This window comes from Ceratotherium simum, chromosome 38 (assembly GCF_057802395.1).
Source record: "Ceratotherium simum simum isolate JZ-2026a chromosome 38, ASM5780239v1, whole genome shotgun sequence".
Lineage (NCBI taxonomy): Eukaryota > Metazoa > Chordata > Mammalia > Perissodactyla > Rhinocerotidae > Ceratotherium > Ceratotherium simum.
This window is the reverse complement of record NC_141937.1, coordinates 740,418-1,028,775: the sequence shown is the minus strand read 5'-3', so window position 1 is coordinate 1,028,775 and position 288,358 is coordinate 740,418. Positions and strand designations below refer to the sequence as shown.

The 288,358-nt window shown below is 41.2% G+C and overlaps 5 protein-coding genes across 16 annotated transcripts; 2 read left to right on the top strand and 3 right to left on the bottom strand.

Moving 5' to 3' along the window:
* Positions 1-78,463: 78,463 nt before the first annotated feature.
* WDR27 (WD repeat domain 27) lies at positions 78,464-172,973 on the bottom strand. The gene is made up of 25 exons (XM_087425007.1): positions 172,747-172,973; positions 161,321-161,516; positions 155,052-155,193; positions 151,296-151,420; positions 148,205-148,318; positions 146,820-146,871; positions 145,171-145,241; positions 143,130-143,250; positions 141,621-141,741; positions 140,002-140,105; positions 138,764-138,831; positions 137,504-137,625; positions 137,022-137,104; positions 136,276-136,354; positions 133,478-133,555; positions 131,148-131,245; positions 129,880-129,969; positions 124,889-125,010; positions 123,644-123,777; positions 120,361-120,458; positions 118,880-119,001; positions 104,588-104,685; positions 103,085-103,187; positions 90,593-90,706; positions 78,464-78,841 (listed from the first exon to the last, which is right to left on the bottom strand). Exons 2-25 carry the CDS (start codon positions 161,507-161,509, stop codon positions 78,680-78,682), a joined length of 2,610 nt encoding a protein of 869 aa, XP_087281133.1. The 5' UTR covers positions 161,510-161,516; positions 172,747-172,973; the 3' UTR covers positions 78,464-78,679.
* A 159-nt stretch (positions 172,974-173,132) lies between these two features.
* Positions 173,133-174,577, top strand: C38H6orf120 (chromosome 38 C6orf120 homolog). Its single transcript, XM_004443231.3, has 2 exons — positions 173,133-173,228; positions 173,731-174,577. Exon 2 carries the CDS (start codon positions 173,771-173,773, stop codon positions 174,323-174,325), a length of 555 nt encoding a protein of 184 aa, XP_004443288.1. The 5' UTR covers positions 173,133-173,228; positions 173,731-173,770; the 3' UTR covers positions 174,326-174,577.
* Positions 174,578-175,245: 668 nt separating this feature from the next.
* PHF10 (PHD finger protein 10) lies at positions 175,246-194,659 on the bottom strand. Of its 2 annotated transcripts, none has more exons than XM_087425004.1 (12): positions 194,514-194,659; positions 191,550-191,656; positions 189,223-189,353; positions 188,504-188,587; positions 187,103-187,236; positions 186,856-187,005; positions 186,135-186,244; positions 184,400-184,553; positions 181,671-181,826; positions 177,026-177,134; positions 176,554-176,742; positions 175,246-175,440 (listed from the first exon to the last, which is right to left on the bottom strand). In XM_087425004.1, the coding sequence occupies exons 1-12, from the start codon at positions 194,601-194,603 to the stop codon at positions 175,355-175,357; spliced, it is 1,500 nt and encodes a 499-aa protein (XP_087281130.1). In that variant the 5' UTR covers positions 194,604-194,659; the 3' UTR covers positions 175,246-175,354. The 2 variants fall into 2 exon arrangements, with proteins under 2 accessions (XP_087281130.1, XP_087281131.1); XM_087425005.1 differs by having other exon boundaries at positions 188,504-188,581; positions 194,514-194,658.
* Positions 194,660-208,662: 14,003 nt separating this feature from the next.
* Positions 208,663-231,362, bottom strand: DYNLT2 (dynein light chain Tctex-type 2). The gene is made up of 4 exons (XM_004443233.3): positions 231,232-231,362; positions 214,036-214,242; positions 211,051-211,209; positions 208,663-208,941 (listed from the first exon to the last, which is right to left on the bottom strand). Exons 1-4 carry the CDS (start codon positions 231,334-231,336, stop codon positions 208,831-208,833), a joined length of 582 nt encoding a protein of 193 aa, XP_004443290.1. The 5' UTR covers positions 231,337-231,362; the 3' UTR covers positions 208,663-208,830.
* Positions 231,363-231,368: 6 nt separating this feature from the next.
* On the top strand, positions 231,369-258,915 carry ERMARD (ER membrane associated RNA degradation). Of its 11 annotated transcripts, none has more exons than XM_087424993.1 (18): positions 231,369-231,507; positions 234,380-234,548; positions 235,865-236,004; positions 236,929-237,030; positions 237,327-237,416; positions 239,693-239,790; positions 240,265-240,401; positions 241,566-241,680; positions 242,916-243,018; positions 245,991-246,020; positions 248,627-248,695; positions 249,922-250,095; positions 251,754-251,837; positions 253,700-253,776; positions 254,417-254,542; positions 254,978-255,196; positions 256,198-256,311; positions 258,642-258,915. In XM_087424993.1, exons 1-18 carry the CDS (start codon positions 231,502-231,504, stop codon positions 258,823-258,825), a joined length of 2,037 nt encoding a protein of 678 aa, XP_087281119.1. In that variant the 5' UTR covers positions 231,369-231,501; the 3' UTR covers positions 258,826-258,915. The 11 variants fall into 11 exon arrangements, with proteins under 11 accessions (XP_087281119.1, XP_087281125.1, XP_087281122.1 ...); XM_087424996.1 differs by lacking the exon at positions 231,369-231,507 and adding an exon at positions 231,527-232,175 and having other exon boundaries at positions 235,951-236,004; XM_087424995.1 differs by lacking the exon at positions 231,369-231,507 and adding an exon at positions 231,527-232,175 and having other exon boundaries at positions 235,870-236,004.
* The last annotated feature ends 29,443 nt before the right edge of the window (positions 258,916-288,358 follow it).

The window sequence follows — 288,358 nt, the reverse complement described above, 5'->3', positions numbered from 1 at the left end:
CCTTGAGGTCCTCGTGCAAATAGTGTCTGGAGAAAGATGCAGGTAAACTAGGGGTAAGGTGTGTGTGCTAGAGGGTGGAAGAAACCCCCAGGATCCAGGAGTCACACACTGCTGTGCTTCACTGCCCAGGGTTCTCAGGAGGGCTCTCCTCCAAAGCAGACACCTGTGATGCACACGGCCGTCCCCAGAACAAGAAGGCCCCCAGACAAGGCTGGAGGCTCTTCCGTTTGTGGAGATGACATAGACCACAGTCAGTCATCCTTCAGCTTATACACTGAGGGACGCCCAATCTGCTGGCCTTGGGGGAACAAAAGGAGCCTCTCTAGCTGCTCCAGGCAGCAGCGTGAGTGGCCCCGCCCAGGGCCTGTGATGGACCGTCAGATGGTGCGTGAAGATCTGCACAGAGTGGGACACTCACGGAGACCACGTCGCACCTGGGGTCCCTACGTTCTGGTGGCCAGAAATCCTCACCACTGCTCTCTCTGCTCCCCTGTACTACAGAGATTGGGTGTCTGGGGTTCCAGGTTTCCTAGAATTTCTTGCCAGCAAGGTTCCAGTCTAGAATCCACCAAGGAGAGGCATCTTGTGGGATGGGGACAGAAGGGGAGAGAGAAGCCTAGTTGCTACTATAATTCAGCAAGTAGGTGTGTGGGATTTGGCAACGGCACATTCTCACTGCTTTGATGCTGCAGGAGCTGAAATCATACCCTAGTGGCAGTTTCCTAGGATTCCTGCATCTTCCTACTATCTTGTGGTCCAGATCCACCTCATCTACCTGCAGATCGACGCAGAGGGGCCCAGCCGAACTCAGGCTGAATGCGCTGGCATCCAGCCCACCTGCAGATCAAGTGGGAAGGAGTGCCTCCCCGCCCCCGTGCCCCCAGGCAGAACGGAGCCCCCCAAGCCAAGCCGCACACCCGTGAGAATAAATGGCTTTGTTTTAAGCCACTGAGTTCCAGAGTGGTGGTTTCTGCAGCTTCTTTTTAGCAATAGCTGACTAATCCCCACTCTCCACATACTCAACAGACAGTAATTAGGTTCCATCCACGTGCCAGACATTGTGCCAAGATGAACAAAGTGTTTATGCCTCAAATCCAACCATCAGGCAAAATAAAGGAAGAAAAAAGAAGTTACTGCTCAATGACATTTAACAAAAATGAATCTAACCAACACAAGAAAATGCAGTCAACTTTTTGACAAGCAGTAGCCAAAATGCATGAAGATGTATAAAGAAACAGACTCTCATCAGGAACTGTAGGACACATTTGGACATTCGCACGAGGCGAATCTGGACTTCATGGGGTATTAACTGACCCTTCATCTTACAGATCCTGTTCCATAATCACTGAGGATGTATAAGGATAAGATAGAGGCAGTATTTTGAGGTCACCTGATTAGTAACCTCAGGAAGCCTAAATACTGCCCTGCCTGGTAGAAGCCAACTGGACAATAACCACTGACAGCTGCTACCTGTAAACTGGCCCAGGAGGGGAGTCAAGGGCCATGTCAATAGACTGGTACCTTCCATGAGCTTGGATTTGGAATCTAGTTATTCCAGATGGCTCTACGTAAACTAGGAAGCACTAAACACCTGACACTTTCTCACAACTCAACTCAAGGACAGGACCAGCCATGCCAACATGACAACCAGCCAACTAGATGCTCACTTAAGCCAGGAGCCCGGGCAGTGCTGCTACCACATCTCCATCCAGCATGTCTCACAGGCTGGAGCGGTACCCAGAGGACGTCTGTAATGGGATGACTGAGTGAGTGGTCCAGTTGGGATGGGGATGACAGGGAGAGAAAGGGTGGTGCACACTTGCACACACACCAGGTAACATGGCTAGACCCTTCCTCACCCAGGCAGGATCCAGTCCTCTTAGGGCGACATGACTGTACAAGTAGAGGAGACAGCAAGACAAGACCCTAGACTCACGTGCCCTGTGGCATTTATCCCTTTGAAAGTTCTGCCCTCTAAAACTGAAGGTCAACGCAATGCCTGGAATATGGCCAACCCATATCACATACCTCCACTGGGGGTAAGTGCTCACACTGTACTCAGCTTCCTGTTGCTGCCCTGACAAATTACCACAAACTCTGTGGCTCAAAACAACACCAATTTATAGTCTTACAGTTCCGGAGGTCAGAAGTCCAAAATGGGTCTCACTGCACTAAGATCAAGGTGTCACCAGGCCCTGCTGGGTCCCACTTGGCCCATGGCCCCTTTCCTCATCTTCAAAGGCAGGAACACCACATCTCTTTCTCTGACTGTTTCGCCTTCCTCTTAAGGACCCTTGTGATTACATTAGGCCCACCTGGATAACCCAGGATCATCTCTTCATTTCAAGATCAGCTGATTGGCAACCTTAACTCCACCTGCAGCACTAATCCCCCTGTGCCATGTAAAATACCATATTCACAGGTTCGAGGATTAGAATATGGATATCTTTGGGGCCATTATTCTGCTCTTTCTTGGAGAGGAGCTAAGAACTGAGTAGAAAGAGGACGTTAGTCGGGTCTTGAACTATTTCTTCTATAGGCCAAAAAAAATCTTTTGGCAGGTCTCCCTGAAATACCACTAGCTAATCCCATGAAATGTCCACCTAGTCAAAATGAAGATCAGATTATCATCACACATCATGAGCTTTATTAGAACACACGGCTCAAAAGACATCTAATAGATCTGTCTCTAGCTGTGTCCTTAAGAATGCTTTGGCCATATCATGAGCAGAACATCCAGAAATGGAGGAGTTGGGCTGAAAATATTGGGATGTCCATCTGGTAGAACCTCTCAAGCCTTCAGATGAGAGCCTGAGTTCCAGGAAGTGCAGGAGTGTAACAGCCCCCAAGGTTAATGAATGCGATGGGGTCACTGACAGAGACCCTACACACACAACAACTCTGAAGAAAACTCCAAAGGTTGTGCAGCCAGTTGCCACAATGTAACTTCATGAAAAAAATAAGAGAAATTCAGATGAAGGGTATATAATAATGGGTCCAAAGTTGAAGACATTTATAAATGTATTGATACTCAGTCAGTAGGATGATCCTTACCAATGTAATGACAGATGACCCAGCCCTCACCCATACACTGTGTACACATTTCTAGGAAGAAATACAAGGGAAACAGTTCAGGGAATAAGATTCTTTTTCTAGACTTCCAAGAGCTGTCCCCAGACATTACAGCCTGTCATCTATTGGTTTATTACATGTTCCTTTTTTTGGACACAAGATGAGAATTTGACTGAAAAAAAAAATGCAGACGTAGACATGTTAGCTCCATGTTTTAGGGACTTTTCAGTGCATGTGGGTTGCTAACATTTTTAATTTCTGCTGTAATTTCCTGCATCTGCCCAGTATTCCCACAGCCACATAGAGTGGAAGAATCAATTCTCAATTAAACTCTAGTCATTAACACATCCTTTTCCCATTATTTTAAACCTGTATCAATCTAGCTTGCAATCCACAAAAGATCTCATCCAAAAAGCCATAAAATTAAAGGCCAAACAGTCTATTCTTAATTATGTCCTTGGTATAGCATGCTGAGCTCCTGTGCCATTAAAAGGAAGGTTTATTAGTAAGTGAGACAAAATTCTGGTTTAAAATGGTAGTAATAGATTAAAAGTATAATCGATACTGAGGTATAAGTGGGAAGTGTACTGATGTATAAAATTGACTTTGAAATGCATCAGAAATGAGAAGAACTAATGGGTGGGTAGAGGGATAGATGGCTGGATAGTTACGTGACGAAGCAAGTGTGGTAAAATATTAATGGTAGAATCTAAATAATGGGAATTCAATTGTTTACTGCAAAACTTTGTTGTATATTAGAACATTTCCATCATAATGTTGGGAAACATAGTAGACTTCTGTCTTAGATGAAGGTATCTTGTTACCCACTCTCTTTACATTCTTTCAAGGCTCTTATGAAAATCAATTATTTTAGGCTATATGGTTTCTACAAAAGAAGTGAGAACTTTATCTTCTACTTTTTGTGTAATTGCCACAGATCCTTCCATGAGATTTGTCAAGAAAGACAATATTACCTGGCTATCATTTTACCTATGAATTAATATAGTATTCCATGCCGCAATGTCCATGCTACAATTGAGCAAATTTTCCTTTGGCAACGAATATAGATCACATAGAACAGTATCTGCCCTCATATTGCTGGTTAAATTATTGCTGAGTATTCTGAAGACCCTGGTGAGCTCCAGTCAGTTAAAAATCACTTGCTAGTTGTCAAGATCTAGTTCTATTCATGGGGTCTCTGGGGAGAGAGACAGAAAGAGGGAGGAGAAGGAGGAAGTTAAAGTGTGAGTGAGTTCCTTGGTGCGTACGTTGCCATCTCAACCCACCAAAGCAAAAACAGTAATAGCTCACGTCCACTGAGCTCTTCCCACAGGTGGGCATCCACACCCACACCACCACAGGGCAGACACACTTGGGATCCCGTTTCCGTGCATAGGAAACAGCACTCAGATCAATTGAGTAACACGTCCTAGGTCATCTAACTTGTTATCTAACAGGTTATCTAACAGAGCTGGGAATCAAACACAAGTGGACGGACAGCACTCCCCACCCTAGGTGCAGTCCCAGACCAGCAACAATCACCATGGCTTGTGAGTTTGTTAGAGATGCAGAGTCTCTGGCCCCCTGGACCTACTGAATTACAGTCTGCGTCTTCAAATGATCCCAGGTGCTTGGAAGGCACATTGAAGTTCGAGAAGTGCTGACAGATCCAATCCCTTAACCATGATACCAGTGGTTCTCAGACTTCTGTGTGATCAGAATCTTCTGGAAGGCTGATTAAAATATGGATTGCTGGCCCCTCTCCCCAGACATTTTGATTCAGTAGGATGGGTGGAAGGCCTAAGAATCTGCATTCCTGACAAGTCCCCAAGGGATGCTGCTGCTGGCCCAGGGACGGCACTTTGAGAAACACTGCCCTCTGCTCTGTCACCTCCTAACACCCCCTGAGGTGCTGTATTTCCCAGAATATACATGCTAGCTAAAGCCTTCCAAGCTGGTAAATGATAAACAAAGCTTCCAGAAATTAACTCTATAGTGCACATATGCATTTTTACAACATTTTCCTGTTTTCAATGGAATTGTGATTTCTCTGCACATGTGCAATATTTCATCTGAGCTAAAAACTGAAATGCTGATGGCTTGATGGGCGGCGCCTTGGTCTGTGCCCGGGGTTCCGAGCCCGCGAATCCCAGGCCGCTGAAGCTGAGTGTGCTGACTTAGCCACTACACCACTGGGCCGGCCCCTTTTACTTCCTACTTTTGATAGATATTTGCCAGTGAGGAGGTACTTCTTTTGTATTGAAAAAAAATTTAAACACTCCTTCCACACTAAAATTCTTTCAGTTGCTCAAACATTTTATTCTTTTTCACATTTTCAGGCTTTTGTCCATGATTTCCTTCTGACTGGAACACCGTCTCTGCCAACACCTTTGCCTGGCTATTCATCTTGCAAGTCTTAATTTCTTCATCACTTTCTCCTGGAAGCCTGCCCTGAATACCCTTCCCCCTCCCTATAACCTTGTAAAGCTGGGTTGGGTGGCCCCATCTCTGTTCCCAAGCACCCTGTACTGCCCTCAGATAGCACTCACCACACTCTGGGCTGTGATCGTTAATTTACCTGTCCCCCCCACTACACTGCTTTATGTACTGCAGTATTCTCAATCAATATTCAATATTTATTGAATTTATTAATTGATTTATGGATAGAACATCACTGAAAGTCCTATTTCTTTTATTCCAAAGAGAAAATAGAGAAATATGGAAGACATTAAAGGAAGGAGCCAAAGAAAGATACGTCAGAGATATTTTTCTTTAATCCAGATAAGAGCTAGGTAGAGAGGCAGCAGGAAAAAACAAGGCAGCCTGAGAGAAAAAGAGATCTGGAGGGCCCGGCCCAGTGGCTTGGTGGTTGGGTTTGCACGCTCTGCTTTGGTGGCCTGGGGTTTGCGGTTCCGATCCTGGGCACGGACCTACACACTGGCTTGTCAAGCCGTGCTGCGGCACCGTTCCATATGCAAAAAGTGGAGGAGGATGGGCACAGATGTTGGCTCAGGGACCATCTTCCTCAAGCGAAGAGAGGAAGATTGGCAACAGATGTTAGCTCAGGGCCAATCTTCCTCACAAAAAATAAAAAAAGAAAAGAAAAGAAAGATCTGGGTAACTCGGTCTGTTATAACTTCATCTCTCCCATGCAATCAATATTCCACCCACAATGGACTACTCAGTACTCCCACACCCCAAACACATACTTATACACCTTTATGACTTTGCTCATGTTATTCTTGCAGCCCAGAATGCCCCTCCACATTTCCCTGTACCCAAATCCTATTTTTCATAGCCTTTCGACCTTGCAGAAGCTTTTGACAGAGTTCACCACTGCCTTTTTCATTAAACACACTCTTCTTTTGGCTTTTGTGACACTGCAGTGTTTTCCTCCCATTTTCCTGGCCACTCTATTTCAATTTCATTTGGCAGTTCTTCCTCCTCCATCATCTGACTTCTAAACCTGGAATTTCTACAGTGAAATCCAGCCAGCCAGAGGAAGAATGGAAAGGCCATGGTTAAAGGACCAGTGTAACCCACAATGCCGAAAGACTGTGGAGCAATATCAACAAACTCTTGAGGGAACCAAAGTGTGACCCAAGAATTTTATATCCTATCATTTTGTCCTTCAACAGACAGGCATGCTATTTTTTGCATGCTATTCTCAAGTATGCAAAAGTTCAAGAAATGCAACACTTACAAGAGCTTCTTTTTAAAAGTCTAATAGATAATAAAATCCAGACAACCAAGATATATATGAAAACAAAGAACTCAGGAATAAAGGAGCTGTGATAAAAGGACTAGAGGTAAGCACTGAATTCATTTGAACACAGAACCGAGATCAAACAACTTAGAGAATTCTAGGTGGAGAACAGAATGTAAATGTTATAAACTATGAGAAAGTAAAAATAATATTATAGCCAACAAAACTCAGGACATGAGAGGGGAAATGCAAGGGAGCTCATTTTGCCATATTTCATAGTGATAGAGCTCATTTCCTCATACTTATAATAATAGTTTATTACGTACCAGGCATTGTACCAAGTATTTTATATGGATTAATCTTATTCCTCACAACAGCCCAATGAAGTAAGCACTTTTTAGTCCTCATTCCAAAAATGAGAAAACTGAGGCACATAGAGTTAAATAATTTGCCCACCTTATAGCTGGTAAGTGGCAGAAATTGTTTGAACCCAAGCAGGCTATTTCCAGAACCCATGCTCTTAACCAACTACCCAGGGAATCAGTCAACACTATCGAAAATTGAAACATGGAGATAAAAATATAATGACTACAGCCTCTTTATATTTTTGAAATCTTTGATCTTAACTTTAAAATAGTCTTTCAGAGATTACTATTTCTTGAGGGGTAAGAAACATTTATCTGAAGTTTATCAATTCCTTTACTTTCACTTTGATTTATTTTCCTTTTGTTCAAGTATTTTAAAAACCTTCATACTTTTAAAAATAACATGTATATTATTTCTATTAAAATTTTTCTACCTATCCATTTATTAATCCTATATAATAAAAGTGATGCTCAGAATAATGTTCATTAATCTTAGCAGCTAATGTTTATGAAGTGTTTATTATCTGCCAGATAGCAGAGTAAGCACTTTAAGTGGATTATCTCATTAAATTATCACAACAATCTTATAAATATATACAATTTTTTTTGCTGAGGAAGATTCACCCTGAGCTAATATCTATTGCCAATCTTCCTCTTTTTGCTTGAGGAAGATTCACCCTGAGCTAACATCTGTGCCAATCTTCCTCTGTTTTGTTATGTGGGTCACCGCCCCAGCATGGCCGCTGACAAGTGGTGTAGGTCTGTGCCCGGGAGCCAAACCTGGGCTGCCAAAGTGGAGCGTGCTGAACTTAACCACTAGGCCACAGGGCTGGCCCCAAATAGGTACTATTATTATCATCCTTTATTCAGATAAGGCTACTGAGGCATAATAATGGTTATTCCTGGTTAGTGCAGATTTGAAGGGATTTTTTTTCCCTCTTTTTTGCACTTTTCTATATTGCTTGCTTATTTTATAATGAATACGTATCTTTTTTTATAAAAACTTGAAAGCCATTCTAAAAGTATGTTTTTAAATAAATACTATGAAGATTCCCCAGGGTTCAATTTTGAGCCTTTTTCTCTTTCTATTCTGTACTCTCTCTCTAGACCATGTCATCAACTCCCATAGCTTTGAATACCATCAACAAATCTGTATCCCACTATGTTTTCCACAAATCTATATTTCCACTCCAGGGCCTGTCTTCTGAGCTCCAGACACATATGTCCAACTGCCAACTAGACATCTCTTATTGTATGCTTCATACATACCTCAAACTCAACATGTCCATACTCATTACCCTAAACTGGTCCTTCTTCATGTTTCCTAATCCCAGTGAGTGGCACCACTCTCCACCTGAAAGCACAAACTATAAATGAATGAATCATCTTTTGTTCCTTCGTTTCTCTCACCCTGTATATCCAATCTATCACCAAGTACATGCTACCTCTAAAACATATCCCAAATCTACTTCTCTCCATCCCCATTACCACTTCCTTAGTCCAAGCCCATCATCTCTTGCAATTACCTCCTAACTGGTCAATCTTTTAAAATTCTTGCCCCCTTATAAGTCACTCTTCTCAGAGCAGCCAGAGAGATGTTAATAAACGTAAAAGCAATTATGGATCTCCCATGCTTAAAACCCTTCAATGAATTCCCATTGTTTCTTAGAATAAACTTCGAACCCCTTACCATGGCCCTTGTGGCAGAAACTATAAATTGCCTACCCAATATGTTTCCCCCTTATATAACAAAACCAGGATTTTGTTAGGAGTACTAATAGGCTGAGTTGAAAATAAAACTGCCCCAGACTCCATTTCAGTTAGGAGTGGCCATCCAACCCAGTTCTGGCCAGTAAGATAAGCAGAAACTTACAGGATAGGGGTTCAAGGAAAACTATTACTTTCCTGATGGAAAAAGATGGACTCAGCTATCATGTGTCTCCTGCCTTCCACGTCCTCTCCTTTTTCCTGCCTGGAGGTGGCACAGCCATCTTGGAAGCATGAAGATGGAAGCCACACTCAAAGGACCACAGAACAAAAAGATGGAAGCTTGGATCATGGAACTTGCATGAGCCCTGGACTGCTGACATTGAGGCTCCATTATGTCAGAAAAAAATAAATAAATAAACCCCTTATTTTGTTAAACCAAAAAAAAAAAAAAAAAACTGAAATGCTGAAACTTTAGAAGCTATACCTGGAGGACTTCCAAGCACTAATTTTTCCATGTTTTCCATTTTAATCATGTTTTTTCTTTGATGGGAGAAAATTGGCACACATCACAGTCATTTGAATTTCCAGGGAGACAGTCCTCCCTGGAATACTCAGGATACATGTAACAGTTTCTATGCCATTAAGATACTCTGCCTTACATAACTATTGAGCAGTTGTAAATTCTAATCCATTTACACACTGATAGAACTTGGAGTAAGTGATCAAAAAAAAAAGTCAAGGGTCTCGTTAGTGCCTATCTTAATAGAGCAAGTAACTTTCCCAATGTCTGGATTTATAACCTCTAAATCCTGCCTCCCCTAGTAATTATGTCTGGAAGCCCAAAGAAATGAAAACATTGTGCCAAATGAAGAGCAAGTCTCATGGAATAAGGCAGAGAGAAATGCAGTGATTCCAAGAATTAAAGAAAGCAACACAGAACAATAAAATTACAGAAGCACGATAATAGGGTAAAAATAGAGCTATTATAGGTAAAAATATAGTTATTACAGGTTAACTGTATACCTACAATTATCATTTTCAAAAAGTGTGTGTCTTTTAGACTAAATCTTCCAGTACCTTGTATTAATAGATTGTACTGAAATGAAGATGAATGCCATGGACCGTGTAGGTGTTCTTTACACATGGGGATACTCAAACAGGGAACCAGAAAACACCTTACATGGGTCACTTATTGGATCATTTCCATATTTGTTCTTCTGTTTTGAGTAGGATCATTGATTTGGTACACTGAAAATGTGTTTCTTTATTACTTACTAAGGCAGATGGACTTTAAAAATATCTTAGCATGTAGCACTTTAACTCTGCATTCAGTTGCATCTATATAGGAATTAGATTTGAATGCAAACAACACTGTTGACATTCTTTTTTTTTTTAATTTTTTGTTTATTGCAGTAACATTGGTTTATAACATTGTATAAATTTCAGGTGTACATCATTATACTTCTATTTCTGCATAGATTACATCATTTTCACCACCCAAATACTATTTACAACCCATCACCACACACATGTGCCGAATTATCCCTTTCGCCCTCCTCCCTCCCCCCTTCCCCTCTGGTAACCACCAATCCAATCTCTGTCTCTATGTGTTTGTTTATTGTTGTTATTATCTACTACTTAATGAAGGAAATGATACAGTATTTGACATTCTCCCTCTGACTTATTTCACTTTGCATAATACCCTCAATGTCCATCCATGTTGTCACAAATGGCTGGATTTCATCGATTCTTATGGCTGAGTAGTATTCCATTGTGTATATATACCACATCTTTATCCATTCGTCCCTTGATGGGCACTTAGGTTGCTTCCAAGTTTTAGCTATTGTGAATAATGCTGCAATGAACACAGGGGTGCATGTATCTTTACGCATTGGTGTTTTCAAGTTCTTTGGATAAATACCCAGCAGTGGAATAGCTGGATCATTTGGTAGTTCTATCCTCGATCTTTTGAGGAATCTCCATACTCTGTTCCATAGTGGCTGCACCAGTTTGCACTCCCACCAGCAGTGTATGAGAGTTCCCTTCTCTTCACATCCTCTCCAACACATGTTGTTTCCTGTCTTGTTAATTATAGCCATTCTGACGGGCGTGAGGTGATATCTCATTGTACTTTTGATTTGCATTTCCCTGATAGTTAATGATGTTGAACATCTTTTCATGTGTCTGTTGGCCATCTGTATATCTTCTTTGGAGAAATGTCTGTTCAGGTTTTTGCCCATTTTTTAATTGGGTTGGTAGTTTTATGTTGATGAGATGCATGATTTCTTTTTATATTTTGGAGATTAAGCCCTTATCAGATGTATGGTTTGCAAATATCTTCTCCCAATTGTTAGGTTGTCTATTTGTTTTATTGATGGTTTCCTTTGCTGTGCAGAAGCATTTTAGTTTGATGTAGTCCCACTTGTTTATTTTTTCTATTGTTTCTCTTGCCTAGTCAGACATGGTGCTTGAAAATATGTTGCTAAGACCGATGTCGAAGAGCGTACTGCCTATGTTTTCTTCTAGAAGTTTCATGTCTTACATTCAAATCTTTAATCCATTTGGAGTTAATTTTTGTGTATGGTGTAAGGTAAGGGTCTACTTTCATTTTTTTGCATGTGGCTATCCAGTTTTTCCAACACCATTTGTTGAAGAGACTTTCTTTTCTCCATTGTATGTTCTTGGCTCCTTTGTCAAAGATTAGCTGTCCATAGATGTGTTGGTTTATTTCTGGGCTTTCGATTCTATTCCATTGATCTGTGTGTCTGTTTTTGTGCCAGTACCATGTTGTTTTCGTTACTATAGCTTTGTAGTATATTTTGACATCAGGGATTGTGATACCTCCAGCTTTGTTCTTTTTTCTCAGGATTCCTTTAGCTATTCGGGGTCTTTTGTTGTTCCATACAAATTTTAGGATTCTTTGTTCTATTTCTGTGAAAAATGTTATTGGAACTTTGATAGGGATTGCATTGAATCTATAGATTGCTTTAGGAAGTATGGACATCTTAAGTATGTTAATTCTTCCAATCCAAGAGCATGGAATATCTTTCCATTTCTTTGTGTCTTCTTCAATTTCTTTCAGAAATGTTTTATAGTTTTCAGTGTGTAGGTCTTTCACCTCTTTGGTTAAGTTTATTCCTAGGTATTTTATTCTTTTTGTTGCAATTGTAAATGGGATGGTATTCTTAATTTCACTTTCTGCTATTTCGTTGTTAGTGTATAGAAATGCAACTGATTTTTGTATGTTGATTTTGTATCCTGCAACTTTACCCTATTTGTTTCTTACTTCTAAAAGTTTTTTGGTGGATTCTTTAAGGTTTTCTATATATAAAATCATGTCATCTGCAAATAGTGAGAGTTTCATTTCGTCCTTTCCAATTTGGATCACTTTTATTTCTTTTTCTTGCCTGATTGCTCTGGCTAGGACTTCCAGTACTATGTTAAATAGAAGTGGTGACAGTGGGCATCCTTGTCTGGTTCCTGTTCTTAGAGGGAGAGCTTTCAGTTTTTCACCATTGAGGATGATATTAGCTGTGGGTTTGTCATATACGGCCTTTATTATGTTGAGGTACTTTCCTTCTATACCCATTTTATTCAGAGTTTTTATCATAAATGGATGCTGTATCTTGTCAAATGCTTTCTCCGCATCTATTGAGATGATCATGTGATTTTTATTCTTCATTTTATTAATGTGGTGTATTAGGTTGATTGATTTGCAAATGTTGAACCATCCCTGCATACCTGGATTAAATCCCACTTGATCATGGTGTATAATCTTTTTAATGTATTGTTGTATGCGATTTGCTAGTATTTTCTTGAGGATTTTTGCATCGATGTTCATCAGTGATATTGGTCTGTAATTTTCTTTTTTTGTGTTGTCCTTGTCTGGTTTTGTAATCAGGGTAATGTCGGCTTCGTAGAATGAGTTAGGGAGCTTCCCCCACTCCTCAATTTTTGGAAGAATTGGAGAAGGATAGGTATTAAGTCTTCTTTGAATGTTTGGTAGAATTCACCAGGGAAGCCGTCTGGTCCTGGATTTTTATTTTTGGGGAGGTTTTTGATTACTGTTCCATCTCCTTACTGGTGATTGATCTATTCAAATTCTCTACTTCTTCTTGATCCAGTTTTGGAAGGTTGTATGATTGTAAGAATTTATTCATTTCTTCCAGATTGTCGAATTGGTTGGCATATAGCTTTTCATAGTATTCTCTTATAATCTTTTGTATTTCTGAGGTGTCTCTTGTAATTTCTCCTCTTTCATTTCTGATTTTACTTATTTGTGCCTTCTCTTTTTTTTTCTTGGTGAGTCTAGCTAAAGGTTTGTCAATTTTGTTTATATTTTCAAAGAACCAGCTCTTGGTTTTATTAATTTTTTCTATTTTTTTTTTAGTCTCCATTTCATTTTTTGCTGCTTTGATTTTTATTATTTCCCTCCTTCTACTGATTTGGGGCTTTGTTTGTTCTTCTTTTTCCAGTTCCTTTAGGTGCATTGTTAGATTGTTTATTTGAGATTTTTCTTGTTTGTTGAGATAGGCCTGTATTGCTATAAACTTCCCTCTTAGAACCGCTTTTGCTCTATCCCATAAATTCTGGCATATTGTGTTTTCATTTTCATTCATCTCCAGGTATTTTTTGATTTCTTCTTTGATTTCTTCATTGACCCAGTCATTGTTCACTAGCATTTTGTTTAATCTCCATGTATTTGTGGCTTTTCTGATTTTCTTCCTAAGGTTGATTTCTAGTTTCATACCGTTGTGGTCAGAAAAGATGCTTGGTATTATTTCAATCTTCTTAAATTTATGGAGACTTGTTTTGTGGCCTAATATGTGATCAATCCTGGAGAATGTTCCACGTGCATTTGAAAAGAACGTGTATTCTTCGGTTTTAGGATGGAATGCTCTGTATATATCTACTAGGTCCATCTGTTCTAGTGTGTCGTTTAAGGCCAATGTTTCCTTATTGATCTTCTGTTTATATGATCTATCCGTTGTTGTAAGTGGAGTGTTAAAGTCCCCTACTATTATTGTGTTACTATTTCTCTTTTTATGTCTGCTAATAATTGCTTTATATATTTAGGTGCACCTACATTGGGTGTGTACATATTTACAAGTGTTATATCCTCTTGTTGGGTTGTTCACTTGATCATTATGTAATGCCGTTCTTCATTTCTTTTTACAGTTTTTGTTTTAAAGTCTATTTTGTCTGATATGAGTACTGCTACCCCAGCTTTCTTTTCATTGCCATTTGCATGGAGTATCTTTTTCCATTCCTTCACTTTCAGTTTGTGAGTGTCTTTAGGTCTGAAGTGTGTCTCTTGTATGCAGCATATATATGGGTCTTGTTTTTTTATCCAATCAGCCACCCTATGCCTTTTAATTGGAGCATTTAGTCCATTGACGTTTAAAGTAGCTATTGATAAGTATGTACTTACTGCCATTTTTTAACTTTTTTCTCAGTGTTTTAGTAGTCCTTCTCTGTTCCTTTATTCTTCTATACAGAATTGATGGTCTCTTTAGTTTGACCTATGTCTGAAAGTTCTACTCTTTAAGTTCCCTCGTCCCTCCTTTTATGTTTTTGATATCATATCTAACCTCTTTTTTGTGCATTTGTATCCATTACCCTCTTATCATGGAAATACATAATTTTTCCTATTTGTGGTCTTCTCTTTTCCCCTTAAATCAGTCCCTTTAACATTGCTTGTAGCACTGGTTTCTTGTTGACAAACTCCTTTAATTTTTGCTTGTCTGGGAAATTTTTGATCTCTCCTTCCATTCTGAATGATAACCTTGCCAGGTAGAGTATTCTTGGCTGTAAGTTTTTTCCTTTTAGCACTTTAAATATATCATGCCACTCTCTTCTTGCCTGTAAGGTTTCTGCTGAGAAGTCAGCTGATAGCCTCATGGGGTTTCCTTTGTATGTAACTTGACTTTCTCTTGCGGCTTTTAGGATTCTCTCTTTATCTTTAATTCTGAACATTTTGATTATGATGTGTCTTGGTGTGGGCCTCTTTGGGTTTATCTTGTTTGGGGCTCTCTGTGCATCCTGTACCTGGATGTCTGTTTTCTTCCTTAGGTTAGGGCAGTTTTCATCTATTATTCCTTGAAATAGATTCTCTGCCCCTTTGTCTCACTCTTCTCCTTCCGGGACACCTATAACACGGATGTTAGTGTGCTTGATGTTGTCCCAGAGGCCCCTTGGATTGTCCTCACTCTTTTTAATTCTTTTCTCTTTTACCTGTTCAGCTTGGGTAATTTCTTCTAGTCTTTTGTCAAGCTCACAGATCCGTTCTTCTGTATCCTCTACTCTGCTTTTGAGTCCCTCTAGTGAATTTTTCATTTCCAGTATTGTATTCTTCATTTCTGATTGGTTCTTTTTTATATCTTCCATTTCTTTGTTGACATTCTCACTAAGTTCATCTATTCTTCTCCCCAGATCAGTGTGCATCCTTAACACTCTTTGTTTGAACTCTCTGTCCGGTAGGGTTGCTCATTTCTGTTTCACTTAGTTCCTTTTTTGGGGTTTTGTCCTCTTCCCTTACTTGGAATGTATTCCTTTGCCTCCTCATTTTGCCTCTTTCCCTGTGCTTGTGTCTATGTATTAGGTAGGTCAGCTCGTCTCCTGCTCTTGGATAGGTGATCTTATGTAAGTGATGCCTTAGGAGGCTTCCGGTGTACTTGCCTCAGTTCTCAATGTTCCAGGGGTGACCCCTATGTGGGCTACATGTGTCCTTCTGTTGTGGCCTCTTTGCTCTTCCTGTAGGTGCCCAGGGAGGCTGAGTTAGGCTCCTGCCCAGCTGTTGTAATGCTCAGCTGTTTGTAATTGTTGTGGGCCCTTCAGTCTCTTTATCAGGTGTGGGGAGCCCCAGCACAGTTGGCTGCAAGTTCTGATACCACATTTGTGTTTCAGTATTTCTTTTAAGTGAGTAGGCCCCCAGCGTGGCAGGTTGTTAGGCTCAGGGCCTTACAATTGCTATAAGCCTCCAGCCTTTAGGTGTCTTGTCAGCTCTCTGAGGATTGCAGCAGGGTGAGGCTGGCCTCAGGCACAGGAGCACCCAATTGTTTCAGGCTTTGGAAGGTGGGGAAGACCCCCTATGTGGGTCTTTGAGAAGCACAAGTCTTCTGCAGCTGACAAGCCCTGCTGCCCACAGATCCACACACACAGTCAACACAGTCCTGCCCCATGTGCGCGCCCCGACCTCCCGAAGTGGACCCAGTCTCTCCACGGCGGGAGCCCCACACACTCCACCACCGCCCCACACTCTCCAACTGCTCCTTGTGCATGGCCTGCCCCGCTGAAGTCAGCTCAGTTGCCAGGCTGCAGAGAATCCAGTCGCCAATCTATGCAGGCCCACAAGTTGCCCAAGGGCTTGTTGTTGGGTGGGGCCAGTCTCTGTGGTGGGCTGCCTGCCCTGGCTGAGCTGGATTAAATCGGTGCTCTAGCGGGTGGGGCAGACCCTGGGCTAGCAGGCCTCAGGGAGAACTCCAATGGCGTCTGTGTCAGCTTGCCCACACCAGGCCACAACAATGGCCGCCGCCAATGTCCCAGTCTCTGGAGAGGTCTCATCTCTCACCTAGATGCACTCAGGGCCTATTAAGTGAGTCTCTTTTCACCAAAGCACTGTGCACCTTTCTTTCTTGTGATTTTAGGTTGCTTTGTGAAATGGGTGAGTTTGCGCATGGGCCCTTTAAGAGCCTGTTTTAATTTCTTTGTGAACCAGCTTTTCTTGGGGTACTCCCCAATGTTTTAGTAGCAGGCAAAGTCAGATATTATGCCACTCATCTCGATTGTGCTGGGTCCAGAAAATGCCCACAGCGTGGGTGCTCCCTGGCTCAGGGCCCTGCTCCTCCAGGGAGGGCTGCGTACCTTTGGGCTGCTCCCAGGCGGCCATGAGGCGCTGCAGCTTGTGAAGGCAGCGTTTTTCCTCTCCAGAAGGGAGTTTCTGCCTCTTCTATCTCAATTAGGATTGTCCGTTGTTGCAGGAGTTCCTCTTACCCAGTTTTCCGTTCAGTCTCAGGGGTAATTTTTCCACGAGTAGTTGTAAATTGGCTGTGTCCATGGGAGGAGGTGAGTTCAGAGTCTGCCTACACGGCCATCTTGACTTCCTCCCTGTTGACATTCTAATGACATAAAATAACATCTGATTGAGCGTTACTTTAAATCATTCAGGGTTTTTAAAAGCACTATTCTTTTCATTTCAGATTTTATTTTCCTAACTCTACTTTGGGTCTCTGACTTGCTCCCTCAACAGACTTGGTCAAGAATAAGGCAAGCACCAGTGTGGACATGTGACTTCCAAAAGCAGCATTTTTACCTTCTTTTCTGGTTTTTTTTTTGACCTGACTCATTGAAAGGAGATGGAAGGGGGAGAAAGGAAGAGGCAGAGTGTCTGTGAGATGTGTTTAGATTTGGGAAGGAACATCAATATGTCTGTAGGCTCACAGCGACTCTGGGCATGGGGAACTGTGAGTACTCCTCCACTGAGGTTCTCTGTATAGGCTGCCCGTGACGCCACTCCATCTTCACACAGCTTCCCTTTCACGTTTCAGTGGAATGAAGGCACCACATGGGACCTGTGACCAGGAGTGTGGATAACAAGTTGGAGCTCCCAGATCCTATACCCAGGGAATTCTATCTTTCTCATCTGCTGATGGCAGACCCCACGGACGTCTCAGTGACTCTCCTCCATGAGTCAGCAAACTGTGGCTCATGAACCAGACCCGCTCACTGCCTGCTTCTCTTCTGCCTGGCCAGTGAGCCAAGAACGGCTTTTACCTTTCTAAATGGTTGAAAAAATTTTAAGGACTACTTAGTGACACATGAAAGTGATAGGAAGTTCAAATCCCAATGTCCATAAAGTTGTATTGCCACATGGTCACGTCCACTTGCTGACGTACTGTCAGTGGCTGCTTGCTGCCAGAACGCAGAGTGGAGTGGTTGTGACAGGGATCGTACATGGTGCTCTCATAGCTTCTCACTTGTGCCAGTTGCACCACAGGCCACAGCAATGACGTTATAAACTGGCAGCATTTCAAGTGCCCTACGCATTGCTGTACGATGACATTCTATTTCCAGAGCATACTCATCACATCAAAGCAGGAAAAGAAGAGAAAAGTGGACTCCACATACCATGCTTTGGGGCATGGTGGTGTGTGGATTGTTTTGTTATATGATTTTAATAGTCTCATGTTTAGTATGCTGTGACAGTAGAGCTGAGCTCAAAGGATACGACCTCCATCCACATACCAGTGTGAATGCTTCTCACAACTCACAGACAACATGGTCAGAAAAGTAAGAAAATTTAAAACATAATATCTCAACAGAGCAGTATTTCTTCAAAAAAATGAAAATCAGCCTGCAACCAAAGTAATTTTGTGAATGGGTATTTGTTAGCCAAACAAGGAAAGCCATTAACAAATTGTGGGTTGATTGCAGCAGCCAAAGAAATGAGCTCCCAAGCAAATAAGCTCGTCTAAGACTGTTAGCTTTTCAGCTTGACGACATGTCCAAGAGCTGAGGACATTGGTGGCAACATTGATAGTTCATCAAAAACAAGGCAAATTATCTTAAGTGCTTTTCCTTGACTCTGGATGAGTCAACAAATGTTACTGATATCATTTGCTCAAATGTTCTTGTTGATTTGAGAAGTCAGTAGTCTAAACTGACTGAAGAATTAGTCTCTATAAATAATTTGCAGGGAATGACTACAAATGAGAATATTTTAAAAGAAGTTGAGAAAACATGGATTTGGTACAACCTGAAGTGGAATCTGCTAAGATGTGTTATAAGTGGTGGTGATAAAATATTTGTGGAGGAGAAAAAGGCTTAGGTATACAACTTTAAAACACTTTTGAAAATGTAAAGTGTTCAGAGCTTAGGGTTATTTATTGTATTTTTATCAGTAGGTACTTTGTAGAAGATATTTTAATCTATCATGTGTTATTGAAGCAGTAGTGCCAATGATGAACTTTATTCACTCTGGTGTACTTAACCCTCATCAGTTCTGCGAAGTTTTGTCAGAAATAGAAGCTGAGTATCTTGAATTGCCCCACCACACAGCTGCCCAACGTTCAACTCAAAGAGGAGACTGAAAGTTTTCTAAATGAGAACTGCCTTCAACCATTTTCATCAAATACTGAATGACCGTAGAATTAGCTTGATATTGTGTCGGAATGAATTCAACCTAAAGTTAAAAGGCAAAACAGTACTTACATGTGAAGCTTACACTGCAGTAAAGTCATTTTGAAGACAACTAATGTTTGAACCACAAGTTACATTAGCAGCTTTATACACTTTTCATACTGTCAAAGCCAAAACTAGCAAGATCTCCATTTCCACACACATTTGAAGCAGAAATATTTCCCAAGCTCCAACTACAGTTCCAGTTCCAGCAGTGTTTTTCAGATATCAACGCAAGGGCAAAAGAAATTCCCACATTTCAAAATCCATTTAGTTGCATTTTAGAAGCTTCTACCTAACCTTCAATTGAAAGCAATTAATCTGCAATGTAATGAAATCTTAGACAAATATCAAGAGTAAAATCTAATAGAACTCTCTAAATGCTTGCCATGCAATGAATATGCCCAATTAAAATCAAATGCTTGTGGACTGATATCAGTGTTTGGCAGTACCTATCTGTGCAAAAAGACATTTTCAAAGATGAAATATGTAGAATTTCATTACAGATCAGCATTAACAGATGAACATTTACAATTAATTTTGATGATAGGGAATGCTAACTTTGAACCCCAATTAAACAAAATGTTACCCCCCCAAAAAATGTAATTTTATTTTTCTCATTCATAGATCTGTATTACGAAAAAATTGCACTCAATCTTTATTATTATATTTTGAAAGTTGCCAAGAGAAGATTTGTTTCCTTTCTTATTATATAAGTACATGCATAATATCCTAAATTTTTTCTCCTGGCCCACAAAGCCTAAAATATTTACTGTCTGGCCCTTTACCAAAAAATTTTTCCAACCCTTGCTCTAGTTATACTTAACATTTTTAGGTAATTCCCATATCTGTCATCCTCTTACATGGTTTTAAGTTATCATTCACAGAAAAATGTGTGGATGGATGGATGATGGATGGATGGACAGATGGATGGATGGAGGATGGATGGATGATGGATGGATGATGGATGATGGATGGATGGATGATGGATGGATCAATGGATGGATGAATGGATTGATCAATGGATGACGGATGGCTGAAAGATGGATGGATAGATGGATGATGGGTGGATGGATGGATAGACAGATAACTTTCTATTTTGTAATCTTTAAACACAACAATCCATAGTCATTAGTTTACTGCTCTTCTACAAGGGAAGCAGAATCATTATAAAATACTATGATTGGGAAAAGCAGGGGTCTCAGTAAGGATTTTCATCCTAACAGAGGCTACTGCACTCATGTGTCTGGAGATGGCAGTTTACATCATTGTTCTTCAAAGGATTTCAATCCAAATAATAGCAAAAACAGCTTTACTGAGTATATACAAAATATTATGAATTATTTCCTTCTAAATAGAGAAGAGAAGCAGAAGTGACACAACATATAGTTAAAAATTGCCCTTCAAATGGTAATAGCTTGTGGTTTGCCAAATTATGGTGTCTTCTTATGAAGTGTGAAAATTTTTATAACTAGGTCTTGAAAATGTAATTAACAATTGTTAATTCACCCAAAAAACTGAGTCTTTATCTTTTCAGTAATCTGATACTTCAATTTTAGATAACGAAACGCTATTTCAACTTTACATCTAAATGTAATTGAAGTAAATTCCTAAATAAAATTTAACTGTTATAATTTTTTTTTTAAATACTGTGTTCTTTTTTTTTTTATAATTTTATTTATTTATTTTTCCCCCAAAGCCCCAGTAGATAGTTGTATGTCATAGATGCACATCCTTCTAGTTGCTGTATGTGGGACACGGCCTCAGCATGGCCAGAGAAGCGGTGCGTCGGTGCACGCCCAGGATCTGAACCCTGGCCGCCAGCAGCGGAGCGCACGCACTTAACCGCTAAGCCACGGGGCCAGCCCTAACTGTTATAATTTTTAAAGAGCTCTTCACCCTGGAATCAGCAGCAGCTCACCTAGTGGTTCCCTTAGTTGGTCAGCCATCAGGGAAGTCAATGTGTTCACTTTTCTTGAAACCTAAACTGATAACACAAAAGGAGAATCCAATAAGTGGATTCTTTGATATCAGTTTTTCAAGGTTCCAATGATAAGTTTTAAGACAACTTTAAGCAAGTCATTTCTGTTGTAATATATTATTGTTAAATTAACAAAGCAAGCCATTCTGCTGCTTCAATCTTTAAAAATTATGACATTATCCAACACTAAATCTCTTACTCCTGGCTGCTTCTTTTCTCTAAGGGAATAAAAATACCAAACATCACGTTTAGTCTTTAGCAGTTCACACCCAATTTTCAACTGTAGCTTAAAAAAGCAAAACAAAACAAAAAACTAACGGGAAGCTTTCTCTATAAACAAATTACACTATCTTCTGGAAACTAACAATTCAATGAAATCACTACATGAGGGTAAAGCAGATTGTGGGTTGTCTGAGTTGTTCTATCCCATGGGATCTATGAAAGATTTTACCTAAGGCATTAGTTTTGTGTTCTAGTTCAACAATTAATTGTTCAGATTATTTTAATGTAGGAAAGACAGAAAGTCAAAAAGTCAAAACCTACTTATAATTTGATATCCTAGATGACTATAAAATTAAGTTAAATTTTAAAATCTAACAAGTCTACAAAATAGAAGTATAATCATGGAGCCCAAAAGAAACTTCAAATTATGTTATTTCATTTAGCCACTTTATTCCAGAGGAAGCTAATATGAGTAAAGCAAGCAAAATTTTAATAACAGCTAGTAAGAGACCATCCTTAGTCACACTGGTGTTCCAGGCTACACACAAGCCAGATTTTAATTGTTACTTAAAGCTTGTTTAGAGGCTGCAAATATGAGAATGTCAACACTGGAAAGCGATAGAACAATTTGTCTATTTTTGCTTCTTTGCATATTAGAGATAATGGCTTGATTATCTTTGATTTTCTATAACAGAAGATCATGTTCAATGTTTCAAGAAAGAACATGGAAAAATAGTGCCTGGCTGGTAGCCCTGATGTAGTCTCTTCATCTTAAAACAAAAATCTATGAAGAGACAAGAAAGAGACAATGTAAAAAACTAAGAAACGGTGATGCCAAAATCTGGATGAAATCACCACCAACTCTAAGTAAATGGAAATAGATTAAGAAACTATACCTTCATGAAATAAAAATTACATGAAAAAATATTTTCAAAGTTCCAATTATTTACTGTTGCATTACAAGCTACTCCAAAACTCAGTGGTTTAAAATAATATCCATTTTGTTTTATTTCATGATTTTGTGGGTCAAGAACCGGGCAAATCCAGTTGGGTGACTCTTCTGCTCCATGCTGCACTGATGGCAGTCACCTACTGGACTCAGCTGGGACAGCTGAAGAGCGCACCTACGTGTTCTCAAGCATGGTGGCCTTGGCATGGGGGGGCTTCTTACGGAGTGGCTCAGTGCCCAACAGCGAACATCTAGCACACAAAGTAGACGCTGCACGGGCTTCCATGGCTTGGCCTTGGAAATCACAGGGTATCCTTTTCTGTCATACTTAATGGGTCAAAACAGTCATAAAAACACCCGGATTCAAGAGAAGGTGACACAGATACTCGCCTCTTGATGAAAGAAGCATCAAAGGATTTGTAGCCATGTTTTAAAATTCTAGATTCAGAACCCTACTGTTGATCCCCTGATTCAGAAATTATCTACTTTGACATATTCACATAAATTCAGAGACAACAACTTCCAGAAAACAACCAGGCCTAAGTAGAGGAGGTTAGGAGTAGAATATGACATTTTGAGCAGTACATTACTTATAAACAAGGTTCTGAAGAAACACCTCTGATAGCAAATGTGCTAGAAATTGTAGTCAGTCATTCACTTGTGGAACTACTTACTATATATCGAGTGTCTCCTACTTGCCAGGTCCTGTACTAGTTGACACAGACACAGCAACAAAGATGTTGGGCATTATCTCTGTTCTCACCACTCTGAGGATGAAAGTGTCAGAGAGTACAGGTAGGAAAAAGTAACGCTTTTGTGGAGCAGAGTCCCCATCGGACATTGCACTTCACAGTGGCTTCTAGCTGTTATCTTAACAGCTGCTTGACACGTAATAAATGAAAAACTTAAGGTCAATTGGCAGTCCACATAGTCTGATTGTTGACAAATCCCATGTCCAGATAAGACTCGCTTTATTTCAGGATGAATAAAGAAAGAAAACAATAAAATCAACACTTTCACAATAAAAACCTAACAAGAATATTATAAGGAATTATATATTATATATATATAAGCCCACTCAATCATGAACATAAATTTTTAAAATGCAAAATAAAATATTATCAAACAAAATCCCTCAATATATTAAAAGGATAATACATTAAGATCAAGTTGGATTTATTCTAAGAATAAAGGTTGGTTTAACATTTTTAAAAGCATCATTCTAAACTACCAAATTAACAGACAAAAAAAAGAAAAAACGTATGACCATTTCAATAGCTGCAGAAATAGAGTGTGTTAGAATTTAGCATCCATTCGTAGCAAACAAGAAGTAAAAGGGAACCTCTTTGTTTGACAAAGAGAAATTATAAAAAGTAATGATAATAAAAAAGTCTACAACAAACATCGAACTTGATGATGAAATGTTGAAAGCTTTCCCTATGAGATTGGGAACAAGATCTTACCAGTTGCATTCAACATTGTCCTGGAGGATTTAGCCAGTGCAGTAAAAAACAAAAGGTGACAGGATTTTAAAGGAAGAAATAAAGCTGTTATCATTTACAGGTTATGTGTAAGAAGAAAAAAAGTTCTCATTAGTCACAGATTATATGATTATGTGGAAGAGACTCTACTAATATATTTTTATAAAAAAATAGTTTAGCAAGATTATTGAATATAAAATCAGTATAGAAAAACTAATTGTATTTCTATATATAAACAAAAATATAGAAAATAAAAATTTTAAATACACCATTTTGGACAGCATCTGAAACACAAGGTACCTAAAAGACATTTAACAAAAGGTGTATAAAACATTCTACACAGAAAATTGTAAAACATTGAGAGAAAGCCTAAATAAACAGAAAAGAATGCCAGGATTATGGATTAGAAGAATCAATATTGTCAAGATATCTTCCCAAATTTGTCTATTAATTCAATTTGCTTCCAGCCAAATTCCCCACAGGTATCTTTTATGGAATTTAACAATATTATTTAAAATTCATATAAAAATGAAAATGGCAAAGCATATCCAAGATAGTCTTGAAGAATAGGGAGGAGTAGAGACCCACTCATTCATTTAAAAAAGAAAAGAAGAGATGGATGCTGCAGAGCTGGAGAGAAGACAATCTTCTCAGCAAATGGTGCTGGGACAAGAAGTTATCCAAAATGAAAAAAAAAAAAAATTAAACTTAACATCTACTTTACCCCATTTACAAAATAACTTCCAAGTGGACTGAAAGTCTTAATATGAAAGGCAAAACAATCAAGCTTCTACAGATAATAAAGGAGACTATCTTCATGACTTTGAAATAAGGAATGACTTTTTAAATAGAACCCAAAGACAAAGACATAAAATGAATTAATAAACTTGACTACATTCGTCTACCCATATATACATAGATCTTATCAATTCACACCAAAAATAGAGTAGAAACACAAGTTAACAATTTGGAGAAGATATTTGCAACACATGTAACAAACAAAGTTTATAAAAAATTCTTCTTACAAATCAACAACAAAAAAGATAAATAGCCAAAATAAACTGGACGACACTGAATAGACACTTCATAAAAGATGATACCCTACTAGGAATAAACATATTAAAAAGCACTCAACCACATTAGTAACCAGGCAAATGTTAATTTAAACCACAATGCAATACTACTGCATGCACATCAGAAAGACTAAATTCAAACACCAAGTATAGGTAAGCATATGGAGGTACTGAAACTCTCACTGATGGATAATGGGTCTTTAAATTGGCACAATGTTTTTGGAAAACTGACTTTATTTACTATAATTGAAAATAAACTTATCTGTGACCCATAAATTCCTGTTCTAGCTACATAAAGAACAGAAATGTGTTCACATGTACACCAAAAGTCATGTATGAGAAGGTGCATATCAATACATATGAGAATATCAATAAAGAGTTAGAAATTCTAAAGAAGAACCAAATAGAAATTCTGAAGTTGAAAAGTACAATGACTGAAATAAAATAAAATATCACTAGAGGGACTCAACAGCAGACTCAAGTAAGCAGAAGGAAGAATCAGTGAATTTTAAGATAGGTCAATTGAGTATCCTATCTGAGGACTGGAAAGAAAAAGAATGAAGAAAAAGGATCAGAGACTCAGAAACCTGTGAGAACCACCAAATGTCTCAACATACACATAATGGAAATCCCAGAAGAAGAGTAGATAGACTAGACTAGAAAGATATTTGAAGAAATAATGGCTGAAAACTTCCCAAATTTTAATAAAATCATTAATCTATACATCCAAGAAGTTCAACAAACTCCAAGTAGAATAAACTCATAGATCCAGATCTAGATACATAATAATGAAACTATCCAAAGAAAAAACAAAGAGACAATCTTGAAAGCAGCAAGACAGAAGCAATTCATCATGGTCAAGGAATCAACAACTATACTGGCATCTGGTTTCTCATCAGAAACTATGGAGTCCAAAAGGCAGTGGGCTGCCATATTCAAAGTGCTGAAAGAAAAGAAAAATCTTTCAATCAATCATTCTATATCCAGCAAAACTATCCTTCAAAAATGTAGGAGAAATTAAGACAACCCCAGATAAAAATTAAGAGGGTCCATTGCTAGCAGACCTCCCCTACACCAAATGCTAAAGGGAGCCCTTCAGGCTGAATAGAAAGATACTAGATAATAACTCAAATCCACATGAAGAAATGAAGAACATCAGTAAAAGTAACTAAACAGGTACATATAAAAGATAATATAAAAGTATTTTTGTTTGTAATATCTTTTATTTCATAATCTGATTTAAAAGACAGGTGCATGAAGCAATAATTATAAACAGTAACTATAAATCCATGTTGATAGGCAAGCATTATATAAAAGAGAGAGAAGACACTAGTTACTAAAATCAGGAATGAAAGAGAAGACATTATGATTGCCCTTACAGAAAGAGAAAAGATTGTGAGGGAATACGATGAACAATTTTATGCCAACAAATCAGATAACCTACATGAAATGCAAAAATTCCTATACATGCACAAACTATGAAAACTGACTCAAGACTAAATATACCTATAGCAGTCAAGGAGATTGAGTTGATGATGATGATGATGATGATGATGATGATGATGATAATGAAAACTTCCAACAAAAAAACACTCAGGATTAGATATTTTTACTGGTGAATTCTGCTAAAAATATATATAAAAAAATTAACACCAATAATTATAAAATTTTCCAAAAAACAGAAGAGGAGAGATCACTTCATAACTCATTCTATGTGGCCAGTATTTGCATGACACAAAAGCCAGACAATGACATCACAAAGAAAGGAAATTACAGAACAATATCCCTTATATAGATGCAAAAATCCTCAACAAAATACAGGAGAACTAAATGCAGCAACATATAAAAATGGTTATACACTATGATAAAGTGGGTTTTGTCCCAGGAATCCAAGGTTAGTAGAAAAATCAATTCATGTAATACATCTTATCAATAGAATGTAAAATATATGATCATCTCAATAGATGCAGAAAAAAATATTTGAAAAAAACGCAATACCCTTTCATGACAAAAACATTCGACAGACTAGGAATAGAAGAGACCTTCCTCTACCTGATAGAGGCCATTTATGAAACATCCACAGCTAATATCATACTTAATGATGTAGGAAAGACTGAAAACTTTCCCCCTAAGATCTGGAACACGACAAGCATGTCTCTCTCATCACTTCCACACAACATTGTACTGGAGGTTCCAACCAGAGCAATTAGACAAGAAAAAGAAATAAAAGCCATATAGAATGGAAAAGAAGTAAAACTATCTATATTTGCATATAGAATGATCTCATATATTGAAAGTTAAAAAAATTATTAAAAATAACTATTATAGCTAATAAACTAGTTCAGCCAGGTTACAGGATACAAGATCAATATACAGGGGAAGTTCAAGATGGCGGCATAAGCAGACTCTGAACTCATCTCCTCCTGCAGACACAGCCAATTTACAACTACTCGTGGAAAAATTACCCCTCAGAGAGAACTGAAAACTGGATAAGAGGAACTCCTGCAACAAACAACAATCCTAATTGAGGTGGAAGAGGTAGAAACTCCCTTCTGGAGAGAAAAAAACGCCACCTTCACAAGCCGCAGCACTTCACAGCCACCCAAAAGCAGCCCACAGGTATGCAGCCCTTCCTGGCAGAGTGGGGCCCTGAGCCAGGGAGCGCTCCCACTGTGGGCATTTTGTGCACCCAGCACAATAGAGACAAGTGGCATAATATCTGACTTTGCTACTAAAACATTGGGAAGTACCCCCAGAAAAGCTAGTTCACAAAGAAATTAAAACTGGCTTTTAAAGGGCCCACGCGCAAACTCACCCGTTTCAGAAAGCAACCTAAAATCACGAGAAAGAAAGGTGCACAGTGCTTTGGTGAAAAAAGACTCACCTGATAGGCTCTGAGTGCATTGCAGTGAGAGGTGAGACCTCTCCAGAGACGGTGACATGGGCGGCAGCCATTGTTGTGGCCTGGTGTGGGCATGCTGACACAGATGCCATGGGAGTTCTCCCTGGGGCCTGCTAGCCCAGGGTCTGCCCCACGCACTGGAGCACCGATTTAATCCAGCTCAGCCAGGGTGGGCAGACCACCCTAGAGACTGGCCCCACCCAACAACAAGCCCTTGGGCAACTTGTGGGCCTGCATAGATTCGTGACTGGATTCTCTGCAGCCTGGCAACTGAGCCCACTTCAGTGGGACAGGGCATGCACAAGGAGTGAGTGGAGAGTGTGGGGCAGTGGTGGAGGGTATGGGACTCCCGCCATGGGGAGACTGGGTCCACTTCAGAGGTCGGGACGTTCAACAGGGCAGGACTGTGTTGACTGTGTGTGTGGACCTGTGGGCGGTAGGGCTTGTCAGCTGCAGAAGACTTGTGCTTCTCAAAGACCCACATAGGGGGTCGTCCCCACCTTCCAAAGCCTGAAACAATTGGATGCTCCTGTGCCTCAGGCCAGCCCCACCCAGCTGCAATCCTCAGAGAGCTGACAAGACACCTAAAGGCTGGCGGTTTATAGCATTTGTAAGGCCCTGAGCCTAACAACATGCTACACTGGGGGCCTACTCACTTGAAAGAAATACTGAAACAAAAATGTAGTATTAGAACTTGCAGCCAACTGTGCTGGGGCTCCCCACACCTGATAAAGAGACTGAAGGGCCCACAACAATTACAAACAGCTGAGCATTACAACAGCGGGCCAGGAGCATAACTCAGCCTCCCTGGGCGCCTACAGGGACAGCAAACACACCACAACAGAAGGACACACGTAGCCCACATAGGGGTCACCCCAGGAACATTGAGAACTGAGGGAAGCACACTGAAGGCCTCCTAGGCATCCCTTATATAAGGTCACCTATCCAAGAGCAGGAGATGTAACTGACCTACCTAGTACATAGACACAAGCACAAAGAAAGAGGCAAAATGAGGAGGCAAAGGAATACACTCCAAGTAAGGGAATAGGACAAAACCCCAAAAAAGGAACTAAGTGAAACAGAAATGAGCAACCCTACTGGACAGAGAGTTCAAACAAAGAGTGTTAAGGATGCTCACTGATCTGGGGAGAAGAATAGATGAACTTAGTGAGAATGTCAACAAAGAAATGGAAGATATAAAAAAGAACCAATCAGAAATGAAGAATACAATACTGGAAATGAAAAATTCACTAGAGGGACTCAAAAGCAGAGTAGAGGATACAGAAGAACGGATCTGCGAGCTGGACAAAAGACTAGAAGAAGTTACCCAAGCTGAACAGGTAAAAGAGAAAAGAATTAAAAAGAGTGAGGACAGTCTAAGGGACCTCTGGGACAACATCAAGCACACTAACATCCATGTTATAGACGTCCTGGGAGGAGAAGAGTGAGACAAAGGGGCAGAGAATCTATTCCAAGAAATAAGAGATGAAAACTTACCTAACCTAAGGAAGAAAACAGACATCCAAGTACAGGAAGACAGAGAGCACAAAACAAGATAAGCCCAAAGAGGCCCACACCAAGACACATCATAATCAAAATGTTCAGAATTAAAGATAAAGAGAGAATCCTAAAAGCCACAAGAGAAAGACAAGTTACATACAAAGGAAACCCCATAAGGCTATCAGCTGACTTCTCAGAAGAAACCTTACAGGCTAGAAGAGAGTGGCATGATATATTTAAAGTGCTAAAAGGAAAAAACTTACAGCCAAGAATACTCTACCTGGCAAGGTTATCATTCAGAATGGAAGGAGAGATCAAAAGTTTCCCAGACAAGCAAAAATTAAAGGAGTTTGTCACCAAAAAACCAGTGTTAAAAGAAATGTTAAAGGGACTGATTTAAGGGGAAAAGAGAAGGCCACAAACAGGAAAACTTATCTATTTCCATGATAAGAGGGTAATGGATACAAATGCACAAAAAAGAGGTTAGATATGATATCAAAAACATAAAATGAGGGAGGAAGGGACTTAAAGAGTAAAGCTTGACGACAGAGGTCAAAGTAAAGAGACCACCAATTCTGTATAGAAGGAGAAAGGAACAGAGAAGGACTATTAAAACACTAAGAAAAAAAAAGTTAAAAAATGGCAGTAAGTACATACTTATCAATAGCTACTTTAAACGTCAATGGACTAAATGCTCCAATTAAAAGGCATAGGGTGGCTGATTGGATAAAAAAACAAGACCCATATATATGCTGCATACAAGAGACACACTTCAGACCTAAAGACACTCACAAACTGAAAGTGAAGGGATGGAAACAGATACTCCATGCAAATGGCAATGAAAACAAAGCTGCGGTAGCAGTACTCATATCAGACAAAATAGACTTTAAAACAAAAACTGTAAAAAGAGACAAAGAAGGGCATTACATAATGATCAAGGGAACAATCCAACAAGAGGATATAACACTTGTAAATATGTACACACCCAATGTAGGTGCACCTAAATACATAAAGCAATTATTAACAGACATAAAAAGAGAAATAGACAGTAACACAATAATAGTAGGGGACTTTAACACTCCACTTACAACAACGGATAGATCATGTAAACAGAAGATCAATAAGGAAACATTGGCCTTAAACGACACACCAGAACAGATGGACCTAGTAGATATATACAGAGCATTCCATCCTAAAACCGAAGAATACACGTTCTTTTCAAATGCACGTGGAACATTCTCCAGGATTGATCACATATTAGGCCACAAAACAAGTCTCCATAAATTTAAGAAGATTGAAATAATACCAAGCATCTTTTCCGACCACAACGGTATGAAACTAGAAATCAACCTTAGGAAGAAAATCAGAAAAGCCACAAATACATGGAGATTAAACAAAACACTACTGAACAACGATTGGGTCAAAGGAGAAACCTAATAATACCTGGAGACAAATGAAAATGAAAACACGACATGCCAGAATTTATGGGATAGAGCAAAAGCGGTTCTAAGAGGGAAGTTTATAGCAATACAGGCCTATCTCAACAAACAAGAAAAATCTCAAATAAACAATCTAACAATGCACCTAAAGGAACTGGAAAAAGAAGAAGAATCAAAGCCCAAAATCAGTAGAAGAAGAGAAATAATAAAAATCAGAGCAGAAATAAATGAAATAGAGACTAAAAAAAAATAGAAAAAATTAATAACCAAGATCTGCTTCTTTGAAAATATAAACAAAATTGACAAACCTTTAGATAGACTCACCAAGAAAAAAAGAGAGAAGGCTCAAATAAGTAAAATCAGAAATTAAAGAGCAGAAATTACAACAGACATCAAAGATTATACACCTTGGTTGTATACAACAACAAAGATTATAAGAGAATACTATGAAAAGTTATATGCCACCCAATTCGACAATCTGGAAGAAATGGATAAATTCTTAGAATCATGCGACCTTCCAAAATGGGATCAAGAATAAATAGAGAATTTGAATAGACCAATCACCAGTAAGGAGATTGAAACAGTAATCAAAAACCTCCCCAAAAATAAAAGTCCAGGACCAGATGGCTTCCCTGGTGAATTCTACCAAGCATTCAAAGAAGACTTAATACCTATCCTTCTCCAACTCTTCCAAAAAATTGAGGAGTGGGGGAACCTCTCTAACTCATTCTACGAAGCAGACATTATCCTGATACCAAAACCAGACAAGGACAACAAAAAAAAGAAAATTACAGGCCAATATGACTGATGAACATCGATGCAAAAATCCTCAACAAAATACTAGCAAATCGCATACAATAATACATTAAAAAGATGATCATGATGATCAAATGGGATTTATTCCAGGGATGCAGAGATGGTTCAACATTTGCAAATCAATCAACCCTATACACCACATTAATAAAATGAAGAATAAAAATCACATGATCATCTCAATAGATGCAGAGAAAGCATTTGACAAGATACAGCATCCATTTATGATAAAAACTCTGAATAAAATGGGTATAGAAGGAAAGTACCTCAACATATAAAGGCCATATATGAAAAACCCACAGCTAATTTCATCCTCAATGGTGAAAAACTGAAAGCTATCCCTCTAAGAACAGGAACCAGACAAGGATGTCCACTCACACCACTCCTATTAACATAGTACTGGAATGTACTAGCCAGAGCAATCAGGCAAGAAAAAGAAATAAAAGTGATCCAAATTGGAAAGGAAGAAGTGAAACCTCACTATTTGCAGATGACATGATTTTATACATAGAAAACCCTAAAGAATCCACCAAAAAACTTTTAGAAGTAAGAAACAAATAGGGTAAAGTTGCAGGATATAAAATCAACATACAAAAATCAGTTGCATTTCTATACACTAACAACAAAGTAGCAGAAAGAGAAATTAAGAATACAATCCCATTTACAATTGCAACAAAAAGAACAAAATACCTAGGAATAAACTTAACCAAAGAGGTGAAAGACCTGCACACTGAAAACTATAAAACATTTCTGAGAGAAATTGAAGAAGACACAAAGAAATGGAAAGATATTCCATGCTCTTGGATTGGAAGAATTAACATAGTTAAGATGTCCATACTTCCTAAAGCAATCTATAGATTCAATGCAATCCCTATCAAAGTTCCAATAACATTTTTCACAGAAATAGAACAAAGAATCCTAAAATTTATATGGAAAAACAAAAGACCCCGAATAGCTAAAGGAATCCTGAGAAAAAAGAACAAAGCTGGAGGTATCACACTCCCTGATTTCAAAATATACTACAAAGCTATAGTAACCAAAACAGCATGGTCCTGGCACAAAAACAGACACACAGATCAATGGAATAGAATCGAAAGCCCAGAAATAAACCCACACATCTATGGACAGCTAATATTCGACAAAGGAGCCAAGAACATACAATGGAGAAAAGAAAGTCTCTTCAACAAATGGTGTTGGGAAAACTGGATAGTCACATGCAAAAAAATGAAAGTAGACCCTTACCTTACACCATACACAAAAATTAACTCCAAATGGATTAAAGACTTGAATGTAAGACCTGAAACTATGAAACTTCTAGAAGAAAACATAGGCAGTACGCTCTTCGACATCGGTCTTAGCAACATATTTTCAAGCACCATGTCTGACCAGGCAAGAGAGACAATAGAAAAAATAAACAAATGGGACTACATCAAACTAAAAAGCTTCTGCACAGCAAAGGAAACCATCAACAAAACGAAAAGACAACCTAACAGTTGGGAGAAGATATTTGCAAACCATACATCTGATAAGGGGTTAATCTCCAAAATATAAAAAGAAATCATGCATCTCAACAACAAAAAAACTAACAACCCAATTAAAAAATGAGCAAAAGATCTGAACAGACATTTCTCCAAAGAAGATATACAGATGGCCAGCAGACACATGAAAAGATGTTCAACATCATTAACTATCAGGGAAATGCAAATCAAAACTACAATGAGATATCACCTCACGCCCGTCAGAATGGCTATGATTAACAAGACAGGAAACAACGTGTGTTGGAGAGGATGTGAAGAGAAGGGAACTCTCATACACTGCTGGTGGGCTCATACACTGCTGGTGGGAGTGCAAACTGGTGCAGCCACTATGGAACAGAGTATGGAGATTCCTCAAAAAATCAAGGATAGAACTACCAAATGATCCAGCTATTCCACTGCTGGGTATTTATCCAAAGAACTTGAAAACACCAATGCGTAAAGATACATGCACCCCTGTGTTCATTGCAGCATTATTCACAATAGCTAAAACTTGGAAGCAACCTAAGTGCCCATCAAGGGACGAATGGATAAAGAAGATGTGGTATATATACACAATGGAATACTACTCAGCCATAAGAATCGATGAAATCCAGCCATTTGTGACAACATGGATGGACATTGAGGGTATTATGCAAAGTGAAATAAGTCAGAGGGAGAATGTCAAATACCGTATGATCTCCCTCATTAAGTAGTAGATAATAACAACAATAAACAAACACATAGAGACAGAGATTGGATTTGTGGTTACCAGAGAGGAAGCGGGGAGGGAGGAGGGCAAAAGGGATAATTCGGCACATGTGTTTGTTGATGGGTTGTAATTGGTATTTGGGTGGTGAACATGATGTAATCTATGCAGAAATAGAAGTATAATGATGTACACCTGATATTTATACAATGTTATAAACCAATGTTACTGCAATAAATAAAAAATTTTAAAAAAAAGATCAATAGACAACAATTAGTTGCATTTCTATGTACTAGCAGTGAACATTCTGAAATTAAATTAAGAAAACAATTCCATTTACAATAGCATCAAAAATAATAAAATACTCAGGAATTAATTTAACAAAAGATGTGCATGACTTTTACAGTGAAAATTATGAAACACTGTTATAAGAAATTAAATAAGATCTAAATAAATAGAAAGACATCCTGTGTTCATGGAACAAAAAACAATATTATTACAATGGCAACACTCCCCAAATTGAATTAGAGATTCAATGCAATCTGTATCTAAACTCTAACTTCTTTTTTATGCACAAAAAGACAATCTGATCCTAAAACTCATATGGAAATGCAAGGGATCCTGAATAGCCAAAACAATCTTGAAAAAGAACAAAGTTTGAAGACTCACACTTACGAATTTCAACACTTACTACAAAGGTCCAGTAACTAAGACAGTAGTGAAGTGGCATAAGGACAGACATATAGAACAATGAAATAGAATTGAGAGCCAGAAATAAACCCATAACCTATGGTCCATTGATTTTTGGCAAGAGTTGCAAGACCATTCAATGGAGGAAAAGAATCATCCTTTCAACAAATGGTATGGGATAACTGAATATCCACAATCAAAAAAATGGATTTTGATCCCTATCTCACATCATATGGAAAAATTAATTTGAAATGAATCAAAGACATAAATGTAAGAGCTAATGTTACAAACTCTTGGAAGAAAACATACAGGTAAATCTTCGTAACTTTGGCTTTGGCAAATAGAGTCTTTGACATGACACCTAAACCACAAGCACCCAAAGAAAAAACAGATAAACTCAACTTCATCAAAATTAAAAACTTTTGGGGCCAGCTCAGTGGCATAGTGGTTAAGTTTGCATGCTCTGCTTTTGTGGCCCACGGTTCCCGGGTTCAGATCCCCGGCACGGACCCACAACTGCTCATCGAGCCATGCTGTGGCAGCATCCCACATGCAAGGTGGAGGAAGATGGGCACAGGAGTTAGCTTGGCAACAATCTTCCTCGAGCAAAAAGAGGAAGATTGGCAACAGAGGTTGTTAGCTCAGGGCCAATCTTCCTCACCAAAAAAAAAAAGTTAAAAACTTTTTTGCTTTAAGATACTATAAAGAAAGTAAAAAGGCAGCCCACAGAATGAGAGAAAATAATTCCCAGTTGTATATCTAATGAGGGTCTAGAATGCAGAATACATAAAGAACTATTAAAACTAATCAATAAATGTCAAATAACTCAATTTTAAAATGGGCAGAGGATTGAATAGAATTTCTCCAAAGAATGTCAATAGAATTTCTCCAAAGAAAAGGACCTCTCCAAAGAAGATATACAGATATACGATGGCCAACAAGCACAGGAAAAGATGTTAACATCATTAATCATTAGGGAAATGCAAATCAAAACCACGAGATACCACTTCATACCCACAGAATGGCTATAATAAAAAAAATTAAAAATAACAAGTGTTGGCAAAGATGTGGAGAAATTGGGACCTTACACATTGCTAGTTGGAATTTAAAATAATGCAATCACTATACAAAAGTTCGGCAGTTCCTCAAACAGTTAAAAGTAGAATTACCACATGACCCAGAAATTCCACTCCTAGGTACATACCCAAGAGAACTGAAAAGATATTTTAAGACAAAAACTTGTACATGAATCTTCACAGTAGCATTACTCAGTATATCCAAAAGTGGAAACAACCCCCAAATCCATCAACAGATGGATACATAAACAAAATGTGGTATATCCATACCATGGAATATTTTTGAGCCATAAAAAGGAATGAAGTACTGATACAAATGGCAACATGGATGAATCTTGAAAACATAGGCTAAATGAAAGATACCAGCCACAAAAGGGCACATATTTTAAGATTCCACTTACACAAAATATTCAGAAAAGGCAAACACAAAGAGATAGAAGGTAGATTAGTGGTTGTCAGGGGATGAGGGTTACGGGAATTGGGACTGACTGCTAATAGGTATGGGGTTTCTTTTTGGGGTGATGAAAATGTTTTGGAACAGATAGTGCTGATGGTTGCACAATATATAAATATGCTCAAACCAACCGAATTGCACAGTTAGGAATGGTGAATTTTAAGGCATGGAAATTATATCTCAATAATTATAAAAATACATATTGAAATATTTACAGATGTAAAACCATCTGGGATTTGCTTCAAAATGATCTTGAGGTAAGAGGCAGGAATAGATGAAGAGACTGGCTGGGTGTTGACAGTCATTTAAGCTGGTGATGGGACATGGGGTCATTAGAGTCATCTCCTTCCTATATCCCCCATCCTCTGGGTGTGGGACAGCTAATGACTAAGAGCCATACTGTCTTTTCCTTTTGTTTGTTCATTCTGTTTTGTTCATGTATATTTTCTACTTTCCAAAATAATATATATTGTTTCTTTAAAAAGTGGGAAAGCATTTAGAAATAACATCATCTCTGAAGTTAAAAAAATAATTCCACTAACATATTATTTTTACGTATCTGCATCTTAAATTTCCCATAAAATGACAGCATATTCCACAGATTCTACTAATAGAGATTTCTCTTAATCATAACCAAACCATACTCACTAAATCAAAGCTATGCTCCACTTTTTAATTCAACTCTAGTTTGTTCTCCAGTGAATAAATCAAGAAGCAGCTTTGGACAAGGCTCATTGAAATGGACCACCATGCTACAAATTCTATTGGATTACTATACGTGCAAATGCAGCAAAGTCTACGGGCCTTTAAATGTGGAAAATTTCATTATTGTATCTTTTCCCTTAGAACTATATAGCTCTTGAATACTACTTATCCTTGAAGGCAAAAAATAATAATAATAATAGTTGCCATATTTTTGTAATTCACAAACTTCATTAGCACTGTGCAATAACTGGTAATAGAACTATGTGTAATAGGAATCCTATGTGTTGAGGATAACTAAAACGCTGCAATTTATTTAAAGATAAATTTTTCAAGTTGGGCTTATAAATCATTTACAAAGAAATTGAGCAGAACTAAAATTACAGCCCAACTGTCACATTCCTCTAATGTGACCACACTGTGCTTGGGGCTGGAGGCCACAGCCCTGAGTCTTTGCAGAGCTGAAAGCTCTGCCAGACCATCAGGAACAAATCGCTTCCACTCGCCAGATAGTAAATCAACAACCATTAAATATAATATGAACCATCTTCCGTGGCCATAACTCAAAAGCTGCAAATACAAACAGTTGCAAATATGTCACTGGAAGTGCCAGCGGCCCATCACACTGACAGGCCCACGTACGGTAGGGAGCACCGCGCTGTAGCTCTTGAAAACCCGTGGCCTCTCAAACAGAAAGATGGCAACAAGCCCCGAGGGACTGCAGTCAGAGACGGCCTTTTCTCTTCTCCCTCCTTCATAAGTTTCGTGTTCTCTGCATCCAAATCTACAAACACTTCTATTCTCCATGAGTTACCCATGTCAGCCCCTGCGTCTGCTCCACAGAACGTCACCTTGCGGGTTTAAGGAGGAGAAGTAAACGGCCCCAACTGCGCACAAACAGCACAGGTTTGGGGCTCTGACTCGGTGCTTCCATTTGCCCACTCGCATTGTGTCGTTGGCTCCGGCGTGTGCACAGCTGATCAAGTTTGCTGCCGGTACCATCCAGCACTATTCTGACAGGAGGTCAGCCTTCTAGTGGCCATGCCTCCCCACCCTGTCCCTCACAGTGCTTCAACCTCTCTATTCTGTGAACTGAATAAAAAGAAGACATCAATTACCAAAAGGTTGGACTCTAAAGTTGTCCTGAACCAGAGGTCTAAATTCTATGATTAGAGAATTACTTTTCTGAAAAGTGTTACAAACCTCCCTAAAACATAACACACACACACACACACACACACTTGATTTCTGAAATAGCAACATCTTTCTGCATTTTAAAAGGTTTATACGTGCTTTGATTTCATAGCCTCCGACTCATGACAGTCCCCCCATCCCAAATTCTACTGTTTTTTGTCAGAGCATCAAACATTGCCTATCATCATTTTGTTTCTTTTTTCACATTTATTGTCCAGATTAAGTTCCATGAAAACAAGGATCTCACCAGCCTTGTTCACTACTCTTTTTCATGGCACTCAGTAATTTTGGTTGAATGAATGGATGCATGGATTACATTTTACATGTAAAATTATATTCTCTTGACTTTACTATTGGAATAAAAGTGGATTGTTGCTAGTCTTCTTAGGTCAGTTTTCACACTCTTGAGTGCAGCTGCATATTTATATGAAAGAGTTAGGAAGCAGTGATGTTTCTGGGAATTAAAAATGACATTTAACCCTCATTCTGTTTTTCTATTGGAGTTCATCCTTGCTGATTCTCTCCTTGAACTGATCAAGAATATCACAATATTAACTCTTGGCATTGAAACCAGCACATAACAACACTTACCTACATTTTAAAGTCCTTGATTTTACAGTAATTATCTGCAAATATTCTCTTTTCTAACACAGATATGAACAGAATAACATCCCCATACAGCTACCAAACTGTAAGAGAAGCAGGAAGTGAACTCTACCAAGCTCTTTATCGAGCATCCCTCTAATGCAACCCTACCACTGGGGCATTACATTTATCATCCACTCACATGGCAAATATTCTTGTCTATCTTCCAGAATGGATATTTGTCATGGTTTCTCACCGTCAAGCATTCTGAAAACTTTTCACATGCTTAGGAAACCCCCTACCTTACAAGTTGTGCATCTCCAGGTGGAGGCCAGGAGACGGTTGTCCCAGTGCCCCACACAAAGTGTGTAGCTCTGACCGAGGTTCACTGATTGGATGCATGCACCCAAAGGAGATTTCCACGTGGAATGAACAATGGGATGAAGCTGGTGTTGTACACTCATTATCCACTCTGTCACCAAGCCTGGCCTACTTTTCTATTTTTTATTCCTATTTTTTAGAAAATGAGGATTTAACTCTATTGCCAACCCTTCAGCACGACACCCAAACTTGCACAATGATAATTATATTATTTTTGAAATTTTGTTAACTTTTGTCATATAAAACTTATACCTTTATGTGTACTTTTCAATTTTGATGTGATAAAGCTGTATTTGTCAGGGTAGATGGGTAAAATATGTTCTTTTCACAGTTTCTTAACTGAAATAAGAATTTTAAGCTCTGACTTCTGACGATGCCTCAACCTAGGCCCCAGGACAGGCAAACTTAAGAAAAAGCAGATGCTTGGGATGAAGTTACCACTTGAAGGGGAGTTATCACTGAACCTGTGTCACCAAGAGGCCATCTGACTATTGCTATCAATTCAACACATATTTCTGAGCACCTTTAGTGTCTTCCAAATAATGTGATAGACGTAGAGATGTAGAGGTCATAGGAGATGAAAGTGTAGAGCTGAAACAGGAAAATAAATATCAGGTTATAATGGAGCTCGGGGGTAAGGCAAAAATTCAGAAGAAGACGAGGCCTCCCAGAGGAGAACATACCTGGGTAGGTAAGGTCTTGAAGGACAAATAAGAATTAGCTAAGGAGACAGGTGGAGACGATGTTTTCCAGAAAGAAGAAACAGCATGTGCAAAGGCACAGCTGTGTGAGAGAACACAGCATATGGAAATTTGGTGTGGTTGGGGCAAATGATTTTGGAGGAAAATAGGAGATGAGATTAGAGGAACAAGTAAGATACAAAATGAGGCTTATATCCCATGCTCAGGAGTGACTGGGAACTACTGAAAATTTTTTTGTATGAGAGTGAGTAATGTGACTAGACAGAGATTCACGGAGAATCTTTCTATCTCCTGAGAAAGATCCCTAAGAGAGTGATGCCTAACAAATCTGAGGATTTCCTAGAGACAACAGGCATCCAGGAAGGTCTCAGGCTCCCTGTTTTAACAGGTCATACATTCCTTGTGTTCCAAAGACAGAAAAGTCAGAGACAAAGCGGTGTACACTGAGATTCCACATCTGGGCATCACAAACAGTGGAGTCACAAACACATGGAACAGTCCCCAGAGAAAAGGAGCTCTGTTTTCATAGAGCCCCATGGGTGGAAGAGACCTTAGAGCCATCTCTTCCAATGACTGGCATTTGTTTTTACCCCAAGACTCTTGAGGGAGATGCCAATCCCATAAGCAACTGTGGATCACTCATTGGCAATGGTTGTCAAGAGTTAAGTATGTATGTGTACATGTCCGTGTTTCTTGCCTAATTGCCATGACTAGAACCTACAGCACAATCACAAAGAGAAGTGGTAAGAGTGGACATCCTTGTCTTTTTCCTCATCTTTGGGGGAAAGTATCCAGTCTTTCAACATTAAGAATGATGTTAGCTGTGGACTTTTCATTGATGGACTCTATCAGATTGAGGAAGATCTTCTACTGTTGTTGTTGTTTGAATCATTCATAAATGGGTGTTAAAATTTGTCAAATGATTTTTTTGTGTCTATTGAGATGACCATATGTTTTCTTTCATTTTATTTATTGATGTAATGTATTACATTAATTTGTTTTGTTAAACTAACCTTGCATTTCCGGGGTAAATCTCACTTGGTATGGTGTGTAATCCTTTTTATATATTGTTGGATTTTTTTTGCTAGTAATTTGTCGAGGACTTTTGCATCTATATTCATAAGAGATATTGGTCTTAGTTTTCTGTTCTTTTGATATTTTTTATCAGAGTAATACTGCCCTCATTGAACGAGTTGTGATGTGCTCCCTCTAATTTCTTGGAAGAGTTTGTGAAGAAGTGGTGTTAATTCTTCTTTACATGTTTGGTAGGAGTCAGCAGTGAAGCCATCGGGGTCTGGGATTTTCTCTGTGGGAAATTATTATTATTATTATTTTATCCCTTTACTTGTTATAAATCTATTAAAATGTTCTATTTATTCTTGAGTCAATTTCAATGATTTGTGTCTTCCTAAGAATTTTTCCATTTCATCCAAGCTACCTAATTTACTGTTATACAGTAGGTCAGTAGTAAGGTTGGTAGTGATGTCCCCACTTCCATTTCTGATTTTAGTAATTTGAGACTTCTCTCTTTTCTCTTGGTCAGCTCTAGCTCCTATCTTTGATAACTTCATATATTCTAACATCTGGATATACTGGGTATATAAATTTCTTATCCAGGTAAAATTTTAAATTATTTCTATTTTCTACCAATCTATAAGAACATTATAGTATGAAAGATATCTATGAATGTCTTTTGAATTCTTCTGTGAACTATTTAAAGTGAAATTTTATAAGATGACTTATCTAGAAAATAAAATAGCTAATCATTCATAGGTAAAATTCTAAAGTGTGCTGAAAGGCTACCATGGTATCTTGGGAAAACAGCACCAATCTAGGATTCTGGAAACCTCTATAATACTTGCTCTGCTATGACCTAGCTCTATAATTTTCAATAAGTCACTTATTTTCTTTAAGCTACACATGGAATCAGATGATTTTAAGGTCCCCTCTAGTACTGATATTCTATCACTGTTTGGTATCATCTGGCCGTTTAGTGAGCAAATACATTCACATCAGTGTTAGAGAATGTAAGGAGCAGCAAATAAAACTCTGTTCACAGCCAAAGAATGAATACAGGTCTCATGACACACCAATCAAAAGATAGTGCTGCTTGGTGCCATATTCCCTTTTCACAATTGTCTTTAAAACTCAAAGATTTATTATTTGATTTTCTTGAGTCTGACAACTAAAAGGTTTCAGAGCCACAGAGGAGACCATAAAGTATTTCAAATTCTTAAATTTAGTAACGGGAAAAAAATAGACATCTATCAGAAATTCTCTTTTTTCCCTTTCTTTTATAATCTGACATCAATCATGGAAAGCCAAGGGCAAAATTAGAAGGCAATAGAATATTTTCCAGTAGTCCACCTTATCCTTGGAAATGAGGCTTATTAACCATTGCCCAGATGTACTTAATATAGCTTAAAACCACTGTGCTCTGGTTTAACACATGGTGCAGTAACTTAACTGCCTGAACCGAGACCACCCATCCTTGAGAACTTTCCATTTTTCTTGAAGTCGGTGCAGTGCAAACCTTGGTAAGCAAGGCAAAGACAACAAGGGAAGTGAAAGGTGAAGTTGAGAGAAGGAAGTTTTCCATATACATTTGTACACGTTGTTAATGATAAATAAAGGCAATCGTTGTTGGAGTAGTGCTTCCAGTGGAAAATAGCAACACTAATCCAGAGTTCCAGATTTCATCTCCATTAAACCCAATACCTTTCCCACCTACTTTCATTTAAAGGAATTAAGGCCAATAACCACACAGAGGACTGAGGGATCACTTTACAGAAGTAAATCCAGAAGTTGCCAGCATGCCTGTAAGACTTCATCTCTGGAAAATATTAAATTATCCCTCTGTGCCAATAACAAAAACAGGCTCAAAAGGAGTAAAAATGAAGAGCTGTGCTAATAGTTCAAATGGGAGTGAAACCTTCTGTGGTTTCTAACTTGAGGACTTTTTCCTTTTAAGATTCCCTTAAGGAGAAGCTTTTAGAAATGATCACAAGCCTTATATGAGGACCACATCTCCTGTGTGCTTTGCATAATGCCAGCACACTTGGACACCTCTGTCTTCCTCATCAGTTCCACATAGGTCACCAGATCTGCATGTTCACTCTAGCAGCTACCACACAAGGTTGTTAAATATTTGCGAGGAAGCATTTCCCAAACTATGTCAATTATTTTTAAGAACCTTGATTCTAGCTACTGTCACTATAAATCTGGATATATTTATAGACATCAAAGCATCCCATTTAAAGTATGGAACTAATGAGACTGGCTTATTCTGACATGGATTGCTTAAAAATGAAGAAAAATGCTACAAAAAAGATGGCTCTTTTAATTCCAGTTAGCCCTCCTCAAAATGTACGATCATTATTCATGCAACAAATATTTATTAAATGCTCTTTGAGTCAAGTAATGCCATAGGCTCTGGGGATTTGTTGAGCTAACAAATTGATCAGATAGTCAAACAGGACTCATATGACTCAGAGATCTTACCCAGGATCCAATTCTACTAACAATTTCAAGGATGCAGCCATCAAGAGACACAAGAAAAGCAAGGAGAGGTTTGGGACACCCTGTGTAGCTCTCCAGGTCATTCCTTCCCTCTTCAGCCTCTGGGTAAGGTATGGGTTCAGTTCACATGGTGGGGAGGCTTCAAGTTATGAAACATCTCCATTTCATACCTCAGATAGTTGTATAGCTCACATGGCATTCCCTAGGAAGCCATAACTCATGGACGCATAGACCAGATTTATTTACCGTATGCAGTCTTAATCCAGAGACATCCTGCTAAAACCATCTCACAGATAAGGACTCTCTTCCCAGCAAATACCATGAGTCTGTTTACCAGGAGGTTGGTTATCACCATATTAACAGAGAGTAGTCCAGGTACCTGCCTTCTTTCTTCCTGGAGTGCCCCCAGGTATTCCTAGTGATTGAGAGAAGGACAGATCACAGGCCAGCTGCCATAACACTTTCCTCCCTGGCATTAAACAAGACAGGTGCGATCCCTCTTCTCACATAGCTTATATTCTGCTGGAAGAAGCAGCCAATAAGCAAGAGGACACGTAAACACAACAAGATGCTTTTAGAGAAGCTAAGTGTGCTATGAAGAACATAAAATAGGGAGATATGATAGAGAATGAGTGAGAGGTTTGCTTTGAATTGGGTGGTCGGAGGAGGTCTCTCTGAAAATATGATTTGTGACCTGGGATCTGAAAGACAAGAAGCCATTCATGAGAAAATTTCTGGAAAATCATTCTAGTGGGAAGAATGGCAAGTGCAAAAGTCCTAACGTGGAAAAGCTTGGAATGAAATATAAATAATTGAGAGACTTAAAAACATGCCTAAATGGATGTAGCTCATTGGAAGATGGAGGCGGAGGAAGTAGGCAGGACCGGATGATGCCAGATCTCAGAGGCCACGGGAAGGAGCTTTGGTCTTACTCCACGTAGAGTGAGGCGCTGTCAGCGGGAAGCAAAAGAAGGACCTGATCTGATCTGTGTTTTAGGAAGATCATCAGGCCGCTGCGTGGACAAGAGGCAGGAGCGGGACAGTAGTCCAGGTGAGACTTAATGGTGGTGTGGACTAAGGTGGTAGAAGAAAAACACGGCAAGAAACAGAGGGATTTGAGTTGTGTATAAAACTACTGCCAGGAACATGTAAAGTACATCTCAATAAAGTTGTTTCAAAATATATGGCCAAGAGTCCTTATCTCTTGAGGATATTACTATACACTGAAACTTTTACATCCAGAAGTATACCATGCCAGGGATTTTCTTCAAAATAAATAGAGTGTGTATTGGGGGGTAGGGGAGATGAGATAGACAAGACACGAGTTGATAACTGTTGAAGCCAGGTGATGGGTACATGGAGATCCATATGTATTTAATATATGCCTAAATCTTTCCATAATAAGATTTTTGAAATTGAAAAGTGGTAGCAGGACTCTGATGGTCATGGGGTTGTAAAACACTCTGTAAGTGGAACCGCTAACTCCAGGCTTAGCCTCCGTAACATCTCCAAGTGATGTTTCCGTCTTTGCCTAGAATAGGACAAAACGTCTTTTGAACAGAATGTGCTCTTTACAAGCCACTTTAATTGGTAGAAAGCTCTTTGTTACATTGAGCTAAAATCAATCTTCTGAAACTTCCAACTATGGGACTTAGTTCAGTAACATGGAAGCCAAGAAAATGGGTGGACACGTCCTACATGATAATTCTTTAAAGATTTAAGGACAGCTACTCTGTCATCTACAAGCTAAAATTCTAATCCTTTAAATCATTCTTAAAACTGAAAAGAGATATTTCTTTAGAAATAGTTCTTGTCCTGTTGCTCCTCTTCTTTTCTCAAGTCCGTGTGCTCTGAGCTTCCTCCTAGGACCTCACAATTTCAGTCAAGGTTTCCCTTTTCACTGTTTTTTTTCACATATGCATGTAAACATAGTCATGCTTCCACATATTGAAAAATATATATCTATCCTAACCATATTCAGCAATAGTTCTCAATCTGTTTTCTTCTTCAACACACACAGTGAATGACTTTACATCTGTGATACAATCCCATGCACAAATGATAGGTACAAAACTAATGTTTAGAATATACAATTTCCAGCATTCTAGTTGTAATTTCACCCTATTCTCTCTTAATGAAGAAAACATATCTCAGTATAAGTAAGATGTTATTTGAGGGGCAAATTGGAATCCTTCCCAATTTATTAAAATAATTTGGCATTTTGAATACCTTATCATTAATGAGAAATACCTTAGCACATAATTCACAACTGACTGGGATACACACTGTCATTCCATGGCTCAGAAAACTTACTTTTTATACTACCAGTATACAAAAACTTGAAATGTTCTGCATTTGTGAACACCCTCATCCATGGCCACTTTCTATTCTCTCTGTCCATGTGGTCCCAGCACCTGTTTCTGGTGTCGAGTTGAGAAAAGAAAATTAGGACACTGAGCCGATTATAAAATCAGCAGGCAAACTTAAACCCACTACACATAAAAGAAAACGCTAGGGCCACAGTGTGAGCGGAGACGCAGCTTCCCTGCTGCAGGGCTGGTCAGATGTGTGGGGTTGTGCCGGACTGGGGTGCAGATAAGCTGGCTTCTTTCTAGGTCCTGATTTACCTTTAATTTCATGACCGTGGGCAATCACTGAGTACCATCTACTCAAGAGAGTGCTGGAGCAACAGAAACTCCCAGTATTATAAGTTTGTCTTAAAACCGTGTGGTCTGTGACAAAGCCACCGACAGAGAGCGCCGTCATTCCCAGCGAGCAGCAGGCAGGCGAATTATCAGCATGAGCCAGACACACTGGACGTGGGCTGTTGTCTGTTCACCAAATGGCTCTGCCCTTCTCACCCTGGGCTGGCTTTCTTGTTATTTGTTTGCCCTGTCCTGTTTTTCTGCTTCGTTCCATATCAGGTACGTCCTCCTACTCCTGGCGGTAGCTATCAGTGGTACCAAACCTGCTAACCCAAGAGTTACCACAGAGTCAATGGTGTTAAGATAGTTGATTTGACCTCACTGTCACCTCAAACATGCAGAAACACGACATTGTTTTTCTAACTGAATTCAGTTGGGCTCTCCATGGACACCAGCTCTGCAGAAAAAGCGCTGATCTTGCCACTTCACATTCCTTAGTCACCTCCACTTTAAAACTTTCTCTTCCGAACAAATATTCAGCCAACTTGTAGATGTACTCAGCTGGATCTTCCTCCTCTGGACGTTCGCCCCACTTTTGCCCTCCCATATGCCACATGGCACCTGGGAGCCCAGAAGTGGTCACAGGGGGACCACAGTGGCATGAGGGTTGGGGTGGGGACAGTGCTCCAGCCAGCTGCCCTCCATCCACGGGGTCCTGGGGGTCAATCCTGGCCCCGCGGTGACTGACCGTGGTATAATGTGTCACCTGATCTCTTGGCAGGAGCCACCCCAGGATAGCTCTTCCAAGCCATCTCCTCTCCACCCCCACTCATGTGTGTATGAGAGAGCTGAGTTCTGGCTGCCACACCCATCTGTCCCCTCAGAGTGGGCGGTCTACCCTGTAGCCCCTCCACAGAAAGCTCACACACCTCACCAGCTACCACATCAGCTACCTTCCACTTCCCTGTGCCCCTCAGAAGCTGAGGGAGATTTTCAGGGTCCCAGGATGGGACAGAAGAGTACCCCACAGTCCTAATATTTAGATTTGCCTACCTATGAATTCTACACCACTGCAGCCACCCTATTTTTGCCACTGAGCAGGCCTGAGGCCATCTCTTCCCTGGTGTCCAGGGAGGAATTAGAGTACAAATCCTTCTGCCCTCAGATCCTCAACCATATCATGGAAGGTTCCATACCTTAAGCAAAGCTGCCACGGATCCAACGGGGTGGGGAGCCACCACATCATGAGAATAATTTTAGGAAAGAAAACTTTCCTTGTAAAATCTCCAACTCTCTTGCCACATGTCTAATCAAGAATACACAAACTCCGAGTGCTGTGTAAGTAAAACACACGAACTTTGTGACATGGACTTCATGGTATCCACTTGGACTATTTTTATTTACCACTAAGTTCTTAGCTATGTTCTTACCAGTCAAAGTGAGTAGATAAATAAGCCTCGAATAAGTGAAAATTATTCTGTATCATTGTTTATATTCAGCTTCAAAATGGTTAGCATTGGCACTGAGTCATTCACATAAAATTTCTGAAACCCATTCTTTACCCTAAGTTAACATATGTACATTGTTTTTCCACTCCAATAGTATGGAGGTAAAATAGACTGACGGATGGAAACTAGACTTTTGGTGGTGAACATGACGTAGTCAACACAGAAGTTGAAATATAATGATGTATGCCTGAAATTTATATAATGTTCTAAACCAAAGTGACTTCAATAAAAAAAAATAAAATGAAGAAAAAGTGTGAAGTACATGTTTTTTTTCTAAAACTAGGCAGTTTTCAACTTTAGGAACTGTGGTGGAAGCAGCAGAAATTCGTTCATCAGTATTAATACTCTATTTTTTTCATCCAAAGGGGAAGTACAGGTGGATATGTAGTACATGCAACAAATAAATCAATGCAACTAGCCTCAAAGCAGTCAACCAAGAAAAATCATGAGATTTTGTATAGATGATAAAGAAAATGCTTAACATTTTATTTGTATTAGTTACTAATGTCAGTGCAACTACCTATCAACTAGTTACCGGACCTGAAAAAAAAAAAAAAAAAAGAATTGTAAATCTAAAGTACAAGTAGCTGTTTATAACATGCAACCATCAGGCAAAAATCAACAGTTAACATGTTGTTCAGAATGTTGAGCCTTCAGGCTCACCTCTGCCTCAGCTCTGAGCTCTGGCCCCAAGGAAAAGCTCTGGCCCACACAGCACAGTGGGGCCACATGGCACATGCCTGCCTCACAAGGACAATCTCATGAAGGCTGTTGACACAAATAATCAATAACCAATCTATAGATAAGAAAGATAGAGTGGTATTTATTGAACATAATGTGAGGACTAGCCTAGAAGTGCTCTCTTCCCCAGGGAAGAAAGCACTCTGGAGAAGCGTGGTTTACAGCATGGTTATATACCATTTCAAAACAAAGAATGTACATCAAGCATAGCAGGAATACAATTTTTTCCCCCAAAGTCACAAGGAGATGTTTTGCTGTAGTTTAGCACATACACAGCAGGTCAACTCGACCTTGGTTCTCTGGGAAGAAAGGCTTATCTTCAAAGAAATACTGGTATCAGCGTCAGAGGAAGGGAGACATTACATCCTTATCTTTAAAGAGTGCAATCTTTGCTTTGGGAAAATGTTTGAGGCAGATGTACAATGCATGTTCAGTGGGCCGTATGTCAGGTTGCTCTGAGAAAAACAAGTTTTAGGCCAAATCAGATTTAAACCAGAATGGCTTCCCCATATACGTCAATATGTGAAAACTTATTATTCTTATTATTTTCATCAGGACATAACAAGACCACTACTTCCAACCTACAAAGCACTTTTGCAAACTCACCATCTCACCTCAGTGGAGACCAAAGTTCTAGTTAGTCAACTCCAGAAGCAATTGGAAGCCTATATTTTTGTTAGAAATGAACACTGTTGTCATGAGGATTGTTTAAAAATTTCAAGAAAGCATTTCCGAAATACAATGGTCCAAAATGGCATTCAATACTTAAGTAGTGGCCTAATGACATCAGTGCCCAACTTGAGGAAACGTTCAGCTGGACTCTACAGAGGCAGGTCCCAAGGGGACATAATACCATGGCAACAGTACACACGACTGTCAGCTGAGAGTGTGTTTCAACTTATAAGCACCTTCTTCCAAAAGTTCAGTGTATTGGGAGTTAATTTCAGAGCAATTATCAAAAATAAATTAAAAGGGATTTTTAAACATAAACCAATACTTTTAGGAGAATATCTGATGACAATTATGAATTACACTCATGACAAATTTTTTTGCCTTCATGTAGACCCATTGGGAAGACACTTTTACATTTTTTGAAAGATAATTGGTCCCTGGTATTGCAGATCTGCACAGCTCTGGTGTTCACACAAGCTTTTGTAAAAGGTCCCAGTCCAAATGGTCCATCAGCAAAGGATGTGGGGAGGGCAGTGGAAGACCCACAGGACATGCCACAGAAACAACCTGAGCATGGACTGGGGTGCAAGACATAGTTAAGATTTCACTCTGACCACCCTGCCCCCCACCAGGGCTGCATCACTCCTCCTGTTCTGCCAGAACGCTGCTGCCTTATTTAATGGACACAGGCTCAAATACACGTCCGAGCATCTTCAGTCCTTGGGTGATGAAGGCACACAGGCAAATCTTTATTTTGTGTGTGAGCATAGGCCAGAAGCGTCAACTGGGTTGATATGACATTGAAAAGCAGTGTGTTTACTCATTTCTCCCATCATGGTTTTAGAATGAGCTCTTTGAATGAAGTTGGTATCTGGGCTCACTGCAAAGGTTGCATTTTTCTTTCTTCTTTCTCTCTTTCTCTCTCTCTCTTTCTCTCTTTCTTTCCTTCTTTTGGGAGAAGGGACTTTATTTTTCATTTCTTGGCTCCTTTCTTCTTTAATAGTGATGCTTAGGCCTTGTTGAAAGTAGCTAACTATTCCTTAGAATATTATCTCACCAAATCTCACTTTCTTTCAATCCTGCAGATGGACAAGCCTGCTTGTTTGGACAATCATCATAGCTGTCACCCATAATATTGTGACTCTGCTGTCAGGTGCAGAGAGAAGAGAAAGCTGGGATCATTTTGCCTGGCTTGTTCAGACGTCTCTAATTCTTATATTTTAACAAGATTATTTTGTAATTCTACTTTAGTTTTCTACAACTTCTACTGTGTTTATTTCATTTTCTGAATGTGAAAAGTGATTTAGAAATTAAAACCCAGTGGACTCTTGTTTTGGCCTTCACCATGTGACAGATTGAATGGCAACAGCTGGATTTTGCCAGTTCCTTCACACAGTTGTACACTTGAGCGAAGACGCTGCTGAATGAAGAGTGTGAATAACTAGATCTGAGTGTGCGTACAGCTTCGGTGTCTGACACGTGTGTCCTCCCAGAAATTTCAAGGAAATGAGCCTGTGCTGTCTTAGCACTAACAGGCCACTAGTGTCGCGACCCGACTGTGCGGGGTCACTGACAGCAGCAGCAGGTGTGACCCACATCCAGGACTCACATGGCCAGGCCACATGTGCCCAGCATTTAGGCTACATCCATCATCTCGGTTCACATTTGAACACCTCAGTGTGACCGTCGGTGACGGGAACAGGGAAGTCTGAGCAGAAGACCCTCCGGGTGTGCCGAGGCGTCATTACCTTCCAGCAGGCCTGATGAGCACCTCAGCCAACCAGCTTACAAATGTCAACAGCAAAGCTTCATCTGGAAGCACTAAATTCTCATGTAAGGATTCTTGCTTCATCCCTCTAGTACTTCTTATGAGAGCCCTTTCTGCTTGAGTCTGATGTTCTGTAATTTTTCTTCACTGTTGGCTCTTCTTCCCTCCAAACTGCCATTCTTTCCTTCTCTCTCACATCTGGCTCCAGTTATTCCAAGTCGTCTGCACTGCTAGGATTCACCATGTTAAAAGTGACTGGTGGGCTGGAAGCTTAGGGAGATGGGCATTGTGAAGCACCTGAATTTTCCCCACTCCTTGTTATACTTCTAGAGTCTCATTAGAATGAAAACGTAGAATTTTAAATTCTTTAGAATTTATTGTGCTCCCACTGAAGATGAAGAATTGTCAGTATTCCATATACAAATGTCTTTGATGACAGGTAATCAGTACACTTCGAGCTAAATATTTTGCACGATTAATCCAAAAGTAATCAGGCTCCTGGGACACGGACCCAATGGATCACGAGCCTTTGTCCGTGCTGTGCCCTCCGCGGCATGGCCAATGATTTGAGCCTCAGCATCTGCACTAACAACAAGCTCCACTGACACCAGGATGTGACTGTGCTCCTGGCCTTTGAGAGAGGGTTTGGATTATAGGGATTGCATCCACAGAACTGTTTCTGAACATATGTACCAGAGTGGGACTTCACGCGCCACAGCGGCACTGCCACCTGTGGGAGACGTGCTGACGAGGGGCACGTGGCACCCGGCTTCTCATCCTGGCAAACGTGGAACCACATGAAAGGTTTCCAGTGGTTCATGGGCAGCATGGGGATGGGCTGGGTGGACAGCAAGCACGGGGTCTTGGCGAGGGGAAGGACAACAGGAACGTCACACAAGCCATGACACACTAGGGGTGCAGGAACAGGAAACTAGCCCCATTAGAACATCCATGGAAAACATTATTGCTGAGCGTGGGTAAATCACATCAATCCAATTCTATATGTTGTCTTAACACCAAACTGTCCCTCTGTGGGAGAGCAAGCCTCCTCCCACCTGCTCCTGCACCCCTCACCTTTTTTCCCACCAATTTTCTTGATCCCACTCAAGTCATCAAAGTTTCTGTTTAGAAAATAAAAGTTAAACGACCATAAAATTGAACAGACAACTCTTTAAAGTTTCAAAATGCTTCTGTTCACTTCCTGTGCCGATACACTGTCTACACTCCAGTCTCTGAATGTAATTTCACATGAAGAAGTCAGGTTCACACAGAACGTCCTGCATGTGCTATAAATCCTGGCAGTGGAGCTGCCGCATCAACCATGTTATGGTTTCCAGCTTGTTGCCTTATTAATATTATCTTTACAGGGTCGTTTCTTGGCAGGAGTCCTTTTAAACCATGCATCCATTTTGTAAGTATGAATTTAGTTAAAACTTGGAGCATCTAAATATATAAAGCAATTATTAACAGACATAGAACAGAGAAATAGACAGTAACACAATAATAGTAGGGGACTTTAACACTCCACTTACAACAACGGATAGATCATCCAAACAGAAGACCAATAAGGAAACATTGGCCTTAAATGACACACTAGAACAGATAGAAGTAGTAGATATATACAGAGCATTCCATACAAAAACCGAAGAATACATGTTCTTTTCAAATGCACATGGAACATTCTCCAGGATTGATCACATATTAGGCCACAAAACAAGTCTCCATAAATTTAAGAAGATTGAAATAATACCAAGCATCTTTTCTGACCACAATGGTATGAAACTAGAAATCAACCTTAGGAAGAAAATCAGAAAAGCCACAAATACGTGGAGATTAAACAAAATGCTACTGAACAACGACTGGGTCAACGAAGAAATCAAAGGAGAAATCAAACAATACCTGGAGACAAAAGAAAATGAAAACACGACATGCCAGAATTTATGGGATACAGCGAAAGTGGTTTTAAGAGGGAAGTTTATAGCAATGCAGGCCTACCTCAACAAGAAAAATCTCAAAAAACAATCTAACAATGCACCTAAAGGAACTGGAAAAAGAAGAACAAACAAAGCCCAAAATCAGTAGAAGAAGGGAAATAATAAAAATCAGAGCAGCAATAAATGAAATAGAGACTAAAAAACAATAGAAAAAATTAATAAAATCAAGAGCAGGTTCTTTAAAAGATCAACAAAATTGACCAACCTTTAGCTAGACTCACCAAGAAAAAAAGAGAGAAGGCTCAAATAAGTAAAATCAGAAATTAAAGAGGAGAAATTACAACAGACACCTCTGTAATACAAAAGGTTATAAGAGAATACTATGAAAAGCTATATGCCAACCAATTCGACAATCTGGAAGAAATGGATAAATTCTTGGAATCATACAACCTTCCAAAACTGGGTCAAGAGGAAATAGAGAATTTGAATAGACCAATCACCAGTAAAAAGATCGAAACAGTAATCAAAAACCTCCCCAAAAATAAAAGTCCAGGACCAGACGGCTTCCCTGGTGAATTCTACCAAACATTTAAAGAAGACTTAATACCTATCCTTCTCAAACTCTTCCAAAAAATTGAGGAGGGAGGGAAGCTCTCTAACTCATTCTATGAAGCCCACATTATCCTGATACCAAAACAAGATAAAGACAACACAAAAGAAGAAAATAATAGGCCAATATCACCAGTGAACATCGATGTAAAAATCCTCAACAAAATACTAGCAAATCACATACAACAATACATTAAAAAGATTATAAAAAGTTTATACACCATGATGAAGTGGGATTTATTCCAGGGATGCAGGGATGGTTCAACATTCACAAATCAATCAACCTAATACACCACATTAATAAAATGAAGAATAAAAATCACATGATCATCTCAATAGATGCGGAGAAAGCATTTGACAAGATACAGCATCCATTTATGATAAAAACTCTGAATAAAATGGGTATAGAAGGAAAGTACCTCAACATAATAACGGCCATATATGACAAACCCACAGCTAATGTCATCTTCAATGGTGAAAAACTGAAAGCTATCCCTCTAAGAACAGGAACCAGACAAGGATGCCCACTGTCACCACTCCTATTTAACATAGTACTGGAAGTCCTAGCCAGAGCAATCAGGCAAGAAAAAGAAATAAAAAGGATCCAAATTGGAAAGGAAGAAGTGAAACTCTCACTATTTGCAGATGACATGATTTTATATATAGAAAACCTTAAAGAATCCACCAAAAAACTTTTAGAAGTAAGAAACAAATAGGGTAAAGTTGCAGGATACAAAATCAACATACAAAAATCAGTTGCATTTCTATACACTAACAACGAAGTAGCAGAAAGAAAAATTAAGAATACAATCCCATTTACAATTGCAACAAAAAGAACAAAATACCTAGGAATAAACTTAACCAAAGAGGTGAAAGACCTGACAATGAAAACTATAAAACATTTCTGAGAGAAATTGAAGAAGACACAAAGAAATGGAAAGAAATTCCATGCTCTTGGATTGGAAGAATTAACATAGTTAAGATGTCCATACTTCCTAAAGCAATCTATAGATTCAATGCAATCCCTATCAAAGTTCCAATAACATTTTTCACAGAAATAGAACAAAGAATCCTAAAATTTATAGGGAACGATAAAAGACCCCGAATAGCTAAAGGAATCCTGAGAAAAAAGAACAAAGCTGGAGGTATCACACTCCCTGATTTCAAAATATACTACAAAGCTATAGTAACCGAAACAGCATGGTACTGGCACAAAAACAGACAGATCAATGGAATAGAATCGAAAGCCCAGAAATAAACCCACACATCTATGGACAGCTAATATTCGACAAAGGAGCCAAGAACATACAATGGAGAAAAGAAAGTCTCTTCAACAAATGGTGTTGGGAAAACTGGATAGCCACATGCAAAAAAATGAAAGTAGACCCTTACCTTACACCATACACAAAAATTAACTCCAAATGGATTAAAGACTTGAATGTAAGACCTGAAACTGAAACTTCTAGAAGAAAACATAGGCAGTACACTCTTCGACATCGGTCTTAGCAACATATTTTCAAGCACCATGTCTGACTGGGCAAGAGAAACAATAGAAAAAATAAACAAATGGGACTACATCAAACTAAAAAGCTTCTGCACAGCAAAGGAAACCATCAACAAAACGAAAAGACAACCTAACAGTTGGGAGAAGATATTTGCAAACCATACATTTGATAAGGGGTTAATCTCCAAAATATATAAAGAACTCATGCATCTCAACAACAAAAAAACTAACAACCCAATTAAAAAATGGGCAAAAGATCTGAACAGACATTTCTCCAAAGAAGATATACAGATGGCCAACAGGCAGATGAAAAGATGTTCAACATCATTAACTATCAGGGAAATGCAAATCAAAACTACAATGAGATATCACCTCACACCTGTCAGAATGGCTATAATTAACAACACAGGAAACAACATGTGTTGGAGAGGATGTGAAGAGAAGGGAACTCTCATACACTGCTGGTGGGAGTGCAAACTGGTGCAGCCACTATGGAAAACAGTATGGAGATTCCTCTAAAAATTAAGGATAGAACTACCATACGATCCAGCTATTCCACTGCTGGGTATTTATCCAAAGAACTTGAAAACACCAATGCGTAAAGATACATGCACCCCTGTGTTCATTGCAGCATTATTCACAATAGCTAAGACTTGGAAGCAACCTAAGTGCCCATCAAGGGATGAATGGATAAAGAAGATGTGGTATATATACACAATGGAATACTACTCAGCCATAAGAATCGATGAAATCCAGCCATTTGTGACAACATGGATGGACATTGAGGGTATTATGCAAAGTGAAATAAGTCAGAGGGAGAATGTCAAATACCGTATGATCTCCCTCATTAAGTAGTAGATAATAACAACAACAAACAAACACATAGAGACAGAGATTGGATTGGTGGTTACCAGAGGGGAAGGTGGAAGGGCGGAGGGCAAAAGGGATAATTCGGCACGCGTGTGTGGTGATGGGTTGTAATTAGTATTTGGGTGGTATTTCTGGGTGGTATTAGTATTTCTGCATGATGTAATCTATGCAGAAATAGAAGTGTAATGATGTACACCTGAAATTTATACAATGTTATAAACCAATGTTACTGCAATAAACAAAAAATTAAAAAGAATAACAATAAAAGTATAAATAAATTAAAGAATTTAGTTAAAACTAGATAATATAATCCATAAAGCCCCTTAGCAGAGACTACACGTGAATTATATCACGTGGCAATATGCCAAAATCTATAAGGAGTGAGACTGTGTTGCCAAGCTTCCACTGTAGGACTCCTCACGTGTCCTCGCGTCCTCGTGGCCAGGTGTCCCTCCCACTCAGGGAGGGCACTGGTGTCAATCTGTATATTAAATACTAAGAAGCATTTCTTTGTCATTGAATAAATAGAAACATAAACCAAAGTTCCAATATTGCTTCCTGTAATAATGATTGTCTTGCACACGCTGCTTTGGGGCCCACGGCATTCATTGCTTCAGAAAGTATAGATGGGGAGGAAGGTATAGATTTGAAAAAGCAAACAATCAGTTAAAAGATGGAATAGTGGGGATGTGGGGACTCACTGGGATGGTGCATGGGGGGAAGGAAGTGCTTTGGGTAACTGTCAGAGTTACATCCGTGTTCTGGGTAAACCAGCTGAGCTCGGAGCATCAAGAACGAGTGGATTTGGGGGCAGAAGGATGCTGAGCTGAATTTGAGGGGTCAATGGACTGCCCAGTTATAAACACGCCCAGGAAGCTGGGTGTATGAGTCAGGTCCACAGAGGAGTGAGAAGCATGAATGAAGATGCGGGAGGAGAACCAACAAAACCTGCCCTTGTGGGACTCAAGAAACGGGAGTCTTTTAAGGAGGAAGAAAAGGGAGACAGTGTTCAACACTGAGCCAAGCTCAAGTCTGACAGAGAACGAAGACACCTGAAGGAATCGACAACTCAGAGAACACAGCTGATTTCAGCAAAATCTCTAAGCTTGTTTTCAATCATGCAATTTCTTACCCAATGCTGTCTTTCTAGCACATCCGTAATTAGCCTCATAGCCTGTATTTTACAATTTCATTTTTCTCCTCAGCCTCCAGAGAACAAAGACCTTGTTTAGTTTACTAATAAAGAAAATGAGAACTCACTAAGCACATTTCATAATGTGCTTCTTCCCTTCTAGTTCAAAACACATCTTAGGAGAACACTAATCCCACTCTGGACCTGAGGGCTCCACGCCCCTCCCTGCTTGGAGCTTCATGGCTGTGCTCCTCACAGAGAAGTCTCTGGATCTCCAGACGTGACTCTAAATGGAGCCACATGCCCTCAGCTGTCCTCAAAGCTGCAAACACATCCAAACTCACATTCTAACGCTGAGGGCTCCAACGCCCTTCTCTTTGGTTACTTCCCTGAGTTCCACTAAATCTTGAAAACAGGACAATAGACATGTTTTCTCAAGTCAGAGAATAAAAGATTTTCCTACCCTTTTAGTAACTTTCTGAACTGACTGGAAGACACATTTGTGTCATGTAAATGACTTGCTCAGGTGTTAACTGAAATGTTTATAAAAGTGAACTTTCAGGAGAGTAGCAGGTCCCATGAGGAGAATTTTCAGGGACTCTCTGTTTCTAAAGAACAATCTGGCCTCAGTGAGAAGCTTGAGGAGCCCAGGCTCTGCTGTCCACAAGTATCGCTGGCGTGGCCACATCACTCTGGCCTCCGCCCCACTGTCCAGTGGAGGAAATGGTGGATTAAAGCATGTTGCCCACAGGATCCCTCAATGTTTGCAGATCACTTTGAGTTATTTTTATGTGGGCATAAGTTAAAATAAATAACACACATAATTTAAGAATCTTCTCAGGAAAATAAATATGTGGGGAAAAAATATCATGAAATTCCAGAGGTGACTGGGCCAGCATGTCCCTTCATGCTGTTTTGGAAGATGAATGAGGACCCACATTATAAATATGAATCATATTTCAGCTGGAATAAATGACTACAGCAAACAAACTGGTTTCCAACAACAACAACTGAATTACTGGGGTTTACAATGTTCTAATTGTCTCTCTTGTCAGTGTTTTAGATACAGAGCACATCCCTACCTGCACCCCCTTCACGTCACCCCCTTGACAGTTCTGTAGTTCCCTCATTTTCTCTCTCTCCCCTGATTTTCCACAGTCCCCTCTTACCTGGTCTCCTGTGACCACGGCCTCCCCACAGTCTTCCCTCAGCACAGCAGAGTGATTCTCCTGACACAGGAGGGGCCAGGTTTCTGTGACGACCCAGAAAGTAGAGACTTTGGGCTTCAAAGCCCATGGGGCCTGTGTCAGGACAACCCAACTCTACTGCTGTTACTTGGAAGCCCCCGAAGACAACAGTGAAACAGTGGCTGGCTGTGAGCCAAGAAAACATATTCACAAACAGGAGCCTTGTTGGCCAGCCCCTCCCCCTTAAAACCTAAGTCTGACTCCTTTCAGAGATCCTCCCAGAACCCCAGGGGCTCCACCTCAGTGGAGGAGAAGGCCGCAGGCCCACAGGATCTGCCTGCTGCTTCTCACCTCATCACAACTGCCCTGCCCTCACTGCCCCACCCCTGGCCATCCACTGTGCCTTCTGAGCCCCCAGGCTCTCCCACCTGGGGGCCCTTGTGTCTGTCCCCGGCGTCTGGGCTCCTTGTGTCTGTCCCTGGCGTCTGGGCTGCTCTCCCGTCACAGGCGTGCTCATGGTCTCCCTCTCAGTGTCTGCCTCCTCCTTCCTTTCTCTCCATGATCTCATCACCTTTGTGACTGTTTCACTGGCTTACCCACTTAGTTATCACGAGTCTCCACCCCAGGCACACCCTCAACATCTGCTCCAGGAGTGCCTCAGTGTCAGCCCCCTGCTCCCACCACCACCAACATGCACTTCATAAACTATGTCAGGCAGATCATACCTATTTTTAACAGTCCTCCCCCTCACAATAGGTGCTTAGTAAATATTTGTTGAATAAATTCACTTTACTGTATTTCATTGATGAGGAAACTAGCAATAAAAGAGGTTAAATATCTCACTCAAGGTCACACAGCCCGTGGATGCTGAAGGCCGGGTTCATGCCATCCAGCTGGATAAGGGCCTCCCTTGAACCACACTTACTGTTATATAATTATCCATCACTTTCCTACTACCTAACATTGACACATCTTGAGTCAGATTTTTATCACCATATATGTTAAAATAATTAAACTGCACTTCTCTGCATATAGTCTGTAATATATATTAGCTATCTATTGCTCCATACCAGTATTAGCAAAAACTTAGTGGTTTAAAACAGCACACATTTATTATTTCACAATTTCTCTGGGTCAAGAGGCCGGGCACAGCTCAGCTGGGTTCTCAGCGTTGGGTCTCGCAAGGCTGTGACCGAGATGTCAGCCAAGGCTGCATTCTCATCTGAGGCTCTACTGCGGATGGATCTGCTTCCAGGCTCCCTGAGGTTGTTGGAAGGCTTTGGATCTTTGTGGTCATAGGACTGAAGGCCTCAGCTTCTTGCAGGCTATATGCTAGAAGCTGCCCTCAGCTCTTAGAGGTCACTGCAGCTCCTTGTCACATCCGGTCCCCAACAAAGCCACTTGCTTCCTCAAAGTCAGCAAGGGAGAGAGCCTCCAGCAAGACAGCACTATGGTCTCATGTGTGAAGCGTGTACACGTAATCTGCTGTATTCTGAGTTCAGGAGCAAGTCACAGCCCCACTCACATGCATGGAGAGGGCTGCGTCTTGCCTTCGCGTCCATCTTGGATTAATTTTGCAGTATAGGGAAAGATCAAGATTCATTTTTTTCCATGTGAATATTTGCTCTAGGAACACTCGTTAAAAATACCTTCCTTTTCCCGTTGAATTTCGTTGGTGTCTGTTGAAAATCAACTCAGTGGGTGAAATCTCTTGTTTAATACTTAATCTTTTTATAATTTTAAAAGATATTTTAAGTTCATTAATTTGGTTTATTCTCCCAATGGTATGGTTGTCACTGTAATTGTCTACTAAGGAAAATTATTCTCTCTCCTAATAATATCTCTGAAGTGTTTGTCAGGAGAGAGGGAGAATCTCCCTCTGCCCTTTTCCTTAAGGTTCTTATGGCTGGCCAAATAATTAACAAGGCAGGTTAGCAGGAGAAAATAATACCAAGTTTAATAACATGTGTACATAGGAGAAACCAGGGACACTGCGTTTCTCAACACAATAGCAGAAATTCTCGTCTTAAATACCATGTTCAGCCAATGACAAAGGAGGATGTTGGTGGGGGGAGTCAGTTACAGGAGATTACCACTAAAGCACAGTAAACAAGAGCAAGGTTATTATGCAGATTTAAGGCCTCACCTTCTACATTGATAAGTCTCTAGAAATGAGGTCATCCCCCCTCTTCCCAATACAGAGAGGGCGATACCTTTACAAATGGAGATTTCCCTTATAAATATAAATGTCTGTCTGGCAACTCCTTGCAAGGCCATCCAGAGAATGTGGCCAGAGAGACAGAACTTCTGATAAGATGGGCTTGTTGGTGCCTTTCCTATTGTAACATCTATTTTACATTATATTACAGCCATCAGATAGAAGATCTGTTCCAGGAAGGAGTCACTATGTCAAATTCTTTAGGCAGGTAGTGGGGGAGGTCAAATGTCCCTCAGAGAAAACAATCAAGGTAAAGAGATAGATTTCAGGGTGGCCAAATCTTGATCTCCCACATGTTCTAGGATCTTATGATTCCATTACAAAATTGAAGGCTCATTAATATTATGCTGGAAAATTACTTAATATAATCAGTGTAATTATATTACTCAATATATGTTGTAATTGACCTCATATATAGTGTGGTCACTGTTTTCCTCTATTACTTTACAATTTTTATTTTTCCCCTCTAGGTTTTTAGTGAAAAATATAAATGATAATTGTTTTCATCCTCCGTACTGCCCCTAGGATTTGTCCAAACTCCTTAGCTTGGCTGACGAGGTTCATCTTGCTTAGCTAGTCTACTTTCCAGCCTCATCCCTCTCTGAGCTTCTCCTGCACAGAGGGTTCCATGCCCAGCCCAGGGAAGGATTCACTCCTCTGGGGTTGTGCTCTGCCCCTAACCGTTCCTTGTTCTTCACTGCTGGGATATGTTTTTCCTGCTCCTCTCTATATAGCCACCTACTCACCCTTTAGGCTTCCTTCCAATGCTGTCTTCTGTGAAATTTCCCCTGAATTAAAGTCAGCTTCAGATCTCAGCATTTCAATAATAGGTGTTAGATACTAATGTAAAGAGCATGTGCATGTTACGTGCTTAAATTATCAATTTACACGTCAGCTTCTCCACTAGAATTTGAGTTCCTCAAGGGGAGGATAGTTTTTCATCTTCATTTTTATTTTTATTCCTGGTAGTCAAAGTAATCACCAATATAGGGCAGATGCTCAATGAATGCTGGTGAAATAAATCAATCTATATGTTTTTGTGTTATGATAGCATAATTATTTCTAACAACTTTACTCATTTCCATATTGACTAGAAATTACAATATTTTTCATCTGAGTGTATTTATCTCATCATGGAGGAAAAAGTGGTGGACATCTACCACCCAGAATTCTAGAAAACTAACCTATGGAGTCAGTCTGCTTTGGAAGCATTTAAAATGGTGAATCATTAGAAACACAGAGTTGAGTTTTATGTTTAAAATGTAGGCTGTAATATAACCTAGGAGGGTTTCTTAATGTCTCAACTTAGAAAGTACAGCTAATCCTATTTTGTGATTCCACATCACATTTGTTGACCAGAACGGGCTGTTGGTGCAGTCACCACGTGAACTGACACGGGAGGATCTGGATGACAGAGGAGCTGCGCATGAACAACATTTATCTTGTGGCTCCAAAAGTTTGAGATCTGGATCCTAAGATGTTATATTTTCTAAGGATATACACCGCTTCAAGATTTTTATTTGGTTATACCCCACGCTATTTTAGTATTTAAAACTGCATTTTTCCAGCAATGAAAATCCAAGAGTCAACAAGTAGGGCCCTTCTTCACAGCACATCAGTGATTTGCCAGCAAACCGCTGGGAAGCTGCAGCTCTATTTTGTATTTTCTTGATGAGAGGAATCGCCGGTGTTAATTGCACACCCCTTTTTCTTGCACAAACCCATCAAGTTTTCCTTTAAAGGTTGTATGCATTTGTGCCCATCTGCCATGCCACTCCATCCTGCCAAGCCACTAAGTCCTTCCAGATCTTGAGGCTGGAGGAACATGTGTGTCAGGCCATCGTGAACTAACCGCATAGTTCTAGCCTTAGGTACGTGGTTCACTATTGAATTTCATTGACTGCCTTAACTGGGAAAGAGCTTTCCGCTCTGTTATTACTTTGTTGGTTCAGAAAATTATGACTTGTTTGTTAATCTGTTTCTTCATGTTAAAATTTAGCAGAACTAGAACACCAGCACTTTAGAGCTAAAAGTGACTTAAGAGATTATAACGAATGATCTCTTCATTTTACACATCAAAACCCCTGCCGTTTAAAGGCGTTAAGGATGGGTAAAGGGCCATAGGTCTAGTGTGTGGCCTGCGGGTCTGGTCTGTATTCTTTCCGTTCCTCCATTTTGCCTCTTCAAGACCTTGGAGGGTTCCAGGGCCAGGGGACGTGGTGCCATCCTGACATGTGAGCAGCCACCGCGCCATGGTTTGTCTTCATGACGTTCATGGAAATACCTTTCAGTTTGTTCTAGGAGAATAGACCTTGAAAACCATCCTTCTACTTCTGTAGCGAGTTATGTTCACATAAAATAAATATTTATTTAGCCTTCAGAGTAGTCCTAGAAAGGTGTTGTCTTTCCTCTCTATAGAAAGTAACAGATAATAGAAAGGCTGCGATTGACCAGGGTCACACGCCTAAATGGGAGGTTTTGAGCAGAAATCCTGCATCCAAGACCAGAATCTTCCCATGATGGCACCTTCCTGCCTTGCCACCTTTCATCTTATTATATTTATTTATCCTTTTGTGACAACTCATCTCTAATTTTTTTGTATAATAGCATTTTATTAAAAAAATGAGAGTTTTCTGCTGTCTACAAGCTTCATATGTATCAATAATGGGGTAGGGCTGCTTATATGATTTTTTTCCAGCTTTACAGAGATATAATTGACATGTAACATTGTGTAAGTTTAGGATGTACAAGATGTTGATTTGAATCACTTATATATGGTGAAATGATTGCCACCGTAGCCTTAGCTAACACCTCCATCACATCACATATTTACCATTTCTTTTTTGTGGTGAGAAAATTTAAGATCTACAGTTCCTTCCTAATTTCTATTCTAAATTGTATTATAAAGATCCAATGAAAATTTGGAAGAGAAAATTTTAAGATTGTTCTTACTTTCTAAAGAGGAAAATGGTGCCAGGACTTCCTTCTGACTTTTGTAGGAGAGAGAGAAGGAAGGCTTACTTAATCTGCAGGGAAGCAGAGCATCATGGAAGGAACTGGAAAGGCTGGGAGGACCCAGAACAGGTGTCAAGTGTGATGCCTGACAAAGAGCCAGGAGCAGTCACATGGGAAAGGGAAGGACCTGGCCCCTAGAGGAGGCTCCTCAAGCACACTCAGAGCAGGTGCGTGCTGATTGCAGCTGTGGGACAATTTTCACATGGACCCCACACCTCCCCCATCCTGCAGCCACCAACACACCCAGATTCCACCTACAGGACACACAAGGCACCGGCCAGCACTTGAATAGGTTTCTGTGAGAGATGACCTCAATGAAGGGTGACTATTTAGCCTCAATGGAGAGACAGAGGTCTTTCAAAACAGTTAAAAACCCCAAATTACAGACTGTATGCAGAGAAATGCAGTTTAATTATTTTAACATATATGGTGATAAAAATCTGACTCATGATGTGTCAATGTTAGGTAGTAGGAAAGTGATGGATAATTATATAACAGTAAGTGTGGTTCAAGGGAGGCCCTTATCCAGCTGGATGGCATGAACCCAGCCTTCATCATCCACGAGCTGTGTGACCTTGAGTGAGATATTTAACCTCTTTTATTGCTAACCACAATAAAAATATCACAATAGCTAAAATTAAAAAGACTAACAAAACCAAATGCAGCTAAGAATTGGAACCACTGGGCTCTCACACAGTGCTGGTGGGGGTGTCAATGGTATGACCACCTTAGAAAGCCAACAGGCAGTGACTTTCCAGTGCAGCATGCACCCGCCCATCACCAGGCACGGCTGCTCACGTGGGAGAAGTGGGATCCATAAGCCCACAGAAACACTCGTGCCAGAATTTTCATAGTGGCTTTATTCGCAATCACCAAAAGCTGGAAACATCGACAGTTTCTCAACTGAGGAATGGTCAAACTGTGCTACACCCACACAGTGGAGGACCTCTCCACCACAGAGAGGGAGGAACCACCAGTACACCCAACAACGTGGACGCATTTCACAACCAGTAGGCTGAGCCAGAGATCCCATTAACGTGAAGACCTAGAAAAGACAAAACCATTCTGTGTGACAGGTATTAGAACTCTCTTCTCTGGGGTGTGGACTTGAGGACTGCCTGGGAAGGGGCACGTGGAAGATCTTGGGGTGAAGGGAAAGTTGTGCATCGCACAGGCACGTGCATCTGAACCTGAAGCTCTGGGCCTTTTACTGTGTGATCGTTACACCTCGACACAGAGAAGAGTCAGTCACCCTCACCCTCAGTGACCTAGAACACCTGCTATTTTAATACCACTGCAGATGCACTGCCAACACTTTGTCTTCTTTATCTTCAGTCTTCCCTTTTTAATTCTTATTCAAAAAATATTTCCTTTATTTTGATCAAAAATATCAAAGTATAGAGAAACATCTTGCTTTCCCCTCCACATACTTAAAAAAATGGTCAGGAAGGAGGGTTAGAAATGAAAAAGGAGAGTTCGCATTGCCATTTCCCATATTGTACCATATTTTAGACAAAAAATACATTAACTATGGTGTAAAAATGCACAGAGGTCTTTTGCAGTGTTCATAGGAACCTAATATCTATAAAACCCTTATAAAGTTAATGTATGTTTATGATTCCTAAAAACTCTGAAAGTATTGGATAAATCATGTCACCATATTTCCCCACATGATTTAAAATGTTCTGGGTTCAAACAAGCAAGTGTGACCTGCATTTCATCAGAAATTGGTCTAAATCCAATATTCTTCTTGACTTTTCCATTTCCTACAAACTAGTGATGGCTTCTGGACATAAAAGTCTTCCTCCCTGAAGTATGCTTGTGTTTAAAGTGTGTTAATTGGTGATTTTAGCACATGTCTGAGGTTAGAATTTTCTCACTGCTGTTTTAACAGGTCAGTGAAGCCTGAGACACACCAGCCTCAGGCAGCAGGATTTCACACAGGTCAATGGCGCTTGTGCTGGCCCTGGCCGGGCTGCAGGCAGTCAGCGTGCACTGCTGGACCACTGACTTCAGGAATAAGCATCGGGCTCAGATCCCAGTGGAGTCCTTGCTATCAAATGACAGAGGTGGGTCTTCCTGGGAAAATGGGTAGAAGTGGGTGGGTGAAACGCAGAGTATGGACAGCTGAGTGCTGGGCAGTCAATCGGGAAGACGGCTCACCTGGCTGACAGCCAGCACTCCATCTTCCAGATAACTTCACGTAGACGCTCTCATAGTGTGATCTAAGTCCCAATGGCAACAAATCCTGACGTTCCTGTGAAAACTCGAATTTCCAGCCTCCTCCGTGGATCTATGGAAATTAAACGTCTGGGGAAGGGGCCCAAATATCTTCATTTTCTTCAGAAACACTCCAGTAGGTTTTTATGCAAGTATATTTTGTATACCATAATTTTCCAATTCAAGTATTTGTTGTCCAGCCAAAATAAATCCAGCACCAGTCCAGAGTACATGAGCCATAAATCTACAGCAGAACAGACTTCTCATTTTGACTACTGTTGGCAAGAGGTAAGTCATTCACATTTGAATCCTGGAATAAATTCTGCTCCTAATGGTTCAAGTTCAAAGTCTTCCGTCTTGCACTGTAGAACATAATGCACTCTCCATGTGGCAATCACAGGCCTGCCTGACTTGGATGGTCTGGAGCACAAACAATAATACCCCACTAGTTTTATAGTTTAGCTTCCTACACTTTCTGTTGAAGAAATTCTGTCAGCAACCAGAAATCTTGAAGTCAATGCCTCATTTATGTTCCATCTTCTTAATTTACTATTTGGACAGGATATGCCTACAGTATAATGAAAGATCAATTTGTGACACAATTTTTTGGCTATTACAGAAAATTACTTGAATATTAAAATAAGTAATGTGACAATAGCAGGCTTCCTATTCCTCTAGTCTGCATTACATTTAAATTTATGGTTTGGTTGCCGACTTTGCTAGAATCTGCAGAATTTTCCAAAGGGAAGGTACTGTAGATTTCTTAGGAGTGAAATTAACTTTTATGATGTGGGCATGATGAGAGAGGCAGGAAATATCTGGGAATGACATACTCTTCAGAACTAGAGCATTGTATATGAAAACATATTTAAAAGCACTCAACAGCTACAAAAAAGAGTATTAATGCCACATTAATAAAAATGGAATATACACTGCCTCTCATAGAATAAAAACAAGCAACTTTTTTGAAATCTTGATTTAGAATTTTGCTCTAGTCAATAAATCTAAGGTGTAAAACATTTTCCTAGTCCCCATGTCTCTGTAATCAGTAAGATGTGGTCTCCACTTTCATATCTGCCTCTTAAGTCCTATGCATTTCAATCCTTCTTTTCTTCCAGGAGCCTTCCGGGTCCTCACCGGTGGTACTTAAAGACTTCTCTCTTTTCTTACATAGCTCCTCGGGTGTGTAATAGCGCTGGGCCCCGTGCTTCAGAATATGGGATCTGAGATCAGTTCAATGGAATGCAAATCTTAGCTTATCCACTTAGCAACTGTATGGATTTATTCAAGTATTTTAATTTCTTCATGCTTCAATTTCTCTATCTGTAATATGAAGATAATTAAGTACCCACTTCTTAAGGATGTGATGATTAAATAAATAAAGCACTTAGAATAGTGACTGTTATACAATAAATACCTAATAAGTACAAGTAAATGTTTAAATTGAACTCAAACCATTTTGTTTTTGGCTAAAAACAAGAAATTAGGCTTGGGCATGAAGCCAAGAAAAGAAACTGTCAATGAGATCCAATTTAGCCCTGTGTGCATGAAGGTTGACATGCAACTTGACAGGAAAACACACATGGCATCAGAGGCAAATCAAAACTGAGAGTTGATGCCTTGTGGGTTTGAATCCAGACAAAGATGGGCTTGATACTGGCTCTGCCACATATCAGATATCAGACCTTGGTCAATTTGCCCCTATAATCCTCAGTTACGTGTCTAGCACATGCAGTAATCACTAAGGTTGCTTTATTATGTATTGTATAATATATATTTAATATATGTATATTTTGTATAATATGAAATAAAGAATACATATATACATAGATACAAACACACATGCACACACACATACACACAGAGTTCCACACTATAACAATCCTCTTAGTGGAGAAGAAAGCTAGTCAAGAATCACAGAGATCATATAATTCAACAACCTAATTTTAGAGATAAGGAAACCAAGGCTCAAAAGGTTTGGAGAGGAATTACATGGCAAATATATAGGACTTTATCCTTATTATTTAAATCTCTTTAAGAAAGAACTGACTGTTTAAACAAAATTAACAATAACGTAATGTGGAATTTATAACACATGAAAAAATAAAATGCATGACAATAATAGCATAAAGGCCAAGAGAGGAGAAATGAAAGCTTACTATTGTAAAGTACTTATAGTATAGATAAAGTAGTGTAGTATCACTTGAAAGTGGACTGTCATAAGTTAAAGATATATACCATAAACCTTAAAGCAACCTCAAATGAACCAAGCAAGCAGTTACACCTAAAAGTGACAAAACAGAAGTACAAAAAATATCCAATCGAGCCAAAAGAAGGCAGAAAAAAGGAAACAAATATCAGATTGGCAAATAGAAAACAAGTAAGATGAGAGTCTTAAATGTAACCATATCAATAATCACATTAAATGTAAATGTCCTAAACACACCAATTAAAAGGCAGAGAGAGTCAAACTGAATAAAATAGCAAGACAAAACAAAATACCACCTACAAGAAATACACTTCAAACATAAAGACCCAAACAAGTTAAAAGGAAAAGAATTTAAGAAAATACTATCCTAACACTAATCCAAAGAAAGCTAGAATGGCTATATTAATATCAAAGTATATTTCACAGCAAATAAATAAATAAAGAACACCATTTCATAATAGTAAAGGCGTCTATTCATCAAGAGGTTATAACAATCCTAAACCTAATAAAGGAGCTTCAAAACACAGAAGCAAAAATATAGAATTATAAGGAAAAAGAGGAAATCTTTGACCATAATTGCCAAAGATTTCAATACCACTCTCAATAGTTGATAGAACAAATAGACAGACAATTAATAAGGATATAGGGGATTTGAAGAACACTGTTAGCCTACTTGACTTAGTTGATATTTATAGAACATTCCATCACTAACAGCAGAATACATATTCTTTTCAAGTGAACACAGAACATGAAACAAAGTTCAATAAATTCAAATCATGCAAAGTATGTTCTCCGACCATATGGAGTTAAATTAGAAATCAATAAAAGAAAGCTCTCTGGGAAGTCCCCAAATATTTGGAAGCAAAATAGCACACTTTTAGATAACCCATGAACCAGTGAAGAAATTGAAAGGGAAATTAGAAAGTATTCTGAACTAAAGGAACATAAAACAATACCATAGAATTGAGAGGATGCTGTCAAAGCAGTACATTGAGGGGAATTCATAGCACTGAACATCTATATTAGGATACTTCAGAAAATAAAGAAGACTATTTCCAGGACAGTAGGCATACACCACAACCAACCAGGGAAATCAGCAGGTCTGGTCACTGCACTTACAATTCACACTGTGCAGTCTCCAGTCTATGAGGTGAATAGCACGGATAAAGGGAAGTGGTAAGGCACCAGTGGACATTGGGAACAGATCTGTGGCAGAATGGAAGACTGGACATGGGGAAATCTGGAGACAGAAACTAGTAAGGAAATGTCTGTACAATCTGATAGTGAAATGAGGAGCAGAGAGAAAGGTAGAGAAGAAATGAGAAGCGATTTGGTAATCAATTGAATTACATCTGTTGGCAAGTGAACACAGTGCTGATGGAGAGCAAGAACACAGGCTAACTGCAAGGTCCCAGCTTCGGCTACCGGGTGGACGGCGGTCAAACGACCAGATGAGGAAGGAGCCCTCCCCAACAGGCCCTGGGAATGAAATACTTTGTCTGGACTGGGAATATGGAGTCGGAAGTGCTGCAGGACTTTCCGACGGAAATGCCCAGCAACAGATGGAATTTGGGTCTGGAGGAGATAAGTTGAGGCATCTGGCAAAGGCCCAGAGACAGCAGTTCAAGATGAGGGAAAGACGACAAATTCAGAGGCAGCACACAGAGTGAGAAAAGAATAAAGCTTACAGTAGAAACCCTGTACTTAGAGTGGAAGTGTTCACTCAGCACCCTGGAAGCCTCACACCCACAGCACCCCCAGGCCCACGCCCAAGCCTTTAATTTAATCCGTCTTGGGAGAGTCGGGGGCACTGGCATTTTATAAAGAGTTCCCCCGCGATTCCCAAGTGCAGCCAGGATGGAGAATCATTGATTCAAAGATTGAGGAAACCGGGTCAATTTTAAAAAAACAGAAACAAAGCCAAAAAAGTGATCGCTAACCCTCGTGTGAGCAGTAGTGGGTGGTCACAGGTCTGATAGGAGCACATATTTTTGATGAACAGTGATCCCGAACATTTCCAATGTTCAACTGTACAAATCGGACTGAACTGGCTTCTATTTCAAGAATGTGCCTCTGCTAACATCAACACATCTTCAGCTAACCAAAGGTTACTTTCCACTGAAAATGTCAAGCATAATTTTTAAAAATATTGTAACTGAGCAAAAGGAGTAAGTACAGACCTATCTTTTCACAAGAGATAAAAAGATAGAAGCTGTTCGAAGAGTTAGGCATGGTAGCAAAAACCTTTTTCTCTTCAAAATAATTTTGAGGGACTGAGTTTAACCAAAATAGATTATTTTCTTATATTAAAATTTAAAACCCACACCATGAGGATAAGAAATCTATTTTCCAAGTTCACAGTTTGGCTTATTGTTATGCTCTCTGGATCTACATTGGAAGGAATTTAAATTGGGAGGAGGAAGGAATGGATTGGAGGAAAGTTTAGATGGAAGAATCAGCATTTCTTGAACACTTCAGAAGAGTCAGGCCCAGCACCCAAAATTGCACATCCATGACATGGTTTAACCTCCGCATCAAGCAGGCAAGGTCCTGCTGGGAATCGCTGTTGCTCTTTGCCTCCCAGGGTCCACTTCTCTCCATCACTGCACCCTGACACTTTGTGAGTGATTAGCTCTTCCCCATTCTGGGATGTCTTGGTAGGCTTTATAAGCAGGTGCTGAGACACCTAGACAAGAAGCCAAACAGCAGATAGAGGCCTCTCCACCAGGCTCTGGCCGCATCGCCCCAGTGCAGAGAGGGGGGACAGGCATCAGACGCAGCCCAGATGTTTACACACCTGCTCTCCTGCCTGAACTTCAACACAGAGGACTCGGCTGGAATCCACTTGTCCTGGGTGTGGCCCTAACCAGACTCTTCCAGCTTCTGGAAACTTCCTGTGGCTCCTGCCTCCCAGCCTGTGGAATACCCTGGACTCTGCCTGTTTCCTATGCTGTTTCTCTGACCCCGACACCAATCCTGTGAGCTTCTGCTACACTTCTGGTAAATGAATAAATCAATCTCCTTCACTTAAGTTAGCCAGAATCAATGCTACTGTGCACAGCAGAAGATGCAGAAGCCGAGGCTGGAGAGGTGAAAGGACAGCTCCAAGGTCATACACACATAGAAGTGTTCCCCGTGGGATTCAAGTCCAGCCGTGTCATACCCAGAGTCCATGCTTTCTCCTCCTATCTACCTAAACAGTGTACGTTTTATGAACTGTTCGAGTACCTCCAGCAAAAAATCACAGATGTATGAATGAATGGTAGTCTGTTTGAAATCCATGTTTAAAAGAAAAATAGAAGGAAAAGCCCTTCTCTCAGATGCTGCATTCACTAAAGAAACGATCCAGCAAAGTTGCTATATTTAGAGAAAATAAAGCCAATTTTATTCAGCCCCACTGAGCTTAATATATCATATGATGTTTTAGAAGACTGTAGGTCTGGGAGACAGATTGTCATGTTGCTTAAACAGCACTGCTTTTGTCCTGACATATTTTGCCAGTCAGCGACTAAGAATTGGCAGAGAAATGCAAGTGTTCCCTCCCAATGAACGAAACGCTAACACTATTTTATGTGTTCTTGCCTAGATTTAAGGCTACCTCCTAATGAAAAGTCTAATTTGTTTTTTTGGTAAAATTTTATACCAAAATGAAACTTTACCCTCAATCAGTCATCAGAAGACTGAATTTTAATATTAAGCTATACATAATATTCAAAATTAGAAACACCCAAGTGATACTCTATTCCAAATAAGAACACTGCCCACCTTGATCTATTACTTATTGAATATTTCAAGGGGATCGTTAAGTCTCATTTACTAAAAACACCTCTACTAGATATTGAAAATCTACAGTATATATCTACTCCCTTCCTGACTATAAACGGTGGAGACACTATTTCCCTTCCCAGTGTGGGTTCGTTAACTGCACAAATGCTAGAAAGTTCTGAGTATGCACACAGAGAAGCCACTTTACTTCTCTAACTGATCTGTTCCTAAAGAGTTGAGTGTTAAGAAACGAATTTGTAAACCAAGTACCATTTTCTCATTAACTGATATTATGAGTTCAATTTTTACTTTTATTATCAATTTTTCTTCAATTACCCAGTATAACAAAGAAAGAAGCAATTTGTCATGTAAATATTAGGACCACTTAATAAAGCCCTGGTTTTGATTTCTAAACATCTCGAGGTCAATTCTGAGAGACAGCAGGGAAGTCTTTGTGGGCGGAAAACAGTCCTGCTCCATCTGGGCAGAGGACACAACAGTGGGGTCTAAAGCCCTTTCCTCTGGCTTGGGGGCTGCTGAGGGGGGCAGGGGTCAGTCACCTGTGAGCTGGCACTCGGGATGATCTCCCACCTTCCCCGAGAAGGCACCTGGGGACCCCAGCACCTGCCGAATTTACCAAAAGCAGATGTCTGTCCTCACAGACCCTGAGCAGATTATCATTGCATTTCTGGCCTCAAAACATGCTACAACGGAAGAAAAATACAGAAATATTTCGACGATGACCAGTTTCTAATTTTCACTGCTCTGTCATTCGTTAAGAGGTGGGCGCAATGGCAGTGTGATTCACTGAAGCATCTTTGTTTTTTAAGTCAAACAGCAAAGGAATCTGGATGTGGGATTTAGGATTCCACTTTGAGGCAGAGCAGTTAGACCAAGTGCTCACTGTGGTGCTGGGCCTGTGTTCTCACCACACACATGTCACGGCCTGAGGACAAACAGCTCTGCGATGGGTGTCCGTCCCCCACCGCACAGACGATGAGACTGGTGCCCACAGCTGAGATAGCGATAGAGGCACACCTGGCATGAGGTCACGATGTCAAGCCCGAATCCTAACCACTCTGCTGTGCAGAGCTGAGTAATTTTATTCATAAAAAGTGAGTCATTTCTCCCAGAAAGATGTCTATAATTATATAAAATATGTATATATGTGTGTATGTGTATGTCTATAATTTTATAAACTATATTTAAAGGCCTCAAACATTATATTACATTAAATGGTATCTTCAGTGCAATTTTAGCAGCATTCAAATATTGGACTGAATTGAGATAATATATTCTTCTCAGAAAATAACTTGCATGCCTATTTCTGAAAAATTGAGCTACTGTAAATGCCTGGTAGAATTTTTTTTCCTATTCTTTTATATTAGCTATGGTGGGAGAATAGTTCCAAAATATATTGTTTTTTAAGTTCTTCTTCCCTCCACATCCCAGCTGGCAGAACCAGCATAAAATGACTAGCCTTCACAGAGCTTGTGAATAAGGAATTCACTTTAAAAAGTCCTGTTAAAAAGATTAACTTAAACTTTTCATTTCCATTAGTCACATTAAACTTACTATAGCCTCAGATTTTCTTTAAAGACCATGGGAAGGAATAGCAATCTAGAAATAACCCAAAATCATGGGTTTTCACTTTTCATCTCTACAACTAAATTGATGAAAAAAAATGAATATTTCAAAACTGTTTTAAAAACACATGGCTTCTTCTGATTATTGAACTCAACTAAAATTCAAAAATTCTCTCAAGTTAAATAAAAAATAGACCTATTCGCAGTCAATCCACAAATGCAAATGTATCTTGAAAGCAAAATAGAAGAGATGATCCTTCGCATAATTCAATAATATAAAGGGATCAGGGACACAAAAGTGAGGTTTGTTGGACATCTGTGGTGTGAGTCAGCCTCCCACTGTGGTGCCACTGACAATGTGGACGTGAACGTGCTCTTTTATCAGCTTTAACTCAAACAGTACGTCTGAAAGGAAGTTGCATCTCAACTTTTGAGCCGTCCTCACAGATAAAGACAGAAGAGTGTGGTTAAGAATAAGGCATAGTCTCTCAAGTCCAAACTCTGGGCTGGACTTTATTACACACATCATGGAACGTCTCTGAGCGCCTAACTTCCCACACAGAAAACAGAAACAAATAAGAGCATGGCCGTTCACTTTTGAAGTGACTATTAAACCAACGAGCACCAAGCACATAAAAAGCAGTTGATAAATATCTAGTCCTGTAGGATCCCAAAAAGGAAACCCCAACTCCAGTCTCGGGAAGGCGCGGACCCACAGACACAGAAGACCGAGCTTGATGCAAACGCAAGAGGTTTATTAAGCGGAGCTCCGGGTCGACACGTATCTCTTGCAGGAGACAGAGGAGTCGACCCCGGACCTTAAAGGGCAAATTCTTATATAGGGTTTGGAAGCACAAAGCGGGAAAAGGTTGGCGCGGTCTTACATGATTGGCTAATTTAAAACATTTAAACAGTTACATTTTATGGCGCGAATTGCTATGGCGCGAAGCAATTATCAGGTTACACACACGCGTCCCCATCTGGACCCCCTCCACCCCGACCCTCCCAAACTTATCCCTCTGGAGCACTCTCTTGTTCTCAATTTTCCCCGAACAGTTTAGGGCGAGTCTTCCATGAATAGAGTCAGTCAGGATCGATAAACGTTCCCCCTTATACCAGGAATCCTTAGGGTGTGGAGGTGCCTGTCTCTAAGGTAGTAACTTTTTAATTTTTAATACAATTTTTACTTCCTTCATTCCCCACTTCTTCTTTTGTCCCTAGTTCTAATCTTAGAACTTAGTTTTCGGTGTCTACTATCAGTGGCTCATTGCGTGGGAGAGCTTGGTAATGGCGTTGGAGCATCATAGCATGCACTGCATTGACTCTTTTTCTTATGAAAGCAGTAATTCTATTGAAAACACACGGTCCGAAAACTAAAAGTAGACAAAGAATCAGCAAGGGTCCTGCTAGGGAGGATAGTAAGGTCGTCATCCAGGGGAACTTAGTGAACCAGGATTCAAACCAGCTCTGTTGCGCCTCCCTGCTTTGCTGCCTCATGTCTAATCTTTTCTTTAATCTTTGCATTGAATCTCGGACTACCCCTGTGTGATCTGCATAGAAACAGCAGTCTTCTTTAAGGGCCGCACAAAGTCCTCCCTCTCTTAAAAACAGCAGGTCTAATCCTCTTCTATTCTGGAGCACTACTTCAGACAGGGAGGTGAGGGACTCCTTTAATTTAGAGATGGACTGTTCTAAAGTCCTGAGGTCTTCATCTATAGCATTGCTCAAGGCAGTTAATCCCCTTTCTCCTGTGACTAAGGCCGTAGTGCCAGTCCCTACGCCCACAGCAGCTCCCAGTCCCAGGAGTACAGCCAGGGTGAGGGATACTGGTTCTCTTTTCCATAATCTGGATCTCTGGTCAAATTCATCCTCGAAACTATTGGCAGTATGATAATAAATTCTAGGCACCAACTGCCCAAGCACGCAAAAATCTTGTGACGAATTGAATACACCAGTTGAGATGCAGGGGGTCAGGCCTGTGGAGCAAGCCCACCACCTATTGGGTCCTGGTATCAAAAAATAACCAGGAGTGGTAGGAAGGCTGACTTCAGTCTTATTACATAGAGCCTGGTAGCCCGGGGGAATTTTTCCTAAGCATAGTCCTGAACCGGTCCCCGATACATCCGTTAGGGTTATCCGCCCTTCTTTGCCCCAAAGACAAGTCGTGTGGTCCGTGGTGTTATTATAGACCCCCATGGTGGCAATTCCTTCATAATAAGGGGGGGCTGACCGCTAGGCATAGCCAGCATGCTTCAGTCATTTCAGGGTTGGAGCCATTTAAGGTGTAGTAAGCTCCCCGTACTAAGTTAAACAGTCTGTGCCATCTTTGCCCAGTAGGTACTGCGGGAGGTCAAATGTCCTTCAGAGAAAACAATCAAGGTAAAGAGATATATTTCAGGGTGGCCAAATCTTGATCTCCCACAGTCCCACCTTTGAAACTAAAAGTTTTACAGTCCTTTTGAAACTTAAAGAAGTTTCATAGTCCAGAAGCTGAGTTGGTAGATTGTTTCATCTCACTGAACACATTTCATAGTCCTGATGATAGATCAGTTCAATTGAGTTCCTTTTGGAAGGTGGTGATGCAGGTGGGCTCTCAAGGTTACGCCTATATTATGGTATCAAGTCCATCAGCTTCAGTTTGTAAGGCTTCAGGAAAAAGGGCAGGTTCAGTTCTCAGTGATTCCAAATGAAAATGATGGAAAAAATCAAAAACGTTAGTTTGGAGATCTGTAGCCAGATATTTCAGGAGACTGGAAGAAATCAGGATCCAGTCTAGTCAACAGATATAAAATATAAACCTCAAAAGACAATTAACAAAACTAGGATCTAATATCTGCAAATGTATACTATAGTTTTTACTGAAATATAATTTTTTTCTCTAAAATCACCCTCATTTTTATTAAGATAGCAAAATTAAAACTAACTAGTTTGCAAAATAAGTCTAGTTCTAATAGAGTTGGCCCAATTATTAACATAAGTACAGCAAGAATAGCAATTGATCACATAGGCTCTTTTAAATCTGCTTTGCTGGAACTTTTTATAAGGAATCTCACATTGAACTTTAAAGGCCTCTCGAGGCCAGGAAAGCCAAGCCAAGGATTTTGTCACCAGACTTTGCCTGCAATACCTATAAATTTGGGTGAATTCCTCTATTCCGAGGTTTCCCAAAATATTTCAAGGTTCCTTGTACCTGCCAGATAAGTGACATTCTTTACTTATCCTGGTAAGTGCTGCTTGGAACACAAGGTACCAGGCCAATATTTCCACGTGGCTTTATTCCATAAAGTCCAATCTTCATTCCTCAAAAGCTGTATGGTTATATCGCAAATATGATGTTCCAGTCATAACCTTGGTAATATAACCAGTGTTTCCAATTGTGTCCTGTTACAAGGAGAACAGATTCTTATTGAACTTATGCAAATAACTATATTGCCATGAAAACAACAATACTCACTAAGAGTTTCCAAATTCGAGGGATCAGATAGAGAGAAAAAGATAAATATTTCAATTTTACTTACAAAAGTATTATTTACCAAATTGCTATAAGTCATAGCTAGCTCAGGAGAAAAGAGAAAAGTTTTCCTTAAATCTGAAAAAACAATACATTAAAAATTCAGCAATACTTCAAATGAAAAATCATAAAAATTATAATCAGTTCATTCAGTCCTGTGTAATCCATTCTTGATCCCAATCTTTTTGTTAGCAGCTTCATGAAGTTATCAGTCTCTCCAACAGATTTCTGTAATTTCTTATCAAGTTCAGTTTTATGATCAGAAAGTTTATCAGAAGCCTGTACTTCAGTGTAAATGTCAGAGTCCTTTCTATGAATTTTTCTGAAGTTGAAACATTTTGCAAAAGCATTAGAGCAAAGAAATAAGTCTGTAAAGAACAAGACCTCAAAATGGCAACTGACAGAGAAATTTGGTTAATTTTGTGACATACAACACTTTAAAATAATAATAACCAGAATTATGACTGATAATCAGGACAGATCAGTATTTCAGTAATGTTGTACAATTTTAAAACACCTATATCAATAACATTTACCCACATAATAGCACCTAAGCAGACTTATCATCACTTGTCTGACAATCTTTTCCCTTCTAGTACGTGAGGACAAATTTATCTTTCTTAATCGACCAAACAAAACATTTCCATTCTTTGTTCCTTCTTTATACATCTTACTTTCCTTGTACACAGACATATTTTTCTTAATTTTTTAGTAGCTTCAATCACATATATTAATTAGAAATTTTAACCCTTATAGACTTTGACTTCTAAGTAAAAACTAAGTAAGCAGTTATAAACTTTTTTACATTAGCATTTTGTGGATTGGAAAATTTATGAACACTTCATAACTTCTAGAAATATGTTACTTTATAGTACAATCTTTTAATAAAACACATGTTTATCAATAGACCTAAAACACCTTTTAGTTTTCCTGTAATGAAAAGCCAAAAGTAGACAAATGTATATTTAGCAATCAATGTCTAATATCTTATCTTATTTGGAAATGATGATACTCAGAGAATTTTTATCATAAAATTTAGCAAAACTCTAAAGTTTTAAGTTACCAGAAAGAGTTTGGAAGCTGTAACCACCATAACACATAATTATTGTGTAAAGTTCATCCAACGTTCATCTTTTTCACAACTATTTAGTTACTTATTCCCAATAATTATTTAGATTGCCTACAAGACTTCATAAGACTTTAGATAAAATTAGCCATCATTTAAATTACTATTTTTGTTAACCAGTTCTGTAATAGAAATAACATCAGTTTTTTCCTACAAAATTTCATGCAGTTTTCATCACTTCTTATACCTTTAAACATAGTTATCATTAAGATTTTTATCAATAGGTCTTGGTCTTATAATTTTGGACCAGGGGAGCATTCCCAGTCAGACATTTTAAAACATACTCAGGCAAGGTTGATGTAACCTCTTTATATAAAATTAGCTCAAACATTCTAACCTTTATAATCTTATCAACACTTACACTTTTACATGTTTTCAATTCAATTGTAACCTGAGTCAAGGTCTTAAGACTAGTCAAATTTTTTCTTTTTTTTTTTAGCCTTAATTTTTAGGTACCAATTAAGCAATTATGTGAGAGCTCTCAAAACACATTTTTTTTTTTCCAATTTAGAAGTTTTTCTAATTCAAAGGATCCGTCGTCTGGCCATTGACGAGTAGGATCTTCACTTGTATATTTATTCCAATAGTGACTCGAACCAATAAGCCTTTTTAAGGAAAGACCCGGAGGTAACTTTCCACGCTTAGAATAAATCTTTCCCATGGACGCAAGAGGCGTCCCTGGTGAGGGCGCAGATGATGTAGCCCCCATGATCCACAGAATTCACTCCCAAAGATATTCAGACTCCCCTGAGAGCTTGGCACAGCCGGACAGAGACAGTTCGGAACCCCAGTGTACTCGACTGGCCACCAAGGTGCACCCCGGTAAATGCACCTTCCGTATGGTGGAGACCAAGGAGAATATTCTCACTGGTCACAAAGCCAAGTTTTCTCAGGACACAGAACAAGACAGAAGGAAAAACCTCATCCGGTTTTTTTTTTTTTCTTATGTGCACAATGACAGCTTTAACCACGCCACGCCTTAGGTCTCTTGGAGCCAGAATAATACCTGGGGGGGGAGGTGCCGCGGGGTCGGGGACTGTGTGCTTTACAGAGTACCTCGTCATTGCACGGACATTTTCTTGCAGTTGGCGGGGGACCTGTGTCATCTACCCCGTTCCGTGACCCAACATATCCTGTCACGGGAGTCTTCTGAAAGTGGCGAGCGCCTAATGGGTCTTAACTGCTCGACCCGCCCACTTAAATTTGCGGCCTTTTGGCTTCCAAGATGCCCTCGGCAATGACCTTCACTTCATGTGCATAATAACCCACAGCAAAGTTTGTAGACGCTGGTCTGGTGAGACCATAAACTCACCAGTCTGTGGGGCCGGCCCGGACAACAGGCTAATAGGGCCTATGCCTGCATCCTACCCTATGGTATTTCCTTTTTATGAGAAAAGACACAGACAAAAGAGAAAAACAGAGACTACCTTTGGGAGGAAAAGGGATCAAGATCAAAAACCAAGAGTACTCTACCAAATTTAAACCAAGAGTCACTAAAAGCCCAAGAAACTAGTTTCCCAAATATTTTCTCCTGCCAATCTAAATTTAGAAAGAGAAAAAATTCTCACCATTTCCTTCCGCTGGACTCCGCAGATAGAGATTCCGGGAGGCTGACGTGGTAAGAAGTCTTACCTTTTTGCCGGCTTTTGTCAGGCGTTCCCGTATCTCACCATCTGCAGTAGTCCAGGGAGAAGGCAGGTCCTCCAGCTGTAGGATCCCATCCCGTCAAATGAGGTCCACGTGACGAACAAAAACAGAACAACGAACACCAAAGACACACCAAAACATAAACAACCTTGCCCGGTTGGCGTCTCTACAAGCCAACCGAAGGCGGCTTCAGATGGGAGGGGTTTTCGTGTCCTCCCTGGGAAAAAGAGTGCCGTTTCTTTTTCCACCTGAAGGGGGGGTGGTCAGGCTTTCCTGACTCCCCTTGTCCCTTGGGGCGTCCCCTAGGGTTGCAGCCTGCAGTTCCCAGCACGTCTGCCACTGCAGCCGCTCGGTCCTCACGGCCCGAAGCGGCGGCTGCCCAGATACGGAAACCAAAACAATGCTTCGCGGCGCCGCACACACTCACACACCCAGTCACTCAGGCTTACCTCCAAGGGGTCTTCGGAGTCTGGGGTGACCGCACAGATCCCGGACAAGCCCCCAAATGTAGGATCCCAAAAAGGAAACCCCAACTCCAGTCTCGGGAAGGCGCGGACCCACAGACACAGAAGACCGAGCTTGATGCAAACGCAAGAGGTTTATTAAGCAGAGCTCCGGGTCGACACGTATCTCTTGCAGGAGACAGAGGAGTCGACCCCAGACCTTAAAGGGCAAATTCTTATATAGGGTTTGGAAGCACAAAGCGGGAAAAGGTTGGCGCGGTCTTACATGATTGGCTAATTTAAAACATTTAAACAGTTACATTTTATGGCGCGAATTGCTATGGCGCGAAGCAATTATCAGGTTACACACATGCGTCCCCATCTGGACCCTCCACCCGACCCTCCCAAACTTATCCCTCTGGAGCACTCTCTTGTTCTCAATTTTCCCCGAACAGTTTAGGGCGAGTCTTCCATGAATAGAGTCAGTCAGGATCGATAAACGTTCCCCCTTATACCAGGAATCCTTAGGGTGTGGAGGTGCCTGTCTCTAAGGTAGTAACTTTTTAATTTTTAATACAATTTTTACTTCCTTCAGTCCTTATCCCAATACCTTACTCATTTCTCTTTCCTTTTTATAAAATGATATCTAAAAGGCAAAATGAAACTGGAGAAATGCTTAAAACAGGATAATCAGGTTTTGATTTGGAGAGTTCAGAACGTATCGGAACTGAACTTGGTAACAACACCAGCCGTTATCTGCGTTTGACCAGGAACAACTGCACAAACATGCATTTAATACAAAGTGTGGACATTCAAAACTGAGAACTCGATTCCAAAGACAAAATAATTGATATTTAATATGCTTGCTTTTATTGGAAATCTAGAAAAAAAAAAAAGGCACATGATAGCCGAGGCGGAGGGGAGGCAGTCAGCATGGAAACCATGCAAATGCTGGGCCATATTCTAGCCCTCTCAGACAGAGTGAGAACCAGGGGAGACATTGCAGTGGTTGGGGATCGGCCTCAACGCCAGCCTCCTCTATCCAGCAGCTAGCTCAAATGAGGGAGAGCATTTGGAAATGAATCAGGGCACTCTGGGCTGTGACAGTACTGCTGGGGGACATATCTGACATTTGTTGGAAGGACCAGGATGCTACAAGTCTTGCAGTGTAGAGACGGTCATGCACATTTTGAGTTTGTCCCATGAGAAACAACATTTGAATGCACTTTCACATAAAAATAAGAAATCCAGGTGCGAGTGGCCAGAGTAGGGCATCCTGACAAGATGGTTGTAGGGGAGGGCAGAGGGTAGCGCATGTTTCTATTTTGGCACCATAAAGTATATAAACTAGTTTAGAAGTAACACTTCTTGGCCAGTATAAAATTCCCAATAAGGTGATGTGTTAATCAGGTTCTCCCAAGGAACAGAACCAATAAGATAGATATAGATATCTATAAGAGGAGATGTATTATAGGAATTGGCTCACACAGTTACAGAAGCCAAGAAGTCCCATAATCTGCTGTCTGCAAAGCCCGTGGTGTGATTCAGTCCAAGTCCAGAGGCCTGAGAATGGGCATGGGGGGGAGGTGGCGGGCCATGGTGTAAGTCCTGGTCTGAGTCTGAAAGCCTGAGAATCAGGAGCTCCCGATGTCCAAGGGCAGGAGAGGATGGACGTCCCAGCTCAATAAGAGAGAGAGGGAATTCGCCCTTCCTTCGTCTTTTTGTTCTATTCAGGCCCTGGAGGGATTGGATGACGCCCACCCACACTGGTGAGGGCCATTTTACTCAGTCCACCAATTCAAATGCCAATCTCTTCTGGAAACACCCTCACAGACACACCCAGAAGTATTGTTTTGCCAGCCTTCTGGGCGTCCCTTAGCCCAGTCACCAGCCCAGACACAGAATTAACCATCACAGGAGATACCTTTAAGAGCTCTCTAAGTAGTTTTATCTCTTATGGAGATTTCCAGGTTAAAATGGAAGCATGCTAGGAATCCCAAATAGGGCCTCCATAGCACTCCCCAACAACAACAACAACAAAAATGAAAATTATAACATGACGAACAAGCACCAGCCACAGACACTTGATTGCAAAAATCTGGAAGATATTTTCCAATAACCACAAGACTAAGGGTGATAGATTGAGAAACAAATTTTGGCATATACGTGTGCCACCCTCTGAAACAATACAATTGTCCTGGGCAGGAAGGAATGTTAGGGAGCTCCTCCACCCAAAAAGCCACATGGCTGACCCAGCTTAGAAACATCAGAACACTGGGCAGCAGGGTCTGGCTTTTGTAGGGTGCTCCAAGGACCTCCTCCCCTGTCAGCATGTCTTTTTCTATATCAATTTCAAGGCCACAATTACAAGAATAAGCTGGGTAACTTGAAAAAGAGAAGTCAAAATGGTGGACCACTCTATTCCAGGAGATGTCACCACACAAATTATGGGGGGGGGGGGGCGTCAAATAAGAGCTCAGGGCACAGAGTAAAGATGGAAGCACACACCTAAAATCTGCTAAAATCATTAGAGATGTGAGGCTGTGGGGGATAAAATGTGTGTCATAGGAGCCAGACTGGAAAACATTCTCATAATGCTGAGGGAGGAAACAGAGACCTTAAAATGATCTTTTCTCGTCTCCAAGAAATAAGATCAAGATGGTTAACAACAAAGATCCAACTTTTCAATAATGCATATTCCTGAAGGGGAAATAAAAATGGAATAATGACTTTATGATTCCTTTTGAATTAAATTCACAGATCCTCACAATAACTAACAGTGGCTGAACTGTTTTTTTCAATATTTATGCTTTGCTGTTTTACTTAGAGATTTCAAATCTTGTTAAAAAAGCCAAATTGAGAGAAAACATCTCTTCTTTCATTTCACGTCCCACATCCATGTAAAGTTTTTCTGTGTGGAACGTGGCACCATAATTAGTGTAAGTCACAGGACTGAGGTGTGAGGAGAGTTTAAAACACAGCAGTGTGCATAGGACACCGCTGGGGGAGGAGTGGTGCCTGTTTCTTGTGGCGGGGGTGGGGGAGGTGGATTTCTTCTTCGTGCTCATTTCCAGGAGGAAAAGACTCTTTTTACTCAAAGATTTTGTGGCCCCCTCTCTCGTCAACATAGCACACAGCGAGTAACAAGCTCACAGAGAAACTGTCGAAGCCAGAAAGACCAGCGACACAAAGCCCGACTAAGAACCCGCCATCAGGGGTGCTGCAATGCTACAGAACGTGGGTTTTTGTTGCAAAAAAAGATGGTTTCATGCACAGGAAAATGACTTGTGGTTTATTTTGATTTTTTTAAATTATCATTCAGTTTATTAAAGGTTCAAATTTCAAAACCTAGTTTCCTTAAGCTTTTAATTCAACTTAATATCTTGCTTATACTTAGACATCTAGTAAGGGGCTCAGCCCCCTGATGTAGCGGTTAAGTGCACGCACTCTGCTGTTGGCGGGGTGGGATGCACCGCTTGTCAGGCCATGCTGTGGTGGCGTCCCATATAAAATGGAGGAAGATGGGCACAGGTGTTAGCCCAGGGCCAGTCTTCCTCAGCAAAAAGAGGAGGATTGGCATGGATGTTAGCTCAGGGCTGATTTTCCTCACCAAAAAAAAAGAAATCTAGTAAATTTTAACAATCACCTGCCAAGTGGCCTTTGATTCACATGAAATCCACTCATGATGAATGGATTAAAATCTTTTAGGCAATGAGTTAAATTTACAACTTAGTTAATTATGTTAATACTGTCAAGATTCTTTTCAAATTTAATATACTACATTTTCTTTAATACCTTAATGACAAAAATAAAAAAAGCAAAATGTTCCCAAGTTCTTAATTTTCAAAAATCTAATACATTTACAAATATGACAAATCTCAAGTCCTCTTAAAAATTCAAATGGTGATCACAGACTTAGTAAAATTTTCTTATTTTTCTCAACTAAAAAGTCACAAGTCTAAAGTTAATTCAATTTCAAATTAGAATGAGATACTTTAATATACCAAAATCCTTAAAATATTACAAATATATTCAATATAATTATTCTCAGATTATTCCTAAATTCGTGAAAGTCTCTTAATACTGTTGCTTTGATGTACCTAATGGTCTCAACCTAAGTTGACGTTACATTCTAGGGGAGCTAGAACATACCCGGCTGAGGGCCGGGTGCGTCCTTTCTATAACACGGAGGCGGGTGTGTAACTCTGAGGTCCAGAGAACACCTTTCCCTAATTCTTCTGCCTTGTTTGCACACAACTAATTTTGTCCTTCTCTTGGTGGGACTTTGCTTGTACTCAGCCCTCTGAAGGCATGTTACTGTCATCCCATGTTGCCAGGATTTGAGGTCTTTCCATCAGATATTTTATGCTCACATGTAATTTTTGGTGACCCCTTTCAACTTTACCACCTGACTGGATGTGGTTTCCTTCTCATCCACTCTTCTAGTCTACTGGGGTCACAGCGTGCCCACATGGATTCAGCAACAATGATGGTCAGAATAGGCCCAGCCAGCAAAGCCAGCATCTCACCCGTTACCTTTCCCAGCGAAGTTCACTTCATGCCGGTTCTTTGTTGTACAAGACTATCACAAGAGCAGCTTATTTGAATTGTGGGTATTCAGAAGAAAATAGTATAATCTTACTCCTGAATTTACAAATCTAACCTGATAGAATGATCACAAATATCACAAACTTTTATTTAATTTAAAAACTAAGAAAAATAACACTTTTTCCAGATATAGACTTAGGTTATTTTTTCTTGGCAAAGCTACACCATAACTCTCAAAGTGAGATGGCCTTTAAATTAAAACAGATGGATTTAAATTTCATCCTCATATGCTTTAGTAAATAAAATTTTCTAAAAAGTTTGACAAAAGATGATTTGGGGAAGATTACTGGATATTTCAAAGTTCCTAGAAGGTAACAATACTGTCTTTGTATTTCTATTTGTATAATGACCCCTACAGATTAATTCTAATGACCCTACTATAATCAAAGTTTTAATAATTAAAATATTAAAATTTAATTTTAAAATAATTAAAATTAAAATAATTAATAATTAAAATTTAAAAAATGAATGGCACTGGGCTCAACTCCTAACTCTACTACCTTAAACCACCAAACTAACATCTAGGAGCAAAAGAGATGCTCATCCAGGCATACTTATGTTCTTCTATATTCAATATCCAGCATTCACTTAAAAATTATAACACACCAAAAAGAGGGGAGGGAAACCAAATGTCAAGAGACAAAACAATCAACAGAACCAGACTTGGAAATGACCCAGATATTGGCACTGTCATCCAGGAAATCTAAAAATTACAATAATATGTTAAAGATCATACTGTAATTTCATCACAGAGATAAATCTTTGGAGAGAAAAACTTTTCTAGGCCTAGAATAATTAGGAGAAATCAAAGCTCTGTACATGAAAGAGAAAACAACAAAATAAAAAGCAAAACCAAATCTAAGAAAAACACACTATAAATACGAAGGACAAAATGTTAATTTTGTGTGTGTGTGTGTGAGGAGATCGGCCCTGTGCTAACATCTGCCAATCCTCCTCTTTTTTTTTTTCTTTTTGCTGAGGAAGACTGGCCCTGGGCTAACATTTATGCCCATCCTCCTCCACTTTCTATGGGATGCTGCCACAGAATGGCTTGCCAAGCGGTGCATCGGTGCACACCCGGGATCCGAACCAGCGAACCCTGGGCCGCTGCAGCGGAGCACGTGCACTTAACTGCTTGCGCCACCGGGCCAGCCCCCAAAATGTTAATTTTAAATAAAAGCTGGAGCAATCAATAAGCAAAATATTGGGTCCAAAAGATAAAAGATATGAAGGATATAAACAAGCAATTTAAAAATGAAAAACTCAAATAGCTAATAGCATATAGAATAAGACACAATCTCCATACTATTCAAAGAAAGGCAAATTAAAACAATGAGGTACTGCCTCTTGATCATGAACTTAACAAAGACAATGGAAGTGTAATAATCAAAGCTGGTAAGGAAACAAACAACAAGAAATATTTTGAGAAACATTTGTCTTAAAAGAACCCTTTCAAAGTTTTTGCTTTTTTACTCAGCAATACTACTTTTAATGACCTATCTTGAGAAAATAAATCCAGACACAGAAAATTATGTATACTCAAAGATATACATCAAAACATTACTTATAACACCAAAATATCAAAAACCTGCTAAATGTCCATTATAAAATATCACTATCTTAAAGGAAAATAAGAAGTTTTCAAGTTTCCATTTCTTTACTTTTTCTTCATCTTTCCCCAGGCTGGTGTGCTGGCCAGCCTAAGGAGCGAGAAGAGCCATCACATCTGCACACTTTCCGTATTCACTCCTGTTTTCTTCTCTTGTCAGGATATTTTGTGTTGCAGCCTAAACCATGCCATGAACACTGGACTCTGAAAGCATATATCTGCCTTCATTTGTATATTATGTCTTTACATAACCTATTGGCGATCTCCCACGTATCTACTTTGTGTCCTAGGGTAACATTACTGATGTGGCCTAAATGCAACCCAGTATAGCTGGAAAGACCAAAGCAAAACCTTCTATAATAAATCCCACATGACACAGAAATGGAAAATGGAAAAAATAAAGCATAAACACACACTATCAATAAGAAAGAGCTTTTATATTATCTTACATGAATGCTCTTATTTCATTAATTATTTTATAATTGACACATGATAAAATTGATGATTGGGATATTAATATAAGATAAATTTGATAACATAAGGGGCCGGCCCAGTGGCATAGTGGTTAAGTTCACACACTCCGCTTCAGTGGCCCGGGGCTTGCAGGTTCGGATCCCGGGCACGGACCCATGCACTGCTCATGAGGCCATGCTGTGGCAGGCATCCCACATATAAAGTAGAGGAAGATGGGCACAGATGTTAGCCCAGGGCCAATCTTTCTCAGCAAAAAGAGGAAGACTGGCAACAAATGTTAGCTTAGGGCTAATTTTCCTCACCAAAAAAAAAAAAAAGATAAATTTGATAACATAAGGTCAAGTTATATTGTGACTCTTTGTTATACATTCCAACAAATTTTATCTATTTTTGTCTTCATGTGGAGCATCTTTCCTCAATGGTAACCTACAATTTTCCTAACCTTTTTTCCTGAACTTCTCACATGAATAGAAGATCCCCTCCTCTAGCCCACATTTCAAACCCAGGAATGCATCAGTTTACATCAGTCTTCTTTCCTCTTTTGCACCACTGGGTTGAGATACATCACATGTCTTTTGCTAGAAACAAAGGTCTTGCTTGGCTACAATCTCAGCCAGGACCATTTAACTACGAAGCTTCTTGAATTTGTGTTCCCACCCTAAACAGTTAAATATCTAAATGGATCTATCTTATGACAGATATACAAATGCCCTCTGCATGTCCAATAAGCCCAGTTGACAACATACCATTTGAAGCCACACTTGCCCAGGCCCATGTGGCGCACAGCTGCATTTCCTGGCAGGACACGGAGGAGCATTGTAATAGTCTCTCAGACTCTGAGCCATCCATGGAGGCTGTACTCCCCAGTGAGCTATTAGGATTCCTCGCTTATATTCAGGGCTCTTCTCTTAGCCACATGCATTGTTAGAATAATTTCATTAGTACAAGTATAATTTTCTTCCAAAAGACTCACAAGTCTTATTTTGACAATTGAGCAATAATAGTGATGAGAAACACTAGTTTTTAAGCCATATCTAGTACCTTATTCTGAGGAGCTCAAAACTTTAATTTTTGAAAGGGATATTATCCTTCTCAATTACAATTTATTAAAAAAAAAACTAGTTAAGGAATCTGTCTCCGGCCTTTCCCAAAGTTATGCCACGTTCCTGGAATAAAGTCAGCTACCGTCTCTTCTGCACCATACCAGCCACTGTGAATCAGAGCTCCTAAACTAAGTCATGTAAGCTCCATGTCACCTTCCCAGCCATGAAATGGAGAAATCAATGCCTACTTTGCCGGATTTTCATGAACACTGTGTTAAATGAAGTCACAAATTTAGAGAGCATGGCAGGGCACCCAGCACTCAGTAAGTATACAGCACATGTGAGTTTCCTCTCCCCAGTGCATCCTCACAGTCCAGCCCACACAGTCCTGAGCAGCCAAGCAGCACAACCAGCCATGACCCAGCACAACCAGCCAAGACCCGGCACAACCAGCCAAGACCCGGTACAACCAGCCACGACACGGCACAACCAGCCACGACCCGGCACTACCAGCCAAGACCCGGCACTACCAGCCACGACCCGGCACAACCAGCCAAGACCCGGCACAACCAGCCATGACTCGGCACAACCAGCCAAGACCCAGAACAACCAGCTATGACCCAGAACAACTAGCCATGACTCAGCACAACCAGCACAACCAGCCATGACCCAGCACAACCAGCCATGACCCAGCACAACCAGCCAAGACCCAGCACAACTAGCCATGACCCAGTATAACCACCCACCATGGAGGGGCTAGGGTTGACCACACAACCAGGAAATACAGGGCTTGAAGGATAATAGCTTATTTGTACAAGCATGTATTAAAATCCAGGGAAGTCACTTAAAATTCATGAGATGAAGAAAAATCATAAGAAAGTGAGGAAGAGGATGGAGGAGGGAGGGCAGCCATTTCAGCTGAAGTGTTAAATCTGCTAGATTCAGAGGAATGAGAACTCCATGTACCTATCCCACTAATCTGTTAGGCGTAACTTTTACCTATGGTAGGATACCTACGGTATTACTCATTTTGTCTCCTCTTGTGGAGAAAAGGGAACATTTACAAGGTGCTCACCACAAACCCAACACTTGGTACATGTTTTACCCTCCTTCCCCTACTAGGAGGTAAGTATCATCATCCAGAGATGCAGAAACCTGGGGCTGTTGAAGTCAATGATCTGCACCTCCTCTCCGCTGGTAAGAGAGAGACCCAGATTTGTGGGCTCTGATCGCCTGTTCTCCCAGTGTACGCAAAGCCAGCCTCTGTGCCTAAGCATGCATTTTACATGTCAATACGCCTGCAGTGGAATTCAGACAGGTCTTTTTATCCAAATAAAAATTCTGAATTATTGTTTTGATGCACCATTTAATAGATGTTTTTAAAACAAAAGCTTGAGTTGGGTATTTTGTTCGATGGACACAATTTTAAGCAACATTAGGTGTAAGATGCACATGGTTTAATAAAACAGAAGAAGAACACAGCACTTTAAAAAGGAGGCCTGAGGATTCCAAGGTTCATTCCAATTTCAGAAATGTTAGTGAAGGGAGAACATGTTATCTTAAAATCAAATAAATATGGTACCAAAAAACAAAGGTTTTTAAACATATCTTGGGTCTGTTATTGAAGAAATATTGCTATTTCACAGAACTCTATGTGATACCCATGATCAGAAAAAACATCCACTGTAAAACTTTTGGAACAATGAGACTTTTTGTTAGAAATTTCTATATACAAGGACAATCAGCACTGGATTATTTTATCATCATTCCTAAAGTTTAACAACAATTTTACAAAAATAAAGGGTGGCAGAATATATTAACATTTGCAAATGTCACTCCTGTGCTATGTGGCATCTGGTTCCCCGAGATGAACCGGAAACCCGACTTCTCACACTGCCCCTTCTTCAACGGCACCCCATCGAGAATCAACGTTCATGAAGGTACAGCTTGCTCCTTTTTCCCAACTTCCTTTCTCATAACTATATTTTAGGCCATATTTGCTTATTTTATTCATTAAAATAATCTCAATGGCAATAGAGATCTATAAAATATTTTCTAATTGAAAATTTTCAAGTATTCACAAAAGCTCAGTTCAGTTTTGCTAAAAGATATTTTCAATATCTCACTTACAAATCACTACACCCAGTTTCCCGTCACACACCTTACTGGTCCTTAACTTTGCTCTTATCTTCTGACTCTCATTCATGACCACTCCTCAGTCTCACTGGCAATGTGTTATGCAAAGGATTCAAAAAGGAATCAAATAATTTCAAAAAATACACTAAAAAGATTCAGAATAGGTAATGGCAACACATATTACTAATTAGGAAAAGCAGGTACACTACAGTATATGTTGCATGACCTCATTTTTGGGATAAGTGAAGCATAATCAAATGTATATCTCAATATTGTTTATAACAGGGGAGAAAAATTTAAACCTCAATACCCATTGGGAGTGGCCCAAAAAGCTAAATTAGGGTCAACGATGGAAGGGGGTGTCATGAAGACTTCAAGTGACACTGATGGGAGCTAGTCAGTGACATGACAAGCTTTGTTTATTTATTTTTTCAACATTCAATACAAATGGAAGGTAAACTACGTGCCAGACACCATAACACGCCCTGGATTGCAACAACCCACCATCAGTGAAAAAGAGCGGATCAACAAAACAGCATCCACAGTATGTCCCACTGACCCCACACACACACACACACACACACACACACACACACACACACAGAGGTAGGGGGAAAGCACACAATTACACAATAACATTAGTCGCTGAATCAAAGCTTCAAACTTAAGGGGACAAAATGAAATCGATATTCCCAAATACTTGTTTCATTAATATTCATATTTTCTACATTTTTTACAAAGCACATCCCTCTGTATTTTAATACAAGACCATTCACTTTTCCATATGAGTGATTTTCAGCTGACGTCATTTTTTTCACCTTTTCTCCTAATTCAGAAAGTTTCTTTAGGGGCTGGCCAGGTGGCACAAGCGGTTAAGTGCACGTGCTCCGCTGTGGGGGCCCTGGGTCCGCTGGTTCGGATCCCGGGTCCGCACCGACGCACCGCTTGTCAAGCCATGCTGTGGCGGCCTCCCATATAAAGTGGAGGAAGATAGGAACAGATGTTAGCTCAGGGCCAATCTTCCTCAGCAAAAAGAGGAGGATTGGCATCAGATGTTAGCTCAGGGCTGATCTTGCTCACGAAAAAAAAAGAAAGTTTCTTTAAATTGTATAGTCCTCTTTCTCCACGCAAATCCTTTTTGTGAGAATTTGCAAAATCCCATTCTTACATGCTCTCTCCCTTTCTTCCTTCAATCTGAACAACAGTGTCCATATCCGTGCTACATATTCCCATCTTTGTCCATGGGTATTTCCACATTTTTCCATATTTCAGTGAGAGCAGATGTGCGTCAGCACTGAAGACAAATACCTCTATTGTAAAAGAAAACACTCTAGATTTCCCTTTCTCTCCAGTAAAGGTCTATTTCCTAAGTTTGCCTCCCTAGGTAGACTCAATGAAAATTGGCATGTAATCTGAAATATAACAAAATTTCACTAAAATAAAGTCTGACAGACACAAAAAATATGATGTGAGACCTATAGGCACCAGAGGTACCTACACAGGAAGACTGTACCTGCGGGGCAGACGGGCTGAAGGCCACTCCCGTGACTGTGTCCGTGTGTCCCGCGAGCCTATGAGAAAAAGTGCTGGAGCCCATTTCATACACATATGCCTGAAAGACAAAACAGACAGGGGTTCTATGCTGAGAGAGTCAATAATCAATTATCGATGATGCAAAGTAGAAGGATACTCTACGGCTAACCAAGTGTCACGGCAGCAATGATATAATGGACAAAACGCCATCTAGGTCATAGAATGAAATTTAGGAAATACACATTTCTCCTCTTTTCTCTATTAGAATTTTTATCATCTTAATGAATTTATATAATACTTTCTGGCCTATCATAAGCCTTCACAAAACATTGTGAAGAGTTTTAAATATATGCTTATATTTGATGACTAATTCTAAGGAAGGAGTACAGATTTTGTATTGCAACCTTATCTGGAAGTCACAAATCGAGTGAAAAGGTGATGTTTTATTGTCCTTTCCCATAAACTTGAGAGATAGCTGTCTATACTTTGCTTCCTACTAATCAACTTGGAATTTGAGCAATTCAAATATTTAGAATTTTTTCTGTAGCTGTTGATAAAATTAAAAATAAAAAATATACATTCCTCTCTAATGTTATTATATAAAAAGATATCTAGATATACATATATAGACATATACATATATACACATATCTATATATCTCTTTAGAGTTGTCATCAAATACTTCATTTAGGGACAAGATCTGGAATCAGGGTACCACTCTGATGTGATATAAGACAAGAGAGAACCATACTAATTATTAAGTAACAAAATGTGCAAAGAAGTATTTTCTGAACTCTGCTGGGAATAAAGAGAGATAGATGCCACATTGCAAGACCTCAAAGGTGATTCCTTTATTGGCCCAGGGGACCCCACTTTGAGAACCACAGGCTAGACAGTATATTGTGGTCTACACAACACTTCACAACTGTCACAGAAATCACAACTGGTCGAGGTATGCCCACTTGAAATTATTAATATCCCCATATTTTTATTGAGGAAACCATGACATGTAGAGAGTAAGTTACTAGTATGGCCATCAAATGTCGATACTGAGATTCTAAACTGGTTTTCTGACTCTAAACTCTTGCTTTCTATTTTGCTAGGCTGCCAAAGACAACACCCATTCATGAAGGACTCAGGGCATCTTCAAAATCCCTCTGGTCTCACATGTGTTTCAGAACTATCTTGGTCACTTCACCATTTTCTCTTCAGGACTGCCAATGAACAATGCTATAATTAATTTTGGAGCGTTTCTCAGGATTCAAGACTGTCCTCTTGTCTGCTGTGCAGATTAAGTGGATAAGGGAAATTATAATGACCACACCTCTTTGCATCTATTATTTCCAGTTATCAAATATAGAAGTTAATAATAAGAAAGGAGAAACAGGTTTCTAATCACCGTTGACGTCTCCACAATGCAGCTCAGAGGCACTGAAAACCACCAGAACCTACTGAGAAGTGACGCGATGCTCCGAGAAGCAGGTGCGGGGAGAAATGAGTTTAAGGTGACAACCAGGCCTGCAGCTGTTACACATTCAGGAAGCAGGACGAGGCCAGCATCAGAGATGGCGACATCTGTTTGACTTGTGATGTGGAGGAGTCACTCAAACCATGACAGTGGGTTGAATTTACTACAGTGGGTTGAATTTACTACAGTGGGTTGAATTTACTACAGAAGACGTGAGAAGAGGAAGGAATGTCAGAGAACAAATAGACAGATGTAGAAAGAGAACCATGAGAAAGAGAAGCTGTGGGAGCAAAGGAGTCCCAGAAATAAGAAATGGGCAGAGAAAAGAGCCAGGAGCTTAGGTAACTGGGCGGACCTTGTAACTTGCTAGGAAGCAGCTTCAGTGTAACATGTGACAGACATCCGATTATAAAGGGAAGTTACGTGCAAGGCAAAGGCTTAAACTAATATTTTTAGACCCCAGGGAACTTGTTTATAGGCTAATGGAAAATGGACTGAGACTGAAGGAATGAGAGAGAAAGTTTTCTGATGCAACAGGGTCCCAGACAAGTCAGGGACGACGGGCGGAAGACACAGGTGCCGAGGAAGCTGCTTCCTCCTTCCTCCCTGACAGACCAAGGAGCAAAGTTAAGTACAGACAGACAACTGTTGAGGCTGACAGGTGAAAAGAAGGTCTGAAAATTAGAGGCAGTGTTTAGAGTTTGAGGGTTTTTTTTCCGTTCAAATCAGCTTCCATTCTATCATTATCACTTGTTGAAAAGTCCTTCCTGAGATTCGTTATGTTTTTACCTAATTCTAAGTAGGACTTAACACTGGCTGGTACTTGCATGAAATCTCGAAACACACACAAAATGACACCATAATATTGTGAAAGAAGTCTAGGTAAGAGTTATTTAAGAAAACAGGTTTTTATTTTCTATATGAAAATGTTAGTAAGTGAAACACATCTTTTCGTGGAGAAGGTTCTTGAGTCAAATGAATCTTTATGGTCATGACAAACTTTAAACATGAAAACAGCAGTCTGCAGTCCCAAATATCAGAAATATCTTATTAGACACGCACTTGTCATGAGCCAGTGGCAATGACCAATCCAAAGGACAAGATGTATCTCACACGATATGGTTGAAAAGTAAAGAATAACTTTACAAATGGTTCAATTTCATTACAATCCATGTTGGGAACAAAATGTTTTAACTGGAGGTAACAACAGTTGTTTGATTCATGAAGCAACTTCTCCCCATCGAAGAGAAATAAGCTGTAGCCAAAATGTACTAAGAAACAAAGGAAACTCAAAATAAAACCTGTATAAAGTAAATCTTACTCCAAAACTAAATAAATAAGCCCTGAGAAGGGGGCAAGAAGTGGGTAATATTTTTTCAAGCAAAAGATGAGGATGTGGCACAAACCACACAAGAGCTGGAATAATGCTTTACTGTTCAAAAATATTTTCACAAAAGTTGTAAGGGACTGAATGTACTAATGAAAAAGATGGATGTTTAGCAAACAGGACTAGACCAATTCATTACGACTATTTTGTAACTCTATTGAACCGTATCTGCAAAGATGAAGTTTCTTTAATTTTTTGTCTCACAGAGTTCTAACACGTGTCCTTAATTTCCCTGTACTAGAATTATCACCACAGAAGAAATGGGAAAAAGAATTGCAAACAGAAGTTAATTCTGTATTTCTGAAACTTCATAATAGTAGCGAAATTGTCCACAGAGGGATCAACCATCATATTATGGTCACTTACTTTTTAAAATATTTCCAGAAATGACATTTCTCAGAACTGTGTACATTTCTTCAGATCATTGAATTTTTAGTTCATAGAAAAATAAACTTTTATCAGAAGACCAAAATGTTCATGATTTAATACAGAGCCTTACATTAAGAAACATTGCCTACTTCCTGTAGCAAGCAAAGACTCCAGTAGAAAATCACTGATTTTGGCACACCAAGTCATTTGGCCACTACCAATGGACAACTGGATGTTAATGGCATTGCTCTGGGTCCTCCATCAGGTTTGGACGTAGACACACTCTCTTTCTCTGATAACCTCCATCAAGGTCTGCAATGGGACGACGGCAAACTCCAGGATACACTCTGCCCCTCTCCCTGCCACTTCCTCTCGAAAAGACAGAGCACAATAGATCACTGTATGGCACTGACCACTGGTCTAACCACCAGTATCATATACCTAGGGCTGCAGCAGCTTGAATAGTCTTGAAATAAATCTTTATCAACTTTATTTCTAATAACAACCTGGTCTTTTTCAGCATCTTTGAACCTGCAGTCAATTATATAACTAGTCATCTTTTAGTATACACTTGTCATTCATTCATTTTGATTTCTTTGAAAATATGATCACATAGTGCAGATCAGGGCAGAGGGATCTGGCAAGAGTAGCTTATCAACGCGTAACTTTGGCATTATCCTGATAAAGTCATTGCAGTGTGACAATAGCTTTCTATATGGTAAGATTCAAGCAATATTTATTAAATGTAGCTACAAACATATATTATTTCACTTCACCCATACAGTAGACATCTCACAGTGCACTGCTACAGAGGAAAACACCAAAGGTCAGAGAACAGTGATTTCCAAATTCGCAGAGCAGAACCAGGATGCAAACACAGCCTTTCTCTGACCAGAGAGAGCTCTCACTCCAGCACACAGCCACTGTCCTCCAGGAGGCGCGCGGCAAAGGGGAGGGGCTCGTGCAACAGTCAAGTAAAGAGCCCCTGTGTCCAGTTCTGTTTCCAACTGTATCTGTGCTTGGCTTTTTATTTTGAAAAATTTCAAACACATGCAAAAGTACGGAGAATTATAAAACGAGCCTCATAAAAACATAACCCAAATACAACATTATCAAGATTTTGCTATACTTGCTTCAACCGCCATAGCTTTTTTCTTTTCTTTTTCTTTTCAGTTTTTGTAGTTGAAAAAGTATGAAGTCTTTTGAAGCAAATTGCCAAGATGATGTCCTATGTATTTTGTAAGTATCTCTAAAAATATGGACATTTTAAACATAACTTTACAGCCATTTTTACATCCAACTAAAATAAAAACAATTCCTTAATATTTAATACCCAGTCATAACAATTTCCCAATGTTCTCGAATGTCTTTTTATAGTTATTTTGAGTAAATCAGGATCCAAATAAGATCCATATATTGTTGTTATATCTCTCTCTCTTTCTCTCTCTTTTGGAGCAATTCTTTCCCTCCTTGCCTTTCTTCTTTTCATGCCATAGACTTGTTGAAGAACCTGGCTCTGTGTCCTAAAGAATGTTCCATATTCAGATTTGTCTGTTTGCTTTCTTGTGATGTTTTTCAACTTATTCCATTATCCTACATATTTGCTGTAGGACAGAGATTACCTAGAAAGAACCAGTTAGGTTCAGGTTCAACTTCTTTTTACAAGAATACTTTATGATGAATATTAGTGGGATCTGTACACACAATGGCATCAGGAATGAACAGTGTCTAAACTGTCTCCACTTACTGATGCTAATGCTGGCCAGAAGGTTTAGGTTGTGATAGCACGATGCTCTCTGGGAGAGTTTCCCATCAACCTTTTTTTAATTGTAGTGAGAACATTTAACATGGGATCTACGTTTCTAACAAATGTTTAAGTCTATGATACAGTATTGTTAACTACAGGCACAATAATGTACCACAGAGCTCTAGACTTACTCATCCTGCATAACTAAAACTCTGGACCCTGTGACCAACGCCTCCCTATTTCCCCCTCCCCTCAGCCCCTGGCAACCACCATTCTACTCTCTGCTTCTATGACTGTGATGATTTTAGATTCCTCATTTAACTGGAATCATACAGTATTTGTCCTCCTGTGACTGGCATATTTCACTTAGCATAATGTCCTCCAGGTTCATCCATGTGGTCGCAAATGGCAGGATTTCCTTCTTTTTTTAAGGCTAAATAACATTCCAGCATATGTATAGACCACATTTTCTTTATTTATTCATCGTCAATAAACATTTGCATTGTTTCCACATCTTGGCTATTGTGAACAATGTCCAACGACATGGGAGTGCAAATATCTCTTCAAGATCCTGATTTCAATTCTTTTGGATTAATACCCAAGAGTGAGATTGCTGGATCATATGGTAGTTCCATTTTTAATTTTTTGAGGAACCTCCACCCTGTTTTCCATAGGGACTGCACCAGTTTACAATCCCACCGACTGTGCACACGGGCTCCCTTTTCTCCACACCCTCAGCAACACTTGTCGTCTTCTGGTTCTTTGTTCATAGCCACCCTAACAGGTGTGAGGTGATATCCCATAGTGGTTTTGATTTGCATTTCTCTGATGATTAGGGGTGCTGAGCACCTTTTCACATAGGTGGCGGTCATCTATGTCTTCTCTGGAGAAATGTCTATTCAAGCTGCCTGGGAACTATTGATCTTTCTCTGATAATTTCCTCTACTGATGACATTTGCCAAAATCAATTACTTCATTTGAGGTTGCAAGAGGGTAATTTTCTAATTGTCATTCAGCCCACTTGTCTGGAATTCTTCTCTAGAAAAGAACTTTTCCTCTTCATATAGGGTGTTTGGTTCACTTTAAACATAGTCCAAACAGGAAAGGCAAGATAAATGCTTAATTCTTTCCTTTTAAAAGGCATGCTTCTGAGTAAGGAATTGGTGCCCTAGTTTCTTCCAAATAGGGACTAATGAAGTTTTGTTTTATGTTTGTTTTTGTTTTGTTTTTAGTTATCCTTTTGGAATGTCATTTTAAAATCATTATAAATTAGATATATAATGTTTTAAAATCAATTACAGTCATTATTCTTTCGATGCTCAACTATGCTTTCTTTGCCCAATAGCCTTTGATGTTGCCTCCTTTGGCCTTATTATATGACTCCATTACTCTTCCTTTCTTTTTGGCACAAAATGTCCCTGGCTCATCTGTAAACTTTCTGCAACAGACCTGAAACCAGCTATTCATCCAGGGAACCCTGGTTTCCATTAGTGGGGAATGGCATTTGGCGACTACAACGAGGATACTAAGGGTGATGGCTGGAATGTCAATGCTTCTAAGCACCTTCAGTGGCCAGAGCTGGAAATAGCATCTGTCTTTATATTTGTGCACCAACTCCACACTGTTTTAATTAGAGATGCTTTCTAAATGTTTTACTAACTGGTAAAGCAAGTTTCCCCCAACATAATACTCTTTCTTCCAGGGTGTCTTGACAATTGTTACTTATTTATTCTTCCAAATAACTTTACAATGAAATTGTCTAGCTAGAGGGAAACCTAACGATACTTTTGTTGAGGCAGTGTCAAATTTACAAATTACCTACACAGAACTGATTTCCTTATGAGATTAAATCTTCCTATCCAAGAACAAGTTAAGACTTTGCATTTGTTCAAGTATACACTTCTGGGAAAAAAAATAAAGCTTTCTTCATATAGGTTTTGCAGAGTTCTTGTTAAGTTCATGCCTAATATTTTATCCTTTTTAAGACTCTTCTAAATGGATTCTCTTCTTCATGGTATCTTCTCACAGGTTATTGTTTTTATATATAAAGACCATTGAATTCCATATATTAATTTAAATCCTACTATTAATACTTGTCTGAGTTATTTTATTGTTCATGATGGCCATGAGTTCTCTTGGGTTTTCCAGATATGCAATCTTATCATCTATGAATTAAGATAGTTTTAACCATTCCTTTTCAATTATAATCTCTCTAACTACGTTCTCTTGCATAATTTCATAGCTAAATGCCTCCAAAGTCTATAAAATAGTAGTGGAATTAATGGGCATTCTTGCTTTGTTCCCAACCCTAGAATGCCTCTAATGTTTTCTCATAAGATGCTGGCATTTGAGCTGAGATAAGCGTTTTATCATTTGAAAGAAGCATTCATGGATTCCTTCTTTACAGGGTGTTTTATCATAAATGAATGTGGAATTCTGTTGAAATGGCTTTTGTGCATATATGAAGATGGTCATAGAGTTCCTCTTTTTACATCAGTTAGTCAAATGATGCTCAGTTAGTCAAATGATTTATTAATGGATTTCTTCATATTGAACCATCCTTGAATTCATGAACATTGGTTAATGATAAATTATTGTTAATGTGCTGTCAGATCCTATTTATTCTTATTTTATTTAAGATTTTTGAATTTATATTCATAAGTGAAATGTAGCTTTTTTCTGAATTTTTTTTTTTTTTTTTTTGGTGAGGAACATCAAACTTGTGCTAACATCTGCCCATCCTCCTCTTTTTATGCTGAGGAAGACTGGCCGTGGGCTAACATCCGTGCCCATCTTCCTCCACTTTATATGGGATGCCGCCACAGCATGGCTTGCCAAGCGGTGCGTCGGTGCACGCCCAAGATCCGAACCGACAAACCCCCAGCAGCCGCAGAGGAGTGCACGCACTTAACTGTTTGCACCACTGGGCTGGCCCCTTTTCTGAAATTTTATCAAACTTTCATATTAGTTATATTCACTTCAAAAGATAACTTGCATGCTTTCCTTATTTTTCTGAAACAGTTAAAAAAAAACATTGAGACCACTTGATCTTTAAAAGTTTGGTAAAGTCCCCTGACAAGTCATCTGGACCTAACACTTTCTTGCAGAGAAATTCTTGGAAAATTTTTTTATTTCGTCTATGAAAACTGGCCTGTTTATTTTTCTTTTGGGGAAAGTTTTGATAAATTACATTTCCTACAAGTTATCCATTTATATGTAGACTTTCAAAGTTATTTGCATAAACTGTGAAAAGCAGTCTCATGATTTTCAAAAGTTCCTCTGTTCCATGTTTTTTTTCTCTTTGCCATTTCTTATTAATTAATTATTGAATTTTTTCTCTTTTTCAAAAATCTGATTTAGCTAAAGTTTATTTTGTAGCTTATATTTTTTTTAAAAACCAAGCATTTTCATTTATTTATTAATTCTACTAATTTTCTTTTTTCTAACTTATTGTCTGCTTTTATCTCTATCAATTCCTTTCTTCTAATTTATTTTTTTGTTCCTTTTCTGGCTTTATAAAAGTTAGATATTTGAGCCAGCCTTCATGGCCTAGTGGTTAAAGTTTAGTGCATTCCGCTTTGATGGCCCGGGTTCAGTTCCCAGATGTGGAACCACACCACTCATCTGTCAGTTGCCATGCTGTGGCAGCGGCTCACATAGAAGAACAAGTAGGACCTATAACTAGAATAGACAACTATGTACTGAGGCTTTGGGGAGGAAAGAAAAAAAGTTAGATATTTAATTCATTTTTTTTCCCTTTTTTTATTTTGTATAAATATTTAGTGCTTTAAATTTTCCTCCAAGCACTGCTTTATCTGTATCTGATCTTTCTAGTCCTTCCCCACTACTATCCAATTTTAGTCATTAGAATTATCTTAATACTTATACTCTTAAATAAATCTAAGAGTGTACAATTGTATTGTCAGCTTCAAGTGACAGCTTTTTACTCCCAGTTATTATCTATGAGAAAATCAAGAAACTTATTCTACTTTCTAGAATACTCTCACATCTCACATGTTTGTATTATTTTTTAAACTGTAATAGAGATAACATTTACAAAGCATTTTGGCACCCTCATCCTCATCTTTTAGTCTTAGTTATACAGTTGAACATACTCATTGCTCCCCTTGAAGCTTTTGTGGAAGTTTCTTCAATCTCACCATGGTTTTCTGAAGCTTTTTTCTTCAAGAATGATTCAAGGTGACACTAGTCATTCAATTCTAGAATGTTCATAATAGTGTGTCTGGTTTTATACTTAAAGGACAACTTATCTGGATGTAAAATTTCTTGACACAAATTTTCTGTTTTAGAGTACATTAAATATGTTCCTCCCAATATTTTCTAACTTAAAATGATGGTTTAGAGAAGTCTTATGCCAATCTGATATTCTTTCTTTTATAAGTTTTTGAAGATTTTATATGGATACACAAAAGCACACAATCCATACGTACACAGTCCAAATACATAATCCATATTTTTTGGTGGTGTTTTTAATAATTATAATCAAGTAGATTTACTAAGCCACATTTTGGTGCTGGCCAGTCTGGTCAATTTTCCCAGGTACACTTTCAATATACAGATTTAAGTTATTTCTGAAAAATCATTTTTGAATTATAATTTTAAATATTAGTTCTGTTCAATTTTTTTTTTTTTAATTTTTTTCATGGTCTCCAATTTTATGTAGGTTGAATCTCTTTTGCCAAACTTCTATATCTGCCCTTTCATCTTGAATGTTTTTATCATTTTCTTTATTCACATGTGGATTTATTTACTTATTTTTCTCCTTCATATCCTCTTTTTCCCTTATTGTGCTCTCTGTGGTATCTATGTTCTACCATATTTATTCAAATTTGGTCTTTATTTCTGAAAATTTTTTTCTAATGCTTTCCTTTTATCAGTTTTCATTTCACATGTTCCTGTTGTCTAGGAATTTCATTTCCAAACTCTTCTGTTTATGCTTTAGCTGCTCTGTTAAAGTTTTTGTTTTTCTTAATTTCCTTCAGCTTATTTGCAAATATATTATTAGTTTTCATCTGTCTAGAAAACACATTTTTCTGGCATGGTCTATTTGTCTGTGAGAATGTTTGCAGTTCATCCTCATCTTTTTGTATTAATAAAAAGGACTGTCATATCCAGAAGTTTTATGACACAGTGGAACAGAAAATACGACATACAGGAGAAATAGAAACAGAATTTGATAGGCAAGTTGGAGACATATTGTGAAGGTTCTTGTATGCCACACAAAAGATACTGGTCTATATTCCATGTGATATTGGAGAGCCAGCAGAATATTTTAAACAGAAAACCATCATGATCAGCAATAATTTGTTTTCTAGCTATTAAAAGAAGTTGTTAAAGTCTTCCATTATGATTGAGGATGTTTCTTTTTCTTCTTAGAGTTATATTACTTTTGCTTTACATATTTTGAACCTGTGTTATTAGGTGCATACAGATTTAGAACTACGACATTTTCTATATAGATTGACATTGTTATTATTATTGTGTCCCTCATTATCTCTAGTAATGCCTTAAGCCTTAAAGTCTATTGTATACTTAAATATTCTCACATAATCTTCATTTCCCATCTTTCTACTTTCAATGTTTCTGTGTCTTTATACTCTTAATTACAACTATTATATTTTTCAGCTACATTCACATGTATGTTGAATAAAAGAAAGTGATCAAAAATTTCAAGAAAATTCAATGTACACAGTTTACTTACATTTGGCTCCTAAAAGAATAGATCCATACTTATGTTATCTCATGAATTTCTTAGATAATATAGAAGTAGTGCTCAAGTCTTCGAAGCAAATAAGGATTTGATATTCTACCTGAAAGCCAGGAAGCTATTATACATAATGAGATGTTCTAAAAGAGAATTTAATTTGATGGACATATTTGGATTGGTAAGCAAATTTGAGTACATGACTGGATACAGAGAAACAATTTAGAGGGAAAACCAAAGATACCATTATCTTGGTGGTGGCGGTGGTGGTGGTGCCAGCAGGGTTTTTGTTCAAAATTGGAAAAAAGGTGTATCCAAAATGGTTGAAAATAGTTCATATTGTCAAGTAAATGTTACTTATTTTAATATTTTAAGTTGCCTTAATAATTTTGCAAATTATTAATTAGCTGCATGGTAGTCAAGTTTTAGAATACATTGTTTTTGAAAAAAATCTAAAGTATCCATTTCTAACCATTTTTCACATGATCAAACTACTTCATTTAAAGATGAACTCAAGTGTCTATCATAGCAGATGAGAAAGATGTCAATAGACCACACTTAGTTAGATATGAACTAGTAAAATTTTAGAGTAGCTCTTCCTATTTAAAAGTTTCATAAAATGGTTTTCAATATTCATAAATGCCATTCTCACCAGTTAAACTGAATAAGAGAAAAAGTTTAGAAAAATAAATCTAACTCACAGTTAAATTGTAAAGTGATTTTTTCCAAATTAACTTTATGATTTCCTTGAATTTTTGGACACTTCTTCATGTCTTTTTTGTTTAGATAACCCTATAGACCAGTAGTGAGTTAAACTGTGTTCCCCAAAATTATACGTCCAAGTCCTAACCCCCAGTACCTGTGAATGTAATCTTATCTGGAAATAGGATCTCTGCAGATTTACTTAAGTTAAGGATCATAAGATCAGCTTGGATGTAGGGTATCCAGTGACCAGTGTCCTTATAAGAAAAAGGAAAGGGATATTTGAGACCCACAGGGAAGAAGGCTGTGTGAAGTTGGAGGCAGAGACTGGAGGGAAAGAACGCCAAGGATGAATGGCCACCAGCAGGCGTAGAAGAGGCCTGGAGCAGATTCTCCTCGAGAAGGAACCAACACTACCAACACCTTGATTTTACACTTCTGGCCTCCAGAACTATGAGAAAATAGATTTCTGTTGTTTTAAGATGCCAAGTTTGTGGTAAATTGTTACAGCAGCCCTAGGAAACTAATAGAAGATCTTTTTAAATATGTTAAAGACAAATGGATATATTAGTATCTGTTCCAAATCAACCATTAGATATGTATGTCTGATGTGTAATGTGTGTTAGGAGAGGAAGAGGAGGAGGCAATGTCATTAAAATAAGCATGTTGTTCCCTGAGAGACCTAAGAGGAACACTCCCAGTTAGGTAGCTACAGTCTGGTATTTTATAGATTAATGTTATTATCTTGTAATTCAAAGGAGATACTGCATGAAACACAATGTCTTTCACAGAGTAGGCAATTTGTGCAATGATTAATAAATGAATAAAGAAATGAATTAATGAGTGATTGGCGTTTAAAGTATCGTGCTTCACTAAAATACCCATGAGGGCCTTTCATACCTCACACATTATTGTTATTAAAATACTGTTACTGTGTGAGAGGCTCACAACGCTGGCCAGGAGTCAAGCCTAGAACAGACTTAATCCTAACGTGCAGCCACATTAAACAGTCTCCACATGAATGAGTCCAGGATCCCTACAACAAGAGACCAACATACGTGTCTGTCCTCGGCACCGCAGGCCACGTATCGTCCACAAGGGCTAAAAGCCATTCCACAGGGATAACAGCGGCTCGGATGACCTTCAAAACGGCGCTCACACCTACGAGGAGTAAAACAGCAGGAGAAAAGAGGATTGTTTAATTTTTAACACATATTAGGAGAAAGATACTGACTTGTTGCTTTTCCTCACAAAAATGAGCAAACTAGCAGTGAAGGAATTTTTTTTTTTTTTTTTTGTGAGAAGGACTAGCCCTAAGGTAATATCCGATGCCAATCCTCCCCCCCTTTTCTTCCCCTTGAGGAAGATTGGCCCTGAGCTAACATCCATGCCCATCTTCCTTTACTTTATATGGGACGCTGCCACAGCATGGCTTGACAAGCAGTGCATTGTGCGCGCCCAGGGTTCCGAACCTGCGAACCCCAGGCCGCTGCAGTGGAGCGCACGCACTTAACCGCTTGCACCACTGGGACAGACCCTGATGAAACGTTTTTATGAGGGGATTATTACACGGTAAGCAGGTTATTCTGGAGATCTTTAAATGTAATTAAAACGCTTTTCAAAATCACAAATTCACAAAGACAACCAAACTAACACTAAATGAACCTTTTATATATGAAGAATATTAAATGATTAACATATTCTAGAGATCTTTAAAAATATAAAAACAAACCTTTTAAAATCATAAATTATTTGGGTCAATGATTGAAAGACTTTTGGGAGGTGCAACATTCTATCAAGGCTGGTTAAGTTTCACAATGACTATTTATAAAGTGCTATATAAAATTTCTTTATTGTAAAAAATGTCAGGGAGTTGTTGTTAGTTATATTGAGAAAATCTCTGACACCGTTCGGGATAGCCTGAGCCTTCCTGAGAAAGCCTTTGCAAGCATCTAACAGTACTGGGCTGGGCTCCAGGGGCACGATGATGTCAACAGAGAGCCCCCCAAGATGCCCTGGTGGGTGGGCAACATCCCCTGTAGTCACGACACTGGTGAACCTCGGAGGCTTTTATACTTGTTCTGTGATTAAAGAGAAGAGCAAAGACACTGCTAATTTTGCCCCTGTGAATATATATACATGCATACACACACATACATAAATATTTATTATATTTTCTTATATACATTATATATTTAGTGATTATTTGCCATAATACAATTATCAGAATATACATAGATGTCACTGTAGTTAAGGGCATCTGATTGCCTCCTGTGCATCTCTGACACTCAGGGGTCACATGTCACACATGTAGCAGAGGAAAGACCAGCACCTGTTATTTTACCATTCCAAATTTATGTGCCCTTTTCTCTGTATAAATCAGACTTTTCTTAGATTGGTCAGTATGAATAGATTCACCACAACCTTGTCATATTTGGAAAAAATGATCAAGTTGAGTTTATAGATAAAGCTAAGTGCTTTATGAGCTCTCCTAGAAACACGTTTTATACGGTCTCTCTAGCTTCACCTCCAACTGCAATCTGCGAACAGGACGGCCTTACCTCAGGGTTCTCAAGTCCCACAGTCTTATCCCATCACCAACGGCTGTGGTTGTGAAAAGATTATAAACCTGAGATTGCCGGGTCGTAAATGACGATCCCTATAATTGTAAGGGGAAAAATCTAGTTGTATTTTTAAAGGCTGACTTAATAAACATCAGACTAACGATATCAAACAACATTGAATGTAAAGTAAGAAATTAACGCAAATGTTTTTTCTTATTTATATCAGTTTCAGAGTTGGACTCCAAAAACTTCCATGTGAGTAGTTACTAACAGCACATTTTGACCTTAAGAACCATTGATGCATGTTTTATCTATATGTAATGCCACTGAAAGTTATAGAACTACAAACGGTAAAGATCAAAAGACTACGATATTAATACACCAAAATTTATCACCAAAATGATCTAAAGTATAGATCATAATCCATATTCAATAAATTATCTGAAAGATGCCCTTAATAGGTATTTACAGTTTGAGGTCAGTTATTAATCTGCCGATTATCAAACTCAGACACTCTGAGCAGGTGCCTGTGCGATGCCTCGGGTGAAACCCAGCATGTGTCACCTCAGATGTTGGTCCCTTTGAGGTCCTGCCTCTGACCTGATCACCAAGGCACTCTGGCACGCCCACCTCCCCACGCTGCTGTCAGAAGAAACGCTGTAGTGATTTAAAATGTCTCATGGAGTGGAACTGACCTGCACTCCGTCTACAGAACCAATTGGCCCCAGACATTACCTAAATACATTGTGGTTCATAATGATTTCCGTCTTCTTTCTATGTCAAGAATATCCAAAATATTAAGACAAATTTAATGAACTATATCTATATCCATAAACATTTATGCTTAAAATATACACACACCTAGAAGTGGTTTTTCATTTACAAACAGGAAATAAAGGCCTACATAAATAGGCCTTATTTCAATAGTAACAATAACAAACTAATATTTATATTGAGTTTTAACTCTGTGCCAGACAGCATTCTAAACACTTTACATTTCATCCTTTCAACAAACTTATGAAGTATAAACTGTTTTATACTCATTTTCAGTGAGAAACATGACATACAGATAGGTCCATTCATTGCCACACAGCTAAGATCAACATAGCTTAGTGTTCCACAAACTAGGACTGGGTTGGAGAGCTTGATAACTCGTAATATAACACACAAACAATTCAACAGACATTCAACAGACTTTTAGAGATCGTCTACTAAATGTTGGGACTTCATAAGGCACTGAGTATAAGAAGAAGGAAACAAAGATCTAGTTTAACAGAAGGACAGACAGAGGGATGATTGCATAGCTACAATACCTTACAACATTGCTAGTTTCTTGAAGCTGAACAGTAAAAAAAAATGGAATAGAATAGAAAAAATATACAATGGTCAAAACTTTCAAGGGAAAAAAAGGAGAATTAAAAAAATTTTTGATCGATCCAATAGAGGCTGAGGAAAAAGAAATGAAGAAGCAAAGAAAATTCATGATAAATAGAAAGTGCAGAAGTTTTTCTTTTAAAAGGTGGAAAGGAAAGCACAAAATAAGATCAAATGTTATGAGTGATCACAATAATTGCAAATAGACTAAACTCAGCAAGTAGAAGAGACTCTTACATTGGATTTCAAGAAAAACATTTAAAACATATTATTTTTAAAGGTTGAATGTGAAGGGTGGGGAGAAAAACAGCATATCCGAAGTAAAAGGAGGCAAGGTTGATTATATAAGTACTAGAAAAAACAGATGTAAAGCAAAGAACACCTAATTAGAAATAGTTTCTAAAAATGATAAAAGGAACAACTGAACTTGAAAATACAAGAAGTCTGAACTGAAATATACCTAACAATACAGCCTGCAAATACATAAAGCAGAAATTAATAGAATTATAAGAAGAAATTGACAAGATTACAATTGTAGAAGGGGATGTTAATACATTTCTCTCACTAATTAAAAAAAGTCAAGCATATAAAAAATCAGGAAACTTGAATAATTTGAATACAATGACTAAGGTCGGGCCAATGAACGTGTATGCGAACATGCATTCAATGGTCAGCAAGAACACGTCCTTTTCATGCACACATGTAATATTTATAAAAATGAACCAGAGAGCCAAGTTTCTCAATAATACAAAAATCTCAACAGATACCAAGGAAATCAGTGCTATATAGAGCATGTGCTCTGAACACAACGCAATAAAATTAGAAATCAGTAACAAAAAATATTATCAAAAATGAGCTCATACATGTGGAAATCTGAAAGCACACATCTAAATAAAGCCTAGGTTGAAAAAATTCATGATGAAAATTATAAAATATTTAGTGCTAAATAATAAAAGTACCATATGCTAGAACTTGCAAAGTGCAAATAAAGCAGTATTCAGAAGGAAATTTAGAGGCTTAAATGCACATATTAGAAACGTATAAAAATGGATAAGATTCATACATGTAATGTGGAGTAAAAATCAGTTTACAGAGAAACATGTATGGTTTGATACCACTATGTCAGAGAGTGCGACACATTAAACAATGCCGCATATATTTTTTAATGCATACTTGGGAAAGATTCACATCAGAGTCAGTAGTTGTTATCAAAGAAGAATGAGAGAGAGGGATAGAGGGTGGAGTTTTATCTGTATCAATAATCATTTTATTAAAACAAGCACAGCAAGATCTAAAGCTAATGAAATAATATATTTTAAAGCAATCATATCAATTTAAGTGACTATTATTTCTGAAAATCTGAAGTTTTTTGTGCAATAAAATGGTTTCATTAAAAAACATATTTTTTATTTTTTCAATTCAAATTAGCTGTCTAGTATTATATATTTACATCATAAAAAATGCAAATATCTTATTCAGACACAGAAAAAAAGAGTAATAGCCAGTCAAGTTTTAAAAATATGTAAAGAAAAAACACCTATGATTTTTAAAGACATCAATAAATCATAAAATATTTATGTAGTTTCATTCTAAAAATAAACCATTTAATGATATAAAACATAATATAAAAATAGGGAAATATGGCCGTCACTTGTTGACGTATACAGTCCTCTTGTTAATGTGATGATGAAATGAGATAAACAAGTTCTCATGGCCAACTTAACCAAGAAAACAATCGGTGTGACTCTGGGAAGAGATCATTTTAATGACTGTGCACCAGGATGCTTACAAAAGAGCATTACTGATGCATGATGAATGTGGCTATGCTCATTACTAAGCTTAAAAGAAATTAGAAATGACCTATTTTATACTTTACTGGAAATATGGCATTTGGGCCAATTACAGTCTGTGCTTCTCCCGGATGTGGACACGCAGGCCGACAGTGCATGAGCAGCAGCTCCCCTATGGCTGTGGTTAGTTGGAACGCTTCGCCGTATGTGTGTAACTGGACAAGAATTTAAGAGCAGTCTGAAAGAACAAGCTATTAAAACATAGTGTGAGCCTCCGTAACCCAACATTCCTTTCCTCTCATTCCATCATATACATTCAGATGTTCATTTTCAGGAAGTAAAACTAGTTATTTTCCCATTGAAAACCTCAGAACTATTTTTCATAATATAACACCTCTCATCCAAGAGCACACCACAACGATTCCCAAAATATCACAATCGTCACTAAAAGACCACATCGATTTGAGGTAGACTCGGCTTCTGTTCAGTCATTGCATAAGCCGCTACTCAAGGAAGAAATTTTAAGCAGTTTCCTAAAGCAAATGCACTAAAACTCTTAACAAAAAGACACGAGTTTTTAATGGAGAGGAACTTTCGCTGAATTGGCATCCTAGGTGGTCACTGTCACCCAAGGAGGAGGGAAGGCCATATCTACACAACAATGGCTCTTCACAGGCCTGCCTTGAGGCAAAATAGTCTTCACTGAAGCATCTGCAATGAAATTTCCTAGGACCTCTTTAGGGCACACTCTAAATGTAGGACGCTGTCTCTGAGAGCCAGTTCCAATTGCCCAGGCGTCCGTCGGCAAGGAGACACATCCTGCAGCCTCACATCACTGTCTGAAGACAAGTTAAGGCATAGGCCACTGCCCAGCCCTCCCACCTGGACTACTGCAGCAGCCCCTGACTTCTCCCTGTGCCCCGCCCCCTTGAGTCCATTGTCAAGACATCAGCCTCAGAGCCAGGGTCCAGGCAGGAGTCGAAGCCACTGCAGATAGTTGAGCAGAGGGAGTTTAATCTAAAGCACTGTCACATGAAGCTGTTCCCTCCTGAATGAGTGAGGAGCATGCTAGGACAGCAAGCACAGGACACACCATCACCGTGGGGCCGGGAACACACAGAACAGAGGGTGAATCTCAGAAGCTGGTGCTGGGGTCTCTGAGCTGGGAGGGTGAGTCCCCCACATCCCTGAGGGGAGGCCCTGCCTGGCTGGTGCTGCTGCTCAGGGTGGGGGTGCAGAGCCCTTGATTCTGCAAGATTGACAATCTGAATTTTGGGTTTACAGCTGCTTCACGGAGCTGCTGCCACCAGGGTGAAGAAGCCCCACTTGTCAGGAGCAGGAGGAGAATCCGAAGCAGCAAGTCCCTTCTTCCTTCTCCAGCCTGCTGGTCTCCTTCTATGGTACCCAGTGTGGGGGAGCTCACAGGGAGCAGCTGGCAAAGCAGAAACATGGTTTGCACAGCCACAGTGCACCCCTGCAGAGAGTATAGAGCATGAGCACAAGCCCTTCACAGGTGGGGTGTAAACCTTTTACGCCTGGTGTGCAAGCCCTTCACAGCTGGGGTGCAAGCCTTCACAGCTGGGGTCCAAGCCTTCACAGCTGGGTGCAAGCCCTTCACAGCTGGCGTGCAAGCCTTCACAGCTGGGGTCCAAGCCTTCACAGCTGGGTGCAAGCCCTTCACAGCTGGGGTGCAAGCCTTCACAGCTGGATGCAAGCCCTTCACAGCTGGGGTGCAAGCCTTCACGGCTGGAGTCCAAGCTCTTCATGGTTGCGTGCAAGCCTTCACAGCTAGGGGGCAAGCCTTCACAGCTACAGGCCAAGGCTTCACAGGTGGTTGCAAACCCTTCACAGCTGGGCACAAGCCTTCACAGCTGGGGGGCAAGCCTTTACAGTTGGGACCCGTGCAGCACAATTCTGATCTTCCCTGGGTCTGCATGTACATATATGTATGTATCATTCACACGCACTCACCAAAGCATTGTGAGGTCAACCTTTATGACAGCAGTCCCTCACTCAAAATAAAACCCAATATCTGACCAGGGCCTACAAGCCCAAAGGACTGTCCCCTGCCCCCAGCCAGGGCTCCTGCAGTCCAACTCCTCCTCCCTTGGCTTTGCCACACGGGTCCGAACATGACGACCACTAGCCCACTTCCTGGACACTGCTCCCTCAACGCACACCTTCCCTACTTCATGTGCCTGCCACGAACATTACCTCATCAGAGAGGGCTCCCTGGAGGAGCCTACACACAGGGTATCCGACATCGTATGGAACCACTTGCTTCTTTCTTTTGAAGAGTACAAATTCCTCAAGGGTAAGTACTTTGCTCTCTCATTCGGTCACATATCCCAGTGCTTGGAACAGTGCCAGGTACAAAGTGGTTGCTAACATACATGTTTAAATGAATTTGTTAATAGATAGGTTATTACACACAGATAGATACACACACACACATGCACACACATATACAGGCGTACACATATACACCCCAACTGTGAAGGGCTTGCACCTCAGCTGCACACATACATGGCTACACACACATGTTCACAAGCACACGTTTATATGCACATGCACATATACACAAATATATGTGTGCATGCATGTGTATACACATACACATACATATGCTTTCACATACACACACATATGCTTTCACATACACACACATATCCACACATACCTGAATGTGTGCACACGTATGTAGATATACACATACATGGATACACATGAGTGTGTGCACATGTGTACACACACACACCAGCTTTAAGGTGGGAGAAGTTGAAATGAGCACTGACAGATTTAGCCGTGTTATTAAATTAGGAACAGGCACTGAATTAACGGTTCAGCCCAAGAGTGGTCTGCAACCACCTTACCCCCTGGGGTTATTTTGGTTGAATTATTATAGAGATAAAAGAGAACTTAGAAAACAAGATCTTGATAAAACTGAATCTCCTCAAAGTTTCATGTAAAATCTACTATTACTTATTATTTATATCAGAGCCATAAAAACAGGAAGACTTTAAAAGAAACAACTCATTTTATATGGTGCGCCTCCTCAAAAGAGCACTGCCCTGCACATTGTTCAAGACGTGTAAGAAAGTATAACTCCAGTCAAATGCAGCCTGCGCTAATCTTCCCACGACAGAATAAAGGTTTCGGTCCTCATTGCTCTGGTGGACCCTTTCATATCATTTCACAGTGCTTATGGGAGCCAACTGTGTATAAACGTTATCCATGTCCACATCCACCACCTTCTATGTTGCGATTTCTTTGAAAGTAGAATCATATCTAATTGATCCACTGATCTTCTACTGCAGATAGCAAATCTCTGTGCATTTATCCTTAACACTCATGGGAACGAAGGAATTGTGTGAAATTAGGTGCATTTGAAAAGTAAGAGTTTTCTAAGGCAATGCTCACTAGCTTTCATAAATTTATATTTAAAAAATAAGAATAATAGTTTCCATTTAATGAACTTAGCATGTGCTAAGAGAGTTATATACATTATCTTATTTAATCCTTGTAACAGAGAAAAGTATTGAATGAGAAAGTTTAAAAAATCTTCTATTATGAAATGGGAACAGAGAGGAAAGGAAACAAGAAAATTCCAAGATATCAGACAAAACAGCATCACATTATTTTTCAAAATGAAATAACTTCTCTTGAAAACATGAGAAAAACTGGTTAGCTAAGTTTAAAAGAATGGTCTTTACCATTATTTTAAAGCCAGGGCTTTGCTTCTTATGTTATAAGTAAATGAGCATTTAAAACTGCAAAGTTATATTTTGCATTTGTAACTTAAACAGCTGAAACAATTTAAAACAAATTTGGGAACCAAATTGAAAAAAAAAAATCTCAGAATGAGCTCTAATATGCTAAGTGTCAATCTAGACCAAGTTTTTTTTTGTTTGTTTTTTTGGGTTTTTTTTGCTGAGGAAGATTAGCCCTAGCTAACACCTATGCCAATCTTCCTCTATTTTGTATGTGGGACGCCACCATAGTATGGCTGAGGAGTGGTATAGGTCCATGCCCGGGATCCGAACCCACAAACCCAGGCTGCCAAAGCGGAACCTGCCAAACTTAACCACTATGCCACACGGCCGGCCCCTAGACCAAGTTTTCATGACTCTGTGATAAACTCTCAAAAAAATAAATAGAGCGAGTAACAAGAAAAGAAAATAGGGATTTATAATGGAGATGCTGACAGGCCATTTTCTACACTCAAGAAATGGTGATGATGATGATGATAATCAGCTTTGAAATGACCACCTTTAATAAGAGTCATGTACGATAAATTCAAAAATTAAATGAACAAAGAAACTTTTTTCTAATAATTCCTAAAACTTTAGAGATAAGAAGTAGTAAGTGTCAGAAAGCCTGGTAAGAAATATATCTTAAACGTAACATTTACAACATTAAAGGAACATCACACGAGATTTATGTTTATCTTCACGACTGAAACATTTTAACTCAAGAATGGCAATATTTGGTAAATTTAGTCAATTCTCATTGAATTTATTAAAGACTCACAGAAACTGTAGGAAAACTCACCAAGCATACAACTTCATAACACGTCAAGAGAGACCCTTGAATGTTAGAAGTCTTTAGATAAATTTTTTGTATTACATTTTGAGAATAATACATTAAACATTAAGGGCATTAAATATGTTTAAATGGTATTTGTCAAAATTTAACCCCTAAAAATCTATGTGTTGATGAGTCTTTTCAAGAATCCCACTGTGCTCTGCATTTACATTTCGTTTGCTACATAAAGATTGCATCCTTGTCTCTCTGTTGGCAACAGTTGTGATTTTATCAGCAAATACTACAGCAGAGTCTACGTATAGATGATGGTTCTAGGTGCCACAGAGGCCACCAGAATACCAACCGGCACTGAAGTGTCTGGAAGTCAACCGCCTTTGTCTCAAAAGTTTCCCTAAACAAATTAAGCAAGTCAGACTTATCCTTTCAGATTCTGCGTCAAAATATTGCCTATCAATACCTCATTGAGTTGCACTTGAATTTAAAAGAAATCATAATACCTAAAAAATAAGACAGGTATTAGGCTAACAATCATTTTAACAATCATTTTAAATATATGACTCAATTATCAAATTTTTTTACAAGCCCAGAAATATATAAGGCCTGATAATCAATCTTAAACCCAGTCTTTACAGATCTAACTGTGAAATGAGCCGCATAAGATCATGGCTCTCGAATACAAAGCAGCGTGCCTATTCCTGCCATCAACTCCCAAGCTGACTCCCTTTCTTCACAGCCCTCCTAGGAGACGAGACGTGAAAACACAGAGTATCCTCACACACACAGCTGGTGTGACAAGCATGCTCTCCGTTTTTGAGGTTTGCTGTTTTATTGGCCTCATAAAGCAGTTACAAAGTTCTTCAAAGGGATTCCTTCATTTATCTGGCAGACGTACTGCACAGTGTTTAAAATACTTGTCTGTTTTTATGTAATAATATTCTGCACAAATAAAGGAAGATGCAGAAAAGATTGAAGAAAAATAATAACCTTTTCTTCAACAACTCTCTCCAAGCTGATATTCTCTGTAGCATTATAAAAACCAGAAAAACCTTCTCCTATCATAATTTGAAATGTCCTGATTAATTAATCTCCAAGGGTATAAAGTTGGAAAAGAATGTCAAGATAAGACGCCTTCCTGAGTCTTCAAAGGCCTGCCCTCCAAGACCAAGGAAGCCCCACAGAAAGTGAATAAATGACACCGCGCCCTGCAGGTCTGCTCCTCCACCCCAGACAGCCCCTCCAGGCTTCTTTCCTGCCCTCTGTCCCAAAGCTCTGCCTCTGACCTGGGCTGATTTACTGCCAACCCCCCCCCCCCCCACGGCCACATCCAGACTGACAGCTCACAGGGACCTGGACACTGAGCCTCAGGCCTGCTCTGGCTCAGAACCCAGGGGCCTCCCCTACTGCATCCCTGAAAAAGTCTTGCTCTGGCTCCAGCGTTTCCAGGTCCCATTTGTCTGCAGGAACACTGGAACAACATCTGCTTCAACAGAATTCAAGTCGTGGTCCAGAATTTGTGCTCTTTCCCACTCAAACCAGTTACAAAACTTCACAGATTATCAGACCATACCTGCCCTATTAAACAGAAATTTAAAGTGAGCCTGGAATAAGGTATCAAAACTGTGGATAACAGTCTTTTTAACCAATATAGTAAGACTTCACTTTTAAAAAATGCTACCCCTGTTGGGGCCAGTCGGTGGCATAGTAGTTAAGTTCACACACTTCACTTGGGTGGGCCGGGGTTCACAGTTTCAGATCCTGGGTGTGGACCTACACACTGCTTATCAAGCCGTGCTGTGGCAGGAGTCTCACATATAAAGTAGAGGAAGATGGGCACAGATGTTAGCTGGGGGCCAATCCTCCTCAACAAAAAGAGGAGGATTGGCAACAGATGTTAGCTAATCTTCTTCACACACACACAAAAAAAACTCATATCCCTGGATCATAATGCATAATGCAGAAGGCATTATAAATTAAACCCTAATTTTGGAAAGCCATTCCAAATATATCAAAAATAAAAATTGGAGCTGTAGTCCTGAAAACAAAAGTTTTGTTCACAAGTCTTTTAGATGCTCTTCTGGGTAACAAAATGTCTTTTGAACTAAACCATGAGACAATGAATTCATCAAAATGGCCACTTCCTCTAATCCCAAATCTTTAACCCTCAGCTGTGGGTATTTTTAAACTATTTCTCTGTCTAAATGGACTAGCAGAAAAGAGAAGCTATCGATTTATGAAGGCTGCTTCACATTCCTGCAGGATCTACATGATTGTCATTCAATCTAGTTAGTGCTTAAAACACCCAAACCCTCCATCAAGTTTTAAGTGAGAATGTATTACTAGCAAAGTCAAAAAGTAGGCCCATAAAATAACCCAAGACCAAAGTACAAAAATTAACATTCAACATGATATTAAAATATTTTCTAAGGTCAAACATCAAAGCTTGGAATAATTTAATGAACAATAAAAATTAACATTGAATTCATTAGCAAACTGTTATAAAATTGCATCATGTATTTGTATCTAACACTTGCATGTAAACACTGTAAACATAAAGTTTTACAAATGATGTGTACTGTCAAAAAACCCACTCATTTTTGGCTGAATGGATTAAAAAATAAGACTCAACAATATGCTGCCTCCAGGAAACACATCTAAGCTCTAAAGACAAACTATAGACAAAACCATAGGCTCAGAGTGAAGGGATGGAAGAGGATACTCCAAGTGAATGGCAAGCAAAAGAAAGCTGGTGTAGCCATACTTATATCAGACAGGGCAGACTTCAAGATAAAAAAGATAACAAGAGACAAAAATAAGCATTGTATAATGATAAAAGGGACATTCCACTAAGAAGACATAACACGTATTAATATATATGTACCTAACACAGGAGCACCAAAGTATATAAAGCAATTATTAACAGATCTAAAGAGAGAAACTGACAGCAACATCATAATATCAGGGGACCTTAACACCCCACTTACATCAATGGATAGATCACCCAGATAGAAAGTCAACAAGGAAACAGTGGCCTCAAATGAAACACTAGACTAGATGGACTTAATAGATATAAATTGAACATTCTATCCAAAAACAGCAGAATACACACTCTTCTCAAGTGCACATGGAACATTCTCAAAGATAGACCATACGTTGGGAAACAAGGCAAGCTTCAATAAATTTAAGAAAACTGAAATCATATCAAGCATCTTTTCTGACCACAATGCTATGAAACTAGAAATCAACCACAAGAAAAAATCTGGGAAAGCCACAAATATGTAGAAACTAAACAATATGCTACTGAACAACTATTGGACCAATGAAGAAACCAAAGGAGAAATTACAAAATACCTGGAGACAGATGAAAATGAAAACACAACATACCAACTCTTAATGAATGCAGCAAAAGTGATACTAAGAGGGAAATTTATAGCAATACAGGCCTAACTCAATAAACAATAAGAATCTCAAATAAACAAGCTTACCCTATAGTTAGAACTAGAAAAAGAAGAAAAAAGTCCAAAGTCAATAGAAGGAAGGAAATAATAAAAATCAAAGCAAAAATAAAGGAAATAGAAACTAAAAAAAAAAAACAAGATAGAAAGGATTAATGAAACTAAGAGTTGGTTCTTTGAGAAGATAAACAAAATTGACAAACCTTTAGCCAGACTCACTAAGAAAAGAAGAGGGAAGACTCAAATAAATAAAATCAGAAATGAAAGAGGAGAAATTACAACAGACACCACAGAAATACAAAGGATTATAAGACAATACTATAAAAAGCTATATGCCAACAAACTTAATAAGCTAGAAGAAGTGGATAAATTCTTAGAATCATACAACCTTCCAAAACTGAACCAAGAAGAAATAGAAAATCTGAATAAACCAGTCACAAGCAAAGAGATTGAAACAGAAATCAAAAACTTCCCAAAAAACCAAAGTCCAGTACCAGATGGTTTCCCTGGTGAATTCTACCAAACATTCAAAGAAGACTTAATACCTATCCTTCTCAAACTCTTCCAAAAATTGGAAGAGGAGGGGAAGCTTCCTAACTCATTCCAAGAGGCCAACATTACCCTGATAACAAAACCAGACAGGGGCAAAATACAAAAAAGAAAATTACAGGTCAATATTGCTGATGAACATAGATGCAAAAAAATCCTCAAGAAAGTACTAGCAAATAAAATACAACAATACATTAAAAGGATCATACACCATGATCAAGTAGGATTTATTCCAGGGTTGCAGGGGTGGCTCAACACCTGCAAATCAATCAACGTGAAACACCACATTAACAAAATGAAGAATAAAAATCACATGATCATCTCAATAGATGCATAAAAAGCATTTTACCATATCTAACATCCATTTATGATAAAACCTCTCAAAAATGGGTATAGAAGGAAAGTATCTCAACGTAATAAAGGCCATTTATAACAACCCCACAGCCAACATCATACTCAATGGAGAAAAACTGAAAGCCATTCCTCTGAGAAGAGGAACAAGACAAGGATGCCCACTTTTGCCACTTTTATTCAAGATAGTGCTGGACGTTTTAGCCAGAGCAATTGGGTAAGAAAAATAAATAAAATGGATCCAAATTGGAAAGGAAGAAGTGAAACTGTCACTATTTGCAGATGACATGATTCCATATAAGAAAATCCTAAAGAGTCCATCAGAAAACTATTAGAAATAACCAACAAATACAGTAAAGTTGCAGGAAACAAAATCAACATATAAAAATGAGTTGCATTTCTATACACTAATAATGAACTAGCAGAAACCAAAGTCAAGAATACACTATCCCATTTACAATCACAACAAAAAGAATAAAATACCTAGGAATAAATTTAATCAAGAAGGTGAAAGACGTATACACTGAAAACTATAAGACATTATTGAAAGAAATCAAAAAAGACATAAAGAAATGGAAAGATATTCCATGCTCATTGATTGGAAGAATAAACATAGTTAAAATGTCCATATTACCTAAAGTAATCTACAGATTCAATGCAATCCCAATCCAAATCCAAATGACATTCTTCAAGGAAATAGAACAAAGAAGCCTAAAATTTATATGGAACAACAAAAGACCTCCAATAGCCAAAGCAATCCTGAGAAAAAAGAACAAAGTTGGAAGTATTACACTCCCTGGCTTCAAATTATACTACAAAGCTATAGTAATCAAACCAGCATGGTACTGGCTGAAAAACAAACACACTGATAAATGGAACAGAATTGAGAGCGCAGAAATAAAACCACAAATCTATGGACAGCTAATCTTTGACAAAGGAGCCAAGAACATACAATGCAGAAAGGAAAATCTCTTCAATAAATGGCGTTGGGAAAACAGGATAGCCACATGCAAAAAATGAAAGAAGACCATTATCTTACACCATACACAAAACTTAACTCAAAATGGATTAAAGACTTGAAAGTAAGACCTGAAACCATAAAACTCTTAGAAGAAAATATGGGCAGTACACTCTTTGACATCGGTCTTAGCAGTATCTTTTTGAATAGCATGTCTACTCAGGCAAGGGAAACAAAAGAAAAAAGAAACAAATGGGACTACATCAGATTAAAAAGCTTCTGTATGGCAAAGGAAATTATCAACAAAATGAAAAGACAACCCACCAACTGGGAGAAAATATTTGACAATCATATATCCAACGAGGGGTTAATTTCCAAAGTATATAAAGAACTCGTACAACTCAACAACAAAACAACAAACAACTCGATCAAAAAATGGGCAGAGGATATAAACAAGACATTTTTCCAAAGAAGATATACAGATGGCCAACAGGTACATGAAAAGATGTTCAACATCACTACTTATTAGGGAAATGCAAATCAAAACTACAATGAGATACCACCTTACACCTGTCAGAATGGCTATAATTAACAAGAGAAGAAATAACAAGTGTTGGAGAGGATGTGGAGAAAAAGGAACCCTCATACACGGCTGGTAGGAATGTAACCTGGTGCAGCCACTATGGAAAACAGTATGGAGATTTCTCAAAAAATTATAAATAGAAATACCATATAATCCAGCTATCCCACTACTAGGCATTTATCCAAAGAACATGAAATCAACAATTCAAAGAGACTTATGCACCCCATGGTCATTGCAGCATTATTCACTGTAGCCAAGACGTAGAAGCAGCCCAAGTGCCCATCGACTGATGACTGGACAAAGAAGATGTGGTGTATATACATAACGGATTACTACTCAGCCATAAAAAAAGACAAAATCATGCCATTTGCAACAACATTGACCTTGAGGGTATGATGTTAAGCGAAGTCAGACAGAGAAAGACAAACACCATATGATTTCACTCATATGTGGAAGATAAACAAACACATGGATAAGAAGAACAGATTAGTGGTTACCAGAGGGGAGGGGGTGGGGGGGGAAGGCTAAGGGGTAAATGGGCACATATGTATGGTGACGAATAAAAACTAGACTCAGTGGTGAGCACGATGCAGTCTATACAGAATCTGAAATATAAAAATGTACACCTGAAATTTTATACAATGTTATCAGCCAATATGACCTCAATTAAAAAAAAAAACAACTCACTTTATTTTGACAAATTTGGTGGACAGGCCGTGAATGGACTCCTGCTATCAGGGCCGCACTGCGGCCCACGTTGAGGTCGAAAACTTCCAAAGTCCTGTTTCGGCCGGCGGCCAGCACAATGTCTGTGGGCTTTAGTTAGGGAACTCCTCTCAACAATCCACTCACAGGGAGTGAATGGTCCTATTTATTCTATTAATAAGTTTTGCAACACTAGAAGATGCACAAACAGATAACTAGTTACAATTTTCTGAAGCCCCTCAGGAGAAGCCCTAATCACAGCCCTGCTCCCCCGTCTGGTCCCAGGCAGTTGGCAAGAGCCGGTGGGCAGTGGAGGGGCTGGTGAGGACGATGGGGAGACCCTGAGAGGTGAGATTTTGAGGAGGGAGACCCCAGGCAGTGCAGATTTCATGGTGGGGGAGCAAGAGTCCCACTTACAGGTAAATGAGGTTTGAGACGTCCAGAAAATACCCAAATCAAGAGATGGAACAGCAGTCAAATATATAGGTGTTGGGCTCAGAAGACAGATCTGAACTAAAGAATAGACAATAAAACCATAAAGTAGACGGCGTCCCCTGAACAGGCCATATGAGTGAGAGGACAAGGCGCACAACGTAGCACAGTATGTAGTGTAATAAACTTTATAAATTTGGTGTATGAGGGACAATTCAGGAACTTAGGGGTCATGTGACCACCAGAACTACCCCATCTTCAATGTTTAGCCCAGAATATGGTCACAAAAAGTATCCATAGTAGAAAGAGTACTAGAGTCAACAATAAACCCAGTGCTAACACCGACATAGGAGAGACCATCATGCAAGGCTGGAATCATCAGAACCACATGTTTCTGCTAGGTGGCATTCTGGGGTTTTTTTAGCAAGAGATTCTAGCATAAAAATATCACATTTCTAACTAAAATATACTAGAACCTCTAATACCTTATATCAGTCTTTCTGAAATTTCAACTATAAAACTTCAGAAAAATTCAACTTAGACCTTTGAATAAATTAAAATTTTATTAAATGAATTCCAGAGCATCAGAGCTTTGCTTCTAATAAATTAAAATCAATGCTTTTTAATCAAAAGGGATGATATTAGCCATAAAAACTCAAAAATTAAAGTTTGGGACTGAATTCCATATTCGACCACACCTGCTGGGGTGCCTATCGAAAGCACAGAGGTTTATTTTAAAATGTACTAAGTAACAACAGCCTGCTCAACAAGTGACAGACCAGAAACACCAGGTTAGAGTGTCCTGTTGTATGCCACACGCTCTGTTGCATCTGGTTTTACTTTTCCTTTGAGGCTGTTTTCACTATTGAGATGAACTTACTACACATAGAATTAATTACTCTGGAAGACGGTGAGCTCTCTGAATGCCCACTGTCCAACACAGTGCCTGGAACTCAGACACTCACAGATGCTTTGCTGGAAGGATGACACTCAGGATGTGGAGACACGAGAGGACGGAGAAGAAAGGATACAGGAGTAGAAGTCGTTTACTGCCGATAAGCTGGTCATCTCCACCGCATCCGTCATACGGAGGCTGAACACGGGTTTGCACCTGCTCTTCTGTTTATACCTGGAAGAAAAACAAAGATGATCAATCTTTCGGTCTCCCTTCCACTACAACTAAGCATTCTACCTTTAAAAAAATTGAAAATGAAAAAAAGTTTTCATGTCCTTCCTTTAGGAAGATTTCATGAAAAAATATCACTATAGATAGCCAAAAATAATTCACTCCTGTCTACAAGAAAGCAAACTTTTCTCTTAATTCTAAAATAATTATGTATACTTAAGGAGAAATCCAACTGGTTATAAATTATCTATATTTCCATTTAAACATAAGTTCTTAATGTTTTCTAAAGGGTAACATAAGCAGTTAGCATTGGTTTAATAAATACATGATCTTAACAACCCTTAACAATATATATATATTTTTTTTTGATGAGGAAGATCAGCCCTGAACTAACATCCATGTCAATCCTCCTCTTTTTGCTGAGGAAGACCGGCCCTGAGCTAACATCTATAGCCAATCCTCCTCCTTTTTTTTCCCTTTTTCTCCCCAAAGCCCCAGTAGATAGTTGTATGTCATAGTTTCACATCCTTCTAGTTGCTGTATGTGGGACGCCACCTCAGCATGGCCGGACAAGCAGTGTGTTGGTGCACGCCTGGGATCTGAACCCGTGCCGCCAGTAGCAGAGTGTGCGCACTGTGGGGGAAGAGGGAGAATATCTCCCTCTGCCCCTTTTCTTAAGGTTTTTATGGCTGGCCAAATAATTAACAAGACAGGTTAGCAGGAGAAAATAATACCAAGTTTAATAACACGTATACATGGGAGAAACCAGGGACACTGCGTTTCTCAACACAACAGCAGAAATTTTTCATCTTAAATACCATATTTAGTCAATGACGAAGGAGGATGTTGGGGGTGGGGGGAGTCAGTTACAGGAAATTACCACTAAAGCACAGTAAACAAGAGTAAGGTTATTATGCAGATTTAAGGCCTCATCTTCTACACTGATAAGTCTCTAGAAATGAGGCCATCCCCCCTCTTCCCAAAACAGAGAGGGAGATACCTTTACAAATGGAGATTTCCCTTATAAATGTAAATGTTTGTCTGGCAACTCCTCAAAGGGCCATCCAGAGAATGTGGCCAGAGAGACAGAACTTCTGATAAGATGGGCTTGTTGGTGCCTTTCCTATTGTAACATCTATTTTACATTATATTACAGCCATCAGATAGAAGATCTGTTCCAGGAAGGAGTTACTATGTCAAATTCTTTAGGCAGTCAGTGGGGGAGGTCAAATGTCCGTCAGAGAAAACAATCAAGGTAAAGAGATAGATTTCAGGGTGGCCAAATCTTGATCTCCCACAGCACTTAACTGCTAAGCCACGGGGCCGACTCCAACAATGATTTCATAAAGGAAAAGAAACTGCTAGCAATTCCAGGACGTGATCTTGGCCCAGGGGAGACGCCCAGGGTTGGCCCAGGAGGGACTCAGGGGAGATGCCCAAGGTTAGCCCAGGCGGGTGAGAACTGGGGCACACGCAGGTACAGGTGGGTGATGGGGCAAAGCCATCAGGGGCTCAGAGTCTGAAGCTCTGGGACAGTCAAGGGTGAGGACACTACAGGCTACTAGCCCGTACCTCCCACAGGGAGGTGAACGCTGGGCAGGGGTCTGAGGCTGTGACAGGCAGAGTCCTGCACAGAGCCGAACGCTCAGAGGGTGACAGCGAGCCCAAGACAGGCCTCAGGTCCAGAGGGGTCCCAGGAACCACAACTGTGAGAGCCAGCTCTAGGAGAAATGGGAACTGAGGGTCAACCACCCACAGACTTGGAGGACAAAGGGGCCGAGTCGCAGGGCAGGTTTGGGAATGAAGCCCAGTGACAGCACAAAGGTTCATAAATTTGTGCATTCAAGCTGAAAAACTGCTCAGAATCATACAGCAGGGTGGCTAATGCAGCAAAGCACTCCCAAATTTGGAGCCCTGACAGTTTGAAAAAGTTCGTCACCGCCTCCAGCTGAGGCCAGTAAAAGTGGGTGAAGCAGCTGCCACTGAGCAAGAGACAGGCCTGTGAGCAGGCTCTTCTCAAGCATTTCTACAGGGGAGCTGCCCAGACAGACAGGTACGGAGGTAAGGCTGCCCAGCCTGCGTGACCACCCGCCGAGGGCTCAAGCCGTTTGCCATGCAAGCGAGTGCAAGGCCAGGGTGGAAGGAGTTGGACATGAAGGCCATCTCCAGACCCAGCTTTGGCTGCAGTTACCCAAACATGCCCTTGACTGCGAGCAAGTAGTCCAGAAGCACGGTAACCTTTTCTCAGGGAACTGTATTATCAAAAAAGTAGACATTACAAACACCTGGCCAGCAACAGCCAATAACAATTCAGTTCCTAAAACAACAGCTCGCCCCAAACTCACGCCAGTGGAAAGACCGGAGAAGGTTAGTCTGAAAACACCCCAACAGTTCTGCTTCCAGACGTGCACCAGGAAATCCAGCAGTGCTGCTAGAACAAGGGAAAGTCGGAAACACCCAGGTGTCTGTCCACAAGAGATGGGCGAAGAAGTTGTGGCACGTTCCCACTGTACAAATTGCAAAGTGGTTACGATGAACAAACTGAAGTCACGTTCAGGAGCATGGATAAATCTCAGAATTGTAATTCTGATGATGAAGAAAGGAGTGTTACATTAAACACTCAAAATTACATGAAACCTAGAGATATAGCAAATATAAAACTAAGGATGGGAAGCAAACACACCAATCTCAAGGAGAGGACAGAGGGGATGGGACTGGGGTGGGGGAGGGGCGGGTCACTAATTCTCTCTATGACGTTTTATTTCTTTAAAATACTTTAGAAACAAAGAAAGCAAAATGTTATCATTTGCGAAAGCTCGGTGTAGCTAAGTAGGCATTTAGTATTACGTATATATGAAATATTTCATAATTTTAACTTTATTGTAACAATCGTCCCACATAACATCAGTTAAACGTGTTGCAAGAACCAAAGTCACAGTGCAGTTTCCTGAGCCTGAGTCCCCTCCTTACACCACACCGCAGGCCCCAGAAGGGAGGGGCAGCTCAGAGAAGCCCTGAATGTGGAGAAGCCGGTTCTTCAGCTCCCACTAGAACCTCAGGAATTCTCAGTTATGATCACGTTGTGAATGACATTTGTAAGTGTAAATACTTTATTTACATGTAACTCACTATTGAGACCGAGCTTCTCCAACTGAAGACAGAAGAGGCGCAGAAGGGAAGCCGCCTACCTTCTCAGGTCCTCTTTGCAGGTGTCAACATGATACTTGAGGAGCTGGCACTCAGGGCCAGACGACAACAGTATGAAGGTATCCATGTAGTAAAACTGTGCAGACTGTATGGGCTTAGAAAACATGCCTTTGCCCTGTAACGCAAATCAGTAATTATTACCAATATAATAAATGTTAATAAAAAGCACTATTGCTCTGAATATGAAGTTCTTTCATCTTAACACCAAACATCTACTCATTCTAAATGTATAGACATACTTTGTTAGAGCCAATTTACAATTTTTGTTTTGTCTTCCTACTTTTAAAAGACGTTATATAATTAAAATTTTACTATAATGAGTGTTTTGAATTCTGGCCATTTAAAAACTTATAAAAAATGAAAAAAATTTGAAACCTGGCAGTAAACATGTTAAGTAGCAAGGATTTTATTAAAGCCAAAATTCTAAACGTTTTAAAATGCAGTTCTGAGGTGTCTGCTCTCACATTTATACCCCACAACCCACAACACTACGGCGTAGGAGCCGTTGGTGGTATTAACAAGCCTAGAACAAGTTTCTCCACCTGCAGCTGCTGCCAAACGCCTCAGCCTGCGCAGTCCTAGGTCTGACCAACTTTCTCTCAGTCAGTTTTCCTAGGACTCCCTCCCCTTTTTACAGCAAGACTCATAGAAAATAAAAGCTAACAATATCTTTGAAAATCTGCAATTCACCAGCTCACAATCTGATTAATCAAAACTGGGTCTCCTGTTATCACCTCTTCTCCTGCCTCACCTGTAAGACAACTGTCACCTTCCTGTCTCTCCTTTCTCATTCATTTCCAAATGATCTCCTCTACGTTCACTGAAACCAGTCATTTTTCTCCCCCAAAGTTACTGCCTCCACATAATATCCCCTTGGCCATTATTATTACCTCTACTATAAAATCACATCCAATTCATATTTAAAATTATTCCAATATTTTAGCATTAATTGTTCTGCCATTTTTAGACCACACGAATGTAGGACATATTTAACTGTATGCATGTGCACATGTGCATAGATGTATGTATGTGTATTGTGTGCTACGCACATGTGCACATTACATATGTGTGTAAATACACACATTTGAGACAATATCTAATCGTCCCAGGAGATGGGACCCTGGAGAAAGTTCTGTTTGGACAGCTGTGACTACCTGACAGTCTCGAGATCACAAGGCTGGTCATTTTGAAATCCCTGCCTGGGACCAACAGGAATTACCCATTACCAGACACAACGCGAGTTCCGTCCTGCGCACCGACCAGACCCGCAGGGTCCCGTCCTGGGAAGTGGACAGCAGCCACCTGCCGTTGTGGCTCCAGCACACGGTGCTCACTGCCCTGTCGTGACCTACAGGGGACAGAAATGGGAAGGAAGGAGCAAGGATTCCACCCAACACACCAGCACTGCACTTCTTCCAGGAATAAATGACCCAGCTGGAGGCATTTCCGAGCTACAGTGATGCAGGTGGAACCGAAGCCTGAGGGCAGGAATTATACTTCATGTAAAGGCTTAATATGGTTTCTGAAGGAGGTGTTGCCAAAATTCACATTTTTAAAGTATGAAGTTCAAAATTATGAGTGCATTTGTGAGTGTATATTTTAAAAGAAGAAACTTATAAAATGTAGAAACTTAAAAAATATAGTATTATAAAATATATAGAAATCCATGGGTTTCACAGTAATGCATTTTAAAGAACTATTATTCTGTCAACATTGAAGGAAAAAGTCAAAAGGATTTACTGAGCATAGTCACATGTAATCTGATTATTTGTTGTGATGGATTTGAATGGTTTTGTCTACAACAAAAGTGGCTGTTTTGAACTGCTGATTTCTGATGGTACGACTGCGCTGGTCTTCAGGCGTCTGAATGTATCCGCAGGGCCCAGCCCTCTAATATGAAACTGAACACCGGCTATCACACTAACAACCAGAGTTTATTTAATACGCCCCATAAGAGCTTCTGAAATACATAGGATTACAAAGGAACGAGTCAAGAGGGGAAGAAAAGGAGGTTAGTCTCCCATCACTGGGTCAAGGAGATCATCACTTGCTTCTCACTTCTCAGCAAAATGCCTGAAAAGAGGTTCTCAACTGACAGCTACAGTCTGTTCTTTGGGCCACTATGACCCTCTCCAACTTCTTCTGTCACCGCCATCATCGGCCATGATTCGGCAGACAGCCAAAACATGTCTTACGATGTGACCCCGTCTTCATGTCAGGCAATTAGAATGTCAGAATAATTAAATATACAAATAATGGACCCAGTTACCATTGACTGCATCCGCTCCTTTTGTAGAAAGATGAATTGATGCTCAGGAAGAGAGGGAAGGACTAACACGCAGCGACACTCGTGTGTGCCAGGGGCTGGGCTGAACTACCCCAGACACGCATCTGGTCAACACGATCGCACATCCACACCTCACCCCGCTAGGCTCCCCGGCCCTCGTCTGCCTCAGCTCTGAGCTGCCCAGCCAGTCAGCTGGGTCTTGATGAAGTGTCAGGAGCGCTGTGGCCAGAGAGCTGGTAAGTGCTTCTGTCCGCCCACTTCACTCCCACACCGGCCCGACCTGCCAGCCCTGCTCTTTCTGGCTGGGTATCTGTGTGTCTCCAGCTCCTGAGCCTGCAGGCACGCTGATTTCTGAACCCTCCTTGCCCTGCTAACCACTCAGACCAGCCATCGTTCCAGGGGAGGCAATCCTAACATCGTCCCCTAACAACGCCACCACCCACTGCTCTGAGAAGTGGATGAGCCCAAGGAGACACAAAGCAAGGTGGCCACAGACGGCTTCTCAGAGTTTTGGAAATGAAAACCATCCTGTGTGACAGGATGAGAGACGGGAAGAGGGCAGGGTTGGAGGGCTGATGTGCCAGCGTCCGTGGCAGAGCGAGCTGTACTGTGGGGTGCCGTGGGGGGCAGGCGAGGTGGGGACACACAGGAAGGAGAAACCTCTGTGCTGTGGCAAAGCTGCACTTCCCCGAGTCCCTGTAAAGCGCTGGGAAGGGCGGTGGACACCATCTGCAGCTTCACACACTGCGTCCTGGACAACAGCGACCCATGGCCTCGAGAATGACGACCCTTTACCTCCCGGGTCCAAGCGCTTTGTGGCTGAAATTGTATAGGATAAGTAAGCACAACCATGAGCACATTCTCGCCACGGCAAGATCTCATCGCCTGTAGATCGTCCTCCACGTTGGCCTCAGCATGTGAGTACACACGGTAATTTAAAGATTAGACCACGAATTGCAATATCACCATACCATACTTGTCAGAAAACCAACAAGGAAAAAGTGGACGAACTGGGAAAGATTTATAAATAGTATATATCGCAGTTCTGTAACATGACCCAAGAAAACTTAGAGCTCAAGTTTATGGAGCAGAAAAACATCTGAAATGGCTTTGCTGCCCTCTGGTGTGAATTCCGGGAGTTTTACGAGAAGCACTAAGGCTGGTCAAGTCAGGCTGCGAACACCCATCACAGCTGCTTAGCTGACAGACTTGGCTCTAAGTGTCATGAGTGCCTGAGATGTTCTGCTGAAGGTCAGTGTTCCTGAGGCTTAACAACCCCTCGTGTAGTGTCGGGTGCTGGCGGCCAAGCCTCGGCCCAGGGAAAGGTGTGGACAGGTCTGACCCCCCTAGCTATGGGACCTTTGGACTTGGCCATGTCACCAGCTAAGTGGCTCCCTCCTCACATATCGCATGAGGGAACTCAGTTCACCACCACCTCACCCAGACGGCAAAGGGGCCAATGAGGCCACACGTCAGAGGGACACACATGGTGAAGCCACCACCACTCAACTGGGTTTAATTCTTCCCAACTAAGCTGTAATCCACCAGAGAGTGGGGATACCCTCCTCTCGTCTTTCTGTCCCTGCCACCACTAACTAGTACTACATGGTCACTGGGTATAGTGCCATCACTGGGCACCCAGACAACGGCCAAGTCACCAGCGAAGGCAGAAGGACTCGCAGCACAGACACTGTAAAGGATGTCCCTCTGCTGGTCCCCAAGTGTCACGGTGCTTCAGCTCAGGGCATCAGGGACAGGCCTCTCCAACTGTAAATGAGACACTGGGAACCCTACCTTCTCCTCCAGGCTCCACCCAGGACACATGAGGCCACAACTTCGGGGCCTGTCACAGACCCAGCACTGTGGGGTGAGAACTAGGTCCCCCTGGAGCCAGGCCCCCAGTTCCAGCCGCTCAGCTCCCTCTTCCTGCTCTTCTCTCAATTTCGTTGTCGCACACGCCATCCCACCAGAACCACGTGGAGGTCTCCCGCCCACTGACCGACATGCCCTGCGGACGACGGGTGATGCACTTCAGAAACAGAAAGAGCAGGACGCAGAACCCTGACTGGACTCCACCCAGGCCAGGCTCCCGCTGGAGGGAAAGGACTGACAGCGTCTGTGATGCAAACTGCCCCACGTGGACTGGGAGCCAGGGCGCCACCCCCACGTGACAAGGAAGTAACCCGGCAGAGCCCAGACAGATCAGGAAGCAAGACATTGGAGCTTAATTTCATCCTTTTATAAGAATTAGTTTTTATACAATTTCATAATCTTTAATGAAATCTTAATTAAGTTTAATCTTCTGGAGTGACTGATCCCGGAATTTAGCTGTCAAACCCCTCGCCCTCTGGCATGGCTCTCCCTCAACGTGCTCAGACCCGTCCACCCGTGCCCTTGAGCATCTGCTCCGTGCCAGGCACACACGAAGCACAGGGACAGAACCGGGGTGCCCCACAATCCTTGTACTAGACAACAACGTTTGATGGAAACCACTCTAAATTCTGAAGCATAAATGTAAACGCCTTTATTAAATTAAATACAATGGAGATCACTGGTTTTCAAATCACGATGCACCACCTGGTTGTACTCAGAGCACTGAGTTCTCCAGGAGTGAATTTTAATTCAGCATCTAATTTTGACCACAATCAAATTATCCAGAATATACTTATTTTATTTGTCTTAGATTATGATGGGAATAACCCATTTTTCTGCTTTCTGGGTAACTGTTGAGAAACCAATCGTATTTTCAAAGTTGAATTACCTGACTGCTAGCAACTCACCACGTAAGGTGAAATGATGCTCTAGAATGGGTAAGGTGGGTAATAATCACTCTTTCCCCAAATGAAAACAGAACCCACATTTTTTAAGGATGAGTTTAAATATCCAGTGCATTTTCTTAATTCAGCAGTGGCCCTTTTTCAATAATAAAATACGTAATGTCCAAAACCAACATAATTACCATTTATACCAATTTTGGAGCACAGAAAGACACCCACGCGGAGTTCCCCGTCATATGCCAGGTCCTTTAACAAGGGCACTGGAAGCAAAGGTTTTGAGCCTGGAGAGCCACAGAATACACTAGAATCACACAGGCTTGAGGCTGGTAGGATGAGGAATAAAGATGCTCCAGGAGACACCATGCAAGAGGCAGTGACTTGGTCTCCCGTCAGAAGGGCCCTCCTTCTTCCTTGTCAGGGAGCCCACCACAGACCCTGGAACCAGCCTGAGTCTGGGACCTGGAGAAACGCGGGAGGACGCTCTTGTCAACGGCTGGGTGTGGCCTCCCTGCTGGCCTGGGGCTACGACCTTCCACTAATTCCTCCACCAACTCCTCACCACTCCAGTTCACAAAAACACACGGACTAGTGAAAGACTTTTTGTTTTTTCTTGTGTTTCTGTTGTTAAAATATCTACCAAGTGTGAGTTTTGAATCAAGCAGCATCAGGAATCCAATAAAGAGTGAGATTTCTCAAGGTTTCAGGACTAGGAATCCATGTGTCAGAGTCATGAAGCTGAAATGGTAACACAACATCGCTGCCCTCATCTCACATGTACTTACTTGAAAAAACGCTTTGCCTTGTTATGTTTATCAACACATCTCTGTACGAACCCTACTAACGTTCACAACAGATTTCATCACACGTCTATATGAGATTTGACCTCCCGCTCCCCTAGAACCCTGCAAACGTTTGGCCGCTGACCACGGGCACCAGTCGTGAAAATGCCTGAGCTCTGGCCTCACTCTGTCTGGTTTAGCCGGGCTCAGTGGAGTCCAGTTTATTAAATCTCATCCTTCCATCCCCTCAATGCAAGCCTTAGCTCCCATTCTTGTCTTGAAGGAAACAAAAGTGGCCCTTAGCAATTAATAACCAGGACCAAAATGAGACCCACCTGTAAGTTTATATTAACCAAAATTAGGACACATTTTACCTGAAAAAACAGCAGGTGTCCCGGTAAGATCGGCATCAAAGACCAGTGACAAGTGGTTGGCTAAGCCACAGGCCAGCCGCCGTCCATCATCTGCTTAAAAAAGTGAGAGATACCCCTTATAAAATCCTCGGTCACCAGGGTCGCACCTGCAGCAGGTACAGTATAGGATGTTCAGTTAACTTGATGCTCGTTTCCTCTGGTAGTGAGAAAATCTGAAGCTAACAGGTAACTGCACTTACTCAACTGCTGACCACTGACACTGAGAGTCCCCAGGGGCCAGGCCCTGTGCCAGCCCTCATGTCACTCCCTCGAGACCTCATTTACAGAAGAGCAGCCCGAGGACTGGGAGCAGAGGCGGCGAGCCAGGGGTTGCGGGCTGGTCCACAGTCAGCGCAGGATCAGAACCTACGACACCAGAAATCCAGGGCGCCCACCCTGAGTCCGAGGGCAGCCTGCCTCCCATCAACCAATGCTTTAAGCGGCATATCTGACTAAGCAGTTCCACCTAAACGTTTCCATACAACAGGATGGAAATAAACTATAGACGTCCCCCATAAAATTCAGACCTGAGGATCCTACATCTATAATCATAGACTGGACTGAGGGCCAGGAAAATCCAGAACCCAGAAACAGTGTTTACTTCTGATAAAAGAGCTCAAATGGTGAAGCTACCTATAGGAGGGCTGCCTTCTAACTTCTTTCAAACTTTATTTAGAGAAATGCTGATGTCCCAGAAAAGAAGTCTGGTAAAGGCATCTGACACACTTGAGAGCAGAGTGGCTCCAGGAGGTTGGGAGAGCTCGCCTGCAGGAAAGCCTCCATCTGAGGGAGGGACGGTGCTGACACGCGACATGGGTGCACTTTCCTTCACCCCATCGACAAACCAGATGACCGGTCTCCAGGGGAAAGTCGGTGACTATTTTGTAGCTTCTCTTCACCTACAAATAACCCTCATGGGCAGCCCTCCTGCCAGGCCCCCTTGACAGCTTCTGGAGGAGACGGTCAGACACACAGAGCGCAGACCTGGAGGAGCTTGTAATCCCCACTCCAGGTGCTGGTGTGCCACAGGAGCCACCACCCAAACGCCAATGCTCTGCACTAATTCTGCCTCCACTCAGGGGGAAGTGAGCTTTGATTTTAACTTAGACTAGACAAGGCCACGTAACTTCAAGTAACCAAGATTTTAAAAATCCGTTTACCACGGAACAGTGGGCAGAAGAGACTCTTAACACAGGCCGCAAAGCAGGCTCCCACCTGACTCAGCCTACCTGAGAACTGAAGACAGCTCACGGCCGCAGTGTCACCGGCTACAGCGAGCTGCTTGCTGAGTCTGCTGGGCAGAGAGCTCTCGAAAGGGTATTCCTTACTTTAAGGAAGATCAGAGATAATAAAGATCAAGAGACAGTTCAAAGTGAGATTAAAAATCAAAATCAAACTAGAAGTGGATTTTCCCCTATTTGCATGTATAATTTTATTCCATCAAATTTGAATATATATATATATAAACTCTTAGATTCAAAACCATGAAATAACTCTTTAATATAGACTTATATTCCATAGTGCCAAAAAATGCATGTGTTTTAAGTATAAAATATAAGGATTTATCGGGTTTAATAGAAATTGACAAGAAGACTATGATGATTGGGGGAGGGTTCTTAGAGAAAACACATTTTACGTCCCAGTTTCATACTCTATGTGGGTGGCTGTGATAATACTAATTACTCAAATAATCTACAAATGGCTTCTATTTACCATGAAAATAATCACATTCCCAGTTTCTACATGAAGCCAAGGAAGGCTGGGAAAAAGGACTGAAGCTCAAGATCCAGGGCAGGGCAGGAGGAACGTGTGAGCAGGGCACATGGCCCATCTTAGGGGCAGCCAGACCTTGAGGCAAAATCTCTCCGTTGTTCAGTTTCAGCAATTGGTTTTACAGCCACCAGGTGGTGCAAGGCCATGGGCCGGGGACCAGCCTGGCGGTGTGAGGCTGACTCCTCACTGTACCCCTGTGGCCTCCTCAGTCCCAGGATCCACACCGTAAATTGAACAGGAAACCACCTGTCACAGTGTCGTTACGGGGTCTGAGAAACGTAGAAACACGCCAGGCGCCCAGCACAGGGCAGGAAAGGGAAAATTGCTGTGATCTCAAAGTATGTTGTCCTAAAAACTGGAAGTTACTGAATGACAAAGAATATGCATTTATTCCTACCATGTGTATTCTGTAAAAGCTGTAAGACTGGTTTTGCAAGCCTGCCTGGCAGAGAGACAAGGCCATCCTCTCGAAGTCAAATCTAGAAGGTGTTCAGATTGCCTTTCTCTAGGAAACATTTGCCTGTACCCAGGACATCGTGTTGGGTCATCACCAGCTCGGCCACCTGCAGCCTTTCAGCACAACGACCCCGAGGGCCAGAAACATATCAACGAGACTTGCTCAGGCTGGAGAGCCAGGCTCCTCATAGAAAAATATCACCAAAAAAATCAGAGTTCAGTATAACTCTGGATGCCGCATTTCACCCTGGACCACTGAATGTTTTTATAGGGTTTGAGGGCATTTGTTGTAGGCACATACTTAACATCAATGACCAACTCAAATGGAGAGCAGCAGAGAGTGGCAGGAAGAGCCACAGGGTTCAAGAAAACATCACTAACTACAGGTAAAATCAGCGTTTGGTGCACGTTTCTGCAGAGCTCATGACTGTCCCGGTGCAGATGCGATTGCATTAAGTGAGTAACATGTTAAACACTGTAGCCCATATCTCTGTTTAGATGACATAACCTTCAAGTGTGGAACTGGGAGGGCCCTGGGGGGCCCCCCAAAAGCCTTCTTGTCTAGATTAACGGGCCCAGGGAATCTGTGGGACTTGTGCACATCACACGAGGGTATGGAGCCAGAGCCAGAAGGCCAGCCCAGGGCCATGGGGATGCTGGATGAAGGGGAGCCTTTCCAAATCACACCATTCAAAATTAACACTCAGCACTAGAACTGCTCAAATTTTTCCATCCAATTATTACCTAAGAAGCTTATCAAGAATAATCATTAGCTACAATACTTTCTAAAACTAAATTTTAACAATTATACCAAAATTGTTAAGGTGGTAAAAATAACAGCATGTCTGAAAAATGATTAATGTGAAAGAATTAAATTTGACTAAAAGGATATATATAAATAACATATACATATTTGTGTATAATAAGGCCTTGGGCTGGCCCCGTGGCCTAGCGGTTAAGTGCGCGCGCTCCGCTACGGGCGGCCCGGGTTCAGATCCCAGGCGCGCACCGACGCACCGCTTCTCCGGCCATGCTGAGGCCTCGTCCCACATACAGCAACTAAGAAGGATGTGCAACTATGACATACAACTATCTACTGGGGCTTTGGGGAAAAAAAGGAGGAGGATTGGCAATAGATGTTAGCTCAGAGCCAGTCTTCCTCAGCAAAAAGAGGAGGATTAGCACGGATGTTAGCTTAGGGCTGATCTTCCTCAAAAAAATAAAAAAAAAAGAAGGTCTTATACCTGTCTGAAAAAAATTCAGTTAAATATTTGAAGGGTCTCTCCAAATTATTTCAAATTTACTTTGAATGCATAAACTAGTTACATACCATTTGTAATTGTTCTTGCAGCTTGAAGATCTTTTACCATCATTCTTGATATTAGTTTTTGGTAAAAACATGGTTACACTGTGGAAAGAAAACTCTTACGTCATTCTCAAAGATTGAAAGTTCTAAGGTTCTAACAGACCTATATTTTGTGGTGAAAAAATATATATAAATACATAAACATTTTCAGTGTCCCAAGTTACTAATAAACTGAACATTTAATTATTTTAATTTTAACAGCTATTTTTCCAATTATATATCTATATTGGCTATTCACTACTGGAAAATAAAGCATATTTAGGTATAAAAATTCTGGAGAATACTGTACTATTTACTTACAAATTATGGATTACTAGAAAAAAACTAAGATTATTTTTGCAAAGATCACATTGTAAATTATCTATTGATCGCATTTCGTGAGATTTGTGTGAAAGAGTTATAAATCAAAAAACTCCTCACAAAGGGGGCCAGCCCCCTGGCCTAATGGTTAAGTTCGGCACATTCCGCTTCAGCAGCCTAGGTTCACGGGTTCGGATCCCAGGCCTGGACCTACACCACTCGTCAGCCATGCTGTGGCGGCATCCCATATATAAAGTAGAGGAAGATTGGCACAGATGTTAGCTCAGGGCTAATCTTCCTCAGCAAAAAAGAGAAAAAAAAAACTTCTCAAAAAGGCAGAATGTCCCTTAAATTGAATACAAACTATGATTCTTATGACATTGTTTCCTTTCCAGAGAATAGATTTATATAATCACAATAGAAGTCAAATTCCATTTATGGACATTATTCTACAAGTCAACTCAGAAACAGAAGTGCAAAGTACCGGGAAGTCACACTGAATTCTCCCTTTAATAAAATGTGAACTTTAAATAATGATGTTAATTAAACAATCACCTTGTACTGGCCCATTTTTCAGATGCACAGAGCCCTGGAGAGCTGCCCCTCTGCTGCAGCTGGGGCCCTTCTGACAGCGCTGGGAAGAGCCCGTGCTGTGTGTGCCCTGGATGTGTGGTGCTGAGGTCCAGGGACAGACATGGGGACAGCCACATCCCCACCCTGCACCTGCATCCAGGCCACACAGGGCGAGCACCACGCTCAGCCCAGGGCTGTCAGGACAAGACGGGGCAGGAGGGGGCCACACCTGGGGGCTCTATGTTTGCTGAGGATCCGCAAGTTCCCTCGGGGTGCTGACACCGGCTGGGGCCTGGATAAGGCAAGGACACAAGCCCTGTGAGAATCAGAGGAGAGTGTCCCCCACAGAGAACAAAGGGCAGAGGGCCACTGAGCAGGGACTAGCTGGGAGCATGAGGAGGAGCAAGCATGCCACCCATGGGCTAGAGTTTGGGAAGCATACCAGGAAGAGAGGCGGGCACAGTCAAGGCCAGCCTCCCATCCTCTCCACCCATCTCACACTGCCTCAGAGGTGTCGCCGTGCTGCGTGTCCCGACCAGGTGATCCCCTTGAAAATCCTGTAACAGCACCGTGTACTTTTCCTGTAAAGTTCAAACCCAGGGCCGTCCATGTTCTGGCCCCCACCCTGCCCTTGGGCTCCCACACAGGGCCCCACACTCAAAACATGTCTCAATACTGTGGACCCTAGCAGTCCACACTGAATGTACAGATGACACTACTGCTGAGCCATCCCACAGGGTCAGGGCATGGACTGCTGTGCAATTTTGCTGGGGCACAAATTCAGAATCCATCCATCCATCCATCCACCTGCCCTCAAGTGCTTTGTGTGAGGGTCCGAGGTGCCAGGTGCTGTCCCAGGCCCGGGGGTTTATGGAACAGATAATAAGTAAAACACACAGTCATGTCAGCCAGTGGTTGAGCCAAAGAGAAGGAGTAAAGCAGGAATGGGCTGGCAGAGGTGGCGGAGGCTGTAACTTTACACAGAGCGGCCAGGACAGCAGCCTGCACACTGAAAGCAGAGCCTGGCTGCCCTGCAAGACCTGGGGGAACCACACGGAGGCACACCGGGGTGGGAAGGGCCAGGGCAGGAGGGACAGATGGATGAGATGGGACAGGGTGACCAGATGTGGCTACAGGGGGTCCAGGCGGGAAGCACGGTAGAGGTGAGGTCAATGGGGACGGGTGGGTGGATGCTAACCAAGGAGAACCCTGGAGAGCCTACCAAAGACCCTACTTGTGCTCGGCATGGGGGCCCCATGGGGCTTCCAGGTAATGGCCATTTTTGTCACTGCGTTAAGAACAGATAAAGGGTCAAGATTTGGGGTGGGAGGAGGGTGGCACGTCTGCATTTTAGACAGAAAAGCCAAGCTTGCCTCAGAGACATGGGGCTCCTGAGACACCAGGACCTGAAAGTCCTCAAACATCGCCGTTTCACATTTCCTCGTCTTTGACCCCTCCCCGCCCACCTCAAACAGTCAGGGCTGCTGATGTGAGTGCTGAACAGACTGGATTTTAATGCCCCGAGTTAGAGCGAGGCCAGTGTAGACAGGCCTCCATCGCTGCCTCCCTCTCTCTTGGTCCCAGTCCACCCTCTCCTCTCCCCTCACTAGGTTATCACTCATTATCACGATTATCAACCAAGGATAATCTGATCTGAGGGTGATCTGAGGCTTGGTACACAGTAAGCACTCAATAAATGCTTGCTGCTGCCACTTTTGTGACTGCAACATTCTGAGGTCCACATTTTAACCGCTGTTCGTTCATTGTCTCCTCACCCCCGAGATGACCCTCAAGGACACACTTCTGTCTGTATTTGAGCCCTGCCTCCATGGCGCGCCACACTGCTGCTCCTGTTCCAGTGCAAGTGGCTTGTGCGCTGGTTTACTCACTGCGGGGCGGCTGCGTACCCAGATGACCTGACTCTACTGTGGAAAATCAGGGGCTGGTCCTTTACGACACTCCGTACAGCTGTATAAAAATGAGTTTAAAGGTGAAGCAAATATTTAACATTGCCATTTCATTCTGGACACAACAAGAACACGGTGCCTTAAAAACAGAAAAGTTCAAACAGATGGAATGAGTTTATGACCTAAAAATTTAAGAGATTTCATAGCTCATGCCAAGCCAACCAATACCAGCAAAGAAGGTTAAGTCGAGGCCATTAAAGGCATAAGAAGACAACAAAACATGTTTTTCTCCTTCCTTAAATAACACAGAATTGCAATATGTTTAATACTGCGTATTTCAAATCCTTATGGACTAAAACTTCAGCTCTTCCCTGCAGTGCTGGCCAGAGGGGCGTCATCAGGAAGAGACTGCCCACATTGTCATGAAATGGGCCACACGCAGAACTCAGTCTATGTGACATTCTGTTCATGGGACACTAAAAATTAAATATATTTGAACTCCTATGAATTATACCCAGTTCAGGAGAAGAAACATCTAGCACATTGCCTACCAAAAACAGCATGTAGAATGCAGAGAAGCAGAGAAACAAAGGTGTAACGGAAAGAAGGATGCCCTGAACGCTGTCTTTGACAAACACAAATTCACAAAGCAACAGAACGATGCTAACATCATAACAACTGAGAAGGAACAACTTTTGTATTTTATATTCAGAGAATGTTATACTAACCACATTGTTTTTGACTACCCGGCTTGCCACTTTTTTCCTCAACAATTCCAAAATACAGTGGAGAGGTTGGTAAGACACCAGAGCTAAAATAAAAACACAAAATCATACTATGAGGGCAAAATACTACAATGGAGCTGTTGCAACAAAATGCATGTTTTAGAACAGTTCTAATGATTAATTCACACAGATATGGATATGCGATATTTGAATGTAAGGAAACTACCAAGCTTATTCTTCCCAGAAATACATTAATATTTTTAATAAAAGTGCTGTTTTATAATCTAAATTCTATCCTGAAATAAAATAGTGTTTCACATTAAAATAAATGATGAGCCATTTAGTTTTAAACAAGATGGAGGCATTGGCACGAGCAAGAATTTCTTTCAGAGTTTACTAAACTTTAATTTCTTAAGATAAAAAGGAATCTAAATTCTGCCGACTGATAGACCAGCTCCTGTATGTCCTCCTTGAACAGACTGTACCGAGGCAGCACTGAGAGATCCTCTCCCAAGTCGGGGCGCCGGCAAGACCTCATCAGAGCGGCGACGTGGATCTCCAACATGGCAACCTCACTTCCGAACATGGACGTGAGTAAGCAGAACGCCTGCACGGGAGGGACGGGGTGTGAATTAACTCTATTTCTGTGATACAGGTGTGAACGTGTATCCATAACTCTCGTCATCAATACAGTTCTTCAAAAATTAAATCTGCTTCACTTATAGTTACACCATTATACAGTGTATATATATAGGTAATATTACACTGTTATATATAGTATTTATATAGTCCTATTATACAGTACGTATATCTAAAGTACTATTATATAGTGTATTTATATATATAGTACTATTACATAGTGTGTGTGTGTATAGTCCTATTATATAGTGTATGTATAAATATAGTCCTATTATATAGTGTGTGTATATATAGCCCTATTATATAGTGTATGTATATATAGTACTATTATATACTATGTGCATATATAGTCCTATTACACAGTATAGGTATATATAGTATCATTATATAGTGTGTGTATATATAGTACCATTATATAGTATATGTATATATAGTACAATTATCTAATGTGTATATATAGTACTATTATACACTGTACGTATATATAGTACTATTATATAGTGTTTATATGATATATAGTACTATTATATAGTGTGTATATTATATATATAGTATATGTATATATATAGTGTATGTAGTACTATTATAGAATGTGTATACATACACATTTATATTATATATAGTACAATTATACAGTGTGTATATTACATATATAGTACTATTATATAGTATTTATATATATATATAATACTATTATAGAGTGTGTGTATATAAAGAGTACTATTACAGAGTATGTATATATATAGTATTATTATAGAGTGTGTGTATATAGTACTATTATAGAGTGTTTATATTATATATAGTACTATCATAGAATATGTATATATATTGTACTATTATATAGTGTGTGTAAACATAGTACTATTATATAGTGTATATCTATACACAGTCCTATTATATAGTATGTATACATAGAGTATATATTTACACTATTGTATAGTTTGGTAATAGAAATTGCACACTACTGTGTGAGTCATTCAAACTTTCACGGATAAATCTCAGTTAGTAAGCCAGTCATTATAATACAGGGAAGAAGGTAAGTGTAGATCATAGGACAGACAGATGCATCCTACAGAATCCAAGTACAGCAATGTTTCGTGACTCACCTCATGATGACCAGTTTTGCTCACCATTGCACATGATCCGGCAACTTGAATGCTGAGGTTCCTAAAATCTTCATTTTCAGCAAAGAGAAATGAAGAAGCAATGATTAAGGGGTAGGTAAAGAGAACCAAATACTCATTGACACATCTATTCACCGTATCCTAAGTGCCTGCTGCACACAGGCCGTGGTGGGGGCTGGGACGCAAAGAGAGCAAGTCAGGGTCCCTCCGTGGGTGCAGCTGGAGCCCCGTGGGAAGTGGACCTCAGCACAGACCACAAACATAACTCCGTAACATGGCTGTGAAAGTGCTGGGGAGGAAAGACAGAGTTCCCATGAGAACATAGACCCTGATCTGAGCCACATTTCACTGAGTCTTAAAGGACAGCAGGACTGGCCAGCCCAGGAATGAGGAGCAGCGCTCAGGCACCAACGTTTACAGAGCTCAAGGAAAGTCCCTTAACCAAGCTGGAACACGATGAGAAGGGAGAAGCAACCTCCCAGGAAGAGGTGAGACCTGGGCCTGGGCGAAACTAAGAATCCACTCCATCCCCAAAGCTTCCGGGGCCTAGAGAGCTTAAAGGAGAAAGGCGGGAGATTGCCTTTAAAAGTGACCTTGGCTGCTGCCCACGAGGGAGGGGGAGGGGAGGGGATGGGAGGGAAGAGAAGGGCCCCTTCCCAGAAGAGGGGCACTGAAATGACTGGAGGTGGGACTGAGGGGAGGGAAGAGGGAGGTGCCGGTAGTCATGCCTACATTTCTGGCGGGAGCAACTCAGTGGACAGAATCTTAGGACAGGAACCAGGTTGGAAAGGAGAGCACATCATCTCAAATTAGACAGGTTGAGTCTGACATGCTGTGAGGTTGTCCAGGCACGGGTGCCACGTCTTCAGCGTGAAATACTGAGAGAGCTAATATAAGAGTCCTTGATACAACCTGGCACAGACCCCCGAGCAAGGAGGGGAAGGGCGTCCCACAGAGCCAGATAGGGAAGGGGACGAAGGACGAGGAGTAGCTTCCGGGGGGCACCACCAGAGGTCAGAGCAGAACGAGACACCATCCGTGGGATTCAGCAGCACAGAGGTGACCGTGACCCTGAGGAGAGCCGGCTAGGGCTAGTGATTGACCCATCTCGTCCTCAAACTCAGGGGACAGGCCTTCTACACTGAAACTGTTACTCCCCAGATAGTAGACAAAGAAAATGTCAATGTCATATGAAATTTCTATTTGAATTCTGATCTCACCTTTGTAATATAAAACTGCTTCCAGTTCAAAGTTTGCCAAGTTAAATATGAATAAACCAGCTGAGCTTCCGATCCACAAGCAGCTGGCGTTCTCAGAAGAAACACTAATTTTAAAAGAAAAAGAGAATAACTGTACTGATCTTACTCCTTAAACTTCAGTTCCAGAGGGTGTCACTGAACATCACACTAAATCTCCAGCAAGTGGAACGAAGCGACGAATAACGATGACAACTCACAGGTTTCTCACCTGCTGTTGCGGGAGGCTGGTTCTAACCATCTATGATCTACAGTTACATTTGACCCGGCTGCTATCAAAATTGTTTGGGGTTTTCTAGGCATCCACTGTCTAGTGAAGACAAGTAACACAAATGGCCACAAACTGGTCCCAAATCAACTGTGATCTGCAAGGTTTTTTATTTCTTCTGACGTCACAAAAGAGACTGGTGCCTGCGACCTCTGCAAGACACCGCACAGGTGGGCGCCCCTGCGGGCGCCCTGCGAGTGAGGCTTAGTGCCACCAACTGGTGCACCTAGTGGTCCTGCCAGGCAGCATTAGGAAATGAGGAAACAAGCCCAAGAGAGACTACACCCAGAGTAGCAGAGTTCACAGGAAGGCAAACGAGCTCCACTGTTGCTTCTTTTTTTTCAGTTTACAAACTAGATAAAGGTTAATAAACTGACTAATAAGCCTCATTCTGGACTGAGGCTTGCCAGACAGACTCAGCATGGCTCTCCAGATCCACCTCTCTCCCACTACCAGTTCCAGAACACTAGTCCAAACACCAGCCTCGGTCACCCGGCTCCAACAGCCCCCAATCCCCTGGGGCTCATTCTCTGTGTCCTCGTCCTCCAACACCACTCCAAAGGTCGACCAGATGGGTCATCGTGAACAGAAATCGCATCCTCTGTGCCCTGCCTCTGCTCTAAGAGGAGACGTCAGGGATCCATGGCCTCAGATCCTCTAATCCGCTCAAGCACAGGCCAAGCGTCTGCTCCCGTCCCTGCCTCAGCCCCGTGGTGTAGACCAGGCAGTGGCCGCCACTGCTGGGCCATCAAGGCAGGGCTGTAGCTGGGCCAGCAGGCTCCTCAGGTCTCCATCCCCAACAACTGCTCCTCGTCCAGGAAGATTGGAGGCTGGTCTCTAGTCATCTCTGGAGCTTTCCACGCTGTGCGTGGGCCAGAGGTGAAGACAATTGTAATATATTCTTTTAATCACAAACAGCAGCTTCCTTACATTACCAAATATGTATAATATTTCTATCAAACATAGAAACAAATAAAATTCACTTGGGGTCAATTTTAAATGTATGCTATATGGCGCAGATGGGGGAAAAATTTAGAATGAGTTATGACTGTCTCCCCTTGACCCTATTACAGAGTCAAGATCTGCCTAGATCTTGATGAGCAAAATTTAAAATAATCTCATTTCTTTTAAAAAATAGACTTAAAAGTAATTAATCAAGTTTACCTTTAAGACTTAAAATACGCAATCCTAATAACACAGTTATTATTACTCAAACAGATAAAAATAATTTGGTTTTATTTTACTCATTCTTAAAAAATGAACCTACTTGAAGAGGTTTTCTTCATGCAGCATTGGCCACGTTCTTTGTACTTACAATCCACGTTCAGAACTTAGAACAAGCGACAGGTCACAGTGCGCCAGACTCAGGATAGGAAGCGCTACTTCAGTCTCTCCTCCTTTCTCCGGTCCATTCGTGGAGGGAAGCTGACTCTCTTCTAGGAACAGAATTATTGATGATCTGAGAAGTGAAATTAAAATGACCGACCAAGGTAAAGGCAAACAGTTAACAGGGTGAGACGTTGTAGGAAATATCTGCAGCTAGAATAACTCATGAGTAAGAAACACTCAGACACACACATTGTAAAGAACAAGGTTAGGAATAACGAGACCCTCCAACGTGCGGCCTGGAGGGCAGAAAGATGGAGTTTCAAGTATAGAACCAGGAAACACAAGCAAGGAGGAGCTGGTCAACTCAGAGTTCCACGCGTGTTCCTGAAGTGGATTTAGGGTCGACTTTGTCACAAACGGGTATTTACAGGAAATCATGAAGGCTAAAGTTTAAAGCATTAGGAAAAAATAGATATATTAGATAAAGGTAATTTCTGACCTACTTTAAACAGAAAGAATTTAAAGCTATCCACACACACAAAAAAACCACACAAACTAAATTAAAAGAAAGAATAAGAATGATGATAAACTTGAAGGGCAGCAGAGCAGAAATATGCTTGCTGTAACATGAAAATTATTGGACTGCACACACCTATAAAACAGAGCCGTTAGCCGGACTAAACTGTAAAATCAACAGTGCTTCTAGAAAGATGCCAGCTCCCTCTGTGACAGTATGGGAGCTACTAGAGCAGGTGGTGATGGAGTGAGATGGGGACAGGTGGAAGCCACTCTGGGCAGAGTGAGAAGACGGGTGCCGAGCAAGAGGATGGTGGGCAGGGCTGGCCGAGGTGGAGTCTGTGATGTGCAGGGAAGACCAGGTGAGGACCTGGAGGATGCTGGGCTGGATGACATGGAATCTGTGATGAGTAGGGAAGACCAGGTGAGGACCTGGAGGATAGCGAGTTGGGTTGGATGAGATGGAATCTGTGATGAGTAGGGAAGACCAGGTGAGGACCTAGAGGATGGCGGGCTGGGCTGCGCTGGATGAGGTGGAATCTGTGGTGTGCAGGGAAAACCAGCTGAGGACCTGGAGGATACTGGGCAGGGCCAGACTGATGGAAGTGGAATCTATGATGTGCAGTACACCTGTGTACTCAGGATGGAAAATCCATGGAAGGCTGGAAGATCTGTCCCCCCTGGTCTCCCCACTCCATGACAACCACCAGCAGAAGCTGGTGTTCACCAGGCTCCCCGTTCACCAAACTTCCCCAAGCACACAAGAGGAGCCTTCACCCACTCCCACCCCATCCCTTCTCACAAGACCTGCCTGGTACCAGGTGGATGTCTAAGGTCATGACCCTGGTCTTCTCCTAATAAGAAACCATCTCCTCCCCATTCTCCCTCCACCACCCCTAATAGGACCCTAGACAGGCTGCTCAGGGAGTGCTGTGGGTGGAGCATGAGCCCCTCGGAGGAGTTGAGTGACTGACAGTACCTGGCAGGTTATGGGGCTGGGACTTGACCTTCCTGGAGGAGACACTCTCTGTCTTTTTCTTCAGGTCAACATGTGTCACACAACGATAATGATGTCTTTCACCCAAACTGAAGATCCAAAGCTGCAAAAGCAAAATGTATAGACACGTGACTCGCTCATCAAACGGTACAGATGAAAACGCAGGAAAAGCCAGATGAGAAAAATGAGTTGGGAGCAGACAGGAACAAGAGACAAGTCCAAGTGGCCTTCAGAGATCCCCCTTGACCTTCTTCTCTGGTCCTAAGGCCCATTCTCAGATCCCCTCCTTCCTTCATCCCACAATCTCAGAGTACTTCCTCGTATCGGCATGTCAGTCAAGAGTACTGACTTTAGGTGCAGACAGACTTACAGGTCTTCTACAAAGCACTCTACCTAAGAGGAGACCATGCTCTCATCTCCAGGAGTCCAGCCCATTCTCTCTAAACCAAACACCATGAATACACAGCCACAAATACATCTGGCATGTCACTGGGTGATAGCAGTCAACTTTGTCAAAATAAAATTATCTTCTTTTACAAAAATATATCTGTGATATTGTGATTTATAATAAGAAATATATATTTGGTCTTGGACGCTGTTCCTGGCACGGAGCCCCTAAAACCCTTGGAATTTCCTAAATGATGAGAGCTGCACAGGTGTCTTTCCTTATGTGAATGAGGTGGCTTTGGGAAGCCCCTAGGTCACCTCAGGATGGGGACTGTGGCCAGTGTAACCAACCACATGATTAGAGGTTGTAACTTTCAGTCCCACCCCTGACTTCTGGGGAAGGGAGAAGGGCTGGAGATTGAGCTCAATCACCAATGACCAATGATTTAATCAATCCTGTCCATGTAATGAAGCCTCCATAAAAATCCCAAAAGGATAGCTTCAGAGAGCTTCTGGGTTGGTGACAACATCCACTTCAGGACGGTGATGCCCCCCAACTCCATAAGGACAGAAGTTCCTGCACTTGGGATTCTCCCAGACCTCACCCTCTGTAAGTCTTCCACCTGGCTGTTCATCTGTATCCTTTATCATGTCCTTTATTATACAATAAACTGATAAACAAGTGCTTCCCTGAGTTCTGTGAGCCGCTCTAACAAATTAATCAAACTCGAGGAGGGGGTCCTGGGAACTTCCAATTTGTAGCCAAGTCAGGCAGAAATTGTGGGTAACCTGGGGACCTACTATTTGCAATTGGTATCTGAAGTGGGGGCATCTTGTGGGACTGAGCCCCTAACCTGTGGGGTCTGGCCCTCTCTCCAGGCAGACAGTGTCAAGATTCAGTTAGATTGTAGGACACCCTGCTGGTGTCGTGGAGAGTTGCTTCCTGTGGGGAAAACCCCACACATTTGGTGACCAGAAGTGTCAGAAGTGAAGTGTTCTGTGTGAAAGTAAAGAAGACTCACAGGAGGGAAGAACTTTCCCAAATTATATCAAGAGGATCTTTTGAAAAAGAGAATAGGGGGCCGGCCTGGTGGTGTAGTGGTTAAGTGTATGTGCTCCACTTTGGCAGCCTGGGGTTCACAGGTTGGGATCCCAGGCACAGTCCTATGCACTGCTCATCAAGCCATGTTGTGACAGGCGTCCCACATAAAATAGAGGAAGATGGGCACAGATGTTAGCTCAGGGCAAATCTTCTTCACCAAAAAAAAGGGGGGGGGGTGGGAATAGTATCCATACTTTGTGAAGTGAACCTAAATGTCTCACCTAAAAAACTAAGTTTTGAAAAATATCAAATATCTTCAAAACATAAAGCTGACACTAACAGCTGTGTGAGTCGTTCTCAACTGGAGCCTTTAGGATGTACAGATGCACAGCTCCTCTGCAGTCGAGGGTCCAGGCGGGGGTGTGAAAACCCCACAGTGATGCCCGGGGCCCCCAAAGGCCTCGTCTCAGCAGCTGAGGCCGACTAGTTCCTTCAAGTCACAAAGAGCACAAAGTAACCAAAGACCTTCTGTGCACGTGTTCACTTAGTCATAACAACATTTGAAATTGGAAATGGATTTTGTGGTGCTCTCACCTGGCCATCAGCACACCCAGTAACCAGCTGCTGACTTTCTTCATCGATGAAGAGACTCAGGAGTGGGGAGGCTATTGAATGGAATATGTGAATATTTAGCTTTAAAAGCACTTGATATATTTTAAACTGAGAACTATCAGTTTTACTTACAATATTTCTTTGAGTCAAGTTTGAACTATTCCGAAATAATTTCTTCCCCAGGAAGCAGAAACTGTAAGTGAATACAAACTTATTTGTGAGTGAGTGTGGGAAGACTGGGACGCTACCGCATAAAAAGCACTGGGAGGTGTCGATTACAATTACAGCCTGTGAGGACGGATCCGATGCTCCCACCCCGTCTGCCCAAGCAGAGAGCCTGGTGCAGTCATTCACACCACTCCCTGAATCACTGATTCCAGCAGCTTTATGACCAGAGTGAGAACAGCACCAGTACCCAAGGAGCAGTAAACTCACAGTAGAACAACGCTTGAGTAAGCCAGAAATAATAAAATCAGTGATGAAAACAGCAGTCAACTGGATGTCATTTTTTTTAAATTATCGCCTCAGATGTCCTATCATTTAAAACTTATTCTGAATCTAAACTGTCAAGAATTTAGGAAAATTAAGATAAAGTTATTAAAAACATGGCATATCCTAAATAAACTATAAATGTCATCAAAACCAAGTTTGCCATTGTTTTCTTGACAGTCAAATAATAATTCCACAGAATTAATTTCAGGAAAATAATTCCAACATAATTCCAAAAGACATGCTTTATCCCTGAGATTGGTAAATGTATTCAAGTTGTTAAAATATCATATTCTCCACATGGATAAATTAATCTCAGGAAGAGTGCTGAAGCTTTGGGGAAATATAAGAGTAACTCTACCAGGTTACAAGGTATTTGTATATTCTTTAAGCTGTATTTTCATGTTACTTGTCCCAAGAAAGGAATTGTCTGATATGAATTTTCTATTCCTCTTCTCCACGTTAACTGGATTGTGCATGCAAGAGGTACACAGCAACCCTGGAAACCAGTCCTAGGAGGTGCTTGGGGAACCCTGCATGGGAGGTCATAGGCAACAGAAGTTTGGGAACGCCCATACCCTGCAGCACCGCCAGCCCCACAGTGTTGCAGCCCCAGGGGCACCTGCACTGCACTGCTCAACACTGTGACCCCACCTGTGTGATCACCCATTGGTGTCAGGCACCACCAACAGACAGTCTGTGGAAAGTACGCAGCTGCCCTAGAACGCACGAGCTTCACGAGCGCTTTCTGCCCACAGGAGTCAGGCATGTTCCTCTCTCCCGACCACACCCACCGGATCCATCAGGCAGTTGGCCCTGAAGACCCCTTAGCTCTGGGCCCTGGCTCTATGGGATGGCAAAGGGTCCCCTTTCCCGATGGTGGACAACACTTTCCTCAGAGCCCACCAACATGCTTTTCCTATTTTCCAATATAGAAAGGCTCAGAGTCCAAGTATATCCTTCAAGAAAATTAACTGTTAAGTGAATCATCTCTATATGCAGATGGGAGTGAAACGGCATTGAGGGGTGACACTCAGATCCCCCTGAATGTCATGGCTTCAGCTTACATAACAATACGTGCACCAGGAGAACTGCGTTACGCAGAGCCTACTGACAGAAAACATGTAAAAGTGTTGAGTTACCTGTTAACACTGACGAGCTGTATATTAATGATCCCAGATGATGGTCCCAAACCTTTGGACAAACACACATGTCTTTAGAAGAGGTAAAACCTTTGCCATTATTGCTATAGCTTCAACCAGTACTTCTACCCAACTACAAATTAATCTATGTGAATGGTTTTCTAAAAGAGAAAATAATAATAAAATAAGTATATAGATAATAAAGCTGTAGAAACACAATAAAAGATGTCAGAATCATATAGAAAAAACCTAACAACATTTCCAGAAATAACAACCTATGGGTTTGGAAGACCCAAGACAAGACGAGGCTGGAGCCACATCCAGCTCCTCATCTACATTCCCAAGAGGAGACATGAAGCTTGGTGTAACCTGCACCCTACATTTACTGTGTGACAGGCACACTCTGCTGCTTTCCCAACACTAGCTCCTGCAGTGCTCACAACCCCCATGGCGATGGGCGCCAGCACATCCACTTTGCAGATAAGAAAAGTGAGGCACAGGGCAGTTATCCGTCATCTGTCGGCAGTTGGTCAGTGGTAGAGCTGGGGTTCTGGCCGGACAGCTGGCTCCAGAGGAGGGAAGAACCCACTTCAAGTTGGTTTCACCAGGCAAGAAACTTCAAGATGACGACCCCAGCGTTTTCACATTCTCTCCTCTCTCTGTAGATGCTATTAACTACCCTCAACTTTTTTTTCCATTGCAACGTGTCACGTCCTCCCCTTGCCAGTGGGATAACAATCATAACACTGGCTAGCTTGGAGTGGGATGGGAACTGAGCTTGCATTTTATTTTATTTTTTTTAATTTTATTTATTTATTTTTCCCCAAAGCCCCAGTAGATAGTTGTATGTCATAGCTGCACATCCTTCTAGTTGCTGTATGTGGGACACTGCCTCAGCATGGCCAGAGAAGCGGTGCGCCAGTGCACGCCCGGGATCCGAACCCAGGCCGCCAGCAGCGGAGCGCGCGCACTTAACCGCTAAGCCACGGGGCTGGCCCTGAGCTTGCATTTTAAATTATCTTCTTCTTAAGTCAATTTAGTTCTGATTAGTCCCCTGACATTGGAAAATGGCTCTTCTGCTCTGGTCCCGAGGCAACACTGTGGAGATAAATTAATGTTTCAGCTCTCCAAGGGCCTGCATATGAGGAGGAGGGTCCACAGCTGACTCAAGCCCGTCTGGGACTGTAGGGACACAAGAGGGTGCTGTGAGGGCCACACCGGCTTCCCGCACCCAGCCGGGGACCCCAGCCAGAACATCAGGCCGAGGTTCAGGATGATGGCCATCATACAGTGTGGTAGGAATAAAAGTATGTATGTGGCAGTGACCGTAAACCAATCACCTGTGGTACCTGAAGGCACACGTAGTCCAACGGCCATTCCCTTACCTTAAAGCTTCTGTCCCCAGACACTGAGATGATGATTCGTGCTTGCCAAGCACAAAACTCAGCTGCAGTCACAGGCCCCCGGTGGCCCTCCAGCTCAGCTAGTATGGACAAGCTCTGGGAGAATGTATGAGGAAGATCAGTAACTGAACGTTCTGATGATTATTATCATTAAGAAGTTACATATATCTCACAGAAAACAGTTTCTGTTAAAATAAATTCTACTTTACATAATCCTCTCTTGCAAATTTGAAATTATCTGTATATAAACCTAGAATTTAAAATTCAGCTGGCTGAGCTCAGAGGGGAGCATATGCCACAGCAACAGCAACTTTGAAAGACAAAGGCTAACCGAGGCCAACCCTAACCAAGCTGCGCAGCAGGGACCTCGAGGCCCTCCCGCCTTCCCACAGCCCGCCTCCCGCATGCTGCTCTGACGCCACTCTCTGCTGCCGGGACCGCCCAGGACGGCCCTGCAGAGGCAGGTGGAGGAGCCCTGCTCCACCTTCATTCTCCCTCACCCCTCCCCGCCATCATCAACGTGTATCTACCTGACACGCTGTCCTTCAGCAGCGGCCTCCATCAGGCAGTTACTGAGATAAAAACACAGCATGTGTTCAAGCTACTAATGAGTTATCCTTCCTCTTAAGTCCCTGAAACCTCTTATGGCCAAGCAGCCCCAGAAGACAGTGTCACAGGCTGGAATTCCTTAGCACAGCTTGAGAAACAGGGCAGTGAGAGCACCAGGGGTCCCCAAGGTCACAGTCAGGCCCCACAGAATGTGCCCATGGGATCCAGGCACTGGGCAGAGGGCATTTTCCTTCAACTTCACAGCATTCAGTTTAGATGAGATAAATATCCCCTAATGTACACACAGAAAAATACTGTTTCCTTTTGATATTTTATTAACCATAAATTAATTTATACTTATATTTTATATTAGTTAAAAAGAATCTTTACAAAAAGCATTCAGTACTTGTTTAAAGTCTTTCAAAACAAATTTCATAAACTGTTTACTACCCAAGAATTCTGTTAAGACAATGTGAACTCTTCATGTGCCTATGGGCAGCCCACCCATGTCCATAAAATTACCTTTCCTTGGTAAATCGTGTCACATTTTATAAGCCTGTGGCTAAGATGCATGAAAAGAATGACCAATTCAGGCCATATCTACGCAGGAAGTCTGGAGCACATGTCTGCCACCTCACTTTTATTGTCATGAACTTCCAAGTCAGTGGCTGGGGTGTCACCCCAGGTTCATCATTTTCTCTTCCTGGGACATCTCATCTTCCTCAAACACTGACAGTGCTCAGTGTCCTCCTGGTTCACTTTGGTTTTCCTTTTCCTGACATGGAGATGGTGAGTTTTGTTATGTTTGGTAGGGCGAGCGAATGCTAATCCATTGATAAATAAATGCAAAGCAATAGGGTATATTGGAGGATATGAGGAAGCCATTTGGTGTAAAACTAATTCGACCTAACCTTGTTTTTCCAGAAGAGCCTGATGAGCATGCATTGTATGTCTGCTTTAAATATTTACAATGTCCAAAGGACAAGAATGATGCCCGTAAAGATAGGCATGTAACTTCCCCCCATACTGGCATTTCTTTAAGGATAAGCATCTCTTCTTGGAAACTAAGGATTAATTACTGACCTGCTGTGCTCACCTTGTGACCACTGACCTGCTGACCACCTACCTGCTGTGCCAGCTAAGCATCTTATGACAATTTGTAAAGGGGACATTCCTGTCATATGTGATGTATGCTCTTTGTTCCAAGAAGGTATATAACCACTCTGTATACCCCACTTCTTTAGTGCCCTTCCTCCCTTGGGGAAGGAAGGCCCTAGGCTAGTCCTCAGATCTGGCTCATAATAAACTCACATCAATTTGGATTTACAGATTGATTGTGGATTATTTGCGTTGATATCATTTAACCATCAAAAGACGTTTGCACAGGGGCCGGCCCAGTGGCGTAGCAGTTAAGTGTATGCGCTCCAATGCAGCTGCCCAGGGTTCGGATCCCGGGTGTATCCCAACGCCCTGCTTATCAAGCCATGCTGTGGCGGCGTCCCATATAAGTAAAGGAAGATGGGCACAGATGTTAGCCCAGGGCCAATCTTCCTCAGCAAAAAGAGGAGGATTGGCGACAGATGTTAGCTCAGGGCTAATCTTCCTCACACACACAAAAAACAGATGTTTGCACAAAACGTAAATATTTACAGCTCAAATACCAACCTATCCATGACGCTTTCATAGGCTAGGATGCTGGACAACTCTCCAAGCCCCTGCCTAACCCTAGGACACGTCCCACTATCTGACTGTGACTTCACTTACGACATTAACCTTTTATTACGTGTGAGCCTCAATTTCACAATTTGGCCAAAAGTTGTTTGAAAACACAAATGTACACTCTGTACTCCAAACTGCATGGCACACACTGGGCTCACCATCAATTAATAATCAATTAAGATTTTAAGCCTAACGTCCTTCCCAACGTAAATTTTTTAACATGGATATGGCAAGAAAATTATTTGCAGGCAAATAGCTTTGTTAACTGTACTCATTTGGGAAACAGAAGACAATACATGACACCAGGCCTCAGATGATCTATCTTCACAATGTGTCTGAAGTAGAACACAAATCCCAAGGAAACAGAAAGCCCCACTCAACCCCCAGCCCACCTCCTGCTCTCCAACACTTGGCACTTCTGTAACGGGTCAAAGAAAGCTTACCATTTCACAGCCAAATACGAGATTAAAAATCACAGAAACAGGAAGAGGTGACACATTTAATGAAACTAAAAAAAAGGAGAAGAATATCAAGGAAATAAGTGTTTTACTGAATGTATTTGTTTAAAGTCATCCCTGGTACCCAGGGATGTAGAGGTTTCACAACTCACATAAAATAGCAGTATCTGATTCCAGTGGTTTTCCAACTGCAAGATAAAGATATGTTTTCATTCATTCCCCCTAACATCTTTACAAAAATACACCCAATTAAAAATACCGTTGATAAGAGGCAGGTGGGACCTCAGCACCTGAGAGGCCCCATCAGGTCTGCGCCCCACTAGACTCACACAGGTGTTCAATCTTACCTCAACATCCAGCACGAGTATCTTATTTCCAGCACACACTGCAACCACACTATCATCCGGACTAAATCTTAAACACAGCACCTCTCCCAGAAGGGTGCCCATGACCGTCCCTCGAGGAATCAACCCTAGAGGGAGTGTCCATCATTAGTGTGAGTTCATCAAAGGCCAACAGCATTAGCATAACTGTAGTAACCTCGTGGGGAAACGCTGACAATGCGGTCCTCTATTCTAAAATCACAAGCAGAGTAACAAGGAGCTTTGATATGATTTTGGCTCTTTGAAAGTACTAAAACTGTTGAATATAAATATTCTTCTGGGACTATGTGGGACACGGGAATTGTCCACAGGGAAATGACTCAGTGTCGTGAAGGATGACGGTCTTGGGAAGGCTGCGTACTCACACACGGGCTGAGTCATGCAGACTGACCAGTACATCCCAACTCCTCCTTCCTGCGTCCACCCCACTGCGTCCAGCCATGTGACCTGCTCTGGCCCATGTCGGGGGGCAGAAGGGACAGTGTGCCCATCTGAGCCTCAGCGTCCAGGGCCTCCCCACCACCATGAGGACACCTCCAGGACAGCCTGTGGGTCCCAAGGTGACAACACAGGCCGACCTGCAGCTTCCGGTAGGGCCACTCGACCCACCCACACCATGCAGCAGAGCCGGTACCCATGTGGCCCGGCCCTGGGACCGAGGCCGCTTGTTGTGCAGCAAGATCGTGTCAAGAGGGAGACCAAGAACCTGCAGAAAGGACAACACACAAATGTCCCAGAGCTCTGTTTGGGCAGGACTAAACACACGGGGTCATCCACCCATCAGGATTTAACAGGGGCCTGTGCTGCCCAGGCACCTCCCTGAGGGAGAGCTCCACAGACCAGACAGACAGAAACCCTGTCTTCATGGAAAACACACGTTCGAGGGATCGGGGGAGGGACATGTAGACACCAGTTAACAAAATGAATAAACAAGCTGTGTAGGCTGCCAGAAGGAAGTAAGCAGGTGAGAAAAACAAAGTATGAAATGGTATCAGGGTACAGGGTGGGAGTCAGAAAGGGCCCACAGCAAAGGAGACATCTGAGTAGAGACCTGAAGGAAGCAGCAGAATCAGCAGGGATCCCGAGAAGGAGCAGCAGAAGCAAATGCCCTGGGGCAGGACAGTGCCTGGCTGCTCCGTGAGGCTGGGGGTGTGGGCGAGGGGCTGTAGCTTGTTGGCTCCAAAAATCTGCATGAGACGGGAAGGCCCAGGAGGGCTTTGAGCAAAGGCAGGGCAAAAATTGAGAATAAATTAAACTGAGAATAAAATACCAGCTGGAGAGGGCAGTGGGAGCAGGGAGGCAGTTGAAGGCTAGCACAACAACCCAGGTGAGATGCCTGTGGTGTGAACCTGCGTGGTGGCACGGAGGTGTGAAAAGTGCTCAGACGAGGCATATGTTCTGAAGGTAAAGCAGATGGAGTCTGCGCACGGGCTGGATGTGGGTGTGAGAGCTGGGGTAAGGGATGGCGCCTCGGCTTCTCCCCGAGCCACTGCGGGAAGACTGGGGGAGGAGGGTTTGTGGGGGCAGTGTGCGATGCTATCAGACAGCCACATGGAGGTGTGCAGGGGCCGGCCACCCGTGAGGCCGAGGTCAGGAGAGAGGGTTCAGCAGAGTCACAGCGGCAGTCGTCAGCATATAAGCATTTCTAAAAGCCAAGGCCCAGGTGCAGTCCCCAAAGGAGTGCTTTCTAACGGGGAGGACATGGTCACTATTCACCATATTCCCATGCTGGCAAGTAGGCGGATGAGAAGGATGAGAAGGAGCCAGCAGAAGGGACTGGGAACAAGTGACTAACAGGATCCAAGGACCGAAAACCGACCAACACCACAGCACTCTGAGGCCACTGGTCATAGACCGTGTTCTCAGTCCAAGTGCAAACCCAAATCGGTACTGGACGTAAAGGTGCTGTCAGCACACCACCTCCATGGACCCCTAAACACACCTGACTGTGCTGGATCCTGCCCAGGCCGCAGGGCCACAGCCGATGGCCTGTAGTTCACGAGGATCCCTCCCCCACAGCCCCAAAGTGAAGGGTAGACAAGGGGCCTGTTCTGATCCCCTGGCAGAGCTGCAGGATACCAGGAGCAGCTCCAGCATGCCCGCTGTGTGGGATTCTACGTGAGCATCAGTGTCACGCCTCAGGGCTCCGCTTCTGCCCACTGTTCTGGCAGCAGACCACCACCTATCAAATCCACGTGAGGCTCTGAGGAGCAACTTAAAAATAAACTTTGGGAGTGCAGTCCCGTCCAACAGGGAGGATTGCCTATTTACAAAGACCTCTGGAGGGAGCAGAGAACTAACACGTGGGTCACTATTCACATGCACGTGTGTGTGTGTGTACTACATATGTATGTGTGTACTATATATGTGTGTGCATACATGCATACGTGTGTACTATGTATACTATATATGCCTACACGTGTGTGCTATACATATGTGCTTTGTAGGCATGTACTATATGTGTGTGCATGTGTGTACCATATAGGTATATGTATAAACTATATACATATGTATTGTGTGTTTACTATATATGTGTGCATATATATATACTATATACATATGTACATGTGTGCATGTACTATACACACGCTTGTGTATGTATGTGCTATATATGTATGTAAATATGTACCCTATGTATATTTGTGTGTACATGTGTATGTATATATGTATTATGTGTGTATACATGTACTATAAACACATGGACATGTACTATAAATGCATGATGTATGTACTATATACGCATGTACATGTGTACTATATGTGTCTGTACGCATGTGTCTACTTTATATACACATGCATATGTGTGTTGCATGTGTATACGTATACTATATACGTATTTGTGTGTATGTGTGTACTGTATATGCATGTTCATGTGTGTATGTACTACATGTATATGTACGTGGGTACCTATGCTTGTACTATATATGTATATGCATATGTGCACTTCGTGGTGATACACTGATATTGGAGTGATCACACTACAAATTAAGTGAAGGTGGAGTATAAACTATTATATATGCTGTTGCCTAAGATTACTTGACATTTGATTTTTTAGAGTAATCCTACAAATTCTCAATTCTCAATGTAATTGCATAAAATGTGAATTTCTTAATGTGGGCCTCACCTAACTTTTCAGGTGCATCTGATAAATCTCTGCTAACATCACCATGTTCCAACCACATGGGCTTGTTCTCAGTTCTTCAAATAGGTCAAGGTCTTCACACTGAGGGTGAGCAGAGATGGATTCTTCTGCCTAAAATGCTGTCCCACCCAGCACTGTGCCACTCCCCAACGCCAACCCTTCCCCCAGCTCCTTCTCATCCTCCAGCTCAGACATCAATGCCTCAGATTACACCACATAAATGCGTCCTGCCATGTTCTCTGTCAACACCTTATTCACTTACTTGCCAACCACTGTGTCTCTGTAAAGAAAGAATATTTCAACTTGCCTAAATGTTTTCAGAGTTCTGCAAAAATCACAAATTTAAAAATAAGAAAATATGCAAGATAAAAACTAATGAGCCTCTGATATCAGCTTCACATGTAGCAAAGGTCAAATGGCCTGGTGTGCTTCCCGTACAGAACACCCAGCTTAGATGTCTGGTTTCAAGGTTAAATGAGTCAAAAATGATCCCAAACCCCCTTATGTTACCAAGTATATTTAAGGATAAGTTGTTCCCTTTGTACATTTTTAAAAATATGTTTTAAATTTTCATGTACCTTGAAGTACTTTCTCTCTGCATTCATCCAGGTTCCACATTATAACATAGTCTTGTGATGCAGAACAGATTAGAAGTGGATTCGCTGTGTTTCCAAACGCCATGGCAGTAATTGGCCAATGGTGTCCTCTTAGCACTAAAAACTGAAAAATTAACAAAACACAAAAACATCATAGATTATAGATAACATTTAAAGAATAAAAGAACATAACAACTTAACCTCAAACCTAAGAATTTAAATGGACTGAATTTTGCAAACATATATTAATCATTTATTAAAATTCCCGTTTATGTACTGCTAAATTATTCCCTCACGTTGACTATTTCATTGTTACTCGGTATCACATGTAACACACACTAGGAAAATGATGCAGGTGACCTCGTTCTTCCATTTCTTCATTATTTAATAATTAAACAAATGCATATTGCATCCCCACTGCATGCCAGAAGAGGTAACAGCTGTGCTGGATATTGAAGGATAAGAAAAATAATAAGGATTTGACATGAGGAGGAGAGCATTCGGGTCTCCAGGAAAGCAAAGCATGTTGAAGAAACTGCTGTTGCAAGCAGAGTAACAAGATGAAGTGAGAGAGAGGTGGAGCCAGGGTATGAACAGCTTGACAACTACATAAAGAGTTTCAATAGAGCTCTAGGAAATTGGAAGTTAGGAAAAATGTGCAAGCAGAGGCAAGCAATGGCCAGATTTATTTTCTAGAAACGTAATATGATTGTAAGTATAGAAGAGAGACCAGAGTAGGGGATCCAGGTAAGACCAAAACGTTCCAAAGGAGATGCAATAAAGGCCTGAATGAGGCGGCAGAGCTGGAGATGGAGAGGAGATGATGAATTGAAGACTCGCTGACCAATGGACATGGAGGGATGGAGCAAAAAGAATCAGCGTTACAGGTTGAAATCCTGGCTGAATGATGGCATAAGGAAGACGGGATGGAACCGGGGTAGATGAGGTTGTCTGGTCCATGGTAAGCTGAGGTACTTACAAGTGGACAGCACGTAGACAGTATGTAGACAGTAGACGCGAGGACAAGGCCAGCTCTGCTCTGGTCATGGCAAGCTAGTTCATCTGTACCAACTCTCCTGGTGAGAATGATGTGAAAAACTGGACAAAATTTTCAAATATATATACTTTTTAAGGCATCCAAGAGTAATGAATTAAGATCACAGAGAAGAAAAAAACTGAGGGAAGCGATCCTAGCAACAGAGACCACTTCTCCCATGAAGACATCTATCAAAAGGCAATTTCTGACAATTCCAGTAAAGGCAGTTGAGAAGCTGAGATATTTATGGGGCTAACGGCACAAAAATGGTGTAATTAGTGCATCATTTTCAGAGGCATTAACAGAAGCATCTTATTGGGAGAAAGGCAAAGAATTCTGTCGCCTTACAAAGTACTTCTGAAAATAGAGTCAATAGCCTCAAGGTTGAGGACTCTATACATTTTTTTTTCTCTAAAATCCTATGGATGGATTTTAATAAATTTCTGCTTTAAAAAAATAATACAGCCTACTATGGTGAAGGAGGGGCATGTTGCTAAACACCCTAGGCTAACAGTAGGAACACAAAGGACCAGACCAAATGAGTGGGTAAACTGGAACTAGAACAGCCCTCACAGTGCTGAAACCCATCTTCTGGGGTTGCTGGTGCCCTTAGCCAGGTAGCTATCAGAAGTAAACAAATTCCCCCTGGAAGAAGTTAAGATCATCCAGAACCTCAAACCAGCTGTACATTTTTTTCATTTATAATGTCCAGCAATCAATCAAAAATAATCAGTTATTCAAAGAGACAAGACCATTCAGTCAAAAACCAAGAGAAAGAGGAAAACATGGAAAACACCCACATGCCATCAAGATGGCCTTGAAACCAATCTAGAACTGATCTAGACGTTAGAATTACTAGATAAGGACATTAAAACAATCATTATAACTTTATTCCATATGTTCAAAAAGTTAAATAGAGGCATGGAATATATTAAAAAGACCCAAGTCTAACTTGGAGAGATGAAAACTAGAATGACAGATGAAAAACATACTGAGAAAGATTGACAGCAGGTTACATGTTGCAGAAAACAAAATAGATGATTTGAATAGGCCTACGTCTATCAAAGAATATGAATCGATAATTAATAACTTTCCAAAACAGAAAGCACCAGGTCAAGATGGTTCACTGGTGAATTCTACCAAACATTTAAGGAAGAAATTACACCAATTCTCTACAATCTCTTTCAGAAGATAGAAACAGAAGGAATACTTCCGAACTCATACTATAAAGCCAGCATTACCCTAATACCAAAATCAAAGACATTACAAGAAAAGAAAACTACAGACCAATATCTCTCATGAACACAGATGCCAAAATCTTCAACAAAATATTCAAAATATTAGCAAATCAAATCCAATAATGTATAAAAAGAATTATACAGCAAGACTAAGTGGAATTTATTCCAGGTATGCAAGGCTGGTTCAACATTTGAAAATCAATTAATGTAACCCATCACAACAACAGGCTAAAGAAGAAAATCACAGGTTCTTATCAACAGAGGCAGAAAAAGCATTTGACAAAATCCAACACCAATTCATGATAAAAACTTTCAATATACTAGGAATAGAAAGGAACTTCCTCAACTTGATAAAGAATATCTACAAAATACCAAGAGCTAACATTGTAGCATCACAACAGCATATCTCACCACTAAATGAGAAACTAGAAGTGTTCCCACTAAGACCAAGAGGAAGGCAAAGAAGTCCCCTCTCACCATTCCTTTTTAACATTATACTGGAAGTCTTAGCTAATGCAATAAGACAAGAAAAGGGAATAAAAGGTATACAGATTGGTAAGGAAGAAATAAAACTATCTTTGCTCACAGATGACATGATCATCTATATAGAAAATTCAAAGAATCAACAAAAAAAACCCTGAAATTAAGCAACTATAGCAAGGTTGCAGGATACAAAAGTCCATCACTTTCCTCTAAATCAGCAATAAACAAGTGAAATTTGAAATTTAAAACACAATACCATTTACACTAACACCAAAAAAAACTGAAATGCTTAGGTACAAATATAACAAAATATGTACAAGATCTATATGAGGAAAACTACAAAACTCTGTTGAAAGAAATCAAAGAAGAACTAAATGAATGGAGACATATTCCATGTCCATGGATAGAAAGACTCAATATTGTCAAGATGTCAATTCTTCCAACTTGATCCATAGATTCAGCACAATCCCAAAGAAAATCGACAGACTGATTCTAAAGTTTATATGGAGAGGCAAAAGATCTAGAATGGCCACACAATGTTGAAGAAGAAGAACAAAACTGGAGGACTGCCACTACCTGACTTCAAGACTTCCTATAAAGCTATACTAATTGGGACCATGAGGTATTGGTGGAAGAAAAGACAAACAGATCAACGGGAGAGAACAGAGAGCCAGAAATAGACACACATAAATATAATCAACTGATCTTTGACAAAAGAGCAAAGGAATGCAATACAGAAAATTATAAACTCCTAGAAGATAACAGGAGAAAATCCAGATGACTTGAGTTTGGCAATAAATTTTTAGATACACCAAAGGCACGATCCACTGAAGAAAGAATTGATAAGCTGGACTTCATTAAAATTAAAATTTTCTGTTCCGTAAAAGATCCTATCAAGAAAATAAAAAGACAAATCACAAACTGGGAGAAAATATTTGCAAAAGACATATCTGATAAAGGAATCTTATCCAAAATATACAAAGAACTCTTAAAACACAATAATAAGAAAACAAACAACCCAGTTAAAAAATGGGCCAAAGACCTTAACAGACAACTCATCAAAGAAGATATACAGATGGCAGTAAGCATATGAAAAAATGCTCCACATCATATGTTATTAAGGAAATGCAAATTAAAACAACAATGAGATACTACTACACACTTATTAGAATGGCCAAAATCTGGAACACTGACAACAGCAAATGCTGGCAAGAATGTGGAGTAACAGGAACTTTCATCCATTGCTGATGGGAATGCAAAATGGTACAGCCACTTGGGAAGACAGTTTGTTTTGTTTCTTACAAAACTAAACATACTCTTACTGTATAATCCAGCAATCATGCTCCTTGGCATTTACCCAAAGGAGTCGAAAACTTATGTCCACATAAAAACTTGCACACTGATGTTTATAGCAACTTTATTCATAACTGTCAAAACTTGTAAGCAATCAAGATGCCCTTCAGTAGGCGAATGGATAAACTGTGGTATATCCAGACAATAGAATATTATTCAGCACTAAAAAGCAACAAGCTATCAAATCATGAAAAGACACGGAGGAATCTTAAATGCATATTGCCATGTGAAAGAAGCCAATCGCTTACTGTATGATTCCAAATACATGACATTCTGGAAAAGGCAAAACTATGGAGACAGTAAAAGATTAGTGGTTGCCAGGGGTTGGGGGAGGGAAGGATGACTAGGCAAAGCACTAAGGATTTTTAGGGCAGTGAAAATACTTTGTATGATACTATAATGGTGGATACATATCATTACACATTTGTCCAAACCCAAAGGATGTACAATACCAAGAGTGAACTCTAATGTAAATATAGACTTTGGATGATTATGATGTGTCAATGTAGGTTCATCAGCTGTAAGAAGCCTACCACTCTGATGGGGGATGTTGATAATGGGGGAGGCTATGCATGTTGGGGGGTAGGGACTATATGGGAAATCTCTGTACCTTCCTCTCAATTTTGCTGTGAATATAAAACTGCTCTTAAAAAATAATAATCAAGTCTTAACACACAAAAAAAAAACAGTAAAAAGTAGACAAAAAAAAAGAAAATACTAGCCAAAATTTCAGAGCAAGGAATATTACCAGAGATAAAGGACATTACTTCATAATATTAATAGAGTGAGTTCATCAAGAGGACACAAAAATACTAAACACTCACATGCTTAATAATAGAGCTTCAAAATACCTGGAATAACACTGATGGAAGAGAAATAGACAAATTCACATTTAAAGTCATAGATTTCAATATGCCTCTCTTAATAACTGATAGAACAGTAGACATAAAATCAGCAGGAACATAGAAGATTTGAAGAACACTATAAACCACCTTGACCTAAATCACATTTATAAAACAAAAGACAGGCAAATCTTTATGGCAGCTTTATTTACAATAGTCAAAGTGAAAATAAGCTAAATGTCCACCAATAGTAGAATGGATAAATTGTAGACTCTCTGTACAACAGAATACTACGCAGTAACGAAAAAGCAATGTGGATATCTCATAAACACAATGGTGAATGAAAGAAACCAGCACAAAGGAATACATAATGCGTAATCCCATGTATGCAAAGTTCAGACATGAGCAAAACTAACCCATGGTCCTAGAAGTCAAGATAGAGTTACCTTCAGGGAGGAGAGAAGGGAGCACTGATGGAGAGGAGCAGAGCCGGCGTGGTGGTCACCCAGCTGTGTCTACTTTGTTAGAACCACTACAATGTGCACTTGATATCCAGGACACATTTTTCTAGGTATTTTATACTTCACTGAAAAAGTAAGAGAGATCAGCTGGAGATCTGAATGTAGATCTCTTAACTGGGGGAAAAAAATAAAAATATAGACTCCTCTTTAATAATAATGAACAGCTTCTTCTATTAGTAAAGTGATTGCCAGAAAGACTGAAAGTCAAGGGAAAATTTCACAGTAAATATAGTTTTGGTGCCTATGTAACTATAATCACTGTCCTCAAACTCCTGAAGCCCAAATCAAGATAAAAATTATCTGAATACCAAAAAATGTTCACAGAGTTTACTTTTTCATTTTGTAAAATGAAACCTGTTCTTATTAAGAGTATTCAGATAATGATATTAGTCATGAAATAAGCTTTAGAATGAAAACTAATGATGTTTAAAATTCTATCGGTTTGATGTAAAAGATTCTGCAATAAACACCATAAACTTCCTTAAATGTGTTGTACTAAAAACATACAAAGGTTCAACTTGTCTTGATTGTGTTACAATGAACCTCTTCTTGCTCATGTTCTTACTGAAGAATTTTTTTTAATAAAGAGATTCCAGACAGTTTATTTTCTAAAAATCAAAACTTAATATAATGTTTTATTTTTAACATTTTTCTCCCATAGTTAGAGCTGAATCCATGGATGGTAATATTACCCAAACAGCATCAGAGAAACGGCGAGGTGATGGCAGGCTCTTTGTGTCATTTGACTTAACAGGAAACACACACAGTTTTTACATACCTGGTGAGAAGGGTCATTGGTGTTCCATATGCAAAGTTTGTTTCCATCTAGAGGGAAGGCACAGTGCGGCACACTGCAAGCAAGCTGGACGTGGGACGCGGACTCCTGGGATTCAACCAGGTATTTCTCTATGACTATGTCACCTACACAGCCATCGTTAGTGGAAGAAATCTCTTGTGGTTCTTCCATGTTCAATCTGAAAACACAAAGTACATACAAGATGACTTCGGGTGTGATATTTAATATAGACAATAGTCTGTTATTAATTATTAATAATTACTAATGTGATTATACACACAGCACATCGTATCTACTTACTCACCTCTCCCTCCTGCTGCTAAGAGAAAGGAAGAGAAATCCCTGAAAATCCTGGGGGTTCCGACTCAGTGACTGCTCCACTCCTCCCCACGGGCTTTCAAACAGACCTTGAGTCAAGTCCCACTATTTCTGCCTAACAGATCTTGCTGAGACTTGCTCAGTCTTTCCCAGCCAGAAAATGGAGAGAGTAACTACCTTGCAGAGGTGTGGTGAGGATTAGACGACGGCCTGTATGGCATTTAGTCCAGCACTGGCACTAAGCAGAGCATTCAAAAAGTTATTACTGAAATCGATGACTATTATCAATGGCTAAGATACAAAGTTACTTTCTAAATTGACCAAGCAAATTAGATGGTGGTAAACTGCAATTAGAATGTAGATCTCCTGTTGCTAATCCGGGATTTACTCAACTATTTCACAACATTCTTGTTATTAACGTTAATTACCTTGGGTTAAATAATCACTGATTCACAGGCTACGTCTTATAAAGCATAAACTAATAAAACATTGACAAAAATAAAAAAATGTGTCAGACTTCTTTCCCACCTCACAGTTAATAACTGCACCGACGTAATCCTTTTACACACATGGTGCAATAGCCTGGAGTCCTCTTTGCTTCTGCCCTGCCTCACACCTCCTTCCAGGCACTGGAGCCACTTGAAGCTCAGCCACAGAAGTGCTGACAAAGTGGTGAGTACTGTGATTTGCAAATAATAGTATTTGTATACAAACTTACAGTTTACCGATCACTTTTACAGATATTATCATGTAGATTTGTGTATAACAATAAATACATTATATCATTTAATTCTCACATTAACTCTATAAAGTTGTTAAATGTTTTTTTTTCCATTTTACAGGTGAAAAAATCAGAGAGGTAAGTGATACGACCAGTTATGGAATCAAGACGACTAGCCTTCACATTTCTGACTCCTCCTCCGTGGCCTCTCCACTGCAGCCCACACAGAAGACTGGTCCTTAGATGTGACCTCACAGTTCCATTCGATCTGAGAAAGCATCAGCCCTGCTGGCAACATGCTGTGAGGGAGGAGCTCGGGTTTACAGCCAGACAGACTCGCCTGACATCCCTGCCCAGCCACTCACTGCTGCTCTATGTGGCTTGTGTCCCTGCCAAAGCACACCCAGCCAGCCGACCACTGCAGGAGACTGGGCTTGGGGCTGCCCACACATTGCCTCTTACAAGAGTCCAGCCATCTCAATCCTACTCACACCATTTGTTCTGACTTGAGAGGACTTGCTCACTCCCCTGTACCAAATGCTCAGCTCCCTGCCAGACTTTCCCGGGACACAGTTGTTGTTTTCCTCTTCTTTGAGCTGCAGGCCATCTAATTTTCTACCCAACAGGCTGCCATAAATCCTGCTTAGGCAGGAACCCCTGGACAGAACTTGAGCTTAACTGGGACAAAGTATGGAGGAATATTACCTTAAGCTTTGAGAAACAAATTGTTTTAATTGTTTGGGGACTAGACAACCATTTGGGAAATAGTAACAAAAATTCCAGATGGACTGCAGGTTACAAAACATCACTAAAAATCAAAAACAAACAGAAAACTGGTGAAAAATCTGCAACAATAAAGACAAAGAATTAACATCCTTAATATTTAGAGAGCTATTATAAATAAATGAGAAAAAGCTTAAAACCTATCCTGCAGCCAGGAAACCATCACATTTTTGAGGCTAAAATCTGCAGCTATGTTGCACATTTATAGGAATCACGGGGATGGGTACAATCACTATAATGCATTGTAGTCGATGTCAAAAAGTACTGTATGGGTCACAATAATCTGAAAAAAATAAGTTTTGCTTCACACCAGCATAGACGCCTGTTTGTGGGCCTTCAGTTTATAAAATTTTGCGGGAGGGTTATCTTGAAGAAAAGAGGTATTTAAAATCATGAATGCAGAATTCGTGCCGGGACCGGCAGGGCTCCTGCAGGGCCTCCAGGAAGCCCAAGATCTTAGCTTCAAGGAGAATCTGCTCAGATGATCAGGAAGGGGCCCATGGTCAGGGCTCACCAGTCCTCAGGTGACAGTGCTGGGGGCTTGGGGAGAAGGCAGGAGAAGACGGCAGGAAATGGGGGAAAGTCGACCCAAGAAGATGGAGAGGAAGTGACACTAAAGTGTAGATTAAAAATCACAACAGCTTTGTTCAGATCCCCGAGGTCGGTTTTTTTTGTTATTGTTGTTTTTCATGAGGAAGATCAGCCCTGAGCTAACATCTGATGCCAATCCTCCTCTTTTTGCTGAGGAAGATTGGCCCTGGGCTAACATCCATGCCCACCTCCCTCTACTTTATATGGGACACCGTACAGCATGGCTTGACAAGCGGTGCGTCAGTGCACGCCCAGGATCCGAACCTGGGAACCTCGGGCCACCACAGCAGAGCGCGCGCACTGAACAGCTACGCCACCGGGCCGGCCCCCCATTAACAGCATGAGCCCCCACGGCCCAGGCAGAAAGAACACCTTGTCCCACCACTGCTCTTCATACCCACCTTGTCTAGTTTCCCCTCCTCCAGCTGAAATCCCTTTATCTCTTTTGTGTGTTAAAATGTGAGCTAAATAAGAATTTAAGTCTTGTACCCATTTCAAAGTGTCTCCCCTCCTTCCAGGCTGGGCCCCATCAAGGTACCACAGGGGAGGGTCTGCTCACCGGGCCAGGCAGGGCAGGGCAGGCGGCAGTGGGGTGTGGAGCAAGAGGCAGTGGAGGGTCCGGTGCTCTCTTCCTGGCCCTGCATCTGTGTCTGTGGGGCAGATGACTCTTTCTAGAAAACTGCAGAATAGCAGCTTCTACAGCTGGCCCATGTGAGACAAGTAGCACCCAGCCAGGCTGGCCTTGTCCCCAGTGGGCCCCAAGCTCACAGAACCTCTCATTCTGCTTGGCTGGGAGGGGGTGAGACAGGAGACAATCAGAGACAGGAGACACCAGATGCTCAGCTCCGAGTCAACAGGGCTCTTCCAGGAGAGTGCTGCCGTCCCCTTCATCAGTCACTACGGCGGCTTCTGAAGGCAGAAGAGCTGGCCCAATCGGCACATTAAAATCAAGGACATTTGGGGCCAGGCCCGTGGGATAGTGATTAAGTTTGGCGCACTCCCCTTCAGCGGCCTGCGTTCGGTTCCCGGGTGTGGACCTACATCACTCATCAGCCATTCTGCGACGGCAACCAACATACAAAATAGAGGAGGACTGGCAACAGATGTTAGCTCAGGGTGAATCTTCCTCATCAAAAAAAAAAAGGAAGGACACTTGTTACCCAGGGATCTCACTTTGGGAACTCATCCAAAACCATGTTCTATTTAAGGACATCACAATTAAGAATTTAACAAGTTGAGACAGTGGAATAATATTTACACTATAACTAACAAAAAAAATCTCACCACCAGCAGGAAACTGTAGATAACAGAGCCTAAAGCTGAGAGGTCTCGACACTGTGCTTCAGGTGCCACAGCAAACCTCTAGGACACACAAGGAGCACGTGACTACAACACAGTAGAGAATGTTCTGGAACTTTCCATGGACACACTAAATAGCATACAGTTCTAGACCCCACAGCTGGAACAAGGTCTGGAGGGCCTGAGTGGATGGTCAACCTACACAGATGGCTTATGCTTCAGCACATTGTGTGCCAATCCCCAGGAGTCGCCAAAAAAAGGACAAGTGTCCCCTCCACCGTGTCAGTCAAGTTAGAGTGATAGAGCACAACTAGATGAAAATTAAATAATCTCAAAACAAATGACAAATAAATATAAGAGCAGCGAAAACAGCCGTGTGTGGTTGAGTGGTGCAGAGCTGCCACTAATCTGTGTAAGTACACAACCATCTGAAGTGCTGTGGTCTGAACGTCTGTGTCTCCCAAATTCATATGTTGAAATCCTAACCCCCAATGTGATGGTGTTTGGAGGTGATCAGGTCATGAGGGTGCAGCTCTTGTGAATGGGATCAGTGCCCTTATAATAACAGGACCCCAGAGAGCTCCCTCGTCCCTTCCGCCATGTGAGGACACAGTGAGATGACAGATGTCTAGATCCAGGGAGAGGCCCTCACCAAACACGAAATCTGCCGATGCCTTGATCTCGGACTCCAGCCTCCAGAACTGAGGCTAATGTGTATAAGCCAGCAGGTCTCTGGTGTTCTGTAAAGCAGCCTGAAGGGACTAAGACATAAAGTCTGCCCTATTCCCACTCAAAGGCCTGCACATCCACCTGCAGCGTGAGCTCACCGCAGCAGAAGACGGAAGTGGGAGGAGGACTGGATTCCGAACAGAATCATAACAGAAGGTCTGAGGGACCCTGGAAATGAAAGAGTTTAGGAGCTGGAACAGCAGTGGGTACACCCTTCCCCGCCAACATTTCACATGATTCAGGTCCCTGCTCGGTGCAGCTATCACAAAAGAAGGCAACCCTTCTCATCTGATTTTTAAGAAAAGCGACAGGCAGTCTTGACCCCGGCGAGCATTTCACGTTTCGAAACCCCCCACCTGCAATTCGGTCCAGGACACCTGAACGTGCCCACTGCTTGCAGAGCCTGCAGGTCCCCTCTTCCTAGAGTTGGCGCTGGAATACCCAGAAACACAGCAGCGCTGGTGGCGGCTCCCAGCACTCAGAAAGGCCCGCGGCCTCCCGCTCTGCCCTATTAACCCTCCAGTTTCCCCAGCTGACCCCAGGAATGACAGGCATCCAGATGCAAGCCATTCACAACCTGCACCTCATAACCGTGACTGCGCTGTGGCCTGTGAAGGATGACGTGAGTGGAGCCATATTACAGTAGAGCCGGAGCAGCCATTTCAGAGGAACTGCCTTGCGCGTCTTGTTTTCTGTATCTTCCAAACTGGACCAAACTGCTAGCATTCCAAGAAGTCATTAAGGACAAGAATATCATGCTTGTAAGGACTGTTGGGACTCGACTTTGCTGATGACCGAATCTCAACCAGTCAATGAAGGACAAGGCTAGCCTTTTGCCTGATGAGTGAATCTCAAGCCAATCAATGAAGTACAAACCCAGCCTGACCTCATCTAGCACCAATGAACTTGTCTGTAATACAACTCACTTCAACCTCCCTTTTTCCCATAAAAACCCTAAGCCCCTCTCCTGTAATCAGAACACGTTTTGAGTTTCTACCTGAATCTGTGCTCCCCAAATTGCAATTCTAATTCCCCAAATAAATATCTTTTGTTTGAATTGTAGTGAATTTTCCTCCGTTGACAGGCCCAATGGAATATTCTAATGTGTCAAATCAACTTTGTTGCAAGTTCTGTTTGGTTACAACACTAAAGTCTGTTCACGTATCCACGGATTTCATATGTTACTCATGGGGTCACGTCATTACACAGTCACAACGTCTACAGCCAGAGGGAGCCCCGGTGCTGGATCACACGCAGGCTGGAGCCGGAGACCTTCATGATCTCTGCATCTCCATGGTTGGGTCAGCTTGTTCGAGTGTCTGTCATTTTCCTCCTGGAACCAGCATGTTGGTATGCCTATGAGCCATTGTATCTCGTCTGTTATATTCTGCCTGGAAGAACGCCAGCACTGGACTGAGATAAAAAACAGTTCATTGAATAGCAAAGGTCTTTAATATTTCCTATATGAACATACAAAGTGAATGCAATTAAAATGGAGTAAATGTTCAGGTGAAAAATAACTACTGTCTCATTTGATTTTTCTGTTAGCAAATTAAACCAATCAAATAAAAGCTTCCTAGAAAACTGATTTTCTCAACCATCTCTAGGAATACCCACCTAGCAGGACTATCTTAATTTTCCAGAGGCTGCATGCCACAAAAGAACACACCAGAGAAAACGACAACTGTCTTCCAGTAAAACATGTCCCTCACACACACACAAGCGTACAGCTGCACAGCTGTAAACCACAATCATTACACCAAGGTGGGTTGACAACCTCTAGAATTCATCTCGGTGGACAGAGGAATGAAACAGTTTGGCCCCGACTTTCTACTCGGACTTGAATGGAACGAGATCTGGGCAGGAGAGGGCTGACTGGGCAGGCCAGTGGCTAACACCCTGCACGTTCCCAGGAGAGGCCTGTCTTGGGCACTGGCCCCTGGGAGATGAGCCTGTTGAGGTGTGTTTGTAACCTGAGGCCCTGGGCGGCGTTGACCAGTCTGACCACCTAAGTTTATCCTGACAATGCGATTTATGGTGAACCCCTGTTTTTCCCAGACTGGGGGCAGTCTGGGTAGCTGAGGTTGGTCATGTGGGCAGTGCGTGTCTACACAATTGACCCTCACTAAATCCCCAGACACCAAGGCCCAGTGGGCCTCCCTGGGTTCACAGAGGTTGTCACCCATCGTTGCTGGGAGAAGTGAGCATGTCCGCGTGACTGCACTGGGAGGGAGGTAAGTCAGGCCTGGTGTCTCCTGGAACAGGCTCCACCTGCCTTCTCCTTTGAAATGGTGACTGTGAGTATAGCAGTTTTCCCATGCCCTGTGAGTCGTCCTAGTAAGGCATCGAGCCTGAGGGTGGTCTGGGGACCCCATCAGATGTCTTATTTAAGAATACTTGACAAACAAGTATTCTTTTCACACCTGTTAAAATATTGGCTTTCCCATTTCCGTGGTATGGCAGTCTCCTGCTAGTTTTTCACCAAGCCCTTTCTGCTTTCTCCCTGGAGCCACAGGAATGTAGCAAAACCACATTTCCCAGCCTCTCTGGAATTAAGCACAGCAGCACCACCGAGTTCTGGTCAGTGGAAGGCGGGAAGAAGTCACACCCCTATGCACAGGCTTGGTCCCAAATATGGTCCCATGTGTGACCCTCCAACCACTTTATCCACCACAGGTGAAGGCAGGGGGCTCCAAAGGCTGAGAGGGAGGGCACATAGTGGAAAAAAGTGGTTGTCTGAGCTGTTTCCTGGTGAGGGTCACCTGACCAGGGGCACTGGGATGGACTGCTGTGTAAGCGGGAAACAAACTTTTATTGTGTGAAGCCACTGGCATGCTGAGGTTACTTGTGACAGCCCACCCCAGCCAGTGCAGAACCTGGGACCCTGAAGCAGGTGCTGCTCAGTGACTGAGTGGTGTGGCTTGGAAACAAATTCAGGAGGCTGACAGCTCAAGATTCATGTTATGCAGTGACAAAACATTTGACTAAACTCTATCCTGTGATAACCTGACAGAAAGACCCCACGCTGACTGATCCTGCAGCCCTAGGCGAAATGATTGGAAGGAATCAGTGTTTGCAGCCAACACATAAAATTGGATGAAGAAAGAATGGTGTACAAAGCAAAAGTGAGTGGAAACAGAAAGTGTCCAGAAGTGTGAGGACTTCAGGAAAACTGTGGTGAGGGACCAGGGACCAACAAGACAGCCTTCCAGAAAAGACCAGATCAAGGACAGGTACCTTCCCACTCAAGCCTTCAGTTCCATATAACCTCCAGGTACCAGCCGTTCAATTCCAGGAAAGACAAGAGAGCAAGCGTGCAAAAAGACAGATAAAAGCCTTGAAAAGCATACGCAGTCAGGGTTATGGTGGAGTTGCTAGCTGACACACGCAGCTGATGGGATGTACAGACCAGAGCCCATTGTGCCCTTAAGAGAGCCAGGAGGCCACAGAAACACGGAGCAACAGACAAAGACACCCTGGCTGCTTAAGACTGAGCATCTTTGGTCCCTCTTCATTGCTGCAGGAGGTGGACCACGGCAGCCCTCCAGGAGGGCATCATCTCACGACCCCTTCAGATGAGGCTATGAAGGGAAGAGGCCTGAGGGTAGGACCAACAACGGACAAATGGACAAGGGGGGCCCCCAGGCAGCAGAGTCGGGGTCCAATAGGATTTAGATTAGACCTAAATCTAATTAGATCACCCCACCGATTTCAGCACCATTATGGACCCATCTCCCTTATGAAGGGGAGATTCTGTTACAATAACCCTGGTCACATTTAACCCAGTGCTTTGGTGGGGGAGCGGATAGCTCGTCTTTTTAGTTCATAGGTTCCCATGATACTGGCCCTGATATCAGTGCCCCTACATTAAACCCAGAATATATGGGGTTAAAACCAAAAGCACTCATCCTCTTTCCCTGCTTCTCTAAGTTACATTCATATGTAACAATTGGGGTGTTTTTGTATCCCTGAACTTCACAAGGCAGATGGAGTTACTAATTGTTAAAAGCCCAGGTGCCCTCAAGCTGGGCTCACACTGATGTTTTGGCTAATTACCAGTGCTTGAGGTTTGTTACAGGGAAACTGACATCAACAAGCTAAAGCTTCTCAGACCTCAACTCCTTGGCTTCCTGGAGCCAGAATCCACCATCCACTACGGAGACAGAGACAGTTGAAGGACACCCACTTGCAATTCCCTTATCCACCATCCTCCTCCCTCCAAGCAGCCTCACAAGGCCAAACGCAGGCTGGTGGGAAAGCGCCAACCAGCAAGGCCACAGGCTCCCCCTCCCTACCAGCAGCCACATCCCTCACAACCTTTAAAACCCCTTGCCTCCCAACTTTCGGGGAGACAGGACAAATCTGAGAGCTCTCGTCTCCCGGCTGACGTCACCCGAAATACAAACTCTTTCCTTGCCATAAGCCTGGTGTTCTAGTTGTATTTGGCCCCTCTTGTGTGGCAGATAAAGAACCTGGGTATGTATCCGGTAACACCCGGACCATGAGGAACCATATCGGGGGGCTGATGGAGAGAACTGTGCCATGCTGGGAGATGTTCTGTGTCCTGCTGGATGCCGTGACTAGATGTGTGCCCTGGGGAGGTGAGTTCTCTATGTGGGTTCAAGAAAGAAGCAGATGTCTGGTCACCAGAAGGGAGGCAATGACAAGTGCTTCCCCTTGTTCAACAATTCATTCCATTTCCTTCTGGAAACTACATGATCCAGCTTCCCCTACAGCTAGATGCCACCACGAGGCTGAGCTCTGGCCAGGGCAGCGGGGAGGGAGTATGCGGGCATAAGTAACGTAGGCCACTTACAAGCCTGGCCCATAAAACCCTCCCATACGCGATTCTCTCTTCTCTTCCCCCAAGCACTGACTAAATGGAGAGGATATGGAGAGCCTAAGGAAGAGGGAACGAAAGAGGGAACGCCTAAAAGCGTGATCTGATTTGAGCAGCCACACAGGACTGTGTGAGCAAGACACATACAATTATCTGTCAGGGTTGTTTGCCACAGCACTAGCCTACCCTTACTGATATAAATTGTTTAACTTTTTTTGCTTACAAAAGCAATACAGTGCAAAACTCTTAAACAATACATAAATACTACAGTTAAACTTTCCCTCCCCGCCCACCTCCTCTCCTTGTTGCACATTCCCCTTGGACAACCAATGTAAGAGTCTGATATACACGCACAGGAACAAGCCTGAGAGGCTACACTCAAGTTATTTTTTTAACGGGATTCTAAGACTATGTAAGTACTTCAGGAAAACGCAGTGACAAATGGCTGCTGGAGAGACCATTGTTTTAAAATTAAGTCAGTAAACACAAAGCAGACAGTAATCCTAGATAACTGGAGGCTGTACATTCAAGACATTTTTAGTGATTCAGAAGCAGTGCATGTGAATTGTACAAAATTAGAAAATCCATACAAGAAAAAAATAATTATTCTCTACTACTCAAGGGGTACCACTGTTAAAACCCTGTGCACCTTGTTCTGTTTTTTTCTATGTACATATGTGTATATGTATACTTTTAGAAAGAGAAATTACTCCTTTCTGATTAGAAAAGATCATAATCTTTCTCTTTTAGCAGCTCAGCAAGCCAGAAATGCTCTGTCTCATTCTTGAGTGAGGAAAATGTAACATGCTGGTTGGACAGCATGCTGAGCTCCGGTGGTAAAGTGACAAATAGCACCATAATTAAAGTGTCCTTGACGCTTTACTTTGTAGCAAAAGAAAATATAAAGTTCTCTACCTTAGCCAGAACAGGAGAGAGGTTCTAACTCTAGATATCCTGAGGGTGGAACTAGTATAAAATGGAGCAAGGACTGATAACAGAGGTGTGGAAACAGTACCAAATTATACCCAGGCATATCTTTGTCTTTAATTTCTTTCCTAAATTATTAAATATTTTAAAAGGTAATACTACTTTTTATATTTAGTTGCTTTAACCAAAAAAAAATCTATACCCTCTTTCTGCTGGCCAGGATGACTTATAGCCCACAGATTTTGCACTTTTGTGCCTGTGACTTACCAAGTAAGCACAAATCATTGACTACTAATAACAGTTATCATACCGACGTTTTAAAATCATTTCCTTCTTTAATGATTCAAAACAGATCCAGATGTATCCCTATGTCCCATCCACTCTCTGGTATTCCAGCCCCACTAGTGCCATCTCCATCATTAGCCCAAGACCAGTGAGTCACTACCCACCTGGATGCAGCTTCTCTCAACTTCAGTCAAGTCAACCCCAAAAATATAATCAGCCTTAGACCTTCATGCCACTTTTACACAACCATAAGTGACTGCAAACGTAACAATTCAATGTGCCAACATACACGCTCTTTAACCCAACACATGCCAATCTCCATTACATCCTGACTAACCCACAAATTTTGTAGCTACTTGGCAGAGTTCAGGTTCTATAGAAACGGGCACAAGGGTCATTGCATGTTTTTGGTTTTGTGTTTTGGTGAGGAAGATTAGCCCTGAGCTAACATCCGTGCCCATCTTCCTCTACTTTATATGTGCGACGCCTGCCACAGGATCCTAACCTGGGAACCCCGGGCCACCAAAGTGGAGCGGGCAAACTTAACCGCTACAGCACCAGGCTGACTCCATATATTTTTAATATTTATATGCCACTTGTTTCCACAAAAGTGATTCAGCAGGTTCTAAAATGAAACACAAGAATTGGAATCCACACAAAAGTGTGATACTAAAATGCACATAATCTTTCTTAGGGAAATCTTTTTCAGTGGCCAATAGGTGTCCCTTAACCCATATTCCAAATTAACAAAATAAATCCCGAATATAAACAAAACTCCATTTTGAAGCCTCTTTTCGGAGCGTTTCACAAAGTACCATGTTCTTAACAGGAAAAGAAAACAGGTAACAGGTGCCTGGACAAGGGCCCTTCGGCACCTGCCTCTCACCAGAAGACCCACCCACACATAGTGCCCACCTGGCGAAATGGATGTTGAGTCAAATGAGCACAGGAGAAGTGACAGGTGCCTGGACAAGGGGCCCTCGGGCGCACCTGCCTGTCACCTGGTGACTCTCGAGATGGTCGCTCAGTCAGGGGAGCACACGACAGGGAACAGGTGCCCGGACAAGGGGCCCTTGGGCGCACCTGCCTCTCACCTGGGGACCCGCGAGGTGGACGCTCTGTCAGGTGAGCACCCGAGAGCTTAGGGCCTGCGCCCCGCCCTCGCCCCGTCGCCCTGGTTACAAACCCATTCCCCCCTTAGCGCACCCGCCACTTGCTCCATTCTCGCGAGAGCCCGGAGGCCGCCGCCCCCCCCCCCGCCCCGAGGCCTCACTTCATAGCTGCCACACCACTTCCGGACAGCCTCACTTCCGGGCGCCGCCTCACTTCCGCCTCGTCCGGCGCGGCCGCCCGGCCCCGGCCCGGTGCTGCTGGCGCGGCGCCCTGTGGGGAGAGGGGTGAGTGCGTGGCGGGAGGCCGGCCTTCCCGCCCCTCCGCTCCCGGCGGAGCTACCCGGAGACGCCCCTCAGCCTGGCCCGCGCTCCGGGATCCCCAGGCGGCCCCGGCCCGTCGCGCCCGCACCCGACCCAGGCCCCCTCCTCCCTCCGGGCCTCCCATCCTCCTCTCCCCGTGGGTCTCCTCCCTGCACGGCCTCCCCATTCCATCCTCTCCTCCCGGTCCTCTGCCCTCTCCATCTCTCCCCATCCCCTCCGTAGCACCTTCCTTCCTCTCCTGTGCTCTCCCCTCCCCTCCTTTCCCCATCCTCTCTCATCCCCTCCCCATGCTCTCCCCTCCTCTTCCCTGGGCCAGGGGCAAGGGCAGCGGGCCGCAGAGGTCGCCCAGGACCCGCCCGAAGTCTGAGCCCCGGCGGGTGGCCTGGACGGACGTGTCCTGCCCTGACATTCAGAGTTGCCCCAGGTGTAAACAGCGTGCTGAGCGCGTCCTTGCTTTTATCTGCAGACCGCTCACAGATGAGGTTGCGGCGCTAGGTGTCACCACCATGGCAGCTCCCTGGAAGAGCGCGCTCCTGATACTGCTAGCGTCTCAAGCTGTGTCCTTGGTGAATGCCTCTGACGAGGAGGAAGTTCCAGAAGAATGGATACTTCTGCATGTTGTTCAGGGTCAGATAGGAGCCGGGAATTACAGCTATCTGCGGTTAAATCATGAGGGAAAGATAGTTCTTAAGATGCAGAGCTTAAAGGGCGATGCAGACCTGTACGTGTCTGACAGCACCCTCCACCCGAGTTTTGATGACTATGAACTGCAGTCTGTTACCTGTGGCCAGGACGTCGTTTTTATTCCAGCGCATTTCCAGCGCCCTGTGGGGATAGGGATTTACGGACACCCATCTCACCACGAGAGCGAATTTGAAATGAAAGTCTACTATGACCGAACCATCGAACAGTACCCATTTGGTGAGACGGCGTATTCGGATGGCACAGATACGAGTCATAAGCACGCTTATGCTCCAGAAGATGCATCTCAAGAAGAGGAATCCGTTCTCTGGACAATATTAATTAGTATTTTGAAGCTGGTACTTGAAATTCTTTTTTGATTTCACTGAACATACTGTGGAGTATAATACCCTTAATCTGTGAAGTTGACTGCAGTTTGCTGTGAACCTAGCTACTCTCACCTGGTTGGAGTTCTGGTTACCTTTTCTAGTTGGGGGATGGAAAAATAAAGCCATACTGTTTTGTTACCTCAGTTACCCCAAAAGTAGGAAAAGCAGCAAACATGATATTTATTTCCTTTTAAAGATCAAAATTCCTATAAAAGATATGAACAATAAAATGTTTAAACTCCATTTTGATTAGTCAGGAGACTAAAAAGAATGATTATTGCAGTAATTTAGGTTTATATAAAAGAAATCAAAATAGAGCAACTTTTCATGCAGTTACACAGATCACATTAAAAGGCTGATAGCTTTATAATTTTACTCTAGTTACAGATTCTAAATGAAGTTACAATGTGTAGGCTTTGAAGAGTTACTAAAAGCAAGTCTGAGATGTAATTTCTTCATACTTGCCTGAGCATGGACACAAGCTCCATGCCTCCACCCCAAGTAGGGATGGTACCTCCTATGTAAACAGGATTTCCTGGCAGGCTGGTGGTGTTTCTGTGCAGTTGTAAAATCAGCTGCACCAAATCTCATCAGGTCATTTGTAATGTTAACATCTTGGGCTACCTATTTATTAAAATTGTTCCGTTACTAAATAACTTTCTTATGCTACTTATGGTAGGCCAGAAACAATGTAGATTAGGAAAATTTCATAAAAGTAAAAGTAATTTTCAGGCTAATAAAAGTATTTCAAATTAAGCTGCCTAATATTTCCACTGAATTTCCAGAGAGAGTCAAAGTACTAAGATATAAAAACCTTTTGGAAGATGAATTATTTCTCTACCTGAAATTGGTTTCAAGGGCAAGAGTAGCTTATAATAGAAATAAATCAACTTGCAGATTTTAAGCAAATAGTTAATTTCAAAAATCTTTTATTGGAATAAAAATGAGAATGTTGTAAATAAATTGGCACCAAATAGTTCATTTAAATGCATATTACAATGTTGCGGTCAAAAAATTATTTTATCCCTCTTTGCTGTTTTTCCCCCTTCTGCCCACTTTCCTGGGTGTTGGGGGGGCTCGCTGACAACAGTCACAAATCCAGCGACCTAGGAGAAAAATTGTTAATACAGAATGAAATTTAATTTTTTAGCACTGAATTTTAAACCCATTTTGCTCTTGTTCCTTAGCTATCACTAATGACAGTCCTCTGTGGATGTGTGGTGGGAAGGGGACTAATGAATTCCTTAAAGAGAAAAATGTAAACTTCCCTTTAGATGATTAGTGTAATCAATGTCCTGTGAAATTCAGTGCAAGTGGTGGGGGGGAGGCATGGTGAGAGGAGCAATGCTATAATAGGGACCTTTAAAAAATTATTAAAATCCTTTCTGAAATCCAAACACGATCACACTTAAAAAGTTCAGTAATACAAATCCTAATATAAAACCTGTTCTTGAGTTCGGCTTTTTTTCGGCCTTTCTCGCTGCTGCTCACTGGCAGCTGTGTATCTTAACAGCATCCTCTCAAGTCCTGGTGTATTTTGCCAACACAGCACTTTAAAACTTACCAAGTATTTGATAGCACATTGATAAACTGTACTATGTACTTGATCTGAATTACTACAGAACTTTAAGTTGCTTGCTTCTTAATGATTCCCAGGAAACTTAGTTCTAGGCATATACTTTATATAAAGTATTATACAGTATTAACTATGCAAATGAGTTCTAAAGTTACACAATTATGTGTGTAATGTTTTAGTGCAATTACTGTGATTTATTCTTCGATCCTCTGTTCATTCTAAAGTTTTCTGGAATTGTCAAGCTGCCTTGATTTATAAAAATCTGGTTTAACATGTATACAGGCATAGCAGTCATTTTGTTAAGTTTCTAAATAGGTGACATAAAAATAAAATCAAGGCTTTGAAACAAATTGATGCTGTTGCTTTAGCTATTTCAGTAGAAAAACACTGGCTCATTCTGTACATTGAGCTCTATTTCCAAAACTTAGATTAGGCACCTTGACATCTCATGTGTCCTTTAGTTGGGTTGTCTAGGGATGAAAAGCAGGTGGATATGATCTGGGTAATCACAGCGTTGGTCACGTCTTGTCAACAGAGGGGTCTACAGGCCCTTTGTGTCATTATGGTGTTTATGAAGCCTGTACAAAAATGCTGGGAGAGTCCTTTCACTCAAAGATTATGTTCCTTCTTTTTTCATCTTTACCTGATGGAATAGCACCAAGGCCCACACAAAAAGTATGATAACCTCTGTCACACACATCACAGAACATCATTTCTTCTTCATGGTGGGGTTGTCCACATATAATGCAAGTTTTACATTCCATACATTGCCATGGGTAGGTCTTAATCATAGAAACAAGCTCCATGGTCATATCCAGGCAAGAAGGATGGCCTAAACCAAAACCAATATTAGTAGTATTTCACACAAGAATTTTTAACTTAATATAGCATAATAAAATGCTAGTTTTGAGATTTCTCAAGAAGGGCTACAATGTTTAATCGCAGAAGAGAACTGAAAATACAGTGTAGAAGAAAATACATGGACTTCATCTACACCTTATAAGTTGCCCTCTATATTTGATGATTCTATGGTTCAAGTCTATCTGACAACTAAAAATCCTAGTTTTTGAAGCAACAGAGTGGTTAAAAAGTTAAGAAGACATGCCAATACTTACCGCTGTTATCGCACTGGGAGCAGTGGATAAGTGACTCAGCCTTCCCTTTCTTGTTGGTCTCCTTACCCTTGAGACAAATTCCACATAGAGCATTTGGAATGACCTTTGGCTGGAAGGGTAGAAGAGGGCTATAAATTCATGCCAGAAGAACTTACTATGTGTTCAAAAGGAATTCTGTTATTGTAATGCCTTATCTTTACTTTTGGTAACTTGCTAATGAGGACCTTTTTGAAAGACGTAACTTGACGTGAGTCTGCTTTCAACATACAATGGCCTACTGACTAAATCCTTATTAGAATTCACTTTAAATTTTGTTAACTGCATGATCTGTGTTAGGATTAAATGTAGCATTCTACACTCCCTACATGCACAGTGAGATCTTTATAATGAACTGAAAGGGAAGACTAAATACAATGTCAAATCACACTATTAACTGGAAGAGAAAAGCTACGCACCAAATGACTATTCATGTAAGTTAGGCTTATTATTTAAAAAACGACTCAGTTTTAAGCAGCTTATATACTGATTTGGTTTAAAAACTGATATTTTCCAAAGCTGTAAAACTAGATCTATAAAATCTAAGTTACAAAATCAATGTTTTCACATTTTTAGTTGAAAGATGTCTCATGCATACACTATCATGTGCAAAAATATGTGTGGAAAACCGAGCTGTGTGATGATTCCCTTTGCCTATCTAATAAATTAATAAATGAGCCTACATGGGAAAATGCATTCAGTGTGAAAAACAAAACATAAAAGAGAAAAGTAAGTTTTCAGACAAGCAAAAAAAAATTATCACTCAAATACAAAGACACATTTTGAGTACTAATCATTTGTCAGATTAAAAACATGCTCAATCCAATGAAGGTATCTGGCTTTAAAAAACACTTGGCAACACGTGGAAAAGGACAAAAAAGAGAAGATTCACCACATCTGAAATTACTGGGGTGAGAACATTCCAGCATCATAGCCTTGACTGTGGTGATATGATGCTCACTCATGCTATATGAATACGTAAGGACAGTGGGAGAAAAAGAAGAGCAAGCATGGCCCAAGTAGGAAATGGGGGCCAGAGGTGGATATATATATATATATATATATATATATATATATATATATATATATGAACCGGGAGAAAAATTATTTTAAATAGAATTATTATATTTGTTTTATTCCAACCCAGCCAAATGCATCTTAAATTTTCTTTTCCTAAGTTACTGAACCAAAGAGGAGCCTAAATGAAACTCCAACTTTGTATATGGTATTCGGCTTTGAAATGTCTCACTGCCACCTTCAAAACCTGTTAGGCCTAAACAATTTGTTCTTAATTATTTAATTTTTTTATTCTTTAAATTATCTTTCTTTGCAAAAGATGACAGAGGCATTCAAAAATAATTTTTGACTTATTTATTTAAAAAAAGTCAACCTTATACATAAATATAATAAAAACAATAACTCTAAACAATCACAAATGTCTCTACAAAATAATAAATATCATAGAAGTTAAAACATACATATAAAATTTTACCGTTAGCTATTCTACATTTCCTGTACGTATATCTTTATACCCTGCTCCCCCAACAAAAGGATAGTGTCACACGCTCAAACCTTTTAAGTCTTGCAGTGTGTTACCCTCTTGTTCCTGCTACATTCTAAGCATAAGGTTCTCATTGTGTTTTCCTATCCCTAAATAAAAAATAGCTAGGAAGTGCACTTCCATGATCCAAATTCTGGTTCAGGTACAATCAAATCTGTAACTGCCATAATATACAGCAGAAAGCTACCTCTCAATCCATCAAAATAAGAAATATCTTTTGGTTATAGTACCTGTACTAAATGTAAAGGATATACTTATCTAATACTTGTAGTTTAAGTTAGATACTGGCATACTAAGTACTCTAGTATCTTGCACTAAAGTCAAGGAAGTAACCACACAATATTCAATTCTAAAGAAAGAACTCCTCATAGGAGATCCTTTACAAAAGTATAAAGGAATAAAACACAAGGCTAGTCATTCACATTCTAGAGCAATTCAAGTTCTACAATCATTAAAATATACATTAAACACCTACGATTAAAAGGACACCAAGAAAATTCCAGATTTACTTCTAAGCTTAAAATCATAATGTTTGGTTAAACCACTTAAAATTTTTCTTACCCAATAGTCTTCACCTTGATGAAAAAAGGGAGAGACAGGGGTGGAGAAGGGAGAGGCAGAGACAGAGCTTTGCAGCATTTTCTACGATGAGGCCACAGCTCAATGTAAAAGGCTTGTTCATTCAAGCACTCTGAGCGCTCTAAGAAGCCACACTGCTCAGCCCAGCACTTTACACAGTGGATACCAATTGTGGCTGGGAAGCTAGTTTCTCGCTGTACTGTAGAGTTGATGGAGGAGGAAGGGAACAGTGTGCAGAACTCTCCTGAAGATTAACGGAACAGAACCCTACGTATGTCTGATGGAGACAGTCAGTTTTACTTCTCATAACTGCAACAACATCATAATGTCACTATTGACAAGAAAATTAAAATACTCATTCTAATAGTTCTCAGCATCTCAAATAAAAGGCTAACAGTACATTCATATTCCTGCTTGAAAAATAACCAAAGATAAGTGATATGGTAACACTAATACACTATAAATTTTAACGATACACTGGTAACATAGGCCTGAATCCTAACAATTATGCTTTAATTTCAGGTTAATGTAACCTAAACAATACTGTCCTACAAATTAAGGGCAAGCACTAGTCATTCTTATTAAGCAAGACATCAGATACATTATCATTTTTCTTAACTCCCAGATTTTAAAACACATTTATACATATGCCTTCAGGTTGAAGTACCCTAATATTTAGGCACATCTTGGCTTATTAATACTTTTCATAGAGAGGTTAACTTTTAATAAACATGTTCACATTAACGTATTAAGTCTAGATACTGGTTGTTCCAAACTTTGAAATACCTGAAACATTTTTAGGTACTAAAAATGTTCACAGAAGATTATAAAATGTGTATTCTGCATATTAGACTCCCTTGAGTACTTATCAATTTAGGTTAACCTAGATGATCTCTTCTATAATAAATCACTGATAGTATTGAATAGTTCTTCACTTTCACAGCTTCTATTAAAACATCTATTTCAATATTCTCTCTTTTTTTAACCCATAATTAATCCAGGCTTATTGTCTGAAAGGTCTACTCAACACTGACAGTGTGCTTTGAGCTGACACTCCCATTTGAACCTCTTATCAGACTAGTAGCACAGTGTAGCACACACACCCAGCTAACTTTCCAAAATTTAATCTTTGGAGTTCATTTGCTTTTAATTATTAAGCATTAATTTAAATCTTCAGTTTAAAAAAATTAGATAACCTATATGTGTAAAAACAAGTACAAAAGTCACATAGCTGCAGCCTATTGAAGCCATTTTGCTGAATGAAGCTTAAGATTTGCTTGCCATAGGCTGAAAAAACATGTATTTTTAAGTTGATTACATAAAGGCATTTTCTAATGAAATATGGAATACACTAATTTAAGTCGCTGTTTTACTTTGAGAAAAGAAAGGCAAACAAACTGTTAGAAGCATTCTGGTCAGGTTGCAGGGAAGCTGGTAGCAGCTCACCTGAACCTGTTCTTCTGGATGACCTACCACAACCCCAATTCTGATGCAAAACAAGGTGTTTACAACACCCTAAGCACAACTTCTTCATCACTTGACTGTAAAACTTTCCTTCAAAACACCTTCCTAACCACAATGAAAAGCTTAGTCTGATACATTCCAGACCAAAAGAACTGTGTATTTTACTATTACCATCCAAAAAACAAAACTGTGCAGCTAATTCCACTCCTTTTATGATATTCCTAAATCCCCATATACAAATAAGGCTACTCACCTCTCAGCTAACACTCTGAAGGGGGAGGGGCAGACAGCAGGAGCAAACAATAAAAATAATAACACTGCTGATAACATACTATCTTACTCTGAGAATACCCAATCAAAAAGTTAACAAGTCTATCAGCCAAGTTACCTCACTAAATAATGTTTAAATCCTTGTCAGAGAATTGCATGGGTTATGTGCAAAGATTAGGCTTGGCACTACAATGTAAATAACAAGTTTTACTACATTCTATCGCAGAGTTAGCTGAATTTGGCAAATGGATCAAATAATCCTTAGATTAAACCCAGATCTTTCTTAATGAAAGGCACTACAAAAATGCAACTCAGTCTGACAGTATATCCACCCATACTTTACAGCTCAACATGTTTAGCTATACTAAATACTAGGATATTTAAAATGTCAGATAATTATGACCTTTACTCTGATGAAACAAAGTATGAAGTTCTGCCTATGAAATAATTTCTTAAAAATCCATACTTGCCTGGTTATTATTTAAAAGAAAAAAAAAGATTCTCTTACAATTGTACATATACAGAAAACAGAAGCTAAACCATAGCCAAAAGTGATAGAAAAGCCACCAGGAAAATAAAGCAAAAAAGAAAGAAGTTGACAGGGCACATAGCACAGAGGAACAGCTAGTGCAGGGCAGCAGGCAGGGCTCCACCACTTTGAAATTCAAAGTTAAAATGTTTCAGGGAGAGAGGCTGCTCAGGAAGAAAGCTGAGTCAGGGGCTTTTCTCTTCTACCTTGTACCCAGGAACTGACTTGGACAGTACAGAACGTTTGGAAGCGTCTTTTCTTGGGGTGGCAGCTTTGTCCTTGGATCTCTGTTTTCCCTGGAGAGGCTCCTCCTGGCTGTCGGGAAGGCCTTCCCCCTCAGACACGTTGCCAGAGGAGCTGTCCTGCAGGTCAAAGGCACAAACAAAAGTTCCTCGGAATTCCCGCAGATTTGAGTCTGAATTTTTTTTTTTTTTTTTTGGTGAGGAAGATCAGCCCTGAGCTAACAACCATGCTAATCCTCCTCTATTTGCTGAGGAAGACCGGCTCTGAGCTAAGATCTATTGCCAATCCTCCTCCTTTATTTTTCCCCAAAGCCCCAGTAGATAGCTGTATGTCATAGTTGCACATCTTTCTAGTTGCTGTATGTGGGACGCAGCCTCAGCACGGCTGGAGAAGCAGTGCATCGGTGCACGCCCAGGATCCGAACCCAGGCCGCCAGCAGCGGAGTGCGCGCACTTAACCGCTAAGCCATGGGGCCGGCCCCAAGTCTGAATTTTGAAAACTACAGAATATATTCAAAAAAAGTTTTAGAGTTTCATCAATTTAAAAATAAAAAGATAATTCTAAATATAGGAAAACTTTTCCCAGTAGATTAAAATAAGTCACATTAAAAATCATTTATGTCTTATAAGTACATTATAACATATAGCTAATTCCATTTATATCAGCGAGTACCTTAATCAACTTTGTTTTCTGACTCAAGTCAACGGAAGCAGAATTATCTACTTCAGCTATTATCATACCACAGAGCTTCAACATCACTTTGCCATGTCACAAGGGAACACACTTGTTTCATGCAAAAATATTATTTAAAAAATACACTGTTTTGGGGGCCGGCCCCGTGGCTTAGTGGTTAAGTGCGCGCACTCCGCTACTGGCAGCCCTTGTTCGGATCCCGGGCGCGCATGGACACACCGCTTGTCCAGCCACACCGCTTGTCCAGCCACACTGAGGTGGCGTCCCACATACAGCAACCAGAGGGATGTGCAACTATGACATACAACTATCTACTGGGGCTTGCGGGGGAAAGGAGGGGGGGGAGGAGGAGGATTGGCAATAGATGTTAGCTCAGGGCCGGTCTTCCTCAGCAAAAAGAGGAGGATTAGCACGGATGTTAGCTCAGGGCTGATCTTCACAAAAAAAAAAAAAAAAAAAACCACACTGTTTTAAATATGTGTGGGTATTTTCATTGAGTAATAAAGGTCATTAAAGAAGTTCTTCAAGCACACACTTGTGTTTTCATAACGTTAAACTATGCAGGGGCCAATACTGCCAAGTATTTACAACATCTGACATATTTCAGATGTTCAAAGTTTAGGAGTTCGATATCTGATATTTTAATTCTTCATTTTTTAATTTAAAATTTTCTAATTAGAATGAAAATGTTATATTTATATAAATTATGAAGATTACAAATGAAAAAATGAGGTTATCCATAAGCACCCTGATAAACACTCTGTAACAACTACTGGGAACATGAACATTATCTCCTTTTTCTTCCTTCTAGACACGTGTTTGTACATATATATAGATACCAGACTCACACATCACATACCACATACACACCTTATCTACAGATGTGCCCTCACTTTTTAAAACACAAAACTAGATTATGTGTATGTGTTTTAATTTTTTTTAAGTGTTATGTACATTTAATCACATCATTAAATATTCTTTGAACTGCATTTCTATCAAGTAAATGTAATATATCGCCCATCGTGGACATTAGATTTATTTCTAATTTCCACTATAAAAAATGCTGTTAATATTCTAATGGACATTTTTCTAATTAAATTTTGTCAGCATCTGATTAGGTCCTTCAAATAAATTCTATTAGTGTATTTGCTAAGTCAAATTCTGTGGAAGTGAAACATCTTGGTATATACTGTCAAAATCCTTGCCCAAAATGTTGGATGAATTTACACTCCTACTAGCAGCGTGGGGGAACATCACACCATCACACCCTCACCACACCACAGCTCCCCTTTTACCAACAACAAGTGAAAGGGGTATCATCACTTTAGTAGTTGAATAGCGTCTTATTTTATGCAACATGTACCATTAAATATGTTTCAGAAGCTAATGGTAACAAAGAAATGGACTGCCCATTTAACGGCAGCATTCTCAAGTTCAGGCTGGCTATAGTAACAAGTTTAAAAATGGCCAGTTGCTCAATATACAGTGCGAATAAAATCAGAACCCTATACCACCACGTTTTTCATTCACCTTCAATACCACAGAGCACACCAACTTCCCCACTGTGTAGCAAGTGCATTTTGCTACAAAAAAAAGTCATACAGAAAACCTAACTAATAGCACAACCTATTAGTAACCTTTATATTTTCCCTTAGGAAGCCTAAGATTACTAATTAAGCAATAGGAACACAAGTTAACGTGCTCCCCCAAACCAAGCGAGTTAACGGTAAGACTGTAAGGTGGTGTTTGGTGCCCTTGCCTAACCTGCTTGTGATGACTACAAGGAGCAACTTTAAATATAACCCTACAAAAGGCCATGCACAGCTTGTCTGTATCAACGCACACAATAAATAACTTTACTTAATGAAAGCTTTCTGGAAATTACATACAACTGTCCCTTTTTCAAAAAGGGGATGGTGATACAAGTTCAATGTGACATTCCAGGAAAGCAATTAGCAAAACTTTAAAGGGAAGAGAGGTATCTCCTACTAAAGATTACCGAAGTGCCTTTATTTTTCTGTTTCTCATCACCTCGACCATCTTCAGCATCATCTGAATCACCATCACTATCTAGAGCAGGGAGCTCAGGATCCAGAGGGGGCTCGTAAAGTGCCGTGTTTAACGGCAAATACCGCAGTTCATCCGGTGAGTACCTAAAGTTCAGAGAGGCAACTTTCAGTTTTCCTTTATTATTAAATATGCATGGACTAAGCTTTGAGCTATGAAGATAGCCTTAATCTTCTCAATTAACCCCAAATACTTTTGAAAAATGGTTAGGGTAATAAATAATCTTTTATTTTGGTGATCAAGTAGGGCCAAGTAACAAAGAAAAAACCTAAACATTTTTTCACCAGACTGAGAGTGTAAAATATGTGCTTGATTCTTATTATCAAAAGATAATGTCTCCCTTTTACCCTCAACCTCCCCCACCCGCAAAAAGTCAGCAGACACCGGTAAAACTGTGGCACTATAAAATCGTGCACAAAATCCAGGCTTCCTGATCACCTCCAGCCCCCCTACTCTCCCAAGTCATTACTGCTCGTGGAGTGCTGGCATTGCTCACATGTAAAATGGTGTGATACCAAGAGTCGACCTCACAGAATGGACGTGAGGCTTCAATCAATTAACACACGTAAATCACAGCAGTGCATGGTATTTGAGAAACAAAATTTTCAGTAACAAATTATTTTAAACCAATTTGTGAAGCACGTATTCTAACACATTTAAATCATCTATTTTATCTGAAACTAGGGATTGGCAACCCCTTCCTCTGGGTCGGACTGCATACAGCCAGCTGACGTCCATGCCATTCTCACCCAGTGGAGCGCCCTGTTGGCATCACTCTCTGTAACCTTTTTCAGCAGCAGACACTGGATCAGCATCTCCCTCAGCTAATACATCCACCAAAAAGCAAAGGAGTTGGAACACTGCATATCATTTACAATAATTTGCTGACTCAAAAATAAAAAGAAATAAAATATGCTGACCCATGGTTTACATTTGACTTTCAAATACTATGACCCTATAGTCTATTTTAAATACTATTCTTTAAAGAATCTTCTCTATCCTAAAGAACATAAGGTTTAAAGCTGAAGTAAAAGCTGAGATTTTGAAACAAAATGACCCTGTCAGCCCTGTTTTCCGTTATGTCCAGGTTAGGAATAAGAGATAACAGTATTCTCGCTACATGGAGTGGAAGCAGCAGCCAGGCCAGGGCAGTGATGTGGCTGGAGCAACCAGGTGGCCATGCCCACCCTGGCAGCCACTCTGCTCCTTCCTTCATCTCCTCTGCAGGCTAAGCCAGTGCTTCTCAAACTTGCATTTGCACATGAAGCATGGAGGCATCTACAAAAATGCAGATTCCGAGTCAGCGCCTCTGGGGTTGTGCCTGAGAGTTTGCATTTCCAATAAGCATTCAAGGGAGACCAGTGCTGCTGGGCCATGGACCATACTCTGAGGATCGAGGTGCTAGAGAACCTCTGGCACCTGTCACAGAAGCACAAATGGGTGGGCAGGGAGATGGGCAGTCCAGGCTGAGACAGGAAACCTTCCGATTCTGGTTCAAGGGCATTTTTTGCCACACAACCATAGAAGATAGAGAATATTGACACCAATCTTATACAACACCTTATGGTAATACTTATAGAGCCAAAAACTTTTAGGAGACAAGTACAAAAAGCTCCAAAGTCCCTCACTAACAGCCAGTACTAATGGGAAATAAAACCACTGAATACCTTTTGTAATATTCCTGGAACTGTCCGGGGATGAGGGCCACTGGGTAAGAACTGACTTTGGTTCGCTCTGTTGGTAACACTTTGTACTTCCCTTGAGGCACCTGGATAACCTGGGTTAACATGAAGAGAAATACAAAACTGATTCCATGCTAGGAATCAAGGCTTTGGTAAAATAATCCCTTTTGTTCTCCACTGCGCTCCTCCCCCAAAAAAGCTAAAAATATAAGAGACATTAGGAGCTATGAACTAAGGGGATGGTTGGTGTTTCTAGTTGTACAGGTGAGTTTTGTCTGGCTCTTCACTATGATCATCATTTCTGAGGAAAGGCAGTGCGTTTCTGCTCACCACTTAACAGGGATGTGACCTGAGCAACTTATAAAACCTCTGAAGCTCAACTTCCTCATGTATGAAATGGAAATAATACTAGTTTCAACCTCACATGGTAACCGTGAGAACTGAAGGAACTAACACGGAAATCTCTTAGAACAACTCTTGGGACACACAGCAAGTACAATACGTAGCTATTAGTCTATTTCAGTAGGATGTCAACCACAAAGCAAAAGACATCTCATACGCACACAAAAGTAAATTGAGTATTATTAGGCAAATTCTAGGGAAGAAAAGTACACATTGCCGGTACAAAAAATAACAATAACAAAGGAGGTAGTGAGAACTCTGCAATAAGGGAGATTCAGGGACTAATAAATTTAAGCGATCCTACGTGCGTCTGTAAGTCAAAATAAGCTCTTCTTTCTTCCATACGTTCCCGGTTTAGGTTGCTGTTAAATTCAGCTGCCTTTTTGGCAGCTTTCTTAATGTACTCAGGCACTTTGCTGGCTTCAACTTTCTGAGTATTCTGTTGTTGCATTTGCTGAAATAAAAATACTAGAGTTGGAAGTCACACATAACTTTACAAAATGTCATCCTCCCCAAACCAAATAAAAGATGCTAGTCACCTCGATACTTACAGAATACTCTTTATAATGATCTGTAATTCGTTGACGTTCCTTTTCTTGTAGAATAACAGAATATTCAGCATGTTTGGCTGGATATTCTTTTATCATTAAATCAATCACTTCATCACTGCGCAATGCTGTTAAACCTATTTTAGACAAAAAAAAAAAAGGTAAAGAACCTATTTTAAGGCTGAGTGGACAAAACCACTTTCCAAAATTTGCTTTTTCTTCAAACTACTCTACATTTAAAAGATTTTCCAATAGCCAAAGCAAAATATTTTAATACATTCAAAAATAATAAAAAATAATAGTCATTGACAACATGGATGGACATTGAGGGTATTATGCAAAGTGAAATAAGTCAGAGGGAGAAGGTCAGATACCTTATGATTTCCTTCATTAAGTAGTAGATAATAACAACAATAAACAAACACGTAGAGACAGAGATTGGATTGGTGGTTACCAGAGGGGAAGGGGGAGGGAGGAGGGCAAAAGGGATAATTCGGCACATGTGTGTGGTGATGGGCTGTAATTAGTATTTGGGTGGTGAACATGATGTAATCTATGCAGAAATAGAAGTATAACGATGTACACCTGAAATTTATACAATGTTATAAACCAATGTTACTGCAATAAACAAAAAATTTAAAAAAAATAAATAAATAAAATAGTCATAATAGAAAGCGAAACAATTAAAAAGAAATAAATTACCAAAGTCGCAAAAAGCAATCAATTTTTCAACCAAACTTTTTTTAAATTCTCTGTACTATAAACATATAGCCCTTTATTAGAAACAATTGCTAAATAATGATGCACACTAACTAGTGCCAATTAACATAGGATATTAGATGAGAAAAACAAAGACTTTTTCAATATATTACAGTTCTTACTCTTCAAATTAGATACACTAGAAGTAGTATAGAGGTAATTCAATTTCACCAAAAGCATCAGCACACACACACAAGTCATATAAGCAATTTTCAAAATTCATAGTATCAGCTTATACCAATTGCTGAGGTGAACTCCCAAGGTTTTATACTAAAAAGTAGCCATGTCACATTAAAATGTTTATGAAAGGAAAATTACAAATCAAGCATAGAGACAATTATACAGAACTAAAAATTGAGCAAAATTTGCCTTTTAAGAGATAAGGACTAATACTTTTGTGTTTTACACACAAAACACACATATACTTTGACACTTCTGTAAAAGCTATTAGAAAATGATATTGCTATAAAATGTCATTCTCCCTTGTATTTTAACAATCGAAAATGAAGTAAACAATTTAGCATTTAAAGAATTCCATCTGTTTTATTAATTTTGTAAAATATTTTAGGAAAGGAGATAAATACTCATCCAATATTGCCTCATAAATGTTCAACTTTCAAAATTCACATTCAAAGCTCTCATTACCTAGAGTGCATTGAGTTTCTGTGATGACATTTAGCTCTCTCAGGTAGAGTTTCTCCTTATGAGACAAATCTCGTCGCTCTAAATCTCCAAAAAAAAGAATCAAAGACTATTAAAAAGTCTTTTGCTTTTATAACATCATGCATTTGTAAAACCTTCAAAAGCTTAAAAAACTTTTAAAATTTTTAAAAAGTTAAAATCTTCAAAGATTTAAAAAAGTACTTCATGTTACGTATTCCAAATATTATTAAAGAGACTACACAAAGAATCTTACAAATTCAAGAAATAAAAGTTAAAATAAAAACAGAATAATCCACAGCAAGAAGGTAACATAGATAACTATATTACAATGGCTGATGAAGTACAGCTTAGCCCAAATTCAGATACAGCTATATAGAGCTACTTCCATTCCTAAGGTCAAGGAACAATGGTAAAGAATCAATCCTTGGTTCATACACCTATAAGTGATTTTTTCTAAAATTTTTCCCAGGACTTTCATTTTCCTCGTTTTGCTTTTAAATCAGTTTATAAGGGATAAGAACAAACTGATAGCAGGGAGAGATGTTGGATGATAGCAGTAAATGGAAATCAGCTGGCAGAAGGATATAAAATACATTATAAATAATCCATCCTCAAATATTCAGAAGTTGACAACTTATCAAAAAGAATTACTATTAGTTAAAAGTTAGATTTAATCTGTTACACAAACTGAGACTTAATACCTGGATATTTCCGTTTAAAGGAGGTCACACCCAAATATTCACTGACTTGTTCTTGAAGCATATAGTATTCTCCTGTTTCATCAGGTGGCCATTTGTACTCTATCAAATTTTCTGCTGGATAGTAGCTAAAGCTAAGCACAGAAATATATATTATGCCTTTAATAATTTTTATTTTTAAGGATATTTATTTTTAAGGATTTATTTTTGAGAATATTTTTAAGGATTCTGAAAAACTATTTTAATTATTTAAATTCTCAGTCAGTCTTCTATGACTTTGCAAATACATAAAAGTTCCCATGATTTCATGTGTACGAAAGAAAATTACAAAACAGGTAGAGGGAAAAGAAACAACCACCTGGAATACCAAAACAAAAAAGTACAATGGAAATAACATTTTATATATACCACAAAAAACAGACTCAACAATTGTTAGGAACAAAGGCATTTTTTAGCTTAAGAGGTCTGTAAGGCCAAAACAGAGTGGTAATATCAGTTCTGAATTCTATCTCTTGGGCTTAACACCCATAGCTACTATTTCATCCACCCAAGGTATAAAGTAATCAACTTCTGTTCCCCATCCGCTGTTCAGTGAGTCACCAACAGCTGAGAAAACAGAACTCTAAAAACCTATTTCTCAATGAATTAAACTATAAACCATAATTATTTGTTCTCATAGACTCCACAAACCCAGAAGCAGAGAATGGACCTAGTTTGATGGTGCCAGTGTATTGCAGATCAATCCCAACCCTGAATAGCAAAGACTACAGACTTCTGGACCTGGGCCAATTCAACCTCTAAATTTCATCAATGGATAATAGAGGCAGGAATGTGACACTATTTTATGCATCTATCCAATTAAAAATAACAGACAAAAAGAATAGTTTTCTCAAAAATGGTGCTGGGAAATTGGATAACCAAACGCAAGTCTGAAATTGGACTCTTACCTCAGCTGCTATACAAAAATTAATTAAAAAATGGATCGAAGACCTAAAATATAAGAGCCAAAACTAGAAAATTCTTAGAAAACACAGGGGTAAAACTTCACGATCTCAGATTTGGCAACGAATTCTAGATATGACACCAAAGCATGATCAACAACAAAAACAAAATAGATAATCTGGACTTCAGCAAAATTAAAAATTTTGTGCATCAAGGATACTATCAACAGAGTGAAAAGACAACCCACAGGATGAGAGAAAATATTTGTAAATCATAGATCTGATAAGGCATTAATATCCAGAATACATAGAGAACTCCTACAACTTGAAAACAAGAAAACAACCCATAAAAATAGGCAAAAAATTTGAATAGACATTTCTCCAAAGAAGATATATAAACGGCCACTAAGCACATGAAAAGATGCACAACATCACTAGTTATTATGGAAATTCAAATCAAAATCACAATGAGGTGCCACTTCACACTTTTTATCTAGAATGGCTATTATCAAAAAAAAAATGGAAAATAACAAATTGGTAAGGATATGAAGAAATTAGAAACTGTGTGCATTGCTGGTGGGGATATAAAACGGTGCATCCACTGTGGAAAAGTTTGGCAGCTCCTCAAAAAGCTAAACATAGAATTACTGTATGATCCAGCTATGCCACGCTTAGGTATATACCCAAAGGAATTGAAAACACAGACTCTCAACAGATATTTATAAACCAATGTTCACAGTAGCATTATTCACAATAGCCAAACGGTGGAAACAACCCAAGTGTCCACCAGCAGATGAATGGATAAACAAAACATAGTCTATCCATATGATGGAGTATTAAGTCAGCCCTAAAGAGAAGGGAAATCCTAATACATGCTACAACATGAACTTTGAAGAAATTACACTAACTGAAATAAGCCAGACACAAAAGGACAAATATTGTATGATTCCATTTATATGAGGTACCTAAAATAGGCAAATTCATAATGACAGAAAGTAGACCGGTGGTTGCCAGGGGCTGGGAAAAGGGGAAATGGGAATTTTTATTGCTTAATGGTTACGGAGTTTCTGTTTGCAGTAGTGACAAAGTTTTGGAAATGGATGGTGGTGATGGTTACACAGCACTGTGACTTAATTAATGCCACTGAATTATACACTTAAAAATAGTTAAAATGGTAAATTTTATGTGTATTTTACTACAATAAAAGAAAATTTTTTAAAATGACACTGAATAGCAAAAGCAACTTTGATGTCACACTGTAAAACACAAAAAACACTCTACAATATTTATAATTACCTTTGCCAGGCCTAGGGGGAGGGGAGGAGGAAGCTAATGCAGAGAGGAGAAACATAGCACAAAAAATATTATTAAGCAATAAAATAACAGTACCCAAGATCTTGACTTGAAGTTTCACAACTCCTAGAGCTATCGCCTGAGCCCATTCGCCTCCTTTTGGATGGCTGGGTCCCATCATTTGAATTATCTTCATTATCATCCTACACATTTAAAAGATTCAAAAAATAATAAAAGAAAAATAAGAAAAGAATGATTATGTATCTTCCCAAACTTGCTAAGAAGCTCAACTTAAAGGCTTTCTAAGGACAACTGGTTACGCAAATGTTAACTTTCTATTATAATTAACAGGAGACAAGAATTTAGCATGGGCAAGACCTGGAAAAAACTAAAAACTGATCTTCAATACAATCAAAATAAGAAAATTTTCAATTAACCTGTAAATCTAAGTCTACTTTCGCTTTCTTACCAACCAAGGTTAAAACGCCTTCTGCTTTAAATACACACATAAAATTGCTGGAACACTCTAAAATTAAAGCAAACCCTCCTACCCCAGCCAGGAAAAAAATGTATGGATCATTTAGTGTTTAACTCAACTTACAGCTGGCTTATAGGGCTATTCTAATCAGCTATTTTAGATACTTATATCCCTGTAAAAAAAGGACATACAAGAACTAAAAACAGGGTACCAATCCTGTTAATTTTTTTTCCTTACATTGCAAAAATTTAGCAGAACTATATCCTAGTAAGAATCATCAATCTATATAGCAACACACACCTTCCCCCAAAAAAGGAGAGGCTTAAAATTTTTTTAAGTGACTTTATCCATTATGTAACAATATTAAGGCTGTAAGGTGGAGCACTGCATTAAGGAAATAAATGAGATATAAAATGTTAGGAAATTGATTTATTCACATATTATTTAGCGAAAGCTTAATGAATATAAGCCTTAAAAAAGCAGATTTTTTTTAAGGTAACGTAGCTTTCTAAGACTAATACAATTTTGCCATGGTTCTCTTGCTACATATTAAAAGGAAAGCAATCCTGCAGATAAAGAGGTAGTAAGGTATACTCATCAGGCAGGCCAAAGCTGGACTGCCTGGGATATTACTGGGCACTGCCCTTCACTAGCTGAGTAGTTATCCTCTGTGAGCTGCTCCTTATCTGTAAAACTGAGATGATAATAGTGCCTGTGTTACTTGGCTAAGGCAAGGATTAAATGAGTTAATAAATGGGAAGCACTTAGAGCAAGGCCTAGCAAATAATTAAGTGCCCAATAAAAATTAGTTAATATGATTACGATGATACTTAGAAAGTTTCAAATGGCTCCAGCTGTTAGGAATTTACTCAGATTCCTTCCCAAATAGTAAAATATACAGAATATTCTCCTTTTCAGTTCTTATAAAATAAGCATTCATTAAAAGAGCTCTGTATGTTCCTATTAAGACAAGCAACCAGACAGGAGATGGAGAATAGTCTAAATCTATTTCACCAAAATTTACACTTAACAATAAGTATCACAATTGAAACATTTCATCTTCAATACTTCAGGCATAACTCCTTCTAAGCATTCAAGTATCATTTTTTTCTATTTTACTGGCTTCTGAGCATTTTAAGGATTTTTACGTCAATTCATTTAAGTATATTCCCCTCGGCAAAAAAATTGAAAAGAGACAAAGTTAAAAACACAAAGCCCTCAAAAAAGCTGAAACCACAATTTCATACGCAGTGTTTTGAATCTGATGTTACAAATTCTAGGCAAATGCATTTGAACATTAGCTGGCTGACCTTTTCCTAGACAGATGTAACAGCAATATCTTTCCTAACTTATGATAGAATACAATTAAGTTAAAGGAATTTGCTTGTAACTTCGATACTGATACAGAAGTCCGTATTTAAGACTGCCAGATCTACTAAATGGGAGTCACAGGTGGTTCCCACCTTCAGATTAGACAGGTTCCTATCCACCACGAGGTTCAGATAAGTCCTGCACTAGACACGCAGTGGGGAGGTACGCTGAGCGCTCCCCACGTGCCAGGCCCAGCACTGACTCTGGAAGCACAATGGTGGGGATTAAGAGCCTTACAGCCCAGTCACTTGCATAAGTTCGGGCACTTGAGAAACCCTCAGAAAGGAGAGTCTTTATTGTGCAGCACAGAGGATACAGGGACAAGGCAGGAGCAGTCTTGTGAGAGGGCAACAAGAACTTGTTCCTACTGTCAACGCTGACGACACACTCAAGGCAAGAGATGGGTCTTAAGTGTTCTACTTCCCATTATCTTCTACTTTCAACTTTTCAATAACAATTCAAATTTTGAGGTTTTTAGAAATCACTCCTCCATTCCAACCTTCCGTCACAAACTAGTAACTTTAAAAACAACTGTTTTAATGCATGACATTCCACTGCGCATCTTGGTTTTTCTCCACTCATCTTCGACTTCAGAAACACTAAGTCCTTTCTACCTTCTGAAAACAGTACCAACTACAATTTTTTTTAAAGTTTCACTGAAAATATTAGAATGGCTGTGTATTAACTTAGTAATAAACTGAGTCCACTGACTGAACACCTATCTTGTTTGCCCCAGTTGTTTACGGCTCTTTGCTCAGAAGAGTTCCCATCCCTCCGACACCCCTCAGACGAAGGATGTCCTAGACCTACACACCGTCCTAGACTAAGGAGAGGAGACTCCTTCCGTCTGCAGGGAAAGTGGTGTGCCCACAAGAAGCCCACCACTCCCGTCAGGCCGGGAGTGAGCTCTGGGGAAGCTGCCCGGACCCCGGGACGCGGGGACACGGGGAGGCCGGCTCCTCACCGGCCACCCTCACAGCGCCGGGCTGACCGGCCCGGGCCGTCGCGCTGTCCCCGAGGGCCTCCCGACCCGGCCGAGCCCCGTGGGGGGTCTCCTCGGTCTCCTCAGCCTCCTCCCGCCTCCCGGCGGCGTCCAGCCCTCCGGAGCCCCGCGGCGCGCGTCCTCACAGCGCGACTGAGGCGGGAACCGCGCGGCCCCCGCCCGACCGCCACCCCCTCCCCCCCCCCCCCCCCGAGCGGCGCCTCCTCACCTTCGGGGACTGCGCTCCGGGGGTGGCCGGCTCGCTGTCGCACGGCCGCGGGGACAGCGCCGTCCCAGGGCCGGCCGCCGCCGCCGCCATCAGCCCGAGCGCCCCGCGCCGCCGCCTCCGCCGCCGCCGTCTCGTTCCGGCCGCCGCCGCCTTCGCCGCCGCCGCCGCCGCCGCCGCGCGGGCCGCCCGCCGCCCGGGCCCCGCCCCTCCGCCCGCCCGCCGCCCGGGGCCGGCCCCTGCCTCCGCGCGCCCCGCGGCCCGCCAGCGCCGCCGCCACCGCCATGGCCGCCGCCAGCGCGCCGCCTCGCGCCGCGGCCGAGGGCCGGAAGGAGGACGCCGGCGGCCTCGGCGCGCCCGCCCCGCCGACCCTCAGCGCGCCCGCCCGGCGCCGGCCGCAGCCCGCCGCTCCCCGCGGCCCTCAGCTGCCCTCGCCGCCGCTCCCTCTGCCGCCGCCGCCGCCCGCGGCCCTCAGCGGCTCCGCTCCCCTGGGCTCCCCGCCGCCCTCGGCCCTCGGCTCCCTTCCGCCGCCGTCCGCCTCCCCTCGGCTGCGCCCGCCCGCCGCTCCTTAGCCCCGCGCGATCCCCGGCCCGCCGCACCCGGCGCGCTCCGCGGCCCCACCTCCCGCCGCTCCCCTCGGCCCCCAGCCCCGCCCCGGCCCGCCGCCACTTGGCGAGCTCGCCGCCGCCCCCTCCCCGCGCCCCCGGCCCGGCCCCTCCGCACGTCAGCCCTCTCCTCCCACAGCGTCCCGCGGCGCCCAGCCCCGCCCCTCCTCCCAGGGGTCCCTTCCTCCGCCCCCTCCTCCCGGGGTCCCCTCCTCCGCCCCTTCCCCAAGGGTCCTCGCCCCTCCTCCCGGGGGTCCCCTCCTCCGCCTCCTCCTCCCTGCGGGTCCCCGCCCCTTCTCTCCCGGGGGTCCCCTCCCCCGCCCCTCGCCCTAATTCCTGGGGGTCTCCCCCCACCGTGGCTGTGTCACGGTGGGCTGTGAGGGCCCTGGCCCATTTCCTCGCGTTCCCGGTCCGCAGTCGCCGCCCGTCGCCACCCTTTGTTCTCTGCTCCCGGCCTCCCGCCCTCTGGAGCTCCTGAGCTACCTGCCATGGGATGAGTACTTTCCAATGACATCCTCCGCTGCTTTCATTTGCAAAGTTTTTCTACATCCACCTCAGAGCGTGCCGAAATCTTAAAATGTAAAAGTAGCTGAAATTCAACTTGCATGCTTAGGATTCTGTGTGTCGGAATGTAATTTATGCAGCAGCTTCCACCGAAGACAGTAAAATAGCGCGGAGAGAGAAAGAGGTGTTCTGAGAAGGCTGCATGGAAGGCTTCCCAGGCTGATCAACAGCAGGAAAGACAAGTGGCAACAGAACATTTGGGGACCATACTGACCTCCAGTCATATTCTGACTCCGCACAGCCTTGACTCGTCTTTTCTCATCCGTAAAATGGGGAGATCCTGAATCTTCAGGATTGTTGTAAAGAGCATAGAACAATGGTAGGCCCACAAAAGAAAAAGGGAGCTGTTTTATTGAATTGAATTTACTCTTAATCCTAGTTCTTAGGCTTCACCTGGTCACTTCTAGGACTTCACCAAAAATAAAAAGTTAGGAACTGAACCTTAAAAGAACACATGGCAGATGGCTGTAGTAAGATGACAAGGGTGCCGGAAAGTCATTAAAGTTGACCTCTCCGCAGACACTTTATTATCTGAGAGTGCCTATGACTTGTTTCAGGCAATAGAGAATGTTCTTGGATTTAGTGTACAATATGGCTTCCTTTTCATTCATTTTTTTTGCTCACACTCAGCAGACACAAGTTTGGAAAGATCAAACACAGGGATTATTTCTAGCTCATCACATTAATACAAACGACCTAATTTGACTCTCCCAGGCCACCCTATCCTGAGTTTCCCACTTGCATCAGATCAGCAATGGCATCACCAACAACTTAAGATTCCCAAGTTGCTCCTTTTTAGACTTTGCTTTCTTTTGCATCCTCAGTCAGACCAGCTGCCCATTTCCCTAACAAGAGCCCACTGAAGAAAATGGCCCATGTGAACCCAACAAGAAGAATCAACATTTTTCTGCCAAATTCTCTTAACTGATCAAGGCCCTTAGTCAGATTCTCTGGATAGAGTTTAATGTTAAGAATATACAATATATATGTTCAGTTATTTGGTTCTACTCATTTCCCTCAGGCATTCTGTCTCTAGATCAAGTACAAATTTAAAACTCTTCATTCCAAGTCAACAAAGACTGACTCAGCCTTTCAACATGCAAGGAAGGCAGAATATTAAGGCAGCACTATGTGGATTACAATTCCTCCCTGTAGGCAGTTTCAATGTTGAAAGAATATGATACAAATTACAATTGTATTTAAAAGTGGTTTAGGTGGGAGAAAATTCACTTGCAACTAGAAAATTTAAGATTTTAAGGTTGACACAGAATTTGAAAACTATCTTAAGAGACTAGTAGAATAGCTACAGGTAAATGTACAACTGGAAGTGGAAGTAGGATTTCAAGCATGAAAAAGATTGAGAGGTGGGAAAATAGGAGACATGTTCAGGTACGTCGATCACTCCAGTTTGGCTTGAGAATAGAGTAAATGAAGGCAGATTCTAGGAGTTAGGGATGAAATATGCAGGGAGGCAGTATGATGTAATGGTGAGAAGAAACATTTGGAGTTAAGACTTGGGTTTGAATACCAGCTGCGCCACTTATTAGCTGTGTGACCAGGGGAAATTATTCAATCTCTCTGACCCTCTCCGATTCCTCGTTTGTAGGATTAGAATATTAAAAGGAAAACCACAGGCCCAAAACAGTGTCACTTGTGCCAAAGCCTATGATACCAACCTAGAAATGTCATCTTAATCGGCCAGTCTAGAATTTTTTGATCAGCACCAATGAGGTCATCTGTCACTTGGGCCCTCTCTATTCCCCATCCCCCCCAGAGGAAGAAGAGGCAATCTGCAAGATAAAACAGTTTCCAGGTACCTTCCCTTCACTTGCCCCACCCTTCTTCCTATAGTATAAAAAACCTTTCATTTTGTACAACTCTTCAAAGTACTCTTCTAGTTGCTAGAGGGGATACTGCCTGATTCATGAATTGCCTAATAAAGCCAATTAGATCTTCAAATTTACTTGGTTGAATATTGTTTTTTAACAATAATAATCATGTCCATTCAATTATTTCACAAATAGTTCATGGAAATGAACTATGAGCTAAGAACTGTTAGGTGATAGAAATACAAGGAATAATTTAAGGAATGATTTATTCATTTTTTCATCAAATACTACCTTATTATTTATTGTTAGGCCCTGAGTTAGGCACTGGCAATACAGTGGTGAAGAGAAAAAGCCATAAGCCATGGTTTCTGTGTGAGACCACTTAGAATATGGAGATAAAGGTGAGAAAAAGGCCCCAGACCAAGAAGTCTAGAGATACTTGTGGAAATAGGTAGAGAAGGAGAAGGAAGAAAAGTGTCAAGTATTGTAAACTGAGAGGATAGAGTGTTTCAGAAAGGGAACCAGTCAACTATGTTGATTGAGAAGTTGAGTACCAGGAAGACAGAGATATGTCCATTGTATTTAGCAGTGTGGGGGTAATTAGCAATCTTAATTGTTTCAAGCTGTTTCAATGGAGTGGCAGTTTCAGAAGCTAGATTAAAGTTGATTAAGGAAGAAATGGGAGGCTAGGAATGGGAGCCAGAGTATAGAGAAAAGTTTGATTATGAAGAGCAGTAGACAAAGACGCGGGTAGCTGGAGAGGTGGGTTGTTGTTTTTAAAATGGGAGACACTAGAGGATGTTTGCATGCTGACAAGAAATGACTCAGTAGGAGGTGGAAAGTCATGATACAGGAGAGAGAGGAGGTTGGTGCTGAGAGGCAGCCCTTGAGAAGGCAAGGAGGCAACACAGTGGTTGAGATAAGCCTCTGATGAGTGGAAGCACAATCCATCCATTGTAACTGGACAGAAAACAGAATGTGGCTGTGGATGCAAGTAGGTTTAGAGATTTGGTAGAAAATGTGAAGGATTTTCTTCTGATACTTTTTCTTTCCTTAATGAAATATGAGATGAGATCATCAGCTGAAAGTGAGGAGAGGAGAGGAATAAAGGAAGTTGGAGGAGAGAGAAGGTGTGGAGAGTAGGCAAGCAAAGTTTCTAGGATGCCAAGTAGTTTGCCCACTGTGGTCATGAGTTTAAAGTGAAACCAGTCAGTCTGGTTTTGTAATGTTCTCAGTCAAGTTTACCTACTTGAATTCAGGCTAGGACAAAGTGGATGATGTGGTTCATTCAGAAAGGGGTTTTCCCAGCTGAAGATGAGGGGCAAAGGAATTTGGAGTGTGTTTGTAAGGAAGTGATTATAATGATGGGCCATGAAATCTAAGCTGAACGAGGAAGAAAACAAGAGGGCTATTAAACAGTGCAAAAGGCCAATGAATTGGAGATTTCAATGCGATTGAAGAGTCGCTATCTTCAGGGTACTACAGGTGGCGAGCTGGAAGGACAGGAAATGACTGCACAAGAATAACCTGCTTGAAATCAAGATTTCAGAGGTCATACTGATACTGATGATTACAAGGCCTACAGGGTGAACCAAGGAGTAGATGACTATGGTGGGCTAGAGGAAGAGGTCATTGAATGTGAGTTAGTCAAGGAGTTGAGGAGCTAGAGTACAGACAGTCCTAGCTCTGCATGATAGAACAGGACTATAAAAATGACCATGGAAGCTTTTGTTGAAACTTTGAAAATTTCCTTACTGCCAATTATAAATGTACATAGATTTTTTTTAATTGTAAAACTAATATTTATTTTTTATTTTTATTTTTTAATTATTTTATTGAGGTCATATTGGCTTATAAAATTGTATAAATTTCAGATGTACACTATTATATATCAGTTTCTGTATAGACTGCATCGTGTTCCCCAACAAAAGTCTAGTTTCCATTTGTCACCATACCTATGGGCCACTTTACCCCTTTCACCCTCCCCCCACCCCTTTCCCCTCTGGTAACCAGTAATATGTTCTCCTTATCCATGTGTTTATCTTCCATATATGAGTGAAATCATACGGTGTTTGTCTTTGTCTGGCTTATTTTGCTTAGCATAATGCCCTCAAGGTTCATCCATGTTGTCACAAATGTCACGATTTTGTCTTTTTTTATGGATGAGTAGTATTGCATATATACAACATCTTCTTTATCCATTCATCTGTTGATGGGCACTTGAGTTGTTTCCATGTCTTGGCTATTTTGAATAATGCTGTGATGAACATAGGGATGCATCGATCTCTTTGAATTGTTGATATCATGTTCTTTGGATAAATACCCAGTAGTGGGATAGCTGGATCATATGGTATTTCTATTTATAATTTTTTGAGAGATCTCCATTGCTCACTGTGTCCTCACATGGAGGAAGGAGCGAGGGAACTCTCTGGGATCTCTTTTTTAAGGGCACTAATCCCATTCACGTGGGCCCCAGGCTTGTGACCTAATCCACTCCCAAAGGCCTCACCTCCTGATCCCATCACTTTGGGGTTAGGGCTTCAACACAGGAATGTTGGGGGATGCAAACATTCTGTCTGTTGCAGAGCCCAAGTCAAGGTTCCGGGGCTGGAGTGGAGCCACACTGACCACAGGGGCTCCTGCCCATTCAGTAAATTGGGGCACATAGGATAAATTAACAAGTAAAGGTTGCACATCTTACACACCTGAGTTTGTGGGCTGAGACTGACTCTCGTCATAAGAGAGCACGTCTGTTCAGCAATCACGATGTTCTAGAGCTGGCTGAGTGCTCTGTGTCACCTTCACTCACAACAAAAGGAAAAGACAGTATGGCTTTAGTCATTAGCTGTCCCACACCCAGAGGATGGGGGATATAGGAGGGAGATGATTCTAATGACCCCATGTCCCATCACCAGCTTAAATGATTGTGAACACCAAGCCAGTCTCTTCATCTATTCCTGCCCCTTACCTCAAGATCATTTTGGAGCAAATCCCAGATGGTATTATATCTGTATTTCAATGTGTATTTTTATAATTATTGAGATATGATTTCCATGCCTTAAAATTCACTATACTGTTTTCTATAGTGACAGCACCAGGTTGCATTCCCACCAGCAGTGTGGAAGAGTTCCCTTTTCTCCACATCCTTTCTAACACTTGTTATTTCTTGTCTTGTTAATTATAGCCATTCTGATGGGTGTAAGGTGAGAGCTCATTGTAGTTTTGATTTGCATTTCCCTAATAATTAGTGATGTTGAACATCTTTTCATGTGCCTGTTGGACATCTGTATATCTTCTTTGGAAAAATGTCTGTTCACTATCTTCTGCCCATTTTTGATTGGGTTGTTTGTTTTTTTGTTGTTGTTGAGGTGAATGAGTTCTTTGAATATTTTGGAAATTAACCCCCTGCTGGATATATGACTTGCAAATATTTTCTCCCAGTTGGTGGGTTATCTTTTCATTTTGTTCATGGTTTCTTTTGCCTTGTAGAAGCTTTTTAGTCTGATGTAGTTCTATGTGTTTATTTTTTCTTTTGTTTCCCTTGCCTGAGTAGACACAGTGTTCCAAAAGAAACTGCTAAGACCGATGTCAGAGTGTAATGCCTATATTTTTCTCCTAGGAGTTTTATGGTTTCAAGACTTATATTCAAGTCTTTAATCCATTTTGAATTAATTTTTGTGTACAGTGTAAGATAATGGTCTACTTTCATTCTTTTGCATGTGGCTGTACAGTTTTCCCAACACCATTTATTGAAGAGACTTTCCTTTCTCCATTGTATGTTCTTGGCTCCTTTGTTGAAGATTAGCTGTCCATAGATGTGTGATTTTATTTCTGGGCTTTCAATTCTGTTCCATTTATCTGTGTGTCTGTTTTTGTGCCAGTACCATGTGTTTTGTGTGTGTGTGTGTGTGTGTGTGTGTGTGTGTGTGAGGAAGATCAGCCCTGAGCTAACATCTGATGCCAATCCTCCTCTCTTTTTTCTGAGGAAGACTGGCCCTGAGCTAACATCCGTGCCCATATTCCTCTACTTTATATGGGACACTGCCACAGCATGGCTCGACAAGCAGTGCGTCGGTGCGCACCCAGGATCTCAACCGGCGAACCCCTGGTCACCACAGCGGAGCGCGCGCACGTAACCACTTGCACCACCGGGCTGGCCCCCAGTACCGTGTGTTTTGATTACTATAGCTTTGTAGTATTTTGAAGTCAGGGATTGTGATACTTCCAGCTTTGTTCTTTTTCCTCAGGATTCCTTTGACTGTTCAGGGTCTTTTGTTGTTCCATATAAATTTTAGGATTCTTTGTTCTATTTCTGTAAAGCATGTCATTGAGAGTCTGATGGGGATTGCATTGAATCTGTAGATTGCTTTAGGTAATGTGAATATTTTAACTACATTTACTCTTCCAATCCATAAGCATGGAATATATTTTCATTTCTTTATATATTCTTCAATTTCTTTCAATAATGTCATATAGTTTTCAGTGTATAGAGCTTTCACCTCTTTGGTTAAATTTATTCCTAGGTATTTTATCCTTTTTGTTACCATTGTAAATGGGATTGTATTCTTGACTTCTCCTTCTGGTAGTTCGTTATTAGTATCTAGAAATGCAACTGGTTTTTATATATTGATTTTGTACCCTGCAACTTTGCTGTAGTTGTTGATTATTTCTAATAGTTTCCTGATGAGTTCTTTAGGGTTTTCATTTCATGTTCAAACAGTGAGAGTTTCACTTCTTCCTTTCCAATTTGGATATTTTTTATTGCTAATTGCTCTGTCTAAAACTTCCAGCACTATTGAATAAGAATGGCAAGAGTAGGCACCCTTGTCTTGTTCCTGTCCTCAGAGGAATGGCTTTCAATTTTTCACCATTAAGTATGATCTTGGTTGTGGGTTTGTCATATATGGCCTTTATTATATTGAGTTACTTTCCTTTTATACCCATTTTATTGAGAGTTTTTATCATAAGTGGATGTTGGATCTTGTCAAATCCTTTCTCTGCATCTTTCAAGGTGATTATGTGATTTTTATTCCTCATTTTATTAATGTGATGTATCACATTGATTGAGTTGTGGACGTTGAACCATCCCTGTGTCCCTAGTATTAATCCCACTTGATCATGGTGTATGATCCATTTAATGTATTGTTGTATTTGATTTGCTAATATTTTGTTGAAGATTTTTGCATCTATGTTCATCAGCGATATTGGCCTGTAATTTTCCTTTTCTGTGTTGTCCTGGTCTGGTTTTGGTATCAGGGTAATGTTGGCCTTGTAAAATGTGTTAGGACGTGTCTTGTCTTCTTCAGTTTTTTGGAATAGTTCAAGAAGGATAGGATTTAATTGTTCTTTGAATGTTTGGTAAAATTCACCTGAGAAGCCATCTGGTCCTGGACTTGTGTTTTTTGGGAGGATTTTGATTACTGTCTCAATCTGCTTGTGATTGGTCTATTCAGATTTTCTATTTCTTCTTGATTCAGTTTTGGGAGGTTGTATGATTCTAAGCATTTACCCATTTCTTCTAGGTTATTAAGGTTGTTGGAGTATAGCTTTTCACAGTATTCTCTTATAATCCTTTGTATTTCTGTGGTGTGTGTTGTAATTTCTCCTTTTTCACTTCTGATTTTATTTGTTTGAGACTTCTCTCTTCTTTTCTTAGTGATTCTGGGTAAGGGTTTGTCAATTTTGTTTATGTTCCCAAAGAACCAGCTCTTAGTTTCAGTAATCCTTCTACTGTGTTCTTGGTCTCTGTTTCATTTATTTCTGCTCTGATTTTTATTATTTCCTTCCTTCTACTAACTTTGGGCATTGTTTGTTCTTTTTCTTGTTCTTTTAGGTATAGTTTAAGCTTCTTTATTTGAGACTTCTTGTTTTTTGAGGTAGGCCTGTATTGCTATAAATTTTCCTCTTAGTTCTGCTTTTGCTGCGTCCCATGGATGTCGGTATATTGTGTTTTCATTTTCATTTGTCTCCAGGTAGTTTTTGATTTCACTTTTTATTTCTTCATTGATCCAGTAGTTGTTCAATAGCCTGTCATTTAGTTTCCACATGTTGCAAATTTCCCAGCTTTTTTCTTACAGTTGATTTCTAGTTTCATAGCATTGTGGTTGGAAATATGCTTGATATGATACCAATCTTCTCAAATTTATTGAGGCTTGCCTTGTTTCCCAGTATATGGTCTATCTTTGAGAATATTACATGTGCACTTGAGAAGAATGTTTATTCTGCTGTCTTTGGATAGAATGTTCTATATATATATATTAAGTCCATCTGGTCTGGTGTTTCATTTAAGGTCACTGTTTCCTTGTTGACATTGTATCTGGATGATCTATCCATTGACATAAGTGGGGTGTTAAGGTCCCCTACTACTATTGTGTTGCTGTTAATTGCTCCCTTTAGGTCCGTTAATAGTTGCTTTATATACTTTGGTGCTCCTGTGTTAGGTGCATGTATATTAATAAGTGTTATGTCTTCTTGGTGGAATGTCCTTTTTATCATTATGTAATGCCCATCTTTGTCTCTTGTTATCTTTTTTATCTTGAAGACTGCTGTGTCTGATATAAATATGGCTACATCTGATTTCTTTTGCTTGCCATTTGCTTGAAGTGTCATCTTCCATCCCTTCACTCTGAGCCTATGTTTGTCTTTAGAGCTGAGAGATGTTTCCATGACCCAACAGCATATTGTTGGGTCTTGTTTTTTAATCCATCCAGCCACTTTGTGTCTTTTGATTGGTGAGTGAAATCCATTTACATTTAGAGTGATTATTGATACATGAGGGATTAATACTGTCCTTTTATCTTTTCTTTTATGGTCGTTGTATATTTCTATTGTTTCTTTTGCCTTGTATTTCTTTCTGCCATTTCAGTTTGGTGATTTTCTGTGATGATTTTCTCAATTTTCTCTTTATTTATGATTTGTGACTCTGCTCTGATTTTTTGTTTTGTGGTTACCATGAGGTTTGTATAAAAGATCTCATAGATGAGATAGTCCTTTTTCTGATAGCCTCTTATCTCCAGTAGCCTATGCAGGTTACATCCTTTTCCTCTTCCCCATCTAGGTGTTTGTTGTCACAAATTATTCCTATTTGTGTTGTGAGTTTGTGATCAAAATGAGATGTTTATAGTTATTTTTGATGCTTTCTTTCCCTTTATCCTTTGTTTTATAATTAATTGTTTGCTAATATATTCTGATATAGAGCTGTGATATTCTGAGTTTGTCTTTCTATTTATCTCCTTGCTCAAAGCCTTGTAAACCTTTGCCTTTTTATTTCAGGTAGGAGGGCTCCCTTCAACATTTTCTGTAGGGTATGTCTAGTGACAATGAACTCCTTTAGCTTTTGTTTGTCTGGGAAAGCTTTCATTTCTTGGTACTATCTGAAAGATAATTTCACTGTATAGAGTATTCTTGGCTAATAGTTTTTGTCCTTCAGTATTTTGAACATATCATTCCACTTTCTCTTAGCCTGTAAGATTTCTGCTGAGAAATCCACTGAAAGTCTGATGAGGTTTCCTTTGTACGTTACTTTCTTCTATCTGGCTGCCCTTAATACTTTTTCTTTGTCATTGACTTTTGACAGTTTTAATATTATATTCCTTGGAAAAGGTCTTTTTGGATTGATGTAATTAGGAGTTCTGTTAGCTTCATGTACTTGCATGTCCCATTCTTTTCCCAAGTTCGGGAAATTCTCAGCTATTGTTTCTTTGAATAAGCTCTCTGCTCATTTTTCCCTCTCTTATTCCTCTGGGATCTCTATAATATCTATGGTATCCTTATGTTACTTTTCCTAATTGAGTCAGATATTTCTCAAAGAATTTCTTCATTTTTTAAAAATCTTAGTTTTCTCTCCTCCTTCACCTGAATCGTTTTTATGTTTCCATCTTTAAGAGCGCTAATTCTCTCCTACATAAGGCCTACTCTATTTTTAATGCTTTATACATTATTTTTTATCTCATTAATTGTGTTCTTCATATCCAGAATTTGTTTGGGGTTTTTAAAAAGCTTCAATCTCTTTGGTAAAGTATTCCTTTTGTTTGTTAACTTTATTCCTGAGCTCATTAAACTGTCTTTCTGAGTTTTCTTGTAACTCATTGAGTTTCTTTATGACAGCTATTTTGAATTCTCTATCAATTAGGTTGTGGTCTTCTGTAACTTCAGATTTGGTTTCTGGAGAGTTGTCATTTTCATTCTGTTCTGCCGTGTTACTGTAGTTCTTCATGGTGTTTGATGAATTGATCCTCTGCCAACACATTTGTGGTAGTAATCACCTTCTCTTATTTGGGTACAGCTTTGATTACTTTGGTTCTGGTTGCTCAGGTCTAGTGTTCCTCCATTGGCTCTCTGCAGGCTCAGATGCTGTTGTCCTGTGCACCACCTTCATTGCTGTTCCCCAGTTGTCTGGGGGTGCTGGTTGTACCACTGCCAAGGGTGCTGGGTTCACGGATGTTGCTGTTGCTAGTGGGGGTCCAGGGACCTGGGGACTAGTATGCAGCCCACTGGTGGTGGAGTTTGCATTGGGGGTGCTGTCACTGGGGGCTGGGTGTTCCCCCATCTACCTGCACTAGTGTGGGTTGGGCCACCACCACTGCCACCACTCCACCAACTGTCATGGGGGGGCTGCCACTGTGCTGCAGCTACCTCCCCAGGGGCATTCGGGTGCACAGAGTTGGGCCACCCTTGCCTCCACTCACAGTCACGCAGGTCACTGCATGAGGATCTGCACTCTCAATCACTGCTGCTGAGGGTGGGGGAGGCGTTGCTCCCCTAGAGGAGTTCTATGAACCATGTAAAGGAAGGTTTAGTGACTGAAGTAAACATTTACATGACATTTGATGTGATTGATCCTTATGGTTGCTTAAGGACAGAGGGAAATTGGTTCAGAAGACATAGTCCTTAATATTTAGCATGATGGGCCAGTGGTTTCAGGGTTATTGTACCCTTTTATAGGCTCATGGTGAAGTAGATGCCTAGGTAGAGTGGGAAAAGAATTGGGTGATAGCAGAGCAGAGATTTTCCTGGTACAAGCCTCAATATAGTTGGAGAAGAGGTGGGAAGTGGTCTTCATGGTGGGAGGAAGGCAATAATAGAAATGTGCACAAGACATTATGAGAGTACAAAGGAGGGTATCTAATGCAACCTGGATTAGAAGTGAGAGTAGATGTGTGATTTGCAGTGAGAAGTGTTGCTATGATTAGAAGTGTTTATAATGCATCTGGAATCCATTAAACCTCAGAAAATGGCAGAGTATTATATTTTAGAGTATTATAGTATTATATTTCAGAGATTCTAGAACTGTAAGAATAGGCAGAAGAGTTCGTATTAACTCTAAAGGCAACCAGAACTATTGAGGAGTTCTGAGGCAGGGAGTGACATAACCAAAGTTATGCTTCCAAGATGGTAACATCATCAGTCTTACATGTGAGGTGGAAAGGAGACTTCAGGCAAAGAGAAGTAGGTCCAAAGAGTTTTCTCCCTGGTTCATCCTTAGAAGCATTTGCCATAATACCAGTCCCATAATACAATGGAAGTTCAGGAAGGGCAAGGGCCCATCTGTTTTGTTCACCACTCTACATTCTGCATCTCACACAGCGCCTGGAATATGGTAGATGTATGACATATGTTGAACAAAACAATTAATGAATGAATAAATGAAAGAAAAGGGCTATTGAAATAGATGTGAGAGAAGTGAGGATCCAAACAAAAGATATGTCAGTGGTGGAAAACGGGGGATGATTCTGAATCTCTTCAAAAAATTAGAATCTATAGAATTTAACAACTAAGTACATATGAGGGTTGGGATAAGGGCAAGAGAAAGAGCAGAGCTAAAGGCAATTCTGAGATGTCGAACTGAATAATAATAGGTAATGTTTTAGGACTTAGTGCACTCCAGGGCTATGCTAAGTGCTGGGCATAAGTGCTTGACCATATATCACCTAACTAAATTCACATACTAACCTTAGGAGGAAGGTATAATTCTCATTTTACAAACAATTATTTCTATAAGGCAGTCGCTCAAATACTAGGCAGTATATTTTACAACCAATTTATTCTGACAAGTTCATCAGGGAGGCACATTGTTTAACAGCTATTTCATAGGTTTATTATTACTAATTTTTTCTGTGGCCAAGGTTACCAACTGATAATTCCTGTTTTGGAGATCCTTTGGGCTACAACTGTCATGTTTGTGCTGTGTAGTATAGAACTGTTAGTCCTGGATTATCCAACTCATTATAACACGTAAGTTAAAAAAATTCTCTCCTCTACCTTTCTGTCTTCCTGTTTATTGATTATTCAACCAATGGGTATTTTTACTGTCCATTAAGTTTAACATGGTTTTTCAAGTTCTGATTATAACTATGAAAATTGTATAGATTATCACAGACATTATTGGTGGCCTCCCCCAAGCCCACCCCTTGCTTCCTTGCTAAAAGAGCTCCAATTTATGGTTGTATCCACTTTTCACACGGCCATGTGCTTCAGGGAAGGTGGGATCCAGCCTCAGCCCCAGAGAGTGAATTATGACCAGTCTAGTCATGGGACAGTGATTAAATTCTATGAAGTTGAAAAAATGTACATAGAAGTCTGCAGGGAGAGTGGGAAGACAGAAAGAACCTGGATTCTTGATCAAATTCCTGGGAAACAAAATCCCTCCCCCTTTTTTTAAAACAATTGTGTTAGGGTTTTTGGTTCTTGCATCTAAAAAGAGCCTAATAACAGACTAACAAATAGAAAGACCACACATTTGTAAGCATTTTGATTGGAGAGGGAGGTATAAGTTAGGGAAGTATTAAATACATTAACATCTTTCTTTCAAATTCAAAAGAATTTGGTAATTCCTTTCAAAAGAATGCATACAACTTATTAAAATACTGTTCAAAATACATCTGCCTTTAGAAGTTTTCCAAAATCTTTCCTATCATTTACTTAATTTGACACTTTACAAGGTTGCATCATAATTTCCTGTAGCAAATTCTAATTTTCTTAAATCTAACAAGAATGATAAATAATTTCCTCATATTATAATCTACTATAAGCATTCATATATTCATATATATATATGAATAAAGATACATACATATAAGGTCTATATATATATGTACTTTTTATACCTATACTTTGGGGTAATAGAATGTTAATAAATATGATAACTAGTAAGTCTGAAGGTAAAAATACAGCTTTTACTTGTTGTTAAAAGAATACAATTGAGAAGCTTCAATTGGAGATAAGAATATAGTGAATCAAACCTATTATGAGGTTCACAAATCTATAAACTTCATGTATTTTTGAAAAATTGAGAAGTAACCATTCTTTAGTACATGTAACAAGCTAGTCACAATAAAGAGCAAATACCAAGGCCAAGGCCACATAAGTTTCAGTTTCATGTTTAGCTGCAACCCAGCTATCCCACGCAACATCCCAGATCCATCTGCTGGCAATCTATGAGAGAAATTGTAAAAAGACCAACTTTAGATTGAACAGGTTAAGAAGTAATTTTTAAATCTATACAAGTTTGATTTTATTTAAAAGATGCATCAGTATATTAGAAAGTTCTATTTAGAAAGTAATTTGTCCAACTTTCCTTAATAGTGACTCTACCTGGGCCCATCTTCTCCTTGATTGGAGTGGTAGTTATCTAACAGAGAAAACTCCCTCAGCTGAGAGTGGCCGGGCAGGAACAGGAGGCCCTCTGTGATTTGGGTCTAGTAGCTCTGCATGCAGTACCAGTCTGCTGTGTTAGAGTCCATGATAAGGAATATTCTTCCCACCCTTAAAATATTTTCAACTGGAAGTTCGTTAGGACCTTATCTTGAAATGAAGAAATGGCATTGGTTATACAAGCAGGCTGTTAGAGAAAATCCTAACTCCTTTGCTTCATTTACAAAGCCATACATGATCTGACTACAGCCTACTTTTCTGTGGTGGATCTACAAGGGCCACAAATCCTTTGTGACTTCTCCCATCAAGAGCTTGACTCTATTTTTCCACGCTTTGAATATGAGTTGGCCTTGGGACTTGCTCTGAACAAAAGAATGTGACATTGTGTGACTTCCAAGCAAGGTCTTATGAAGTCTTCTTCTCTTACCTTCTTGGAACACAGTGAGGAAACCCACATGTAAGGAAGGCCATTCGGTCCACTGGAGGATGATGGCTCACATGCAGGAGAACCCAGGTGCCCCAGCCAACAGCCAGCACCAACTGTCAGACACATGAGTGAGGCCATCTTGGACCTCCAAGCCCAGCTGAGTCACCAGATGGCTGCAAGCGTATCAATAAGACCAGCAGAAAACCAAATGGCTAATCCAGGCTAAGCTGACCCACAGATGAGCAAATAAATAGTTGTTGTTTTAAGCTGCAAAATTCTGGAGTGGTTGGTTGTGCAGTAATATTACCTGATATAACAATACCACTCTCTACTACCTACATATACGCAACCACACTGGTTATTAATCAAGCACACCAAGTTCATCCCTGCCTTAGGATCTTTGCACTCCATGTTTGCTCTGCTTGGAAGTTCTTCTGCCTCATCTTTGGCACAGCTGGTTTCTTCTTGTCATTCAGATATCAGAGGGCCTGCCCTGTCTCTAGACAATCCCAAGTTGCTACTCTGTCACATGGCCCTACCTTAATTTTCTCTGTGGAGCACTTATCACCATCTAGATTCTTCCCATTACCTAAGGGTTTATGTAGTAGGTGGTGGTAATTCTTTTCTCCCTGGGAGCCAGGACCACCTCTGTCTTGCTGACTGTTGTGTGGCTAGCACCTCTCTGCCTGTCCAAGTCCTCCTCTCCATGCTTGCGTGAAGCCTAAACAGACTGTGCCCAATCCAGATATTCACTCTCCACTCACTAGAAGCTTACACAGCCTAGTGGTATTGCATTTTTATTTGTGAATATAATAATAACCCTACTGTTTATTGAGGACTCTGTGATGGAGACTGTGTTAAGAATTTTAATACAGATAATCTCATTTAATCCTCACAACAACTCTAGTAAATAGATTTTATGATCCCCATTTAATAGAAGAGAAAACTATGCCAAGCCACAGACAGTGAGTACTGCTGCCAGGATTCGTATCTAGGTCAATCGGACTCCAAAATCTTGGCTGTTACTCTATCTGCACCATTTTATTTTCTTAAAATCTAACCTGTGTTGCTTTATTTCCTTGACTAGAGTAAAAACTCCCTGAGGATCATGGTCCATGTCTTATAATTCTCCGTATTTTCCTTAGTACCTAACATCCATTAGTACCCAAAATAGATTTACTGGTTAATTATAAAAAGACATTAAATTGTCAAAACTAATATGATCAAGGAACAAGATAGCCATACAATTTAATAAATTATTAATAGAAAATTGTCATTTCTAGGTTAGTACTTTTCAAATAATTTACAATGAAAGAAAATATATTTAACAAAATTATCCTTTCATTCAAAAGGCATCTCAGAATCTTGAGGTGCCTTGGAGACATCACAATAAATATCAAATCACTATACAGGAGAGACATTATAGTTCTAATTGATAGATGCTGGATCAATGGGATACTTACATTTATTGCCTGACCAGTCTTTTGAATAAATAATACTTTTATAATGAACTTGTAACGGTGGTACCCAAATTCTTTGACTGCTAACAATATATGGTCTGCTAATTCGAGTGACAAATGAGAGAAGACTTTATCATCGTACTTGACATCTTCAAGACTTTCCTTTAAAAAAATTAAGAAAAATAAATATCAAACCAAATATTTTTCTAAGTAAAAATTCAAGTAGAAAACGTGTCTAAATAATACATACAACCTTTTAAAAAAATATACATATCCCCAACCAAATAATTTTACCTGAATGTTATGCTTACCAATTTATTTCAATAACAATTTTGAAGAAAATTCATCTTGGTTTTTAAGTTATGTTTAATTGCTTTTCATTACCAATGCTTGAGCTGTAAATTTTCCTTTACTAGATTAATCTATCAAACAGTTATTAAGGAGACACAAAGGGAATTTTATTTTTTAATTATTTTTTTATTTTTTTCCCCAAAGCCCCAGTAGATAGTTGTATGTCATAGCTGCACATCCTTCCAGTTGCTGTATGTGGGACGCGGCCTCAGCATGGCAGGAGAAGCAGTGCTTTGCTGCGCGCCCGGGATCCGAACCCGGGCCACCAGCAGTGGAGCGCACGCACTTAGCCGCTAAGCCACGGGGCCGGCCCCAACACAAAGGGAATTTTAAAAGAAAGTTTCTGGGAATTCTTAGGTAGAGGAAAGAAATCTTTTTAAAATGTATATATTTGCTAAAATTCAGATTTGGGTTTTCCTACAGCAAGTGTTACTTGGACCCAGAGCCTACATTGTGTTATCCTGTCTTCCTCAGTCTCCTTGAATTAAAGCCCACTTCTTTCTAACCCTCTCCCTATGGCCACTCACTCTACTGCTCTTTTCTGTGGCCGCCAGGAGAATGCCAAGGAAATCATAGGAAATGTATGGCTGTGGGAGAGACAGATGTGGGCCATGATGTACTACACCTTCCTATGAACCGTAAGTAGACTTGGACCATCTAGTGAGCAGAGGGTACATGTCTTTGATTAATTGATGGACCAGTGATAAATTAGCCAATATTCTGGGTTCTAGTGATAACACATGGACTCCTACTAGCTAATTTTATAGGCATGTAAAACCAAAGACATTACCCTTTTTTAAGTTTCATTTCCCTTCTGGAATTCTTCCAGATCTAAAACCGGGTCTAGAAACATTTATTTCCTCAGGCATTTGGCTGTGGATCTATCTTTTGGACACACCCATTCTCTCTTCTAAATCTGCCTAACAGATTCCAGGCTTTTTCTACCTAAGTACTCCTTTTTTTTTTTTTTTTTTTTTGATGAAGAAGACTGCCCCTGAGCTAACATCTGTTGCCAATCTCCTTCTTCTTGCTTGAGGAAGATTGTCCCTGAGCTAACGTTTGTGCCAATCTTCCTCTATTTTGTATGTGGGATGCCACTGCAGTATGGCTTAATGAGCGGTGTGTAGGTCCGTGCCTGGAATCTGAACCCGTGAACCCTGGGCCACCGAAGCCCACCACTACACCACAGGGCCAGCCTCCCTAAGTACTCTTTTTTAATAAATGATGAGCGCTTGCTAGGAAGATGCCCACAAGCTCCATTAATATATGGTATTTCTGTCTAGAACTATGTTGTGTTCCCTGAACCCAAGGGAAAATCCCTGGCCTCTTTATTATCCCTAGCCACCCACCTACATATCCAATAAGCTGCTCTAGGCCCCATCATGCTCAATGCAATTCTATAAATTATCATACATAAATACAATTTGAAATCTTACTATATTCAATAAATTTAAACTCAGTCTATGCTGTAGGGCTGAGTGAGAGACACACCAAATGTATACTCTCACATCACAAATGCTTGCTATTAGTGTTTAGATCAGAGAAGAAGGTAATCAATAATTATTTTATTGTATTAAATTCAGTTGAATTTCTTTATTTCCTGAAACCATAAGCCATAATATCTTTGGCAAACATCATCTGACAATTATTAGTTCAGTTTAGAAATGTATCAATATCTGTGGTAGTGGAGGGAGATTGGAGAGTGGGTCTCCTAAATATTCCTCTGTATTAATGTAAGAATTAACTTTTATGTGATTAAAGGGGTATTAATCATTTACACAAAATAAATTAAACCTATGCTTTCTTCCTAAAAGCTAGCTCACATCAGTAGTTACTGAAGGAATACATCTTGTAAATTGTAGGGTAGGTGGTAATTTTAAAACAAGGAACACCTCAGGGGTGGTATTAGGCTGGGTGGAGTCCCACAAAGGGAATCTGGTCATCAGAAAACTCCTGGGTGCCTGGTGCTCCAAAGTAGAGACCAAAGATGAAAATGGAATTCAGAAAAGGTGGTCCCTCAAACCAACTTTCTATAATTAAAAATTTTTTAATTTGGTCCTTTATTAGGAAAGATGGTGAAGGGAATTCTTTCCATCTGGATAATGTAGCCTTCAGATACTGAAACTAGTATTAATATTGGTAAGTATTAGTATTAAAGTATTAGTTTTATAAAATTGAAGCAGCTTTCTTGGACTAGCATGGAAATATGTGTCTGATTTTCAAACTGTCTTAAATGAACTTTAGATTCCAGTCAGTTTAAAGAAGAAAACCTATGCATCAGTTGGAGATTGCCTGTTCTCAAGATGATTTAGTGTGGTCAGGAACCAATTTTTCACATATATACACATATTCAATATGTTCTTTTTCTTACTCATGCCTCCAAATATGGGAGAAACATGGAAACTGAGGGGTAAATAATTTACAGATAATTAAGAGTTGAATGAAATAACAAAAGAATATTCCCTTTAATCTAGCATCAATGTGAAGATTATTGAGTATGATCACAAAGTGCTTTCATATTTTCAGACAAATGCTACAAAAAAATCAATCAGGGTAAACGTACTGCCATAAATCTTAATATAGTTTATCAAACCCCCAAAGCTAAGATATTGCTATCATATGTATCTACCAACTTACCTTCAATATCTGCTGGATTTTAGTTTCTACTGAATGAGCTTGGAATTTTTTCAATGGCTCCATTCTATATGAATTAGCAAACTTTAATTTTGCCAGGGCACTCTTCCATTCTTTACCTATATCAGCAATTGAATCATCAAATGGAGGCTCTACATACTGAACATCATGAAATGATTCTCTCAATCTTTCTCTTAAAATTTGTGCATACTGAAAGAAAGGGAGAGAGAGAGAGGAGGGAGAAATATTACTTTTTAAGAACTTTTTAAATTGTAAATTTACTCACTTTACTCACCTTTACTTTTTAAATTGTAAAATGAAACTGCAGTTTTAAAGCTTGGAATCCGTTATAAGGGACTTCTATGTTAATGTGGTTGCTAAATCCTAGATTCACTCCTGGCTATCAATTTGGTAAAAGACAAAAAAAGAATAGCTATCATTTATCTATTTATCTATAAACACAAATACACACAAACACAAATTTGCATGCATATGTTTAGAATATCCATGGAAGATGCAAAAGAACTAGAAACAAGAGTGGCCTCCAGAGAGGGCAACTGAGTGGCTAGGAGACAGGCCTGTAAGGAAAATCTTTCATCTTCCCCACCCTGAGGTTATGAAAATATTATCCTTCATTGCTGTCTTACAATTTTAATTATTTTAATTTTATTTATCTTTGAATAAATAATATAATTATTTAGGTAACACATTCATAAGTCTTAAGTTGAAAAGATAACAAAAAATATATATATATGTGTTCTCCTCTGAGGGGGTTTATCTGATTGGTGAGTTGGAAGAGGAAGAGCATACTTAGTTCAGAATCTTCCTAGCTCTGCTCTTGGCATCTGATTATGAGGAGTACCTATTATCTGTTCCACCACTGCCTATGTTTTACAGAGATAGAACATCATCTTAGATATATGTCATTGTCCAGCTTTGCCCATGCTATGTGGATGAGCTGGTTTAATTCAAGTAGAAATGTTACCATTTGCCAGCCTATCTTTCATCACTAATAGTTTGTTAATATGGTGAGTTATATTGACTTTTGAATGTTAAAACAACCTTGCATTCCTGGAATAAACCCCACTTGGACATAATGTATTACTATTATTTTTTTTTACTGAAAGTTTGTACCTTTTGACCCCCTTCACCCATTTGGTCCACCCCCACCCCATCTCTGGCAACCACCAATCAGTTCTCTGTAACTATGAGCTCAATTTTTTTGAGTTTTTCTTTAGATTCCACATATAAGTGAGATCCTACAGTATTTGTCTTTCTCTGTTTGACTTATTTCACTTAGCATAATGCCCTCAAGGTCCATCTTGCGAATGGAAAGGGTTCTTCCTTTTTTATAGCTGAATAACACACATTGTATGTATACAGACAGTCCCCAACTTATAATGGTTCAACTGATGATTTTTTGATGTTACAATGTTGTGAAAGCAATACATATTCATTAGAAATTGTACTTCAGGGCCAGCCCGGTGGCACAAGCAGTTAAGTGCGCATGCTCCGCTGTGGTGGCCCGCAGTTCGCCAGTTCGGATCCTGGGCATGCACCGACGCACCACTTGGCAAGCCATGCTGTGGCAGTGTCCCATATAAAGTGGAGGAAGATGGGCACAGATGTTAGCCCAGGGCCAGTTTTCCTCAGCAAAAAAAAAAAAAGAGGAGGATTGGCAGATGTTAGTTCAGCGCTGATCTTCCTCACACACACACAAAAAGAAATTGTACTTCAAATTTTGAATTTTGATCTTTTCCTGGGCTAGTGATACGTGGTATGACACTCTCTTGTGATGCTGAGCAGTGGCAGTGAGCCACAGTTCCGTCAGCCACACAATAATGAGGGGAAACATCTGATACACTTTCAACCATTCTGTACCCCTACAACCAATCTGTTTTTCACTTTCAGTACAGTATTCAACAAATTACATGAGATATTCAACACTTTATTATAAAATAGGCTTTGTGTTAGATGATTTTGCCAAACTGTAGGCTAATGTAAGTGTTCTGAACATGATTAAGGTAGGCTAGGCTAAGCTATGATGTTCAGTAGGTTAGAGGTATTAAATACATTTTCAACTTAGAATATTTTCAACTTATGATGAGTTATCGGAATGTAACCCCATCGAAAGTCAAAGAAGATTCTTTATTCATTCATTCATCAATGGACACTTAAGTGGTTCCCGTATCTTAGCTATTGTAAATTATGCTGCAATAAATATGGGAGTGCATATATCTTTTCAAATTCATGTTTGTTTGTTTGTTTTTTTGTGAGGAAGATCCCCCCTGAGCTAACATCCGTGCTAATCCTCCTCTTTTTGCTGAGGAAGACTGGCATGGCTGGAGAAGCGGTGCGTCGGTGTGTGCCCGGGATCCGAACCCGTGACGCCAGTAGCAGAGCATGCGCACTTAACCGCTAAGCCACGGGGCCGGCCCCTCAAATTCATGTTTTTATTTCTTATGGATAAATACCCAGAGGTGGAATTGGTGGATCATATGCTAGTTTTATTTTCAATTTCTTTTAGAAACTCTGTATTGCTTTCTATAGTGGCTGCACCAATTCACATACCTGCCAATAGTGCACAAGAGTTCCCTTTTCTCCACATCCTCTCCAACACTTGTTTTCTCTTGTCTTTTTGATAACAGCCATTCTAACAGGTGTGAGATGATATCCCATTGTCTTTTTGATTTGCATTTCCCTGATGATTAGTGATGTTGACCATCTTTTCATGTACCTGTTGGCCATCTGTATGTCTTCTTTGGAAAATGTCTATTCAGATCTTCTGCCCATTTTTTAATCATATTGTTTGTTTTTTTGTTATTGAGTTGTATGAGTTCTTCATATATTTTGGATATTAACCCCTTATCAGATATATGATTTGCAAATAATTTCTTCCATTCAGTAGGTTACCTTCTCATTTTGTTGATGACTTCCTTTGCTGTGTAGCAGCTTTTTAGTTTTCAGTCCCACTTGTTTTTGCTTTTGTTGCCTTTGCTTTTGAAGTCAGATCCAAAAAAAAAAAAATCATCTCCAAGAACAATTTCAAGGAGCTTACCATCTATGTTTTCTTCTTGGAGTTTTATGGTTTCAGGTCTTATGTTCAAGTCTTTAATCTATTTTGAGTTTATTTTTGTTTATGGAGTAAGATAGTGGTCCAGTTTTATTCTTTTGCACGTGGCTGTCTAGTTTTCCCAACACCATTTATTGAAGACACTGTCCTTACCCCATTGTATATTGTTGGGCCCCTTTCTCGTAAATTAATTGACCACATAAGTGTGGGTTTATTTCTGGGCTCTCTATTCTGTTCCATTTATCTATGTGTCTGTGTTTATGCCAATACCATACTGTTTTGATTACTATAGCTCTATAATATAGTTTGAAATCAGGGAGCACGATGCCTCTAGCTTTATTCTTCATTCTCAAGATTGGGTTGCCTATTTGGGGTCTTTGTGGTTCCACAAAAATTTTGGGATTGTTTGTTCTATTTCTGTGAAAAATGCCATTGGAATTTTTTTTGTGTGTGAGGAAGATCAGCCCTGAGCTAACATCCATGTTAATCCTCCTCTTTTTGCTGAGGACGACCGGCTCTGAGCTAACATCTATTGCCAATCCTCCTCCTTTTTTTTTTTTTCCCCAAAGCCCCAGTAGATAGTTGTATGTCATAGTTGAACATCCTTCTAGTTGCTGTATGTGGGACGCGGCGTCAGCATGGCTGGAGAAGCGGTGCATCGGTGCGTGCCTGGAATCCGAACCCAGGCCACCAGTAGCGGAGCGCATGCACCTAACTGCTAAGCTATGGGGCCGGCCCGCCATTGGAATTTTGATAAGGCCTGCACTGAATTTGTGGATTGCTTGGAGTAGTAAGGACATTTTATCAATATTAATTCTTCCAATCCATCAGCATGGAATACCTTTCCATTTATTTGTGTCTTCTTTGGTTTGTTTCATCAACATCTTATAGTTTTCAGCGTACAGATCTTTCACCTCCTTGGATAAATTTATTCCGAGGTATTTTATTCTTTTTGATGCAATTGTAAACGAGATTTTCTTAATTTCTCTTTCTGATAGTTTGTTCTTGGCGTATAGAAAAACAATAGATTTTTGTATATTGATTTTTTATCCTAAAACTTTACTGAATTTGTTCACTAGTTCTAACAGTTTTTTGGTGGTGTCTTTAGGGTTTTCTATATATAATATCATGTCATCTGCAAATAGTGACAGTTTTACTTCTTCATTTTCAATTTAGATGCATTTTATTTCTTTTTCTTTCCTAATTGCTCTGGCTAAAATTTCCAATACTATGTTAAATAAAAGTGGCAAGAGTGAGCATCCTGTCTTTTTCCTGATCTTAGAGAAAAATCTTTCAGCTTTTCACCATCGAGTATGATGTTAGCTGTGGGCTTGTCGTATATGGCCTTTATTAGGTTGAGGTACGTTCCTTCTATACTCACTTCATTGAGAATCATAAAAGGATGTTGAATTTTGTTAAATGCTTTTTCTCCAGGTATTGAGATGATCATATGATTTTTATCCTTCATTTTGTTAATATGGTGTATCTCATTGATTGATTTGGGGATGTTGAACCATCCTTGCATCCCTGGAATAAATCCCACTTCATCATAATGTTTGATCTTTTTAATGTATTGTTGAATTCAGTTTGCTAATATTTTACTGAGGATTTTTCCATTTACATTCATTAGAGATGTTGGCTGATAATTTTTTTCTCATGGTGTCCTTGTCTGGTTTTGGTATTAGGGTAATGCTGGCCTCGTAAAATGAACTTGGAAGTGTTAGTTCCTCTTCTATTTTTCGGAAAAGTTTGAGAAGGATAGGTATTAATTCTTCTTTGAGTGTTTGGTAGAATTCACCAGTGAAGCTGTCTGGTCCTGGATTTTTGTTTGCTGAGAGGTTTTTGATTACTGATTCAATCTTCTTGCTAGTAATCATTCTATTCAGATTTTTTATTTCCTCATGATTCAGTCTTATAACGTTGTATATTTCTAGGAATTTATCCATTTCTACTAGGTTGTCCAAATTGTTGGCCTATACTTGTTCATAGTAATCTCTTATGATCTTTTGTATTTCTGTGGTATCAGTTGTAACTTCTCCTCTTTCATTTCTGATTTTATTTATTTGAGCCCTTTCTCTTTTTCTCTTGGTGAATCTAGCTAAATGTTTGTAAATTTTGTTTATCTTTTCAAAGAACCAGCTCTTAGTTTCACTGATCTTTTCTGTGTCTTTTTAGTCTCTATTTCATTTATTTCCACTCTGATCTTGTTATTTCCTTTCTTCTAATAACATTGTGCTTTGTTTGTTCTTTTTTTTCTAGTTCCTTGAGGTGTAAAGTTAGGATGTTTGAGATTTCTCGTTTCTTGAGGTAGGCATTCGCTGCTATGAACTTTCCTCTTAAAGCTGCTTTTGCTGCATCATATAAATTTTGCTATGTTGTATTTCCATTTTCATTTCTCTCAAGGTATTTTATGATTTCTCCCTTGACCCATGGGTTTTTCAGTAACATATGTTTAATCTCCACATATTTGTGAATTTTCTAGTTTTCGTCTTGTAATTGATTTCTAGTTTCATACCACTGTGATTGGAAAGATGCTTGATATGATTCCAATCTTCTTAAATTTATTAAGATTTTTTTTCTGGCCTAACATATGATCTATCCTGAAGAATGTTCCAGGTGCACTTGAGAAGAACGTGTATCCTGCTGCTTTTGGATGCGATGTTCTTATATATCTGTTAAGTCCCTCTGGTCTAATGTTTCATTTAAGGCAAATGTTTTCTATTGATTTTTTTGTGTAGATAATCTATCCATTGACGTAAGTGAGGGTATTGAAGTCCTCTACTATTTTTGTATTGATTTCTATTTCTTCCTTTAGGTCTGTTAATATTTGATTTATATAATTAGGTGCTCCTATGTTGGATGCAGTATATATATTTTATTCTTCTTTTATATTGGTGGATTTAATTTGTATAATTTTGTTAATTTTGCATCCATGTTCATGAGGAATATTGGTCTGTTTTCTTGCTATTACTCTGATTTTGATAGAAGGTAATGCTGGCCTCAGAGCATAAATTGGGAAGAATTCTGTCCTCTTCAATTTTCCATAACACTATAATATTTGGTAGAACTCACCAAAGCCATCTGGGCCTGGAGTTTTCTTTATGGGAATGTTTTAAACTACAAATTTATTTTCTTTAATAGATATAGCAGCTATTTAGGGTATCTATTTCTTGAGTAAGCTATGGTAGTTTGTGTCTATATATTAGTTTGCTAGAGCTGTCATAACAAAATACCACAGACCAGTTGGCTTAAACAGTTGACTTCTGGAGGCTAGAAGATCAAGGTGCCAACAGGGTTGGTTTCTCCTGAGCCTCTCTCTTGCAGATGGCTGCCCTCTTGCTGCCTCTTTGCATGGTCATCCCACTGTGTATGCTTAGCCCTGGTGTGTCTGTGTCCTAATCTCCTCTTCTTATAACGACATTAATCAGATCGGATTAGGGCCCATTCCAACAGCTTCATTTTAAATAATTACCTCTTTAAATTAGGCCCTATCTCCACATATACTCACATTCTGAGGTACTGAGTGAGGTACTGAGGCTTCAACACATAAATTCTAGGAGAACACAATTCAGCCTATAATAGTGCCTTTCAAGAAATATGTGCCTTTCTTCCAAGTTGTTGAATTTATGATCATAATTGTTCTTAGTATTTCTTTATGATCCTTTTAATATTTATCAGGTCTATAATGATTCCCCCTTTCATTCCTGGTATTAACAATTTTTCTTTTTTTTTTTTTTCATTACTTGATTAGTCTGACTTGTGTGAGGTTGGCAAACTTTTTCTGTAAAGGTCCGGCTAGTACATATTTTAGGCATCGTGGGCCAAATATGGACTTTGTCACGTCTTCTCCTCCACCTCCTCCAACTCTCCCTTTTCCTCCTCTTCCTCCCCATCTCCTTCAATCCTTTTTAAATAACCCTTTAAAAATAAAGAAACCATTATTAGCTCACAGGCTGTACAGAAACAGGCTGAGAGCCAGATTTGACTGACAGTCTGTGTTTGCCAACCTCTGGGCTGGAGGTTTGCCAACTTTATTGATCTTTCCAAAAACTCATCTTTGGTTTCATTAATTTTTCTCTATTGTTTATCAGTTTACTATTTCATTGATTTCCATTCATGTTTATTATCTCCCATCTTTTGCTCACTTTGAGTTTAATTTGCTCTTCTTTTTCTACCTTGAGCTGATTGTTGGAATATTGATTTGAAATCTAATTTAGGTATTTAGGGCTATAAATTACCCTAAGTGTTGATTTAGCTACACCTACAATTTTTGAAATGTTGTATTTTTATTTTCATTCAGTTTAAAATATTTCCTCTTTTGTTTTCTTCTTTTACCCATGGGTTATTTAGAAGTGTGTCATTTAGTTTTCATTTAATTTGTGATTATCATATATTTTTCTGTTACTGATTTCTAAATTATCTCATTGTGGTCAGAGAACATACTTTGTATGATCTGAATCCTTTTACATTTATTGGGACTTGTTTTATGTCTCAGGGCATGTTTTATCGTAGCAGTGTTCCATTAGTACTTCTAAAGAATATTTGTTTTGCTGTGGTTTCATAGATTATTCTATAAAAGTCCACTAGTTCAAGTTGGATTATTGTATTGTTCATGTCTTTTATGTGCTTACTAGACTTTTGTCTACTTGTGGTATCAGTTGCTGAGAGATGGGGAGAGGGAGAGAGAGAGCGAGAGAGAGATGGAGAGATGTGTTAAAATTTCCAACCATAATTACAGATGTCTATTTCCACAAGAAGAAATACATGATGTTTTTACTTTGTGTATTTCAAAGCTCTGAATTTAGGTGCATAAATATTTAGGAGTGTTATGTCCTTCTGACGAATTGACTTCCTGACATTATGGAATGACTCTCTTTATCTCTCATAATATTCTTTGTTTAGAAATGTACTTTCTCTGATATTATTATAGGCATTCCAACTTTCTTTTTATTTTTTTGAGGAAGATCAGCCCTAAGCTAACATCTATTGCCAATCCTCCTCTTTTTTGCTGAGGAAGATTGGCCCTGGGCTAACATCCATGCCCATCTTCCTCTACTTTGTATGGGACACTGCCACAGCATGGCTTGATAAGCGGTGCATAAGTTCACGCCTGGGATCCAAAGCCGCGAACCCTGGGACACCAAAGTGCAGCATGCAAACTTAACTGCTACGCCACCAGGCTGGCCCCCATTCCAGTTTTCTTTTAATTACTGTTCATATGGTATATCTTTTTCCATCCTTTCATTTTAACCTATTTGTGTCTTTATATTTAAAGAGTGTTTCTTGTAGACAGTGTATAGTTTTATCTTGCTTTCATAACCAGTCTGACAATATCTAAATTTTAATTGGGGTATTTATAATATTTACATTTAATGTGGTTGATAGAATTGTGTGTAAATATATTATACTGTTTTCTGTTTCCTATTTGTCGCATCTGTTCTTTGTTCCTTTATATTTTTATGCTTTTTTTAAAACAAAGTATTTTTAATGATTCTGTTTTACATCATTTGTATTCTTTTCCAGTAGTGGTTTTAGGGTTTATAGTATACATCTTTAACTTATCACCTTCAAGTCACATTATACCACTTCACATACAGCATAAGAGTCTTACAATGGTATAATGCCTCCCCCTCCCACTTCTCTGGCCTTTGTGCCAGTACTGTCATGCAGTTTACTTCAACAAATGGTACAAACCCAACAACTTTTTATTATTTCGGATTTACTCAATTATCTTTAAATATATTTAAAAATAAGAAAAAATATATTTATCTATATAATTACCACTCCCAGTGCTTTCCTTTGTCTAGATACAGATTTACATCTTGTATCATATTCCTTTTGCTTGAAGGACTTTGTCATTTCTGATATGTAGGTTTGTTGGCGATAAATTCTTTTAGCTTTCATATATCTGAAAAACTCATTATTTTGCCTTTGTTTTTTGAAAGATACTTTCACTGGGTATAGAATTCTAGATTTATGATTGTTTCAACTTTAAAGATACTTTAAAATACCTTTCAGGACAGATCTTCCTTGATTTACGATGGGGTTACATAGTGATAAACCCATCATAAATTGAAAATATAAGAAGTCAAAAATGCATTTAATATATCTAACCTACTGAACATCACAGCTTAGCCTAGCATACCTTAAACGTGTTCAGAATACTCACATTAGCCTACAGTTGGGCAAAATCATCTAACACAAAGCCTATTTTATAATAAAGTGCTGAACATCTCACGTAATTTATTAATATTGTACTGAAAGTGAAAAACAGAATGGCTATATGGGTACAGAATGGTTGTGTGTCAATTGTTTACTCTTGTGATCACATGGCTGACTGGGAGCTGCAGCTCAATGATCTGTTCAGCATCATGAGAGAGTATCATAATGCATAGCACTAGCCTGGGAAAAGATCAAAATTCAAAATCTGAGGTACGGTTTCTACTGAATGTGTATCATCACTTCTGCAGCATCATAACATAAAAAAATCATTGATCGAACCATCATAACTCAGGAACTGTCTGTACTTTAAAGATGAGGACTCAATATCTTTTGGCTTGCATTGTTTCTGATGAAGTCTGCTGTCGATTCATCTTCATTCCTCTGTACACTCACACATCACATAACATTTCGGTCAACAGACATTTTGGTCAACGACGAACTGCATATATTGTAGTCTCATAAGATTATAATGGAGTTGAAAAATTCCTATCATGAAGTGATGTTGTAGCCATCATATCACAATACATTATTCATGTGTTTGTAGTGATGCTGGTATAAATAAACCTACTGTACTGCCAGTCATATAAAAGGATAGCACATGCAATTAGGTATAGTACATAATACTTGATAATAATAAATGACTGTTACTGGTTTATGTATTTACTGTACTATACTTTTCATTGTTAGATTGTATTTTTTTCTACTTATAAAAAAAGGTTTATTGTAAAATAGTATGCTGTATTACACGAGCAGCAGCCTCATGCATCTTGTGTTTACTGCGCCTCTCAACTGCATCATTTTCTCTTGTTCTTGATTTACTCTCATGTTCTTGATTTACTCTCATGTTATTTTATTCACCATGGCCCATAAGCGTACAAAATCCACTGCTAATGTTGCCAGTAAGAGGCCACGTTGAGTGACTGACATGGAAACAAAATAAAAGGTGATTAAGGACTATGAAGTTGGAAAATCAGTGATGGTTATTGCTAGCCAGTAAGACACGTCCCATTCCTCCATAGCTATGAGCTTGAAGGATAGGCACAAAGGGATGGAAGCTGTTACAGGATCTGCTTCACTGAAGGCAAGACTAACAAAAATTTGAGAAAGGCCTATATCAGACATGGAGAAACTTCTAGTGACCTGGATTGAAGACAAGACACAGAAGCATATCTCTCTCAGCACCATGATCATGGCCAAAGCAAAAAGTTAGTTTTTCATGTTGAAACAAAAGGCTGGACCCAACTATGATGTTGAATTCACTGCTAGCTCTGCATGGTTTAAACTATTCAATAGCTGTTATTCATTACATAATGTGAAAGGGAGTGGCAAGTTTGTGAGTGCTGATGTGAAAGTAGCTGAAGAATTTTTGGAAACTCCAGAGTGGCTGATTGTGCAGGAAAATTACCTTCCAGAGCAAATATTCAATACGGATGAAGCCTCCCTATTCTGGAAATGGATGCCTGAAAGGACATTCAACCATAAGAAGGCCAAGTCAATGCCAGGTTTCAAGGCTTTTAAGGACAAGGTAACAGTCTTGCTTGGGGGTAATGTTGCATGCTACAAACTGAAACCATTTGTGATCTGGCAGAGTGAGAACCCCAGGGCCTTCAAGCATATCAATAAGCACACAATGCCAGTGTACTATAGGAACAATAAGTCACGGCTTACTCAGCTCCTCTTCCAAGATGCCCTCCTGAAATGCTATGCACCAAAATGGAAAACTACTATTGGGAGAATAACATATCTTTCAAGATTTTGCTTATTGTTGATAATGCTCTCACATATCTTCCTTTTATTGGTGATCTTCATCCCAATATCAAAGCAGTATTTCTCCCTCCAAACACCATCTCTTTGATGCAACCAATGGATTGAGGAGTTATAGCAGCTTTTAAGGCATACTACCTGAGGAGGACCTTTGCTCAGGCCATGGTTGCAACTAAGGAAGACGCTGACAAGACAGCGATGCAATTCTGGAAAGATTACAATCTCTATGACTGCATCAAGAACCTTGCTTGGTCTTGGGGTGATGTCACCAAGGAGTGTATGAATGGTATCTGGAAGAAGATACTCAAGAGGTTTGTCCATGATTTCAAAAAATTTGCCCAGGATGAGGAGGTTGCAAAATCAACGACGCTGGGCTGGCCCGGTGGTGCAAGCAGTTAAGTGCACGCGCTCTGCTGTGGTGGCCCGGGGTTCGCCGGTTCGGATCCTGGGCGCGCACCGATGCACTGCCTGGCAAGCCATGCTGTGGCAGCGTCCCATATAAAGTGGAGGAAGGTGGGCATGGATGTTACCCCAGGGCCAGTCTTCCTCAGCAAAAAAAAAGACAAGGATTGGCAGATGTTAGCACAGGGCTGATCTCCTCACACACACACACACAAAAAACAATGACACTGTGGTAGACATGACAAAAAACTTTAACCTGGGTATGAATGAGGATGACATTTAGGAGCTCCTAGAGGTGGTTCCTGAAGAATGACTAAGGAGGAGTTGCTAGAATTAGAACAAGAACGCATAGTGGAAGAAGCAAGAGAAAACAAAACCTCAGAAGGAAAAGGACTCCCAAAAAGCTCACAGTGAAAGGTTTAGCAGAAGCTTTTGCAGACCTCAAAATCTCCTTAAAAAGTTTGAAAACATGGACTCCAACACCATAAGGTTTTCATTAATAGAGAGGAATGTTCATGGTGCATTACCTACTTAAAAGCAAATCTATAATGAAAAAAAGAAACAAATCAAGCAAACCACCATGCACATATTTCTGAAAAGTGATACCCCCTCAAAAAGAGCCTCAGGCAGGTTCTTCAGGAGGTATTCCAGATGAAGGCATTGTTATCATAGGAGATGACAGCTCCATGCATATTAGTGCCCTTGAAGACCTTTCAGTGGGACAAGATGTGGAGGGGGAAGACAGTGATATTGATGACCCTGACTCTCTTTAGGCCCAGGCTAATGGGTGTGTTTGTGTCTTAGTTTTAACAAAAAAGTTTAAAAAGAAAAAAATTTTAAAAACAGGAAAAAGCTCATGAAATAAGGATATGAAGAAAATATTTTTGTACAGATGTACAATGTGTTTGTGTTTTAAGCTAAATGTTACTAAAAGTCAAAAACTTAAAAGAATTAAAAAATTTTAAAGTAAAAAAGCTCCAGTAAGCTAAGGTTAATTTAGTATTGAAGAAATTTTTTAAAATAAATTTAATGTAGTCTAAGCGTACAGTGTTTATAAAGTCTACAGCAATGTAACATCCTAGGCCTTCACATTCACTCACCACTGACTCACTCACTCACCCAAAGCAACTTCCAGTCCTGCAATCACCATTCATGGTAAGTGCTCTATACAATGCACCATTTTTTAATCTTTTAAACTGTATTTTTACTGTACATTTTCTATTTTTAGATACACCAATACCATTGTATTACGATTGTCTACAGTATTCAGTACAGTAACATGCTGTACAGGCTCGTAGCCTAGGAGTAATAGGCTATACCATATAGCCTAAGCGGATACTAGGGTATACCATCTAGGTTTGTGTAAGTACACTCTATGATGTTTGCACAATGAAATTGCCTAATGACACCCTTCTCAGAACATGTCCCTGTCATTAAGTGATGCATGACTGTACCCCAATTTTTTTTTCTAGTTGCCTTTAAATTTTTAAATCACTGATTTTAAGCAATTTGACTATTATTATGTCTCAGCATAATTTTTTTCATATTTCTTTTGCTTGAAGTTCATTGTCCTCTTGGATTTGCGGGTTTACAGTTTTCATAAAATTTGGCAATTTCTCACTAATTATTTCTTCAACTATTTTTTGTCTGTCCTCTTTCCTCTCCTCTCCTGGAGACTCAAAATATAAGAACTCAGTTTTTGCCTGAAATTTTCCCACAGCTTATTGATGTCTCCTAATATTTTTTTTTCCGATTTTCTTACCATTGGTGTCTCTAAATTCACTCTTTTGTTCTGCAGTGTCAAATCTGCTATAAATTCCACTCACTGTATTTTACATATTTGACATTGCATTTTATATCTGTAGAAGTTTATTTTGGATTTAACACGCTCAATCTTTCCTCTATATGCTTGAACATACAGAACATAACTTTTACATTATATAACTGCTTTAATCTGATGAAAATATAATACAAAAACTATTTTATAATAACGACTTTAGTGCCCTGAGACAACACACTTCTTAGCACTCTAACAAATGTCCTATGATTTACATGATTTTCCACTCTTCCTGGTGGGAACACAAACTATTTTGCGTAAGTCCAAGGATTTTTTAATGCTCCTTTTGGGTGGTTCATTGTCTGGCCACATGTGTTTTCCTCACCAGATGTACTGATACACTAAGCTGAAGACTTCTGGAAAATCCTCAGATCTCTCTGTTATGCAGACTCACACCTTGACCTACTCTGGCTCCCAAATCCTTCTCAACTAACGGAGATCTCGCCATAAGGTGTGGGCTGGAATCCTTCACCAGGCAGTAAGTTAGGTGAAATCTTGGGGCTCACCTTTTCTGTTTCTCCTCTCTCAGAAGTCACTATCGTGTCTGCCCTTACATCCAACCAATGGAAACAATTGCTTCACACATTTTGTGTTATTTTTCAGTAGTTTCTGGTAGGAGTTACTTCATGTTGGCTGCTAGAGGTAGTCCCTCACCAGAAATAAACCTGCTGTTTTGATCATCTGTCAGACTGCTTTATGTTTTAGTTGGGGAAGAGAGGCACTATTAGCTCCCTAACCCTTTTAAAAACAAATTTTGTTTTTTATTAAGACAATGCTTCTCTAGAGTAATCGTCATCTTTTTACCCCCACAATATACTCAAAGAATACAACTACATCGTATCATTAATAGTGGCTTCCAACAGCAATGATTCTCTTGAGGACATGGCATGCGTCATTTGAAAATAACTTATTCTAATATGCTGAAAACTCACATCTCTACAATTTCTTCATTATATTGGCCTTCTGATTTAGTATTCTCTTTAGTAAGAGTATTGCATCCCTTTATTAAGGAAGAATCTGTATAACTACCTCTAAAAACTAGGTATAAATTTTATTTTTTTATTTTTATTTTTTTTTGTGAGGAAGATTGGCCCCGAGCTAACATCCGTGCCTATCTTCCTCTACTTTACGTGGATGCCATGACAGCACGGCTTGACAAGCGGTGTGCCGGTGTGTGCCCAGGATCCGAACCCGAGAACCCTGGGCCGCCGCAGCGAAGTGCGCACACTAAACTGCTTGTGCCACTGGGCCGGCCCCCTAGGTATAGATTTTAAATGATTGACTCTTTGGAATCTACTAAAATAACCAGAGTTCACTCATCCAACCTATTAATATGGCATTTCCTTACTTTGAGCCTACTTATGATCCTAGAATAAACTAAGCTTGGTCATGAGATGCCACACATTAATGTATTTCTAAATGCTATTTGCTGGTATTTAAGATTTTCAAATGTGAGACTAATCAAGTTTTTAATTTTTGGTAATCTATTTAAAGTTTTTGGATCTTTGGTTGCAAGCAACAGGAACTGATTCTTGTTAAGCAAAAGTGTAATTAATTGGAAATATATGGAGTAGCTCACAGAACGGAAGAGAAGGCCAAAGAACCAGACACCAGGCCCTACAGTATGCCATCCTCAATTTGGATTAATCTCAAACATTTTCTGACATTATTCCAGGAAGAGTTCATCTAATTAGCCTAGTTTTGGTCTCATCCTTACCATAAAGTTAAGGAAAGTGACTGACAGTCTGTTGTAAGAAGTTCGGTGGATTCGATCTGAGACGTAAAAGAAACTTTCCAACCCAAACGAATGCACTGAACACACACTTTATTATATAGGGAAAGGTAAAGCAAAAGTTAGCAAAATAAGCCGAACAGTCAATAAAAAGAGGAACCATCAGATCGATTGAAAAAGAGAAACATCAGATCAGAGAGAAAGATCAGATCGGGTACTTACAACATCCACGCCCTTACATCGGGGACAGTCCCTTTAACCGACAAGGCTAGGCGGAAGTGCTGATGGAAAGAGGTCCTAGGCAAGGCAACCCCCCACAGGCGAGACTCTCATCAGGCCTGTTTCCAGTAGCTTGTATAGCATGAGTAATCTCCAGAGTAAACATCTGCAGAGTAAGCATTTGGTGTTCTCATGTACAAATGGTTATCAGTTGTGTACAACTGCCCCTTGGCTGTGGTCCCAGGCCGGCACTTGTGTACATGCATTAAGCTCCTTGGTTATCGCCCTAGCTCAGCACAGATGCCCAGTCCGTCACAGGCTACAACGCCCAAAGAGTCTTCTAATGTTACAAACTGCAATTATCTCTGCAGGAGAAGGGCCAGTTCCCACCACACAGAAAGCCGCTTTATATTCCTTTGTGTGTTGGTGGCTGTAGGTTCATGGACCAGCCAAAGATGGCTGTACTCATGTCAAGCCACAGTCCCACCAAAACTCTATCCAATGGGAGATGAGTTAATTCTCCAAAGGAAAATTGAGGTGCTACTACTAGAAAAAAAGAAATGGATCCAAGATAGATAAAATCAAAAGATGTTTATATCGACTAAATTGTATGTCCTAATTTTTCCTATGCTCAGGAACACGGGAATTATCAGCTACATGAAAGTTCGAAATGACTCATTAGTGTACTCATTGTCCTTAGACATTTAGTGAGCATATGTGGAATCCTTTCTCAGTCTCTTCCCAATTGTTATTCAAACTTTCTTACCTCTAGAAGCCTAGATTTTAAAGATAACTATAACTGATCACATCCAGATCAAGAACTGCCTTGCTCCTTATTCCCAGATTTTGGCCTATATCCCAAGCGTATCTATGTGTCTCCTCCTTTCGGATTCAGGTTTACTCATTTTTCAAGACTTCTCCAGACTTTTATCAGGCAGTAAGGTTATAAAAGGCACCTTTGTCTGCCTCAACTTATTGCCCGGCAATACGGCAATTTCTGACACATGAAATTTAAAGTCCGACAGGTTAAGGTTTCTAGCCTTGCTCTGCTTTTGTTAGTTGTGTGAAACCGGTCTACTTATTTTTCTTCCCTTAGTTTGTTCTTTCCTCTGTAAAATGTAGAAACCAAAGAGCTGTCATTAGGACGTGAAATACTGCCATGACTTTTTTTGAGGATTCTCTGTTACCTGAAATGTTTTAGGATCTTCAAAAAGTAGTGTTTTGCCTGTTCTCTCTCCTTCTCCCTATCAATCACGGGTCCCACGAAGTCGCTATGAAAAGAAACCATTACAGACCAGTGGACCAGAAATCTGGAACACAGATTCTAGTCTCAGCTCTATCATTACACAGTTTTGTATCCTTGCACAAACTGTTTTTTCCCTGAAAATCACAATAAAATACGGAGTCTCGATTACAGTCATGGTTTTCGGACTACGTCATATAGAAATCCTGGCATCATACCACCAATAAATCAAATAACATTTTCCATAATTTCAAACAAGTTAAGGAACAAAATATTTTCAATTTAACTTTTCTCCCGTATATTCTCCAAATACCAACAGTGCTGCTGTTTTTAAAAACTCAAAACATCTCATCGCTTTGCCTGGTGCATCAGACACTTGTCTTTTCTTCAATACACCACACACACTACACTCCTTTTCGGCGGGTAAAACCACCTCTGGTTGGTGTGATGGCACTAAACATGCCAGAATTACGTATTTCTGTGAAGAGCGACAAAACTCAGGAAATCCGCAGGCTGAAAAAGTCTGAACAGAACCGCAGACGACCGCGTCAGCTCCTTTAACAGAGGAAGGCGCGGCTCCACCGTGAACCGCGAAGACGCGGCCCTCAGCGCGGCGCCGCGGACTTCCGCTCCGCAGCGGAAGCGACGCGCCGCCCTCGTCGGAGTGGAGGGGAACCGGGAGCGCCCCCCGCCGTCTCCGCACTCACAGACTCTTTCTCGAACATGCTCGGTCTCCTCTCTTTCCGAGGCGGCGGCGGCGGCTGAGAGGCCTGGTTGGAGGGCGGCTTCCCGCCTCGGGCTCGCTTCTCCATCCCGCCCCACTATCCACGAAGCCCAACGTCCGAGTCGGCTCCCAACGCTTCCTGCGAGAGCGAAGGTCTTGCGCCTGCGCCGCCCCAGCCGGACGTGCGGCCAGAACGAGGGGCGGGGCGAGGCTTGCGTCATCCCGCGGCGCCGGGGGCCGGGAGCCGGAAGTTATGGAGGTAGAGCGGGAGGGGTGTGCCTCCGTCTTCGCCCGGCCCTCCCGGCGGGGCGGCCTTGGCGGGGCGCTCGGGAGGGTCCGCCCAAGGCCATCCGCTCGGAGCAGCTACCTGGCTGCGGTCCCGGGCCCTTGCCATGTCTGCGCCTGCGCGCGGGTCGGCCTCACGCGCCCAACGCGGCCGGAGTGAGGGGGCTCCTGGCCCTGACCCCGAAGCGCAGCCCTCCTTCTCCCTCGCCGCCCCGACCCTAGGTTGTTCCTGGCCCCATTCCCCGTCAGCTCCCGGAGTGACGTTTGCGGATAGTGTGAGAATTAACGTGACGGTCCGCGCGCGTTCGGAGGCTGCCGGCTCTAAGGCTGTGACGGCCGGGTCCTCTGGGCCCGCGGTGGGGTGACTGGTGCGTGTTCCCCCCGCGGCGCTCGCCCCTGAGGAGGTTTATCTGTGGCACGCGGGGTCCTGCGGCAGGAGCGCGCGGTGATAACCGCCTCCGCGTGCACACGTGCGGTCGGAATTAGCCCACGGCTGAGGCCGTCCCGTGACGTAGAGCTGAGTCGCAGGGTGTCGTGGATGGCTGGAGACCGGACTCGAGTGTTAGCAATAGCTGCTGCGTCTTGGGTGCTGTGTGCCAGATGCTCCTCAAGTATTATCTCTAGTGACTGCAGCACTAGAAGGTAATAGTATTTTGCACACTTTACAGTTAAAACTAAGGCTCAGACGTGTTACATAACTTTCAAGGCAAGAGGTAGAAAATCTGAGGAAGAATTCGAATTTGAGCCTTTCCGCTCCGAGCCCGGGCCCTTTGTGCTGCGCAGGCTGCCCTGGGCAGACCCCGAAGAATCAGGATAAGGGTGTGGTGGCTGCACTCGTGCGTGCTCACGCGAACAGGCAGGGTTTCTGGCTCCTAGTGCGAGGACACGCTTGTTCATAACACACAGGAAAGTTGAAGTATTACAGCATCTCACCTGTGTAGATTTGACGTTGGATTTTATATCTTAATTAACAGTGGGGGCTTTTCTTGTCCAAGAGAGGATGGGCTTAAAAGTTCATCTAAAAGCCAGCTTCTAGAATTGTGCATCTGTTGGTAGGGGGTGGGATGTAGTCATTCCCGAAAGCTGAAAGTGGTGGAGATTTGGAGAGTGTTTCAGCTCAGGGTGGGAGGAACCAGTCAGTCAATTAACTCTTATCCGTTTATTGTGTGCCAGGGACTGTGCTATGTCCTGGGGGTGCAGAGTTGTATAAGACCTGGTCTCTGTTCTCCAGGATCTTACAATTTGAGGCTGAGGGGCAACTGTGTTGGTAGATTGTCTACAACCAAAAGAAAGACCTTTCTTACAACTTCAGTTGCCATATCCAGGGCCTGCTTTAGTAGTGGAGTAGATGGGCTTTTGTGGGAAAATATCATTTCTGCCTGCCACCTGTCACTCCAAAACTACAACCCATTCCTTTAGAGTTTGACTGCTTTTTAAAAATGCAAGAAGTCCTTTTTGATGTGAAAATAATCCGTTAGAGTTCTATTTCTTTATCAGCTGGAAGATAAACCACACTAGTTTTTAAACTGAGCGAATTTAATATAGAGTTAACTAGGTATAAAGTTGTTAACTAGGTATCTGAAAGGATAAAAGGAGATCTCTAAAAGTATTGTGCAAGTGGCAGCTGTGGGAAGTAGTCACTACCCATAGGACTAAGAGGAAACTAAGAGAAGTGGTTGGAATTTGAAAACTTAAACTTAGTGGAAGGTCCCCTCGTAGCTGAAACTCAGATCTCTAAGGAGGAGCTTGTGCTGCTCAGCTATGTGGAGGGGCCTGGTGAGTCTGGGAAGCAGGCCTTGGAGGAGGAGGCAGGACATGTGAGGCTGTCTCTCATGGGGGCACGGTGATGAAGCTTGGCCTACAAGTGTCAGGAAAACTGCAGACTGGATTCAGCTGCTGCTGCAGCGGAAGGCACTGCTGCTGCTGGGGCGATGCTCAAAGTACTAGAAAGTGGACAGGAAGTCCCCAGGCTGCAGGAGCAAGTCCCCTCTTCCTACTGCTGTCTTCCTGTGTCCCTCCGAGTGTCCCGACTCATTGAGCAAGATGTGGTCTACAGAGTCACACAGATCGCTGCATATTCGATACAAGTTTCTTGTGCATACCTTAACTGCTAGGACTGGTTGACACCCAGGGCTGAGAGTGGGAAGTGAAGCTTCTGGGGCACAGGAAGAGCCAACAGGGTACCAGGGTGATACCGAGGATGGAGGAATTAAACTGCCCTGCTTCCCAGGTAGGGAGGTGGCAGGACTACATCACTAATGCTAGCACACAGACGCCCCCCCGTCCCCCGCCCTGGTCAGTTTTAGACTCAGAGTGTAACTTTGCAGGTTTATAGGATGATCTTAGTGTAGTGTGGGGATAATTATGAGGATTTTGGTTTTGTTTAATCCTTCATGAAAAAGCAGTGTGGTTTGCTGCTTTTTATACCACGTAGGGAGGAGAGGTTATGCTTTTTACTTCTATTTTAGTACATTATGCTTGGTTTTCTGCTTTCCCACTCCCCATAAAAAAATTGCTTATTTCAGTAACTTTGGGATAGTAAAGGAATGCTGTCCATAAAACGCACTGAGCTTTTGTAAACTCATATCTTAACAAATATTAATAAAATAGTTTTAAATCTTTAAACTTTTATTTGAAAAGATTTACGTAAATTATCTTTAATGTTTAATCACAACGTTTTAATCATACAGCTCTCATGATATCCAGAAAGTGTGTTAACAGGAGCTATACCTGAGTATATTGTGTACTTAAGATAGAATAGAATTTTGTTGTGACTTAAATGTATAATTAATATTCCTTTGTTTTTACCTACTCTTAAGTATTGTCTTGTATGTTTTATATTTCAGACATTAATAGAGGATCCTATTAGCACATGTCTTTCTCCCTCAGTGTATGATATGATGTGTAAACTCGGGTTTGAAGTCAGAGAACACTGTGATATCAATAGTATTGTAACTCAGAATGGTGAAGTGTGCTGGCAGACAATTACAGACTGTGTGGTTTATAGAGAGTCAGGTTCGTACTTTCTCTGCCCCCCAAACACACCTGTCAGAACTGTTGCATTTAAAGTGTCTCGACCTGTAAAGTTTCCCTTTCTGACCATTGCTTCTTTTGGTTAGAGGATGTTGTAATATAGGCCTAACTCAAAAGAGAAAAGGAATCAGTGTGAAAAGTGAGGGAATGAGGCCAGAGACCATAGAAGAGTTAATGGAAATCTGGGCTAAGAAAATCTTGTGTGAGAAGGAGGGGTCAGGAGGCGGTGGAGGGTGGAGGGGCTGTGGGTGACATAGGTCTCGACTCAAGGCCAGTAATCTGGGGAGAAATGGGAATAAAGTAGAAGTCATGTGAATTAAGGGTATGAAATGACCAGCAATACATTACTAAGTTATTTTACATGTCTTCCAGGCATTGTACGTTTTTTGGAGCGGGGATTGGATTGGGAAATTTAATAATAGTTATAAAAATTACAAATGAATGTGTTCTGGCCCAGCAATTCCATCTAAGAATTTATAAGACGGGCACATTTAGAGATATGAAAGAGTGTTTGCACAGGTTCCTCTTTGCAGCATTTTGTGATAGCAAAAAAGAAGAAACATGTCAAGCAGTAGGAGATTGGTTAAGTAAATTATGAAAAATGCACACGGGATTTATTATGCAGCAGTGAAAAAGAATGAGTAGGCCCATCTTTCTGGTACAGAAATCTCTTTGAGCTTTACGATTAAGTGAAAAGGAGGAGCATATATTTGTATTTACCTGTATATATATAAATATTTCTAAGATTACCCAAGGAGTAAGTAACAGAAGCTGCTATAGGAAGGAGAATTGGGCCACCAGTAGGGAGACTCGCACCTTTTATATTTTTTGGTTGTGACCCATGTGAATGTTCAGCTCCAAACTTACCAAAAAAATAAAAACAACAAAGAAGTCATAGTATGAATATGTTCTAAAATAATGTCACTGGAAATCTCACAGTCTAATAATATAAGGAAAAAAAGTAGGTTAAAATATTATGTATACACAGTATGAACCTGATTTTGTGTAAACTTTTATACAGGTAAAGAAATGGAAGAATATGTTTTTTCTTTTGTATGAAACCTTTCTGTATTTTCCAGATTCTCTACTGATAGTATATTTTTCTCTTATGATCAGATAAACACTATGTAACTTATTTCTGATAATATATGAGCATCTTTTTTGTAAGTTCCAACTATAAACTGGTTGTTGATTTTTGAAAATTTCATAATTAAAGCACTTTTTCTTTGATAATGTTGACATCTTTCATCACTTGATATGGGACTGTGGTACTAAAACTTGTTTTCTCATCCTTGAAGCCCAGGATCTGGATTATTGGGGAAGCGTAAGGCTGCTGGGCCCTGTGTGTGAGGCCGTCCACTCACATTTGTTATCTTTGACCAAGGGGCAGTTTGAAATTCGATATGCACCATGGCTCCAGTGGACAAGTTTTCCAGAGGTTTGGCTCTTTGAACAACCTTTAGAAAGAAAAGACTTTGCAAATTCCACTTAGAGGCCATTATTACTTGGTAATTGTAAAGGGGTCTCTATTCTCTGGGCCCTCCAAGTGTGATGAAGGGTTAGGGTTGCAGGGAAACTCGGAACTGTTAGTCAAAGTGTCTGAAGCCTGAGCTGGGAAGCGCGTACTCTGAACAAAGGAAGGTTTTGGATGCAGTATCAGGACCAACAGTTGGGGAGGTAGCTTGGTGTATGAGTGCTGTCCTGGGACAGATAAATATGGACCACTCCAGAAAAAAAGAAAGACCTTGTGGACAGATAGTAAGGTGTTCTTGACGGTGGGACCAGGAGGCTGGAGATGGGATGCTTGGTTTGGTGAGGGTGAATGGAAGGGAGGAGGGTAGTTTGGGGCCACACCCAAACCTTGTTTTGGTTAGTTGGTTCAAACCAACCATTTCACTTGGCACATTCAGTGACCACAGTAGAGCAGTAACTATAAAAGTTTAGTTCTAAAATACTTTGAATTTCCTAACGAAGAGCAGAAGGATCGTCACTTCTCCCTTTGTAATAGCTCTCATAAGTGGCAGAGTGAGCTGCCTATGTTTATCTATTTTTAAGAACTAATCAAAATGGGAAATAAGATTTAGTTCAAAATATTTGACTTTTAGATTTATGGTTATGCCAGATTTATTGCTTTCAATAAACATTTAAATAAAGAACTTTCAAAAACTTAGATATTAAAATATTTTTCTTGATTCTCTAGATATTGTTATATTTATGTAGAAAATGTTTACCAATACCAAATAAGTCATTGAAATATCCCAAATGAAATCTTTAGAGGTTTGAATTTCATTAATAGTATTGTTAACTTTGAGAAATATTTCTTATTGAGCACAAATTCTAACATATGTCTTATTCTAAACAGTTATTTCCTGAAATATTTGATGCTTTGGAAAGTCTTCAATCTCCCGCTATTTCTCTCGGCTTAATGAAGCTGACATCGTGTCTGGAACGAACCTTGGGAGATGTAAGTGTGAGAACTCTTTCAGTGTTAGTCCATTAAAGTATCTGAATGAATGTTAAACCGTTTTACAGTTGCACTCAGATTTTTTTTGTATTAGTGATTGTTTTCCTATAAAATAAAATCGTTTGGCACAGATTTTAAATATTTTTCTTTTTGATTGATTTGAAATCAAAACGTTGGTGTCTTCGGTACTTTTCTCTCCTCATTTGTACAAACAGTTGCTCTATGGGTGATTTAGTTCTTAACATCATTTGGCTCATTGTAATGCAATTGTTATACAATTTTTGTTTGAATTTTAGGTATTTTTACTGATTGGGAAGGAATGTCCCTTTCTTTTAAGAGATTTGCTTGCGTCTGAGGAACTTGCTCAAGTCTTTGGGCAGTCTGTGGTAAGCTTGTTCACTAAAACTAATAGAGTAGGCACAACACAAAACAGTTAACTTTAGCTCTACTTTTATTCCTTAAGAACTGATGCCGCATTAGGAGAAAATTAATTATGTCAGTGATTCAAGCATATTCTCTTTTCCCACCTCTCTGTTCAAAATTGCCACTCTTCCAGACAAAAGACACACCTCTCTCTTATCCTGAGTCTTAGTATGGGGCAGTAACCTCTGGTGGAATGACCTCTGGTGTGATGACTTCTGGCATAATTACATCTGGTGTAATCCCTTGTGGTATAATAGCCTCAGGTGAACCTCTGGTGTTATGACCTCTGGTGTGATAACCTCTGGGGTGGGGGCCAGTCAAATGAACAATTTGAAGTCTATTGCTTTCATTAATTATGTATTAATAATTATAATACTTATTTTAGAATAAAGTTTTAACTCTTTAAAGAGTGATATTACAATTTTATTCTAAAATATCAATATTTTAACATGTGGGAAATTATGCCCTTTGCAGCTGTTCAAAATTATAGAGAAAACATTAGATGACAGAAAATGTGCAGAGCTATATACTTTTCAAAATCTTCTAGCGGCCACATGATTAAGATTGTTTAAGACTAATGAATAAACTTTAGGCAACTGAATGAGGCAGGGTCAAGGTAAAGAAGAAAGCCAGGATCGTGTCATGCAGAAGGCTAAGCCTGCCACTCCAGGAAGACATTTAAAATAGTTGTATAATATATTATAAGCTAGACTCATTGATATTGGATAAGAAATCTGTTTGCAGTAAAGCTTTCCCACTCTTTTTTTTTTTGGTGAGGAAGATTGGCCCTGAGCTAACATCTGTGCCCATCTTCCTCTGTTTTGTATATGGGATGCCGCCACAGCATGGCCTGATGAGCGGTGTGTAGGTCTGCGCCCAGGATCTGAACCTGCGAACCCTGGGCTGCCGAAGTGGAGTGGGTGAACTTAACTACTACACCACTGGGTCGGCCCCCAGCTTTCCCACTCTTCACGGTGGTTCCTTACCCTTTGTCAGCTTAAAGATCATTTTCTTTGGTGGAGAATATGGAATGAAGATAAAGTACAAACTTTTCTTTGTTACACTGAATTCTTAAATTCAGTTGTTTTGATCTGTTCTTATTACCTGCCTATGTGGTGTTAGCCTTTTGCCTACCTGCAGCCACTTTTAGCCCCTGGGTAGTTTTACTAGTTAATTGGCATATATATTTCTGGTTGCCCAGATGGTATAAACAGTTAATGAAAAACAAATACTAAATTAAAAATAGATAATATTAAGTTATTAATATTATTGTAATTATTATTAAATTAAATTAATACTAAAGTGTTAAAAATTAATGTGGGAGTAAAGCCTTTCTGGAGTGGCATTGAAGAACTGGTTGTTAAGCATTCTGAAGTGGAGTTGAAACTCCTCTTTATATCTTCCATCCTCTGGCTTGTCCTACACTTCAAGGGAAATTCGGGATACCTCTGTTTCCTTTTCTCAGCAGCAGTCTTTCAGGTATATGAAGACAGCTTCCATTCCTTTCCTTAGTCCTCTGGAGGCTCAGCTCTTCTTTCTCATATGACATGGTTTTGAGTTCTTTTAGTCTGAACATCTTGCAGTTTTTCTGAATCTCTTCTAAAGTATGTGCTCCAGACCCAGAGGCAGCCCATGGAGTGTGAGTATTGCAGTCCAATCAGCAGGATCCCTGTAATGGGCGTGTCTTCACTTTATAAAGGGAGGGACAGAAGCAGGTGAATGGTGAACCATGCTGTGGCGCTGTGGTGCGCGCCTGGGATCTGAACCGGTGAACCCCGGGCCGCTGCAGTGGAGCGCGCGCACTTATCCGCTTGTGCCACCGGGCCGACCCCTCGGCTTCTCCTTTTCTGTTTTATTTTATCTGGATATTACTCACATTTGATGTGCAGTATGAAAGCAGCATAGCCTGGGTCAGATCTCATTCCCCTTGATAGCTTTGTGGTCTCCCCTCTCCGTGCCTGTATTTTTCTCATCTGCACAGTGGGAGTAATAGTAGTACCTTCCTCATAGGCCGTTCTGATGATGAATGAGTAATGAATACATGCAAAATGTGTCTGACATATCAAATGCTCAGTAAATGTTAGTTTATTATTATTATTATTACACTGTATAGTAACCAGACTGTTGGTTCTGTTAGTTCTAAAGCGGAAAGCAATATCTTCCCAGTATTATATTGGTTTATTCAGTAGTTCATTAGTTATGTAACTGCTCAATAATCTGCTGTCCTTAACCCGGTTAGATGAACATACTGAAAGTCTTCGTTGGCTCTCCGTGTGGGCTCAACCTGCGGAACGTCTTATGGCACGGGTTTGCGTCACCTCAAGAAGTTCCTCCGAAGTAAGTTGCTCATGAAGTAATTTTCTTTCATTTTTGATATACTTATGAGTTTACTTTCTCTTGAATTTCACATCAGGGAACGATGTGTCTTGAGAAAGATGAGGGAGTTTTGAGACAGGATTTTGAAGATAAAACTGAATGTCAGTAGCAGAATAGGTGGGGTGGTGACAAGGCTGTGATTTCAGGGGCTTACACCCCAAAGGCGATTCCGAGGTTAAACCAGATGGGAGTAATGGGGTCAGGTCACAGCTCCCTGCTGGAGAGGAGACCCTGAGGTTTTAGCTCACTAGTTTCTGAGATATTATTGTTCCTCCCAGCCACCGCACAGCTTAATTCCTACACCTAGGGGAGTTTTGTGCAATTTAACGGTGTTCTGCTTTCTTAATTTTAAACTTCTTTTTTTTGAAAGTAAAGCTTTTTATGTGTATGACTGAGTTCATTTTTCTAACAGATCTCTCTGGCATTTTCCACCAGATACTGTTCAATGATGATATTGTTGACGGCAGGATTGGGTCAACTACTGAAGACTTACCTTCAACAAACTAAGCTTACATTGGCACATCGACCTTTCATAACTTTTACAAACTTAGAGGATTTGATTGTTTTCCCTGGCAAGTTCTGCGTTTCACATTTTTCCCTGAATATATCTTTGTAAAGATATTTATAAAGCCATTAACTAGCATCAAGATTAGAACTCTTTAGGTGGAATGGTTATTCTCCAGTGGCAAGATGCCTTTGAAAGTTGCTTGAAGAACCTCTGAAACTTGCCACATAAAACCTTACCTCTTCCCACGATGTCCCTGGGATTGTCCTGGGAGCCTTTGAGAGTCACGGCTGCATGAATCAATGTTAGTGGTAGAATTAGTTTATCCTCCAGATGTGTTGACATTTTGTAATGTACCTTCCCCTCTCCTTTTAGCTCTCGTGCCTTTGTACTCATAATCATCATGCCAAAAGTGCCAGTAGTATAAATTGTCTCCTGTAACTTCTTTTTTTTTCCCATGACAAAGCCACTTACCGAATTAATGGGGGCAGGGGACACAAAACTTTGACAGAGCAATTAAATCACATGTTTGCTCCAAGCCCATTCCTTTTCCATTTTGGCAGTAGTGGTGTACATTTGTATTTGCTGGTGTAAATCGTGAAGGGAACAGTACAGAATATCTTGGTCCTGGTGGTCTCAGACTTTTGTGCCATGGGCACTTTTAATAGTCTGGTTATTACAAATAATGTATAGTTTTAAGACCTTGTTTTTTTAGAGCAGTTTTAAGTTTACAAGAAAATTAAGAGGAAGGTACAGAGATTTCCCATATACCCTCTGTCTCGACACATGCACAGCCTCCCCCATTATCAGCATCCCCCTCGAGAGTGGTAGGTTTTTTACCAAGGATAAATCTACGTTGACACATCCTAGTCACCCAAAATCTGTAGTTTGCCTTTGGGTTCACTCTTGGTTCCTATATCTTCTGAAAACATATCTTACTTTTCTTCGTCAGTATGATCAGCTGGTCAACCCTGAACTCCTTTACTCAAAGCTGTTGTAGCCTAAATCACTAAAGAGATGCAGTTGTCCACGTCCCCTTTTTCCGAGGTTACCTGTGGTCTCCTCCAACTGGGGCTCTAGTTCAGGTGGTTGTGCTCTCAGACTGCATGTGCTACCCCAGGGGCTACAGTTTACCTACCTGAGGAGGTCAGCTCATTGGCATCACTTCCTAAGTGACATCTTTGTCAGTTGACTAGTGTGATTGTGCTCAAAAATATTTGCTATCTTGCAGATGTTCCTCGTGAGGTACTTTCAGTATTAGAAGAAGTGATGAAGAAATCCACTTTTGTATTAAAAATCATGTTGCCATATTGGGAAGTTGCATTAATCAAGTTCAAGTCACAGAGGTAACTGAAAGGTGGTACTACAGAGTGGTTATTGGTAGTTGGGAGGCCAGTCCTTCTTAAAATCCTCTAGCTCCATGTTTTCTTGCTGCTGGAGTGTAAGCAAATAGAAGTGGGGCTGACTCAAGAGTAGACCTGAGCATAAAGTATCTTCATATAATTATTATTATTATTATTATTTTTTAAAGATTTTATTTATTTTTATTTTTTCCCCCCAAAGCCCCAGTGGATAGTTGTATGTCGTAGCTGCACATCCTTCTAGTTGCTGTATGCGGGACTCGGCCTCAGGATGAACGGAGAAGTGGTGCCTCGATGCGCACCCGGGATCCGAACCCGGGCCACCAGCATCGCAGCGTGCGCACTTAACCACCAAGCCACAGGGCCGGCCCTCTTCATATAATTATTAAAAAATATCTTGAGGCTGGCCTGGTGGTGCAAGTGGTTAAGTGCACGCTCTCTGCTTCAGCGGCCTGGGGTTCGCAGGTTCAGATCCCAGGCGCGCACCGCTTGTTAAGCCATGCTGTGGCGGCGTCCCATATAAAGTAGAGGAAGATGGGCACGGATGTTAGCTCAGGCCCAATCTTCCTCAAGAAAAAAGGGGAGGATTGGCATCAGATGTTAGCTCAGGGCCAGTCCTCTTCACAAAAAAAAAAAAAAAAAAGATATCTTGTAATGGTGATTTAAACGTTACGTGTCATCCTTTGATTACAGTTGATAAAGATAACTGGTTTTTAGAATCAACTTTTTAGTATTTTTTTAAGTTCTAACTATGAGTGAAACATTGTGTCCAGTGTTAGAGAATCATAGAACAAAGAGGAAGGAAATTTGTCTTTGTATTCCCTGAGAAGCAGAGTGTACTCACATGGACATCAGGAGGTCGGTTGTCTTGGTTACAGTATCCTGATACATTCATTTATACACCTTGAGAACCCTCTGAAATCCTGGTATTTGAATATTTTTTAGAAGTCATGAGTTAGGCAGGTCTTTGATGACATTTTAGTCCACTGAAGCTACTACAAATGTTTCATCATACATTAAAACACTGGGAAATAGTTTTAAAATCACTAGTCTACTGAGACTTTGATTCTGGTTTTGTTTCTCGTATTAGCAAGTAATATCACCCTCCTTGCTTTGAGCACACATTGGTTGTATCTGGAATACAAAACCGTTCTTGTGGTGTTGGTGCCAATGTTTATTTTAAAACATGGGGTTTTGCTTATTTTCCTTCAATTTTACAGGTTTGCTGACTGTGCCATATTGTTACTGACACAACTAGAAAATGGACTTAGGAAAGTTTTTGCCACAGTTAACAAATGTCCAAAAAGACTTCTGACTGCCGAGGTACACATGCTTTAATGATTGATGGTGATTGTTGTTGCTGCTGTATTGACAGTTTTCTCTGCCTAATTAAAATTTTTTAATGTCTTATTTTTGTTTACCATTAAATGAATTTTTTAACTAAGAACTTTCTTTGGAAGACTCCACTGTCATTTTTTTGTGGGTCCCTATTATAATGATTTTATATGATTAATATTTATATATTATTATTTTTGATAGTTCCATAATATTTCCAAGTAGTCTTTTAAACTAATGATGTCATAAAAGTAGTAACCACTTATTTTTTCTCTGTAGCCATAATTATTGGTGTACTGTTGTAACCCCATGATGTGGTTTGTGGTCTGCAGCATGCTCCTCTTTAAGGACAACTGCTTCCTCTTGGCCAAAACTGCCGGGGAGGCTTGGAGATGTTTCTGAGTGGCTGGTGCCCAGTTAATTATCAGAGAATCCATTAGGTAGAGGAAAGGGAGAGTATGTATTATGGGACGAACAGCAGCATCTGCCACACATTTTAGTCTCGTTTCTTTCATTAGTTCAGCTTATTGTTTTTGCCCCTATAAGTAGACATTCCTCAAAATTCTGTTCTCAACCCTGCCCTCTCTATATATTTCCCTCTTGGGAGATCTCACACTATCCCATGCCTTCAGCTATTACCTCTAGGGGAACAACAACAATTAGAAAATACTTTGAATCTAATGAAAATGAAAGCTCAACGTATCAAAAGTTGTTGATGCAGCTAAAGCCATGCTAAGCAGCCAATTCATAGCATTAAATTGCAGTGATCAGCAAGGCATTGTCTCTACCTCACAGTTCTTCTATCTCCCGAGTTAGATTTATAGCTGTTTGCTGAATACCTTCATATGAGTTTTCCCCAGCATCTCAAATTTACTTTATTTCAAAAAAGCATATTTTTTCTCCCACAAATCTGTTCTCTGGTATTCCTTATGATCCTTATCCTCTCTATTGCTCTGGTACCAGACTTTAGCATCATCTTGTGCTTTGCCTGCACTTCATTCTCCTTGTCCAGTCAGTCTCCAGCTCTGCCCGTTGGTTCTGTCCCTGATTTACCTTGTGCCCCTTCTTTTCAATGTTGAGGCCTCACCTGGCTCCTCATGCTCCCCTGAGCCCATCTCCTAACTGGTCTTCATGATTCTCCTCCTCCTCTTTTCCATTCTAACACTGCCACTAATTATTTTCTAAACTAATAATTATTCTTAGATCTTTTATGGTCTCATCTGCTTAAAAACCTTTAGTGGCATCCCAACTCCTGCCAATAAGATTCACACTCTTGCCTGGTACTTAAGGATCTCAGTGAGTGGCCCCAGCCTTTCTCCACCTTGTTTCTCGTCCAATTCCTCCAGTATAATTTAGGCTCCTCACTAGCTCCTGAACATGCATGTCTTGCCTAATACTTTGCCCACTCTCCCCTCCTGACTGCTTCAGGCCCGATAATAATCTTCCAGAGCCTCATCTGCTCGGATTTAACAGCTGCTCCTCTCTGTGTTCTGTTTCTGTTTCATCTCGAGGCAGTTCTGCTTTGCCTTATGTGCATTTTTGTAGAGGTCTCTGGTGCAGGTGCCTTGAGAGGGGACATTCACATTAGTGCCCCCTGGTGCCCATGCTCAGTAACTTTCACCTAGGCTTCGCCGTCTAGTGATGTGGAGTGAAGCATCAGTCTTCCAGTGGAAAGAGCTAGAACCCCAGACCTCAAAACTCTCACCTGAGTATGCCTGGACCTGACTTCATGGCAGCGTCATCAGTCACTGTGCAGCTGTGTGGGATAAATAAATTTGGTTACTCACTTGTCATTTGACTGTACAAATAAATAGTGTTTGTTTCCACAGAGGATGTAATTTATCAAAGAATTTCTTAAATTTTAGCTCAGGCTTTTATCCAGAGTAAAGATAGCATCAGTTTATTTATAAGGCAATACATATATGAAAATACTTTGTGAAACTATGCAAATGCTATTATTATTTATTGGATACTTATTATTGTAAAGTCTTCTCGAGATCAGTGGAAGAGAAGATGAGTAAGACTTGATGACTTTTAAGAAGCTTATGTGTTAGGGGTGAGGGATAAGAGATTTACACCAATCGCATAAAACAAGGTAACAAGGTAGAAGTTAATGCATGTAGTTGATGGAGATAAATGAAAAGTTCAGCTTTTTTGAGGAAGTTGTGAGGATATTTAGCAGGCAATTGGATGTTTAGAGCTCAGGAAAAATTTTAGGGTCAGCAGTACAGATTTGGGAGCTAACGATACAGACTTGAGAGTTATCTGCACAGTACTAAATGTTGAAGAACATTTGATAATATTAAATTGAAAGTACATTAATAAGCACTAATAAGTAAGACACATTTCTCGAGAGCTGGCTTCCACAAAATATTGATTTCATCAAGCTGTGTGTAAAATCTTACTGACTTCCCCAGCAGCCTTGGAGATAGGCATTACTCATGTCCCATTTTGCAGAGAAACCTGAGTGTGTGGAGGTGGCCTGGGTTTCCCTTTAGAAAGGGCTGAAGTTGGGATTAGAATGCTGGGGCAGCCTGGCCCCAGAGCCTGTTTCTGTAAACTCTGTACTGATTACATCAAGAAGATGAAAAACAAAGGCTGTTTGTTGGAGGAAATAGTCAATTGTGCTCACTGGCACACAAATACCAGCCATAAGTAGAAATACTCTGTGTGAGTAGTGATTTGTGAAGTTTTGGGATCATAAACGTTAGAAGTATCTGAGCTAATGTCCTTGTGAGGGCAGCATCCTAACATGGCCACTGCCAGACTTACTGTATTTTCATGTCTTATATAAGGCATTATGTTGTCAATGACATTCTTCCCAGTGTTGCTAGATAAAGATTTATTTTCAAAAGAAAGTTTCCTATTTGTGGCCGTGTACTAGAATTTTTTCCCACTTTGAATAATGTCACTTTACTTGTATTTTGCTTTAACTATTTTTTTTCTTTTCTTTTCTGAAGTCGACAGCTCTTTATACCACCCTTGATGAAGTAAGTAAACTTATTAGGTATTCTGAAACAAAAAAAAAACATTGTGTTCTTTTGACATACAAATGAAAATACACAATTAAAGATCAGCCATGAGTTGTGTGCTTACAGGAAAATGTTGATAGTCATAGAAGTGAAAAAATAAAAAAGCTTATTATAGAGTTAAATATAGTTTTCAGGCTGAGACCCAATATTATTAACCTAGAGTCTAAAGTTATAGAAAGGTCAGAGTTGGAAAATGCCAAGAGATACTAACATTATATGCTACAATTATTTAGGGGCTTACATTTTTGATTTAAGGTTAACACTTTGTTTACACACGAAATACACATCAACTACTGTTAAGAGTATATAGTATGCACTGATGCATTTAATCTGTGAATTGGTGTGATTCTGAAGGTAAAAATCTGAACTAGTAAAAATTACCATTGAAAAAGCCTTTTATCACTCATACAGAGGCTTTTGTGTGTATGATCCTGGATAGTAATTCTTATGCCCTAAAGTATGACACCGTGGAGTTAGCTGACAGGAGGAAACAAAGGGAAAGTCCATGGATAGAGATTTGGGCATTCAGATTGTGGGGGAAGAGGGAGAATCCCCCTCTGCCCTTTCCCTTAAGGTTCTTATGGCTGGCCAAATAATTAACAAGACAGGTTAGCAGGAGAAAATAATACCAAGTTTAATAACATGTATACATGGGAGAAACCAGGGACACTGCATTTTTCTCAACACAATAGCAGAAATTCTTGTCTTAAATACCATCTTCAGCTAAAGACAAAGGAGGATGTTGGGAGTGGGGGGTCTCAGTTACAGGAGATTACCACTAAAGCACTGCAAACAAGAGTAAGGTTATTATGCAGATTTAAGGCCTCACCTTCCACATTGATAAGTTTCTAGAAATGAGGTCATCCCCCCTCTTCCCAATACAGAGAGGGAGATACCTTTACAAATGGAGATTTCCCTCATAAATGTAAATGTTTGTCTGGCAACTCTTCGCAGGGCCATCCAGAGAATGTGGCCAGAGAGAAAGAACTTCCGATAAGATGGGCTTGTTGGTGCCTTTTCTATTGTGACATCTATTTTACATTATATTACAGCCATCAGATAGAAGATCTGTTCCAGGAAGGAGTTACTATGTCAAATTCTTTAGGCAGTTAGTGGGGAAGGTCAAATGTCCGTCAGAGAAAACAATTAAGTTAAAGAGATATATTTCAGGGTGGCCAAATCTTGATCTCCCACAAGATCATGTTGCCTTTAAGACAACTATTAGATTCCTAAGTGAATAGTGGTGGGTGAATTAAAAAATGTGTCTGCTTACCTGCCGAGTTTATTCCATTATGTATATAATTTGCTATTATTTAAATATATAATATGTTTGATGCTGTGAGGATTAAATCAGATAACATAGTCAAATCTGTGTAGGATTAGGTCTCTAAGACTAGATTGGATGGTGGGTTCCAAAGTCCACGATGAGTTAAGAAGTGACTAATGAAGTAACTATACTTAAACACATGTACATATACATATACATATAATTACACACATATCCATGTAAGTACACATAAATGCACAAACACATGCATACATATAATTGCACACAAATATACAGGCATATAGACATGTAAGTACACAAACATAAATGTACATATAAATATACACACATATATACATATAAATGCACACGCACACATACACAAATACACAAATGCATATACATGTATACATATAATTACACAAATACATGTATATGCATACACGCGTATACATGTAAGGACACATAAACAAATGCAAAGGCACATATACATATATATGAATATATACACACATACACGTACACATATATACTTACATATATATGCACACATACACAGATATACAATACACATATACACATATATACCTGTAAGTACACATCTACGTATATATACACACATATATGCACATAATACTTATAAATACACAAAACACATACATACACATTTGTTCTTAGTGCCATCAAGTTGATTTCGACTCCTAGCATCCCCATGGACAGCAGAATGGAACCCTACCTGGTGTTTTTGTGCCATCCTTTCACCTTTTGACGCTATCTTAGACAATGCTTCACTGCTATTCATAGGGTTTTCGTGGCCAAGTTTTTTGGAAGTAGGGTCCTTCTTCCTAGTCTGTCTTATTCTGGAAGCTCTGCTGAAACCTCTTCACCATGGGTGACCCTGCTGGTATTTGAAATCCTGGTGGCATAGCTTTCAGCATCACAGCAACACGCAGCTGCCACAGTGTGACGAACCTGGGTCAGGGCAGTGAGAGTGCGGATCTTAACCACTAGACCACTAGGGCTGGCTCTGTGTACACACGTATACATATACACATACACACAGATATACACAGACACACATTAACACACATACACACCCACATAGTTAAGATATATATGCTTAAAGTCATACTGATTACAAAAAGTTTTCCTGAACTAAGACTGTCCTTACTTCATTCATTTTGCTTGGGACTTATAGAACACGTCTTACCAAAAGTACTCTAGCTTTGATTCTAAAAAGTCCTGTATGCTATGTGTGTGTACCAGTTAATTAGCTCATTTGTGTTTGGTGTTTTAGATATTGGCAAAACACTTGAATGACGGCAAAATCAATCAACTTCCTCTTTTCCTGGGAGAACCTGCGATGGTAAAGTATTCAGTCTTTTCCACTGTAATATTCTTGTGTTTATGGATGTGATTATCACTTCTCCAAAATGCAATTAATTCTGGCTTGTGATATGCTCAAAAAAAGTGCTTCTGAGCCGTTCCCATGCGTATCCTGTGCAGCAGACGTTCACTAAGCTTGGACGCCAGCTCTGTGCTGTGCTCCATGCTCACTATTTGAATATACTTTTTCTAAGTCCTGACAATGTAGCTGCTCTGTTCCTGAATGCTGGATTTGTTGGTTCTAGTATTGTGCTGGTAGAGGGACTATGTTTGCTTTATGAGCTACAACAACAGTCAAATGTGACTAAGATTGCGTGTTGTATGAAAAGAAAGTTATTAGTTGTTCAGAGCCATTTTCTCTTATCCTCTTTTTGTATTTTATGAGGATATTGCAGTGACTACTTTGGACTGTAAATGGAATTTTTATATTTATTCCTTCTGACTTGGAGTTAGCAACCTAGATTCTACTTCCTGTTGAGTGACACTAGTTAGATTCCCTTTAGGTGTTCATTCCTGCCATCAGGAAGTTAGGATGCTTGAACTAGTTTATTTAATACTCTTTTTCGTCTTAAATCTCTGTGACTCTTCTGTCCATTCGCAGTTTGCCTCGTCAGAGGTTTCTGACCCTTTTCCTCTGCCCTGTGGGAGAGGCCTTGGACTTGTGCTAGTAAGAAAGAAGCAGCCGTCTTCGTCGGGCTTCAAAGATGAAAGAGTGACCTGAGAGAGGGCACAGAAGAAAGGGAGAGGCATGAGGAGAGGAAGAAGCGAGGGCTGTGTTTATGCCAGAGCACAGCAGTGGCTTCTTTTGCTGAGTGGAAAGTTAGCTTCCAAATGTGGACCACTGGGTTTTCTTCCTTGGAGAAGGGTGGGAATGAGAGAGGGTGAGTCTTACTAACACTGGAGCCATCTGTGCAGGTCTGTCACCCTTAGTGGTTAGTCCTCAGATTCTCTTGTCGGTCTTGATCCAGGCAGCAAGGTGCAGTTAGAGAGACCAGGGAACCCTTTTTCCCAAGGAGATTGCCAGCTTGGCACTTCACAGTTATATGCCTTGATGAACTCGGTCTCTTTGAGGCTCAGTTTTCTCGTCTGTACGTGAATGCTGCTGCTCCTTAAACGTGTCACGTGTGGCCCGTTCTGGGCCTTGGTACTTTTCTTTCTTCTGCTGAGAATACTAACAAAATATTTTTTCTGTTTATTTTCTGAAAGGAATTTCTCTGGGATTTCCTGAACCATCAGGAGGGTCCTCGTATAAGAGATCATTTAAGCCACGGGGAAATCAACTTAGCTGGATTTCCGAAAGAAATAACAGATCAACTGCTTGCATTTTCTGTTGTACTTCTACTGAGATTTGTTGATGAAGATCTATTGTCAGTGTTTAAGGTAATGTATAGGGAAGAAAACAATTAGGTCCACTGTCATTCAGTTATGAAAGAATATAGTTTATTTTTCAAATGTAATTAACTCTTGATCATTTTTTGTCATAATTTATCTGAATTACAGTATACCCCCATCAGAGCACATAATTGTGACTTGTTTACATGTATGCATGTATTCTCTTTAACAAATAAATCAGTATTACTAAATCTAATCTAAAATAATTTAACCCATTTCTTAAGAACACATTTACCTTTGTTTTTAACAGTGACAGGATATTGCAAACCAAAGAACAAAGTATGAAACAGGATTAACTAAATATATTGGAAATTTTTACAGATGTCTGTTAAATTGGTAGGGTGAAATATTTGCATCTGTCAATAAACTGTAATTCTTTTATTATTTTGAAACAAATAATTTAGGTTAGAATGCTTGTTATTGATCATTTAGTCTTTTTTTCAGATTATATGTGTAACAATTATTGTAAAACTTGTTTAATAGTTCAAGTAAGATAGAAAAATTAATGTAGAAAGTGAGAGTCCTCAGGAATTCAGTTTAAAATCTGTAGGAATGAGCTCCTGATGGATTAATTTGGGGATAATTGACCCTTTTTGCACTACTGAATGTTACTCCCTGACACAGGTGTCTCCACTTCTTCAGGCCTCCCTCCCTCAGACTCCCCACCTGGGTGGCAGCACCGTCCTTCCACATGGCTGCTCAACCCAGAGGCCGGAGCCCTTTCCTGGCTCTTCCACATTCTGTGCTCAGTCCTCTTCCTTAAGAACATGTGCCACGTCTGATCTCTAGCCCCCCAACTCCCACACTGCTCCCCCCCCCCCAGCCAAACCATAGGCGTCAATCACTAGCCTTCGCAGCGTGTGTGTCTGGCTGCCCCAGTAGGATGTCGACCCCGTAAGGGTGCACTTTTGTCTGCTTTGTGTTCAGGGCCCAGATGCTCCCTTCTGTGCGGTAGGCCTTCGTAGGTATTGGAGTGAATGAAAGGTTAAGTGCATTTTTTCTTCATGCAACATCTAGCTATTTTAGTTACTTGCTTTGTGCTGTTGAGAATTGTAGGTAGTTACTGCTTATATGTAGGAAAGCTATTGACATTTGTAATTAAATTTGTCAACTATCAACTCACTGACTTTTCTTCTTATTTCTAATAATTTTTAGTCAGCCACCTTGGATTTTCCGGTTGTATGGTTATGTCAGCTGTAAATAATGTTATTTTTACTCTTTTTTCAGTATTTATATGTGTAGCAATTAAGTATTTATAGCTATGTAATTCTTTTAGTTGTATTGATTTTTACTGTTTAAATTCCTGTTATGTTTTAGGAGAATCTCTTAAATTTTCCAATTGTTTGGAATCTCTTCATTTTTTCCTATTTGTTTCTAGTTTTGTTGTGTTGTGGACAGAGAGTGGATTTGCCTTTGTAACTTATCATTGCTAATAGGCTTTGTTTAAAAGTTTTATTGGTTATGACTTGATTGCTATGTCAAGCCTATTTTAATGAAGAGTTTCGCTGCTTTGTTATAGCTGAATAGAATTATGTGGAGGAAAAGAATGAAGAATCAGGACTCTTGTGTGACTTAAAATTCAACAGAGGAAAACTGGAAGCCTAACCAAAAGTTGCAGTAATTAATGTCTATTTTTTCTAACCTAGGAGAAAGTAGCAATAAAATCACTGATGAGTCTTGCAGAAGGCTACAGTGCTCGCTTTCATCCAGTGTCTTGGCTTAAAAAACAGGTATGCCACATGCAGGCCTTTTGGGAGGGGATGTGTGCATGTCAGCTTTTGCAGAGGTGTTCCAAGAGTATGGGTCAGCCTCATACTGGACTTCCGGGTCGGCACGTCTGGCTTTCAAACCATAGTGTGTCATTCAGTTACATGGCCTTGTGTGGTCGCTTGGGTGCGTGGCCTTGGCCAAGTTGCTCAGTCTTTCTGAGCCTCAGGTTCCGCGTCCAGCAGTTGCAGTAATGGTATTGTCTGCCTTGTTGGGTGTTTTTAGTACGAAGTGGATGACTATTGGAAAGTGTTTAGCATAGTGCCCTAACAGGCTATTATTATTATCATTAACCCAGGACTAGTAACAGTGTTTGCTTCTCAGTTGTGAAGAATGTTAATTTTCTTTTACCAGCTCTTGTTAACTTATAAATTGAAACAAACAAGCAAAACAATAAACTTTTAAGCATTTCTGCCAGGACATTCCAGTTTGGAAATTAGCTTAAGTACTTTTTTCTACATATAGTAGGTACAAGGGGGCAAAAATAGGGTCATCCTAAGAATATAATAATCACGATAGTTGCTAACTCAGAAATTCATCAGTGAGATTGCCCTCTAGAAGGAAGCTACAAAATAGCACGTAATGGGTTAGGGAGAGATCCACAAAGGCAGCTGAGAGAAACAATGCCTTGAGAAGACCCAGTTTGACTGATGATAGCTTAAGAGAAGTGACATCAGTTAGAAGGGGTTGTCAGTAGTAGACGTGGAGAAAAAAGAGAATCCTGGAGGCATTACCATCCTCGTGCTGTTTGAGAGAAGGGTTCAACCTGGGTACCTGTGTCGGGGGTTCTGGTGTGGCGGCAATGCATTGGCTATGTTCGTCTGATGCCGTTGACCGCTCACAGTTGCACTGACTGCGGATTGCGATTGTGAGCTTTCCAAGAACAAAAGTCCTTAGGAGGGAGGACAGCAGAACTTGCCTGCAGGCACTGACCTTCAGAGACAGGAAGGGAGGGAAGGAGGAAGGGAAGTTTCAAAGGAGGAGTGAAGGTTCTGGAAGGAAGAGAAGCTTCACAAAGACAGGATTTGCCCTTACACCTCAGCTGCTGAATCTGCAGCCTCATCAGGCCCTCTTGCTCCTTGGCTGCTGCTTCCGTGTTCCCAGTGACGCCCCCTCCTTTCCCCACAGTGTATATTTTCGCTCTTCACCTTGTCCTGTAGCCTCCTACTCCTGCCATCTGTTATTTACTCATTTTTTATTTAGTAGACAGTCTTGTCTCCTGTTCTTTTTAAGGTCATTGCTCTGGTTTTTACCGCTGCATAGCAAATTACCCACATTTAGTGGTATAATTTAATTTGCTTATACTTTTATGGGTCAGAAAACAGCTCTACTGGGCTGTCTCAACTGAGATTAGAAGCTGGTTCTGGGCACTTTTGAGGCCTCATGTGGCCTCTGCAGCAGCAGCCCTGGTGTGATCTCTCGCTTCACCAAGAGTGGTGGCCGGGAGAACTGGGGAGAGGTGCTGCTGTTTCTGACCTGGCTTTGGAAGTCATGCACCCTCCTCACTTGTATTCTTGTGTGACAGGCCACTTGTCAGAGCTGGTCCCGATTCAGGGGAGGGGACATAGACCCCAAAGGAGGGGGGTGAGGAGTTTGTGGACATGTTTACAACTACCCCGGACGTCAACTACCTGCTCATCCCCCAGCAGTTTTCCCTCATCTGATTGTATTGAATAACAGAGTTTTAAAATGTTGTGAGATCTGTGGCAATTTTACAAATATATGTTTTCTGGAAAGTGATTGCAACATCTGTAACAATTTAAAAACATATTTTCTAGAAAGTTATTGTAAAATCTTTAAAAGCAGGTGGATGCTTTCCTCTCAGGTGCTGAGCTGTGAGAAGAGCATCAGGGTTTGGCCCTGGCTGCCTTTGCCCGAAGAAGCCAAAAGGGAAGCAGCCAGGTGAGCTTCGCCCTGGGGTCAGAGAGGCCTTGCGGTTGTCTGCCGACATCAGTCTCCAAATGGTGTCGTCTTCAGCAGGGCCATCGGAAGACAGGATGCCAGGGTGGGACTGCTAGGCCTTGGTGACTGGTGTAGGTGAGAGATGGGAATGAAGGGTGGCTGTGATCTCCAGCTCAGGGCCCGGCCATGTGGTGGGGCCATTTGTGGAGAGCGCGAACACAGGCACAGGGGGCAGGTGTTGTGAGAGGAGGATGATGTCCACGAGAAATGTATAGTGGACAATTGGGAATAGGGATCTGAAGCTCGGGAGAGAAGTAGGGATAGAGGTACAAATTTGGAGTCAGAATACAGCACATTCATCTCGCAGGAGTAATGCTTGGCTGACTCACACGTTATCTTTGTCAATAATGGGCATTGCTTTTAGTGTGTTGTATCATTTATACCCTGCCTCTGGCTTTTCATTTTATATTTGGGGAAACTAAGTTCACATCACATGCTTTGCTCTGTGAACCATTAAAATGAAATTAAAAACCATTAAATATTATTTTGTACAGGTGCTAATGAAAGCATCTTCATTATTATTATATCTTCATTATTATTCGTTATTGTCATGTGTATTTAAATATTTTCTGTTTTTCAGATCAGAAGGTAATTCTGAAACAAATGCCTGCAACTCTTTACTTACAAAAATCACCTGTGAGCTGTATCACCACATGCCTGAGGATCACTGTGTTGTTAGTGACTTGGATGATCTCCCTGCTGAGAAGTAAGTTTCAGGACTTCCTGAGAATTGGTAAAACATTGATTAAGCAAATTGGGATCACACACTTAGCCATTTTCTGTGTTTTAAATTTTATAAGCTGGGTGGTAGCATTAGAATCCCACTATCATTGTTCCTTAAGAGGAATTATTAGATAGGCTTCGATAGTCTCTGTGCACATGTTGGTCTGTCTGATAAAAGTTGTCAGTACGTATTCTGTTCACCACAGTTAAGCGTGCATGTATTTAACACCTGCTGTGGCTAACAGTTGTACTAGCCGACCTGAAAACAGAACGTAAGCGGCCACCCTCACCAGAAGTTACAGACTAGCAGGTCTGGGCGGGGCAGTAGCGACAGAGGATCAGTGATGGAACACGCCCTATTAGAAGTCAAAGGATCAGAGGTGGAACACGCCCCGTTGAAGTCCTCTCTAACCCACAGGTGGCCCCAGGTGCTCCGTGAACTCTGCAGCATCCCCATCCCAACCCTATTCTGTCCTCGAACTGTGTTAGAGGTGCTCGCTGTGCTCCGGAACATCAGCATGTGCTGCACCCACGTGTCTGGCCAGGTGGTGGCCACCTTGGAGCTGAGACGCCAGCAGTGGGTGGAGAAGAGGCTTCGCTCCCGGCAGAGGAGGAACTTTCTGCGCATGTTAAGCAGGTGTGTGGCTCACTGTCCTGTTTTGTAAGAAGCACTGTTGGGCAGGAGTTATCTTTGGATGCTGTTCTAATTCTTAGTTTCAGAGAAATACTTACTTTCAGGGAAAGTTACAGTGCATGTTATTTTAAAATACCGTTTGTAATTTCGGCAGATGGGAATATGGATTCTACCAACCCAAGTGAATATTTTGATTTAAAATACAACAACAGATTAACTCGGTGTGCCTGGGTTGTGGTTTCTTCACTTACACTGTATATTTTAGAATGTGCTACATCCTTAAGAAATGACCATTTTGGACCAATTCATAGAAATTTGGGTTGAGTGGTATCTGCGTCTATAAAGCTTTTAATAGGCATGCCTCGGTTGCTTCCGAAAGGTTACACCCAGTTTACGCTCTCGCCGGCACTTTATAAGATGATCCTCATTATGTTACATCCTTCCCAAAATGGGATATATTTAAAAAAATCTCTACTGGTTTCACGAGAAAGTTAATATCTTAGTTTAATTGGAGTTTCTTTGAATCCTGGAGACATTGAGCGCATTTTCATGTTTAAGCCGTCTGTCGTTCTCTTCTTGTGCAAGTCCTTTACTGAATATCAGATTATAAGAAAGATGCTGACAGATGGCAAAGAGAACAAGAACTGAGTGGAAAGCTGGATGCAGAACTGGTGATGTCCTGGTGCTCCCGGAGAGCAGTGTCAGGACCACAGCTGGCTCCTGTCACCCAAAAACTGGTGCCCTGAGAGTGAAGAGTAAGGAAGGTGGGACTCGGCCGGCGGAGAATGACTGGGCTTCAGCTCCCACAGGCCATCCTGGTACAGTCTGCAGGGGCCAGGCTATGGTGATTAGAAAAAGGGCTTCCGTAGATACAGAGTGCTCTTTCGAGAAGTTTAGATTTAAGGACCCTTGAAAGAAAGGTTGGTTAGGTGAAGTGTTTCTTCCTTATGGAAGTGAAAAATACGTAAATTTGCCAAATATTAACTTACTTTCTCTGTTTTTAGTATTAAGCTTCTGTCTCCTATGCTTTACCTGATTTTATTGCTGATTGCACTGGAATTTGTCAATATTCATGAGGTTCAAGGAAAAAATACTTATGAATATCAGCAGTATCTAAAGTAAGTGTGTCATACAAGAAATGAAACTGTGTTTTGGTAATTTTAAATAATTTTTACTCCTCTTGGTTATTTTCTTTGATTTTTTTTTTTTTTCTTTTGTGAGGATGATCAGCCCTGAGCTAACATCCGATGCCTGTCCTCCTCTTTTTGCTGAGGAAGATTGGCCCTAGGCTAACATCCATGCCCATCTTCCTCCCCTTTATATGGGACTCCGCCAGAGCATGGCTTGACAAGCAGTGCATCAGTGCGCGCTCGGGATCTGCGCACTTAACCGCTGCGCCACCAGGCCGGCCCTTCTTTGATTTATTTTTAAGCCCTCAGTCTGATGGGCCCTTCACGGTTTTTCTCTGTGGATTTCAGTGCAAGTTCATGAACCTTTAAAACTGACATCTGTGTAGGCACATTTAAGAAAACTAAATATGATTTACATGTCAATGCTTTTAGAATTCCTCACTCTGTGTGATTATAACAGCATCCAGAGAATAATGTTGCTAATGCTTTGCACGTAGCAGGCACCTCAATACGTGTTTAAAATGAACATGAAGGGCCGGCCCCATGGCTTAGCAGTTAAGTGCGTGCGCTCCGCTGCTGGTGGCCCGGGTTTGGATCCTGGGCGTGCACCGATGCACTGCTTCTCCGGCCACCCTGAGGCCGCATCCCACATACAGCAACTAGAAGGATGTGCGGCTATGACATACAACTATCTACTGGGGCTCTGGGGGAAAAAAAATAAATAAAATTAAAAAAAAAAATGAACATGAAAATATGACATTTTAGGGCCGGCCCCGTGGCTTAGCGGTTAAGTGCGCGCGCTCCGCTGCTGGCGGCCCGGGTTCGGATCCCGGGTAGGCACCGCTTCTCCGGCCATGCTGAGGCCGCATCCCACATACAGCAACTAGAAGGATGTGCAGCTATGACATACAACTATCTACTGGGGCTTTGGGGGGAAAAAATAAATAAATAAAATTATAAAAAAGAAAATATGACATTTTATTAAAGAAGCGTGGAATCCAGATGAGAGTGAGGGCAGCAGATGTGCAAACTGTCAGTAGTTGGTGACTCTGGATCAGGGTTTCTCAACCTCGGCTCTACTGATGTGTTGAGCTGGATCGTTCTCTGTGGTGGGGCTGTCCTGTGCACTGTAGGCTGTGTAGCAGCCTCCGTGGCCTCCACCCACTCGATGCCGGTAGCACCCCCAGTTGTGACAACCAAAAGTGGTTTAGACACTGCCAAATAGCCCCTGGAGGACAAAATCACTCCCAGTTGGGAACCACTCTCTGGACGAAGGATCTGTGGATTTTCATTTTTTATTCTTTTAACTTCTCTCTCTGAGTTTGAAAATTTTCAAAATTAAAAGAGAAAATTGCAGACTACTTGGGAAACTGTGAGGAGAACTTGGAAAATATAAGGATGACATTTATTCCCATCAGTCAGAGGTCACCCCTGTGAACATGTTGATGTAAATATCTTTAAGGAAGAACTTTCTAACAGCAGTAGGTGGCCCAGAGTGGACTGCATCTACTTTGCAGTAATGGACCCTCCATCGTGGAGGCTGGAAGCTGGACATCCAAGGATGGAAACGGGAGGCATTCTGCTGACAGAGTCCTGAGTTGGTGGAAGCCTTGCTCACTCATCATCACGTAGGTTATGTGTTTATTCCATGTCAGTTTAATCCAGATGGCCTCTAAGATCCTTTCTGGAATTAAGTTCCATCACTTAAAAATGTTGTATCTGGATTGGAAAGAGTTGACTTGTGTGAAACCACAGGAGTCCATCCACCTCTCCAATGACATTGACATTTCAGTGTTTTTCTTTCGTTTTTTTTTGTGAGGAAGATCACCCCTGAGGTAATATCCATGCCAGTCCTCCTCCTTTTGCTGAGGAAGACCAGCCCTGAGCTAACATCCATTGCCAGTCCTCCTCTTTTTTTCCCTTTTCCTCCCCTAAGCCCCAGTAGATAGTTGTATGTCATAGTTGCACATCCTTCTAGTTGTTGTATGTGGGACGCCACCTCAGCATGGCCGGACAAGCAGTGAGTCGGTGCACGCCCGGAATCCGAACCCAGGCTGCCAGTAGTGGAGCGCGCGCACTTAACCACTAAGCCACGGGGCCAGCCCTAAGCCACGGGGCCAGCCCTCAGTGTTTTTGTTTTTCATCTAATTTGTATTGTCTTATTTCCATTTTGTATGAATTTATTTTTCTTGAATTTGCAGACAAAAATTAATTACAGTACTTCAGTTGTAATTCCAAAATGAAGAGAACACATTTAAGTCATGATTGCATTTTATAATGGAATAGAAAAAGAGATTAATTTCCCTTTTTTAAAACAGGTTCTTAAAGTCGGTCTTGCAGTACACTGAGAACCTGGTGGCTTACACCAGCCCAGAGAGGAACAAGTGGGATGAAGCTGTCAGTCTTACACACTCGGCTCTGCTGAAAATTTGGACTTTCAGTGAGAAGAAACAAATGTTAATACATTTAGCCAAGAAATCCACAAGCAAAGTAGTCTTATGAAAACGCCTGTAAGTTAGGATGCTTTTTGTTACATCAGAAGATCCAACTTGGATAGACTTGAACAGCAAGTAAATTGAAAATCCAAAAGTGGGGTGGATTCCAGGGCCTGTTTAATCAAGATTCAAGATCTGTTTCTCTGCAGATTTCTGATTTGCTCTTCCTGAGTTGTTGGTGTGAAGCTCAGGCCTGATTCCCTTGTGGTAACCAAATGACTACAGCAGTTTTGGTTTCCTCTCCTCGTAACATACTGTCCAGAGGAGAGAGAGCTTCTTTTCACTCACCTGTTACCCAGAAATGGGTAGCTTCACTCTTACTAGCCATATGCATACTCCTGAAATGATCGCTGTGGCCAGGACCCTGCCCTGCACTCACTGGTCAGGCTGCTGGACGTCCACTCCTGGACCAGCTATTGGGGCGCAGAGGGAGGGCTTGGCCGGTCATGCCTCATCCCTGGAGCTGAGAATAAGGTTGACAATCCACATCTCGTGGGAGAGAACTGGGGATGAGCAGCTCCTGGAAGGTGTGGTGGGGTAGATCATGGAGGCCGGGCAGCAAGTCTCCCCGTCAGCGTGGGCTGGGAAAGCAGAAGCCCTCGCATGTATCCAGGTATGGCGGGTTTAGTACAGGAGCTGGAAGAGCTGGAGCAGTGAAGGGCAGGGATGCAGCCACAGCAGTTCAACTTGAAGAACCAAAGCGATTCTCAGGAGTTCCCTGGGCACCCACTGCAGTTCTCCAGAATGTCTGGGAACCTCCCACTGTCTTAGTTGGCAGCAGCAAAGCCAGTGGTTCTCAGGAAACCCTTACAAGGGTTTGTCTTGAATCCCAGGTCTGCATATGCATTGGGCTGTGCCCACCCTCAGTGAATCATGGCCTGTCTTGATCCTCCACCTTCCAGACCTCACTGGCAGAATAGCCTACAGCCCTGCAAGGAAGGACATCCTGCCTCATGTGTGTCTGGCTTCTCTGCTGTCAGAGATCAGTGTAGAGGAGACCTTAAGAAGGGTTGTTGCTGTGTGGCAACAGACATTCCAGCACACACCATGTATCCCTTTGCCAACTTAACACCTGCCCCCCCCCGAAACTAAACTACTGAGTAAAGACGGTAGAAACATCATGCTTCTGCCTAATGTGAGACAACTTTCCCTGGTACGAGTGGAGACCCCAATCCCATGGGTCAGTGTTTCCACCTCTAGGAAATGTTCTTCTGTTGTACAATCACAGCCTCCCATGGAAGGATTCACCACTATTAACCCTCCTGCTGTTGGTACTAGAACAGGAAAGGGAAAAAAAGAATTGACTAATACATACAATTACCAAACCAGTGAAAAAATATGCAGAGCTACTGTGCACTTTGCTTTTGCACCTGTGAGCTGGCAGAAGTTGATATTAAAATTGCTTTTCATACAACTCAGTTCGTGTTCCTTTGCCCTCACCTCAGCCAGTACCTCTCTTGGTTGTGGTTCTTCACCTGGTTGAGCCAAACCTCGTTCCTGAAAGGTCTTCCCATTAGAAGTCTTTCTGCTTGGTGTAATTCTAGTTTTCCATTGACTTTTATCACTGGAAATGGAAATATTAAGAGGTTCCCCACAGAATCTCCTAAATTCCAGACATACTCCTCCCTGTCCCCATCTATGGTAGCAGCCCTATCCGTAAGAAAGTGAGGAGCAATCGCCCAAGCTGTTATAGTCTGCCCTTTGTGTATCATTTCATTGGCATGAGGCCAATGCAGTCAGGTAGCCTCTTGGCCTGCAGGCCAGTGGGATGCTTTTTGTGTCCCTTTGTGGAAACGTTCGTTCTTTAGGAACGAAGACGTCTGAACCAGCAGAGTCCAGAATTGTGAGGTGAGCTAGTGGCTCATTAGGGGCATAGTGAGAGGAACTGCCACCACTTTATGTGCTTCCTTGACCTGTGTATTCTGATGATGGGAAAAACCACACCACATGCTGACTGACGGTTCAGGGCATAAGGCACATTGCAATTGCTGGGTGGGACAGCAGCCCCACGAGCCATCGCCCCCAGCCAGCATCGTGACTGGTCTTTAGGAGGCCATCCACCATGTTCTCCAGCTGGCTGCTTTGAATTATGGAGGCTGTGCTGAGATCAGTATAGTCCACGGACCTAATTGCTGAACTTCTGCTGTGAAGCGGACCTCTTAGAAGCAGTGCTGTAGGAACCATTGCAGCAAGTAAGGCTTTCTGTGAGCCCATTGACACTGGTGAGGAAAAGTTACAACCACAGACAGGTCATTGTGTCACCTGAATGCCAGTGGTGAACACTCACATGGGACACAGACATCCGCACATTCTGCTTGTTTCAAGAGGTCTGCCCCCTTACCTCTTCCTCAATCCTTGTCAACAATTTAGATTCCACTTACCACTGATTTACAAACTTGTTCTTTCCAAGACCCTGACCACCGGGCCAAACTGTTACTCGTTGCTTACTTTGATGTAGATCCATACTTATGGCTGTCGGTCCTTCCAGGTAAAGTGAACAAGTACGTGTGGTGCTTGACCTAGTAGTGTTTCCTCCACTGAGTTTTTTGGCCACTTTTGAGGCTATAATGCTACCAACTTTCACTTTTAGATGGTGTCAGCATAGTTTGCAGAAATCAAATGTAGCTTGTTTACTTCAGGCAGCTGATGGTAGGAAACTCCATGAGACCAGGGGTACATGATGAGGGGGCCTTGTCAATGCAGCAGTGTCTGTGCTATGAGAATCTGAACCATTTCCTTGTGTAATCTGTGCTGTCAGTACATACTTGAGCCCAATCTTGTGTAGATAACACTTTGGTTAAACAATGAAGTCCTCCAGCAATTTCCCAACCTGATGATGTGATGGGTCAGATAACACACTGTGACCAGCTCAGGTCGTGTGGGAGCTAGGTGTTGCGTGGTGAGGTGCGGGGTTTAGTCTTTACCAGATTCCAGAAGGCAGCCAAGAGCTGGTTCTCAAAAGGAGAGTAATCTGTGGAATAATCATGGTTTTGTCCTAGAACCCTAGGGGTCTGTGCTGTGTGGGTCAGTTTGTGGCTTCATGTGGCATCCTGATCAGCCACAGGCTCTTTGTGTACCGTGGGATCTGTGGCACCACTGAGTGAGGGAGAGCAGCTTTCACATCAGCCTGCTGTAGAGCCTTTTCTTATTCTGGACCTCGTGCAAAACTGGTGATTTTATGGGTCAATTAGTAAATGGTCAGAACAGCATGCACAAATCTGGTAAATGTTGCTTCCAGAACCCGAAAGAGGCTCACTAAGTATCTTGCGTCTTTCTTAGTGGCAGTGGATGTAAGATGCAGCAACCTCTCCTTCCCCTTGCAGGATATATCTACATGTTCTCCTATCACTGGACCTGTAGAAACTTCAAGGCAGAGCCCCCTGCGTTTTTGTGGGTTTTATGTCCCACTCTTTGGCATTTGTATATTTCTTCAAGACATCTAGTTTATCTTTTGTTCCCTGTCAGCATTATATCATTAGTGGGTGGACAGTCACGATGTCCTGTGGAGTGACAAGACCATCAATGGCTGTGAGTTCTAGATTGTACCAAAGAACTGGAGAGGTAGCAGAGTCCCAACACGAGACCATGAGGCTGTACTACAGTACCTGACAGGTGAAGGCAGACTGCTCAGTAGGTTTGCAGCAGGTAGAGAGAAGTGGTCTGCCAGATCAGCAGTTGCAGGCCAGAGACCAGAGGATGTGGTTCCAATAAAGAAACCACATCTGGAGCAGCATCTGCAGTTGAGAACATTATTTGATGAAATTTTTGACCGTCCGTGGCCACTCACCAGGTTCCTTCTGTCTTCTTCACAGGGCAAGTGGGCACAGGTCATGTGACTAATCTCTGAAATTCCCCCAGTAGTGCAGTATTGCTTTTGGTTTAACTGTCTTGGAGGAGAAGTAATTCTGTTGGTCTCTACTTTGCCCTTTCCACCATACTAGACTCTGTTTGAGGGTCAGGGGACCTGGCCGTCTCTTTATGAAGGAGGGTCTGGGTCTGTCAACTGGCTCAGTCCTGGGAGTGGCGGGAGGGATGTGGTTGTCTGTTACATGACTAGTGAGATCTCTGTCCACCAGCTCTAGAGATAGTTTTGCTCGTATGGATCAGGGATGACTTTAGTGGCCGCCCTGTATTTCTGTTTGAGGGGCAGCGTGATTAATTAGCCACTACCAAAGGTCTCTGTAGGTTTGGTCATCCTGATTAGTGCTCTGACCCTGCAGCCCATTAGAGGAACACGAAAGACAAGTATATCACAGAGAAGGAAACCACTTCCCTTTGAATATCAGTCACTCTTCATTGATGGGGTACCTCATTGGCTGTGTCAATCCTTGGATCCTGACTGTGTTTTTGCCAACACTCCTTAGATCGCTGTTTGCTCTCATCCACTCTCTCCAGGACTGTCCAAGGAGACTCAATATTTCTTTCACTTTATTATACCTAGTGATTTATTTATCTCTCTTCTTACCTTCTCCCACTTGAGCTATTCCAGGAGGACATCTTCTCTCAACCTACATGTCCAACCAAATTGCTTTCCCCAAAAAGAGTTATCAGGAAATGAACAACCCAACAACTATGAGGCACAAAAGGACGCAATAGGATTTTGCTCTAAACTGCAAATGATTGCTCCATTTACGTTTATGCTTATGATTCCCAACTGTCTCAAGGCCTGAGTCTAAGACTCATTCCCTTCTGTCTCCTAGACAGCTCTTCACCAACACCTCACAGGCCACATTCCCTCACTCGCCGCCTCCTCATGTAAATCCCTCTTGTCTGTGCTATCTTGATAAAAGGCAACACCAATACCCCAGACATCAGTGCTAGAAACTTCAAAATCACATTCAGCCATCCCCCTTCACGATCGATTTGCCATCTGTTCCATGCAAAAATAATCTTATGTCCTGCCTAAGACACCTGTCCTGGTCTGGGCTTTGAGGTGGGAAAATTGTCTTCCCATGAGAATATGGGAAGCCTGCCTCCATGTGGGTGCTTCTCTGCACCCACAGAGGAACCTCAAGACCCCAAGTGTGTGCCTCCCAGAGGGAGCAGTGTGGGTTCTTTTGGTGTTGGGCTAAGCCTGCCGGCCTTTCCTGATGCTGCCATGTGCAGTGAACAGCGGCAATCACAGCCCACAACAAGAACCGTACTTGCCTTGGTGGACGCGTGGAATACTCAGGCAGTGTGGCCGGTGCCTTCTCTCCCTCGGGAGGTCCCGCCAATCTCCAGTGGGCACTCTCTTCCTTGCAGATGCTTGAGTGGGCACTGCCAACGGGCTTCTTCCCCTTCCGCTGAATTTTTTCCCTGCTGACCAGCCTGCTTCTGATGGACACGTACCTTTATTGAATGTGTCACTATATTTGTCCAGTTACAATCACATCAAATGATGTTACCTGTCTCTGACCCGTCTCACTGTTGAATTGTTGTAGAGCTTAACTCTAAGGGCAAACAACCTCTCACTGTTGACTTCCTAGGGGTGCTGCCACACTGGCTGTCTTGCCAGCAGGAGTCACCGTTGTAATAGACACTGATATCTGCTGTGAATGGTACATGACTTGATCTGCGGTGTAACATAGCTCAGGAGGCCTGAATAACTGAAAAATGGCAAGAACTTGCCTTATCTTTGCAAGGCTGCTTCAAACTCTCTTGCATGCTTTTTATTTTCTATCTGCTGGCTTAGTAACTTTAGCAGACTGAAATTATTGGAGAAAAGGGAAGAGTTGCAGATTAGCTAAATTTGTTCTCCATCAAAAGCAATGATGAAAATGATTCTCTTGAAAACAAAAACAAGGCTTTCCAAACTCAGAGTATTCATCTGATACCATATTGGAGAGAGAAGTGCTATTTCATGGAGCTGGGTTTGGTTTTCCAAGTGCACCAATGTAGAATTTAGCTAGGATGAAATGTTTTCTTGCTTTTGTAAGTTGTGTTTTCCTGAGACATAGGAAGAAATGTTCTGAGCAATATGTAAAGAATTCATGACCTTGTCATGTTGGATCAAGGTCTGGCAGCCTGCCACATATCCTACTTTTATCTAATCGAAAGGAAATTGCCTCCCTCTTTAGATGAAAATGATTGAATGGCCTGGTCTGCTCTGTGTCCTTGTCACTGCTCAGTTCTCCATCTCCTCCTCCTTCCTGGGGCACCAGCTGTGGGTGTGGCTATATGGAGCTGCATTTGCCACGAGTCCAACCCAAGAACTTGAGGTAGATATAGGACATGTGTTCCTTCCCCAGCCTGCCTCTGTCGTTAAACACAGTGAGGGAGGTCTGCTGCAATCTGCTTTCCAAAGACTTATGTGGGTCCAATTCAATGCCTTCTCAAACTGTGGCTTGAAATTCATTGTTCGCAGATACCTACCCTCAGCTCTCGCCCTCTGCTCACTCCATTGTCCCTTCACCCATGTGGATTGAAGGGTTGAAGGCTTTTCTGTTGGTTGTAGGCACTACTTCAGAAAGCTCTTTAAGGCCAGTGATCCTGACCTTTTGCCTCTTTGTATCCTCCATGGAGTTCTGAATATTTTTACTTTCATTGTTTTGATTGTGAGCTCTTATGCCTCCAACTCTTATTTTGAACAAATTCAAAGCTACAGAAATATTTCAAGAATATATGTCTGTTGACTCTATTCAGCTGTTGTTGGCATTTCACCACACTGTTTTCTCTCTTTCTCTCTAAATACACACACACACACACACACACACACACACACACGTGGAAGTAATTCTTTGACTAAACCATTTGAAAGTTAGTTGTGATCATTGTGGTGTTTCATCCCCAAATACTTCAGCATTCCTGTCCTAAGATCAAAGACATTCTCCAACATTTATCACACTGAGGAAATTTAACATCAATATAATACTATTATCTAATATACAGTCCTCATTCAAATTTTACCAATGGTAATGTCATTTATAGCTTTAGTTGTTGTTTTCAATCCAAAGATTACTACTGCTTTTAATAACTATATGTTTTTAATTTTTAATCTAGAATAGTGTGCTAGATTTTAATTTATTTCCATGTCATTGACATTTTTGAAGAATTCAGATCAGTTTTGCAGAATGTCACCCAAATGGGATTTGTTTGTTTCCTCAAATATAACACTTTTAAAGGAATATTACATACATGATATTGTCCTCTTCCATCATCCCATCAAGACACACAATCTACATACATGATGCCATGTCCTCCTTGTGCATTGCACCAGGACACGCGGTCTACATATATGATATTGTCTTCTGTCATCACACCAGGCACACAGTCTATATACATGATATTGTCCTCCTCTGTCATCACAGCAGGACACATGGTCTACATACATGATATCGTCCTCCATCATCACACCAGGTCACATGATCTACATACACAATATTGTCCTCCATCATCACACCAGGCACACGGTCTACATACATGGTATTGTCCTCCTCTGTCATCACATCAGGGCACATAGTCTACATCCATGTTGCTGTGTCCTCTTTAGTCATCACGTCAGGGGACACATTTTGTTAAGTCTGTTCCTTTTCTGGGGATGTGAAGCTTGATCCCTTGGGTAAAGTGGATGATGCCAGATTTCTTCATTTTAAAGAAGCTTTATTTGTAATTAGTAACTGCTATGTGAGAAGTTACTTTGAACGCTTGTGGATATTTTTCCTAGGAGCCTTTCTCCTATTTTTTGGCATCCATTGATAAATCTTGCCTGAACTAGTGTTGGTGGATATAAAATGATGATATTCTTTTTCGCCATGTCTTCTACATTTATTGTCATTTTCCTCTAAGGAAGAGAGATCCTTTCTGGTTATAAATTAGCACGTTAAATTGTGTGTTTCAAGCCAATAAAAAGTCCTTGTGATTCAGCACGTTTAATAAACATGCCAGGAGGTGTGTGGGTGAGGCCAGGTGTTATAAGGTTAGCGGAGGACCCCTGACTTGCTTTCTGCTGAATGTTACCTGAAGGGAATCATTTGAACAAGGCATGTCCAAATTCATTTAATCTTAACAGCGTTTGCTGAGCTTGCTCTATTCCAGGGACTCTGCCACCACTGCCTGTACAAAGACAGATAAGCCCTGCCCTGACTTCCTAACAAAATAGTAACGCATTGCTGTCAAGAGCAGAATCTGATCAGTTCTACAAAGATACGGTAATAAAAGAACAAGGAGATGGGAGCACACACATTTGGGATCCGCTTTACTCAAACAATTCTGAAAAGAAAACACAGAACGAAGTTATTATCCCACTTTTAGTGTGTAGACCTGTTCTATACACATCTTGGGTCCTGCCTCATCCAGATCCTCCCCAGCCAGTGGACAGTGAGCCCTGAGATCGCACCAAGTCCCTCTGTACATAGCTGCCTGGACCAGTGGTGGACACCTGGTGGCGGGAGCCTGTCCAAAGCTTGGCCAACAACTGGAGGCAGCTCTAGAAAAGACGAGCTGGCCAACATGATTGGGAGTTTTGGAATTGGGATTCTAAGAAGCAGAACCAGCTAGAGAGAGAAGATGAGGAAGACCAGAGCCAGGAAGGCCATTTTGGGTGAGATTGGTATGAAGTGGTGAGAGAGAGAATGGAGCACATGAGAGGAGAAGGGGAGACACATCATGAAAATAAAGATGGAGAAGAAAAAGCAGGACCCAAGAGCTGCCCCAAGTCCTTTGCCTTTCTGAGGCCTGGTGGGTCCATATCTCCTTGGCCCCAGGTTAGGAGGGTCTTTTCAACAAGCCCTCAAGTGAATCTCTGCTGCTTGCATACAAAAGATACTGAGCTGTTCAAGAGTGAGCCTGAGAAGGAGACAGGATCCTGCTGACCGTCAAGAACACAGCCAAGGGCCAGCCCTGGTAACCTAATGGGTAAGTTTGGTGCACTCCGCTTCGGTGGCCCGGGTTTGGTTACTGGGTGTGGACCTACAACACTGATCTGTCTGTGGCCATGCTGTGGTGGCTCACGTACAAAAAGAGGAAGATTGGCAGTGGATGTTAGCTCAGGGTGAATCTTCCTCAGCAGAAAAAAAAACAAACAAAACACAGCGAAGCCTGGGAGGAGGGACACAGAAGTTAAAAGCCACAGCTTAGGAGCTGGACACACCCAGATTAAGATCCTGCTCCACAATTTACTAGTTTCATGAGAATGTTTCTTGACCCCTCACAACTTGAGTTTTCTCCTTTGCAGAGAGTAGATAATTACATTACCTCCCTGGTTTGACTGACATGGTGATAAAGCGAGGTGATGCTAGGAAAATAGCACAATTCCTGACACAGCATCAATAAATACTACTAGACCTTTCTGTTATGCTTGGAGGAAAGAAAGAATTTGGATTCACTCTATCTGAAAGTCAAGCTCTCTGTGTGTATGTTCAGCGAATGTGGTCCATATCTTAAGGTAGCTGAGATATCATTTGCACATCGCCCTCCACACCCAACTCGTAGTCTCAGAATCTGCAGAGTTTTAGGTAAACGAGATGGTAGAGAAATGGCCACTGGCTCTAAGTTCTCTTCCTCATGTCAGAGCCAAGAGTAACTTGGTTCAGCCTAAGAAGTGTCCTTTGAACTGGGAATTGGAACCATTTATGATGTAAGGGCAAGTGTTCTCTCTGTCCCAATCCCTCTCAAGATGTTTGCTGAGAGGCACATCTAGAAAAGGGTTGTCAATGGAAATGCAGGTGATCGTGTCACGTGTTCTGTCCCGATAACTAACGGGACACAAGCAGTGACTCATGTCTCTTTTTGCTTTATGTGCAAGTTGGTCAGGAAGCTACTCTCATGAATAAACTTTGGATTTCTCAGAGCACTATGCTATTGAGTCCTGTTAATGCAATGGGTAACTTTCTGGGCCTGTGTTTTGAATGGTGTATGCATTTTCTCTGTGGAGACGAGAGGTGGCGCTCTTTAGTAAAGCAACGGCGTGGTGAGACGCGTGAAGGAAAGACTCTCTTCAGCTGTAACTAAGAAAAGCCTTCTGGGAGGGGATGAGCCTCTGTGATCATCAATTCAGGTAGAACATGTGCTTTCGTTTTCCTTGACTGCTAATAGAGTAGAGGCTTCACTCGAGGATGAAAGGTGAACCTTTGGACCAAAGCTTATGAACAAGGACTTTAGGACCCACGCCTGATAAAGGAGATGTTCTTTCATTGATTCATTGATTCATCGATTGACAAGAGACAAGAACACATGTCTAACACCTTTCCCATCTCAGAGGGCAAAGTCTGGATCTGGGAAGGCTCTATAGGGAAACGATCCCGTGAGTGAAGACACAGCAGGCTGAATGCAGCACAGGAAAGTGAAGCGAGCACCAAGATCCTCATTGATCAGATTTCCTTCCTGCGCAGAATTAATCTGTGTGGCTCGGAGAACAAATTGCATGGGGAAAGCTCTTTGTTTAAAGAAATGTGATTGATTTCCCGCGGAGCAGAGTGTTCAGGTGCGGGTTTGCTATGGAAATTGTCTTCTAACAACTCATCTTTATTGTGAGGTGCAGAGACAAGTCCCCACCTTGGTGTTACCATAAATCTGCCTACGCCGCTGCAGAGAAGGCAGCAGCGTGCCTCCCCGGGCAGCGAGGGCTCGTTTGTACATGGCTTCATAGGCTGTCAAAGGAAATTCTTTATGTTGGGTAGAAAGGAGTGACTGTGGTTTGGTTTATAACACACTAAATAATTTTAATAAAATTAAATCACTGTGTTGCTTCACAGCGCTCTGAGTATTATTATAGCAGACCTAAACTGTAGTCTTCCTACAGCTAAGTCCTCTGGATTCCTTAGGAACCTTGGATCATGTAGTATTAACGTGAATTAATTTGGGACTATTGACAATAGATCTAAGGTCAAAGCTTAACTTTTCCCAAGTAAGACCCTGGATGAATACAGGAAGTTCTTTTGACATATCATTTGATTACTTTAAAATAAGAGTGTTTTATGTTAAGTTCAAAAACGCCAGTCACAAAACTAAGCCCTGAACCAGTGATTATAGTTTGTGAAGCCAGCAGGCACAGACTTATCATTGTAAATATTAAATACCACCATCACGGCTATATTCCTTCATTTTCAAAGTACACTGCAGTCATTAATAGTTCATGTCTGAGAGCACCCGGAGCCAGATGGTGTCATGAACTCCATTTACGAGTGAGGCAGAGAAAGCTCAGGGATGTACTGCCCTCCAAGGCAAGGAGGAGAAGCTGGAATGGCAGCTGTTCTTCCTGCATCCTCTTCTTGGGCGGAGTCTGCATGGGGCAGTGCCCCACCCAGCCACTCCCCCTCACAGTGGCTCCTTGACAGATAGAGGTGCCGCCTGCTGCCCTTCCACTGCTGGGTGGCATTTCCTCTAAGCCTCACTGTAATCCCATTGGTGTAACACTTGGCAAGTTGGTTATCCGGTTGTATATTATCTCAAAAATTAATCCTCATGGCAGCCCTGTGAAGGAGGCAGTATTGCCCATTTTACAGAAGAAAAATGAAGGGTCAGTGAGACGAGGTGGCTCCCCCAGTGTCCCCCAGGAATGGAAAGGCAGGGCCGAGCAGGCTGGGGCTGCAGATCCATTCTCACCTGCAGTGCTTCCGTGAGACTGTCCTCAAAGCAGGAATGTAGCCTGTTAGGGGCCATGCAGGGTGGGCACCAAGTCTGACTGTATCACCTCCTCTCAACCCACCCAAGTATGTTGTTTTATTTAGGAGACCTCTGAAGGTGGCTTAGCATCTTCTTCATACTTCCTATGGCACGGTGTGGGGAAGTAACCGGCCACTCCAGCCCCTGAGTAAACCTCTTTCACAAAGCCCACCCTCTGAGACACACTGACCCTCTCCCTTCCTGTTTTAAGACATAACGTTGCTTAAGTGGTCAGACAGTGAAGAAATCTCAGGAGCTGTCCCTTCATGGACGTGCTCTGGTGTCGACAGCACTCTGGAGAGGCCCACTGTCGTGCTGGGATCAGATTCCTCTATTTCCAGTCTCACTTCTTCCTTTTTCTTCCCTATAGTAGTTCTCTGGCTTGGATGAAAGTTACATAATAAATAAATGGACGTAACTAATCAGAAAATAAATATTTCACTTCACTGTGGGCAAGACATTCTGCTGGGGAGGCTGCAGGATCCCAACATTTGAGACAAGGTCGCTGGCCTGATGGAGAAGGGAAGACAGATGCTGCACTGGTTGGCAGGGCAGTCACCATGGAGCCCTGGGTGACTATGACAGAGGGCAGGCCCGTTGTCCTTGGGTCTGGGGTCAACAGGCAGGTCTGGGCTGAAGTATCTCTCTGGAGCCATCAAGATGGTCCTGCTTTCCTTTTCCTCCATCCATGATTGTTGGCCTCCTTGGATTAGACCTGGGGGCTCTGCGAAGTGAGAAGAGAGATGAAGGCAGACCGTTGGGGAGAACAATAGCAGCCTGACCATTAAAGAAAATAAAAACAATGAAGAAGGTTGAGAAGAACACAGCTGGAGGGCGGGAAGGAAGCCCCGGGGGTTTGGAGAAAGAAATGACTCCAGAAATGTGATGGGGGATGAGGCCTGGGAAAGACCATGGGCTCTGGCCATTGGAAGATCATGCTGAGCTATTTCGGGGGGTCTCGAGGAGACAGGACCCATAGACTATGTCCCGAGGGATTCTGCAGTGAAGGGGAGAGGGGCCTGGGATTCAGTGCTGCGGAGAGGAGGTTTGGGGTCGAGGGGAGGTGAGTGCCTCTCTGGGAATCAGGAAGGAACCTGAAGGAGGGAGGAGAAGCTGCAGATTAAATAGATGTTCTGGAGGGAGGAGCTGAGGAATCAACAGGAGTGCTGGAGCCAGTGAGCAAGGCCTTGTCTAGGAGAAGGGGAAGGAGGACATGATGCAGATCACAGAGAATTCCCAAGTCCAGAGGAGGGAACTTGAACAGATGTACATGCAGTAGCTAAGCTGATAAAACACGGAGAGAGCTGATTTTCAACGAAGGAAGAGATTAGCGTAGGGGATTGAGGGTGGGAACATTTGGACTAGGCTTGGAGAGTGGCAGGGTCCATTACAGGAGACAAAAACACAGCCTACAAGCGGTGTGGCCAGTTCTTTCCTTGTGCAAAGAAACCTCGGTTTTATACATCTCAAAGTATGGGAGAATCAGCTAGCTCCAAATTCTTGTTCTTTCTCTAAGGAGGATTAACCTTCAATTACTTCTAAATGGGGGAAAGGCAACGTTGACTTTGTTAGTCTGGCCCACTCATCCACTCATATAGGAATTTAGGATGGGGTCAACGGTTAAAGCATTGATGAATCAATAGGGAGCCCATTTGCTTCGAGGTGTTTATTCGTGACTTGCAGCTGTGGTGTTCTGCACCTACAATCAAGAAGGTGTGAGAGCTGCAGACCCCTCGAGAGGGACCGCGAGGTGTGACACCCAGCAGGTGGAGACAAATGGTGAGAATGTGGCTTCCTCGAAAATTTGGTTGTGTCCACATGGTGTCTGGGACATCTGGGAGTGTTGCTGTGTCTCTTCCTGCCCTCTTCCTCATCTCCCCTCAGGCTCTTCAGGCCATCCTCTTCCTGGTCCTTCCTACCCGGGCCGTGCCTGCCTGCCATGGACCCTAAGGGCTTTCCCTGCCTTCTGCCTGTGCCCAATGAGCACACACGTGTGGTCCAGCGTCTAAGAACCTGAGACCTTGGATTTCAAGCACGTACGAGAAATATTTTGTTGTGGTCATTCTTTAGCACCAAACCAAATCTAACAACCCAAATCTGTCTAACAGATCAAATCATATCTTCATTCCTGAGACAAACATCCCTCTCAATAGTCCTGGGGTGTTACCACCTAAATTCATGGTTTGCACAGAGTTTTCCCAAGTTCTTACCACTGTCACTTCCTTCAGAGCAGACACTCTGTGCACCCAGGAGTCCAGAGGCCTGTGAGCAGCAACGTTCTCAGCTCACACAAGGGCTTCTTCACGTGGCCGTCAGGACCTTGCAGGGTGGTGAGTCTGAGATGAAGATGTTTAAGCTTGCTTCTCTTCCCACTCGTTCCCCTCGTCTTTTCTAGAACATACGTACTAGTAGGTCTGGTTTCCTTAGAGATGGAGTGAAAGGGAGATTTTTCATACCAATTTTGCTTTATATTACCATGAACTAGCTGCTTGCTGAGTAGGCATCTCCTCAGACATCAATCACACACTCCCAAGAGTATTATCTCTTCACACCACCATCTCCTGCTCCGTCGTTTACACAGTTTCACCATAGTCTCAACTGCAGCTCGCCCACGTCCTGCAGCTCCACCACGTCCTCCAGGTCCCTCATGTCCTCCAGCTCCACCATGGCCGCCAGGTCCCCCACGTCCTCCAGCTCCCCCACACGCCCCAGGTCCACCACGTCCTCCAGCTCCACCACATCTTCCAGGTCCACCGTGGCCTCCAGGTCACCCACGTCGTCCAGGTCCACCACGTCTTCCAGCTCTCCCATATCCTCCAGGTCCATCACGTCCTCCAGCTCGACCACGTCTTCCCCCTACACCATGGCCTCCAGGTCACCCACATCCTCCAGGTCCACCATGTCCTCCAGCTCCACCACATCTTCCAGGTCCACCATGGCCTCCAGGTCACCCATGTCCTCCAGGTCCACATCCTCCAGCTCCCCCACATCCTCCAGGTCTACCACAGCCTCCAGCTCCACCATGGCCTCCAGCTCCCCCACATCCTCCAGGTCCACCACGTCCTCTGGCTCCATCATGTCCTCCAGATCCACCACATCCTCCAGGTCCAGGCAAGTATCTGTTCTCCAGGTGCCCATTGAAGCAGGTGTGAGGAACCATTCAGTCCATGCTGTTCCCTCCTTGTTGGGGGACAATGGGACCACATAGCCCCAGTAGAGGGAGGCTGAGGTGATGGGAGGGAGAGCCAGCAGGGCTGGCAGGAATGGTGAGGTGGGGAGCAGACAGAGGTAGGGACACCTCCCAAGAGTGCTGGTGGGCAGTCAGCCCTCGGCCAGGCTGGCTTCCAAAGCCAAGTGTGTGTTTCACCCCAAGAGAATGAGGCTGAGGACGACTTCAACGCAAAGGACAAGGGCGCAGGCCGCTGCAGGTGCCAGAGGGACCCCACCCATGATGCAGTGAGTGAGATGGAAATGGACCCCAAGGGGACAATGGCAGCAGCATTGTCCTTGTGACCACACTAAACAGACTGTGTGGTTCCTGTGTGCACCTGGGTTCTGTATGCATCATCTGACTTTATGTACATCATCACAATTAATCCCCCAGATTATCTGCCCCAAAAGGCAGTACTGTTACTCACAACGACCAGTATTTCCCTAAGGTCACAGGGCCACTGAGTGGGTTGAGGCGGGATTTACAGCAAGATATTCATCTCCAATCTGAGGACAAGTGGGCAAGCTGACTGTGTGGTCGGCAGGGCCCCTGGACTGGACACAGTCCTGCAGGTCTACATGAGGATGGAAAGGGACACGAGCAGAGTGTGGCAGGCTGGTGGGCTGTGGCTGCATCAGCACTGCAGGATTTGGAGCTTCAGTCTCTGTGGGATTCACACAAATTTCCAAAATCCACTGGGTTTGATTGACAGCTCTGACTTTCTCCCTGCTGGCAGCTTCTTGGTTCCAGGAAAGGACTGAGCAGGCTGTAAACATCTCGGTTAAAACAGCTCTGCTGGGCCTCAGCGGGACAGAAAAGGACGACAGGCACAGGAAATGAACTCTTCCACCCAGCAGACCTGCAGAGCTCCTGGCCCCTCCATGGGCCATAGGGTTGATTTCCTCAAATAGCACGTTTCCACATGCTTAGGGGTCTCCTCTGTTACTGTACATCCTCGGCAAACCACGTGGCTGTCGTTTCTGTCGCCTGGGCTGCTGCTTAAGGATAATAACGGGAAGTGCCTGTCTTCACCTTTCACATGCAGAACCTGCTTTGGTGTTATGGGGACTGTTGATAAAGTTGCTTTAATTCTGAAAGAAATGACCAAACATGGGGTTCCAAGGAACTCACTGATAAAGTGGTTTGCAAAGTCCATAATTAGTGGGGTGGAGAGAACAAGAGAAAATAGAAAATCATATTGTAGGAAGTATACTTTGTAGTGTTCGAAAAGACTGTTCCTGTTGACTTCATCTGGTAGTAAATATATACCACATAATATTTAAGGTTTTTCTTGTCTATCCTGCTAAGATAACTGGTCTATGAACTCAATGGCAGTCTGTCCGGTTGGAAAATAGTAATGTTTATTACTTGATGCCCAAACATAAAAGAAAGTGTTGCTTAAATAAAAAAGATAATTTTACTCCGTAAAATTTAATTTTTAAATTTAAATTGTTCACTGGGTCATAATTCACATGGCTTAGAAATCAAGAACCATGGAAAGGTATTCAGTATAAAGTCTGCTTTCCATCCCTGTCCTCCTCTGCCCAGTTTCTCTACATTCCTCTAGGTAAGAAGTTCTTTCTCATTGATTTTTTTGGAGCTCTTTATGTGTTAAGGATATGAGTTGTTATTAGTTTCTTGTGTACCCTTAGAGTTTCCTAAGGCATATGCAAACAAATATGAATATGTATGCTCATTTTCACTCGCCCTGTTTTTATACAAATAGTAGCATAGTATATGTACTGTTCTACACTTGCTCTTTTGCTTAACAGTGTGTATTGGAGAACCTCACATATTAGTACGTGGAGAACTTCTTCATTTTTTAAAGCTGCATAGTATTCCATCGTATAGATATTTCCTATTGAGGGACACTCAAATTATTTCAAATCTTTCGTTATAACAAATAATGCTGCACTAAAAACCTTGCAGATTTATCATTTTGCACCTCTTTAGAATCAATTCCTTGGAATAAAATTGCTCAAAGGATATATGCTTTTGTAATTTTATAGGTGTTTCCAAATTATTCTCCACATTGGTTATAAAATTTACTCTCCTAGTATATTAAAGTGCCTCTATCTCCCCAGTCTTATTATCTGAGTATTATAAAAATATTTTGACTTTTGCCAATTTATAGGTTTTCTATTATTAATAAGGTTAAGCATCTCTTTGTATTTTCTTTTTACTGGACTATCTAGTTAAAGTTTTTGCCCTTTTGTCTATTGGGTTGCTGATCTTTGCCTTTATTATTGATTTCTAGGAGCTCTTTATATATTAAGGATACAGGTTGTGATAGGAGACAAAATACATTTTTTTCTCATTGTCTATCTTGACTTATTAATTTGTTGATAGCAGTTTTTTCATGCAGAAGTTTTTATTTTTATGTAGTTGACTTTATAAATCCTTCTTTTACTGAATTTGGATTTTCAGTTTTAATTAGAAGATTCTCCCCTTGACTACAAAGTTATAAAGGATTGCCCATGCCCATGATTTCTGTTAGTACTTTTATGATTTTATTTTTCACATTTAGATATTTGACCCATTTGGAATTTATTTTGATGTACAGTGTGAGCTGTGGGTGCAACTTTATCTTCTATCATTTGTTTTGCTGGATAGCTACTCGGTAGTCCTAATGCCATTTATCACATAGTCATTTTTTTTGCTACTAATTGGAGATGTCACCTTTATTCTATACTAATTTCCCCCACATTTTGTGTCTATCTGTACTTTCTATGCGTTTCTGTTGTTCTGTGTGTGCATTCCTGAACCAGCAGGAATGTTTTAATTATTAGGACTATTCTATGATTTAAGAACTGGTAGGGCTAGTTCCTTCTCTTCACTCTTTCTTTACAGTGATTTTCTGTCTATTCTTGTTTGTTTCCTTTTCTATTTGAACTTTAGAATCAGATTGTCTAGTCCTCTCCTTGTAATAAAAAAATAAAACACAAAGATCCAGAAAAACCTCAATCCATCTTTATTTTTATTGAAGTTGCATTGGTTTGTAGAATAAGTTTGGGAAAACTGACATTCTGTGTGGTCGAGTCTCCCTAGTGAAGATCATTATAAGTCTTCCCACTTGTTCAAGTTTTCTATATGAATTTTTGAGAGTATTTAAAAATGTTTGTCATATAGGTCTTAACTTTCTTTCTTTTTTTTTTTTTTGTTGTGAGGAAGATCAGCCCTGAGCTAACATCCGTGCTATTCCTCCTCTTTTTGCTGAGGAAGGCTGGCTCTGAGCTAACATCTATTGCCAATCCTCCCCCTTTTTTTTCCCCCAAAGCCCCAGTAGATAGCTGTATGTCATAGCTGCACAACCTTCTAGTTGCTGTATGTGGGACACGGCCTCAGCATGGCCGGAGAAGCGGTGCGTCGGTTTGCGCCCAGGATCCGAACCCAGGGCCGCCAGTAGCGGAGTGCACGCACTGAACCGCTAAGCCACGGGGCCGGCCCAGGTCTTAACTTTCTTAAGTTTATTCCTAGTACTTTATCTTTGTTTTTTGGCTAATTAAATGGGGTAATTTCTTCCATTATATCTTCTAAAGCTATTGGTTTCTCTATATTAATTTTATACCCTGATATCTTACTAAATTTTCCTATTATTTGTAGAAGATTTTCACTTGATTTTGTCTTTTGGGCTGAGGTAGACATATCTTACCATGTTAAGAAAATATTTATCTAATCCTATTTTATTAAAGTTTTTAATGCTGGATTTTATCAAATATTCTTTCAGCTTCTACAAAGATGATCCTATTTTTTTAATCCTTGGATCTGTTAAAGATAAAACAAATTACCCATAACCAGCTTTTGAAACCAGCTTTTTAAGTTTTTGAATTTTATTTTGACATGTAATTATGGATAGCTGCACTTTATAGCATATATCATGCAAAACACAATTTTCCATAAAGACATGCTGTTTTCTTATGCACTTGGAATTCAACAGCATCTTGAATTCATTTAACAAAACATTATAGCAGAAAAAACTTAGATCTAGTGCCATTATGCCATTATTTAAAAGCTTACATTTTTTTCTCTGAGTTTGAAAAAGAACATATGTGTACATATACACTTTTTTTTTTTTTTTTGCTGAGGAACATTGGCCCTGAGCTAACATCCATGCCAATCTTTCTCTATTTGTATGTGGGATGCCGCCACACATGGCTGACAAGTGGTGTATGTCGGCACCTGGGATCCGAACTCATGAACCTGGGCTGCCGAAGTGGAGTGTGCCAAACTTAACCTCTATGCCATCGAGCCGGTCCCTAGATATATATTTTTTTCTTTTTCTTTCTTTATTTTTAATTTTTATTTATTTATTTATTTTTTGGTGAGGAAGATTAGCCCTGAGCTAACATCTGTTGCCAATCCTCCTCTTTTTGCTGAGGAAGATTGGCCCTGGGCTAACATCTGTGCCCGTCTTCCTCTACTTTGTATGTGAGATACCTGCCACAGCATGGCTTGATAAGTGGTGCACAGGTCTGTGCCCGGGATCCAAACCTGTGAACCCCGGGCTGCTGAAGTGGAACAAGAGAAACTAACCGCTACACCACCAGGCTGGCCCCTGATATATATTTTTTTAAATGAAGAAAGCTATGTATAGTATACCACCTTAAATTCTTTCTTGAACAAGGCAGGTGTGTATGGGTGGGTGGGCAGAGATTGGTATGGAGCTAGGTAGATAAATTAGATATTAAGTCAGTAATTTTAAAATGACATGATGCCCACTTTTCAAATCTCTTTTTCTTAAATAAAATAAGAAAGTGGGTAGGGGGCAGTCCAGGTCCTCAGATGCCTGCTATAAAGAGGTACCTGCTCCGGCACTGGTCTCCATGGCAACAGTGGAGTGAGGGGCAAGGAGGACCAAGGAGATTCTATAGTAGGTCCATCTTATTCCGCAAACACCTTCATTTCCTAAGCTTATTTATTGCCTTTCACTTCCACAGAATCACATAATGATTTTGTGCTAACTGGGAACCAAGAGTAGAAAAACATTTGTTCCTCCAAGGCACAGAGCAGGCACATACCATTAAAGGAAGCAATGACAGGCTTTTGACAAAATATTCATCTCCTAGGACTTTAGTCGGGTGCAAGGAGACCAATCACTGTGCCTGGACTCATAAATCTCTAGCATCACATCCAATATCCAGTTTTTGATATCACGTGTGTCGTGGAGGTGTCTTTAAAGGGTCTGCAAACGCTGACATCTGGGTTATTTATTTATTTGTCTCCTCTGCAGTGAAGCTGGCAATAAACACATCACCTTGAAGCTGGGGGAGGCGGGGAGGAATTATCAGACTGAGAGCTGTTAAGTGGATGGCACTTTTCCTTCCTCCTGAACCATCTCCCCATCAAACAACTGCACAGGGATTGCGTCCCCCCTCCAGTGGTTGTAACTGGTAGGCGGTGGATTTGGCCTGGTGGTTGCCAAATGCAGATGGAGCTCAGCACCTGTATCCCATCCCAGACTTCTGACACTGGTACATGAGTCTCTCACTTCAGAGTTAATTTTTGTTTAAATCAATCAACGGTTTCTTATGATGGCACGAGTTTTAAAGCTGTGACACTGCCATTTTTCAAAAAGCACAAACCTTCGCTAACAATACAAAATTCACACTAGGGAAAGAATTTGTTTTCTGGTCTTCCAGAGTTTCTCCGTATGCTGAGTCTATACATTTCTGTCTTTATTACAGAACTTTTTCTGCTGTTTCTTAAAGGAATTCACATGCACATGGGGTCAACTCTGCACACTGAACAACCAGAAAGCAAGATATTGAAAGTGAATGGGAGGGCAACAATGCTGCCCAACCGGAAATGGTAACAGCAAGACCATGGGTCTCCATCCACTAAAGCCACGTGTCCACAGGAGCCTTGGGAAGTGAGTAACCCCGGTGAGAACCTCCCCAACCCAAGTTCCAGGGTGTTCCGGGGGATGGCGGCTGAGCAAAGGACAGAGGCAGCGAAGCAGAATGGCTTCTCCAACTTTTTGAAGGATTTCTTAATAAAGCTGCAGCTGTAAGGGCGAGTACGGCCCCGTGTGTATCCCTCGACTGATCAGCATCGTGTGTTGCCGTCCTATTGTGTGCTCAGCTCTGTTCCAGGGACTTGTCAGGCATGGTCATGTCCTGTGCTCTTGCAGAGCCTCCTTTCGGTCGGAAGACAAGTGGTGCCCACAAGACAGTATAGACCGGACTTGGGTCCACGTGTTGCCTGGGTGGCACTTGCAGGTGGTCCACCCTGCTCCCTTCAGTTTCTGCACTCGGGAAGGGGAGATCTTAGTAGGATTTACCTTTTTATATACATGACCAAGCGTTAGATGAGCAGAAATGTTTCGTCCATCCTCCAGGACCATCCTGTGAGCTCAGCTTCCGTGGTTGTAATATAAAATTTCAGTCAAAAGGTTAAGTCTTTGCCTCTGGCCTGGATTTCCTGAAGGAGAATCCGGATTAGAACATACACGCCCCAGACAGGAGGACCTGTGTTTATCAGAGGTACCTCCCAACAAGGAACAGCTCCACGGTGTGGGCCAAGGGATTATGTAAAGCCAGTGTTATTTATTTATCTTTCCCAGAAAACAGAAAACTCACTCCACACACACTTGTCATTCCGTTTGGCAGCGGCTGAGACGAGGTGGTGACACTTCCATGTATAAGGAAGGAGTTTGGAAACACGCACTGCAAATTGAAACTAATCTCCCTGACAGACACGTGCCCACCAGAGGGATGCTGCGTGTCCTGGATCGGCCCAGATCCTTCTGAAAACAACGGAGGGAGATTAGCAGGGCGGATCCATCCAGGGCAGGGCTCCCTCTCTTCCAGCCTGGAGAGAAGAGGTTTACAAATTTGAAAACGACAGTCTGCTCCTGCCCCCTCCCGCCGCCCGCAGCTCTTTAGTGGAATGTTTGAACAAGATAACTCGCCCCTAATGGCCCAAATAAAGTTTTACAAGGAGAACAGGTGGGCCTGTTCAGAAGGTAAATGATCCCCGAGGCCACAATAAGATGAATGAGCCGACTCCTGCCCTGTAGTTAATGTTTCCCTCGGAGCTCGCTGTGTACACAGCCCCCGCGGGCTGGGCAGTGGGGAGTGTGCGCCTGTGTGTGCACGGCGTCCACTGCCTGGCAGGCCCTTCTTTCACCTGGTGTCCCCGCCAAACAGCCTTTAATCATTGCACATCATTAATCTGTGCTGCAGCTCGTGGAACCCCCGCTCCCTCGCCAGCCGTTACCTCAACTGCCAAAACACAATCTGTCCCCAGGCTCCCGAAATCGGCGTGCGCCCTGTCCCACTGCTCCTCCCCGTGCCTGGATTTCCATGATGTCTTGAGGTCGGTGTGTTTGGCAGCCCTGTGAGTTGCTGCTAATCCATTTTTCCTTCCAAAGGGAAATTCCTCCAGGCCTCCTGCTTTTGTCCTCCTGCTCATGGTGACAGTGGCTCCTGCCAGGCCCAGCTCATGGCTGCTCGGACTGTGAGACGGAAGCCCAGCTGGTGCACGGGGCCTTCCGTGTTCTATTTCACATCAGCCCCACCGTGTCATAGACACTCACCTTCTTTTGTGATGAGACTCCGCCGAGAGTGGTCCCCAGTGCCCCCAGCGAGGAGAGCCGGGTGCGGCTCTGGAGTCGGTGCAGATAGAGGGAGGAGGATCCTCCCCCCCATTTTGGGCTGTATCTCTGGTGATTTGGCATGTCTTTGTCTCAGTCCTAGGTAAGACAAACAGAGAAACAAAAGCCAGCTCCATGGGGCTCGCGGAGCAGAATGCTTGTCGCTCTTGGCAGCAGGCAGCATGGGGAGCGTATGCAAGGCAGACAGGCAGTGTGAACAGAGCAACATGTGGGCTTGTTCCAGAGGGCCGGGCACTTGAAGGGCAGCAGGAGCAGAGCCTGGGCCGTGGGACAATGGGCAGAGGTTGTGTCCTGGGACAGGGCTTGTTCCTTTGCTCCCGGGAATTGTCTTTCCACAAAGAACCGCAGGCCCCGGGGCCTTCTCGGGGCTCAGGCCACCTGGGTGTCCGCACATAGGCTGTTTTCCATGCAGTGAACAGACGGGCCATCCGCCTGCTCATTTTGCCTGTCTTCAGACAGAAAAGCCTTCGTCCTGGCCCAAACGGAGGGGAGATCTGTACTGAGTTGGGGACCCTCTGGGATGATGTCAACATTTCCTGTCAACTCAGAACAGACTGTTGTCCACTGTATTCTCCAAGGTTAGGAGGGGATTCCACAACCTCCCTCAGCCATAAAAGCTTTATGCTTTCTAATTAGCATCCCAGCAACTCCGCATTAAGTCCTGCCGAAGCAGATCAGTCTCATTGTCCCGTTTAAGACACTAGCTTCCTGAAGCTGGCTGCTCAGGCAGCCAGAAGGAGGGACAGGAGACACCAGCTTCTGACCAATGGCCGAGCGGACCCCACTGCATGGGGACAATGGATCGAACGCCTGTCCCAGGAACACGTGCCCAGCTGCAGGAGGTTTAAGATGTGCTTTGAGGCCGGCATTTCCATTGGCAAAATTCTAAATTCTGGGGAATCCACCGTTACTTGTAGGATATGACCTTCAGTTATACTCCATCCCATCTGCCAAGGAACCAAGCAGACCCTCCCCCGGATCATGCCCCAGGCTCCCGCTCCTTTCTGCAGTCAGGCACATGCTCCACCCACCAGAGGTTTTTCCTCTCGGGCAGTTTGCTGTCAGAGACATGGCCATGTCCAGAACGTTCTCCTTGGTCATCCTTCTGGAGTGTGCTGGTCTCTCCTTCTCGGCTGCTTACGTTTCTCATCTCCTGTCATTTTCCGTAGATGAGACTGCCCATCACAACTAACTCTAGGCTCTGATAACTGCTCTCCTGTCCACGCCCACCCCGTGGCCTGCAGCTGGAGCTGGCTGGCTGTCCCAGCTATTTGCATTTGGGTGGAATTCCACACTGTCCCTGAAGCTGCAAGGCCTGGAGGGCTGGCCGGCCCTGCGCCCACTGTCACCAACATAGCTTTGCTGCAGCCCCTCCCCACAGGACGCACTGGTGGACTGACTGATGGTCCTCTAGGTGAGCAAACCTGCTGTGTGGCTCAGTGGCAGGCGTGTGAAAGGACTAACACCTGTGTAGGTCGTCCTGAGATGGACAACACTTGACACAACACCCTAGAGCAGGTACTTATGCCCCGAGAGCACTCCTGCCCGCTGTGAGGACAATCCTGACAGGCAGTGGGTTATCACAGTTTCTCTATTGCTCGCATGGCAGGTGACATGGTTTCCACGATCAGTGAGCATCTGGGACCCAGGCTTCCTCCATCCAGCTGCTCTGGCTCCACCTTCCTCGAGGGCAGGGCCCGGTCCTCAGTAGCTGAGACTTCGTGAGCTTGCAGTGGACGAGCAGCGTGGACAAAGCAGAAGCAAACGGGCGTGGCTGCATTACAGCGGAACTCCATCACAGCTCAGGCGGCCGCCGGAACCACCCCGGCCCTGGGGCCCAGAGTCCTCGTGTTCTGTCCACATAGGACAGAGGGTAGAGAAGGCACATGGCCTCTTGCTGCCCACCTGGAAGTGGCACGTCGTTTTCCTCATGTCCATGGTGAGGACTATTCCCACGGCCCCCCGGTGCCCTGCCTGTGCACATCCTTTCCCCAGATTAGCCCCACTCTCCTGACCCGAGAACCTCGCCCATCTGTATCTGATGTGAGCTCCTCCAAGTCACAGGAAAATGATGGCAGGTGAGAAATGTAAGCAGCCGAGAAGGAGAGACCAGCACACTCCAGAAGGATGACCAAGGAGAACGTTCCGGACATGGCCATGTCTCTGACAGCTGGCTTTTGTTTCTGTTTGTCTTACCTAGGACCGAGACAAAGAGATGACAAATCACCAGAGATACAGCCTAAATGCGGGCGCAGGGGACAGAGGCCTGGCAGGAAGCCGGTTCCCAGGGATGATTCTGCCCTGTGGAACAGGGGCGTGGGTCTTTGGTGTGCAGCCAGCTATCTCTGCCACAGGGTTATGTCCTTTATTTTATGATTGAGGAAACAATCCCAGGGGCATCTGTGAGGTTGCTCAGGCTCTGGCATCTCCCACCGAGGGAAGGGGTCAGATTTGAACCTGGATCTGTCTGACCTTAGAGTCTAGGCTCTTTCTACCGAATCTGACTTCAAGTCCTGCCGCTCAAGAGCTGTATGATCCTGGGCAAGTCATGGCCTCTCTGTGGGCATAGTTTTTTTTTTTTTTTTATTGATGTTTTAATGGTTTCTAACATTGTGAAATTTTTTGGTTGTACATTTTTGTTTGTCCATCACCATATATATGACTCCCTTCACCCCTTGTGCCCACCCCCCACCCCCACTGCCCCTGGTAACCACAGTCCAGTTTTCTCTGTCCATGTGTTGGTTTATATTCCACATATGAGTGAGATCATACAGTGTTTGTCTTTCTCTTTCTGGCTTATTTCACTTAACATAATACGCTCCAGGCCCATCCATGTTGTTGCAAATGGGACGATTTTGTCTTTTTTTATGGCTGAGTAGTATTCCATTGTATATATATATCACATTTTCCTAATCCAATCGTCAGTCGAGGGACACTTAGGTTGCTTTGTGGGCATAGTTTTTTATGTCTAGAAACACAGATTCTGTCTAACCTTTCTCTAATGCTGGAAAAATCAGTGAGTGCCTGGCTGGAATGTAGATTTGGAGTCAATCACTATCCTCCAGGTCATTTCTGAGGATGTCCACGCGCCGTCTGCTGAGAGCAGCCCCTGACGTGGTGCCGGGAAGGTGGGCGATGGAGCCAAGGATCCGGGTCGGATCCCCAGTAATAAGCTGTGTGTCCCAGGACAAGCTCCTTAGTCTCTGAGCCTCAGGTGCCGCGTCTACAAAATGGGGGTGGAAATGGTGTGTGGCCTTTCATGTCGTTCTGGTGCTCAAGCACAGTGATGATTTCACACAGCACGTGGGTCTGAGCCCAAACCCTCCATCTGGCACCGTAAGTGGGATCTCATGTCAGCTCTCTGTCCCTGTGCACTGCATTCAGGCCCTCCCGACTGCCCCGTGTGTCCTGCCTTCCTGCCCTGCCTGTGCACATCCTCTCTCCAGATTAGCCCGGCTCTCCTGGCCTGAGAACCTCGCCCATCTACGTCAGACATGAGCTCCTCCAAGTCACAGGGGACAGGACCCAGTGGCCCCAGAACCAAGTGGCCAGACCCCCATCAGTCTGGTGGTCTCCATGGCTGGACCTAGAACTGCGATTTGGGTCCATCGGAGCCTGCAGCCTGGGAACCTGAACTTGGAATCACAAGCGAATGAGACACAGTGGGGGCTGAAGCCGAGAGACGTGGAGTGGAGGGAAGCTAGAGGCATGAGTGTGCCACAGGCTGAGTTACTTCCCACATCAGAAGCCCCCACCATAGTGAGGAATGGGGCAGGGCGTGGGGTGAAGGGGAGAACTTGAGCACCTTTCTAACATGGGCTTTGAGCTCCCGTTCTGTGGCCCAAGGGCCCAGGTCCAACCAGAAGACCCTTCTTCAACGCATGTGTGGACAGCCGACCCTGACACTGTGTCAGACATAGTCTAGAAGCTCAATAGTCGTTCAATGAGCAATGACCGTGAGGCTTCAGCGACAGGAGCGGAATCGCATGCAGTGGAGAAAGAGCTCTGGGCCTGAGGCGTGTGGGGGCGGCTGTCTACGTGCTCAGTCAGCCGGTCCCACCACGGAACCCTGGGAGAGGGTGCCATGTGTAAACGCTCCAGTGCAGAGGCCCCCAGGGGGTGGGACTCGCACTGCTCACCCACAGGGAAGGTGAGACTTACCTGGCGCAAGGAACAGCTACACTGAGGTTAAAGAAAACCCCAAAACTCTGATACTATAAATTATTAGTTAAACTTTAATTTATAAATTAAAGCAAATTACATAATTTAGTGCTTTAAAATATTTTATAAAAGGTTTAACATTAATCTTCACAGCTTTTAAAAGTCCATTAAAATAATAGAATTCAATAAACTGCATTTAAAATGAATTTGATATTCAGATTTCTATAGGTTTGGAAAAATAATTCTTGGTGAGTAGCTTCAAAATCTACATAGTCGTGTGACTCTCATAAGCCAGAGACTAAAATTCTGAGAATGGAACTCACTGAAGAAAAATTGGTTTTTATATATTTTTTCCTATTTATGACTCACAGAAAAGTGCAGAGAATGACGTAATGGATGCTTGTGTACCCTAACTACCACATAGGATGTCACAGCACATGTGCTTTATTTTTTAATAAATAAAACATCATAGACACCGTTGAAACTCTTTGAGGTCGTTCATCTGCATGTGACGCGTGTGACTGGACAGCATTTGAACACAGAGCACGCTACGACACACATGGACCTATTTATGTTTCCAGAAGTCAAATTTAGTGTTTATGCCCTAGTCGAATCTTATAATTGTAAGGCTGAAGTTCAAATTTGAGATGTTATAAAAGTTTAAAAACTTGAACATAAGTTCAAGCTTACGATTGCGAGGTTCCCCCAGGGCTGACGATTCCCCATCCACACAGTGGGCGTCTGGTCTGTCTGCTGGGAGCCTGTTACTTCCTGGTCATGAGTATTTTGAATGACACCCCTGTATTTATTTAGTTGGTGTGTGTATTCTAGTACATTCCTTTTAATACTCAAGTGGCATCAATTTACTTTGCCATTGATTTGTTTGTGCGTATTTGTGTTCAGAGCTGTTGTATTTGGTGGGCAGTCCTGTCCCTCAGGGACATCCTCGCCCCCGCAGGGAGGTGCACCTGGAAGAGCCCTCTGAGTCTCACCCGGCTCCTAGGGTGTGTTCATCCTCAAGGTGAGCCTCTGTGCCCGCTGCTCTCCCCTCGGGGGCACCCACTTATGTCCCCCGCAGCACTCAAGGGTCCTGCTTCCCCTCACTGGTGCCAATGCTGACATGTTGAACCTGTGTAGTTTTACAAGTCTAAAAGACGCAAAATGATCCTTGTACCGTTTTCAGATGTGCACATCCCTGATCAGTAGTAAGGCTGAGAAACCTTTTATACCTTATCAGCCATTTGTGTTTCTGTGACACCTGCTCACACTTCGCCCATTTTCCTATTGAGGTTTATTTTTTTAACTGTTTTGTAGGAACTCTTTCAAATTCTCTATATCAATATTTGTTGGGTGTATGTGTTTCAAATATTTTCTCCTATTCTGACTCACAGAATGATTATTTTCAATGAACTTTCCATTTTGCATTAATTTTAGGCTCACAGACAAGCTGCCAAGAGTTCCCACCCCCCCTCCCCAGTTCCCCTGTTGCTTATATCTTACATCATGACACACTGATCAAAACTGAGAAACCAACACTGGCACAGAAATTGTTCATTTCAATATGGTCAAATTTATTCATCTTTTTCTTTGGGGTTCATGTTTTTGTGTATTCTTAAAAAACTTTTTCCCCCTGCAATTATAAAGGCATTTTTCTATTTTTATTTCTAAAATGCTAAGTGTTTTGCTTCTCACTTTTAGGACTTTAGGCCACCAGGAACTTACATATGTGTAAAGTTTAAGGTGGGAATATAATTTTATTATAACCAATTTTCCCAGCATTTTTTTATTGTGGTAAAATATACATATCATAGTATTTATAATTTAACCATTTGCAGAAGTGTATAATTCAGTGGCATTAAATACATTCACAATGCTATGTAACCATCACCTCTATCTTCACCTAAAACTTTTTCATGATCCCCAGCATAAGCTGTCCCCATTAAACAATACCTCCTCACCCCCTCCCCCAGCCCATGGTAACCTCCCTCTACTTTCTGTCTCCATGAACTTGCTATTCCTGGTACCTCATAGAACTGGTACCATATTTGCCCTTCTGGGTCTGGCTTATTTTACTAAGCATAATGTTTTCAAGGTCTATTTATTTGTAGCATATATCAAATTTTCATCCCTTTTTAAGGCTGAATAATATTTCATTATATGTACAGACCACATTTTGTTTATCTGTTCATCTGTTGATGGACGCTTGGGTTGTTTCCACCTTTAGGCTATTGTGAATAATGCTGCAATAAACATGGGTGTACAACTATCAGTTCAAGTTCTTACTTTCAGCTCTTTTGGATATATACCTAGGAGTGGAGTTGCTGGGTCATGCAGTAATTCCATGTTTAACTTTTTAAGGAATGCTAAACTGTTTTCCACAGCAGCTACACTGTTTTACATTCCTACCAGCAATGCACAAGTGTTCCAATTTCTTGACATCTTCACCAACACCTGTTATTTTCCATTTAAAAAAAGATTATTATAGCCATCCTGTTAGGTGGGAAGTGGTATCTCACTGTGGTTTTGATTTGCATTTCCTAATGACTGATGATGTTGAGCATCTTCTCATGGGCTTGTTGGCCATTTGTGTATCTTTGGATAAATGTCTATTCAAGTCCTTTCCCATTTTATATTTTTTAAAGTTTATACTCTATTAAATATCCCAGATTTTTTTTTTTTTTTGCGGGGGAAGATTTGCCCTACGCTAACATCTGTTGCCAATCTTCCTCCCCACCCCACAAAGCTCCAGTACATAGTTGTGTATAGTTGTAAGTTCTTCTGGTTCTTCTGTGTGAGCTGCTGCCACAACATGGCTACTGACAGATGACTGGCGTGGTTCTATGCCCGGGAACGGAACTTGGGCTGCTGAAGTGGAGCACGCCAAACTTTAACTGCTAGACCATCAGGGTTGGCTCACCCATGTTTAAATTTTGTTGTTGTTGTTGTTGTTTGTTTTTGTTGAGTTGTAGG

Excerpts from the sequence above, each read along its gene's own strand:
- WDR27 (XM_087425007.1), bottom strand. The coding sequence starts at position 161,509 with ATGGAAGAACCACAAGAGATTTCTTCCACTAACGATGGCTGTGTAGGT. Across the intron at positions 143,251-145,170 it reads CTGGGTGTGCTGATGGCCAG|CTTTGGATCTTCAGTTTGGG; the intron begins GTGAGAGCACCA and ends TTGCTTTTGCAG. Across the intron at positions 104,686-118,879 it reads ACCAAATTTGTCAAAATAAA|GGATCGTCATTTACGACCCG; the intron begins GTGAGTTGTTTT and ends TTACAATTATAG.
- C38H6orf120 (XM_004443231.3), top strand. The coding sequence starts at position 173,771 with ATGGCAGCTCCCTGGAAGAGCGCGCTCCTGATACTGCTAGCGTCTCAA.
- PHF10 (XM_087425004.1), bottom strand. The coding sequence starts at position 194,603 with ATGGCGGCGGCGGCGGCCGGCCCTGGGACGGCGCTGTCCCCGCGGCCG. Across the intron at positions 186,245-186,855 it reads ATTTTGACTTACAGACGCAC|GTTATCCAGGTGCCTCAAGG; the intron begins GTAGGATCGCTT and ends ATGTTAACCCAG. Across the intron at positions 176,743-177,025 it reads CTCCCAGTGCGATAACAGCG|GCCATCCTTCTTGCCTGGAT; the intron begins GTAAGTATTGGC and ends GTTTTGGTTTAG.
- DYNLT2 (XM_004443233.3), bottom strand. The coding sequence starts at position 231,336 with ATGGAGAAGCGAGCCCGAGGCGGGAAGCCGCCCTCCAACCAGGCCTCT. Across the intron at positions 214,243-231,231 it reads GCATGTTCGAGAAAGAGTCT|TATGCACAAATTTTAAGAGA; the intron begins GTGAGTGCGGAG and ends CCTTTCTTTCAG. Across the intron at positions 211,210-214,035 it reads AAATCCAGCAGATATTGAAG|GAAAGTCTTGAAGATGTCAA; the intron begins GTAAGTTGGTAG and ends ATTTTTTTAAAG.
- ERMARD (XM_087425003.1), top strand. The coding sequence starts at position 233,927 with ATGAAAAAGCAGTGTGGTTTGCTGCTTTTTATACCACGTAGGGAGGAG. Across the intron at positions 241,681-242,915 it reads ATCAAGTTCAAGTCACAGAG|GTTTGCTGACTGTGCCATAT; the intron begins GTAACTGAAAGG and ends TCAATTTTACAG. Across the intron at positions 253,777-254,416 it reads GCCAAAAGGGAAGCAGCCAG|ATCAGAAGGTAATTCTGAAA; the intron begins GTGAGCTTCGCC and ends TCTGTTTTTCAG.